General features: G+C 40.1%; 12 protein-coding genes and 1 long non-coding RNA gene across 19 annotated transcripts; 6 read left to right on the top strand and 7 right to left on the bottom strand.

The window, feature by feature from the left end:
• Positions 1-4,563: 4,563 nt before the first annotated feature.
• On the bottom strand, positions 4,564-14,752 carry LOC119726255 (ras-related protein Rab-34-like). Its single transcript, XM_038197883.1, has 8 exons — positions 14,640-14,752; positions 12,339-12,424; positions 11,293-11,460; positions 10,658-10,722; positions 9,708-9,838; positions 8,967-9,057; positions 8,579-8,707; positions 4,564-8,391 (listed from the first exon to the last, which is right to left on the bottom strand). Exons 1-8 carry the CDS (start codon positions 14,691-14,693, stop codon positions 8,333-8,335), a joined length of 783 nt encoding a protein of 260 aa, XP_038053811.1. The 5' UTR covers positions 14,694-14,752; the 3' UTR covers positions 4,564-8,332.
• Positions 14,753-20,669: 5,917 nt separating this feature from the next.
• LOC119726256 (ras-related protein Rab-34-like) lies at positions 20,670-50,291 on the bottom strand. The gene is made up of 8 exons (XM_038197884.1): positions 50,123-50,291; positions 45,765-45,829; positions 44,395-44,562; positions 43,089-43,153; positions 39,241-39,383; positions 37,218-37,308; positions 24,066-24,185; positions 20,670-21,921 (listed from the first exon to the last, which is right to left on the bottom strand). Exons 1-8 carry the CDS (start codon positions 50,177-50,179, stop codon positions 21,872-21,874), a joined length of 759 nt encoding a protein of 252 aa, XP_038053812.1. The 5' UTR covers positions 50,180-50,291; the 3' UTR covers positions 20,670-21,871.
• Positions 50,292-54,276: 3,985 nt separating this feature from the next.
• On the bottom strand, positions 54,277-66,406 carry LOC119726257 (ras-related protein Rab-34-like). 2 transcript variants are annotated; one of them, XM_038197885.1, is made up of 8 exons: positions 66,260-66,406; positions 65,256-65,338; positions 61,354-61,521; positions 60,748-60,812; positions 59,713-59,843; positions 57,774-57,864; positions 57,019-57,147; positions 54,277-55,483 (listed from the first exon to the last, which is right to left on the bottom strand). In XM_038197885.1, exons 1-8 carry the CDS (start codon positions 66,311-66,313, stop codon positions 55,377-55,379), a joined length of 828 nt encoding a protein of 275 aa, XP_038053813.1. In that variant the 5' UTR covers positions 66,314-66,406; the 3' UTR covers positions 54,277-55,376. The 2 variants fall into 2 exon arrangements, with proteins under 2 accessions (XP_038053813.1, XP_038053814.1); XM_038197886.1 differs by lacking the exon at positions 65,256-65,338 and having other exon boundaries at positions 66,260-66,399.
• A 16-nt stretch (positions 66,407-66,422) lies between these two features.
• On the top strand, positions 66,423-72,445 carry LOC119726259 (glycolipid transfer protein-like). The gene is made up of 5 exons (XM_038197887.1): positions 66,423-66,767; positions 67,697-67,755; positions 68,211-68,341; positions 69,098-69,239; positions 69,948-72,445. Exons 1-5 carry the CDS (start codon positions 66,656-66,658, stop codon positions 70,116-70,118), a joined length of 615 nt encoding a protein of 204 aa, XP_038053815.1. The 5' UTR covers positions 66,423-66,655; the 3' UTR covers positions 70,119-72,445.
• A 2,486-nt stretch (positions 72,446-74,931) lies between these two features.
• LOC119726261 (elongin-B-like) lies at positions 74,932-78,873 on the bottom strand. The gene is made up of 3 exons (XM_038197889.1): positions 78,738-78,873; positions 77,286-77,529; positions 74,932-76,422 (listed from the first exon to the last, which is right to left on the bottom strand). Exons 1-3 carry the CDS (start codon positions 78,738-78,740, stop codon positions 76,301-76,303), a joined length of 369 nt encoding a protein of 122 aa, XP_038053817.1. The 5' UTR covers positions 78,741-78,873; the 3' UTR covers positions 74,932-76,300.
• A 2,688-nt stretch (positions 78,874-81,561) lies between these two features.
• Positions 81,562-92,634, bottom strand: LOC119726260. The gene is made up of 13 exons (XM_038197888.1): positions 92,504-92,634; positions 91,532-91,669; positions 90,484-90,669; positions 89,541-89,727; positions 88,543-88,884; positions 87,320-88,357; positions 86,781-86,913; positions 86,124-86,398; positions 85,179-85,240; positions 84,871-84,988; positions 84,493-84,721; positions 83,767-83,899; positions 81,562-83,198 (listed from the first exon to the last, which is right to left on the bottom strand). Exons 2-13 carry the CDS (start codon positions 91,637-91,639, stop codon positions 83,085-83,087), a joined length of 2,925 nt encoding a protein of 974 aa, XP_038053816.1. The 5' UTR covers positions 91,640-91,669; positions 92,504-92,634; the 3' UTR covers positions 81,562-83,084.
• A 2,801-nt stretch (positions 92,635-95,435) lies between these two features.
• LOC119726262 (ABC transporter B family member 1-like) lies at positions 95,436-127,594 on the top strand. Of its 3 annotated transcripts, none has more exons than XM_038197892.1 (14): positions 95,436-95,574; positions 115,469-115,617; positions 115,803-116,299; positions 116,922-117,036; positions 117,898-118,133; positions 118,487-118,622; positions 119,315-119,538; positions 121,197-121,293; positions 121,600-121,829; positions 122,588-122,714; positions 123,004-123,137; positions 123,764-123,934; positions 124,522-124,644; positions 125,044-127,594. In XM_038197892.1, the coding sequence occupies exons 2-14, from the start codon at positions 115,515-115,517 to the stop codon at positions 125,236-125,238; spliced, it is 2,388 nt and encodes a 795-aa protein (XP_038053820.1). In that variant the 5' UTR covers positions 95,436-95,574; positions 115,469-115,514; the 3' UTR covers positions 125,239-127,594. The 3 variants fall into 3 exon arrangements, 2 of the variants coding, with proteins under 2 accessions (XP_038053820.1, XP_038053819.1); XM_038197891.1 differs by lacking the exon at positions 95,436-95,574 and adding an exon at positions 114,295-114,492; XR_005270816.1 differs by lacking the exon at positions 95,436-95,574 and having other exon boundaries at positions 115,515-115,617; positions 125,044-125,290; positions 125,323-127,594.
• Positions 127,595-129,054: 1,460 nt separating this feature from the next.
• Positions 129,055-155,493, top strand: LOC119726264 (39S ribosomal protein L44, mitochondrial-like). Of its 2 annotated transcripts, XM_038197895.1 has the most exons (10): positions 129,055-129,188; positions 130,230-130,308; positions 149,943-150,063; positions 150,539-150,726; positions 151,227-151,302; positions 152,274-152,358; positions 152,570-152,641; positions 153,337-153,485; positions 153,741-153,823; positions 154,463-155,493. In XM_038197895.1, the coding sequence occupies exons 2-10, from the start codon at positions 130,251-130,253 to the stop codon at positions 154,648-154,650; spliced, it is 1,020 nt and encodes a 339-aa protein (XP_038053823.1). In that variant the 5' UTR covers positions 129,055-129,188; positions 130,230-130,250; the 3' UTR covers positions 154,651-155,493. The 2 variants fall into 2 exon arrangements, with proteins under 2 accessions (XP_038053823.1, XP_038053822.1); XM_038197894.1 differs by lacking the exons at positions 129,055-129,188; positions 130,230-130,308 and adding an exon at positions 148,284-148,412.
• LOC119726263 (melatonin receptor type 1A-like) lies at positions 130,448-134,466 on the bottom strand. The gene has a single exon (XM_038197893.1). It carries the CDS (start codon positions 134,211-134,213, stop codon positions 133,029-133,031), a length of 1,185 nt encoding a protein of 394 aa, XP_038053821.1. The 5' UTR covers positions 134,214-134,466; the 3' UTR covers positions 130,448-133,028.
• On the top strand, positions 135,649-137,557 carry LOC119726266. Its single transcript, XM_038197896.1, has 2 exons — positions 135,649-135,888; positions 136,143-137,557. The coding sequence occupies exon 2, from the start codon at positions 136,147-136,149 to the stop codon at positions 136,534-136,536; it is 390 nt and encodes a 129-aa protein (XP_038053824.1). The 5' UTR covers positions 135,649-135,888; positions 136,143-136,146; the 3' UTR covers positions 136,537-137,557.
• A 9,407-nt stretch (positions 155,494-164,900) lies between the features above and the next one.
• LOC119726267 lies at positions 164,901-169,350 on the top strand. Its single transcript, XR_005270817.1, has 4 exons — positions 164,901-165,896; positions 166,453-166,528; positions 166,939-167,062; positions 167,583-169,350. It is a non-coding gene; the product is annotated as an uncharacterized LOC119726267 (long non-coding RNA).
• Positions 169,351-186,764: 17,414 nt separating this feature from the next.
• LOC119726268 (lysine-specific demethylase 2B-like) lies at positions 186,765-219,240 on the bottom strand. 3 transcript variants are annotated; one of them, XM_038197898.1, is made up of 19 exons: positions 216,287-219,240; positions 215,455-215,557; positions 206,552-206,690; positions 205,420-205,498; positions 204,863-204,909; positions 203,899-204,071; positions 203,311-203,417; positions 202,429-202,522; positions 201,955-202,108; positions 200,912-201,027; positions 199,691-200,476; positions 199,259-199,354; positions 198,390-198,596; positions 197,991-198,227; positions 197,474-197,527; positions 195,657-195,701; positions 194,756-194,800; positions 190,906-191,881; positions 186,765-190,569 (listed from the first exon to the last, which is right to left on the bottom strand). In XM_038197898.1, the coding sequence occupies exons 2-19, from the start codon at positions 215,464-215,466 to the stop codon at positions 190,409-190,411; spliced, it is 3,528 nt and encodes a 1,175-aa protein (XP_038053826.1). In that variant the 5' UTR covers positions 215,467-215,557; positions 216,287-219,240; the 3' UTR covers positions 186,765-190,408. The 3 variants fall into 3 exon arrangements, with proteins under 3 accessions (XP_038053826.1, XP_038053827.1, XP_038053825.1); XM_038197899.1 differs by lacking the exon at positions 216,287-219,240 and adding an exon at positions 216,237-216,254; XM_038197897.1 differs by lacking the exons at positions 215,455-215,557; positions 216,287-219,240 and adding an exon at positions 209,174-209,206.
• Positions 209,165-213,458, top strand: LOC119726270 (protein orai-2-like). The gene is made up of 2 exons (XM_038197900.1): positions 209,165-210,229; positions 210,705-213,458. Exons 1-2 carry the CDS (start codon positions 210,119-210,121, stop codon positions 211,212-211,214), a joined length of 621 nt encoding a protein of 206 aa, XP_038053828.1. The 5' UTR covers positions 209,165-210,118; the 3' UTR covers positions 211,215-213,458.
• Positions 219,241-230,963: the final 11,723 nt, after the last annotated feature.

Raw genomic sequence — 230,963 nt, forward strand, 5'->3', positions numbered from 1 at the left:
TCCCGGGGCCTGGGCCGGGGCCTGGATTTTCGGGGCTGGGCTGGGGCCTGGATTTTCGGGGCTGGGCCGGGGCCTGGATTTTCGGGGCTGGGCCGGGGCCTGGATTTTCGGGGCTGGGCCGGGGCCTGGATTTTCGGGGCTGGGCTGGGGCCTGGATCCCGGGGCCTGGGCCGGGGCCTGGGCCGGGGCTTGGATCCCGGGGCTGGGCCGGGGCCTGGATTTTCGGGGCTGGGCCGGGGCCTGGATTTTCGGGGCTGGGCTGGGGCCTGGATCCCGGGGCCTGGGCCGGGGCCTGGGCAGGGGCCTGGATTTTCGGGGCTGGGCCGGGGCCTGGATCCCGGGGCCTGGGCAGGGGCCTGGATTTTCGGGGCTGGGCCGGGGCCTGGATCCCGGGGCTGGGCCGGGGCCTGGATTTTCGGGGCTGGGCTGGGGCCTGGATTTTCGGGGCTGGGCCGGGGCCTGGATCCCGGGGCTGGGCCGGGGCCTGGATTTTGGGGCTGGGCCGGGGCCTGGATTTTCGGGGCTGGGCCGGGGCCTGGATTTTCGGGGCTGGGCCGGGGCCTGGATCCCGGGGCTGGGCCGGGGCCTGGATTTTCGGGGCTGGGCCGGGGCCTGGATCCCGGGGCCTGGGCCGGGCCTGGATCCCGGGGCTGGGCCGGGGCCAGGATCCGGTCCGGGGCCTGGATCCGGGCCGGGGCCTGGATCCCGGGGGCTGGGCCGGGGCCTGGATTTCGGGGCTGGGCAGGGGCCTGGATTTCGGGGCTGGGCCGGGGCCAGGAAACCGGGGGCGGGGCCTGGATCCTCAGAAATGCATCATTAGTGATTATAAATTCAACGTACAAATTTGATTTTCTCAACAATGCTTCTTTCTTGGAGAAATTTATTTTCCTTTTTAAAGTCGACGTATCAAGATAACAATTTTCGTTTCTCAATCTTTTTACATGATTCACTGGAACATAAGTTATTGAAAGTGGGCTACCTAACAGAGCTATTTTAAATTACTAGAGCGCTAACCCATCATTACGCGCGGAGACACTTTGAAGCCGTCCTGGGCACAGACATTTTGACTTCATGTGCATGTTGTAGAACACAATGAAATAAGTTGGATTGAATTTTGAAAGTGGACTCTAAATGCAACGCCCAAGTAGAACGTAAGCAAACAACGTAAGCATGTCATTACTGTTTAAAATAAACATCACGGTAATATTCATCTGCAGCTGATACACACGCGTTGCGCTGTTTTCGTGGAGCAAAATGAAACGCTTATTTACTGATCGTGCATTTCGGTTTTGCACGTATCGGCTTTGATAACACAGCTGTATAAATACAAAAGCAGATATGCAAATAGCTGTACAAAAGCCGTACCAAATTTTGAGTTTCCCGTGTTTGTGTACAAACACGGATGCGCCCAGCAGGCATCACTTTGTACATCCTGTCAGCACTCTAGTAATTTGATATAGCTCTATGGGTTTACCTTTCAAAAGAATGAAGAATAATATTTGGGGGTCCGGAATAAATCTGGAATAATTTGGCACTTATATTTTTTAGTTTTACAAAACGGTTTTTAAATTGACAAAATGTATTCATATTTGACACTTTAAAGTAACACTTGTACAATAAAATGAGCTGCACAAGCAAGTCCTTGCATTTTTCTTTTGTAATTTAGAACTAAGAATGAAGAACTACGCAAATTAACCTATAAATCTGAAAATCCTACTTTTCGACCATTTGTTTACAGTCACAGATCAGTTTTGGAAGTATCAATAGCCCAGAATCTTTGTTGAATACACACGTGTATGATATGTGTAAATTTCAAATGTCAATTTATAATCTGGTCAATCTTGTAAACTGAAGAAAAATAATCAAATAAACAAACAACACTAACAAAAGGTAAGAATTGGAGCGCCATTTACATACAGTGTTGCCACTACAGGGCGAGTCAAAAAGAAAGTTACCCAATTTGAAAAAGGTCTGGCTTGAGACATTTTACACACAAAAAACCAACAGGGATAAAGTACATCTTATTGACTTTTAACTGTGAAAAGTTCACGTTATTTGCATACTCAAGTGATGTCTATTTCAACACAAAGATCACACAACTCGCCGTCCAACATTAATCAGTTACCATTCTGTACGAACCAATGAATGCCTATTGAGTTCAAAGAAATGTGGAACGTGTAATACTTAGTCGACTCTATACTTTCTAATGGCATTCCATTTTTTTTAGTAAACTCCTGATAGCATTCATCTATGTCAGTACTTCTTATTCTTTTTAGATGAGAGGAACATGATGCTCTTTTAAGATGTACCTCATATGACGTGTTTCAAATTGGATCGCATTTTAAGATAAAAAAATCATTAACTTGGGTAACTTTCGTTTGACTCACTTTGTATAAGCAGGAGCCACTTACATAACATAGCTATAAGCACAAAACGAAGTTACCATCCAAATATACCACGTAATGTCTATTACTAGTAAACTGGTTCACTTACTTTTTTTACAGCAAATAATAAATTTCCTAAGCACAATTTTCTGCTAAGTAGCAGCATGAAATTGCACCCAGGTCTACAGGAATGAATAGAAGTGAAAGAACTTGCTACATGACTCCGTATGGGCTCCGTGCACAAGTACCCCCTCAACGGTATGAAAGGGAGAGTTGGGGGAGACCACTTGAGTGACATTCAATCAAACACATTGTAGAAGACACTTGACATTGGTGTGTGTGTGCGTGCACATGCAAAAAAAAAATCAGTTTTGCATACATTTAACTATACGCGCATTATCACTATCAGTACGCACATGGAGTGTGTCCCATTCATAGGGCTTTCAAATGTGGTAACAAAGCACCCTCTCTTGTTGGTGCACGGAGCCCGTGGATAAAATTTGTGCACAATAAATAATATTCGTTCGCATAAAGTATGCACCTTTTTATACCACTGTGGCAAAATAAGGCAATAAATGTGTGCTTCGGAGGTGTTAAACACTGTGTTAAAGACTGGTTGGCATCTAGAATGCCGATAATTACCCCAGGCGATGCCTGAGGTAATTATCAGCATTCTAGACTCCAACAGTCTTAAACATAGTGTTTAATACCGACCGATTAAGTGCATATTTATTCCTATTCATAAATACCTTTTCAGTAAAAGAAATCAGAACTTTTCTGTCCAAAAGTCAAAACAAATCAAAATTTACAATTTTCCAACGATTTTCGGTCAACCATTTTACTTTGTTTTTCGAAAACACCCCTTTAGCTATATACTAGAGTCCAGCTCGCAAGTGAGACATAAACAACTTCTTTTATGGAGATTGGTGCGGGCGTCGCGCGTACTGCGCGATTACGAGCAGATGCAGGCTGTGGTGAGTGCGTTTTGAATTTAGCATTGCTGGTAGCATTGCACATGCCTACGTGATGATTGTGAACGTTCAACCTATAAAACGGTAAAAGGCACTGGATTTTATAGTGTCAAAATTTCATGTGACACAGTAAAAGTGTTTAAGACCAGCCAGCCATGTCTCTATCATCCGTTTAAGACCGGCCACGTGACGGGCTCTCGACCAATGGGAATGGGTAAACTGTCTTAGGTATTTATGAATAGGGAATAAAAACAACCCTGATGTATCAACTGGTGGCGAGTTGCTGAATCCCACAAAATCTATCAGAATCCACCAGAATCCAAAGTCAAGCCAGTCAAATCAAACAGAAGACCCAACAAAACGCTCGATTACTTCCCTTGCGCTTACCCATACTTTCATCTGTGGTAATAAAAAATAGAATCGAGCCTTTGAAAGCGAGCAATGGTGGCCACTGTACGTGCGCTTCCAAAGTGAACAAGAAATGCCGGGAATGTTTAAACTTAACTTTCCTCACATCGTCTAGTACTTGTGAGAAGTGAAGCTGAGTGAGACACTTTTGAATCCCCTGCTGCGCAAGACTCATAATTAAAGTGGGTCGGTACTTTGGCCAGGCCCAAGTAAGTGCAAGAAAGAAGGCACGTGAGAGTTAAATCGAACGCAGTCGCACTTGCACGACAAAGAGCAGTATAGAAGTAATCGAACACCTTATAGAAAAATCAAACATATGTTTTGTTAAGAGCAATCCCGAGTGTATGATTTTGTTGGATTTTGTTGGATTCAGCAATATTAGGCAAAGTTTCGTACAAGAAACAGCTAAATTACATTTTGCCTCAAATTTCAATTTCCTTTGAAACTATTTGCATGGCAACCCACTTTGGAGTTCTTAAATATATACTACTAGACACTTCAACCAGAATTGTGCAGGCATGAAGAGACTTTGTGCAAGAAAACTAAAAACTATGGTACAAAACTAGAAGGAGCCTAGCTTCTTTTACCTACAAACTATGCCAAAACACCAAATGCTTTAAACCAGCACCTTTCATTGTTGGTCTCAAATTTGAGTATTGATTTTTAAATACAATTGTTAAAATTGAAAAGGCAATGTATTCATATTAGAACTTGTGGGTATAAGTAATTTCACAAGTCATGCCAGTACACAGCAAAATTAATATCTTCTGTGTTCACAACATAAAAATTTAAAGGAAGGATTTCAATTTTGTAATGGCTTATATTTCATTAACTATCTGAGTTGTTTTATATTAGCTTTGATGGAAATTCGAGCGATTCACAATGCAGTGCACCACTAAGAGTTTGCCACAGAGAGTTCTTTTTCCCCAGTGCATCATATATGGGAGATGGTCAACAATTTCGCAGCGCTGGATATTTGAAATTGTTCGTTTTTCTGGTCAGTAGTTTCTTAAGTGTATGATTCTGGTATCTGTTTGCACTTTGCTTTTCTTTTTGTCCATATGGTGTTTTAAGTAAGACGGCAGAATGTTATGCCCTAATCTCTAACAAATTCGCTCAAGTTGTCTACTGACACTCAAATGGGCCATGTTTTGTAGACCGTAAACTTGAAAAATGGACTCTCCATGGAAAAGTTTCGGTGGTGCACTGCATTGTGAATCGCCCAAATTGAAATACTGACAGTTAAAGGTAGAGTAGATTATAATATTTGCAGCTATTCAAAAATTAACTGACAAACAAAAAATGTCTAAAAGTTCACTTGGTTTAAACTTCCTGTGAATTTACTCTTTCTGGCATGCTGTCACTTTGAAGAAAACAATAAAAGAAGGCAGTTGCGTCAAGTGACGCAAGCATTGACATGACGCATACGCGCGCACAGTTGTTATTTGTCGATTCAGGGTGTGACTGAGTAGCTGCAATCAGATGAATAAGAACATGTCCCAGAAGCAGATTTCATGCACAATTCAACATATGACTTGCCAACTTTTGAATTGAAATTAAGATCCTAGAATATTGTTTTCTTAAAATATACAGCATTCACTGAGCTAACACTTCATGAGGTTAGTTGTTATTCGTCTTTGGATATTGTGCACTTTTGTTGCTTCAAACAAAAACAATGCACAAATCACCCTACCTTTGATACTAATGAATGAATTTTTTTAAACAAGGGTCATAACCCCTCTCCTGTAATAAATTAACAAATTTCATCCAAATTTACAATTTTTATAGGGCAATTCTGTAAAATTCAAGTTTCTGCATACACACAACTGCATGATGTACAAAGTTGTTAAGGTGGTGGTATTTCGGTTTGTTCCGTTATTATTCGTTTACTCATTAGATGTCACATATCAGTGATAGTGGTGCGGCATGTAGCCCCAATATGCTAAAGAATTGTGCAAATTGTGTTAAAAGCATGAAACTTTGCATGTTGGTTCTTCATGCCATGAAGAAAATTTTCAGATATGGAGGCATTTCATATTTAACCTCTGGTGACCTTTGAGAGGTCAATGAACTCCACATACTCTATTCAAAACTTTTGTTCTTCAAAACTTCCACTCAGATGTATCCAATTCACTTTTCCAACAGCAGCTAATTAAAGTGTCTGACATGTACGTCCGAATTTACAGAATTGCCCATTTTTACACGTAATTGGTATTTTTTTGTGTTGCATTCAGTTAATCAAGAACTGCGCTCACATATTTTACATATTATATATTAACAAAATTTATATCCACCAACAACAATTAAATACCACTCGACGAAAGATAACTTGACAGAAGTTAAAGAATACAGTATTTTAGAAAATATAACATTCAGACAAAAAACATATCAACATGAAAATCTTTGGTGGTAAGTAGTACATAAATGCAACCTGCAAACATACATAGCATTTAAAGGAAAGGATTATTCAGATCCTGTTTTCTCTGGACCAGAAAATAAATTAATAAGTAATTTTAAAACCTCGTTCAGTTTTTTTTATATTAAAGCATCTGATAAATGTATGTGTAGGATTTGAAAGACAACAAATAGAATACAAACAAGGAATGTTTATGAGTGCAATGGTAACAATAATTTCATGAGATGACAGATGGAATGTTCCATTCGAAGAGAAGAAGTTGTCACCTCATAAAATTAGTGTTTCCATTGCACGAAACATTCATTGCTTGTTTTAAAACCTCAATAAATCCTCGTCATCTGATTGGTCTGAGCTACCAATCATGTGACCATGCAATCAAACTTGTATTTACCGTTGAATGGAACTTCTCTTTTTGCGGTGTGGCCTGGCTGTGCATTGGGACGAATAATTCAATGACATGTGATGAACGACTAACCAATCACATGATGAGAATTTACTCGGGTGTTCTAATGAAATGAAATGCACATATACCAGAATCATTTTCTGTTAAAGCAGTACTGCCAGTGGTGGTGAAAAAAGTTTGATCATGCTTGTAAGAATTCTGGCAGCTTTTGCCTAATTAATAGCGCCCTCGTGTGGCAGAAAAAAACAAACAACTTATTTTAAAGCGAGAACGCTTGAACACATTTCTGGCATGTTCTTGGACTAAACTTTTAACATGAACACATTATTTGAATTTGTGAACATTTAGTTGAAAATTGGTTTTGTCTGCTTCGTCGCAATTATACTGCCATTGACAGTGTACAACACAGACCCTAAAGACACAAACATTTACTTCGGGCCAAATAAAAAAATAAAACAGTTTCTCATCCCTGCAAGCTTCGTTTTTTCCCGGCCACCTCTTATATTTTTCTCCCTTCTGTTTTTGAACAAGCAATTTTGTTGCAATCTTTTTATGTGTTTCCAGAAAAATTGTGTCCCACAAACAGGGTGTCAAACAAACCCCTTACCCTCAGATCACCCTTTTTCACAAAAAAATATTTCCAATTTGGTAATTATTTATTGAGTTATGGCCAATTGAAAACAAGTACCACTTTTCATTTCATCCACGGCGACCAATTTTTTGATTGTCGCAAAAAGAGCACGGTCCGAATTTTGCATTTGCGAAAAGGGCTACCAAGTAGAGGGCAAAGACGGAGCAGTTAAGTAAACATCTAAGAAGTTAACCAAACAGTTCTTTTCAGGACTACATTAATTCCAAAAGGATCAATGACCATTGTTGCAATAAACAAAAAATAAACAGAACCAAATAAAGAGAGAAAGACAATAAAGAAAGCAAAACTACCCTCACCCAAAATCCATTCCATTCCTAACAAAATAACAATTCAGGCCATGGACAGATTGAAAAAGTGATACTCATTTTTTAGTTGGCCATAACTCAATAAATATGTACCCGATTGCAAAGATTTTTTCGTTGTTGAAAAGCTTATGGCATGCACTCTCTAAATATGTACAGATAATTGTGATATATTCTTGCAATACGGTGAAAAAGAGGCTGTTTTGAGAGTTCAGGTTATTTTTTAGACACCCTGTATGTATGCAAGTTCTGGTAGAAAGGGTGATGGCTCTTTTGGACACAAAAATATCAGCAAAAGAGTCGAGAAAATTTAAGAATCAATCTTGGAAAATCCGATAACAAAAGGGTAGCTTTAAAGAAACATTGACAAGAAACTCAATTTTTGTTATTTGGCCTTATACACAAAATAGTTGCTTCAGGTATGTACATGTACTGATATATAAAAGGATATTACATTTGGTGGATTTCTAGTAAGGCCTCCTTGATGAATGTGCTCTCTTTATTGTACAAAGAGTGTGATTGGCTGACCACCTGCGAAATCTTGGCATGTGGCCAATCAAATCAACATCTTGTTGCTGCGGTGGCTAATAAAGGTGGGGTTGTATCCTGGCATATGGTGACGAGCTGTGTGTGTAACTGAAATATATTTGCGAAATCTTGGTGTGGTGGCCAATCAAGTTCAACGTCTTGCTGTCACGGTGGCGAATAAAGGCGGGGTTATATCTAGGCATATGGTGATGAGCTGTGTGTGTAACTGAAATTTATTACGAAAAGGTCATTTTGTGTTGCCCTTTCATCAGCAGGAGCACTTTCCGTCATTCAGTGTTGCGTCAAGATCGCCGGGTTTATTCAATTCTGAAATAAAAAATAGAAAGTGAAATGGCATCAAACATACGATATATAAAATAGAACAGGTAGATGAATTCTACGGGTACCATTTCATATTACACTCTCCCGTTGACTATTACGCACACAGTGTACGAGTGAATACAACAAGAGGACAAAATGATCAGGAAGGATATGGTAAGACAACAAGACTTACTTATGAGATTACTTCCGCTGGATACCGAGATTTTCTTTGACTTGAGTTCCATGTCTTGAACTTCCCTGCTGACTGCCTCATTGAACGTGATGCAAGCCACACGGAAGAAAAAGTCATTGACGTTCTCACCTTTGTAAAGATTGAAAATATTACAATAGAATGAGTGATATTGGATTTGCGCCACACTACAAACTTGACAGTGACAATACATATTAGAAGATATTATCTTATGCATGGCTTCATACACATTGAAAACAATGTATAACAAAAGTGCTTTTGGATTAAAGGATGATTTTCACCACCAAAAAAAAACATGATCAAGGATTCGATGGGACACTTTTTGGGGGGTGGATCATCTTTTCTGTAGGAGGGAAATATCTCTACTAACCTGTTAATGATGAGAGTACCCAGTATTCAGCTTTTATTTGTTGGGCCATTTTAAAACCGCGCTCTTCAGCCTCGACATATTGTTGCTTGGTCTAAAATATACAAAATAAAGGGAGAACAAAATTTGTTTTAAGTTTTTCATTTTTTTATGAAATGTTTCACATAATTAGATCTTCTGCTGTCTGAACAGTCACAGACAGTCAAAAAAATCAATCTTCTTTCCTGCCATACCTTTTATATAGACTAGTCACCAACAGTCAGATCATATTTAAAGCAAGCACTGTGACTATTCAAATTCAGTCAACAGACAAAAGCAGGCAAATGGTAGGCACAGCTGGCTTATCAATCACCTACAGTCAAAGTATATCAAGTTAAATAACAGTCACAGCCAGTCAATCCTGCTTTATGTAGGCTGGAGCTCTCAACTATTAAAAACAGTCAATTGATCGATACTGAAAGGACAATTGCACAGAACGTATGTTTGCATAGGAGGGTTATACGAAGTAAAATTTGAATAATGCCAATGTTGAGCCGGACAGCTTGCTTTTTGTGTTTTTTTAAGTTGTTTCCTATCTTCTGATTGGTCCATTACATGCATATCTAATGCCTTGTTCATAACGACACAAACCCAGCATAGGCTGTGCGTGTTGTGAGAAATGTTCTTTATTCCTCACAAATGTCTTCCCAAAAAGAACAATTTCCCTGGTGATTGTCTTGGGAGAAATTTGATACCTGTACTTACACAAAGATCTTTTTTGGTCCCAACTAGAAAGAGATGAACTTGTCCATTGTTTTCCCTTAGAGCCTCTTCATGCCACCTGGTCACGCTCTCCAGTGAGTAGGGGTCCATCATGTCAAAGACGATCACAACAACTGAAAGAAAGATAAAAAAAAAATAAAAAAATTTAAAATGTGTCAGTTTGAAGAGCATGCAGCGTTTATAGCCTGCAAACTGGGAATTTCAGTCAGACTTGTATCTCGGATAATTACAAGCCTAACACAAGACAAGAAGGGCTGTGGCCGCTGCCAGGAGGAAAGCAGAGTTGTAATGACTCGAGTCAATGACTCGACCCAAGTCCGACTTGAGTCACAATTTTTGGTGACTCGACTCGACTCGAGTCCCAAAAATAAAAGCACAACTTTGCAAAAGTATTCGCAATGACTTTGCGAACAGCAGTCATGTATAAATATACAACGTGTCACAGACTCCAAACTAATGGTTCTAGAACGCACAAAATACTATCCAGGAACCAGATTTTTAAACACATTTTCTAATTTGCTGTTTCATCGTTGGATTTGGGCGATTTCTTATAAAGCTCTTGGATTCGAACGCTGGCTAAACTATGGCCTCCTTTTATACATTTTGGTATATATAGTGTTCAAATATTCGTGACTCGAATTGACTCAACCTAAATATTTGACTCGACTCGACTCGACTCGACCTTTTGACCTAATGACTCAACTCGACTCGAGTCACTTCTTTAAAATGACTCGACTCGACTCGAGTCACAAAAATCAGTGACTCGTTACAACTCTGGAGGAAAGCAAAAGGATGCCAGAAGAGAGCGTGCAGGAACCACCCAAGAGCCCATGATGAAAAGAGTATTCGTTTGGAAGGGGGGTTCGTGATACAAACATGCCTCTGATGAGGTGTGTGAGGGTCAAATCACAATCATTATTGATAATTCTTACCATGTGCACCTCTGTAGTAGGCTGCGGCTATACATCGGAATCTCTCTTGGCCTGCTGTGTCCCATCTATGCATGAAATTACATAAGCCTTGGTTAGGGCGGAACGCTGAAAATATTCACGAAGTACAGGGCTTTTTTATCACAGTAACAGTTTCTATCAAGTCTTCATAAGTAATCACAAAGTAAATCTCACATCACATTCAAGTCATTACAAGTTAATCACAAATCAATCACAACTCCATCACATGTAAATCAGAAGTTATTAATCCAGAAGTTATCACATGTGAATCACATGACAATCAGAAGTAAACTCAATCACAAGTTAATCACAAGTCTAGTGCAAGTAAATCACAGTTTAATCACAATCATCACAACTCAATCAGAAAATAATCTCAAGTCAATCACAAGCTAATCACAAGTCTATACCAAGCCAAACACAAGTCATAAAAAGTCAAGTACATGTCAATCATATAAGTAATATCACAAGTCAATCACAATGACATTCTCTTTATTAACAGGCTTTCAGAAAATACTGAGCGCAAAGTGATTTTAGTGGCGAAGTGTAGAAAACTTTACAACAATTTTGGACCAAAACAATTGCTGAAAAGGTTTGACAGTGTCTACAGTACAACTCACATTTGTAAGTTGAAGGGAACGCTGAGAATGTCAAATCTTTCCACTTCGAAGTCGACGCCGATGGTGGCTTTGTAGTCCCGGTCGAAGCACTCATGGCAGAACCGCTGGACAAGAGATGTTTTGCCGACAGAAACATCTCCGACAACTATCATTTTAGACACCTTTAACCTGTACAAAATAATTAATAAAAAGAAAGAAATTGTGTGAGAGTTACTCTGGGAACAATTGATCATTGTTTTCTCTCTAGCATTCTTTAGGCTTCTGAGCTATAAATAATTTATTAAACATAAAAAAGACTTCACTGAAACAAAACAAACTCCCTCTCTGGGTTTATGAGAACACAGATCTACAAAATGACCAACAGGCTTCAGTAAAAATTGGTGAAAATTGACAAAGTCTCCAGTAAGTAGAAACAGAATAAATAAGCTCTAAGCAGTTTAATAACCAAAAAAGAAAACAACAGTAGTCCGTACAAAACTTGATAGACATTAGGGCTTGTCTCAATTCATATCCGTGACAAGTTCCGGGCACTGTATCGGGTATAAGTTTCAGGATTCTGACCAACTTCCACGCAATCTTCCCGCAATTAAGTTGTCAGTATTAGTGAGTCAAGCAGTTGCTGATGAAAATTTTCCCGGAACATATCCGGGACAAATGCAGAGCTTCTTCTGGACAAATTGAATGGTTCTGTTGTAACAGGCTTTTGAAAACTGTATATTCCATGTCATGAACTGCACTTCTGTTTCTACATGCATGTGCAAATATATTGTGTGCAAACATGGCGGCCCGCATGGCCAACCCCAAATGGTAGAGTCTGTACAATCATTCCTTTCGTATCAACCAAATTCAGTACTATTGGACTCTACCCGCAACTCTACCCAGAAACTATAAATGGGCCCTAATTATTACCCTAAACACCATTTGGGTGATTTTGGATCTATAGATACAAAAAGTATTAGAGAAAGGGCGTTCCCTCTTTTGCTCCCCCTATTGCTCCCCCTAGTGCTTACATTGCATAATATCCATGCATGATTTATTTCACCTACCCAACAGTTCCCGTCTTGTTAGCGAGGCAGGCATTCCGAACTGTCGGACTGAAGTCGCGTTCACTGTACGGAGATTCATTTAATGGCTGTCAAATAAACAAAGGAGAAATAAAAAACTTAATCAACTTCACACAAAAGACTCATTATTCATAAATTATCCTTTTTGCTAAAAATGAGGACATCGTCACCGTTGTTTTTTAAGCAAGTCAAAAAATCATAGATTATGGTGCTCTTTGTGCTCACCGGAGCGGAAACAGGACAACTCGTACGTGGACCAACTCGTACACGAGACAACTCGTACGCGGAGTGGTCCGGGAAAACAAATCATAACTTTACGGTGATCTGCTTGAATCCACTTGAATCCACAACTCGTACGCGGAGTGGTCCGGGAAAACAAATCATAACTTTACGGTGATCTGCTTGAATCCACTTTCTTTCGATGTACGTTTTATTTTTAAATATGGTAGGGCAAATGATGACTGTAACATATGAGCAAAACAAGCTGATTTAAAAATGAACTAATTGGGACGCCTCAGTAACACAAAATAATCGGAGTAATTGCAGAATACCCCGCCATTCGGAAATACACCCCTAAAATCTCTGGCTACGCGGTTGGAATCACTGGAAAAGAAACAATTCAAGTCCATTGCCAGCTACGCGGATACTTAGTGGGGGTCCATTATTTGAAAACGAAGCAGCACAAAACTAAGGAATGGGAGTTGCTGAACAAAATTCGAAGTCCAAACCAACCACCCCGTTGGCTGACTACGCGGATACGGAGTGGGAGTCCCCTTGAATATGCCCGAACCTACGGTTTCAGTAAAATCCCTTGTGCTACGGCTGCTAGTCTATACTCACGCGTACGAGTTGGCTCGCGTACGAGTTGGCCCTCGTACGAGTTATCCCGCGTACGAGTTGCCTCGCGTACGAGTTGGTCCGTGTACGAGTTGTCCTGCGTACGAGTTGGCTCGCGTACGAGTTGACCTGTATTCACCGGAGCTTGGGTGGTGGTGGGAGTGGGGGGGGGGGGGGCAGTTGGGGTAGGGGTGGCTAGGGGGTTGGGGAAAGGGGGAGGCAGCTGGCAGTGGAGGGGGGAGGGGTGTCCCGCTCCATCCATTTTTAACAGGTGTCCAATCCCACATTTCTCTGCTTTTTGAAAGTCTTGTGCTGCAGTTTTTGATGAAAGCGTAATTTTGGAACCACTTCTGATAAAACGAAAATCGACTATTGTTTTTGGACTCGCCTAAATCTGGCTGGTAATGACCAATGTTAAAAACCGGCAACACGAGTATCGTGTAAAAATAACTGCATGGTTTTGTTTATTTGAGGTAAATTTAAGGGGCAAAATGATGGCGAGAACGGCAAAACACAACATGAAAATAAAAATTTGGAAAAATACTGCAACCTGACGCCACTTCCGCGATTGTGTACAAAATCTATGGAAGAGTCAAGAAAATTTCTAAGTATTTCCTAAAAAATTTGAAATATTTCTCAGTCCCAGATTCATGTCTTATCATCATTTTTTGCAAATGACCGACCTTTATTGAGATGATATATGAAGAAAAAAGTGGTGTCAGGTTGCAACATTTTCCCCGAAATTGCATATTGTATAATGAACAAACGGAAAAAATGTTGCAACCTGACGCCACTTCAGCGATTGTGAACAAAGTCTATGGAGAGTCAAGACAATTTTGTAAGTATTTCCTAACAAAATTGAAAATGTTTTTCAGTCCAAAATTCATGTCTTATCATTTTTGCAACGAATGTCATGACCTTCATTGAGATGATGAGAAAAAAAGTGGCGTCAGGTTGTCACAGCATTTTTTCCGAAATTATTGACATAGCATCAACTGAAAGACCAGGTAAGAATTAGACCAAGTGCATATTCTTCTACCCCCAAAAAATAACAGTCATGCCCAGGCATGCCAGGGGCAGGGCCATGACACGTGGGCGCCGGGCCCCACTGACCCAGCGACTATTATTTTTAGTAGGCCTATTAAAAATTTCAAAAATTAGGGTCATTAGAATTAAAAGATTAAACTAAAAGCTTGTAGAAGTCATTGGAACGATTAAAACCATGCCAGAAGTACAAAATAAGAAGGGTCCCAAAGTCGATTTTATATGTCAATGACCCCCCCCCTTATCCCCGCCCCTAAAAAAAAAAAAAAAAAATTGTAGTCCGCCACTAGCCGTCAGTCGTCATTCTGTCATGCATGAATTCGTTCCCAATATCAAAAAACAATCACCCGAAACAAGTCTCTGGTAAAGCAAGAAAGTTCTATGTCTTTCTCTATGACTTACAGGAGTAAATTGTCGTATTGTTCGGTCCTTCCGGGCTCTTTTTGCGTCCGTCATGACATTGACAAAAATTCTGCACTTTGACTTTTCATTTCGTTCGACGGTAAAACAGTAGGGCGCCACCAATCGCCAGTCTGAAGCCTAAAAATTGCTTTATTCGTGTTTTGGTATGGGCTCACTGAGCAATTTTAAGTACTTTCCCAAAAGTGCACTTACGTTTTCTCCGACTTTCCTCATGCAGTACAGTGCTGTCAAACCTCTTTGTTGAAAAACCTCAATTTCTTTTGTAAAATGCTGGAAATTTTACCGTAATAAGGCTTGTTGTTGAACCTTTTGCGAACAATTTCAGTGTGATGAAATTAAGTCAGAAATTCAAAAACGGTAGCGTCTGGAAATTAAGTTGGCACAAATTCGGCGGAGTGCTCCCTAACGTGGTGCACTTGAACAAATCTGAGAGAATTAAAACTTGATAAATTCTGATAAATCATTATTATCGCCACAAACAAACCCAACTACATTGTACAAGCTTGTCCAAAATTTATTTTCTGAATTTTGGGCGCAGTTTAAAAGGGTTCATTGTGCATTTCAAAATAAAATCAGAAAATCACGCCACTGAAACAGAACTTAGAAGCTCAATAAAACTTAATACAGTCGAGTCTCGTTATAACAAACTCGTTCGGACCTAGCCAAATTGTTTGTTATATCAGAATGTTGTATTAAGAGGAACATCAGTCCCATTCATTGTGCACATAAATGCACAGTCGGGACCAAGGCTTTATGTTTGTTATAACCAGAATTTTGTATTAACAGAGTTTGTACTAACGAGAGTCAACTGTAGCGGGTACGTAAACTCAAGATTAATGAATGGGAATGTTTAGAGCATGATGAAATTTCAACTAACTGTGAAATTTGAGCTGAAAAAAAAAATGCTCTAGCATGGCACAAGAAGCGAACAATCAAATTATTATTAGGGGCCGCGCGCCACGTTAGGGAATACAATGTACATCAACATTCGTAAAAAAAAATAAATAAAAGAATATAAACTCGTGGTTTCTTTTCCTTTCATAAAATCACAACTCATCCCCTGGCCAAGTTGCTCGCCCCCAGCATATTTTAAATTGATTATGTTTGAAGAAAATAATTGCAAGGGGATATCGATGGTTTTCCACCAAAATACTCAGAAATGCATCAATACGTTTTATTCATAGTGACTGTTATAAATTCAAAATACAAAATTTTCAACAACGATTCTTTCTTTTGAAGTAAATGTATGAAGATTAATATTTTTCTGTTTCTCAATATAATTTTTTTTACATAAAAAAACATATTATACAATCATTTATGTGGTATAATTCAGAAACATATAAAAACAAAACTGAATTCAGCCTATAACCTTAAAACTGGCATCCCTGATTAGTATCCCAATTGTTTGGCTTCTTGCATAATTTTGCACCTACAATGTATATTTCATTTTAACAAAAAAGCCAATTGACAAAATGTATTCATGTTAAGTGCTCTGCAGCTTAATTGAACCCAAACTTAAAACTGACACATAATTGTAACTTTTCATTGAAATTTACACAATAAAATTGGCTACAGAGGCAAGCTCTAACGAGTAACGATTTTCAAATTGAGTAGAAAAATAAAAAAAACCTCCTTTTAAATCTCAAAATCCTACTTTTGGACAAGTTGTTTTAAAAAAATCAGCTTTGGAATTCTCAGGAGGGCAAACACTTTGCGGAATATCAGTGATGTAGTGCCTTGATGCTGGGCCTTGGCCTTAAGGCTGGATTTTAGGGCCTTGGCCTCGAGGCTTGAGGGCTTAAGCCTTGGCCTTGGCCTTGAGGGTTCAGGGCCTTGCAATTTTGAGTCAAGGCTCTTCAAGGCCCATAGATTTGTGCATTTTCTAGATAAATCTGTTCGAAATTGTGCTGTTACCATTTTAATCGTATTACCATGGAGGAGGGAAGCACCCTGTAGATTTGTGTGTTGGGCACACTTCCACTTTTATAGCATCACATGTTGTTACCATTGTAGTAGATTTGCTGCAAAAATATTCCATACACTTGTGGGGCTAATGAGATGATCACTTTAATTGCATATAACTATGGAATAGATCTGATTGGTTGTATATGTCTCCCTGATAAGTGCTAAAGATTTGCATGTATCTGTTTTAGATAATGCTAATATTTCTGACCATGTTGGGCTAGCAAATAAAAATTTCCCAAATCAGTTTCTTGGATCCCCCTTTTGTTACACTTGGGAGAATTGTGTGTCAATATAGAAGTAAATCATTATTTTGTTTAGTTAAACCATATTGAAGACCTGAACTTATACTTTAATAAATAAAGTGCAGTCATAAAACGGTGTAGGCCTATGCGAGCATGTTGATTGCAATTAAAGAAAATAATGTTGTTCTTTGCAATCAGCAATTCGTGATGATAAGGGCGGATCCAGGGGGCCAAAAGGGGCCACCCCCCCCCTCCCCCAAAAAAGAAACCATTTTTTTTATGTGACGTCGTAATAAAAGCAGGCAATGAGTACACCACCATCTTTTCCTCAAAAAACATCGGTTAAAATGGTCAGAAATTGCCTCAAATCGCACTACAGAGCATTTTCAGGGCCCTTAAGCGGGCCCCGAAGCCCAAGCCGTAATTTTTTGACCCCCATTTTTTTGGGGGGGGGGGGAGGGGGACCAAAATTTCTTTGCCCCCCCCCCCCCAAATTGTGTTCTGGATCCGCCCTTGCGTGATAATGTGTCACTCATGTGACTATAATTAGGTCTATATCAGTGGTCATAACATAAAACAGGGCCTTGGCCTTATCCTTGAGGGTTAAGCCTTGGCCTCGGCCTCGAGGCTTGAGGGTCAAAGCCTTGGCCTTGAGGGTCAAAGCCTTGGCCTTGAGGGTCAAAGCCTTTGCTCCAACACTGCTGAATATATATGTATGCATATAAGATGACTCCAATTATGTAAATAAGAAGACCTCTAAATCTGGTCAATCTGTGATCTAACGTGTTAATTCATTGGCATCTTGTAAACTTTCAAAAACGAAAGAAATACATGTAAGAACAAACAAAACATTAACTTATAACCCAAACAACGCAATCAAACAAGAATAAACAGAATACAAATACGTAATCGGCATGGTTAGATTTTGTTGGATTGTATTGGAATTTTTTAGGTTTTGATGGATTTTGATGGATTTTGCAAAAACAATACACCTGTATCATCTTCTATTTAATCTTTTTACCTGATGCATCTACTCCGATTGAATGTTGCTGAATTCAACATAATCCAACAAAGCCAGAAGAATCAATAGAATTCAACAGAAAACACAAACCGTCTTATGGACCGCTTGCAGACGCGTTCGATAATCGACGCGCGAAGGCGCGCGACGCCATGTTGTGGGACAAGCGCATATCTATCCATGCACATTTTGTCCCACAACATGGCGTCGCGCACCTTCGCGCGTCAATTATCGAACGCGTCTGCAAGCGGTCTAATACGGCAATCCTCACTGTAGGGTTTTGTTGGATTCGGAAGAGTTCGGGGTATGTTGTGACAGAAACAGCTAAATATGTTTTACCTTGAAATCATTTTTAAAGCTATTTGTATGGCAAACCAATTTTGGGAATCGCAATATACTATATCTAGATTGCTTCAAGGCACTTTCAACCATATTGTGCAGGCATAAAGATTTTGTGCCAAAACAACCCTAACCGAACTCAACCCATCAAAGTTCAACAGTAGGTTTTGATATCTGTTGGGATAGGTACAGTACCCCTTAACAGATGGTCTGGTTGGCATATACCTCCAGAAACTAAGTCCAACAGTGTATGTGTACAATTCCCAAATGGGTGTTCTTGGAATTTGCCTGAATGGATATGTTCCTAGTATATTAGGTTGGGGAGTTAGGGTTAAAAAGGCAAATGGTCAGGCGCGGTTCTAATAAATTCCGTAAAAAGAAATTGCATAAGCTAAAAGAAGGATTGTGATGTACATGTACATGTACATGTACATGTACATGCGAACGGTCTCCCCCTAAAGGAATAGTCGTGACAAGGGTGCATTTGTAGTTGATATAGTGTGAATGATTTAGGATTTTATTGGCGCTCCCCATTGAAAATATGGCATGAGCCCCCTGAGCCCCCCCCCCCCCCCCCCTAAGTGTCTGGAGGAAATAACCGGTCTACATTTCAGCACGCTTCCCTGAAAAAAATCTGGATCCACCCTGCTAGCCCCCCCCCCCCCCAAAAAAAAATATTGGTTCTAGAACCGCGCCTGCAAATGGTACAAATCTAGTACATGTATCTAGAAGGGGAAAGTTCTTTTTATCAGAGTTGTAACCAATTCATTTTTTCCAAGTCAAGTCAAGTCTCAAGTCAAGTTCTAGCAGGTCAATTTAAGTCAAGTCTCAAGTGAATTGTTTTCCAAGTCAGTCAAGTCTCGAGTCAATTTTTCCCAAGTCAAGTGAAGTCCCAAGTCAATTTTTTTCAAGTCAAGTCAAGTCTCGAGTCAATTTTGTTTTTTAAATATCAGATGCACATATTGCGTACAGGAACCAGTTTATATGTTCGACTATATACGGAGCTGGAGTAGAGATGGGAATGGGGTTTATCAAAGCATGGATCATGTGAGGAGATTCAAAACAAATATCATACCTTTCAAACACCCTCTCTCAAACATCTTATCTAAAGAGTCTAAAAACGCATTTTGATACTTCAAACTTGTTCCATCATGTTGAATGCTTGAAGGACGTCTGACAAAATGTCCTTCCGAACGTTTTCGTTTAATGAATGATGTGAATTATTTTTGCTTGATGGCGGATTTAGTCTCCGGTTTCTGGTATACGCGCGCGTCGCCGTAGCCATGCGCGTCGGCAAAATGAAAAAGTTTTTTTCAATAAAAGATGATGTCTCAAAACAGCCAAACTCACTGGTTTGACTGAAATCCTGCTGCTACACAATTTTAACATGTTTTTAGATGGGGTTATGATCGAGAGTAAGCTTTATGTGGCCTCTCTGGACTCCCATATATTTGCACTAAGTTTAGTCGGGCACCATTTGCAGTCATCAGCCGACATTTGAAGCAAAAAAAAACAGGTTAAAAAAAAAGCCGCGTCGCCGCACCACTTTTTGGGGGCAAGCTCCATACCAGAAACCACAGACCTTTTTTGGCTTAAGGGTGTACGGAGCTGTTTTCAGTCGTTTAAACCTTATTTAGCACGCTAACGGTTAACCACTCAATGTGTACGTGTAGCCTATGGTTTCTATGGAATGACCGCTCTTTAACAACGGATGGTACTCAGACTACGCACGGCACAAACTTCACCTCGCATGCACGGGGTCGAGTATGATAGATACGTTGTACATAAAACACGCAAAGTGCTAGTCATGTGGCAGGCTCAGGATGCCAAGCTAGCTATGTACGATCGCGTGCTGGTTGCTAAGGCCAAAAAAAAAATATATTCGGTCTCTGGTCAGACCAAAGTTCCCGAATTGACGCGGGGACGCGGCTTTTTTTTTTTTTTTTTTTTTCTTCAAGCTTGGATTGTACAGACAAGGTGGGGTACTATTTTGCTATTTGGTGTCCTCATGTACATTGGTGTCCTCCATAATTTGCCTTGGTGCTCTCGATCATTTGCCTTGGTGCAATTTCCCATTCCTTGGTGCTCTTTGGTAAAAAAAAATGAGGAGGTGCGACAATAGAGGGCACTGTTGGAGCTACCGCGGAACATTTTGGGAAAAAAAATTGACGCGCATGATTAAAATCGACACGCGCGCGCTGACCAGAGACCGACTTATTATTTTTTTGGCCTAATAATTCGCTGTGTATATCTGCATCCTTTTAACCGATTGTACTAGTGCGCATAAACGCCCAGAGGTTTGTGTTTTCTGTTAATTTTAAGAAACGTGTTAATGTCAGCATGTCAAATTTATTCAAGTCAAGTCCCAAGTCATAATTTTTCAAGTCAAGTCAAGTCTCAAGTCAATTTTTCCCCAAGTCAAGTCAAGTCATTTTTTTCCCAAGTCAAGTCAAGTCTAAAGTCGCAAAAATAGCGACTCGGTCCGACTCGAGTCCTAGTCAGCGACTTGAGTCAACAACACTGCTTTTTATACCCACAAACTATGCCAAAATACTGACTTAAATTTGGGTGTATTGAATAGAATTGGGTGTACTGAATAGAATGGTTAAAATTTATGCATCAACAATTTAAAACCATAGAATATATTTCGTTAGAAATTAAAGAGCAAACTATATTAGAAATGACAAACAAAACAATCAACATTAAAACCTTTGGTGGTAATTAAGTAGTACATAAAGACGAACTGCCCACAAAACATGAGGCTTTTGTTCAGAGATAAACATAGTTTTAAATAATTCAAAACCCTTTTCTTTCCGCTAAAAAAAATAAGAATTAAAAAAGTAAATCTAAAACCTCACGCGGTCTCTATATATAAAAAAATAAAAAGGTCAATGAATGTGTAGGATTGGAAAGACAAAATGTAGAATAAAATACACTGTTCCTTCAAACAGTGCTACAAGTGATGTTGAAAAACATGGCCGGTATTTTCAAGTGTTCTGGTTCGCTCGTACCCAACAGGCCACCACCGAACAGGCCGCTGGGAAGGGTTAATAATTTCTTCTGCATGTATGATATAATCTTTTTTGAGCTCTCATTCAATAGAATTTGTTTGAACAATAACATGGGTCAAGTTTTCGGCCTGCACGCATGACACATGCGCACAGAATGTACATGTATCGGTTGCAGCAGTTTGCGCCCACAATGCTTTGCGCGCCTGCGCTTCCTTCATAAAGTTGTGTGAAGGCGATTAGCCCTTCCCAACGCCCAGGGCGTTGGGTACGGAACGATTACTCTCCGGGCAGCTTTTGTACTCAACAGTGCCCTCATGAGGCAGAACTGAAAACTTTTCATTTATGCGAGGGCACAATAAAACCATGTCTGGCATGTTCTTGTAGCTGAACAGTTTAACATGAACCCATTATGCACATTTCAATTGACCATTGCAGGGGTCTGGTTTCGTGCATTTGCAATCAGATAAGTACGCCTAGCTGGTATCAACACACTACAGTCGTGCCCAACACCCAGCAAAAGCTAGCGTTGGATTTCAGCAAATTTTAGACGGTCCAAGTTTATCAAGATCCATAGAATATCAATGAGAGATGCAACCTTGGTGTTTAAGGAATTCTCACATAATAAATTTTGCATTGCTAGCACTTGCACTTTCTTTGTCTTTCGGCAGCAATGTCGACGTTCAAATCTGAAATCAAAATTACAGAAGGTACCATGACATCAAACATAGGACACAAGCTAGCACACACACATATATACTTTACCATTACCAATGAGGGTGCTGCGTTGTTTCCCTTTGTTCCTACAATACAGCAAAGTAGACTGACACAGCGACTTCAACAAAAAATGTACATACAAAGACATCCAAGAATCTGTTGATCTCTTTATAATATCCTGCTGTCTTTGAGATGTATGTTATATGCACGTACACCATAATCAGTGGCGGGGCCAGACTAATATTTGGGGGGGGGGCAATTGGGGTTAACAGGTTCAGAAAATATTTTTGGGGGCAGTCAATGGTCCGGAAATAAGCCACTTTAGAGCAACTTAGAAGTGGTCATTTTTATGAATGAAAAATGTATCAAACCCCAGAATGGTGTTAATGTACCTCCCCGGTCAAGGGCAAGGGACCAGCACTCGGTTGGTGACAGCTGCGGCTGTATAAATGCATGTGTGGGATGTTTTTTTCTACCAAAGTACCAATTCTTTATAGTGCTAAATTTCATTAGCCCAAAATGGGTTCACAGAAACCAATGATGCACTCTCATCAACCTCCCTCTGTAAGTGATAATCTGTAAAGAAAGTTATAACCCTATATGTCAAGATCTATCAGGTGACAGGTCCTGATACTGGTCTCATATTGGTACAATTGACATGCTGTGGTACATAATTCAGAATAGACAATGATGTTGCGGCCATCTTGATATTTTCACATTCAAATCAACGTAACCAAAGCGAGGCTTGAAGGAAAAATAGTCTGGTTTCTTTTTGCACGGAAAACATTATCATTAGGTGCTGTTATTCGGTACAGGAAACATATGACTGAAATGGTGGCAGCATGATAAGGGTCTATATTGACTAACATCGATAGCAGTGGCGATTGCCGGTCAATGATGGATTTAGCTCAGTAACAATGAAGACACAAAAGGTTCACTCATGCATTCCAGCCAAACAAAGGCAAACCCTTTGAAGTGGCTGCTACGCAAGCGTACCAATATTAATGGTCAACCTATCAGCCACCCTATCTAATATATCGAACAAGTTTAACAAGCTTTGACAGTTATACAGTTTAATAATTTGCACAGGGGTTTGTGGTACTTAGTGACCATGCAGCCAGTACGAAAGCTATTGAGGGAGGTACGGTTATGTTTTTGGCAGTTTGTGATAGTTATAATAATAACAACACATTCTTATAGCGCATAAACAAATATAAAGAAATATGGGAAAATAATTTTCAAATAAATGTGTTTTAAGGCTGGTCTTCAACAATTCCAGGTCGGATCGCAGTGACAGTGGGAGAGAATTCAAAGTCTAGGGCCCACACATGCATATGCTCTTGCACCATATAGTTCTTCATTTTTCTGGTGTTCATGATGATAAGCAATATGGCGAAAAGATGCTGGGAAGACGATCTTAGGGACCTTGGTAGAATTTAAGGTACAAGCACCCACTTGTTCTGAGATGTAGGCTAGACATAGAACATGGATAGCTTAGAAGATGAGAACGGACCTTACAATGGATGCGAGACTGCATACTGGTAACCAGTTCAGATTTTTCAGCATAGGTGTTAATGATAAAGTTATAAGTGTATGCGGGTTATTTAAGCAAAGGTCCTATACAAACACACTCATTGCTTCATCAGCCAATAGGATTTTCAAAATCGGCGACATGTTCATGAATAGAAGCAATGAGTGCACCAGTATGGTTCCACTTCAGTATTAAGGCTTCTAATTTTGTTGGACAGATATAAATCTATACCTCAGAGATAATTAGAGCAAATTTAAGTGCAAACTATGGTTAATTACAGTGCAACTAACTTCACTGAAACCAAGGCTCACCGACCATGGATTTGACCATAGTTGGACTCAACCGAGAGCCAGGATCAAGAGGTTTTGGGATGAAGATTGATTGACTAGTGTTGGACTTCGACTAAAGACGTTTGGACGTTGCCATTAGTACAGAGGTGCGTAGTACGTCACAAATCAACTTCACGAGGGCTAATGACCCTTGATCAAACTTGCCCAAGGTTTCTGAAAAAAAAAAAACCACAAAACGCCACCAATTAAGAAGAGGTAAATGCTAAGTAGAGACTGGATTAAAGGGGCAACTTACCAACGAGATCTCTTTCTCTGTGCATCGGGTTTCTGTGTTCCTGGTCTTCAACTTCCCTGCCGACTGCTGCGTTGAACGCGACGCATGCCACACGAGAGAAAAAGTCGTCGACTTTCTCGCCTTGGTTTGTAAGTATTTGAAATAAAATTGGATTTGTGCATGAGCAGTATAGGGATGCATTTGGTCCACCCACAAAAGCAAAGTCAAACTTCACACAGATGACACTGATGTCTTGACAATGGCAATGATTATATACAAATGCTTCTTTTATTAGGAGAATGGTAAGAATTGTTAGCTCTGTGCAGGAACTGTTGGCGGCGCTATTCGGACAGATAGTTAAGATAAAGAGTACAAACATGGATTAGTCCCTAGCCTTCCTAATTCTTCAACAGTCCTCCCTGCATAAGTGGAGGAACTCGAAGGATTGAGGCTATAAGGGTGCAGACTAGACCAGTAAATCGGTCCAAAATTGCATACGCCGGCCAAATCATGTTTTGCAAGGAGGGCGCTTGCCCCCCTCCTCCTCCCCCCAGACCCTCCCCCCAGACCCTCCCCCATTTCCCCGGACAAGTAAAATACATGAAATAAAAAGGACCAAAAAAGAAAAAAAAAAAGATGTGCAAAATCATATTGTTGTTAATTTAATGGGTTGGGGTGGGGGGGCAAATGTCCCTGCCCGTGCACCCTCGAAAAAATGATCAATCGGGAAAATGCTGGAAAATAAAGGGATTTTGGGAGAAAAGTTTGCTTTTTTCCGCTCTAAAAAAAAGCCTGGCGACGCCCATAATCCTCTTGCCTTAAATGTGGTCTGGGATGAAATTGTAAAATTTCGCTTCTTAGGGTGCATACCAGTAAATTGGTCCAAAATTGCATACGCCGACCAAATCACGATTTACTTGCCCTCAAATTCTAGGTGTAAGAGCATATTGAGGTCAGTGAACTTGAGGATTTGTAAAAAAAAAAAGAAAGACGGGTGGAAGCCGTGCAGAAACCTGCAAGCTCCTATTGAGTGAAATTTCGATGAATTTATGCCCTAAGATGGATCTATTTTGCAAGTGTAAGCGTCCATTTTCAAAATGGCCATGGGATTCAGGCCTGCTTTTAGGGGTGGTCATCTTTGGGTGGAATTGTCTCTAAAAAGTCATTGGATAGTAGAACAAAAATTGAATAGAAAGTGAAAGAGGATTAAAAAAGCATGATTTGATTTGAATAGAATAATTTTGGGAAGTGTGTGTAATTACCACCAAGGTCTATGGCAGTGTACTTACTGGTCAGTGTACCAATAATTATGGCAAAAATGTGTGGCTGATTTCCCCCCCCCCCCCAGAAGTGTGGGACGAGTCTACGAGTGATACTTACCCAAATAGCTACTACATATGCATATTTATTCAGCCGACAGGCTCAAACGCTAAAAGATTTAATCAACCACCGAGCGCCCTCTCGGGGCCTACCCATTATGCTACGTCATGAATCCGCCATTATACTTCCTCTTTTTTCTCGCGCACTAAAGGTGAAAAACCATCGTAACGCGAGCCGAGAGTGGGGAGGAGGGCGGGAAGCTATTTGGGTAAGTATCACTCGTAGACTCGTCCCACACTTCTGTGGGGGGGGGGGGGGGGGTTGTCTACTTCATTCACTTACCCAAATAGCTACTACATATGCATAGAGTGGCACCGACAACTGGTGGCCGGGTAGGCGAGACACCCTTCAACCAAATGGTTAAACAACAGTATATATATATATATATACATCATGATTTAAACCATTTTGGTTGAATATACATGTAATGTATTACCCGCTTAGTTTGTCTCCTGGCCAGGCCGGGAAAGACTACTGTGCAGGGTAGGGTTCTTAAACGAGGGCTGGTGAAATATCAGTATCGTCTTCCCCATGTTACCTCCAGTCTGGAGTATGTCACGTAGGTAGCAAGATGTGAATGTCGAGGCCGACTTTCAGCATGCTGCCTGTGAAATTTTTGTGATAGGGACCCCGCTAAAAGATGTTCAGGACGTCGCTTCGGCGCGTACGTCATGGGTCCGGACAAGGCCTCGGACAGGAGCATCCCATTTGGATAGCCAGTCCGAAGTAGCGAATTTGATTGCTGTGTCCCTTGAGTCGGGGCCATGCGGCTGTATTGTTGTAATAAAAAGTCGCATGCAATCACCCCTGAGTGGTTTAGTGCGTGCCAAATACCATTTTAGGGATCGCACAGGACACCATAATTTGTTTGCGGGGACACAGGGTGTCTGATTTTCCGTCAGAAAAGACACTTTTGGGATCAGGCGGACCCCGCCTAGTTCCCAGTGAATACGTCCCGGATCTAATGTCAGCGTGTGGATCTCGCTGCTACGCCTAGCAGTAGCCGTTGCAAGCAGAAATCTTTATTGACACATGAATGAGAGGTGCCTGGCCCAAAGGTTCGTATGGAGCCTTGGCCAAAATGTTCAGGACCGAACCCAGATCCCAGGATGGGACTAGATACCGGACTGTTAGCCTCTCATTGAACATTCCACGGAGTAGGTGAGTGATCGCCACATTAAAGAAAATGGGTGAGCCATCAGCGCAGCTGTGTGAACTGCTGCTATGGCTGATCGTTAATTTCGCACCATTCCTACTGACAAATTGGCTCTGAACAATGACAGTAGAAATTCTGAACAATGGTTTAAAGAAGCACAGAGTGAATCCACAGCCTGTTCTTCGCACCACCTACTATAATGTCGTAGTCGACTGTCATAGATTCGTCGTGTTGAGAGACGACGTCCCTTTGCGGCCAGGGCTGCCGCGTCTTAAGAAAGACCTGCTGATCGGTAAGCGCGCTTGACAGTGGCCAGCACGCTAGGTGGAGATCTCCCGGAGCCGGGTGTCGGAACAGGGATTAAAGCTAAAAGAATAGGTCGTGACGATCTGGGAGGATTAGAGGGGAGCCCACTAGGAGCCTCACCAGTCGCGGAAACCAGGGCTGGCGCGGCCAGAAGGGGGCGATCAGTAGGATCTTGCACCTGTCTCTCTCCAGTTTCCCGATGACCTTTGTAAAGATTGAGATCGGAGGGAAGGCGTAAGAGAACATGTTTGTCCAGTCTATTGATAGTGCGTTCGAGGCCCATGCCTGAGGATGATGGGATCTCGAGTAGAACACCGCGAGCTGAGTGTTGATTGCGGAGGTGCACCAGTCTATGTGTGGACGACCTAGGATCGAGAAGATCTGACTTACGATTCTCTTGTTCAATGACCACTCCGTAAGAATTATTTTGCCCCTGGAGAGAGAGTCCGCTATGTTGTTTTCCGCACCAGGAACGTGAATGACACGTAGATCTACTTTGTGTCTGGTTAGCCACTAACACATTTCCCAAGTCAGGTAGCACAGCTGGGGTGACCTTGTACCGCCCCGTTTGTTAATATATGCTACCACTGTCGTGTTGTCGGTCTTGATTAAAACAGACCGGCCCACTGCGTCTGCTTGGAAGTGGTGTAAGGCGTTGACTGCAGCCTAAAGCTATAGAACATTGATATGTAGGGACCGAATGTTGTCGTCCCAAATTCCTGCAGCTTGTCAAGGGGGAGGGGAGGCTCCGCAGCCCTCGTTGGAAGCGTCAGTGGAGATTATGGCGTGAGGATCCCCTCTGGGGAAACTCCATCTGCACCGACTGTTCTGTTCCAATGGCCACCACCGAAGGTGTGGCCGAATGACTTCGTCGATCGAGATCACTAGAGAGATTGGATCTGTCTCGGGTCTGTCATGTGCCAGAAGATGCATTTGCAAAGGACGCATCCTCAGTCTGCACCAGGGGACCAGGTCCACTTAGCTGGCCATGATCCCTAGAAGTTTCAGCCAAGCTTGCGGTGGAGCGACTTGAACAGATAGGAAAAGTTTGACGCACTTCCGCAGGCTGGTAACGCGTTCCCCTGTGGGGACGGCTATGCCCCTGCATAGATCGATCTCTGTTCCCAGAAAAGCGATTTCCTGGGACGGGATTAGTTGGGACTTCTTCTCGTTGATGATGAAGCCTAGCCTCGTTGTCAACGTATAAGTATCTCTCAAATTTTGAGCAGTTTCGTCTTTTGATTTTGCCACTATCAGTCAGTCGTCGAGATCCATAAAAATCATTGTTTTCTCGATGAAGACATGATGCAACTGCCCGCACAACCCTGGTAAACACTCTTGACGAGGTTGATAACCCGAAGGGAAGGGCAGTGAACTCGTAAGTGCGCCCATGATACCGGAAACATAGGAATCAGGAGTGCTCTTGGAAGATGGGGACATGTAGGTATGCGACTCTAGAACTACATGGAGTGTTTCCATTTGGAAACGCTTGGGTCTGACCAACCTATTGAGCAGTTTAAGCTAGCCACCTTCTTTGGTGTTAGAAAGAAGGACAGGAAGCCTGTGAATTGTTCCATTGGTGGTACAAAGCGGACTGTTCTCTTCTCGATAAGGGATGATATCTCTTGTTCGAGAGCTAATCGTTTGTCTGTGTTTGTCGGAACCAGTGTTTCACGAACACAAATTTTCGACCAAGGGGTGCTTGTAGATTCTAGTTGATAGCCGTGGCTGACTATAGAAAGCACCCTTGCGTCGCAGGTGATCTCTCTCCAGAATTTCTGAGACGACACCCAACGGGCCTGAGTGTGGGGGTCGGCTCCGTGGGGGAGTCACCAGTGTTGTAGTCGAGACCAGATAGTCCGAGACCGAGACCAAGACCGAGACTGAAGATTCGAGACCGAGACCGAGACCGAGACCAGCCCCTTCAAGGCGGACCGAGACCGAGACCAATATGGTCCGAGACCGAGACCGAGACCGCTGATATTAAATAACAATAGTCGAAATTAAAAAAAACAAGACACGTTATTATAGTTGAAAAATGTAACCTTTCTATTCACAAAGAATACAGACCAAAATTTTGACCAGTGGCAGTGTTGACAAATTGATACATGACACCTTACTTGAGCAAAAAGTAGTTACACTTAAGAAATATGGGCTTTTACATGTTGTCTACACCCAATCGTGACAAAAGTAAAAAGTTAAAGGCAGATGCTTCTTTATCTGTTATAGGAACTCGGATCCTAAACTCCACAGTCACCCCCTTGGTTTCAGCTATGACTTCTAACGGATATTTAAAGATGTAATTTTAATTTTACATTGCCTCTTTTTTCCTAAAATAAATTTAGGACTTAACTTCTAACAAGACTTGTGTACTTGATATTAAAAAATGGGAGCTAGAAAATGTTGAATTAATTTTTAAATTTGTGTCATAGAATGTGGACTTGTACATGTAGACCCACAAGTTGCGAGGTGGTAGCCAGAATGTGCCAGATATGGATTTTTATTTTTTTTCTGAACGGGACTTTTAATTTTTGAGGAATAATGGGGTACTTTAAAATGAGCAGCCAGAAAATGGGGTCTCATCATACACTCTCATGGCAACAGTGAGTGGTAACTGGTAAGAGTGTGTGAGCTCAAAGCTGGAAAATCAGGTAGAAAAATTTACTTTTTCTTCAAAATACTGTCCCAAATTAAAGAGAACATTGTGTGGGGTCGAAAATATAACTAATTTGAAGCACCTTATTTATTATCAGAATACAAAATGCAAGTGATTACGCCCACAGGGGTGGGCTAAACTACACAATCCCCGAAAATGGTTGACCCTTATTGCATAAATTGTTACAAGTTTATACTTTGCTTTATGTGGCCGACTCAACAGATAAATGCCGAACTTGTTCCAAATCGTTCAGTGACTGGTACTGCTGCAGCTTTACATGTACTTTGGGGACTTTCCAACGTGCAGTCGAGTCCAAACCGACCGCGATATATAACAAGCTTGATCTACGGGCTAGCAAATGTTTTAAATAACATCGAGCTGTAAAAGCTTCATATTGCCGGTCTCGACCCGAGACCAGCCAAAATATCGAGACCAAAGGGGACCGAGACCGAGACCAAGACCGAGACCACAGCTTCCGAGACCGAGACCGAGACCGAGACCAGCAAAAAGTGGTCTCGAGACCGGTCTCGAGACCGAGACCGGTCTCGAGACCTACAACACTGGGAGTCACCGCCGCCATCCGAGACGGGGGGCTGATGGCCCACCGCCACGTCCCCGGCTGCTAGTTTGTACATACTGGCGCGCAGGGGCAGAGTAGGGGCGTGGAGCTGAAACCATTGCACCAGCTGATGCCTTGGCCGTCTGTTCGCGAAAGGGCTTGAATGGTTTCTTAGGGGATGGGCGAAACGAGGGAGCACCTCTCGTTGCCCTCTTCCCAGATAACTTGGGCTTATCAGTAGCTGAAGGCTTCTACAAGCTCAGTTTGTCCGCTGTTTCGGTTCTTTTGGCTTCAACTTCCAGAATCTCCTGGAATTTGCCTCCGAAAAGGTCTTTGCCCATAAGAGGAAGGTCTTCTAACTTCCTCTTAGCGCCTTTGTGCGGTATGTAAAGTGCCTCCATCACGTTATTCCTACGTGATTTGGCGGACAAGATAGAGATTCTCGTAAACTGATCTAGAGAAAAATGGAGTATTTCGTCCAGACATCGGAAGGCTGCTGCTAACATATCGGCTGGAATTTGTGAATCTTCCTCACATGCGCAGACGATATATTCAGATAACAAAAGTAAAAAGACGCTTGTTTGTGAGCCAAATCTAGCCGCCTCATCGACTTTCTCCATTGTATCCTCCATCTTTGCTCTAGTCGGATCGACAAATATTGACTTGGTCGGGGCTTTGCCGCTATCTCCAGTCAATTTGTCCTTGGCTGTATCTGGAATAGCGGGAACCGTAAAGAAATCATCTTGGTCCTTTTCTGGAAACTGGAAATAGGCTGCCGACCTTTTGTTGAAAGCAGTCCATTTCTTTGAATCGGCAATCTGTTGGATGCGATCGGTGCATAAACGATCCACTGGCATAGCTGGGAAAGCTGGATCCCGAGGTTCCTCCACGCCAGTCCGGCGTTTGAAAGAACGACGGGTGGTCTCTGGCTTACTGCTCTCTGGTAGTTGCAGTACTCGAACCATATCTCTTTGAACCAGCCTCAGCTGAGTCTCAAATGGCGAAAAATTGCCAGGGTCAGTGGCCTCTTCATCCCCAGAACACCCATCTTGCGAGTGAGTGGAAGGGGGTGAGTACTGTCAACATCTATGTCAGGAACATCTTGAACAGAAGTACCCAAATTCATAGATGGGTGTAAAGAAATGCCCACCTGTGATCTCGGGTGCGCCCAATCGCGGCCCGGAGTAGGTGGATTATCTGAGCAGACACTGATGGCAACCCCAGGATCTGGGGGCCCAGTGTGTTCCCCTCTCATCCCGCCCGAAATCGCCAGGATTGCGGCTGAATCGGATCCGGCTGAATTAAGCCCGGATCCGGCCGGATCGCGCCCGGATTCAGCCGGATTGGAGCCGGATCCGGCTTGATCACACTCGGATCCGGCAGGATTAGACCCGGATTTGGGTCCGGAAATGTGGCCGCCGGGAGTGACTTCTCAGTCAACGCTGGGGCTGATCTCCATTGTTGTTGTTTAGTGAGGGCTGCTAACGAAACGTTGATGTCCTGGAAAGCTTTTAGAAAGATTTCCATGGATACACCTTTGTTTTTCTTTTTCCGATGCGTCGACTTACGAAGGGAATCCCCTGAAGAAGACGGCGCTGCCTTGTGTTTCTTTTTCTTACTTGGGTGACTTGATTCACTGAATGAATCTCTGATAATATCCTGGGAATTCCGGAGCATTAATCAAAGAACGACGTTGACTGCGAGTCCGTGGCCCGAATTTGGGGAGGAGGCAAGTCAGTCACCGCGAGTCCTGCCCATTCCGCACGGGTGGAAGCAGGAAGCTCGGAGCGCGATGAACGCGCAGATGGGGCCGGTGAGGATTGAATCCTTTTACCGCTCCGTGACTGGTCGTCCCCGAGGGTTGCTGGAGCCAGCAGACCGGGGGGACGAGGCGAAGAAATTCCCGTGAAACCATGGGAAATCGACGCCAGGTTGCTAGGTGACGCCGATGGTCCGGAGACCGGTGGCGTGATCGAGCGACTAGTGGTCCCTATTTGGGTCTTGCCCTTGGGACCGCTGGTGGCCTTTGATGCGGCCTTTTTAACCGCGGGACCCTTACAGCTGGTTGCCTTGGGGGCCGTGGTTACACGGGGAGTTTTATCCCCGGTATTTTCACGGTGTTCCATACCGTAGGACGTATGTTTGAAGCCGGTCAAAACGCGTAAACACGGGATGACCGTTACAGACTACGACGATGTCCCTGCGTGGGGACTCACTGCTATCTCGTTTTTTCGTACTATTGTACTACTAGGATTAATGCAGTTGAGAACGGCCGGGGGGAAGGGAACGACCGCTGGTCGTTGTTTCCCACAGAATATTTCTTTACACACCAGGCGAGGCGGCCGAGGGAAGGGAACGGCCAGCGGCCGATATACCCCCGAATATCTCGCCGCTATCTCGTTTGTCGTCGCACTATCGAGATAGCTTAGGACGGCCGAGGGGCAGGGAACGACCTCTGACGATATACCCGACGAAACGTCCTCTTCTAGCTTACTAGCTCCCTGAGCTAGCTGAAACAGTCAGGGGGGAAGGGAACGACCTCTGTCGATATACCCCCACTGTACTCGTCTCGCAAGGCCCTAGCTCACCGCGAGCTTAGGGGAAACGAACGGAGAACAGGGAACGGCCGAAACCGCTGTATTCTTCTAAATGTTTCGCTAGTCCCCTGAACGGCCGAAAGTCTGACTTCCGGAACAGGGGTCCCACGTGTGGGGCGACTATCAGACCTTGTATAGAATAACCGCACTTTCTCTCCGGGGATATACGACGCACTGTCTCCCCTAAAGGTCTTTACAGATTTCTATGGAGTCATAAACTAAATGCACTGCTATTTTTATTTTTTTAATTTTTTTTTTTTTGACAAAGAAATATTATTATTAGATAACTGTACAACAGAAATAATAATAATAACTCAGGAAAGCCGACTCGGCTAAAAGGGGATTGCACTTGATCCCAAAGGGAGAACCCATGATGCCTACCCGGCACTGGGCTAGTCCCGCGGTGCTGACCTGGCCCGCCGCACGTGGTGTCAGACAAAGGCTGAAAAACCTGCTACGCTACGTGCAAGAAAAACGAAAGCAAAATGACTCCAGAATCACTCCAAATGAGAACTACTTAACTCAAACCAAACTCTACAGATTCTACACAACTCACTTGGTTGATAAATTCTATAAAACAGAAACTCTTAAAGCGAAAATCGTACAAAAACTCGTCAAAAGGCGAGAGCAAAAATATTTGCTTCTGCACGATGCCGTCGCTAAGAAATAAGAGGAAGTATAATGGCGGATTCATGACATAGCATATTGGGTAGGCCCCGAGAGGGCGCTCGGTGGTTGATTAAAACTTTTAGCGTTTGAGCCTGTCGGCTGAATAAATATGCATATGTAGTAGCTATTTGGGTAAGTGAATGAAGTAGAATGAAACATTGTTCTTAATTAATGAAATAGAAATGCACGGTTTCAACAATATCCTACATTTGTAAATGCAAATGACAGAGGACACTCTTCTGCCCATCTTGTGAGAAAATGATAGAAATCCAATCACGCATACCAACACGAAGCTCATTTGAATGAAAAAAAGTGCAAATAAAAAAGTTGCAGTAAATAGCATTGCTCCAATGTACCGGTTTGAGTGATCCTGCAAGGCAGGGTAGACTTTAATTAATTAATAACTTTACCTTACAAAAGTTTCCTTGTTTAAAAGGATGTTAAACTAAAACAAGACGCAATCTTAAAAATCTAACAGATAATTGCAGACCTTTTAATGCAAAGATGACAAAGAAAATGCAAATTAAATGTAACGTTTTTGAAATTTCCCATGTAAAAACAGGAGTCTCTACTTGAAAGAGGAAGAACAAGAAAACCAATTTCAAAAATGTTACATTTAATTTGCATTTTCTTTGTCATCTTTGCATTAAAAGGTCTATAATTATCTGTTAGATTACCAAGATTGTGTCTTATTTTAGTTAAACATCCTTTTAAACAAAAACAATTTTGTAAGGTAAAGTTATTAATTACTGAAAGTCTACCCTGCCTTGCAGGATCACTCAAACCAGTACATTGGAGCAATGCTATTTACTGCAACTTTTTTTATTGGCACTTTTTTCATTCAAATGAGCTTCGTGTTGGTATGCGTGATTGGATTTCTATCATTTTCTCACAAGATGGGTAGAAGAGTGCCTTCTGTCATTTGCATTTGAGATATTGTTGAAATCGTGCATTTCTATGTCATTAATTAAGAATAATGTTGGGGGGAACTTTGGACTTGTGATACCTGTACGTCTATGCATGCAGTGCATTAAAAATACAGCGCGAACAGCGACCTCACGCGGCTACTATTTATATGCAAATCAGTTGGTCTCAATCTAGCGCCTTGGTTCAATCGTCCATGTGAGGTTTTGGGTGTGGTGCTCATTACGTTAATAGCCTTAGCTGACCTTAAATGTCGTTTTCTTATTGGTCGATCGTTGCGTGGAAACTTGCATAGGGGCAATTCCACGGTAACGGAAGGACGTTTCCACTCATTAAACAAAATTTCAAATGTGTGTATCACAGACACTGTTCATAGTTACAGCAAACAAATGTCACATTTGTATTGCTATAATGCTACTTTCATTTTCCACACTTTTGGGGGGCATGAATGCCTCCCGTTTATGAATTATGAATATTAATGAGGTCGGTAACGGAAGGACGGTAAAACGGACAAGGGTTTTCCAACTTACTCGCGTTTTGCGTAAACTCTGTGAAATTTATGGGGCAATTATATTTTAAAGGTAGAAAATGGAATCCCTGGAGCTTTATCTATACTATACCGCCTTTCATTTGACTTTAAGTGTTTCGGTAATATAATTACAACGTTTTAAGCAGATTATAATTTGGTAACGGAAGGACGGTAACGGAAGGACAAAAGGTTTACTCAATTATAGCATGAACAAAATGTGAATTTACACTAATTATACAAGTGAAACAAATTGCTAAAATGTGTAACTGAATGTGAAATCAACAATATGCAGACCTGGCATAAATAATTATACCCAAGAAACTATTGAGATAAAGATAGAAGCCTGCTAATTAATGATAACAAAAGAAAACGAAAACAACCCAAAACACATAATTCACGAACACAAGACAACTACAGAAATGGACTTCAAACCCATCACCTCATCCTTAAAAGTTTAAATACACAGTATTTGAGCACTTGAGTATATTGGTTACATGTTCACCAACAACTTTTAATAATAATACCGGTAGGTTCAGTGGTTTACCTAAAGGGGGGGGGGGGCGACCAGCCTACATGTACATTTAAGGTAAAAACATCTACCGGTAGAATTGATGGCTTCAGTTAGGTGTTGCTTTTAATTGAACTCTAAAATCAATGTTTGAAATCAAATTACAATGACTTAGAGTAGTAACAATTAATTTATAAACATCCAAACTGAAATTGTTAACTTGGGCATAATTTGTCAAAGATTGCACCTCACATGTCTTACACATGTAAATTGAATGAAAGTGCCCCAAAGTACCGGTACTTTCTGCCATCTCATTTTTGACTTAATTTGCTTCTGGAATGGCTTCACAGAATTCGTATCTTTCTCTATTGTCCATGAATGCTGATGGCAGCAACTTTATGATTTGATTTTCTGCAACAACTCCATACATGTACAAGTACTGGTACATCGGCATATATGGACATGTACATTGTACATGTTGTACATGCCTGTGCCTTCCTTTGTAATAAACACCTTGCCCTGCTTATCCCGCTTTTGTGAAGGTGGGTCACATGAATGTCCTTTCAATGCTCATTATACATGCATGTATTTGCAGTGATTTTCATTTTTCAAACATGAGCGCAAATGTCGTAACATTTGATAAAAATATGATTTGTCCTTCCGTTACCGTCCTTCCGTTACCAATTTGGTAACGGAAGGACGTGATTTAATTAATTGTAATAAAAAAACGAGAAGTACAGCAGTGTCAGTTATAATGTCATATTGAAGGCCTACCTAAACTTGCTTTGCACAATAACTTTCAATGCATTCATACTGCAAGTTTTAAAAATAAATTAAAAATATGTATTTTTTCGGTAACGGAAGGACATTTTCGAAGGCTGAAATATTAGAAGTCACTGAAGCGAAACAAATTACGCAAAATGCTAAAAACAAATTTTAGTCGTTTTTTCAAGACCAATACTTTCTCATGACAGAAACTGATGGCATTAGTACATATTTTTGTGTGTGTATTGGTAGAATACTTTCATATCACTATTAATCACATTTTTAGGATTATTTAACAGGATTATTACATAATCCTATTTTTTGGTACCGAAATGTATAAAAAATAAAATTCCGACTTCAAATCTTGAAAATATAGACTTTTAGCTTTCATTTGATGCCAAATTTGTTTAAGTCACATGTATTTGAAATTTTTGGTGTCATGTCCACTTTGGTGTGGAATTGCCCATAGTGAAACGTGGCACCGCACCGTGGCGACCGTACATAATCCATACACGTACACGTTGTGTGTCTCTGCACACGGCACCAATACACAAAAGCTGTGGTTCCTGTCACGTCCGCAAAAGGCGAATAGCTGCAAATAATTTGATGACGTCCGGATTTACCAAGGTGTGATTGGACACTCCACATATTAGCCCGCCTACACTTATCTGTATTCGCATACGAGGTCGTGCGCTAGAAACCCAGCGCAAAATAAAGAGAAACATAAGCTTTTGCCGACGATTGAACCAAGGCGCTAGATTGGGTCCAGCTGATTTGCATAGAAATGGTGGCCGCGTGAGGTCACTGTTTGCGCTGTATTTTTAATGCACCGCATGCATAGTGCTAGCGAAGATATCGTTTACCGCGCTACGGCCGGGATGAATAATAACTAGCGCCTTGACCAAGTCTAGTTCGTTTGAAGCTAGCAACAAAAGTGCTAAAACTCTGAAGAAGGGTGCTTAACAACTATACCTTTTGATTACTGTATGGTGGTGGATTTTAAAGGATTCAGGATGATTCTCAGTTGAAACCCAAGGGCTATAGTGTTAAAGGGGTTATACCAAAGGGACTTTTTTTTGGGGGGGGGATAACATCTTTTCACGGGAAGAAGTATTTTTACCAACCTGTCAATGCAGAGAGTATCCAGTATTCAGCATTTATTTGTTCGGCCAATCTGATACCTCGCGTGTTCACATCGACAATTTCTTGCTCGGTCTAAAAAGAAACACGAAAGGGGGTGGGGAGATGGGTGTGGGGAAAGTTTGCAAATGTTTTAATCAACCTTTTTTATACACTAAAGAAGTAAAGTTTGAGCAACGTTGGGCCGTACAGCTCGCCATTTTTTTTTCTGAAGCAGATTTGGTTTCCCATCTTCTGATTGGTCCAACACTTGCATATCTAATACCTTGTTTTCGACAACACAAACCCAGCATAAACTTAATGAAGAAGATAATTTGAGAAGCAAAAAAGGTCTCACTGGAATTTTGACTCGAATCAACTATAAAGCAGAAGTCTACTTCTACCAGTCTACGACAGGGGTGTGCATTTATTGGTAGTACGGGAATAAGGTACCCGAATCAAAAAAAATACTGCAAGAAATACTTGCCCGATCCCCTTGCAAGCTGTCTCGACAATTGTTTTAGTGACATCTATATGTGTATGGTACCGAAAAAATATTGGGCCGTGAAGCAGTGTGTATTGGCACATGTATACATATGTTTTGTCAACTGAAACAACCGACAGGTGGTCCAGATATTGCAAGCAAATCACAAACGACTCGAAACGTGTGCTTACAGCAAAAGAAGAAAATTAAATCCAACCACAAAACATAGTTAAATATTCACTAGCTATAAGTCAAAACTAAACCTTACCTACAGAATTATCGTACAAGGAAAATGTCTTCTTGAAACCCACAATATCACCGCCAGTCCGTGGAGAGAAGGCTGATGTAAACAAAAATTCTTTTCAACACAGATATTTACGTGGTCTCTGGAGCTCTGGAGAGCTTAGCGGTAGTATCTACTAAATTTGCACTGCTAGCGACATATGGAGGGCGTAAGAGAATACCGGTATATCAGAAGTTTAGGGCTGTTATCACGTCCGCACGCGTTTTGATATTCGCTCACTGCGCTTTGTATACTAGCCCTATGGCCCGGGCCATACGTGCTGAATCACGACCCCGAAGGCCAAGCCAAAGTGCATGAGTTTTAAGATTTCAGATTTTTTGCAGAGGCTCATCCATGCTTGTCTTACTGTCAGTGTGGACACAGAAGTATTTTCAGGTTTTCCCTTTAAGTGGAACTGAAATAAGGTAGGAGAAGCCCAGTTTTTTAGGCAGTTGTTAAAAAATCCACATCATTGGTAAATCAAGTTGATTAAGGGGACGAAGTCACCCGAATCAATCTTTAATTTACACATATATTCAGCCTTTAGAGCAAGGAACTTGGATGTGGTACCTTTAGATATACAATGTAGTGATATTTTGACAACGATTTTGAGAAACCTGAATAAAATTGTCCCAAGAATAACAGTTGACAAATGCAGCAGATAGACTGACATGCGTTTTGTACACGGGGCGACCGGATGCAAGACTAATGCGTTGATTGTCCCAGATAATAGTTTACGGCGCAGAGTGGCGTTCAGCAATGAACTGCGTGACGATGGAATGTTGTGGTCCTTCCTACATGATGTGATGTCCCAAGGGGATGGTCCGAAGCGCCTTGATGGCCGGATAACCCTATGAAGACATTTCTTTGTTTTCACACAGTTAAGGAAAACCGGTGAAATAATATTTTACTAATAACACTGTGAAAACTCTTTCAACCCAAATATTTTATCCTGATTTCCTTGAGTGTGTCTCTATTTTTTTTTTGACAAATGACCCTTACCCCTAAATGACTCTAAACCTGTTTTCCACAGAGGGCGAAACCTCATGTGGACTTGGCTTAGTCCACATAACGTTCACACATCCTACATTTAATGTGAACCTGTTTCGCTGTCTGGTCCACATCAAAGGTTGGCACACCCATACACACAGAAGGAATACAAGATCGCAATTTTGTCTGGCTTAAAAGCCAGGGGGATAAAATCACGGGTACGTCTGAAACCAGCAAAATTACATAATCCCAAAGATTTTGACAAACTCACGCAAAGATCTTTTTTGGTCCCGACCAGAAAGAGATGAACTTTTCCGCAGCTACAGGTATGCTTCATAACCTCTGTATGCCAACCTATCACACTTTCCCACGAGTTCTGGTTGGCGTTTTTCATGTCAAAAACAATCACAACAACTGAAAACAAAAGAAAAAAACACATTTACAAAATCTGCAAGTTTGTAGAGCGCAGAGCTCAAGACAAGTCAATCACATTAATTCACAAATCCATCAAAAGTAGGCGTGTGCAACAAGTTGACTAGTCACCAATGCTAAAAACTGTTTTGAGTTGCAACCATCAATTCTTAAAATAGTCGACAATTCGTTATGCTGTGACTAGTCCCAATACCGTGACTAGTTGCTACTATTGAAAGTAGTTGCGACTATTGAAATTCACTAGTCGTATCACCCATGCCTGAAATTTGTAATTCAAGTAATTAACCCTTTCAACTCAGCTCTGTGTAAAACGTGTTGGGCATATTTTTCCTGGGGGTAGACTTACCAGATTTAACAGACCACAAACAGATTTAGACTCAAACCCTGCTTGCTGTCATGGCTTTGTCGTTAAACTGCATTGTCCTTTCCTGAACATATAGTTTAACAGAGTACAAAATGTACTTGGCAAAGCCATTGTTGCTGAAATTTGATGGAGTATATATATGCTTATATTGTCTGTAGATTTTATGTTTTAAAATTAAAACCAACTAAATGGCAAAAAAGTGTTAGTGTTTTGTTCTTACAGGTCATTTACTCACTCGTATTTACACACAATATGAGTACACATAAGCTAGACTAAAATTGTGATTAAACTGACTCAAACTAATACGTGTATTTTGTGCAAGGGATGGTTGGAAACTGTAAATCAGCCCATTCCTGACAAATATTGGATTTAAGTGTGACTTGGAAAGATAAATATGCACGAGTGTATTTAAGCGTTCAGGAAAGGACACTTTCCAAGTTTAACAACATGTGTTATACACTGTTTTAACAGTTCTTTCTGTGTGTGCACTGAATGCAGAAACAAACTCAGATACATGTACACATTCAACTTTCTCCATGCATACGTGTGTACAAATACTTCAAACTGTTTTGGGCTTGATGTGCCTATTCCTTAGATCCCATTTTGTTAAAAGCACCATGCTGACTAATTAATTTGTCACTGGATAATACAGTTTTAAATAAGTTGAACACTTTTTATGTGTCCATTTTTGATGCCACTTTCCCCTTTTTTACATTCTTAATTTAAGCAATGTAGTTATTTGTTGGTTAAAATACACCTATTACTTTGTTTTTTTTGCTCGTAAGAGTAAAGGTTTGTCTAAATTTTGCTGTGAAACTTATTCCTCACTTCGCGAGATAGCAATAAACGTCATTGTGCTTATTCGCCACGTAAAAATGTCTTCATAAGATATTATTTTAACTGTGCGCGCATTTTTGCATCACAAATCCATGGCATATTCGTCACTTCTTCACAACACTACGCGCATTTTCAAACAAATGTGTATGTTTTTAATACAAACATGTTCTATATTTTTTAGGAAAAAAATATGGTAACACTTAAACCCCACGTTCAAATCCAAGTACTCGCTATAATATTTTTTAATAATATACAATTTAGCCTAATAAAAAAGTTATTATTAAGGAAAATATCTCAAATGGACGCAACAAAATAATAGGAAAACAAAAATGTGAATGCGAACTAACAACGAACAACACTATTCATTCATTTATTCGAGAATACAAAACTTGTCTCTCGAAATGCAGTATTTTGGGTATCCTATAAAACGTCGTGTTTGAAAGAAAGAGTACCGCACATGTTTGAAATAATTAATATTTTTGTTTCATTATCCTAATCATCACTCTCCAGGGCACACTTTATTTCAGTATAGGCTTATTTCAATGAGGTTTTCTGCTCTTATTAGCCACTTAAAGGGGCTCCGTTTTTGAGAATATCTCGAAATGCAGTATTTTGGGTTTCCTAAAAAAATGCCGTCTTTGAAAGAAAATCTACAAATAAATCATATTTTTATTTCATCATCTTGAGTATCACTGTCCTGGGTACACTTCATTTTCATTATGGGCTTATTCCCATGAGGTCTTGTGCTCAAATGAGCCACTTAAAGGGGCTCCATTTTCGAGAATATCTCCAAATGCAGTATTTTGGGTCTCCCATAGAACGCAGTTTTTAAAGAACGTGTACCGCACATGTTGTGAATAAATAATATATTTATTTTATAACCCTTATTTTCACCTTCTTGGGTGCATTTCATTTCAGTATGGGTTTATTCCAATAAGGTCTTCTGCTCTAATTAGCTGCTTAAAGGGACTCCGTCGAAATGCAGTAATAATGCTTTCCTATAAAATGCCGTTTATGAAAGGAAGTGTACCGCACGTTTTAAATAAATATATATATTTAAAATTCATATCCTAATTTTCAGCCCTTTGGGGGCACTTCATGTCAGTGTGGGCAGATTCAAATGAGGTTTTCAGCTCTAATTAGCTGCTTAAAGGGAACCGTTTTTAAGATTATCTCGAAATACAGTAGGCCTATTGTGGAATTCCTATAAAACGGCGGTTTTGAAGGAAAATATATCGCATGTTTTAAATAAATCACAGTCTGTATAAGCCTATATATGTTGCGCAGTCCTAGCCTATACTCCATTCATTTTAACAATTACAACTCCGCACACACAAAATTACATAAAGGTGAATTAGTTACAGTTATCTCTGTTTAGTCATCATTATAATGTTGCAGTGCCGTTAGTTTGTTATGAAAGCTGACGGAAAACGCGCGAAACAGAAGATCCCTGGTTCCCTCATAGGCCATTCAATAATAAAGACGAGTGTGTGGATAACCAATGAATAACTGGTTATTCGTCACTTAGTCAGATACTGGATGCGGGCTGTTCTGATATGACCAAGTGTCGAATAATTTATTTGTCAGTTCGCAAGAAACAGTTTTTCCAACTTGAGTCGATTCGTCACTTAGTGGGTTTCGGAACTACAAAAATGAAGTGTTTTCATGAATTAAAAACCTAAACATCTGAAATTCGAATTGATTTAACCCTTAAACTCAATTAATAAAAAAAACACCAAAATGGCCCATTCATCACTTCGTCAGATATGCGACGATTTGACCAATTTATGGTCTGCAAGTGTAAATATCTTTAAATTGAAACGAAAAAATATTTACAGGGAATGAACAACATTTGCCTTTGGTGCAATTTAAAAAAATAGATTTGGAGGTTCACTATGTTAAAGCAAATATTGTTAAACTGACTTGTTCCACGTTTTGGGCTTGTAGATGCTGGAAAAACCAAGAAAACCAATCATGCTCTTGTAGTCTGGGTCCCTGACTCACTAAAGATGAAACGGCGCAATTTATAGACTTTGGGAAATCGTAAGGCATAGAAAGTCAGTCTACAAGGCTTGCACCCCTTCATAGGTAGGTAATCAATTGCAAAGAAAATGCAGGATAACTAAATATGAAACATTAGGAGCGTTTTTTGGAAAATTACAACTTTTCTTGAAATGGAGCCACGATTTTACAAAATGCTTTAGACTGTCATTCCCTTACAATCTAGTAAGGTATTTCGTGGTAATTTGACCATTTCGGGTTTTTTGATGTTTGCAAATGTTGTATCTTCCCTTTAAGCCTTGACAATAAAATTTTCTAGTACCTTTGTAGCTTTCAATAAATAAACATGTTTTATAGATACAAGTTTCATTTTAGACCCCCTGTGAGACTATTTTTTAACCTTTTCTGTGAAACTGCCCTTTAGATCTTTAAGTATTGCTCTGAATTGGTGTTCGGTTTTCTTTGTGTAACTCATATTTTTTTACCACATGCATTTTTGTAGTAGGATGCGGTTATACATCGGTGTTTCTCTTGACCTGCTGTGTCCCATCTATGCAATGAAATTACAAAAAAGGCTTGGTTAGGGTGGAAAGCAGACATTACTCATGAATTATGGGGGTTTTTTTTGTAAGAAAAAAAGCTTCTATCAAGTAATCAAATTTAGTCACAAGTCAATCACATGCAAAACACAAGTAATAAATACAAGTCAATTATATGATCATTAGAAATTATTCATCATTCCATCACAACTCAATCACAAGTCTATTGCAATTTAATATGGGAATAAATGTGTGCTTTGGAGATGTTAAATGCTACCGGCATGTTTAAGACTGGAGTCTGGATGCTGATAATTGTCCAGCTCACAAGTAAGACCCAACAAAATATATATATTTCATATCGGAAAAAATATGTAGCACCAAATATAATAAGCCAATTTCATATTAAACTTCTTTTAGATGAAAAGATTACTGAAATTGCCAAATCAGTTCAAAGAATATCACCATTCAAACGCAATGACCCTAAAACCTGTTACGTGCAACAACAAAAAAGCAATGTGTGTATTCTGATTGTTTGGAACAACAATGAAATTTGTTTCAACAACTGTCAACTACAGTACAACATATCCTTTTGAACAACCTTGGTTAGGCAAACAATATGATTTATAAAATCCACTATTTTTAAAAGATGGGCCTTCAAAAGGACTATGTTGGATATTTTTAACTCTTAAACTGAGGTTGTATCTCTGGTGATGTTTGAAGACAATGGGGACGACGATTCTTGAAATCGCATTTTTGGACGAAAGAGGTTTTAGGGTCATTGTGTTTCAATGGTGATATTCTTTGAATGGATTGAGCAATTTCAGTAATTTTTTGTCATCTAACAGTAGCTTATGAAATTGACTTTCCAGTCATTATAATTTTTGGTGCTACATGTTTTTTTAAATATGAAATATAATTTTGGGGGTTTGCGTTCCGCTTTTTTGACTCGCCTTGTATGTAAGGTTGTAATTGATGGTTGTCGGCTTTTCCCCCTCATATTTCGCCCCAAAAATTAGGGTAGGGCTGTCAAAATAGGGTAGGTAGGTATAGGTAACCTGTTTTGGTCTAACAATTTCACAAGACTATCACAATGACACTCCTTTTAGCTGCTCCATTTAATGGCAGACAGACTTTCAGAAAGCACGTGGCACCAAGTGATGTTTTTGTGAAGTGTAGAAAATTTTTAATAATTTTGGACAATAATCCAGCACAACGTTGCTAAAATGTTTGATGGTGCCTACAAACAACTCACATTTCCAAAGTGAAGGGAACGCCGAGAATACAAAATCTTTCCAAGTGGACGTCCATGCCCACTGTTAATGCAGTGTTCGAGTGGAACTGCCTGTTGCAGCACCGGTCGACGAGGGCTGTTTTGCCAACAGAAGAACTACCAACCACTATCACTTTCAACTTCTTCTCCCTAAATTAATAAAATAAACATCAGAATATTTTCAATGTCAATTTGATAACCCTAAAAAAAAACTTTGTTTCTCTAAAATCCAGTGGGAAAAAAATCATGTACAAACATGAACATGTCAGCGGTAAGGCTGTGCAAAATGTAAGGGTCATTCCACGAGTTAAGGAACAGGCCATAATTTTCAGAGTTCTGATTATAAAATAGTTTTTCTTTGTTATGGAATGGTTCTTTCTAAAACAAATGTCATTTGCCAATAAGGCTATAAGATAAGCTTTTAAATGATACCAAGCAGATGATATTCAAAAGAAACTTTCATACACAAATTCTGTAAATGTTATGGCGTCCGGCATAAAAGATGAGGAGAAGTGTGACAAAAAACCTACACTTCCAAAATATCTTATTTTGAAAAGAAAACAAGTGGACTGGAGTTGAGGTTTAATTTTTTTACACAAATTATAGTGAGAAGATGTATCCTTTCTATTGAAAAAAGGTACATATCAGATGTTCAAAGTGTTTGTCCTACGGCGCTTTGCTGAACAATGCACATGGGTTGGGTCGGGCAACTGATAATGTTTTCGATCCTCTTAAAAATTTTCCATGGAGATGATTCAAGCTGTAACATTAGCGTCTGCAACAACAGATTAAGCTGAAATTCAGAATATACTAAGATGATATGTTCAACTACTTGTGAAATAACAACTGGGATAAATTCCTAGAAATAATGATAAATACATACATTTGGGTAAGTTTTCAAACGATTTCTTCAGACTTAAAGGTCAGCTTTGACAGTAACCAGTATCGAGGTTTCGGCATCGATGACGGCGATTTTTTCACCGACATGAAGTTTAGAATTTCTTCTTCAATTAGAATGTAACATTTCAATCTTACCGAGCATACTTTCTGAGAAACACAAAGCTCAAAAAGCCAATATTTGGGGGCTCACGAATTTCAATGCTCTGTTACAGCGTCTTAGTACGTAATCGGATTAGCTTTCCCTGACAACGCCTGACGCTTTGCCTTCGCAACCATATGGCTGCTTAGTCAACTTGGTGAATCGTTTTGTGGATCACTTGAGTGATTTTGACTAAGAGACAAAAAGTGCCCAGGGATGGGGAAAAAATATAGGCACAGTCACAGACAATGCCCTTCATCGAGTTCTTAACAGATGTTCTGCAATATATCTCACTATGATTTATCTGACTTACCCAACTTTTCCTGTTTTGCAAGCATTTCGAACTGCCCCACTGAAGTCGCGTTCTCTGTACATTGACTGTCAAATAAATGAATTAAAAAAAATAAAACTCTTCCATATGAAAGACTAATTGTCCATACATTAATGTGAATTTATTCACAGTTCACACCTAACTGGAGTTACCTCACATCTACATCTACGCAGGCACTCAGCAATGTCCACTTCTGGATGTTAACGCTGAGGTGAAGCTTAAGGTGCATGTGAATCAGGGGGAAGTTGTGCAGAAGAAAATTTAAGTGCAAGTAAAAAAAAAACAAATCCAATGTTGGAGCTACTTGGCAGAGATGTGTGCCCTGAAGACGCGTCCACTGATGGAGCTGCGATGACGTCTGCAGGAAGGGCATTCCAGAGCCAGACTGCAGATATCCTTGGAGGAATGGGCTGTGAGAAGCTGATATCTTGCTGGATGGTAGTTTCTAAGTCTGGGAATCTGTCATGGAGGTCAGGTACTGATATTTGTTCATTGCAATGAGGTTGTGGGATATTTTGTACAGCATGGTTTTGATGGCTGGTTCGTGCCATTGCGCTGCAGACAAAATTTCAAAATCATTTACGTTTTTTTCTCTTTTCAAAATCTGCTGGAATTCTCTTGAATGAACCATTTTTGGAAAATTAAATATCTCATAATTTCTCATTTAAATCTGACATCTTGACAGTTGTCTCCACGGATTGGGATGATCAGAATAACAATATAAACTGGGATCTACATTATAGGTAAATATGTATCACATGTATGCAAATGGCATGTAATGTAAATATAGGCATTTGCATTTTAACATTTATCTATTAACATTCAACCATTTTCTATGGAAATTAATCTTGAAATTACGAAAAGTGTTTGGCATTGAAAAAAAAGAAAGAAAAAACAAAGAAAATATGTTTGAAAAGCTCAAAGAAATATATTTTCCTAAAACCAAGGAGTCTAACTCGTTTGTGGCTCTGGTTTTTTAACATATACCAAATAGCTTAATAGCACTTTGAGAGCCTCACATTTTGTAAAGATACAGAACTGGAAATTAGTCTTCATTTTTTTTTGTAGCATGCACCTAGATTGATCTCCCATAGCTTAATGAAAATTCTCCAACTTTAGTTTATGTTTGTGACGTATTGCTTAACAGCCAAATATTAACGGAAGTTTGTCAACCAAAACAAGACACAATTTTGTTTTGGATGGATAAAAAAAAAAAAACAGAAACAACAATTGTATTTTCTATATATAATGAACGAGTATGAGACTATGAGTGGAATTTTAAGACAGCGCGTAGTAATCCAAACTATCTTTACTATTTTTAGGGAATAGTGCAATTGGAAATGGTATTTCAGACATTACATCTTCCGTAAATTAAACAATCTTACCCCTCATTTAACACACTAGGACTGCAATTAAATTAGGCCCTAGTGATATCAGTATTAAAATACAATTACTGGTTAAACCATTCCAAAGCCTAAAAAGGAAAATCACATTCTTTTATTGCAGAGATGTTGTTTAAAGCTTTGTTCATCAAATGAACAAGTTATTTCACTTTCCATAAACAATTTTGTAACGTCCGAAACAATGTTAATTTTGAAGTCTGAGAATATAAGGAATTGCATTATTTCATTTTGGAAGAAACTCAAGACAGTTTCGCATCACAGCATAAATTAATGCAATATCTAACTATAAATTACATTATCATCATATCACAAAAACAAATTTTTCGTTAACAGTTGTAACATCCAAAACGAATGTAACATCCGAAACAAAATATACCATTTCTCAGCTAATAACTCAAAATAGAGGGTAACTTGAACTGAAGTGAATCAATCATCATGAAAAAAAACACTGTTATTTTTAAAACAAATCTATATACCGGTACAAAAACAAGAAAAGCAGTGTTAAAAAACACAAATGCCCCGCAACCATGCCTATCTCCATGACATAACACCACGCTATTAACATCAACTTACTTGGGTCACATGGAACCTTCATTGACATCGTTATTGTTTTCTTTAGGCTATATATGTAACATACTGATGCCAATGATCCCATAATTAACTTTTGGTTTTTGCTTCTCTGTTGGGAAGTCATTGTATGCGATTTTTAAAAGCAAACTGACTGGATATTTTCAGTCTTAAGCAAGACATTTCTCAAAGGCAAATCCTTTTAGCATAATCCTTTGAGCATTTACAAGGCCTGCATGAAAATAAGAATTCTCAAATAATCAAAAGAAAATATGGTTATTTGAATAAGCTTGATTTATCATTATGACATCATTTCCTTGCCTTTAAATAATAAGAACAGTTGGCCTATGGGGTCCTAAAGTGACTCAAAATCCTAAGAACAACCTACAGAGCTGCATAAACATGAACATGTACATGTACATGAAGCCACGGTGCAAGTCTCTCAAGTTTTAGTAATACATGTACACATACATGTGTTTGTTTTCTGTTGTTTCAATTAAAAAAGTGACTTTCCAAGAAAAAAGGGTGGAGAAGCCACAATGTTTATACAAAAAACATGTATAAACAGTGTATAGGCCCCCTAATATTCCAGTGAGTGATTACATTTGCACATGCATACTGGTTTTGTAAAAAAAGAAGAAAAAAAAAATAAACAAAAATAAAAATACAAAAAAATCCTATTGTTTTAATCCTAATGATCTTGGCCTTTGTCTTATGGTGTCTAAACTTATAAGGTTTACTAGCAAGCAACATATACTGGTTTGGAAATTTTTTTTTTTTAAATTGTTAAAAATAAAATATAATAAAATCCTATTGTTTTAATCCTAATGACCTTGGCCTTTGTCTTATGGCATATCCAAACTTATAAGTTATACTAGCAAGCTACCTTCATTGTATCAAGGTTCAAGACATACATACAATCTGGACATACAATCCAGATATCGCTGTGGAACCAAATGCACACGGACGGACAAGGCAGAAACAGTAAGCCCCTTCGGCTTTGTCGGCGGGGCATAATTAGATAATTGACATCCAACAAATTTCTCGTAGCACAGGAAATTTTTTTCAGACGTTACACAATGATATTGTTAACATAAAATTGTCATTTTTCATGCTTTTTTTATTACATAATAGTTTTTGATTTTTCTTTTTTTTTCTTATGAAGAAAAATATTTGAATTATTTTATTCAATTTAAAAATATAAAATATCATGCATTTGATGCCAAAACCCAACTTTACTACTCTGAACTATGTCAGTGGCTATTTGAAGACAGAGTTTGCATAAATGTTAATAAGTTAAATGATACTAAAGCAAAGCCATAAAATGTGAGAAAAGGTGAGATCAGAAATGCCACTAATGTATCAATCAAAAGCCTGAAACACAAACTAAAAAACCTGTAACTACCCTAGCCCCCTTTCAAAAATGTGTTTTCTTGATGTTTCAGACCAAATCCAGCACTTTTAATTTGTCACATTTTTAAAAGGAAACCTGAATTCAGGTTAGAACCTGAAAGTGGCAACTCTGTGAGATGTTAATATAACATAGTGTAACGTCCGAAACATAACAGGGTATGAAAATTATGTGCCAATATATTTTTTTCCAAATTTTTTTTCATGTAACTATTTTGTACTATCATCCATTGTTTACATGCAATGAGTTTGACCCAAAAAATCCCATTCTTCCATACCTAACAAAAACTTTAAATGGTGGAACACAGTGTTTTTCTTACTATTTTTGACTTTAAGCAATGTAAAAATGATTTTCTTTGTGATAGAAACTCAAAACTTGGCATAAATAATCTCTGAACCATGCTCTAAACATTAACATTCGTTGTTAAAGTAGTTGGTAAAGTGAATATCACCATTTTGCATTAAGACATGTAACGATTTGACATTTAAATTTTTTACCCTGTTTTGGTTGACACACAATATGTTAAGAAAACCAGAAAAAAAATGTTTCCTCAATCATTATAATTGACGCAGATAAAGCTTTCTTGCAACGCGGCGCGCGTTGTCCAACGCGAAATGAATGCGAGTGCCTCAAAACATATCCTCGTCATTTAAATTTTAAGGGGGTCTGACGACATGGCCCCGATAGCACAGAGTTTCCATGAACCGTCCACTGCGAAGAATTAGGCAGGAAGTTTTCTACACCGCCAGAACTGGACGCTTTGGAATTCCCCGCTTGTCGCCGCGCCACAAATAGATTTCGCTTTGTAATTTGGTAACATTTGACTAATGGTGGATGATTGTCGTAAAGCCAACAATATACGTCTAACTCTACGTTTTGTTGGGAAAAAGATTGTGTTGTTTTTTTAAGCTCTAGACCTAGGCCTATTTGTCATTTCATTCTCTTTAACTTACACTTACTTGAGTAAAATGTTGTATTATTCGGTCCTCCCGCAGAGCCCTGTTTGCGGCAGCCATTGCAGCAAAATGTCTGCACTTTGACTCGTACTATCGATCACGTGCTCATGTCCCTTGAGCATGCGCAGTGGCGCCAGACGCTATTTTGGTGCCAAATCATAGTTCTAATACAGCTCTGTGCCAAAAACGACTCGAGCATAGGGCGCGGCGTATATGTACGCAGTGGCGAAGCCAGGAATTTTTTACTGGGGGGCTTGGGGGCTGGAACATTTCATGGGGGGGGGGGGGGGGGGGCGTCATGTAGGGGCGTCAATCGCTTCTCAAAAGTGTGGGGTGTGACATACCTTGATCAGAACTGATCCGAGCGCGAAGCGCGAAGCCCTTACGGCGTGGGGGTTCGGGGCCCGCTTAAGGGCCCCGAAAAAAATTGGATTCTAGATGTTCTGTGGTGTAATCTGAAGCAATTTCTTACCACTTTCCTCCATGCTTTAGCTAATATTTTCTTAGCAAAGGATAATTAATATTTGAACATCGTTTTCGAGGTTGGAGTCATTGAATCGAGCTATCGATATTCTGAGCTATATATGGGCGTGGGGTTCGGGGCCCGCTTAAGGGCCCCGAAAAAAATTGGATTCTCGATGCTCTGTGGTGTGATCTGAGGCAATTTCTTACCACTTTATCAATAATTATCTTAGCACAAAAGATAATAATTTAAACATAATTTTCGAGGTTTTCTCAGCTAAAGGCATAAGAACATTTTTTGAACATTGTTTTCGAGTTTGGAATCATTGAATCAGCTACCAGAATTCTGAGCTATAGGCGTGGGGTTCGGGGCCCGCTTAAGGGCCCCGAAAAATTTTGGATTCTAAATGCTCCGAGGCAATTTCTGACCACAGTAACCAATATTTTCTAAGCAAAAGATACATTGTAGTACATAATAGGGCCCTGTAAATGAGACACGAGTTCAAAAATCTGGGGGGGGGGGACATTTGATATTGTGTCCCCCACCCTTCAAAAAGTGTGTGGGGGGGGGGGGGGGACCACCAGTCCCCCTGTCCCCCCAGGATTGACGCCCATGGCGTCATGTAGATCAATGATAATTTTTTTAGAAACTCAAAATCTCGGTTGGGGGGGGGGCGACAAGGTTTCATGCTGCCCCCCCCCCCCCCCCCCCATGGCTACGCCACTGATTTCAAGGAATTTTAATTGGTCTATTATTATTATTTAGCTTATATGAATGGAGTAAAAAGTTTGACCACCTGTCTATAATACGTGTTCCGTGGTGTGAGCGAGCAGTGCAGTGGGTGTTAATACGCATTTTAGATTATCATTATGCGCCATGTCACGCCGGTGTCAGCTTACTGGTCCGCGGTCGCCGGTCGAAGGGTCGTTTCTCAGTGGCCATCATGTGGAAGAGACTGGAGCGGAAGACCACACACGCGAGTGGCGAAGCCAGGATGCCTTTTACAACTTGTCAAACTGTCCAATTTGATTATTAATATATTCATTCATAAGTAGCCCTTTTTTGGCCTAAATTATAACGAATTATTTCATGTTTTCTCATTTATACAGTATACATACCAATATAAAACACAATGCAGTGCTTTGTTTAATACATAGTTTTATTCATTTAAGGACCTTTATTGTTTTATTTCCTATAGTTTTACGTAGTTATAATTCATTATTCATTAACATTGTTTTAGTTTGTCATATTATAATCAGTTGGAGAGCACCGGCCCTCGACAGAAAGCATGTTTCTTTTTGGTGATCCAGCGGGAGCTGGTTAAATTATAAATATGAAATTGTGTATGTTTTGTCTAAAATGTTCTTGTGTATTTCTGAGAATTTAATGTTATTGTTTGTAACTGTTGTAACAAATGTATCCCGAAAAATGGAATAAATGTAAATGAAAAAATGTAAGAATTTCTTATGTTTTTCTTTATAATCTCTATTTTTGCTACCCCAAAAGGGTAGCAAAATTCCAACTAATCATCAGCCTTTTAGGGCAAGCATGGAACTACCCGGATGCACGCGCCCCTGGGTTGCTTTCTTTTTGTTCTTTTTTTCCTCCCTTGCTTTTAGTTTTTGCTTTTTTTGGGGGGGGGGGAGGGAAGTGCCCCATTGTTCCCCGACACCGATGGAAACAGCTAATTATGCGCGAAACAACTTTTCTTATATTTAACACCCAAACCAAACCTGCCAAACAGGTTTGACCGTTAAACTTAAATAGTGCCCTCAATTGACTGACACTGTCACCACAAAATTATGGCAGGCAATTACAGGAATGTTTTTTTTTTCCTTTAGATACCCAGTTTTATGTATTTTTATGTTTTATTTCAATTAGTTTTATGTCAATAATATGTTCAAACACATAAACACGTGAAATATAACATTACCTATAATGCTACATAGCTTTTATAGGCCTATAAAAGTACGTAGGTCTGCATGACGTTTGTACGTACTGCACGTGCGGTTTTCAAGTGACAAAAAAAAACACACAAAGATTTTGCACAAATATACGTTTGAACTATTAGGGAAAGTTATAGTCAACATAATTCTACAAATCTTAAGTAATCACAGATAATAAAGTAATGCACGCAAAGCGTGGACACTATTTGGCAAGCTTCCGTAAACAATGTGACGTCATAGAAGCATGACCAATCAGATCACATTATGCCAATTAGCAGACACTATTTGGCACCGGAAGGCTTTTGGCAAGACACCTGGTAGACGAACGCCTTGACCAAGGCTACCCAATGCAGAACACGTACGTGTACATGTATTGGGGTGTTGTTGGGTCACTTCGTAGTCTTGGCCCAAGATGCTAGTGGTTGTTAGTGGATGGTGCATAGTGCGCCCTCTAATAGCCTTAATCAAGGCATTCGTCATATCCATACGTCCGTACGCGAAAGCCATCGCGGCTTTAGCCGGCATTATTAGGCGGAGTGGCAAAGCTGCAAATCTCTGATTATTATCATAACTTTTTGGCTTCAGGCATATTTCACACCTATATTTCAGTTCAACGAAAAAGCCAATTGACAAAATGTATTCGTGTTAAGTGCTCTGCCGCTCAAATGAACACTAACTTAAATCTGCACCTGACAAAATAATTTCAACTGTTCAATAAAATGTTAACAATAAAATTAGCTACACAGGCACGCTCCTGCTATTTTCAACTTGAGAAGAAAAATATATAACACAAATACCCTCCTTTAAAACTCAAAGTCCTACTTTTGGACATGTTTTTTAAAGATCAGTTTTGGAATTCTCAAAACTTTGCTGAATATACAGTGTATATGAAATTATATGATGCCAAATAGAAGACCTCAAAATCTGGTTAATCTGGGATCTAAAAACATGTTCATATGCGTCTTGTAAACTTTCAAAAAAGAAGCAAACAAAACACTAACGAAAGGTAAAGCATTTTGAAAGGTAATTATTATCCCAACAACGCAATCAAACAAAAGTCAACAGAAAACGAATGTTATGTTAACGGTTAGGGTTGTGCATATACATGTAGCACAGGAACCGGGTACCCTTTTGATAAAAAATACGGATACCCAGGTACCCGTTAAAGAAACCCAAGCCAAAAACTCAAATATGGGAAGTTGCTGTTCAGATCGTTCATAAAGGTCGGCACGATAATACTATACTACCACATCGGTGCGGCTACACGGCTGGACAGGGTGTATACAGTGAGCTCTTTAGCTACGTGGTGAAAACTGCAACTTTCACCAGCATCATAAGATGTGAAATTGGTTTGGATTTTCCCATGTATCTTGTTTTTCATTTTGAAATTTTCCCACCGACATTTGAAACATTTCTTTTTCATTATTGACGGATAAGTAACTAAGTAATTCGCTAAGTTGATTATGGATACTCCATTCCTTAACCTGAACACTTTCCTGACATTAACGGTCGGGAATTCGGGTACCTGGTTCCGATGCAAACAGCCCTATTAACGGCATTGTTGAATTTTGTTGGATTCAGCAAAAAAGCACACCTGTATCATCTTTAAATTAAATCCTATTGCCTGATGCATCTAATCCGATTATATGTTGCTGAATTCAACAGAATGCAAGAAGTGAGAAGCCAGAAGAATCAACATAGAACTCAACAGAAAAAAAAACTTATTTATGGATATCCTCACTGTAGGGTTTGTTGGTTCGGAACAAGCACCTTTCATTGGTCCCAAACTTAGGTGTATTTATTTTGAAATACAATTGTTAAAATTTACATAAATTATAATGCATCAAAAACAATTTAAAACCATAAAAAAATATTTCAGCACAAATTATAGAGCACACTACTTTTTAGAAAAATTATAATTTTAAGACAAACAAAACAATCAACATTAAAATCTTTGGTGGTAAGTAGTACATAAAGACGAACTGCACACAAAACATGAGGCATTTGTCCAGAGATTTAAATGGTCTTAGTTAACTCAAATCCCTTTTCTGTTGGCTACAAAATAGGTATTGAAAAGTAAATTTTAAACTTTATACGGTTTCAATATTAAAGCATTTGGTAAATGTTAGTATAGGATTGGAAAACAAAATACAAAATGCATACACTGTTCCTTCAAACAGTGCTGCAAATGATGTTGAAAAACATGGCTGGTATTTTTCAAGTATACTGGTTGGCTCGTATCCAGCGGTCCACCACCGAACTGGGCGCTGGGAAGGGCTAATAATTTCTTCTGCATGTATGACATAATGTCTTTTCAGCCCTCATTCAATAGAATTTGTTTTGAACATAAACATGGGTCAAGTTTTCAGCCTGCACCCATGACACATGCGCACAGAATGTACGTGTATCGGTTGCAGCAGTTTGCGCCCCACAATGCTTTGCGCGCCTGTGCTTCCTTCAGAAAGTTGTGTGAAGGAGATTAGCCCTTCCCAGCTCCCAGGGCGGTGGGTACGGTACGAGTACTCTAGCAGCTTTTGTACTCAACAGCGACCTCGTGTGGCAGAAGTGAACAACTTTTTATTCATGCACAAACAAAACCATGTCTGGCATGCAAGTTCTTGTACTAAACAGTTTAACATGAACTCATTATTATTTATGCACATTTAATTTGACCATTGGGTCTGGTTTTGTGCATTTGCAATCAGATATGTACAAGCTGATATCAACACACTACGGTCGTATCCATACCAAATTTGGAATTCATAAAGTTCTGGCAAAAGCTGGCATTATTTCAGCAAATTTTGGACGGTTCAAGTTTATAAAGATCCACAGAATATCAATGAGAAATTCAACACTGGTGTAAAGGAATACTCACATGATAAATTTTTACATTGCTAGCAGCGGCACGTGGATCTTTTGGGGGGTTTTCCTGAAAATCTGGAGGTTCATTCAGTTCTGAAATCAAAAATATAGAAGGTACAATGCGTCAAACTTAGAACACAAACTAGCACACACATTCATACTTTACCATTACATCTGAGGGCGCTGCATTGTTCCTACTACACAGCACTCTCCCACTGACTAACACACAGACTTACATGTACGTCCGAGGACTGATCTCAACAAAAGATGTACTGGTACGTTCCAAGACAACAAACATGACATAGAATCTGTTGTTCTCTTCATATATTGCTGTTCTCGGGCTGTATGTAATGCACGTACACTATAATCTATAGACTAAGTCAGCAACTTCAATTAGAAGCCATTACAAGGGTGAAACCATAAAAAAGCAAAGAACCTTTGAACATGCTCAACTGCTTCATCAACACTCTATCGAGGCCAAGATCGGAACCAATACCTCCAAACGGTCAGAGAGATACTCAATCCACAGAACAAGGATCTACAATAAACTTAGCAGATGTTATCTACGATCAAAGCTCCGATGGTTTCTCATTCGTTAATGTACGTAAGAAGCATAATATATATATTTGACCGTTTTCAAATATGAATGTCTAGAAATCCGTTTTATCGCCCCACCCAATTATTCCATTGTTAGAAAAGACAGGAACCGACATAGGTGGTGGGGTTGCCATGTACATGTATATCCAAAGCAGTTTCATTCGTCCGGAGGATCTCGAAATAGATGATGTCGAGTGCATATGGGTTGAAATAAGTGTAAACAAAGGCAGCCTGTTCCGAGTTCTATTTACAGGCCTGGCCACCTTCAAGTTGTGTCGAATTTATTGATAAACTAGGTGCAAACTACAGTGAATTACAGTGCAACTAACTTTACTTAAGGCCAGACGGCTATTGTTGGACTCGCCAAGTAGACGTTTCTGGACAAGCCAAGGCTTTACATTGTTGGTTACCAATAGCCGCTGGCATCATAATAAGTTAACCGAGAGCCAGGACCAAGGTGTTATTGTGATAAAGATCAATTGACTAGTGTTGGACTAAGGACATTTCACCATTAGTAAGTAGGTTCGACATACGTCACAAATCAACGCCACGACGGCTAACGACCCTTGATCGAACTCGCCCAAGATTTCTGTAAAACAAGTACCAATTGGTACAACCCCACGGCGGCCAGGTAGCAGCGAGGCAGGGTAACGTGTGAAGACGGCTATACGGCACCATCTGTGCACCCAGGCAGTACCGGTACCTCGAGAGTACAGAAAACAAGAAGGAATGGGGCGTGATCTAATATGCAAACAGTATGCAAATTAGACGCATGCACAACAGCGTTTGCAAAACCGGCCTTCAAATGCAAAGCAGTAATACTTGCAAAGCTGTAATACTTGAGTTGTATGAATACAATATATGGCCGAGTAAAGCGTCCACCAACAAACCCACCAACAAGCAGCTCAAGCCCACGGCGTGTTCACACTGCCGTGAAAATAAACATGCCATCGCCGTGGGAAAAAAAAACGCCACCAAGAAGAGGTAAATGCTTAGTGGAGACTAGTTAAGAGGACAAAGGAGTGACTTACTAATGAGACTACGTTCGCTGGGCATCGATATTTTCTTCGACTCCAGTTCCCTGGCTTCAACTTCCCTGCTGACTGCAGCGTTGAACGCAACACACACCACACGAAAGAAAAAGGCATTGACATCCTCACCTTGGTTTGTAAGGATTTAAAATCATTACATTAGAATGATGAGTGATATTGAATTTGTGCATGAATGGTAGGGATGCTATTTGGCAACTTGTCACTGATGTCTTGAAAATGGTAAGGACTATATGGAAATAATACTTAAGGAGAATGGTAAGAATCATTAGCTCTGTGCAGGAACAGTTGGTGGCGCTATTCAAACAGATTTATGATAAGAGTACAAAGCATTGGGAAAGCACCTTCCGAAATCCTCCTTGCATAAGTGGAGGATTTAAAATGATTGCCGAGGCTGTATGACAAAATCATATGGGGCTGATTTTGTACGATTCACTGTGTCAAGGTCTTAGGCCGGACCGCAGGTTATTAGTGCTCAGCCGTGCATAAATTGAGGCCTAGATTATTCTTGAAATCCTCCGCACTGCTGTAGGATGTCACTGGCTCTGCCTCAACATATTGACAGTATTTGTCAGAGGATTTTGCAGTATTGAGGCAGCGGTCACCCCTCCAAGGAACACATTCAAGAAACAACCCAGGGTCTAGGGTTAAAGGGGTTATTCAGAGGGTGTTTTTTTTGGGGGGGGGGGGGGCGGGGCATCAACATCGTTTCATGGGAGGGAAGTATTTTCACCAACCTGTCAATGAGGAGAGTGCCCAGTATTCAGCTTCTATTTGTTGGGCCATTCTTTTACCCAACTCGTTCGCCTTGACAAGTTGTTGCTCGGTCTAAAAAAGGGCGGAAAAAATGGGGGGAAAAGTTTGTTAAATTTTTTTTAGCAACCTTTTTCGCACAGTGAAAATAAAGAAGTAAAGTTTCATAGACTGGAAACGTTGGGCCGTACAGCTCGCCATTTATATTTCCTTAAGCGGATGTGGTTTTCCCATTTTCTGATTGGTCCATCACTTGCATATCTAATACCTTGTTCTATCTCGACAACACAAACCCAGCATAAGCTTTACATGTTGCAGGAAATGCTCCTTTGTTATATCTATAATGTCGATGTAGCCTGTACTGCTACAGATTGTCGTAGGTTATGATGCCAATAAAGTTCAGCGCAAGAGACGCACCAATAAAACTGTTCAACTGTTCTTTAAAGCTATAGTCCATCATTTGCAGCCATCCGAAAAAGTAACTGGCATAATTATTGTTGAAAAACATACTTGCTTGAAAGATAGTAAGTGGACTAACCTCCATGTGAGTTTATTCTTTCTGGCAAGCTGTCATTTTGAAGTAATCAACGAAAGAAGGCCTTTCCAACGGTGCATCTTAAGACGCACCGTAGGAACATTTAAATTAGTAGTTCGTTTTGTTATTCGGCGCAGCGCGCGCCAGCATTGGCACGACGCACAGGCGCGCGCGGTTGCTACAATTCGTCGGATCAGTGCGCAACATCGCGTATAGCTGCAATTCAAAGCAATTCAAAACATGATTCAGCAACTTTTGATTTGAAATTGAGATCCTAGAATACTGTTTTTTTCGGAATATACAGCTGAAGCTGAGCTGAAACTTCATCCAGTTAGTTGTTCAGTATCCTTCATTAGATTTTGAACACTTTTGTTGCTTCATACGAACAAAATGCACAAATTACAAATAATGGACTATATCTTTAATCTTGTTGATCAAACGTCAAAACAAATAGGCCTAATCTGACTGATGTGGCTTGAAATGAAGAATTTGATGACCAAGTTCCGACTGTAATACTCGATTCAGATGACTTGACGGTAGTGACAATGAGTTAATTGACGGAGTAGAGGTGACACATAACAGTTATATGTGTAACTATTATTGGTTGACGGAAATAAGGCGACGGTGATTACTATGTCATGTGACGAAAAGTTGCGGTGACAGTTGGGTGACAATTATGGTGTCACACAGTGATATCGTCAAGCAAGGCCTCACAGTATGGCAGTAATTTGAGGTGACGTGAGTTGAGGTGTCATAGTGGCGTCTTCAGAATGGTGATAATGGCGTCTCAAGATGGCATCGCAATGATAATAATGGTGGTGTGATGGTGTCACAATAGTTGTTCGACTGAAATAGAAAAGGAAAATTAATACCACTTAATACATGTACTGACATGCACCTCACAACGTCACACTAATCTCTAATAAACTACATGTATAATGCAACTTACATATCCTTAACAATGACTTATCAGTAACTGCAAACCCCTAAAGCCCTTGCACACAAGGATCTTGAGCATGTAACAAGAATAATGGCAAAGATAATGCATGTTCATTTATGTACATGAACATATTAAAACATGTAAAACTTTCATACAGAAAATCCACAATTACAGGCTTCAAATCACTCCAAAACTACTGCTAAACACTCACTTTGCTGAGCTGACCAAGGGTTTGTCGCAACTAAAGCCTAAATTTTGAGCTTTTATATGGAACAATTTTGCAACGTGACTTGTCAACATTTAACATGTGAAATGATGGAAAAATAGCGGTAGCGCGAACAGAGCCTGCATTTGACCAAAAATAAGGCAAGTCACTGCACTTGCACAAAGAAAAGGATATTCTGTTGGCAACAAATGTTATTGACGCAGAGACGCAAGTGCTACTCACGCAGAGATCTTTTTTGGACCCGACAAGAAAGAGGTGAACTGGCCCGCCAGTTTGCCTCCTAGCCTCTTCATACCAACTGCTCACATTTTCCCACGAGTACATGTTGGTCATGTCAAAGACTATCACAACAACTGAAAAGAAAAGGACAAAAAACATTCTGACAAAATCTGCAAGTTTGCAGAGCACGCAGCACTTCAAGACAAATCTATCACAAGACCATCACAAGTCTATCACAGGCCAATGACAACTCCAACGCAAGTCTATAGTTATCACAACCTGATAGTCCGTGGGTTTTCCCCACCTCTAAAACTGTAATTTCTTCTCATTGTCTTCTCTCCACAGGTTTCTTTAGGCTTGCGAGCTACAGTGCCTAGGGCGATTTTGAGGAAACACTGGTTTCATTACCAGAAATGATTAATAATAATAATAAATAAACCTGTAGAAACTAGCATTTGCAGTAATTCAGTTTGATTAATTGAAAACCCCTTAATGAAAATGAAGACTTCAGTAAGACCGTAATTATTCCATGCAAGAATATACAGGGCGAGTCAAAAAAGCGAAACCCAAATGTCAGGACTATTGTTTTAGTGAAGTTCTGCATGTAGCACTTTGCAAATCTAGGATATGAAAGCCCAATTCATAAGCTGTCTTTTAGTACAAGAATCATTCAAATCACTCATGTACTTTTCAAGTTACAGAGTTTAAACACAACCACCGTTTTCAAGTTCTTTCCACGGATCACAGAAGAAGGTGTGCATTCTTTCCGCAAAACGAAATCAATTCACACACATCCCTATGTGATTTGTTTTCGTTTGGCTGAAAGAACACTTACCTTCTTGTAATCTGTGGACAGAACTTTAAAACGGTTGGTTGTGTTTAAAATTCCATCACTACAGAGAGCTGGTAAACAAATAAACTCTGAACATTTTCTGAAAGTAAAATCCCCCAAAGCAGAGTTCAAAAAGGGGGGGGGGGGCTTCAAAATATTGCTCTGAATTGGTGCGGGTTTCCTTTGTGTAATTCATATTTTCTTACCATGTGCGCCTCTGTAGTAAGGCGAGGCAATACTTCGGAATTTTTCCTCACCTGCTGTGTCCCATCTATGAAAAGAAATTACATAAGGCGTGGTCACGGTGGAAAGTAGAAATATTCATGAATTACGGGGCTTTTTGTCACAGTAAGAGTTTCAAACACAAGTAATAATCACGAGTCAATCACAAGCCATCACAAGTTAATCACATCTCAATCACAAGTCTCTTGCAAGTTAATCACAGTTTAATCATCACAAGTCCATCAGAAAATAATCTAAAGACAATCACAAATCAATCACACGCTAATAGGCCTAATCACAAAAAGCTGCTAAAATGTAGAACGCCAAGCTCCAGTGGTTACGGTGGTTGACTCACACACGAAGGTGCATGGGTTCGAATCCTGCCAGGAACATGGTGTTTGTGGCCTTGGGTAAGATACTTTTAAAACCTTTAAAAATTGCCTCTCTCCACGCGGAAGTATAAATGGGTACCCGTGAGGGTCGAAAACCAATTGAGCGCTGATATCGGCTGCGGTGTGGTCTCATGGCTTGATAAACAATTTTGGACAAAAATCCAGCAACATTTGTTGATGCCTATACAAACAACTCACATGTGTAGCTTGAAGGGAACGCCGAGAATATAAAATGTTTCCACTTCGAATTCGATGCCCACTGTGAGTATATACTTTTGGGGGAAGCACCCATGGCAGAACCGCTGGATGAGGGCTGTTTTTCCCACAGAAGCATCGCCAACCATTATCATTTTTAACACGCCCAACCTGTACAAATTAAAAAAATAAACATCAGAAGATTTTCAACGTCAATTTGATAACCCTAGAAATACTTTGTTTCTCTAAAATCCAGTGGAAGAAATCATGGAAAGTTTTCCATACTAGGCCACCACTTACCTGCCGCCAAACACATCAATTTTCACCTAACTTTGTGATTTCTCCCAGGCCGAATCCAGGGAGCTCCAAACATGGAATTTTTTTTCTAAATGTGTTTTAGAGCACAGTTTGGATGCATATGTTGTGCAGAACTAAGTTGGAGGCAGCTGGTCATATTGTTTTAAGAGTCTGGAAGACAGCGGTACGTTATACGCATGACATCGACTACACACAAACCCGCCAATGGCAGTGCAATACATCATTATGATTATTTAATTTCTCATGAATATTTAGTTTATTTCAATGAATATTGTAAATACGTCCAAAGATTGATCATTGCAACAAGCGACCGTGAGCGGCCTAGTGGTAAGAGTGTTGTGTTTCAAAGAAGAGACCGAGGTTCGAATCTCGATGAAGTAAGTGACTGATTAATAAATAGGAACAAAGGAAAAGGAGAGGGTGAGAGTAGAGAAGGGAAAAGTGGAGGAAATAACCATAAAGGATGTAAGTTTTTGGCTCTTGAAAGTTTATTGAAAAAAGTGGTGGCCTAGTAAGGAAAACTTTCTGAAATCATGAACAAACGTGTACACCTGTGTAAAGAGTAGGGCTGTGCAAAATATACTGAAAATTTTGAATTCAATCATATGCCAAACATCCGGAAAGCATTTTTCCAATTTGAATATTTGAAATATGTGAGTAAACTCGGGAAGATTATGAAACAATGTCTGTGGTTTTTGTTTAACTGTACCAGTCAAATGCCACATGTTTGTCGACAGTCACTTTCCATGCATTATTAGAGAGCTGAAGACTATTGCAACGAAACCCCTTGAAACGTTCCGCCAGTTATAATTTTGGGGTTCGAGGACAAACCTGACTTAAATAAATTAAATCAAAAACAATTAAAATATGAACTTCCTCAGTTGCGGCACAATACTTTTTGGTCGGCGTTTATTTTAGAAAACAAACTTAACAGTAATTTTGGCGATCGTGTACCTACGGGCCCGATTCCTATATGGGAACAAAATCCACTTTTAATTATTTGACCCACCAAACTAGTTGGCGACATTAAGAACATGCAGGTATGTCATAGATAAAGGGCAGGGTTTTGGAGTTTTGAGGGAAATTTGGGGCATAAAGTGATGACGACAACGACAAAACACAACAAAAAAATAAAGACGGCAATCACTGCGCGATATATATTGTACCGTCACTACCGTGAACGCGCAAGGCACGCTGAATCGCACGGCACCAACCGTAAAGCGAGTAGGAAAATCGTAATTTCTACCCCAAGGAACTGTTCACAAATTACAAAAAAGTGCCATTATATTGAGAGAAGTCTGCTTTAGGTTGAAAAGCTCATTTTGAGTATTAAAAAAAACACTCGACTCTAATTTGATTGAAACTAAACAGGGGCCCTACACTACACAATGGCCGTAATATTTACAAAAAGTACAAGTAAATGGCAATAATTAATAAACTGACTAGTTGCTTCCTGCTACTACGCAGGGCTAAACGAGTCTTCCCGATCAATTTGTTGCGCATGTTAGCCAATTTCAGCCTCATTTTAAACGTGTAATATTCAAACAACACAGCCCCAGTCCGGGCGACGCCCTCCCCGAGATAAAGACCTGCCAACACTGTAACCTGGCCACATGCACAAGAAACATACAAATCAGGAGAAAAGAAATGGCTGGATCGGACCCATCATTTAGAAAGGAAATACAAAACTTACATACAGAAAGAAATGAAACAGCAAGAACATCCAACAGCCCTGTGGATGTTCTCTGGGCGTGTCCCAGTCACAAATGTGCCTATTGAAATTACTTGCACCACAGTTTTATATGGCTTTAGAAAATCCGTCTGGAATGAGGATAATGACTTAAATCATGCCAGGCTAGAGCATGGTCAGAAAAGCTTAATACAATAACAAAAGACCATTGAAACTTGCTGTCTGGCCCTAGCAAGGAGAGAGAAATAAGTGACTTCAAACAATAGTGAGCTTAACCTGTAAAAGGCTAATCTTCAGCCAACCAACTGGGACTGTTCCATTTACTTATAACTGCACAAATAATGGAATATTCCTGAGAGATATAGGTCACTTCAAACAATTGTGAGCTTTACCCCCAAACAGCTAATCTTCAGCCAACCAACTTGGACTGTTCCATTTCCTTATAACCGCTCCAATAATGGGTTATTCCGGAGAGATATACACGTAGGTCACTTCAAACAATAGTGAGCTTTACCCCCAAACAGCTAATCTTCAGCCAACCAACTTGGACTGTTCCATTTCCTTATAACTGCACAAATAATGGTTTATTCCAAAATTAACAAGGTGAAATGGTAAGGAGTGCTATTTGTACCAAAGGACACTTAAAATATACATGTACATTTGTACACAGTGTATGGGGTACAAAATGTGCCCAACTAAATAATATGGGTTGTGTGCACAAGTTCCCCCTCAAGAGTATGAAAGGGAGAGTTGGAAGAGACCACTTGGGGGAGACATTTGAATGCACTGCTAATGACGCCCGACGCTCACCAAAAAAAAAAATGCTTTGGCTTTCTGCATACATGCATATTCAGAATGGACAATTAATCGTGCATACTCTTTGGGTACACAGGTGTGAACCAGTACGCACACGCTGTGTGTCCTGTTAACTGGGCTTTTGAAAGTGGGAAAAAGGCGCCCTCTCTTGTTCGAGCAAGGAGCACATACTGATACAAATGTACATACCAGAAAGGGATTAAAAACTAAAATCCAAAATCTCAGAGAAAACATGAAAAAACACCATTAGCTGAACTTCACTCACACTTCAGCAAACACAACAACTGAAAAGGAGGGCGATTTCAGAGCTAATGCTGTGTTATTTATCAGGTAGCCATCCTTTTCCTAGAGTAACCTGAAGAGGGAGCCTTCTCCAAAAACAAAAGTATGATGACCACTTGTACGTATTGGCCTCATTATTCAAAGTGAACAAATGTTGTTCTCTGAATTTTAGAAAGCGTCCGAAAATATTTAACACTTCTATTCTTCCACTAGAAGTTCTGCCTAAACTTAACAAAATCATTGTTAGGTGCCTTGCTCAAGGACACAAGGGCTTTGAGCACACATTGAGACACTTAGGCCACAATAGCCAAATCGGAGGCATCCAGCAATGAACACGTTTCTTAACCAGTTCACGCCGGGATTCTTTTGACAAGAACGGAACAAGGTGTGGGATTACTTTTCACTCGACCTCAAGCCAGGTGGGTTGAAGCCATCAACCTCAGGCAGCATTATTTCCGGCCTCGCTCGCTGCGAGCAGGTCAATGACAGATATATCCGGCCTCGCTCCCTGCGTGTTTATCTGTCATCTGTTCTGAATGCTGTGGGTAAACACGTCATTCGGAGGCGGCGCAAACTGGTTAACATGCGGAACAAAGCTGAGATCGCAGTACATGTAGTCAACTTGGTGAATTGATTTGTGGATACCACTCGAGTGATTTTGCCAAACAGCCAAAAAAGTTCCATAGCAAGGGAAGAGAAAGGCACAGAGTATTCCACAGAAATTGCCCAAAATTTGCCTTCCCACTGTGCTATAGCAGTTGTTCTGCAAAATCATCCAAGCAGGATATATGTGACGTACCCAAAGGTGCCTGGTTTGTTGGCAAGGCAGGCACTCCAGACTGCCGGACTGAAGTCGCGGTCACTGTACGGAGATTGATATGGCTGTCATTTTTTTCAAACGGAAAGAAATAAAAAAATGAAACTGAAACAACTGAAACGGTTATGAGACATCATTTTACACTGAAAAAACAAAAAATAGAGCTAGCATAACTTAAAAGATCATCATTAAACATCATGATTTAGAGAGTTTTATATTAATTTTGGCAATCGTGTAGTTTAGGGCTCGGTTCCTATAACTTATAAGGGAACAAAATCCACTTTAAAATTATTGGCCCTACCAAACTGGCGACATTCTCAATAAACAATCTCTATAGATAGAGAGCAGGGTTTTGATTTTTTGAGGGAAATTTGGGGGTAAAAATGACGGTGACAGCGCGGCGACAACCTGTGACCCGAAAATAAAGTGGCCATCACGGCGCGCTGAATTGCAAGGCACAAACTGCGCAGGAAAATCGTGATTACTACCCCAAGAATCTGTTCAAAATTGCAAAACGGGTGTCATTAGTATTGAGAAAAGTCTGATTTTGATTGTAAAGATGATTTTTTAGCAATAAAAAACATTTATTACTCTAAACAAAACAGGGGCCCTACACTTCACGATCTGCACCTTAATTTTTTTTAGCAATCAAGACAATAGCATTGTCTTAGCAGCCATGAGATTGAGAAATGTGCGTTTGAGAGCATGAGAACAACCAGATATAGGGCCTATGCATGAGTCTCACGTTCAATGTGTGAGAGTTGGCAGCCCTGGTTTCAAAGTAAGCAGTTTTGTCAATGACAACGCCCCCCACCCTACCCCGGCCCCGCCCCTAAAAAAAAACCCGGCCCTAACTTGTTGCAGTCAAGTCGACAGTCATGACAGTCCCAGTGTCATTCACTAATTATTCGTTAATCCCAGTACCAAAAAGAAATACCTAAAACAAGTCTCTGGTAAAGTTATATGTCATTTCTGTCATGACTTACAGGAGTAAATTGTCGTATCGTTCGGTCCTTCCGGGCTTTCTTTGCGTCAGTCATGGCAGCAAAAATTCTGCACTAAGTTTAAGTTTTCATCATTTCGTTCACTGATAAATTAGTAGGGCGCCGCCAATCGCCGTGCAGCGTGCAGTTTAGTCTGGTGCCTCAAAATTTCTGATTCGTAGTTTTTGGACTATGGCTAAATGGCGGTGTCATATATCATGCTCTGCTGTTTATGACAATCCGTAGCCATAGTCTATAAAAAGCGGGGTTTCATTTGATTCACGGTGATTATAGCACCCTACCTGACAAAAACGGAGCCCTGACGTATATAACTGTGCAAGATAATCGACGTAAAACTAGACGTACAAATACAAAACTCAAAAGTGTACCTCCTCTAAAATGTCTTTTCACAAGAGTTTGGAGCACAAATACGCCCCTGTTCCAGAAGACAGGAGAATACAGACGCTACCATTCCTGCTTGCGAGTACAGAGTCAATCTTACCTGTTATTGGTGAGTAATTTGTGTTCGTTTGTGCTATGACTGCCTGTGGGCTGTGTGATGTACGATGATGAGGAGGGGCGGGGCTTGGGAGTAGTGGTGGGGAGATTCATCTTGTTAATATTGAACATAATAATATCAATTACCATGAACATTTTACCATTTTAATAGCAAAAGTAGGGTGATCGTATAGTGTAGGGCCCCTGTTTTGTTTCGATCCAATTAGAATCAAACATTTTTTTCATTAATGGCTAATGCCAACCAAAAGCAGACTTCTCTCAATCAGTCACTGTTGTTACGACAGTCCTTTTTGGTATTTTTTGAACAGTTTCTTGGGGTAGAAATTACGTTTTTCCTACGTGGTTTACGGACTGGTTGGTGCCATGTATGATGTAGCGCAATGATAATTTTTTATTAATTTTTATTTTGCTCAATAATTTTTTTCTCTTTTTTTTTTACCCAAGATGGTGGATGTTTCAAGATGGTTGATTGATTCTTCCATTATCTCAACTCTTTTGCTGTCCCAAAATTGTGTCCAAAGCAAAACCCTTTCCACATAGGCCCCTATCTACAATTTTGTTGGAAACAAAAAAACAAAATGATTACAATAATATATTTGCAAAATATACTGGGAAGGAAAAGGGGCGGGGAGGATAAAAGGAAGCGGACAGGGACGAAAAACTAGATTTTTTTTTTACTTGGCCTGACAATGTACATATTTTCTCAAGGCAGTCCATGTACTTCAATTCATAACTTATAAATATGCGGTCACAAAACATTGTCTTATACAGACAGTCCTACATACATGTGCTGGTACCAGTATAAGGGTCTGGATACATCAGATAGATAAAGACGTAGAAATGGAAGGTTTTATGCTGTTCAAAGATGATTGTAATGAAAAATTGAGTTTTGAACTTCACCTGTTTCTGTTCTCCTGGTAGATATGTTGGGACCGAATGCATTTGCCTTCGTGAAATCCGACGTCAACGGAAACATGAAGGTACTTGTATGCATATCATTAATTAACCCTAACCTTCCCAAATCCTCCAAAATCCTCTTTGCAAAATGGAGGATTTCGCAGAATTGAGGCTATATAGCAAAAAGTGTGTGGCTGATTTTGGAGGATGCACTGTGTCAAGGTCTTGGGCCGGACCTTGTGTTGTTTATGCTCAGTCGTGCATAAATTTAGGCCTATATTATACTTGAAATCTTCCGCACTGCTCCAGGATGTTACTGGCTCTGCCTCAACATATTGACAGTGATTGCTGGAGGATTTTGCAGGATTGAGGCAGTGGTCACCCCTCCAAGGACCACATTCAAGAAATAGGCCTAACGGATGATTTTGCAGGATTGCAACGTCATCAGGCTTCAACATTGTAACGATTCATAGTGAGATTAAATATTTTCCCTTTCAATTAACTTAACAAAATTCCCTTTTTTTTACCCCCAATTTAGAGAGTAAGAAAACGATACGACGAAGATCCTGAAAAGTTCAGCACGTTAGCAGACATTATCGAAATAGATGTAAAAGAAAATAAAGGTTTGAAGAGCAACTCAACGACAGAAGCGCTACTCTGGCTAAGCAGGTAAGTTGGATCAAACGTTTTGCTAACTTTCAACCAGAAAAGTTGTGTTAATTAAACCAGAAACTTGTGCTAACTAACCAGAAAAGTTGTGGTAACTAAACAGAAAAGTTGTGGTAACTTAAGCTAGAAAACTTGAGCTAACTACACCAGAAAAAAAGTGTTGTTTTTAAGCTTTGCACGGCAAATAGTAAACCAGAAAAGTTATCTTAACTTCTAAAGTTATGCTAACTAATCCAGACAAGTTGTGCTAACTAATCCAGACAAGTTGTGCTAACTAAACCAGACAAGTTGTGCTCACTAAACTAGACAAGTTGTGCTAACCAAACCAGAAAAGTTGTGACCTAGTTAAATCAGAATAGTTGTAACTAAACCAGAAATGTTGTGCTTTATAATCAACCATAAACGTTGTGAGCTTTTAAACTGAACCAAAAAAGTTGTACTTATTAAACCAGTAAAGTTGTGATAACTAAACCGAAAAAAAATTTTGGTAACTAAACCAGATTAGTTGTAACTAAACCAGAAAATTGTGTTTACCTGCTTACCTGCCATAAAGGTACATTGGATGATTTGCTTTGTGTGCGTTTTTTTTGTGTGCTTAAAACAGCAAAATTGCAAAAGAATTCTAAAGTACATGTAGGGTGCATAACAACAAACAAAAAACATGAGTTGTCAGTCACAAACAAAATAATAAATCACACTTTTTTGAACAAGGCTTGTTTCTACTTAAACAAATTCGTGGGTTTTTGGGGGTTACAGGGCGCTGAATTTTATCTGCACAATTTTGAAGAATGTCATCGAGGGAAACGTCAAGGACAACAGCATCATACCAGCGCTGTCCACAGCGTACAAAGCCACGCTAGAAGGCTACCACAGCTGGTTTGTCAGGAAAGCAGTAGAAGTAAGTCTGGGTTTCAGACTTTACCTTTAACCCATAATGACCTGTAAAAGTCTAGCCAAGTCTGTCATAAGCCAATATGGCCCAACAGGCCAACGTTTATCTCCCATTTCCTTGGCATAAAATGACTGAGAATATTTCTATTCCCCCTGGATGGGATGCCAGCTAATGCTGGTACCAATTTATACTCCTGGGTGGAGAGAGGCAAGTGGGGTAAAGTGGCTTGCCCAAGGACACACATATGGCCAGCAGCTGGATTTGAACCCCTGACCCTCTGATCAGAAGACAAGAACCCTAACCACTAGGCCACACTGTCTCATCATTATGACATGAACTACATTGTATTACCATACATTGTGTTAAAACTATCCAGTGTTGTGGACGGTATAGGGAGCAACAGGAATGGTTGTTTGAATTATTGTATAAATTGTGCAGAATTATTGGGAAAATTAATATTTTTGACTGATTTAAGCTAAAATTCTCGTCATTGTTAAAGTTGGAATGCGATTTAGATCCCATTCAACATCTTTCATGCAAGTTTGAAGAAATTTAATTTCTTACCCAAAATTTCAAAAATCATGCAAACTTTCCATTTACACAAAATAATTTAATATTGTGTTCATATCCACAAAACCTGAAGACATTATATGTCTTTAATACAACAGTCTTGTACCTAGTACCCACTCACTGTTATTCTGTTGCCCGTTGCAGCTCGCCTTCCATGCGGCACCGTACTACACCGACCTCATCTCAAAATTGTCCAATGGGGAATCACAAGAGGTCGTGCTGAAAGATATACGAGAATACGACACATGCTTACAGGAACACGTCAGCGCTATACAGGAACTCTTTATAGCCAACGGACTCGACCCAAAGAAGTAAATCTGCATTTTTTTAAAATTAAATGACCTTTAAAATGAATTTTTCTCTCCAACCAGTTTGTGCAGATATTTGTGTCTCTCAATAGTAAGAAGTCCTTTTTTAACTTCAGTTTTTATGAAGTGCCTATTTTCACTATATAACGTCTCCAACCATCCGTGGTATTTCCCGACAACTGAGGGCGCTGTTGCTGTGATGTCAGTCGAGGCACTTGCTGTACATCTTCTGCATTCCCTTTACAAAAATTCTGAATCGAAACATAGCATATTGACTTTAAAATTATGAAGAACTTACCAAGCATTGACAATACAAAATTGTGGCAAATTCTGAACTCAAAAAGCTGTAGTTTACCGATGCTTGACCAAGATGACATCACAGTTTAAATCATGAATATGGAAATTCGGATTAGCATAAGTAAAAAACGGGAAAGAGTTCCATACCTGGACATCACTTGACACCCTGTGCACAAACCCTGTGAGACTGGTCTGAAAAATCCTAAGTGTTTTCTCCAATAGTTCTTCAATATTTTCCCTGCTAAATTTGACTTTTTAGGACATGTTTTCACTTTCTGATGGCTGATGTCACTGCAGGGAAAAATTTGTGATGTCAGTATGTAATTCTTTCCAAAAATGCCCCGAAACAAAGTTTGAATAGCAATGCATTGCATCAGAGTGAAGTTAAAAAACAAAGTCGCAGTTTAAAAAATCAAGCAAATAAAGAATCTATTTCGCTCGCCCTTTTAATAATTTAAGTAATACAACGGTTTCAATGGCAGTGTGGATAGTATTAATGATAGTATTAAGTATTATTATATCTGGCAGGCATTTAATGGAGAGTCAATAAATTAAGATGTGTACAGTTAAGAGGTGGTAAACAATTTTGTAAAACAAAAATATGGATATGTAGGTAGATTTTAAGACAATGCATGTTTACATTAGTGCTATGCATGCATGTCTTGCAAGCGTACATATACACGATTGTCTGTTGGGTTCAGTCACCATGAACGCACACGCTACTCTTACTGCAACCCATTGGTAGAATTTCGACATGTTTATTGAAAGTAGCAAACGGTCTTGGTTTTGGTGTATCTACAACATGCTGTATTACGATACCTGCTTGTATTATGGTGCTTCAGTGGTATACTTATTCAATACGTATAATGCATGGGGTTTGATGTCGGGAAAACTTACCCAATCACATGTAATATTGAGAAAGAATTAGCATATCTTTATTTTACAAAGTGACAAAACAAATAACATGTTTTATAGAGGCTTATACGAAAGCAAATGTGCCAATTTTGTTTGCAACATACAAGAACTTCCATAAAGATTTGCCTGTTTGACTTTCAATTTTACTGACAAAATTAACAATTTTAAGATTTGTGGAAGGGATATGTATGGATTATTATTATTTGTTTATTATTTTAATTATTATTATTATTATTATTTTAACCATCTTTAGTTCTAAATACCATTCGTGATGCAGTATTGAAATTTTCAACATCTATAAAACCTGCATTTATGTGTGTGCAAAATCCTTGACTTAAATTTTACTGGCAACTTTATTTTGTACACCATTCAGCTTAATTTCAAATCATGTAAAAGAACAAATGGAACTTTTTAAATAACCAAAAATTAATGTTTTTACACTAGAATTGAAGAAATGTTTTAATCAGGAAAATAAATTAAGTAAATAATGTATGGAAGCGTAATTTTTTTAACAGTTAGTTTTATGTGTAATTTGGTAAATTTGTGTGGTACAGTGTAATATGTAATATGCAAAATTTAATTCAGCTAATTCCTAACCAGCTAGAGGTATAGGCAAAATTTCGTGGCTCTGCTTAACGTTATCACGGTAGCAGAACTATCTGTGGAAATGGTTAGTACATTTCACTGCTTAGCGAGGAAGATGGGCTTGGGCATGCTGCATGCATACATCCCTTCACCAAGGATTCTGTGCTTACAGGGTTAGCACACAATGGTTAAGCACAGAATTCTCGGTTTTGTAGGGTTTTGCAAGATTTCAAAGGATTCAGGACTCGTCAGCCCATTCTCCATTACTTTGCATGGGGCTTGATCGCCCTCGTTTAAATACAAATAATGCTGTTGTATATTTGTTAGATTTTGGTGGATTGGGGGGGGGGGGGATTTAACACACACAAAAACCGGTTAAGGCCAAAATGTTATTAAAAGGAAGTAGGGTTAACGTTTTAAGAAATGTAAGTTTAAAATGCGAATTATTTGTAACTATGGTGTAGTCGTAAATGGAAAGTATCACTAGATTTTGCCAATTAAAAAATACATTTAATTTAAAAGATGTAACATTTTTTTAAAAATATGATATTGTGTTGTTTTTGTTCAAGGATGTCCAGATACAATACTTGATGAATTCTTCTCATTAAAAAAGGCGAACATCAGATGTTATGCGACATCACAAAAAAAATGAAGACATTTCAACTCCGGGGGAATTTTGCTGCAAATCTTTGACATCATCAAGTTCCTTTGCTTTAATCAACAAAAAAAGACGTAATGATGTCATGCTTTGTTTGCATAAAGCTTTCCTATGGGAGCCTGGTGGGTCTCAGGCAAGCGCGCATGTAAACAAAGCGTGACGTCATTATGTCTTAGGTCTATTGTATGAAACATGAAATGGTGTCATATGAAATTTGGACTCTTTTACCTTACATGAACTCCTAACCCTTCATATGTGACTTGTCCCTTTTCCAATTCTATCCACTATTGTGCAACGCAACCAATTGGTCTGTTTTCACACCACAGTGGCCTTGCCACAGTTATGACAGTGCTTAGCCAATGCAAAATATAGACATTTTAGAAGTTTTGAGAGTCAGTCTCTCTCTCCCCCCCCCCCCCCCCCCCCCAATTTTGCTGTTTGCCAAAAAGTACAACAGTTTATGCGGATACCATGCGGTGGGTGATAAACAACAGCTACACTATCAATTATTGTGAGTAATCAATTGTTCACAAGTAATTTCTTTGTGAGAGCTTGAGTTGAAAAATTCACAACTCGCTCGAGACTTGCAACCACTTCTGAAAATGTTACTGAAGGAAAAAAAGAAAAAGGAAAAAGAAATACAAAAACTTATAAAAAAAACAACTCTGTATCAAAACGTGTTTGTTTAAAACATGGACTGTATTCGCAAAGATTGTGTTCAAATGAAACAATACAATTCTTTATAATGGCACGTTACATATCCTAGGAATGGTGAACAGCACAAAACAAGAGAAAAAAACAAAACTTCAATCACGTTATTTACAATAACAAAACAAATTGGAAATTTACAAAAAAAGAGAGCAAATACCAAATGTTGGCATTTTAACTGTGAAGTATTCAGAGGAGACTTGGGATACATATAACATCATACAGGAATGAATGCAGTGATTTTTAAGTTCACTATTGGATGGCCAGAGAGATATATATATAGAAATATGTAATCTCGTTAAAAGGTACCTAATAATAATGTGTATTTATAAAGCGCACGTATCCACCATTATTGGTGTTCAAGGCGCTACATCATTATTACCCTGCTCATTGGGCCAATGAAACATTCCAAATACTATCTCAGCTCCCTGGGGAGTATATAGCTCGGATGTAGCTATTTCGGCACAAAGCAGCTAAAATCAACCACAATAACCATCTCTACCCATTTACTCCTGGATGGAGAGAAGCAATGAGTGACAAAGTGTCTTGTCCAAGGGCACACGCACCTTAGCCGCAGGCTGGACTCGAACCCACAACCTGCAAAATTACCCGCAAACCACAAATTCAATGCTCCAGACCACGAGGCCATGGTACTCCACACAGGCCACGGTACTCCACATGATAGTGCATCCCCTGAGCTGAGTTCTACAAGTCAGTTGTTATGCACCAGATTTGAGTACCTTTTAGAGCTGTGCATCGGAACTGGGTACCGGAGTATCCGACCGTGAATGTCAGGAACCGGTTCCAGATTATGGAGGAGGGTACCCAAAACCAACTTTACAAATTACTTCGTAACTCCTCAGACAATGAAAAAGAAAGGTTTTGAATGCCATTTGTGGGGAATTTAAAAATGGAAACCAGGCTACAGTGGAAAACAAAACATGTTTCATGTTTATTACAAAAGTAGCAGTTTACACTGTAAAGCTACAAGCTCACTGTACACACTTGTATCTTGCTGTATCGACACACAGATATGGTAGTTAGTATCATGCGGACCTTCATGAACAATCTGAACAGCAACTTCCGTGATTTTAACTTCGGGGTTGGTTTGTTTTAAAGGTATCCGCGTATCTGTGTATTTCTCAAACAGGTACCCTTTCTCGTACAACCCGTAAATGCACACAGCGTGTACCTTTGTTGCTTCAAACAAAAACAAATGTGCAAAAAGTATAAAATACAACCCTTAGGCCAAAAAAAATAAATATTCGGTCTCTGGTCAGACCAAAGTTCCGGAATTGACGCGGCGATGCGGCTTTTTTTTTTTTTTTTTTGCTTTTTATTTCTTTTTCTTCAAGCTTGGATTGTACAGACAAGTTGGGGTACTATTTTGCTTTTTTTGGTGTCCTCATGTACATTGGTGTCCTCCATAATTTGCCTTGGTGCTTTCGATCATTTGCCTTGGTGCAATTTCCCATTCCTTGGTGCTCTTTGGTAAAAAAAAATTGAGGTGCGGCAATAGAGGGCGCTGTTGGAGCTACCGCGAAACATTTTGGAAAAAAAACAAGATTGACGAGCATGATTAAAATCGACACGTGCGTTGACCAGAGACCGACTTATTTTTTTTTTTGCCTTAATAAAAAATACCACCATAAGTGACTGATTTGAATTGGTGTAACTATTTATTTGATAGTGAAATGCAGGTTTGACTTATGAATGAAAAATATGAATAAATAAACTCCTAGTCTTACAATAACAATAATAATAATAATAATTTGGGGGGCTAATCATACTTACTCACAATTGAGAAGCTGAATTGGTCCAGCCGAAGGTATGTAAAGGCGCCTTTAATGGGCAGCCGCAACATGACTCATGTCTCATCAAGGAGCACAGCCAGACCGAAGGTGTTGATTTTTGGCAGAGGAAGGAGAACCAGAGAGCCCAGAGAAAAAAAAAAACCCTCGTGGCACAGGAGAGAATCAACGAACAACTCTACTCACATTTGGTCCGAGCCAGGAATCGAACCCGGGCCACAGTGATGAGCACGCTTTACGCACTAGCCACCTATCTTAAACTTAGAATGCACTTTTCAATAACAGCTTCAAGGCAAAACACAACAACATTTTTTTTTTAAACGGTGTGAGGATCAACATGTTTGAGAAGCAATATAAAAAAAGTCTTCATTTTTTACAAGTACAGAAATCAGGCAACCATTACAATGAAACTGTTCACTCCCTGTACAAAACCGCATGGTTAATAGGAAGAGTATGTAATAGGTAAGTTGTGCAAATTTTACATTTTAAATTAGGATTTAGGCAAAGTCGGTGCTAGGGATACACTACTCTGAAATACATTTATACATTTCTGAACATTTAAGTATTTATACGGGAAATTCTATTTTAACTATTAGTGGAGCATATATCATAGCGTTTACTTCGAAAGGTGAATGTTGGCATGTGTTTCAGTTCTTTCAAATTTCATTTCAGGACGATTTTGTAAAAATTGAGGGTGGTTGAGCAAAGCCACCATTACTTTACATGTGGGTTGATGTATGTAGCAAGTTTCAAGTCCAGAGAATGTGCCATTGTTTTTCAACACAGTTTTGTAGGATTCAGGAAGATTTGTAGCAAACTTAGAAGATTTGTACAATTTTGTAGAAACTTCCTGAATCCTCCCAAATCCTCCACTGTGAAGGCACCAAATGGCACATCATTTTGTACTTGAAACTTTTAAGGTACATCGAGTAAAGTAACAGTAGCTGGATTCTACCTTCCTCAATCCTACAAAATCCTCCAAAAACCTCCTGGAAAATTTTGACAGATGTGGGAGGGTTGGTTAGTTCTTTTTCACAAATCAATCTTTTGACATCTTTTGTACCAGTTTGCATGTACATTAGGAGGTACACTTTGAAAATAGAACTTCATTTGCTAAGACCTTTGCCTACTTAGTAGGGGTTAGTGGGAAATCTCTGATTACACGTGCACGTACATGTACATAAGCATAATGGTGTGGACATGCTACTTATTAGTCTATGATACAGGAGGTTCCACTGTATTTGTTGTGGAGGGTTCGGAGGATTTCATGACATCTGGGAGCTCAGGAGGGTTGGAGTATGCTTGCAAGTCTAGCGTCTCAAACTCGTCTGTGTCACCTGGGGAAAAAAAACCAATAAAAAATGACTTAAATCATGTTCTCTACCTCACGACCTTAAACTATCCAATAAATTTAAGGGGAAATTTGGAGCAAATGTCTGAAACGACTGCATGATTTTTGCAGGATAACTAGATGTCTAAAGGTAGGGAATTTGAGTTTTCCTACCCCTTAACCAAGCACAATGTAAGTAGCTTCCATAGTGAATATCGAGTAAAAAAAATCTAGATTCAAATTTGGGGAACACAACTTTACAGAAAACTTAGCACACATTGCTGTGTGGCGCACTATGGGCTCCTTGTGTGAACAAGAAAGGGTGTTTTTTCCACTTATGGGCTTCGTGCACAAGTACTCAACGCCAGAAAAGGAGAGTTGGGGGAGACTGGTTCCCGGTCCATCCACTGCGTATTTCAAATGATCCAAAGTTATTGGGGGCGGGGATTAGTCTGGGAGACCACAGCAAGTTATATTTGAATGCAGCCGCGCACCAACGACGCCGGACGCTCACGCAAAGACGCTGTGGCTAAGCTTTAGCACATTCAGGAAGTCGTGCGTACTTCGCGCGTAAACCAGTACAGTACATAACACACATGCTGTGTGTCCTGTCCACGGGGCTCTCAAAAGTGGTAAAAACGCGCCCTCTTTTGTTGGCGCACAGAGCCCAACTCATTCTATTCTGACTGTGCACAAAAGTCATAGCATCTTCGCGCGTGTGTCGGACGTTGTTGACAATTCATTTGAATGTCTCTTCCAGTGCCAGTGGTCTCCCCCGACTATTCCTTTCTTACCGTTGAGGGGGTACTTGTGAATGGAGCCCGTAGAGAGGAATTCCAGTATTTCAGACACATTTATGGGGCTACCTACCATCTAGTTTGCAGGCTAATCCCAGCATTGCCGGGGCCTGTGCTTTAGCCGTGTTGCTCGTCAGTCCGCAGTCTGCCAACGTCTTGGTGTTATCCAGTTCCTCTTTATCCTTGAAGAGTTTCTGATCCTCCGGGGATCTCTTGATGATGCCCTCTATGATGCGCTTGAGCTCGTAGACGGTACTCGTCTCCTTGGCATCCGTGAAGATGGTCCAGTTCTTCCGCCTTATCATGAGAAACACATCCTTCGAGGGGAAGTTTGATAAGCGCATTAGAAATACATTAAAAAAATCACATTATCATGGATTCCCTTCTTACTCCTACATACTTGACCCCGTGTGCCCGTTCCATATGACTGACATGACTGACAAATGAAAAGACACTAGTTTTGGGACTGGCAATGATACAAGCAGAGAATGACACTTTATGCATTTTGAATCATCTAAACAGTTCGCTAAGCCTAAACTTCATATCAGGTAGCTTAATTTTGTGGAAAGACAAAAAGAAAGAGCCCGGCAAGGTTTTACTTTTCTGTTTTCATTCAATTTCATGAACGGAAGTCATAAAATATAGATAGTGGATATTTTGCCGGAGGTAATGACGGCAAACTAACGATTACTAAAGGTTTGCCGGGGGCAATTCATATCAACAGAGGGCGCTGTACTCTTTAAAATAGGGCTGAATTATAAGATGTATTAAATTCCCACCAAAAGTTGTGTAGCACGTTTGGTGTAATGGTTAAACAAAGGCTCTAGTAAACGGGATGACTCGCGTTCGATTCCTACCACACCACATTTAAAAAAAAAATTTCTCATCCCAAAACAAATAAGAATATTCTTCTTTTATTATTTTAACATGTCTCAAACATTTTTTGCAGAGTATTACATTTTCTTTTTCAGATTTGTGGCTCTGGAGGATTTTTTTTAAAAGGGAAATAAAGTCCGAAATTATAAAATGGTCTGAATCCCATCTTGTGAATACGAGGTAACAACGATAATTTTGGCATGGAGCCAGACTAAAACTTGTCACCGGAAAATGTTTAAGTAAAAAAAAAACAGTAACTGCGCATGTTCAGTGCATATCCGGCAAACTAACGTTTACTAAAGGTTTGCCGTCTCCGGCAAAATATACACTGCCTAAAATATAAGCAGTGTGAATCTCCTATTTTACCCATATTACTAACAGTAACAGACTGCTTAAGGTAGCAACAGCCATTTCAGAGTGATAAAAATACTATGAGGACTAAAAATTAAAGAGGGGCCCTTAACAATCAGCATTTTGATGTCCGTTCCCGGGCTCCGTACTCGAATGAACACAAGTGCGACAACACATTCAGCGACATTGACCGTTACACCGTCGCAGAACTATCGATATTACAAGTTTTCTGTCCATACAAAAACACACTTCAAAGCATTAACATTTTAAACACCTTAAATACAAAACCATAACGTACCATTTTTAACGGAAACAACGGGTCACTTTGTATGAAGTCGGACGATGAATGCGGAAAAATATGAACGCAGTTACAATGCACCACACACGTCTGGTCTGTTGATAAGGTGAATGGCGCCCTCACGCGGTCGACAAGGAAGATCCGGCAAAATTGATTGGAATTTGTTTACAAAGTTCATGATTGCACAGTAACATGAACAATTTCACATACATGAACACGCTTACTGACCAAATACAGTCCAAATTGATAAAATGTGGTTGTTTTTGTTTTTTTTATAAAATAAAAATACAAAAACCTTTTATTGGTACACCCCCTCCCCATAGCCCCACCCCCAACCCAACTGGTGCTGTAAATGTTATCAGCAAAACGCACAGTATTAAATTGCTTTTGCTGTTTTCAGAAAAAGACTGATTTGGAAGATATATTTTATAGCAAATATTGTTACACTGATGACTTGTTTAAAATTTTGTGTTCATAGATGCTGAAAAACCAAGAAAAAGTGCTGTGATTGTTGTCTGGTTCCCTTCAGACAAAACAGAGTAATTTATAAGCGTAAGGAAATTAATGGTTAGGGAACCATACTAGCTCAGCAGTACGGCCCTTCCAAGGCAAAACCATGTATCTCAAAATTTTGACATTTTAAGATAATAACCTTTCTAGGGAATATGGAGGTGCTGTTTTCATTTAGCAAAATTTCAAAGTCGCACGATATTTATTTTCCGGGTTAATTTACGCCCTTTTTGGCATTTTTTCGGCATTTCCCAAATATTCTACGGCAGAACAATGTATCTTACCAGAAGTATTGCTTTGTTCAACAGCAAAACAGTGTATCTACATGTTGCTCCCTTTTTGCTTGAAGTTGTTTTTCCAAAAATGCAGTTTTTTTATTTGGTAAAAAAGGTTAAGTTGTATTTGCATTGCTCTTGCTAATTTCAGTGACTTCTCTAAATTAACATCAATCAGAGCAAAAGAATGTAACTAAATATGCGTTGTTTTAGTTTCATTTTCTATGAAAATTTAAAGCACTCTACTACGGCATAACAATGTATCTTATAGATGCTTTGTTTTGCCTTAGACGATGAATGTATTCAAACCAAGCCAACTCAAACTGCCTTTTTTTGCCACGAAAACCCTTCTGTCGATTTCAGCATTCATCTTGTTTTGCATTGTTGTACTGAAATAAATGCTGATGTGAAAATGAATTCGTGTCAAAAATTCGTGATGGTCGGGACAAAATACTTTTCCCATGTAATATTTTGACAACATAGGGCGCTTTACAATTTCGGCTGCCCTTCAAAATAAAGATGCATTGTTTTACCGTGGAATGTATCATAGAGTTGACAGTTTTGCTGCCTCTCAACCAAAGATACATTGTTTTGCTGTGGAATGTATCACACAGTTGACAGTTTTGCTGCCTCTCAACCAAAGATACATTGTTTTGCCGTAGAATTTCTGAAAAAGTGTTCTTGTCAAAACAAGATGCATTGTTTTGCCTTGGAATGTGTAAACCACATATGACAAATAACGCACGGCATAAGAGTGCAACTTTATAAAAATGATAATAAGTATAAGAAACCGAGCTTTTAACAGTCTAAAAATTTCAGAATTTAAAGAAACTATAACTGGCACAAATCTGTGAAAAAAGAAACACAACGGTATTTACAGCATAAAAATGGCAAAAGATGGTACTTCAAAGTCTTTTTTCTCAAAATGATCATTTTCGAGTTACATTGTTTTGCCTTGGAAGGGCCGAGTATTTGAAAAAAGAAAAAAAAATCCCATCGATGGTCATGCAGCCGACCATGAAAAAATCCACTTTTCATGAAAATGACAGTACACCAGGAGCCATGATTTCCGCACAGGATGCTTAAGACTCAATAAGGTATTTCATAAAAATTTGGTAATTTTGTTTTTTGGTGTTTACAGAGAAATTTAAACAAAACAAAACAAAACAAAACAAAACAAAACAAAAACAAAACATTCGAAGCTTCAATGATCAAAACAATTAAACTTTATTTTAAAAATTATACATAAAAGTAAAATTATAGTAAGCATGGCATAAAAATCACCAAAAATGGTGAAATAAATACGACACGCGGTTTTATGCTGATAATCACAGTTACCAGACATTATTACTTCATCCTGTTATGAAATTTAAAGCAAATCATTACTTTTTAATGTCTTGTGATACATAATTGTAGATGAAAAATGGACATATAATAAATCTTACAAAGATTTTCATACCTACGAACATATTACTGACAAGATTAAGGCATGACGGTGCAAGAATTGTACACAGGTCAATTCACAAGTTACTATCACAAGTCAAGTCACGAATCATTCAAATATCTTGTGACTTGGGACTTGTGATGACTTATGATCTACATATGATGACTTATGACGACTTTTGGCAATAAGCCAGTTCGGTATTTCAACTGCAAATGCAAATGCACAATGATATTGGTCACAAGTCATTCGGGAAAATTGAACGCTCATCAATGGCGCACGAACGCGCAGGGAGACAGGCGCACGACGCTCGCGTGTTAATAACTGGGCGTCTGTTTGCATAACATCGCGTAACACCACGTCAGAGATTTTATCCCGCATGACCTTTGACCTGGACTACTTCATACTGAACTGGCTCATTCCAACCTCGTCCCCAGTGCTTACTCTATTTCCAACATCGTTTCCAATAGTAAGTCTTGGATAGGAAACTTTCTCCCTGTATCCTAATGCGATATTGCAATTGGCTAGAAATGGGTTTATATCGTGTACTTGGTGTTGTTTTTCACAAAGTGCAGTACGTGTTTTCGCGATCATTCGTCCACGCCTTCTCGAAAATATTCATTTCCTTTCCAGTTTGTTAATATTAATATGAAATGTGATACTGCATGTTGTCTCGTTAAGATCGTAACAGTTTAATTAAAATGAAATCGTGTTTTTGTAACTCACGTAATGCTCGCACTGCGACAAACTGCTTCTGTTTTTACCCCAGACACCGCATACAAAAACAAACGCAAATGTAACGCACAGGCAGGCACCAGACTACTCCTAATTTGCATACGTGTTCAAAAATCTTGCAAATGCAAATGATCCAATACCAGGGTGAGAGAGCAGGTAGTGGTGGGCGCGTACTGTTCGACACCCTGGGTACGAGGTTGGGCTCATTCTGCTTCTGTCCTAGACTTGATGACAAGTCGTTAGATAGTCGTATTTTGTCTGTGAACTTCAGTCGAACTCCATTGACGCGGCTGGTATAAGACTAGTATGTATAATCGGCCTTGACTTGACGATTACATTCTCGCACCGTTATTCATATAATGCAAGCAGCGCAATACATATGCAGTACATTTTTGCGGTGAGATCCAATCGCGCACCACTATGCAAATGAGGACTCATTCATTCCGTTACATGGGGAGTTCTCAGTACGTCAGGGACATGTTTGCAGATCTGGTGACGTTTTAACGACCAATACACTCAGCTTGGTCGATTGTGTATAGAAATTAAAATGTATCATTGTGATATACTTGATTTATTTCAGTCGTGTATGCCCTATAATTTTGTAATGTTATACAACACAAATCACAAACCCTTGAAGTAGTGAGAATGATCTTCCGGCTAGAATACACTCTAGAATCTGAACCAATCAGAGCGCTCGCATGGAATTTGCTAGCGATTCAAAATACATGTGTACTCCTATATGTTGTGTACAAAATTGAAAACGTTATCTCCTTGTCAGTAATTGATCAGAAATAGTCAGCATCATTTGGTCTGGGAACCAGACTACGCGCATTGCAGCTATATTTTGCAAATTTAAAATGGTTGAAAAACAGTTAAAATGCCATCCACATCTTTGGTGGTTTAGTTGACTAAACTTGACAATTTTGGCGAGAAAAAAAAGAAGAAACAGATAAAATAGCACAAAAGACAAAAAAGCAGGGGAAAAAAATAATTACCATTTGGAATGGGTCATGAACACTAAAACCAGGAACAAAACGTGAAAAAAAATCTGATATATTCTCTACTCCTATCATAAAAATATAACTGCTAGAGTATATGAGTATCAAGTCAATCACAAGTCAATCTCAAGTCGATCACAAGTCAAACTACATCATCAGGTAACATGCTACTCGAATGACTTGTTACAGAACACTAGATGACTTATGAAAGACTTGTGATTGCCTTGTGATGACTTGTGATTGACTTGTTCTTGAAATGATGTGATTGAGTTGATGAGGACTTATGATAGATGTTTTGTGATAACTTATGATGAGTTGTGATCACTAATTACAAAACTGGAGCTTGCAGAACTTGCTTGTAGTTCACCATGTCATGCAATAAGCCCTTTCACTTGGCAAAGTTTCCGATATCAGCCGGCAGATGTAGCCATGAGCCGTAGCCCTTCTGTTTCAGATGCTGAGCCAAGTGCTTCTTGGCATTCTGGTAGTCCTTGCACATCATCTGCGACCAAACAAAGATTTGGTTAAAATTCTAAAACTCAAATTGAGGAAACAACACTCAATGCTAAGAACAAATCTCAAATCTTTCCTTATGCCCCCAAAAAGCAAAGGGTCAGAAATATTGATAAAATAAATTTTTTGACGAGTGCCCTTTTTTTTTTTTAATAACGTTGCACGATCATCAGCAATTATGCCACCATGAAGAGGGTCACCTATTGTTGGACAGTTCCCATGATCGTCCGCTTTGAACAGCGCCCCCATACACAGATGGTGTCCAGCCACCCCCCCCCCCCACTTCTTTTATTTTACCGAGGCCTAGTGACTGGCGAAAACAAGATCTACCTTTCAGCAAGGATGATCTAGTGAGTGCCCTTTTCACTTCTACCCCCAATCAAAAGCCTCTGAAATTAATGTGTACTTTTTGAAAATTAAAAATAGAAGGAATGGCCAATAATGGTTTCAAATAGCTAAACACATTCAAATGCGTGTCTGTTCACGTGCGAAACCCCTCTATTGGATCAAGTCGGTTGAACTCATGATTCGATCTTGACTTGAGACAACGTTCTTACTTTGGCTTCATGATAGCTGGCCCCTTGTTGCAGATCGTAGCGTTGCGCCATGCCACACGCATTCTTGAAGCGACTGTAGAACGCGGCTTTGCACACCCTGCTTGCCCCTGACGCGCCGCTTTTGAATGGGGAACTGACAAAAATAAAATCAAAAACATTAAATTTAATGTAAAATTAAAATGAGAAATCTCTCAGGGTACGCCATTTTATCAGAGCGAGGCAGTAACGCAAACAAACATGGCGGCCTAAATAGTGTGCCACGGTGAACCAGTGGCAATCTCATAAATGCTTGTGATGGACCTGTGATTAGCTTGTGATTAGCTTGTGATTAGCTTGTGATGGACTTGCGACTGGCTTGTGATTGGCTTGTGATTAGCTTGTGATTGGCTTGTGATTGGTTTGTGATGGACTTGAGACTGGCTTGAGATTAACTTGTGATGGACTTGTGATTAGTTTATAATGGACTAAGATTAGCTTATGATGGACCTGTGATGGACTGGTGACGGACTTGTGATGGACTTATGATGGACTTGTAATAGACTGTGATGGACTTGTGATTGACTTATAATTGGCTTGTGATGAACTTGCGATGGACTTGTGATGGACTTGTAATGGGCTTGTGATTGGCTTGTAATGGACATTTGATTGGCTTGTGATTGGCTTGTCACGGACTTGTGATTGGCTTGTGATGCATCTAAGCACCTTGTCTACAACACTACACCTCACCTCTCTGTACATTTTCCTCTTTTGACGTCGACCACTTCGTACAGGCTGTCGGCAAACGACCAGTTGAGACTGGTGCCCGTCTTGAAGTCATCCTCAACGTGGGGCTTGTTGGAGACGCGGCCGATCAGGGGATGGTGGACGCTATAACCCAGGGGCAGCAACTCGGTGAGGTCATCGTCCACTCGACAACACACAGCCCGCGCTAGATGACCGTGATCATAGTTACTACCTGCAGTCAGAATGTATTTATTCATTTACTTTAAAGTCGCTCTCCGCTATCTGAATAGCTGATGTAAATTTAACAATTCAGTTTAAACATTTGTCTAAAAAACAAACCAATACCACACTCCTGTTTTTTTTTATGTTTAAATGTATTACCTAAGGTGATCGTTTCCAGATACACTGGCTCCATGAATTGGCTGAGCAGCGCCCCCTGGAGGCCAACGATGTTCCACAGTAGCAACTTGTCACTGCTCGACATCACACGCAGTGGGTTCTACAAGGTACATAGGTACATAGGAATTTGCTTTTTTCTTTGTTTGCTTTTTTTTTTTTTCAAAACAAGATTTTGAAGGAATTTGTAGGATTCGGGCACATTCCCTGAAAAACAAATTGCCTTGGGCATAAGGGTTTAGGAAAATTAAGGTCATTCAGTATATTTCTTTTCATTCATTATATTTTCTAACCTGTTTCTTTGCCATGTCGATTGATCCCACATGGGGTAACTCATCCACTGCAACTGGAGTGCCTGAAAAACACAAAATGACCAACAACCATATCAAAATGAAGATGGCAATAGTACCAGCTGACACACATTTCAGTTTGGGTGTCCCTAAACTACACCATTACCATATTGGTAAATGGAGGTGTCCTAAACTACACCATTACCATATTGGTAAATGTAGGTGTCCTAAACTACACCATTACCATAATGGTAAATGTAGGTGTCCTAAACTACACCATTACCATATTGGTAAATGGAGGTGTCCTAAACTACACCATTACCATATTGGTAAATGTAGGTGTCCTAAACTACACCATTACCATAATGGTAAATGTAGGTGTCCTAAACTACACCATTACCATATTGGTAAATGGAGGTGTCCTAAACTACACCATTACCATATTGGTAAATGTAGGTGTCCTAAACTACACCATTACCATATTGGTAAATGGAGGTGTCCTAAACTACACCATTACCATATTGGTAAATGGAGGTGTCCTAAACTACACCATAACCATATTGGTAAATGAAGGTGTCCTAAACTACACCATTACCATATTGGTAAATGGAGGTGTCCTAAACTACACCATTACCATATTGGTAAATGTAGGTGTCCTAAACTACACCATTACCATATTGGTAAATGGAGGTGTCCTAAACTACACCATTACCATATTGGTAAATGGAGGTGTCCTAAACTACACCATTACCATATTGGTAAATGAAGGTGTCCTAAACTACACCATTACCATATTGGTAAATGAAGGTGTCCTAAACTACACCATTTCCATATTGGTAAATGTAGGCGTCCTAAACTACACCATTACCATAATGGTAAATGTAGGCGTCCTAAACTACACCATTACCATACAACTACGCCATTACCATACAAGTATGTGTGACATACCGTCTTGACCGACTGCCGTGAGTTTTCCCTGGGCCGTATCGGGCTGTTGCATCGGGTAGTGGGCCCCGCAGGCCATCAGATACAGGTCTTCCTCCGTGATGGTTGGCGGGCAATCGCGCACAAAGCGCGCCGCGTCACCGCACGGCGCGGCATTCAGGTACAGGTGAAACGTGACTCCTTCCTTGAGCGTCAATAAACGACTCGATCGTTGGATGGTGAACACTGTTGCCTGCTGATTGCCTTCGTAGAAGTTTTTCAATTCGCGATACAGGTATCTGCAACAAAGTTAATTACCATAATTTTTTTTTCCAACAACTGTAATTTGGAGTTTTACTTTTAGGTTCCTATTCCTATATTTCAGTTGGCACTTTTTAAGTGTGTTCTTTCAGGGCCTTTTGGGTTTCTATGTTAATGCTGATTTCCATATTCATGAGAAAAACTGTCAGGTCATCTTGGTTGGAAGCTACAGCCTGAAAACCGCTTGTTGAACACAAAGAGTTTCCAGAAGTTTTTTGGGTTTTTTGCAGTCAATTCTTTTGGGATTTTTTGTTGTTGGTTTAGTTCATGATGGCCAATTGACAAGCAAAACTTTATGCACAAAAGTTTATGCAGGTACATGTGATCAAAATATTGCCATTTTTCTCTACTGCTTAATACCTTTGCAGACCCCGTCGGGCGATGGTCAGTCCGTCCAGATCCAGGATAGCACGCCCGTCGGGGGTAATATTACGTCCAGTGATGGCACCGTTGCCTGTACCAAGACCGACAATTTCATGCTTCGCTTGTGGGTCTGGGCAAACAATTATAAACGACACTGGATTCAATTGTGAGAGTCTTTAGGCTGAAGACTTGAAATAAAAAAATATTTATTCTCTGTTGTTGTCTAGGTTGGCAGCATTGTGAACATTACTAATGAAGGGGAGGCATATCCCTAGGTAGGAATTTTGACTTGTGACTGGAGGGTAAAGGGTTTAAAATCCGGCTGGCAGAAATAAGTTGTGTCCATGGGAAAGCCACTTTACTCCAACTTACCTCTCTCCGCTCAGGACTGTAAATAGGTACATTAGCAGCAACCTGTGATGAACTGGCATCCCATCCAGAGGGAATAGGACTTCAGTAATTTCATGCAAACAAGCGATAAGTAAAACTGGACTAATAAGTTGGACACAAATAGCATGAATAATTGGATATCTTACTTCTTTGTAACAAAATTGCGGCGAGGCTCCTACGAGCCTCAATCTTGGTGCACCCTGGAAAGGGCGATCCGACGCGGGGGATGGATCTGGCTGTCTGGGCAATCTGGTCAGCCACGGTCAGTCCACCAGTCAAGGGGGGTGAAGTGTTGGTGGCCTGGGGGAGGGGTTGATGGGAAGGGGCCTGGGGTTGGGGTTGGGTTGGGGTGTGGAGCTGGTTTGGGGGCTGGTGTTGAGGACCTTGGGGTTGGTACGTGGGGTAGGAGACCGGCGCATGAGGTTTGTGCGTAGGTTGGTAACTTCCTGGTTGATGCTTCAATTTGGTGGCAGAAGTGGGATCAGAGACAGTCTGTCTTGGCAGAGATGTTTGGGTCTGGTACAGACTCGTACTCTGCGATGTTGATAATGATGATGGTTTAGGGTCCCTCGTCGAGGATATTGATTGTGCTGGAGGTTGGCCAAGGACTTTAAGGGTTGGTTGCTTCTGTTGGACCCCAAATTGCGGAAAGGGGCTTGTTCGCATTTCGGCTTGAGGATCATAGACTGATTCGTTTACAAACGGCTTGTACTGGCTGACTGGCTTCTGGATCGAACTCGCACTTTGGCTTGGTTTCGCAGATGCCATTTTGGCACTGGACAGCTTTGGGAAAGGGTCGGACTCTAAATCGGCCTGGAAGTCATATGAATCCTGCTGACTGCTGCCACTCAGTGCAACTCCTGTAAACTCTGACCCCGAAGCTGATTGGCTGATGGGATTTGCTTGCGGCCAGTACCCGGAAACAGCTGAAGCTGGACTCGCAGCTTGCTGAGTTTGCGCTGGGCTGCGTACACCACCCTGCGTTTGCGGCGGGCTCTTCCCCGGAGCCTGCTGGACACTGGTGGCCCGTGGCTGGTAACCAGGGGTTTGTCCCGGAAGGCAACTGTTGATAATGGAAGGATTTAGAACCCCTCTGCCAAAGCTGAGGTTGGAGGGCTGCTGGGGTGTCGGTTGGGCCAGCTGCTGGGGTGTCGGTTGGGCCGGCTGCTCTTTCTTTTTACCAGCTGTATACAAAACAAGACACAGGAAATTTATTAGCAATGGCAACTTACCAAACCCACAATAGAACATTGACCAATGAAGGAAGGACATTTTGCTCATTAATATGCATGAGGTAAAATTATTTGCATAATAATTTGCATTTGCATAAATATGCATGTCAGACGTAAAATAATTTGGACTACTCCACCTTGAGCTTGTTCCTTAGCTTGCTGCGCCATCTTCACCTGGTACTCCGCGTAGTTCGCCGGCTTGGCCACGTTCCAGGCATCTTCTGACGTTATCGTCGGCGCGGTGTTGTAGTTGACCTGATAGTGACCCCCAGCGCTAAAGCCCTTTTCCGTGGACGGGCGAGCCGTCATGGTTTGGCTAACGGGCTGTTCTTCGTGGAGGACAATTTTACGGCCGAAGCTGTCATAAATGGCCGTGCCGGTATCTTGATCCTGGACGTCGTCCGGGGTTAAGCCTAAGAGCGTCGACAGGGCTACTTTGGCCGCCTGGGTTTTGGCTTCCTTTTTTGTCCTTCCGACACCTGGAACATTTGCCAAGAAATGGATTTCTTAACCCAAATGTTACTGGGTTCTAGTGCTGTGTATTTTTGAATTATGTAGTATGTGATTATTTGATGATCGACTATTTGAACATTGATGAATAAGGTCAATAAAAGAATTAATGTAATGTACATGTAGGTACCCAATAGACACAGGCATTTAAAAATGCACCTTTAAACCTATCATGATTTACTAGGAACCATACCCATCCTGGCAAATTCCAAAGCCATATGGGAAACTGCACACACACATTTCTGACTTTGTTTCTGGAGGTGTGCCAACCCAATGTAAAAGACTGTCAGTTTTAAGGTACTGTACCCATTCTGACAGATTCCAACAAATCATGCTGTTGGGGTTTGATGGGTTGAAATCTGTTAATGTGATCACATGACATGTAATGACGTCATCATGACATCACAGCATCACAGCATCACTTCAATGGGGTGCGCTCTCTTCTTGTGCATGGCCGATAGGACACCATTGGCAACGTTTGTGTTGTTTCAGGTAAGGGGAACACACTCCAGTTGTGCGTCAAAATCTATAAAAAGTTTTGTTAACTCGAGGTTGCCACAAACATTCCCACCTACATTTTCAGAGCTGGTCAGAATTATTTGGCCGAGAAATGAGTTAAACTTACCCTGCTTATGCCGAACACCATCAACTATAGCGACAGAGGCAAACTTCGGGTTGCACATGGTCCCCCAACTTGTGGCCATGTCCTCTTGAAACTTGACCATCAGCCGCTGCTTCTGACAAAACTCGTTGAGCGCCATCACCGGGTTCTTGTCGCCCATCATGAAACTCTCGATCAGCTCGGTGTCAACCTGTGGCCGATTTCAAGAGAAGTGGCTTAAATTTGGATTAGAATGTGAATGCGTTGTGATTCCGAGCTGAAGTCGAGTACATTCACATAAGTACGAGTATGAGTACTAGTATAAAGGGACTTTTGTCTTGCCGGTACAAGTACAAGAAAGTGACCTTGTGAATTCCTCGCGACACGACTTGACGTACTTGTTATGTGCTTGTGGTACATCACAAGTATCTCAACTTCACCACTGTCTGAAACTTTAAGAGCCAATTAACCCTAACCGCTCTGAATCCTTCCAAACCCTCTTTGCCAAAGTGGAGAAATTGGGAGGATCGAGGTTACATGGCAAAAGTGCATTACTGATTTCGTAGGGTGCACTTTGTCAAGGTCTTGAGCCGGACCTTGTGTTGTTATTGCTCAGCCATGCATACATATAGGCCTGGATTACGCTTGAAATCCTCCGAACTGCTCCAGGGTGTCATTGGCCAAGCCTCAACATATTGACAGTCACTGCCGCAGGATTTTGCAAGATTCAGGCAGTGGTCACCTGTCCACGGACCATATTCAAAAAATGATGGAGGAATTTGCAGGATTGAGGCCACATGTTATTTTTTTATGAGGCCAATTGGAGGATTTTGCAGGATTGAGGCTACATCCTAGCAAAAAGGCCTAGGGAGTTAGGGCTAATGATGCAATGACCATACTCGTTTGTCAATAAGAGTAAACCTTGGATTAAATATTAAACATTTAAACTATTCCCTTTGATAGCTACCTTTTTGGGGGCGCTCTTTGCAATGAGCAGGTTGGGGCATCCGGTATTCCCCAAGTCGTTTCCGCTGCGTATGGCATCGGCCTGTCTGCTGCTGATGACATTGAGTTTCTGATGCGGCTGGATAGGGGGCGCTTTGGTGACGGCTGGTGCCATCTGTTGTTGTATCATTCTCTGTTGCTCTTGGATCTGTGAACAAAATCGCACACTCAGATGTTTCATATTTGCAAATTGTCTGAACGAAATGAGCTTAAACTCACTGATTTGTGATGACTGGCAATGTCTTGTGATGTCTTGTGATGACTTGTGATGACTTGTGATGACTTGTTAAGCCTTGTGATGACTTTTAATGATTTGTGATGATTTGTGATGACTTGTGATGACTTGTGATGACTTGTGATGACTTTTATGACTTGTGATGGCTTGTGATGGCTTGTGATTGCTTGTGATGACTTGTGATGGCTTGTGATGACTTGTGATGGCTTGTGATGATTTGCGATGCGTTGTAATGACTTGTAATGACTTGTAATGTGTTGTGATGACTTTTAATGATTGTGATGGCTTGTGATGACTTGTGATGACTTTTAATGATTGTGATGGCTTGTGATGGCTTGTGGTGACTTGTGGTGACTTGTGATGGCTTGTGATGGCTTGAGATAACCTGTGATGACTAGTGATGACTTCTAATGACTAGTGATGACTGATGATGACTAGTTATAACTTGTGTTGACTTGTGTTGACTTGTGTTGACTTGTGTTGACTTGTGATGACTTGTGATGAATTGTGATAACTTGTAATGACTTGTGATGACTTGTGGTGACTTGCGTACAACTCTGGATAGTGTAGTTATTCAATATCCCTTTCACTTGGCAAATTTTCCGATATAAGCTGGTAGATGTAGCCATGAGCCATAGCCCATCTGTTTCAGATACTGAGCCGAGAGTTTTGGGGTCCTCTGATTACAATACATCCCTTCAACCAAATCATTCATGGCTAAATAATTGACGGAGAGACTCAGAGAGTGAAAATTGACAACGTGGCTGTTTGATACCTTCTTTTCCTGACTATCCAGTGTATCGACACCAACGGCTCCAGGCATGCCAGGTGCATATCCCTGCTGTTGCTGGCCGCTTAGTTGGTAGAAATCGTTCCGCTGCATCCTGAACAAAGGTTCCACTCTGGCAAAGTACTAAAACACAACAAGCTTCTGTTTGATCATGGAGCTCAGAGGAATAAAAACACTTGTTCACTTTTTTTTGTCGTTTTTGACATGTCTTGTCATAAGTAAATCACGAGTCAAGTCACAAGTCACTCATAGGATGAACAATAAAGGGAATGCATTTGTCAGTGTTTGGCAAAAACAAAAAAATTGGAAACTGTTTTTTACTTTGCCGAGTGTGACAAGTATTAATTGTCGTGGTTTTCATTTTACCTTTAACAGTAAAAGGAATAACCCTATGGGACTGGTCTGTGTTTTCTCAGTAAATGTTCAAAATTTGTCACTGCTAATTTTGACTTATAATTATCACTTTCTGATGGCTGATCATGGAGTGGGCTGATTGACATGATTGACATGACTGATAGTTCATTGAACTTTAGCTTGAGTAACTCCAGCTGACATGCTCATATATTCACTCATATGTGAATGAATATGAGCATGTCAGCTGGAGTGGAGTTACTCAAGCGTAGCTAATTTAATTTAGGAAAAAATAAGTGATGGCCAGATATGATAATCTTTCCCAGTAAAATAAATAGCTGCACTGCATGTGAGGATTGGTATTTTGCTATTTCTTTGCACAAATTGTCCCACAATGCAGCGCAACATATACTTTCAATACACACTTCCGGTCTCGAGGAACCAACTAGACTACCGAATACTTAACTCATTTCCATAAACCATGTAAACTCAAGTTGACTTGAACCACAGTTTTAAAGTGCATTAAATTGCATTTTTCGACAACTTTGAGCCTTCAAAGGTCCAAAATTCATGCCTACAGCTTCAAATTAGATCGAATAATCTCACCGTTTAAATTAATCGGCAGAAATCGGAACTTAAACTGCAAACTGGAGTGGTGGTAACGTTATGTGCGATATACCGTTATGTGCGGATGGCTGTCGTTCATGTGGACTTTGACGTTAGTCTGGTTCCCAGACCAAAAGATTCTGACTATTCCTGGTCAGGCTGGCTAAAAATAAACATGACGACATTGATGGCCCTTTTTCAAAGCTCGGCTTCGTTTCCGTATTCGCTTGATCGCTTGTAGCTTTTAATGTTCTGATCACATTTTTAAATAAATCACTTGCTTCGTAATATCATTCAGTTATGGTAATACAGTTTGATGTTTCTGTAAGATAACATTGACTAATGTTGATCTGGAATCTTCAAAATTAGACACTCAAGCAGGCGGAGCCGAATGAAGACCGAGTTTTAGAAAATCTCGGTAACGGTCGTCAAAATTGTACTTGACGCAGCAAAAAGTTTGCCCATACGATCCGAGTATATTTGATGCATTCAATCGTCGTTGAATTTCAAGTTTTCTAAATGAAAGCAATGAATATTAATTATCAACTCATTTAAAATAACATTAATAAGCATTTAGCAGTTAATTAAACCTATATCAAATATCGAAAATACTCGGGCGCTATCCGATTGTCGACGAAACGACTTCGGCAAACTTCGGAAATTTTTGGAAAAAGTAGGAATTCCTCCCGTTTTAGTCACGTGACGTAAATTGTAATACAATGTATTACCGGAGGCTACCGGACCTCAACCTCGTTCCCAGTGCTTACTTTATTTCCAACGTTGTTTCCAATAAAGAGCAGGTAGTGGTGGGCGCGTACTGCCCGACACCCTGAGGACGAGGTTGACCGGACCTAAGATTCATCAGGAATAGTCAGAATCTTTTGGTCTGGGAACCAGACTACTTTGACGTGGGAAGACTGTTCAAAACCGCGTACACATCCCAAAGCGATTCTGGTCGTGTTACTAGACGTCTCTCCACACAAGCCACTCAGACTAGACTTGGTTCAAGAAGTACTACAAAATGGGCACATAACACATTGCGCACGAAAAAGACCATGAAGACAGGGGCGGAGCTAATACTGAAAGAAAAAGCTTCAATTCGGTTTGTCTTTTTCGCTGCATTGTTTTGGTAATATATATTTTTTGTGTTTGACGTTTTTTCTCAATATTCAACAGACTTTTGTTATATATTACCACCAATCAATAGACGAAATTGTCATTCAATATTGCAGGTATTTTTTGAGTTATCATCTAGAAAACGAGTGTGTTGTTTTTTCCTTGAAAGTTGACTGTAATTCGGATTGTATTTTTAGCTTATTAAACACACTGCATTGTTTTGGTTATACTATTTTAAATATTTGACGATTTCTCTTGATATTTAGCAGACTTGTAATATATATCACGACCAGAAGACATTTCAGTTCAACACAACATGAATTTCTTGAGTTATTGTCCGGAAAACGAGTGTGTTGTTTTTGTTCATTAATTAGTTAGGCAGGTTTCTCCATGAAACTGATGAAAATTCTTCACTATGACCACTTTTTGTGTAGCGCGCCCTCTTTTGAATGAAAATAGATGACATGACCGTTCGGCTTCACCGCTTGTACGTTTCGCACTTAACACGCTACATTGTTTTGGTTATATTATTTTTTTTAGTCTGACTATTTCTGTCGATATTCAATAGATTTGTGTTATATATTACGACCAATCAATAGACGAAGTTTCAATTCAATAAAACAGGTATTTCTTGAGTTATCGTCCGGGAAAAAAAGAAGTAATTGTTTTTGTTCCATGAAAGTTGACTTTAATTCGGATTATACACTTTAAGCTTAATACACTTCAATGTTTTGGTAATATTATTGTTTTTGTTTGTCGATTTCTAAGGATATTCAACAGATTTGTGTTATATATTACGAACAATCAATCAATTAAATACAAAAAGTATTTCTTGAGTTATCGTCCGGAAAACGAGCGTACGTGTGTTTTTTTTTTCCATGAAAGTTGACTGTAATTTGGGTTGTATTTTTGAGCTTAACACACTACATTGTTTTGGTTATATTATTTTTACTGTTGGACGATTTCTCTGGATATTTAGCAGACTTGTGTTATATATTATATTACGACAAACCACTAGAGATCAGTTCAACACAACATGTATTTCTTGAGTTATTGTTTGGAAACTATTTTAGGCAGGTTTTGCTCCGTGTTGACGAAAATTCTCGTGGTGATCATTTCACTCTCTCGCCCGAGTGTTAACGCATAACTCTTTTTGTAGTGGAATTCGCGCTCTGATTCAAGTGAAGAAATGCTACATATTCATCTAAGGGTAATCACTCTTTATCCAATGAGCCACCCCTCTTTTCTTAGTGATCCTTGGGCGACTGAACCGTCCAGTCATTCTTCGCGTCACTCTCCGGCCCGTGGCCTGACAAATTTGACGCAAACACAAATTTCACTCTTTTTCAAGGTGTTATATATTCTCACTATATAACTACCACAGTACCAGTCGACTTTCGGAGCGACTTTTTACCGAAAACAGCCAATCACTGACCTGATGGTTTTTAGATTGGGCCAGCCATGTGTGTGTCCAAACGTAATGGACCGATCCAGTAAGCCCCTCCCTCTGCGCACGTGGGCAAATTAACACGTGCTCCTCTCCAATGCCACACTGCATTTTCCTGCCGCGCGCATCATACGCGCGTGCACGCATGTCGGACTTTTATGCACGCATGTCGGACATAAATCACGGCTGTGATTGGTCAGAATACCATGGGGCGGTGCTTACGGGATCGGGCCATTTGCATGCATACCGCGCGCGCGTAATGTATACACTGAATGTACACTGAAAAAAGTTTCAACGGCCGCCATTATTGTTCACGTACGTTGCCGTACGGTACGCCGCGCCGGCCGGAGTATCGCGTTGTTGTTTTGACATACAGCCGGCCAGCCTAAGGTAAAAGCCTGATGACAATGGCCACCTTTTCCGGGGCCTATACTTGCTGCTGAAGACGAAATCCGAGGGCCATTTGACGACCCGGAACAAGCAGAGAAAGTCGAAAGGATATTTAAAGGTAAGTTTCAGATCATTCATACTCATATCATAGTAACTTCTAGGATGGGTTGCGCTGTATTACAGTCGTTTTCCATGTTTTCCTAGTTCCGGATAGCAAACATTATTCAGCATGTTCAGGCTGCTTTCAGCTCAACTACTCCACGAATTCAAGTGACATTGATTAAAAAGTTTACCTTGAGTGATGGTGAGACCACGAAATAATTTCCAAAATTTGAGCTCTTTTTATTTTGATTTTATGACGTCAAAAGTACCGATGTCACTCTTCCTAGTTCCGGATCGGTTCAGTTCCGAATCGATCGAAACTGCTTCACGCGAAAAAAAAAATCACGCGAGAAAAACTTTTTTTTCAGCCAGAACCAACCGAATCAAACATATTTTCTGATAAAGTATTATTTCATTTTCCAAAAATAGTTCATTCAAGAGAATTCCAGCAAATTTTTAAAAGAGAAAAACGTAAATGATTTTGAAACTTTTGTCCGCAGCGCAACGTACGGCTCGAACTCACGCGCACAGACCGAACATTTTTTACCCAGCACAGAATACGTCACACAAAAGCGATTATAAACGCGCGTGTAGTTGGGTCGTAAGTGCACGCGCTATCCGGAACTAGGCAATTTAAGAATACGGTCATTCGTTGGCGAATTTTCAAAAATTAGAGACTTTACAACTTATTTTGATTCAACAAGCATTCAATGGAAGAGTTTATACGACTGTAGTGCATGAACAAAATATTCGAAATCACACGGTACAAGTGATAGGCCTACCGAGGAGAAAAATTTTCGTCGATTCGCAGCTCCCGCGATTTTCTACAAACCGTCGAAACATGTCGAAGTGCGAGTCGCAAATCTGGCCGAAATTCCTCTTCTAAAGATTTTATCGGAAACAATCTTTGTGCATCAAGGAGCTTATATTTTCCTTTTCAAAATGCACATCGTCAGATTTTTTTATTGGAGACTATTAAATCCAAAAAGAGTTGGGTTTTTATTTGAAGCTATCCGGAACTAGGGAAAAATACGGAACTAGGAAAACGACTGTTTCACGTTTCTCATTCGCAATAGAGATTGCCCACTAACCTTCCCGAATTGTCCTGTCTTTTGTGCAGTATAATTCTTCCTTTTCAAATTGATATAAAAAAAATCTGACGGTGGTGTGGTTTATTTTTCCGTGTACGATGCCTGTGAAAATAGACATGCTCGGAGTGTGCGAACGGAGATGGTCTCCATATTATCGCGGTATGCGGGAAGTGTTTTTTATAATGATCTCAACCTTTTTTTTTTTATAATGATCTTAACCTGTTTGACCAAAACATCCCCTTAATAAAGTTTAATATTTTTCCTGTAACGTTCAAGTTGATTAAAGACGAAATGTGTACAGGATGATTTTTAAAGACCCTGCCCTTCCCCTGAAAGAACACGAAATCACTGATGCAAGGCTACTGATTGGCGATTGGGGGCGCCATTCACTTTACACGGTGTGCAGTTTGTGCTAATTTTGATCCCGTAAAACTTTTTACGATTTCGCGGTGCAAATATCGTCTTTTGACTTCATTTTACATTTGCAGCTGAAGAATGGAAACCATACAATGGAACTTTCATGGACAGGGCACCATTAAAAATTCATGTTACAATACAGGCGGTACCTTTTAGCAAACACGGTGAGGGAAAAATTGCAAGTTTTGGAAAACGTTAATTTAAATTTAAAATCGTTAACAGTCCCGAAAGACACAACATTTCTTAATCGTCCTTTTTGTACAACTCGGCAAAAATCCTTATGACTAGAGAGCTGACTAAAAATCGCCACTTCAAGGAGTTTTGGCAGTGCAAAAAGAGAAATTTCCCATGCTGCAATAATAGGGATGCCGCGATAATAGCGAGTCAAACTATACATAATTTTCCAAATTGAAGCTCTTTTTATTTTGACTTTACGATGTCAAAAGTACCGATGTCACTTTTCCCAGTTTCAGATCGGTTCAATCAGTTCCGAATCGATCAAAAACTGCTTTGCGCTAAAAAAAAATCACGCGAGAAAATCAATTTTTTTCCAGTCAGAACTTACCAAATCAAGCATGTTTTTCGAAAAATTTTCGTCGATTCGCAGCTCCTGCGATTTTCTACAAACCGTCCAAAAATGTCAAAGTGCGAGTCGGAAATCTGGCCAAAATTCCACTTCTAAAGATTTTATAGAAAAGATCGTCGTGTATCAGGAAGCTTACATTGCCTTTTCAAAATGCACTTCGTCAGAAGAAATATTGAAGACAAATCCAAAAGAGGTTGGTTTTTATTTGAAGCTATCCGGAACTAGGAAACATCTGGAACTATAGGAAAACGACTGTACAAAAAGTATTTCTTGAGTTATCGCTCAGAAACAAAGGAGTGTGTTGTTTTGTTCCATGAAAGTTGACTGTAAATATAATTCGGGTTGTATTTTTCAGCTTAACACACTACATTGTTTTGGTTATATTATTTGTATTATTTGACGGCCCTTTTCTGGATATTTAGCAGACTATATATTACGACCAACCGCTAGAGGAAGTTTCAGTGCAACACAACCGTACATGTAATTCTTGAGTTACCGTCCTGAAAACGAGTGTGTTGTTTCTGGTTTTGCTCGGTCTTGACGAAAATTCTTGGTGACCACTATTTGTGTAGCGCGCCCTCTTTTGAATGGAAATTGACTTGAATTCGGCTTGTTGTTTTGGTTATATTATATTTTGAGTTTGACGATTTCTCTCGATATTCAACAGATCTGTGTCATATATTACGACCAATCAATATAGACGAGCTCTCAATTCAATACAACAGGGATTTCTTGAGTTATCGTCCCAAAAAAAGGAGTGTGCTGTTTTTCCATGTTGACTGTAATTCGGATTCATTACTAACACATTGTCTTAAAAGTTGGTATCTGTTCTATGCAAAACCCCCTACACCGGGGGTTTGTGTAGAAAATATTATTTATCACTCCCCATCACGTTCAATTAACTTTGGCGGCGACCGCAAGCCCCATTTCAAAGAAAAAGTTAAGTCATAATGGCTAATGGTAATGGCTGTTATGAGGCAGTAGCCTGACCACTGCTCATGCAGCGCGCCCTCTATTGAAAAACCGTCACAGTAGTATTGAATGGATAGGTAATTTTGTCTCCGTGCGAGAAAAAAAAAAGCCGAAAAGTGCACAGCTGCATAAGTGTTTGGATAAAATGCCCTTGTAAAGAAAAAGTGAAACAAAGGAACTTTTTTGCATTTTCTTGGATTATTGCTCGAAAAGGAGTATGACTTTTTTGCCACGAACGTTGTTTTCGTTCAGATTGTATTTTTCACGTTTAAAACAAAATTTGTTTCGATCGCATTTTCTTTTTTTTGTTGGAATAATTCGCATTCATAAATACCTAAGACAGTTTACGCATTCCTATTGGTCGAGAGCCCGTCACGTGGCCGTTCTTAAACGGATGATAAAGACATGGCTGGCTGGTCTTAAACACTTTTCCAATGTCACAATAAAATGTGGACTCCTAAAAATCCAGTGCCTCTTATCGTTTCATTGGTTGAACGTTCACAATTCTCACGTAGGCATGCGCAACACTACCAGGGAGTCAGAATTTTATAGTTCTAAATTCAAAACGCAACGCGCCAGGTGCGTTCTGCGCGACATCGCGCAGAACATGATACGCGCGCGTCAATCTCCATAAAAGGGTTGTTTACATCTTACTCGCCAGCTTGAACACTCCATTATTTTGCAAGAGGGATGTTTCAAAAAGCATAAAGTGAATTTGTTGAACAAAATCGGGATTTTTTGAACGAATCATATGATTTTTTTTACCGAAAAGGTATTTATGAATGGGAATAGATATGTGCTCCGTCGGTATTTATCACTCTGTTTAAGACCACTTAGAGTCTGGGTGCTGATAATTACCCTCGTCTCCGGCTCGGGTAATTATCAGAACCCAGACTCTAAGTGGTCTTAAACAGAGTGATAAAAACCTCCGCAGCACACATTTATTCCCTTATTCATAAATACCTCAGACAGTTTAGCTATTCCTATTGGTCGAGAGCCCGTCACGTGGCCGGTCTTAAACAGATGATAAAGACATGGCTAGCTGGTCTTATACACTTTTCCAGTGTCACATTAAAATGTCGACTCCTAAAAATCCAGTGCCTCTTACCGTTTCATTGGTTGAACGTTCACAATCCTCACGTAGGCATGCGCAACACTACAAGCGAGTCAGAATTTTATAGTTCTAAATTCAAAACGCAACGCCCCAGGTGCGTTCTGCGCGACATCGCGCAGAACATGTTACGCGCGCGTCAATCTCCATAAAAGGTTTGTTTACATCTCACTCGCCAGCTGAACACTCCATTATTTTGCTAGAGGGATGTTTCAAAAAGCATGAAGTGAACTTGTTGAACAAAATCGGGATTTTTTGAACGAATTATTTGATATTTTTTTTACGGATAAGGTATTTATGAATGGGAATAAATATGTGCTCGGTCGGTATTTATCACTCTGTTTAATACCGCTTACAGTCTGGGTGCTGATAATTACCCTCGCCTCCGGCTCGGGTAATTATCAGCACCCAGACTCTAAGCGGTATTAAACGAGTGATAAAAACCTCCGGAGCACACATTATTCCCTTATGAAAATATACTCTTGAATGTGATACATCATGAAGAATTATTGGTCGGAATTTCAGTTAAATACAATCAGTAAATTGTGACTAATCACCCGAACCGTAGAGTATTTTTGTCATGTACGATGCCATTAATTGATTTGGTCATATTATTGTTATTTGTTGAAAAATTCTCATGAAATTGAGCTGGCGATCGTGAGACATAATGTACAATCAATCGAGGAAATATTGATTCAATACATTACACATAATATTTCTAGAGATATTGCTCGAATAATGAGTGTCTTCTTGTTACTCAAGTATATGAGGTATCCGTGTTGACGCTGTTATAGGCAGTAGTGACCACTGTTCATGCGGCGCGCCCTCTATTGAAAAACAATTATAGTATTAAACGGGTAGGTAATTTTGTCTCCGTGCGTGAAAAAAAGACCGAAACTTGTATGGCTGCAAAATTGTTTTGGTAAAATGCCCTTGTAAAAAGGGAAACAAAGGAACTTTTTTTTCCAATTTCTTGGATTATTGGCTCGAGTGTGACTTTTTTGCCATGAACGTTGCTTTCGTTCAGATTGTATTTTAAACACTAAAATTGTTTCGACTGCATTTTCTTTTTTGTTGGAATAATTCGCATGAAAATATACTCGTGCATGTGATACATCATGGAGAATTATTGACCAATCACCCGAACCGTGGAGTACTTTCCGTCATGTACGATGACATTAAATGATTCGGTCATATTATTTTTGTTTGCTGACGAGTTTTCTTGAAATTAAATTGGCAATTGTGAGACATTATGAACAACTATTCGAGGAAATATTGAGTTAATACATTCAGTATTTCTTGAGATATTAACCGAACCATTAGTGGCTTCTTTTTACTCAATATTATCTAGTGAGCTGAGGCGTCCGTGTTGATGCTGAAGTAAAGGCAGTAGTGACCGCTGTTCATGCGGCGCGCCCTCTATTGAAAATCATCTACATTGTATAGTATTAAACCAGTAGGTAATTTTGTCTCCGTGCGAGAAAAAACTAGACCGAAAAGTGTATAGCTGCAAGATGTGTTTGTCGCGGTAAAATGCCCTTGTAGAAAAAGTAAAACAAAGGAACTTTTTGGCAATTTCTTGGATTATTGCTCGAAAAGGAGTGTGACTTTCTTGCCATGAACGTTGCTTTCGTTCAGATTGTATTTTTCACATTTAAAACACTAAAATGTGTCGATCGCATTTTCTTTCTTGTTAGAATATGATTCCCATGAAAATATACTGTGATACATCATAAAGAATTATTGGAGGAATTTCAATTAAATACAAAAAGTAAATTGTGACAAATCACCCGAACCGTGGAGTACTTTCGTCATTTTCGATGACATTAATTGATTTGGTCATATTATTTTTGTTTGCTGACGAGTTCTCATGAAATTAAAGTGACAATTGTGAGACATTATGAACAATTTAAAACAATGAAATTGTTTCGATTGCATTTTCTTTTCTGTTGGGATAATTCGCATGAAAATATACTCGTGAGTGTGATACATCATGAAGAATTATTGGTATTTGACACGGAACTCGAGAAAATTAAATTAAATAGAATTAAAGGAAATTGCAGTATACTACGAAGGACACCCCGTATTTTATCACCATGCAATCATTTCTTACAAAAGAGGGCGCGCTACACAAACACTGCTCACCGCTCTCCGACGTCTGGCCATTCGAGATGTAAAACACAGTTATTGTGACAACGGGAACTCAAGATAAACATATTGTATTGCAATGAAATTTTCTGTAATATTTTGCCATGGTATTTGACACCAAATATGCACCAAATTTTGGTTAACCCTTACAATTTTAGATTTTCCAGAAACATCTGATTTTGCCCTATTTTGCTTAAAATGCAAGGTTAATCCCTTACAATTTGAATTTTTTTCAAAAACATCTAATTTTGCCAAATTTTACTCAAAAAGCAAGGTTACTCACTTACTTCTGAAAGTTTTCAGAAACATCTGATTTTGCCCAATTTTGCTAAAATATGTAAGGCTAACCTCTTACAATTTGAATTTTTTCATCAACATCTCATTTGACCAATTTTGCTAAAACAAAAAATGCAAGGTTAACTCCTCACAATTTGAAATTTTTTATAACATGTATTTTTGCCAAAATTTATTCAAAAGCAAGGTTAAGCCCTTACAATTTGAAATTTTTCATAAACATCTAATTTTTACCCAATTTTATCCAAAAAGCAAGGTTAAGCCCTTACATCTGAATTTTTTTTCAGAGACATCTGATTTTGATCAATTTTGCTAGAAATGCAAGGTTTACCCCTTACAATTTGAGATTTTTCACAAAAATCTGACATTGCCCAATTTTACCAAAAAAGAAAGGTTAATCCCTAACAATTTGAAATTTTTCATAAACATGTAATTTTGCCCAATTTGCTAAAAATGCAAGGTTAAGCCCTTACAATTTAAAAATTTTCATGAACATCTAATTTTGCCCAATTTTGTTCAAAAAAGAAGGTTAACCCCTTACATCTGATTTTTTTCAGAAACATCTGATTTTGCCCAATTTAGCTAAAAATGCAAGGTTAACCTCTTACAATTCGAAGTTTTTCTTGATGATCCGATTTAGCCCAGTTTTGCTAAAAATGCAAGGTTAAGCCCTTACAATTTAAAATTTTTCATAAACATCTAATTTTGCCAAATTTTGTTCAAAAAAGAAGGTTAACCCCTTACATCTGATTTTTTTCAGAAACATCTGATTTTGCCCAATTTAGCTAAAAATGCAAGGTTAACCTTTTACAATTCGAGGTTTTTCTTGATGATCCGATTTTGCCCAGTTTTGCTAAAAATGCAAGGTTAAGCCCTTACAATTTGAAATTTTTCATAAACATCTAATTTCGCCCGATCTTATTCAAAAAGCAAAGTTAACCCCTTACATCTGAAATTTTTTTCAGAAACATCTAATTTTGACCAATTTTTCAAAAAAATGCAAGATTAACCCCTTACAATTTGAAATTGTTCATAAACATATAATTTTTACCCAATTTTATTCAAAAATGCAAGGTTAAGCCCTTACAATTTGAAATTTTTCATAAACATCTAATTTCGCCCGATCTTATTCAAAAAGCAAAGTTAACCCCTTACATCTGAAATTTTTTCAGAAACATCTAATTTTGACAAATTTTGCTAAAAATGCAAGATTAACCCCTTACAATATGAATTTTTTCATCAACATCTCATTTTGCCCAATTTGCTAAAAATGCATGGTTCCCTTACAATTTGAAATTGCTCATCAACATCTAATTTTGCCCAATTTTGTTCAAATGCAAGGTTAGCCCCTTACATCTGAATTATTCCAGAAACATCTGATTTTGACCAATTTTGCTAAAAATGCAAGGTTTACCCCTTACAATTTGCGATTTTTCATAAAAATCTGATGTTGCCCAATTTTACCAAAAATGCAAGGTTAAGCCCTTACAATTTGAAATATTTCATAAACATCTGATTTTGACCAATTTTATTCAAAAAGCAAGGTTAACCCCTTACATCTGAATTTTTTTCAGAGACGTCTAATTTTGACCACTTTTGCAAAAAAATGCAAGATTAACCCCTTACAATTTGAGATTTTTCATAAACATCTCATTTTGCCCAATTTTGCTAAAAATGCAAGGTTAAGCCCTTACAATTTGAAATATTTCATAAACATCTGATTTTGACCAATTTTTCTAAAAATGCAAAGTTTACCCCTGACAATTTGAGATTTTTCATAAAAATCTAATTTCGCCCAATTTTATTCAAAAAGCAAGGTTAACCCCTTACATCTGAATTTTTTCAGAGACGTCTAATTTTGACCACTTTTGCAAAAAAATGCAAGATTAACCCCTTACAATTTGAAATTTTCCACAAACATCTGATTTTGACCAATTTTGCTAAAAATGCAAGGTTTTCCCCTTACAATTTGAGATTTTTCATAAACATCTAATTTCGCCCAATTTTATTCAAAAAGCAAGGTTAACCCCTTACATCTGAATTTTTTCAGAGACGTCTAATTTTGACCACTTTTGCAAAAAAATGCAAGATTAATCCCTTACAATTTGAAATTTTTCACAAACATCTCATTTTGCCCAATTTTGCTAAAAATGCAAGGTTAAGCCCTAACAATTTAAAATACTTCATACACATCTGATTTTGACCAATTTTGCTAAAAATGCAAAGTTTACCCCTGACAATTTGAGATTTTTCATAAACATCTAATTTCGCCCGATTTTATTCCAAAAGCAAGGTTAACCCCTTACATCTGAATTTTTTCAGAGACATCTAATTTTGACCACTTTTGCAAAAAAATGCAAGATTAACCCCTTACAATTTGAAATTTTTCACAAACATCTCATTTTGCCCAATTTTGCTAAAAATGCAAGGTTAAGCCCTTTCAATTTGAAATATTTCATACACATCTGATTTTAACCAATTTTTCTAAAAATGCAAAGTTTACCCCTTACAATTTCAGATTTTCATAAACATCTAATTTCGCCCAATTTTATTCCAAAAGCAAGGTTAACCCCTTACATCTGAATTTTTTCAGAGACATCTAATTTTGACCACTTTTGCAAAAAAATGCAAGATTAACCCCTTACAATTTGAAATTTTTCACAAACATCTCATTTTGCCCAATTTTGCTAAAAATGCAAGGTTAAGCCCTTACAATTTGAAATATTTCATACACATCTGATTTTGACCAATTTTGCTAAAAATGCAAAGTTTACCCCTTACAATTTGAGATTTTCATAAACATCTAATTTCGCCCAATTTTATTCCAAAAGCAAGGTTAACCCCTTACATCTGAATTTTTTCACAGACGTCTAATTTTGACCACTTTTGCAAAAAAATGCAAGATTAACCCCTTACAATTTGAAATTTTTCACTAACATCTCATTTTGCCCAATTTTGCTAAAAATGCAAGGTTAAGCCCTTACCATTTGAAATATTTCATAAACATCTGATTTTGACCAATTTTGCTAAAAATGCAAAATTAACCCCTTACCATTTGAAATTTTACATGAACATCTCATTTTGCCGAATTGTATTAAAAAAGCAAGGTTAACCCCTTATATCTGAATTATTCCAGAAACATATGATTTTGACCAATTTTACCAAAAATGCAAGGTTAATCCCTTACAATTGGAAATTTTTCATAAACATCTAATTTCGCCCAATTTTATTCAAAAAGCAAGGTTAACCCCTTACATCTGAATTTTTGCAGAGACGTCTAATTTTGACCACTTTTGCAAAAAAATGCAAGATTAACCCCTTACAATTTGAAATTTTTCACAAACATCTCATTTTGCCCAATGTTGCTAAAAATGCAAGGTTAAGCCCTTACAATTTGAAATATTTTATACACATCTGATTTTGACCAATTTTGCTAAAAATGCAAAGTTTACCCCTTACAATTTGAGATTTTCATAAACATCTAATTTCGCCCAATTTTATTCCAAAAGCAAGGTTAACCCCTTACATCTGAATTTTTTCACAGACGTCTAATTTTGACCACTTTTGCAAAAAAAATGCAAGATTAACCCCTTACAATTTGAAAATTTTTCACAAACATCTCATTTTGCCCAATGTTGCTAAAAATGCAAGGTTAAGCCCTTACAATTTGAAATATTTCATAAACATCTGATTTTGACCAATTTTGCTAAAAATGCAAAGTTTACCCCTGACAATTTGAGATTTTTCATAAACATCTAATTTCGCCCAATTTTATTCCAAAAGCAAGGTTAACCCCTTACATCTGAATTTTTTCACAGACGTCTAATTTTGACCACTTTTGCCAAAAAAATGCAAGATTAACCCCTTACAATTTGAAATTTTTCACAAACATCTCATTTTGCCCAATTTTGCTAAAAATGCCAGGTTAAGCCGTTACAATTTGAAATATTTCATAAACATCTGATTTTGACCAATTTTGCTAAAAATGCAAAGTTTACCCCTTACAATTTGAGATTTTTCATAAACATCTAATTTCGCCCAATTTTATTCAAAAAGCAAGGTTAACCCCTTACATCTGAATTTGTTCAGAGACGTCTAATTTTGACCACTTTTGCAAAAAAATGCAAGATTAACCCCTTACAATTTGAAATTTTGCACAAACATCTCATTTTGCCCAATTTTGCTAAAAATGCAAGGTTAAGCCCTTACAATTTGAAATATTTCATACACATCTGATTTTGACCAATTTTGCTAAAAATGCAAAGTTTACCCCTTACAATTTGAGATTTTCATAAACATCTAATTTCGCCCAAATTTATTCCAAAAGCAAGGTTCACCCCTTACATCTGAATTTTTTCACAGACGTCTAATTTTGACCACTTTTCCAAAAAAATGCAAGATTAACCCCTTACAATTTGAAATTTTTCACAAACATCTCATTTTGCCCAATTTTGCTAAAAATGCAAGGTTAAGCCCTTACCATTTGAAATATTTCATACACATCTGATTTTGACCAATTTTGCTAAAAATGCAAAGTTTACCCCTTACAATTTGAGATTTTCATAAACATCTAATTTCGCCCAATTTTATTCCAAAAGCAAGGTTAACCCCTTACATCTGAATTTTTTCACAGACGTCTAATTTTGACCACTTTTGCAAAAAAATGCAAGATTAACCCCTTACAATTTGAAATTTTTCACTAACATCTCATTTTGCCCAATTTTGCTAAAAATGCAAGGTTAAGCCCTTACCATTTGAAATATTTCATAAACATCTGATTTTGACCAATTTTGCTAAAAATGCAAAATTAACCCCTTACCATTTGAAATTTTACATGAACATCTCATTTTGCCGAATTGTATTAAAAAAGCAAGGTTAACCCCTTATATCTGAATTATTCCAGAAACATATGATTTTGACCAATTTTACCAAAAATGCAAGGTTAATCCCTTACAATTGGAAATTTTTCATAAACATCTAATTTCGCCCAATTTTATTCAAAAAGCAAGGTTAACCCCTTACATCTGAATTTTTGCAGAGACGTCTAATTTTGACCACTTTTGCAAAAAAATGCAAGATTAACCCCTTACAATTTGAAATTTTTCACAAACATCTCATTTTGCCCAATGTTGCTAAAAATGCAAGGTTAAGCCCTTACAATTTGAAATATTTTATACACATCTGATTTTAACCAATTTTGCTAAAAATGCAAAGTTTACCCCTTACAATTTGAGATTTTCATAAACATCTAATTTCGCCCAATTTTATTCCAAAAGCAAGGTTAACCCCTTACATCTGAATTTTTTCACAGACGTCTAATTTTGACCACTTTTGCAAAAAAAATGCAAGATTAACCCCTTACAATTTGAAATTTTTCACAAACATCTCATTTTGCCCAATGTTGCTAAAAATGCAAGGTTAAGCCCTTACAATTTGAAATATTTCATAAACATCTGATTTTGACCAATTTTGCTAAAAATGCAAAGTTTACCCCTGACAATTTGAGATTTTTCATAAACATCTAATTTCGCCCAATTTTATTCCAAAAGCAAGGTTAACCCCTTACATCTGAATTTTTTCACAGACGTCTAATTTTGACCACTTTTGCCAAAAAAATGCAAGATTAACCCCTTACAATTTGAAATTTTTCACAAACATCTCATTTTGCCCAATTTTGCTAAAAATGCAAGGTTAAGCCGTTACAATTTGAAATATTTCATAAACATCTGATTTTGACCAATTTTGCTAAAAATGCAAAGTTTACCCCTTACAATTTGAGATTTTTCATAAACATCTAATTTCGCCCAATTTTATTCAAAAAGCAAGGTTAACCCCTTACATCTGAATTTGTTCAGAGACGTCTAATTTTGACCACTTTTGCAAAAAAATGCAAGATTAACCCCTTACAATTTGAAATTTTGCACAAACATCTCATTTTGCCCAATTTTGCTAAAAATGCAAGGTTAAGCCCTTACAATTTGAAATATTTTATACACATCTGATTTTGACCAATTTTGCTAAAAATGCAAAGTTTACCCCTTACAATTTGAGATTTTCATAAACATCTAATTTCGCCCAAATTTATTCCAAAAGCAAGGTTAACCCCTTACATCTGAATTTTTTCACAGACGTCTAATTTTGACCACTTTTCCAAAAAAATGCAAGATTAACCCCTTACAATTTGAAATTTTTCACAAACATCTCATTTTGCCCAATTTTGCTAAAAATGCAAGGTTAAGCCCTTACCATTTGAAATATTTCATAAACATCTGATTTTGACCAATTTTGCTAAAAATGCAAAATTAACCCCTTACCATTTGAAATTTTACATGAACATCTCATTTTGCCGAATTGTATTAAAAAAGCAAGGTTAACCCCTTATATCTGAATTATTCCAGAAACATATGATTTTGACCAATTTTACCAAAAATGCAAGGTTAATCCCTTACAATTGGAAATTTTTCATAAACATCTAATTTTGCCCAATTTTATTCAAAAAGCAAGGGAAACCCCTTACATCTGAATTTTTGCAGAGACGTCTAATTTTGACCACTTTTGCAAAAAAATGCAAGATTAACCCCTTACAATTTGAAATTTTCACAAACATCTCATTTTGCCCAATGTTGCTAAAAATGCAAGGTTAAGCCCTTACAATTTAAAATATTTCATAAACATCTGATTTTGACCAATTTTGCTAAAAATGCAAAGTTTACCCCTTACAATTTGAGATTTTTCATAAACATCTAATTTCGCCCAATTTTATTCAAAAAGCAAGGTTAACCCCTTACATCTGAATTTTTGCAGAGACGTCTAAATATGACCAATTTTGCAAAAAAATGCAAGATTAACCCCTTACAATTTGAAATTTTTCACAAACATCTCATTTTGCCCAATTTTGCTAAAAATGCAAGGTTAAGCCCTCACAATTTGAAATATTTCATAAACATGATTTTGACCAATTTTACCAAAAATGCAAGGTTAATCCCTTACAATTCGAAATTTTTCATAAACATCTAATTTCGCCCAATTTTATTCAAAAAGCAAGGTTAACCCCTTACATCTGAATTTGTTCAGAGACGTCTAATTTTGACCACTTTTGCAAAAAAATGCAAGATTAACCCCTTACAATTTGAAATTTTTCACAAACATCTCATTTTGCCCAATGTTGCTAAAAATGCAAGGTTAAGCCCTTACAATTTGAAATATTTTATAAACATCTGATTTTGACCAATTTTGCTAAAAATGCAAAGTTTACCCCTTACAATTTGAGATTTTCATAAACATCTAATTTCGCCCAATTTTATTTAAAAAGCAAGGTTAACCCCTTACATCTGAATTTTTGCAGAGACGTCTAATTTTGACCAATTTTGCAAAAAAATGCAAGATTAACCCCTTACAATTTGAAATTTTTCACAAACATCTCATTTTGCCCAATTTTGCTAAAAATGCAAGGTTAAGCCCTAACAATTTGAAATATTTCATAAACATCTGATTTTGACCAATTTTGCTAAAAATGCAAAGTTTACCCCTTACAATTTGAGATTTTTCATAAACATCTAATTTCGCCCAATTTTATTCAAAAAGCAAGGTTAACCCCTTACATCTGAATTTTTCAGAGACGTCTTATTTTGACCACTTTTGCAAAAAAATGCAAGATTAACCCCTTACAATTTGAAATTTTTCATAAACATCTGATTTTGACCAATTTTGCTAAAAATGCAAGGTTAAGCCCTTACAATTTGAAATATTTCATAAACATCTGATTTTGACCAATTTTATTCAAAAAGCAAGGTTAACCCCTGACAATTTGAGATTTTTCATAAACATCTAATTTCGCCCAATTTTATTCAAAAAGCAAGGTTAACCCCTTACATCTGAATTTTTTCACAGACGTCTAATTTTGACCACTTTTGCAAAAAAATGCAAGATTAACCCCTTACCATTTGAAATTTTTCACAAACATCTCATTTTGCCCAATTTTGCTAAAAAATGCAAGGTTAAGCCCTCACAATTTGAAATATTTCATAAACATCTGATTTTGACCAATTTTGCTAAAAATGCAAAGTTTACCCCTTACAATTTGAGATTTTTCATAAACATCTAATTTCGCCCAATTTTATTCAAAAAGCAAGGTTAACCCCTGGCATCTAAAATTTTTCAGAAACATCTGATTTTATTATTGCATAATATGAGCCTTGCATATTGAAAATATGCAAGGCTCACCTCTTACAATTTGAAATGTTTCATAAACAACACATTTTTTCCTAATTGTGCAAAAAATGCAAGGTAAAGCCTTTACAATCTGCAATTTTCCAGAAACATCTGATTTTGCCCTATTTTGCTAAAAATTGCAGGGTTAACCCCTTACAATTTGAGATTTTTCATAAACATCTCATTTTACCCAATTTTGTGCAAAAAGCAAGGTTAACCCCTTACATCTGATTTTATTCAGAAACATCTGATTTTGACCAATTTTGCTAAAAATGCAAGGTAAACCCTTCAAATCTGCAATTTTTAAGAAACATCTGATTTTGCCCCAATTTTATAAGGTTACCCTTCACAATTTTTTATTTTTCATAAATATCTGACGTTGCCCAGTTTTAGCAAGGTTAATCCCTTACATCTAAATTTTTTTCTAGAAACATCTGATTTTGACCAATTTTGCTAAAAATGCAAGGTTAACTCCTTACAATTTGAGATTTTTCATAAAAATCTTATATTGCCCAATTTTACCAAAAAAGCAAGGTTAATCCCTTACGTCTGAAATTTTCCAGAAACATGTGATTTTGCCCAATTTTGCAAAAATATGCAAGGCTCAGCTCTTACAATTTGAAATTTTTCATAAACTACTCATTGTGCCCAATTTTGCTAAAATGGAACGTTAAGCCCTTAAAATCTCAAATTTTCAAGAAACATCTGATTTTGCTAAAACATGCAAGATTAATTGAAATTTTTCATGAACATATAATTTTTGCCCAATTTTATTCAAAAAGCAAGATTAACCCCTTACATCAGGCGCGGTTCTAGAACCAATTTTTTTGGGGGGGGGGGGGGGGGGCTAGCACGGTGGATCCAGAATTTTTTTCAGGGAAGCGTGCTGAAATGTAGACCGGCTATTTTTTCCGGACACTTAGGCCTCCGAAAATCAATAGGTGGGGGTGGGGGTGCGGGGGGGGGGGGGGGGTTCATGCCATATTTTCAATGGGGAGCGCTAATAAAATCCTAAAATCATTCACACTATATTAACTCCTTCTTTATGCTAATGCAATTTTTTTTTTACGGAATTTATTTTTGAAGGGGGCTACACAAAGTTTTGGGGGGATACAGCCCCCCCCCCCCGTAGAACCGCGCCTGCCTTACATCTCATTTTTTTCAGAAACAATCCTTCCAATCTGCAATTTTTCATAAACGTCTGATTTTACAAATATGTTTTTAAAAAAATGCAAGGTTAACGCCTTACAATTTGACAATTCTCATAAACATTAAATTCTGCCCAATTTTGCTAAAAAAGCAAGATTGATCCCTCACATCTGAAATTTTTCAGAAACATCTGATTTGCCAAATTTTGCTAAAACATGTAAGGTTTGCCCAATTTTGCTTAAAATGCAAGGTTAAGCCCTTACAATCTGCAATTTCCCAGAAACATCTGATTAATGCCCAATTTTATTGATTTGGTCAGATTTTTGTTTGTTGATAAATTCTCATGAAATTGAACTGGCAATGTTAAATTTATTGTTAAATGGTTCCCGTCAATTTTCAAACCATTTGTGTCCCATATCCCAAACAATTATTGAACGAAATTTCAATTCAGTGTAGTGTGTTGTTCTTGAGTTATCGTCTCCACAAAGAGTGCTTTATTTTTGTTCCATTAAAAGTGACTCGAATTCGAATTGAATTTTTCGCGATTAGTACCCTGTATTTCATTAAATCATATTAAATGTATTCCTTAATGGTTTCCGTCGATTTTCAAACCATGTGTGTCCTATATCCCAAACTATTTTTAAACGAAATTTCAATTCAGTGTAGTGTGTTGTTCTTGAGTTATCGTCTCCACAAAGACCATCACTTGTGCCAACTTCGTTTGGGCAGATTGTTTCCACGTTGACAGAATTAAGTCTTTGCGGTGTGGTGACCAGTATTTTTGAAGCGCGCCCTCTGTTGGAAGAATTTGATGTTGGTAAAATGTACGGCAGTGCTCTTACACATTGTCGTTTTGGTTTTTGTTGTATTTTTTTTTGTCTTCAACAGTTTCTGTCGAATTTCAAATATATTGTCTCGTAGTCGTATATCACAGTCAATTTCAAATCGGTGTAATGTGTCCTTCTGGAGTTATCGTCTCCACAGAGTGCATGGGCTTTATTTTTGTTCCTTTAAAAGTGACTCCGCGAATTCGAATTGAAGTTTTCGCGATATTAGTACACTATTTCCTTAAATCATTTAAAATGTATCCTTAATGGTTCATGTCAATTTTTAAAAGGTTTGTGTCCTATATCCCGAACAATTATTGAACGAAATTTCAATTCATTGCACTGTGTTGTTCTTGAGTTATCGTCTACACAAAGTCCATCACTCGATGCCAACTTCGTTTGGGCAGATCGTATCCACGTTGACAGAAGTCTTTGCGGTGTGATGACCACCACTGTTAGTCATGCGGCGCGCCCTCTACTGAAAAACAATTATAGTATTAAACGGGTATGTAATTCTCCGTGCGAGAAAAAAAAAGACCGAAACTTGTATGGCTGCAAAAAGTGCTTGGGTAAAATGCCCTTGTAAAACAGGGAAACAAAGGAACTTTTTTGCAATTTCTTGGATTATTGCTCAAAAAGGAGTGTGACTTTTTTGGCCATGAACGTTGCTTTCCTTCCGAAGTTAATTTTTCACGTATGAAACACTAAATTGTTTCGATCTCATTTTCTTTCTTGTTGGAGTATGATTCGCATGAAAATGTACTCGTGAATGTGATACATCATGAAGAATTATTAGACGGAATTTCCATTTAGTACAACCTGTAAATCGTGACTTATCACCCGAACCTTAGAGTACCATGTTCGATGACATTAATTGAATGGTCATATTACTTTTGTTTGTTGATAAATTCTCATGAAATTGGACTGGCGATCGTGAGACATTATGAACAATTAATCAAGGAAATATTGAGTTAATACACTCAGCATTTCTTGAGATATTGCTCGAACCAGGAGTGTCTTCTTGTTACTCAATAGTATGAGGTATCCGTGTTGATAGGCAGTAGTGACCACTGTTCATGCGGCGCGCCCTCTATTGAAAAACAGTTATAGTATTAAACGGGCAGGTAATGGACCGATCCAGTAAGCACCGCCCCATGGTGTACTGACCAATCACAGCCGTGATTTATGTCGGACGTGCGTGCACAGAAGTCCGACATGCGTGCACGCGCGTATGATGCGCGCGGCAGGAAAATGCAGCGTGGCATTGGAGAGGAGCACGTGGTAATTTGCCCACGTGCGCAGTGGGCGGGGCTATGCGAGAGAGAAAAAAAGCCGAAAAGTCTATGGCTGCAAAAAGTGTTAAGGTAAAAACGCCTTTTGTAAAAAAGTGAATCTAACTCTAAGGAATTTTTTTCTTCAATTACTTGGATTATTGCTCGAAAAGGAGTGTCACTTTTTTTGCCATGAACGTTGCTTTCGTTCAGATTTAATGTTTCATGTATGAAACACTTAATTGTTTCGATCTCATTTTCTTTCTTGTTGAAATATAATTCGCATGAAAATTCGGATTGTATTTTCCATTGTGTTTTTGTTGATATTATTTTTAGTGTTTAACTCCATGATCAGAACACAAGAGGGCGATCTCCATCTTCCATGATTTGCAATTTTGGCCGCGCTGCCTCAACGTCAACTAAGGCCAAGTTCGGGCAAGGACCATTAGTCGACTTGTGGTTGATTTGTACGTACCTTACGCATGCGCACTGATAGCAACGTGCGAACGTCCTCAGTCAATTAACGCTGGTCAAAATGTCATCGCAAAACTTCTGGATCCCGGCTCTCTGCTAGCGTTATGAATGTGCGCGGCTATTGGTTACCAGCGAAGCAACCAACCCCAGTAGGCTGGTTCCAAATAGTCGACTATACGTAGTCAACCATCGTCGACTAGGCAGAGTTCGGGCAAACGTTCCCCTCTCTAGTATCTTTGACGTTAGTTAACCATTGGTCAAATAGGCTAGTCCTTGCGCGAACTTGGCCTATTTACGTGCCTGGTTTTTATTTCAGCATTAAAAACCGCGATATGCGATGGATGCTTAACGTTATACTTTTCCGTGAAACGCAGAACTTCAAGGTGAGATTTCTTACTTTTTATCAAGTTTGTGGCTCGCGCAATAAGGTAGCAATATTGCAATCAGTGAATCACAAAGTTCGGAAAGTTGAACATGTAAAAAAATTGACTAGTATGACGTGATGATTTTTTTTTTGCAAAACAGAACAAAACGTAGTTTTTTGGATGACGTTATGTGTTCTATAAATAGAGATGACTTGATTAAAGACACGTGGAACTGTTTTTTTTTCTTCAACATTCTAATGCTATATAAAATGGCATTACGTGAGGTTGTAAATTTCCTTGCCATGCTTGCTCACGACATAAGATTAAGAGAAGCCATGACTGAGAGAAGGTACGTCTTTAATCAAAAATAAGTCGGTACACGCGGGCATCCGGGATTTTCTTTTTTACATAATTAATTGGCTTATCTAGCGCCCAGACTTAGGCCTATTTAAGGGGCTATGTGTTCTTGAAACTCAATGATTCTTGATTCTGAATAATCTGGATAGCCCCATAAATGTGGCCAATTTACTGGACTACCTCCATAAATAAAGGCCACACTTCCAACATGTACAATAACATGTCGAACTTTGTCAAATTTTGATTTTCACATTCATGACATTTAGGCTTAGTGGTTTGTAGTTTAGTTTTGCTTAAGAAGCATGCTCGCCCTCTTAAGGCTAATCAGAAAGTGTTGCCTTTTTCAGAGGTCTAATTTTTGTGAAATTTCATGTTGAAATTTTGATACGCAAACGTGTGCAAATGAATGTGGAAATTTCACGAAAAATAGTCATCTGAAAAAGGCATTACTTTCCGATTAGCCTATATAGAGGTCAAGTTTGCTTCTTAAGCAAAACTAAACTACAAACTAAGCCTAAATGTGAAAATCAAAATTTGACAAAGTTCGACATGTTTTTTGTACATGGTGGAAGTGTGGCCTTTATTTACGAGGTAGTCCAGTAAATTGGCCACATTTTCATCTATTGCTGAATTTTAGTTGTCAGATTAACGTATGAGAACTGAGCTACATCAACAGGACCACTATGGCTAGGACGTACTACACACTGCCCTGGGTTCGCTACACCAACTTCGCCCGACTGTTGGTGTTTCTGGATGGATGCGCGTCGGCAGCTCTGTGGCTCACCGGTAAGACAAATGCCTTCTTTCTTTTTTGAAAGCAAAATGCTTCAAAGATAAAAGATCGTTTGCTCTGTGTGCATTTTTTAGTTGAAAGTGACAAAATTTGTTGAAAGTAAGCGTGTTTGGACTAAATGTTTTTGAATGGAAACAAGTACTGATGCACCTCAATTTTGTTTCATTTGTCTTTACAGGTGGTCATGATCCGTATCTTGAATCAAGTGTCCTGAAGTGGACTATTACTGGATCAGTTTTTGAGCTCGCTTGCATCGGCATCATCAAGATGCTCCTGCTTTTCCACGCCTTCGCGAAACTAGAAGACTTTGCGTTGGCGATGCTGGAAGACCCGTATGTTCCGAGGATCGTGGCCACAAAACGCAACCTGCACGCGTTCACCATCGCGCTGTCGCTCGCCAGTTTGGTGTACGCGTCGATCAAAGGAGGCCTGGTGCTCAACGCCATTCTCAACCACCCCGAGTACGCACCCATGCACATTACCTACAATGTGTCAGTGATCAGCGCGGTGGCCTTCTCGTTGGTGGAATTTGTGACGGCCATTTTGGGACCATTGTTCCTGCGCCGGTTACAGATCATCCGCATCAAGCACGAGCTCACCGACGAAGACGAGACGAAAGAGAAGGAGGAAAAGAAAAAGGCAAACCTCGGCCGACTTTTCAGTTTGGCCAAACCGGTAGGTTAGATTTCATTCCTTATTCGTGTGGTGGAATTTAATATTGAAAAGGGTTTCATTTTTGTAGAAGCATGTTGAGAGGAGTTTCACATTCATGCATGTATGTGTCAGAGAAAAAAAAAACATTGATATTGTATTTTTGACATTTTTAATTGACATTGTAAAATACAGGAATTGCTCTTGTTTCTGATCTGCTGCTGAAGAGTGATCTTTAAAATCATGTCAAATAGAGGAATGACAGGAATGGCTCCAGCTTTTGATTGGCATAGGCCTAATGATGACCTTCAAAATATAGGAATGGGTCTTGCTTCTGATGTCAGAATTGCCATTTGATCTTTTGAATGACCTTTTAAAATACAGGAATGGCTCTTGCGCGCTTCTGATGTCGGAATTTTGTTTTGATCTATTGAATAACCTTTTAAATACAGGAATGGCTCTTGCTTCTGATTGGCATTCTGATTCTTGATCTTGAAAATGACCTTCAAAATATAGGAATTGCTCTTGCCTCTGATGTCAGAATTGCCGTTTGATCTTTTGAATGACCTTTTAAAATACAGGAATGGCTCTTGCTTCTGATGTCAGAATTTTGTTTTGATCTATTGAATGACCTTTTAAAATACAGGAATGGCTCTTGCTTCTGGTTGGCATGCTCGGTCTGATTGTCGCCAGTGCATCGTCTATGGCTGCTCCATTATTCTTTGGATTTGTTGTCGATGCTGCTACTCATAAATCGATGTGTAAGTGGCCTACATAGTTTGAAGCATCAAATTCAAGATCTGTGGGTGGTCCTGCAAGTTGTGGGTTCGAGTCCAGGCTATGGGATTGTGGTTGTGTCCTTTGGCAAGAGACTTTGTCGAGATGGTATAAGGAATGTTGCACGGTTGATAATAATGTGAAGTACTTTGATATTTGTTGAAGTGCTATAAACATACCCATTATTGCTGGGCTCAAAGAGCTAGCTCAGTGTCCTCTTTGACATACAGAATCTCAATAACGGACTGACTGACTGACTGTTGCTTGTGAGCTAGGGCTCTGCATCGGAACTGGGTACCCGAGTACCCGACTGTTAATGTCAGGAACCGGTTCTAGATTATGGGCTTGGGTACCCGTAACCAACTTCAAAAATTACTCAGTTACTTCTCAGACATTGAACAAGAAAGGTTTTGAAGTCATTTATGGAGAATTTTCAAAATGAAAACCAGGCCACATGGGAAAACAAAACATATTTCACATTTTTGACGTACCTTGCTAAAGCTGCACATAACACCGTAAAGCTATAAAGCTCACTGTACACACTTGTATCTTGCTGTATTGCGGTAGTATTATCGTGCCGACCTTTGTAAACAATCTCAACAGCAACTTTCGAAATTTGAATTTTGGCATGTTTGGCGTTGGGTTTCTTATTCTTAAACGGGTAGCCGGGTACCCGTGTTTTTTTCAAGCGGGTACCCGGTTCCTGTACTACCCATAAATGCACACCCCTATTGTGAGCCGGGCAGTGCTATCATATAGGATTACCCTGTAACCCAAAATGAATGGGCAATAGCCATGAAAAGTGTGTTTCAAGTAAAAAGAATGTTGGTATTTCTTGATTCCAGCTGCCGTGAACAGTACCGTACTCGTCCTCTTCCTCATATTCGCCGGCGGGTCCATCGCTTCACTGCTTCGCTCCTGGGCCTTCACTCTTGCCGGTTATCGCGTTGTGTGTCGCATCCGTCGCGATCTGTTCGCGGCAATCATCCGCCAGGAGGTGGCGTTCTTTGACATCAACCGGACCGGCGAGCTGACCAATCGCTTGTCCTCGGACACTGCGGTTCTGCAAAACGCCGTCACGGTAAGGAAAACCCCAAACCTGTGATATTTCTGTTCTTAAAGTTGCTTGAACTGTGTTTTTCAACATAACCCTTTTCAATAAATTTTAACAGAAAAAGCTGTTTTTCCTATTGTGGACGTTTTCAATCCTCTGAAAATGTGGGGTTTTTTTGTGTGTTGCATTTGCAAATAACTGTGTTGCAAATAATTCAAAATTTAAAATAATTCATTATTAAAAGATGTCTCATTCCTAGAGCAAAAATATTTTGAGCCAATGAGATGAATGTGACCCAAGTCAGTTTCCCGTTCTGGTTTTAAGTTTATTGTGTCTTTCCTGTGCTTTTTTTCTTAATTATAAAAATTGTCGTGTTTTAGGTGAATATCTCGATGTTGGTGCGCTACTTGTTCCAAATCCTCGGGTCCATCATCATCATGTTCACTCAGAGCGCAGCCTTAACTGGTGTTCTGCTTTCAGTGGTTCCCATTGTGGCCATCGGGGCTGTCCAATACGGTAAGTGGATTCACAGTATCGGAATTTTCGCTTGACAAAAGGATCTTAAGACCTTAATATCATACCTTAATCTGAACGCTAAGTAAATTTTTTGACTTCAATGACGACTTTATTTAATTGTGCCTTTTGTTGTCGCCAAAACGATTTTATTTATATCATGGAAAATTGTTAGGCACAGTTCTGGACAAAGGGGAACTAAATACATGTACATTAAAAATAATAACAGGCCTGAAAAATAATAAGTGACAGAAGTGACTTGGAGAAATTGGTATTTTTTAATTTGCGTAGGGAAAATGGGAAAATGTTTGGAAATTTTAAGGAAAATCCGTTTAATTTTTTTTGAGAAATTTCAAACATAATGTATGGAAAGTTAAGAACTAACCAAATTTAACAACAATAAAAAACGAAGCATTGCCAAAGAAAAGGGGGCAATTCTGACGCTATAATTGGCATTTTGGGGTGACGCTAAATCTCTCTTTTTAGTCCCCCTTAAGACCGATTCATTTCGGCATTGAAGCGAATTTTGTGACATCACGGCCAGAATTTGCGCTGCAAATTCCCAAAAGTTGAACACTTTTTAACCGCAGCGAATTTTGACATCAAAGTCGCTTCGCATTCCCATCAGGTGTGAATGGACGTTTAGACATATAAATTATTATTATTATTTTTTTTAATCTTGAAATTGTTTCCAGGAAATTTCGTGAAGGACATCCGTAAGAATTTCCAGGACGCCCTCGGCAGTGCGGGCACGGTCGCAGAGGAGTCCATCTCCAGCATACGCACCGTGCGCTCGTTCCGCGGCGAGCCAAAGTCGCAGGCGTCCTACGACAAGGAGGTGGCGCTCAGTTACAAGTACGGCAAATCGTTGGCCGTGTTGACCGGCGTCTTCAATGGGCTTATAGGCATTATATCCCAGGTGTGTACACCAAATCTAAAATTTTGTTTCAGAGCGATGCAGAATGAGGGCCGATTTCAAACTTCTGGGGTAAAAACTTTCATGCTGGTAAAAATGTTGAATGTGCTTGTTGGAATCACTGTTCTCCTTATAAAAGTATATGGTTTCAATGTTTCAGTTTTACACTGCACGAGTACATACTGCTGTGCTTAGAAATGTGACCGATTCCTTTCCATTGCCACACCTCTGTAGAAATTTGTGCGGTACATTTTCAAATAATTTTTTATTTTGATTATTCCAGCTTGGTCTTAATCAAATAATTGAATATTTGAAGTGCACTGATCGAGTTTTACATGCCCCAGCCTAAACAGGATTTGCACTTGCCTGCACCTGCACCTGCGCCTGCTTTGTCTTAATCAAATAATTGAATAATTGAAGTGCACTGATCAAGTTTTACATGCCCCAGCCTAAACAGGTCGCCTAATCAGGATTTTTGCGTGCCTGCACCTGCTTGGACTTGATCAAATAATTAAATATTTGAAGTGCACTGATTGAGTTTTTAACATGCCCCAGCCTAAACAGGCCGCCTAAACAGGATTCGTGCACGCATACACCTGCGCCTGCACCTGCTTGGACTTGATCAAATAATTGAATATTTGAAGTGGACTGATCGAGTTTTACATGCCCCAGCCTAAACAGGCCGCCTAAACAGGATTTGTGCACGCCTGCACCTGCGCCTGCACCTGCGCCTGCTTGGACTTGATCAAATAATTGAATAATTGAAGTGCACTGATTGAGTTTTACATGCCCCAGCCTAAACAGGTCGCCTAAACAGGATTTTTGCGTGCCTGCACCTGCTTGGACTTGATCAAATAATTAAATATTCGAAGTGCACTGATTGAGTTTTTAACATGCCCCAGCCTAAACAGGCTGCCTAAACAGGATTTTTGTGCGCCTGCACCTGCGCCTGCACCTGCTTGGACTTGATCAAACGATTGAATATTTGAAATGAATTGATTGAGTTTTACATGCCCCAGCCTAAACAAGCCGCCTAAACAGGATTTGTGCGTGCCTGCACCTGTGCCTGCGCCTGCACCTGCACCTGCGCCTGCGCTTGGACTTGATCAAACGATTGAATATTTGAAGTGCATTGATTGAGTTTTACATGCCCCAGCCTAAACAGGCTGCCTATTCAGGATTTGTGCGTGCCTGCACCTGTGCCTGCGCCTGCACCTGCACCTGCGCCTGCGCTTGGACTTGATCAAACGATTGAATATTTGAAGTGCACTGATTGAGTTTTACATGCCGCAGCCTAAACAGGCTGCCTAATCAGGATTTGTGCGTGCCTGCACCTGCGCACGTGCCTGCGCCTGCACCTGCACCTGCGCCTGCACCTGCGCCTGCACCTGCACCGGCTTGTCAAATATTGGCTTTCGGTATGCATGTAAGTGTAGCATTTGACAGCCAATAAAACCATGCAACTTAATGTAAGATTAAAATAACTTGTAGGATTAACTTAGAGGTTTTTCAATCATCTCCTCGAGACCACTCACATTTTGGAATATTTGAATAAAACAATTTGCTATTCGTATATTTGGTTGATGATGAAATATTCAAATATTCAGTATATATTCAGCATAGCCCTAGTTTATCATAAAATGAATGTTCTTGTGATACAGGGAGCGATAGCCCTAGTACTATGGTACGGTGGCAAGCTTGTGCATCTGAACGTGACAACCGGAGGCACGCAAGGTATCAGCGTGGGCATTCTGACAGGTAAGATTGCATATATCCTAAAAGGCCATTATCCAAATCGCGGTTTTCTTTCCATCTTTGGCTTCATTTCTTGCTCAACAATCATTTTTTGTTGTTGAAACACTCCAATGTGGATATTTCGTATGAAAAACCCTATGTGTTCCAAAACATTTTATAAGCCCGATGAGCAGGGGTAATAATGATGTTGCAAAACGAGCACCAATTTAGACTTTGTTATTTATCATATTGGATTTTCGGAAATACTGGCCTAATTTGAGTACAATTTGACAGTGTTTTTTTTTTTTTGTTATTGACTGCCCAATGTAGCCTTCATGCTGTACACGCTGAACGTAGCCATGGCGTTTGCCTTTCTGGCCTCGCTCTATGGGGATTTCATGCAGGCGGTGGGCGCGTCCATCCGCATCTTTGCTCTGATGGACCGCCAGCCGGAAGTCAGCAACGAGGGCGGGCAGCACCTGATGGAGTTCAACGGGGAACTGGAGTTCGAAGACGTCCATTTCAAGTATCCCTCCCGACCGGAAAATGAAGTACTCAAGGTATATGAAATCCCTCCCCCTCCCCTTTTTCTAAACCCCACCCCTCCCCCTTACCACTCTGAAACCAATTTTATGAAATTTAATCTCAAGGATAAGCAAAGTTTTGGATGCAGATTTCACAAATTGTTGAAGTTTTCATTCACAAAATTGCACAGGAAAAATGGTAAATGTGACTTACACTAAATTATGACAATTCAGAAAATTTTCAATTTCAAAAGATTATTTCCGCCGTTCTTGATAGGACCAAGAAAAAGAAAGACTCATATAACGTTAAAGCCTTTGCATTTTTCCCTGAAAAGCATCCAAGACCAATTTCCCCTCATGGAAACCCCTGGCATTCCAAGTGGAATATTCCAAGTGCCCTTAACAACCCATGCTTCCCATTGACATGGGTGATTCCAATGATTACTTTCGGGGGGTGTCTCTGAAGGGGGACATGAGCTCCTTTTTATGTTTAACACTAACCCCATTGGCATTTTTGTTGACAAACATCATTTCGCTACCCCTATATTCCAAGTGGAACATTCCAAGTACCCTTGTTAACCCATGCACTCAGTTAACTTGGGTTATACAATGTCTGGTTCATAAGGGGGTGTCCTTCAGCATGAACCTAAGCCAGGCCTTGGCATTTTTTGTTCAGAAACATCCGAATGAATATTTCCATGCAGCTACCCCCTATATTAAAGGTGGAACATTCCAAGTACTCTTTGCAACCCATGCTTTTATCATACTCGGGTTGTACCAATGTCTACTTCCAGGGGGTGTCTTTCGACATGAAGCCAGGCCAAGTCATGGCTTTGGTCGGTCCCTCCGGAGGCGGCAAATCTACGATAGTCAATCTCATCGAGAGATTTTATGAACCTACCTCCGGCTCCGTCAAGCTTGGTATGTCATCGATTTTTACGTCTCACTTTCTCTTTTCATTTCAGAAAATCATAAACTCCATTTAAAGCATGAAAACAAGCCTGTCTCAAAAATTCATTGCCTGTTCCATCATGTGTTGTGTATGGCATTTTTTTAATCAGTGAATTTATTTTAATCACATTTTTGACTGTATATATTTTGAAGGAAGTATGTATTTCAATATTTGTGAATTTGTAAAATATATATTTTGTCTGATTTTTTTTTAGGCAAAGTGGGGTTCATAGCTAAATTTCTCCACATTTGTACACAGATGGAGTCAGTCTATCCGAGCTGGATCCGATGTTTTTCCGGCGAAAGATTTCCATGGTCAGTCAGGAGCCGTCCTTGTTTGCCTGTTCCATCAAGGACAATATTGCTTATGGGAAGGATGCAACAGATGAGGAGGTAAGTTCAGATACCAGACCTGGTTTTAGCATTTGCAGATAAAGCCGAATTGACGGATTTCCTAATAATTTGTAAGATGATGTAAGAGTCGACCTGTATTAGACTTTATCTAGCATTGGCAGAGGAGGAATTGAATAGAAATATAGCCTTATAATGGTTAGAATGAGGATGAAGTGCGGGTACCGGACCTGATGGTATTGGAAGGATGGGCCAAATAGACAGATTATTGGTGAGATAAGGTAAGCGCAGGTACCATACCTCATTTATCATTGGCAGACAGGGCAAACTAGATTGTTACCTACTTAATGGGAAGGATGAGGATGGAGTACGGGTACCAGACCCAATGTAGTATTTGCAAGGAATGCCAAATAGACTGATACCCTGATAATATGATAGATGGAAAGCTAAGCGCAGGTACAAGACCTTATCTAGCATAAGCTGGGAGACAAAATAGATTGACACCTTGACAGTGGGTTAAATATGTGAATGCGGGTACCAGACCTCATCTAGCATTATCAGCGTTGGCCAAATAGGCTGATTCCCTTATATAGACTGATTCCATTTTAAATCATTTCTTAAAAAACAAGATTCAAGAGTTCAATCTCTGGATTTCTCTCCAATTTTAGATAGAGCAAGCGGCTAGAATGGCCAACGCCCATGACTTCATTACGTCATTTGAGGAGGGTTACAAGACCCTGGTAGGGGAAAGAGGAGTTCGTCTGTCGGGAGGCCAGAAACAACGAGTTGCTATCGCGAGAGCCCTCATCATGGATCCTAAGATATTACTCTTGGATGAGGTAAGGTGAAGAGGTTTTGAATGGGAAATGTTGGGTAAATCGGGGTAGATGGAATATTGCTATAAATCTGCTTGACTGAAATTGCTCTGTGACATTGTGTGCTACAGGTTTTAGCTGTTCCAGAGGGCCAGCCTAGCGCCTTCTTTGCATCAATCTCACTGACTGACTGACTGACTGATTTACTGACTCGCTCCCACTTGTGAGCCGGGCAGTGCTATCGTATAGGATTACCCCATTACACCTATGAATGGGCTAAATCCGGCCCATTGTGTAGACCAGATGCACGAAAAGACTTCCAGTGAACAGCCATTCTGAATCAGTTGAATAGAATGTTGTATGCTCCATGACCAGACTTATTAGGTTTGCCTAGTCTTGTTTAAGCTGATTTTGTAATCCTGATCAGGCATGCAACTTTTCCTCGGATCAGCTGATTTCCTCTTGTTTTACTTCCCATGTGTGCCATTGACAATAGAAAAACGCTGTACAAAGTCTGGGAAATATTTGAATTTCCTCTTTTTGGGGGATTTCCCAGTTGCATGCCTGCCTGATGGCAAAATAACTTTCATGTTTCTGCTGCTTGTTTGTAGGCTACCAGCGCCTTAGATGCAGAGAGCGAGCATCTAGTACAAGAAGCTATCGATAGAGCCATGGTGGGACGGACGGTGCTTATCATCGCTCACCGACTATCCACAGTCAGGAATGCGTCACAGGTATGTCAGTACATGCAATAGGCTAGGGACCCTTTTAAATTTGTGTACATATCTCACAGTGCTTGTGACCGAGCTACCGTGGTCACCTGACCAAAACGTTGCAATCTTATTGGGCCTGTTTGATTGATGGTCTGGAAGGGGCTGTTGCTTTTAACCCTAACTCTCCAAGATCCTTTAAAATCTATTAGTCTTGGCAATTTTGGCACTCGGACGTGAGAAATTCCAAGGCATACTCAGAATTTCACGGATCAGGTTGCCAACATTCCCAAGACTGGATTTGATTCATCTCCTTGATAGAGCCATCTACCTCCACGGTAGCTTGGCTGCAATTGGTGGTGTTTAATAGACAATTTAAATCAAGAACAAGAGTCATATCTGTCTTTTATATTCCCCTTTAAGGTTCTAGTCATCAACCACGGCAGGATAGCTGAGAAAGGAACTCACGACGAACTAGTTGGTAAGGGCGGTATCTACAAGAAACTGGTACTTCGTCAGTTGAGCGCAGCGGGCGGGGCCATCAACACCATCCCCGAGGATCTGATCCTTGATGACGAAACCGATGAGGTCATCGAGCTGGCGAACGGCTTGGACTGAGAACTGTTGGCCTGGCAACCTGAGACAACCTGAGCTACTTAAGTATTTTCTTCTGTCAGTGTTGTAGTCCATTCAATGTAGTCCTCACAAGTCCATCAAGTTAGTCACAAGTCAATCACAAGTCCTCATAATTTCATCACAGGTCTTCACAAGTCCCTCTCAAGTCTGTCACAAATCCTCACAAGTTCAATACAAGTCCTCACCAGTCCATCAAAAGTCAGTCACAAGTCATCTGTTAGTGTTGTAGTCAAGTCCAACACATGTCCTCACAAATCCAATACGAGTCTATCAAAAGTCTATCGTAAGTCCAACACAATTCCTCACAAGTTTATCTCAAGTCAGTCACAAGTCATATTTTGATGTTGTAGTCAAGTCCAACACAAGTCCTCACAAGTCCATCACAAGTCAGTCCCAAGTCCTCACAAAGTCCATCACAAGTCCGTCACAAATCCTCACAAGTCCTTCACAAATCATCGTTTAGTGTTGTAGTCATATCCAACACGAGTCCTCAAAAGCCCATCACAAGATAGTCCCAATCCAACGCAAGTCCAACAAAAGTCCTCACAAGACTATCAAAAGTCGGTCACATGTCATCTATTAGTATTGTATTCAAGTCCGACAAGTCCTCACAAGTTCATCACAAGACAGTCACAATCAAACACAAGTCCTCACAAGTCTATCACAAGTCCTCAAAATTCCAACACAATTCTTCACAAATCCAACACAAGGCCTCACAAGTCCTCAGAAGTCCATCTCACATCAGTCACAATCCAGCACAGTTCCTCACAAGTCCTCACAAGCCAACACAAGTGAATCTCAGGTTGTTCAGCTCCAAGTCAAGTCTCCAGCTTCTCAAATGAAATTTGACAAAAGGTATTCCTTATTGAACTTGTGAATTGGCATGAGATTTATCGTTCATTTTATTATGCATTGTACTATTTCAATACGTGTATTTTTACTTTTGATGGGGTTTCAAGGCAAAATTGGTGTTTTTATGTTAAATGTATTACCATATTCATAAGCAAGTCAGTGATGTCATCTTTGGCAGAAGCCATGGCCGTACGCTGCTCGAGCAAAGTTGCTAGAATTTTGTTCAATTTTTGTCAATCTTTTTAGTGTTTCCTTTTGTCAATTCAGATCATAATGATGGCCAGTGATTTTGTAAATTCAATAGCAAAATGTTAAAAAAAAGCAACATCATTGCCAACGAAAAGCCTAAACGGATATAAAAGGATGTGTCAAATATGGCATCACAGCCCTCGGGTGTCAGAAAGTAGCATAGATATTTGTAAATTTTTGAAAGAAAGTGAATTTAGTTATTAAATATTCAATCAATGGTAGCAATGTGCCTGCGAGCTTTCTCTCTGTATATTACAAATTTGTTGATTATTAGAATTTTGTTTTAGTTGTTTTATACTTTTATTCTTTTTTTATTGTAAGGGTTGAATTGTGCGTATAAAAAAAAATCGCCGAGGGGATAATTATGTCAGAAAAGGGGTGTGGCTTAAGGTTTAAATACGGGGAGGTCAGTCAAACTATGAAGTGGCCCTCTCATGCTATTTTTGAGTTTCACCCTTAAAAAATATATTTTGTTTTTTTAATTGCCATTTTTCTAGCGATACAAATGTTATTCATGTTTGAACGAGACATCAGAGAAAACAATGACTACACAAATTTTTAATTGTTTCAGGCCTACTTTTTATATGTTATAGGCACAAAAGCAACCCAAAATAAAAGCGTTGAAAACATCCAAAACAGACAAAAAGGAGCCTTTTCCGTTTATAAATAAAACATACACGTTGGAAAATTTGTTTGGAGAGAAAAATAAAATTGAATATATGTTTTTTGAAGACCACTGGTAGTGAAACTTCACACACTTAAAAGAAAACGGTGTTGGATAGAATTTGCATCCCAATAAGTGTGGCCCAACTATAGTTGGTCTAAGATAATGTTGAAGATATTTAAAAAGAGACCAGTGACCGAGTATTTTTTTTTTTTGGCCTTACATTGATTACGTTGTGAAGATTTTATTGTAAACATTGTTTAACTAGTAGTTTTCAAAATATATTTTCTTTAAAACTTCAGGTAGAGATTTTTGTATTATGTGTATTCTTTGGGATCACCACTACTGTGTCAAAAGGACTAAATTTAGAAAATTTAAATTGTTTGTACAAATTAATTTTGGTTGGTATTATTTAAATGCAACTATATTAATTTACAAAATATAATTGTAGGCTGAAAGAAATTATGGCACGTTCTTTAAAAGAACATATTTTTTTGTATTAATTAAGAGGAGCACATTGTGTTTGAATATTTTTTGGAATAAATTTCATTGAAATGCAGTGTGTGACCCATACCAAGTTTCGTGGAATTCCTAAGTGGAAAATTTTGCCGAGCAAATTTGCTTTCTTATAAAGCGCCATCAAACCAGACCCAACCGAAGTCACCCAATCACAAGTCGCATATGTAACACGATAAGGCATATACGCATAGGAGAAGACCTTATGAACTAGCACTTTGTTTACATGTGCGCACATGTAAACAAAAGTGTGATGTCATTAGGTCTTAGGTCAATTTAAAGTTGGTAAAATGTAGCTGCCGGTTTTAAAGAGCAAAATTATGCTCAAACTGAAAGCAGGGAGTGTACCAAAAACCCTGTGAAATTCGTCCTCCTGAAATGGTATCATTCAGAAGAATTGAAGATGGTTTTAAAAGTGTGCCAGCTGGCACACTTTTTCTACATATGTTAGCAACGGAATCCTGTTACAAGACCTGCCTCCCCACAATGTGTGTTTTCTCGGTTTTCTCGAAATGTTTAGTATCCACTGAGCTGAAACTTTAACGGGTTATAGTAGTGCACTCTACTCAAGATTAATTTAAAGCAATTTTGTTGTTTCAAATGAAAAACTACACAAAGAGCAAATAATCCAAATAGATAATTGTTTACAGTGGCATCTATGACAAATTTATTTGCTGGATTGTAACTTTATGTCAAAATATTTTCTTCTGAAGGTCCCAAATGTTAAAGGTTAGGTAAGCATCGGAAATGTGTACGGATGGGAAGCCTAAACTGATCCCCACGTTCGGTGGACAGCACATCCTAGCAGGAAAACATCAGGAAATACACTAGTTGTTATCTCAAAAGGCAGAATCCGATGCAGCAACAGTAAAGGAAAGTTGGCAGGCTAAGGTCGCGAGGTTGGGTAGGAAAAATATCCCCTATTTTCTACACTGTGCATCACACTATATTAATTTATATACAATTGTACTCTATTTCGTCTCTTAATTTTCGGTACTTCATGAAACAGCCGCCGGGCATCTTTGATCGGGACGAAAATGAAGAGGCACATTTTCATCCAAAAAAAAAAAAGAAGGAAAAATCGGGGAGTTACAATTATTGTGATTGGTTTTTTTTATGCTTGGGTAAGGGTAAGTGTACCCGTATGTGGAATATTAGGTCGAATAATGTCGGTGAAAACGAGTGTTTTCAGTTACTTTTTATTGCACAGATAATGTGTAGGGCCTAATTGCGCACACGGACTTTCATCCAGTAGACTGGCCCCTGCACACTGGGGCTAGGTAACATCATTAACCGCCCCACGGCCACCCCTCCACAATTAAAAAAACCCAAATGAATAAACGTTAAAATAATAAATCAATATCTGAAATCTGTGTTGGACGAAGTGTCTTCAATTCCCATAATTTTTTTCTTCGCAGAATTCAGATCCACCAATGAACAGGCACGTACCATAAAGCTAGGTCTGGTGCCCCGTCCGTATTGTGTAGATTTTCGGCGTAGTGTCAGTAATGCCACCAGACCATGAGCGGTCAAACTTGTTTTAGGCGGGACATTTACCGGTTTTGACTGGTACTTTTGTGGGCCTGTGCGTCAAAAGGAAACTCGACCTTGACTTGTGACACAATATGGACACTTTGCTGGCTGCTGTCGGGTAAGATTGAGCTAACTGTGCATATGGCTAGCCTAAGTTTAGTCGCAAACTAAATCTATTCTAGTGACGGCTAGTAACAATGCAATACCACTAGTAATAATTAATATTGTTGACCCTAACCTTGCGCGCGGCCCCTAACGTGGCGCACTTTGAATTTTCGCCAGTATAGCGCCAAGCCAGAGAAAAAAGTTTAGAAAACAATTGTCTGACAAACTTCAAGTTGGGTATGTAAGTAGAGATAATAATAGTTTTTCAAAATTTATCAACTTTACATAAATTATTAGATGTTAATTTGGAATTTTCCGAGATTTATTTAAGTGCGCTACGTTAGGGAACACTCGGCCGATTTTGTGCCCAATTTCCGGACGCCGCCGTTTTTTGAATTTCGGATTAAATTTCATGACACCGAAATTCACAGTGCCAGTCTCCTCGGTGCACAAGTAGGCCTAGTAGTAGTACTCGAAGGAGCAGATTGTCCTCGAAGAACTATAAAAGATAACCGTGAGATAAAAACAGTTTTAGAAACAGGAGGAAATGTAATTGAAATCCAAAGGTGCAAGGCTGGTACCGGGAAACGAGGCCCATTTTTCGGAACCGCAGCATTTCCTTGACTTTTGTTGATTCAGGCCTTCCGAGTTTTGACAAGTTGACCCAAGTACGTGTTAAAGCAAGCCCGTAGGCCTACGTGTCATTAACCTGATACAATGTACAAAATGTATAAAAGTTGTGCATAGGCTCCCTAATAAAAGTTGGCCCTCCCTTAAACAATTATCAATGGTCTAAAATCTTGCTTTAAAAAGTCCAAATTAACAAAACGAGTGGGGAACAATGTATTTAGGGTAACCTCGTCCCCATTATGTGTATGAGCAGTATGGTGTTATTTATTGCTCACTTGCGATGTAAGACCCTGGGAATAAGGTTTGGGGAGGGGGAAGACATCAACTAACACATGGTGGCGCTGTTTGTGGTTCAAACACGTTACACAAGTTGCTTTGGCAGTGTTTTTTTCTCTCTGAATTTTCCCATTTTTATCTTTGACAGAAGTAACGACATTAACGACGAATGTTGGTCGCCTACTGCTGTAGTCCCGAATGTTTTCACCTTTTCTCGTCCGTATCAGGTAAGATCAGTTAGATTGTCATCGGAACACACTAAATCCCCGATTTCAATTTGGTAATTTTCATTTGGTATGTAATGTAAAGGTCTGATTCATTTTTGGGGGGCTGTTAAAAATGTTACAACAATTTAATTTCGGGAAGTTGCAATCGATTTGTTTATTGACATTTAGCTTTGTAACAACAGGCTCAATATTGTATCTAAGTTACTTTTTATAAACGAAAAATTGAAAATTTACATTAAACTGTGCCATAAGACAGTTCGGGTAATATTCAGCAAAATTAGCATTTTATTTACAAGTGCAATTATACAGTTTAACTGTGTTCTATAAACATAATTACAACAATACTCATTTTGTCCCTCTGTTAGTGGTACTTTAACAGGAATTAATCGTACAAATTCGCGGGCATTATAGACCTAGGCTATGTAACATTAGAACAATAAACTCACACACAGAACCTAGCAACACATTAAGGAAGACCGCCTATATATTTTTTTACACGATCGTAAATCGGGGACCCTTGGGATTTGGGGAAGTATTGTTCAACGTCCCCTATTGAATGCAGAAACAAACTCACACAAGCTGGCAACGCTACAAGTGTTCTTACAATGGTACATTAAAAAAAACTGCCTCAAATGGTATATAGGCCTATCTAAAAATGAAACAAGTTAAAAATTACAATATTCAGTAATTAATCGTACAAATTCGCGGGCATAGACCTATGTAACATTCGAACAATAAACTCACACACAGAAGCTGACAACACATAAAGTTCTGACAATAATACATCATAAAAAAACTGCCTCAAATGGTTTCCGAAAATTAAACAAGTTACTAATTACAAAAGTATTTGCAAAGAAAAACAGGTTACCAACCAAGATGTCACGTTAGAGATACATAAACTTCTCGTGACTGTTCCCAGCTGATCACTGCTTAACAATAACTGCATGCTAGCTAAACTACACTTTCTGCTAAAGCAATTAGCCATTGCATGAAAAACGGGTCTTGGATATTTCCCTCTTGTCCAAGGTCTTTTATCCCGAGTTTGATAGCACCGTTTCCGCACTAAAGACATCGTCGTCACTCAACCACCCTCCGCCCTGCATGCATAATTATGAGGAAATGACCGGGCCAAAAAAAAAAGGGCTCAAAGGGCTTTTTTTTGGCCTTATCAGTTCATGTGAACAATTCAAAATCAAGATGTTCGTCTGAAGAATGGCAAACAAGGAAATAAATTTTAAACAAAAAGGAAAATAAATTCAAGCTTAACATTTCCTCATCCTTTAAATAGTATTCTCGTTTGTCACGGAGCTTTCAAAGGGCTGTCTGGGTCATTCAAGCAAAACCTATCCCAATGTACTTTACATTATATATTTGTTCTGATATATCTGTTATTTAAGACAAAAATAACTTTTAGTGTCTATGATATACAAAGCTTCAACATAGACGTTTGAACAATAATTATAGTGTCTATATATAGAGCACTCTGCGTTGCAAATTTCGTCATCAAAATTATAACCAATTTTAATACGAAAAACAACGGAAAAACACGTAAAAATAATATCAAATATTTAATATAAGAAATAATTGAAATTGTGAATGTTCGTACCGGGCAACAATTTTGGATAAGGGTAAGTTCGAGCGATGTTTTTCGTTGAACACCTATTTTTGGTTCGATCGGCAAACTTCCTTGTAATTTTTATATTTTTATTAGAGTGTCGAGTGTCGTTTGTGAGATATCCGGTTGATACCCTAAAAAATAGTGAATGTTTGTTTTCTCTGAATATGGAAACTACGGGGAACTGAAACTCGAACAACGCTTGTGTCAGCATTGGCCCTATAAATTGACTTTTGACGGGATCAAAATTCAAGTGGGTTTAAGTTAAAAAAAATAATAATAATGCTTCTCTTGTTAGAACGTATTCATTATAATTGATATCGTTACATTGTAATGATTTAACATTTTACAGAGATATTTTACTTTCCAAATATATTTAAAATACATATAATGTGCTCCAGTGACTTGTCAAAACAAAACTTCCATCTTATGAAAACAAAACTTAATATTTACAATGATCTTTTCTCTTCTGAAAAACTTCGGAGTTTTTATTTTTGTACATACAGCAAATCAAAAAAAAACCTATATCGTAAAGAGAATGTCAAAACTCCCCAACCACACTTTTGTCAGTAACATCTGCGCTGACAATATACATTATTGTGCGCATAAGACGAACCAAAATTGATGTTTCATCTTATGATAATTTTCAATTACGATAATTGCAAAACAATAATTTTCTGAACATCACAATCATAATATCTAATGTATAGCAAAAAATAGCTTCAATTGAACGCTCGATCAAAACATAGCTTTGCAAAAGCATATCACGAGCCAATATGTGTGGGCTACTGCTTGATAGTCTCGCTTGATTTCACTTGATTTATAGCATAAACGTTAGCATATAATTTCTGCGAAGAAGCCTCATTAAATCGGGTCCAGGACTCTAGGTATTTAATTGGGTTTGATTGCATGAGCACAGACATTAACTACAAGCGCGGAAAGTGCCGATATTTAGAAACGGGCAATCAGCCAAAATATCAGCAAATGAACATATGTGGTGACTGATTCTCGGCTGGTCATGTGTACTTGGCCCGTAATTCTTTTGCGTAGCATGATTGTGCTTAGCTAAGTCAAGAAATTTCGTCTGGTTCTAGACAATTTAAATTCAAGCCTTGTTAACCTGATTGAGGGCAACGTTCTTGCTTGAGAGTCTGCGGACCAGCCTGGACGGCTCGGGGATCTTGCTGCAGCGGCAGCGGATCATCATGCGAAGCACCACCTTGAGCTGGGGGTGCTTGGTGGCATAGACGATGGGATTGATCCAAGTGTTGCACAGGAAGATGGTGCCACCGTACAGGGTGTACCCGCTGCCCATGAACAGCATGACGCTGTACGGGGTGATGCAGACGAAGTACACCACCACGATCATGAGCAAGTTCTTGGTGATCTGGATCTGCTGTCGGCTCAACTTCGCGTGGACTTGGTTGTCCATGGTGTCGGGCCCTTGTACCTGGGGGCAGTCGGAGGGGATGAAGTTGCTGGAGATGGGCCCGCTGGGCGCGTCTTTAGACACTATGGTGGAGGGTCGGCGCTTCCGCTGGGCGATGAAGTGGCTCCGGACATGAGCGAAGACCAGCGCGTAGCAGATGATGATGATCAGCATGGGGCCGGGGAAGAAGAAGACAACCTGGATGAGCTGGTAGAGCTTGGCCATCGGGTGGGTGTCCTGATCGGTGCAGGTGTATTCTTCTTCATCGTAGCCCAGTCCTCCGATGTTGGCAAGTGGAGGGAGGAGGATGACACAGAATGCTACCAGCCAGGACAGGACTACCAGGAAGACGATCTTGGCAGGGGTGTAGAGCCACTGGTAGAGGGTCATGGGCCGCTTGATTAGGATGACGCGATTGAGAGCGATGCTGGCCATGTGGTAGAGACTGGCTCCGGAACTTACGTAGCTGATGAAGGCTGTTAGCATGCAGGGGACGTGAGCACCAGGCAGCCCGTTTCTGCTGAACAGACCCGCCACGCTCCACGGGAGACAGAAGCAGGAGAGGAAATCAGCCACGGCCAAGTTGACCACGAAGACATTAGTGGGAGTCCGGAGCTTTCTGGACAGGGCTACGGCCAGGATGACCATCCCGTTCCCGGTCATTCCTAAGATCGAGATGATGAGCCACATGAGACCGATAAAGACCCGCTCCTTATAGCTGTACAACTCGACCGACTCCCCGGCAGAAGGTGCGACCGTGTCCGTGGTCATCATCGCCCCGGTCAGACCTGGCGTGGCGGCTGTGGTAAAGTTGCCGGGGAAATCGCCCGAGACAACGGTACCGATCTGGGTGGGATCCATGGTGAAATCGATGCTTCGCCAACCAAACCTATCAAAAAGTTTCAGCGGGAGCTTGTGTTCTGATGCCACCGCATTCAATGCTCACATTTAGTGAAATGACAAATGGCAGAACTAACCAGTGACTTTTGTCTATTTCCTCCCCACGCGCCAAAGGTAATTATCATATTCTTTCCCGAGAAGTACTTCCGTAATCTCGCTTCCCTACATCATACTGGTGTTGTGCTTTACCATAGACCTACAAGGTTTGAGTTTACAGTCGTGAACGCTGAGGTGATTGTTCGCAAGGACATTGGAGCGATTTATAAAACCAAGCATTTCCAAATTTACTGGGATTGCTTTTCTTTTCCTCTATACCTGCCATGCAGCGCAAGGATTGACAAACAAGCAGGCGACCGACAAATAAGCAGATATCTACCCATCTAAATTCAAGTTATTCAGAATCACAAAAGTGCAACTACCAGCAAGTACAAGGCACAGAATAATAAAGATGGACATGTAGGAAGACACAACAAAGCCGAATGTGTTGAATCCCATCTTGAAATTAAGGGGGAAAAATAAGTCTGTTAATTTTATCCCGCTTTTTAGAGTTTGCCCTACTCCTTTTCTCCAATTTCCGATTATAAAACAGACCAAGTGAATACATTCGAGGAAATCGTTTCTATTTGCTAAGTCCTATATCTATAGAAATAATCGTGGTTGTAAATTGTTAGGTACCTATAGACCGCGGTGTGTTATACTTATAGCCTATTTTATAGGTGAACATTAAAGTGACTCACGATGGCGTCATCACAAGTCATGTGACGTCACATTGAAGATGCACTTTCAAATGTCTACATCTACAGAACTGTACATGTGTTGTATTTCCATTTTGGTTGTAACTTGGTAGGAACCTAGACCGGGATGTGTTAGATACAATTTTCAGTGACGTCATGATGAGGCCATCACACGTCACAGGGTCATTTCAAACAGCCAAATCAGCTGTGTTTTGTCCACGTGACAAACACATTTCTAGTTTTATACTGCTGTTTAGAGTTGGTCTTACTCCCTTTCTCCAAATTATAAAGCAGACCTGAGGCAATTTGAGGCAAATCGTTTCTATCGACAAACAACAAACTAGCACGGTCCTTTTCCAAACACTTGAAAGGTATCCTTTTTTTAATGTATAAATTAAAGCCCCATACTACAACCCCTGCTTTGCATGATCATATCAGGGATCGATTTACACAATATTGATTTATGGGTAACTGAAGATAGACCTACCACAGGGAAAACAGTGTAATGTGGACATTATTGCAACAGTTCTACATAATGGAAAGACAACTACGAAATCGGAGACAACGGTGGGAACAAAATGAAATGTGTCACAAATTTGCAGCTGAGCTAACTCATCAAAGAAAGATCTTTTGTCTCTTGGTCAGTGTGGTAATTAAACTGATTTGCCCAAGCATCGGCAAGAATTGATTTTTTTCTCTCTCGGATGATGTTACCTGATATTCTAGAGCAGAATAGGCCTAATTGTTAATTAATTATACGGATTGGAAAAAAATGGATAAAAGGGAGGGCGAGGTTTGAAAGACACCCAGACGGTTGAGTGAAGGATTGTTGACAACATATCTCAGGTATTCTGGCTGCAGAGGTTATCCTATACCTGCAAACTTCAATTTAGAGGCATACGGTAAGTGTTATCACTATATCTTCAATTTTGTTTTTCTATTGCGAATTAAGGAGTGATGGGGGCTTAGTACCCTAATTGAGCTATGTTAAGGTATATGGCCACTTCTTAAACTGTAGTTTAATATTTCGAAAATGGAAAACAAATAGACCAAAGCTTGAAATGAGGACCCTTGAAAGTTAAAAAATTAGACGGTCATTATTTCAGAAAATGTTAACTGTTCTGAAATGTTTTGTGCTCGATATTGTTTTCTTCAGAAGAATGGCTCCGCCATTTTGTTTCTACTTGGTCGCGGCGTTGATGGCGCTGTCCATGTCATCTCCGCCGACGGTGAGGGCGTCATCGTCCACCCGGCGCTACTACTCCTGCACCGATCTCGCCGGGGCCAAGTTGCAGGTCAAGCTAGAGGTACTACGCGCGAACGAGGAGGCGATCGTGTCCCTGTCCAACGAGTACCTCAACACCTCCCTGCCCGACAGCCCCTGGGACCTGCGACTGCTGAGGGCCTTCAAGCGGCTGAAGCAGAGGCGAAACAGACACGACGATATCGGGGCCCTGGTGGCAAACATCACGGTGGACCTCAACGAGCAGACTCAGACACTCGTGCAAGCCTGCAATGGCAATGGGCTACTACTTAATGGAAGCCTCTGATGCTAAGGGGACAAAGCAGAATAAGGAAATAGGACCACACCGATCGAACTTGACAACTGTGGAGAAACTAAACATGTTTTAGAAAATAATAGAAATCTCCCCCCCCCCCCTTATTTTCTCGTGCCCACTTAAACAAGGGATATCTGGGGCCAATTTTATGGATCCGCTCAGTAGCACAGAACTTGCTTAGCAAACTGCCGGTTACCAGCCAAAATTGCATGCGATGTAATATTGCTTTAAACTGGTGCACAGCTGGTGCATGCTTAACACACACAAAAAGGCTAAGCAATTATTTAACAGCTGAATGAAATTTGACCCTGGTGTAGTACATGTACCGCCAAATTTGAGCGAGCCGGGAAACGCAAAGCATTGTGGGTAATAACCTCCTAGGATTGCACCAGGATTGTTTTCAGGTTACAGTTACCAAACTTACATGGTTTCAAATGCATTTCAGGTTACCAATGGATGAGGCATTCAGTATGAACGAACTATGTCTTTACAAATCATTCGGCTCAATTTCTTGGCATTGCGCCAGCTCGATCGGAGAAACAAAACGTGCTCACATTTCAAGTTGTAACCCGAAAATATTGCGCAAGCGCTGATCTTGTTCACACTTCTCTCGATAACCCACGCAGATAATAATCAAGCAAACTTTCCCAACATAAATTAGGAAACTTTATTTGCTGGAGTCCCGACGTAAGTTCGCTTGAGTTCGAAGTTTTGTCGACGCCGGCGTTCCGCAAGTTTTTGATGACATTGGTGGTTTTCAGCATGATTGCTCAACCTGGTTTTGATTAAAGATAAAAAAAAAAAAAGTGTTAACCGAACCCTGGTGAATTTCTGGGTAGCTTCTCTAAATTCACTTAATAAAAAATGCTTTTGTAAATGTGTAGACTTATACTTACAAAGTTAGAAAGAGTTAACGATATACTAGTATAATAAAACATTAGAAGCATGATCCATGTAGTTTCACAGACTGTGTAATTTTGTGCGGAGTCTATTGTGTGTGAATAGTAACAATTTGATATTGTTCAAGCAGACATCGTGATACCCAAGTTTTACAGATCGGATTGTGCCCAGCCCGACTTCAACTTTTTCAAATTTTCTAGAACTCCCCCATATCATTCTACTCTTAAAGCCCTTGGTTTGACATTTAAGTACTTATTTTCCCTTGAATGTTTAGATTGAAATCGAAGCTAACCTGGTAACTGTTGTCGCCCCTCGAATTGGTTTTACTCAATACTCTAGAAACCTACACACTTACAAAGGAACATAGTCTTTATTGTGGTAGCGATCAGGTTGTTTTGGTCCAATGTGGCGAGTCCGTTCAGACAGCAATCAAAAGTTCTCCCTGTACCGCCCCAAACCGCCCTAGGCTGCCTATTTCTCCCTGACACCGCCCCAAACCGCCCGAGCGCTCAATACTTTTATGGAATGAATACATTACGATGTAATGCAATGTGGCACAGGTGCTTGCGGGTTTGCCTGAAAGGAAACAAAATGATGGGTCAATATACTTGCACAATATACGCAGAAGGAAACCGTAAAATCCGGGTAAACTGTGCCAGCGGAAACCGATAGTGGGTCAAAGACACGAACTACACGGTACAACCTTCCCAGAAACTAGACTCGCCCTCAAGGCTTCCGTTTCCTGTCCGTAACCGCACTAACTTGCATATTACAGGTGGTTGACACTTCAATGATTTCTACGACTGCACTCAAGGACAAGCATATGCTAGGTTTTTTTCCTTTTGCATTGAATGTGGGTTTTTTTTCGTTTTAAATCTTCATTTTGCTTTGCATCCAGAGTGTTTTAACTTGAAATGGAAGGAAACAATGAACATTAGGCATAAATAATGTAGATTAACTCCGGCAATGATGTCACGTAGGCCCTATACAAGGTGAGTTAAAAAAAAACACCGAAACCCAAATGTCGGGACCATTTTTTTTTTAGTAAAGTTCTGCATGTAGCACTTTCAAAATCTAGGATACAAAAGCCCAATTCATAAGCTTTCTATTACTAAGAATCATTCAAATTACTCACTTTTCAAGTTACGGAATTGTAAACACAAACACCGTTTTGAAGTTCTGTCCGTACCACGGATCACAAAACAAGGTAAGTGTTCTTTCAGCAAAACGAAAACAATTCACATAGGGATGTGTGTGAATTGTTTTTGTTGTGCTGAAAACAGAAACCAATTACCTTTTTTGTGATCCGTGGACAGAAGTTCAAAGCGGTTTGGTGTTTAAAATTCCGTAACGTGAAAAGTACATGAGTGATTTGAATTGAATGATTCTTGTACTCGAAGAAAGCTTATGAAATGGGCTTGCATATCCTAGATATTGAAAGTGTTACATGCAGAACCCGACATTTTGGGTTTCGTTTTTTTTTTTTTTACTCACCCTGTATAAATTTACCTTTCGCATTGAAGTACGAGAATTTAAACTGGACGTAAAATGCAATCATTGGGGGAAAAAAGTAAGTCCCTATTAAAATTTGGGGGAAAAGACATGTGTAAGACCGTTAGTTTTTTTGTCTTTTTCAATAAAACAAAAATATGCATGACAACAACTTACAATATAGAACAACTTCTTGACAAAGGGAGACCTAACGTCCTTGAAATAATCGGCCCACAAAGACTAAGGGGTTTACGAAAACTCGCCGATCGTCTTCGACTTCGGACATAGCCAATTTTAGGTCCATACTCTCTAATGATCATGAACTCAGCTATGACGCCACAGCCGGAGACGAAGCCGCGATTTCAAATGTCTCACTGTGGGCGTGCAGTACCCGAGTATGAATGATGTTGAACCGTTGAGCAGGCTGTATAATTATACAGCTCTTTGTGATAAACATTGACAATCTGAACCAACTCCTTATTTTAATCGCTCTGCGGAGAGATATTGATTTTGAAAAATCGATTTTTTTTTTTTTTTTTCGTGAAGAGATCTATATCATTCTCAACTATAATTACGTTACAGCCAGTATTGTTGAACTTAATATGATTGACATCACCTTTTCTTTCCATCATTGGTATGCATGCCGTTATCTAAAATTTTAATTAAAAAGTAGGTAATAAGAAATTTATACGCACCGTGGACGATATTACAAAATCTGATATTTCAGTGACATAATACAGAATTACAGATACCGTGTGAATATCGGTATACTGTAATTAGCCGGTTTATCTGACACTCACACTGACGGTTATAATTTTCTATTGCCACGAAAATGCGGTAAAATGGTTGGTTATAAGAGTTGTTGACCATAATATTCTTTATCTAACAGCCGTTTGTGTGATTTTGAGTAGGTAAGAACTCTCTTTCGTATAATTATGGCTGGTTTCTGCTCCATTATTTAGACCTATATCTATTAGTGCGAAACCGGTAACCAGGCTCTAACTTTGTTCTAGCAGACTGGACACTATTGATGGGAGATGGGGCTGTGTTCAGACTGTTTGCTGTCGCAAAGTTGTGAGAATAAACCCCACCTTCCCTGGTACACATTGATTTACCGACCAGTGAACGAAAGCGCGCGAACCAATGAATACCAAAGATGTTGGGCTACACAGCGCCCAACATGAAAATGAGTTTACAACTTCCCTTGTAACCAACCAATAAACTCGCGTTAACACCTAGTTAATAATATAGACCGAAGTTCCAAGCCACTGCGCGTCTGTACTTTGACACCAATGCATGACATTGCCAAACTCTATATACCAGTTCAAAATTGTAATTACAGATCTTAATAGCATGTCACTTTCTATCTTGGCCTCTAGGGTGAAGCACCTAAATACCGCTGCGCGTGTTACAGTAATTTGACACCAATGCGTGACATTGCCGAACTCTAAAATTATACCAGTCAATCCGAAATCCTCGTGCCACAAAATTGTAATTACAAAGTTTAATAGCATATGTCACTTTCCATCTGTGCCTCTATAGTAAAACGCCTCAATAAAATGACTGACAAGAATTAATTTGGAATCAGAATTGAGTCGAGCACACAGCAGATGTCCAGATCCTGCTAGGTCAATACACAATGTACCCGTCGTCTTGCAAGAAGGCTTTGAACAAAGTTGAACTCGTTGCAGCAGAGTTTAGGACATACATCGGCTGCAGATAGGTGGCAGTTTGAAAGTGGTAGTATCTCTTTGACTTTTGCAATGGAAACAACACTGTGATCATGACTGCCAGTCAGATGTCTAATGAAATGTCCGTCGCATCTCTTTTGCACGAATCAAACCAGTGGCAGGTGTACGTTTTTGTAGATCATCACACCGACAGAAGTTTGAAACCTTCGGTCGAGCCCATGTCGTCAGATTGTGATAGTAGGCTGCTAAACCAATATCTGGTGATTAAATATTAATAACACTGACTAATTGTCCTGAAAAACACTGATAGAGTGGCTTCCTAAATGCATGGTAAGACTGGTTGAATGCTTATCATTTTAACATTGGCGATTTCTAAGTTACCTGTTAGAAATACGTCTTAAATTTGACATTGAAATCAGCACTTGGCAGTTGGTGTTACAAGACTAGTACTTGCGATGGCATCCAACCTGGACGGAGGAAACGGTAGTGACTATTACTACATAGAAGAGGACCGGGCTACTAAATTAATATACACCGCAACACACACTGTGATTATCACAATCGTCATCCCGATCATTTTGTGCGTCGGTGTCATCACCAACTCCAGCTTCCTGTTTGTCGTGATGCGGGTGCCGAGGAGGATATCTCACACCACTCTGTACTTGGCACACCTTGCAGTGGCCGATCTCCTTTATCTCATCTCTCGACTTGGGCTACCTTTCGTCCGTGCCCCTGGCGGGTAAAATTTCTATTCATGAACTCGGCGGACGGTTTTTTGGCCTTTTTACTGGGCTGTGCCACTGGACTGGTTCCCGCTCCCATAATATGGGACCGGTAGCTAGTTCCCATTTAAAGCCATTGATTGGATCGCCCGATGAACGCGTGAGCGTTTTGGATGCAATTTATTGAATCCGAAAGTGGCGCTATTTAGCCATGTTGTGGAGGGATGTTTTCAAAATGGTGGTTTTCTTTGGATGATAATTTCTCAAAAAGTCATTGGTCAACCCACCAAAAAAGGAAAGGTAAATGAAAGACGATCTGTCGATCATCATTTATTTTGAGAAGCATGAACGCCTGTGGGAGTTTGAGCATTCTCTAACATACTTTTGAAGTATGGGGATTTATCACTGGTGTCTATGGGACTTTTTGCTTGGTTGCACCCCTATTGAATAATGTGGACGATGTCGTCCACGGCAGTTTATTTACTATCCCACTCCGCAACCCACCGGCGGACCACCGGTGGCTGGGGAGCGGCTTGTCGGTATCGGCACGACGAGCCAAACCATCAGCGGTCCGCCAGTGCTAGGCAAGTGGCATGCAACCAGTGGCATGCCGTCCCTTAACGCCAGCGGACCACAGGCGGCAGTCAGCGGCATACCACCAGCGGCCTGCCGGTCCAAAACCGCCAGCGGACCACCAAATTGAATTGAACGTTTTTTTAAGAAATGACACACCAGGCAATATACTACATGTATTTCAATACCATCGGGGAAAACACGTTCGTTGTGCATGACAGCTCATGCAGACAGTAATACATTGTACATGAGTTAAGGTTACAACTTCACCTGTTACCTACTTCATCTAATTAACTTGTTTTATAACACCTAGTTTATAATGGTATAAAGACCGAAGTTCCGAGCCACTGCGCGTATTACTATCATTTGAAATCCAATACATGTACATAACATTGCCGAACTGCCACAAAAGTTTAATTATAGATATGTCACTTTCCATCTGTGCCTTTATACTGAAACACCATTATGAAATGACAGGCAAGACTTTCTTGGGAGCATGCAACCAGTGGCATGCCGTCCCTTAACGCCAGCGGACCACAGGCGGCAGTCAGCGGCATACCACCAGCGGCCTGCCAGTCCAAAACCGCCAGCGCACCACCAAATTGAATTGAGCGGTTTTTTTTAAAGAAATGACACATCAAGCAATATACTACATGTATTTCAATACCATCGGGGAAAACACGTTCGTTGTGCATGACAGCTCATGCAGACAGTAATACATTGCACATGAGTTAAGGTTACAACTTCGCCTGTTACCTACTTCAACTAATTAACTTGTTTTATAACACATATAAAGACCAAACGGTTCCAAGCCACTGCGCGTATTATATGTCATTTGAAATCCAATACATAACATTGCCGAACTGCCACAAAATTTTAATTATAGATATGTCACTTTCCATCTGTGCCTTTATAGTGAAACACCTTTATGAAATGACAGGCAGGACTTTCTTGGGAGCCACTGTATGATTTGGAGTCGAGCAGAAGATGCCGAGAGTCCGTTAGGTCAGAACGCAATGTACCATCATCTTGTGAAAAGGAGTCCTTTGGTGCAGTCTGATCTAAAGTTGCTGAAGGGATTCTCCTAACAAACTGAGAAGTCATTGCAGCAGCGTTTAGGACATCGGATGCAGATAGGTTGCAGTTTAAAAGTGATAGTATCTCTTTGACTTTTGCAATTTGAACAACTGATCATGACTGTCCAGAGACCAACTCAAATTGATACCAACTACAATCTATAGGAGTCATTGTCTCCCCATTACATTTGCATTTGTTGGGTCGCATCTCTTTGGGACGAATCAAACCAGTGGCAGGTCTTGGCAGATGTCTTTGTATACCATCACACCGACAGAAATTACCATTCAAACCTTCGGTCGAGCCCCATGTCATCACACTGATAGTGGGTAAACTGCTAAATCGTTTGGCGAGACTGTTGATTGACTGATAACAGAAACTCATTATAAAATACTCTAATTTGGAGACTTGTTTTATGTTGAGACTGGTTGAAGGATTGACTCAGCATTGGCGATTTCTAAGTTACCTGAACATTGGAACCCCGTCTTCAAATTGACATTGAAGTCAGCACTTGCCAGTAGGCCTAAAGTGTTGTGTTTTGTACTTGCGATGGCATCCAGCCTATCAGAAAGAGAAAACTGCAGTGACTATTACTACATAGATGAGGACCAGGCTACTGAATTAATATACACCACAACACAAACTGTGATTATCACAATCGTCATCCCAATCATTTTGTGCCTCGGTGTCATCACCAACTCCAGTTTCCTGTTTGTCGTGATGCGGGTGCCGAGGAGGGTATCTCACACCACTCTGTACTTGGCACACCTTGCAGTGGCCGATCTCCTCTATCTCATCTCTAGCGCGTCTTTCCAGATTTGGAGATGGTGTTTCTCGCCAATGATACTGCAAAACCCGCTTGTAACTGCGACCCAGTGCCTCATGTACGATATCGTTATCGACTTGGGCTACCTTTCGTCCGTGCCCCTGGTCACCATGTCGGCATACGAGCGATTCCTGTCTCTGTGCTATCCACTGAGACTTCACAGAATCCAGCGTCGGCGACGAACCTACAAGCTGATCGCAACCTGCTGGCTGGTGGGGCTAATCTTCGCTAGTGTTAACATCACCTTCGGAAAGCAGATCACAGTTTACGAGTGTCAGAAATGGCCCGATGGGGACGAATACCTGGGACTACCGTCAACGTTTAAAGACTGTGAGCCTGTGAATAGAAAGTTGCACGACATTATCAGACTCATTATGAGCATTCTCTTGCACATTGTCGTAGGCCTGAATACATTCATGTACATCCGCATCATTTGCGAGCTAAACAAGCGCAGAGATACCGCCGACAGACTCCACCCTGGCCAAGATGCTTTACAAATTCAAAACCGGGTAACAAAGATGGTGGTGGTCAACGGAGTCGTCTTCTTTGTCTGTCAGGCGCCTTACCAGAGTTTGAAGGCGTATGCAATGATTGGTTCCTTTCTCGGGATTCCAATTTCGGGTATCGCAGTATGGTACTGGATCGGGAGGATCCTGCTGTACGTCAATTCGTCAGTCAATCCGTTGATTTACAACGCAATGAACCCACAATACCGGGCTGCGTTGGTGGCAGTTTGCGGGTGTAAAGGTCGTGATGTGAGCTCCTCTCTTCCAATTAGTACATCAGCAACAAATACAAGTGCTCCGACCACGAGCCTAGGACCCGTGAACATTGAAACCCATGTGTGAATATTTCGGTCATTTTGTCTCGGCTGTAGGCCTATTCAAAGACTGTGAAAGTGTTTTAAGGATACCAGCACAAACAAAAAATACCTGTTTCTTCACCACGAAGGGTAAATGCCCATTGAATATTCAAGTACTTGATTTCTGCTTAGGACATGTTCCAATGCAGGGTCTGACTTTATTACATTGGACTTTCGTGCATGGGGTTCATAAAGACAGAAACACCCTCACGCAGCCTCCCTTAACTATTACACAGCCATATTTCTCAATCATGTATTAATTTGCTGTTGTAAATAAAAGAATAATTGGCATGGAAATACAGTTTTGATTTGATTTTTGAGCATGGAGAATCTTGAAGGATTGACATACATGAGTCTTAAAATATACAATATCCCACACTGAATTTCTGACAGAATGGTTTGCATAAAATAATCTGTCTAGCCCCTCCACAATGCATGGATCCATCCACAAGATGGCTAAATAGCGCCACTTTCGGACCCCATTGCATCCAAAATGCACAGAATTGGAAGCCCCAACTCCAGGCCAGAGGTGCAGTGCCATATGTCTTCAATCCCCCAATTCCATGGCTCTCAGAACTCTAATATAGAATAATTTGAGTGTGACTTCTATTCATGAGCTCGGCGGACGGATTTTTGGCCTATTTACTGGGCTGTAACCCTAGACTGGTTCCCGCTCCCATGATATGGGGACCGGTAGCTAGTTCCCATTTATAGCAAAATGGCGCTATTTAGCCATGTTGTGGAGGGATATGTTTTCAAAATGGTGGGCTTCTTTGGATGAGAATTTCTCATAAAGTTATTGGTAAACCCACCAAATATGGAAAGGAAAACGAAAGAGGACATGTTGATCATCATTTTATTCTGTGAAGCCATGAACGCCTGTGAGAATTTTGTGTATTTGTATAACAGACTGTTGAAGTATGGGAATTTATCACTGGTGTCTATGGGACTTTTTACATGGATGCACACCTATTGAAAATGAATAATGGGGACTATTTCGTCGAAGGCAGTTTATTTATTATAACACAGTCATAGACTAGAGTACATAACATGACGTAGTATTGATGATCGTTTACAGAAGGGACTTCCTGGTTACCATAGCAACCAAATTTTCTATCGGCAGACAAACCTTCAACTCATGCTAGAGAGGAAATTTCAGGTCCGTCCTGTTGGTCAGCGAGGACATTATGTGGTTGACGTCCTATCCGCTTCAGCGAGCCCAATCTCGGCGTCTGTTTTCTTGGTATAATGATGAACCCTCCTCCCCCCAAGGATCATCAGCTAAATTATTCGATGAGTTGTGTAATATGCTCAGGGGTCCAGGTTTAGGTGGTCATCTTCGGGTTTACTGTTCTCTTAATTTATTCTTCAGTTCCAACTGTTCCAACTTTTTTTAAATTTTTTATCTAGGACTATACATCTGGTATGAAACGTATTTTAGTCATCTTTGCTTATGGCAGGCGAATAGGCTTTGCGATGGAACCCTGTTGAGATACATTACAGATTATATTTCGCTCGTCCGCACCGTTCTATCCAATAGGGAGTTAACTGGTACTTTGTCGGGGCTGATCCCTTTGATCTCAACTTGGAATATTTAATTGACCCCATGACCCGGAGTCAACGCGTTCTGAGCTGTCTTTGGACAAGCTGTCTTTCGTGTGCGCATGGCCAATTCGTGCAACATGTAGGCGCTATAGGCCTACATAATAACCTACCATGACCTGCGCTTCCGGCTTCAAAGTATTTTGTAAAACAGACTTCATACTATGGCTTAATAAGCGCTTAGCACTGAAAGTCTCGGTTTCCATGCTAATTTGAAATTCATCTATCGTAGGAGGGCGCTGTCTCTCTGTGTTGGGATACAACATACCAAAGTTTATCCAAACCAAATAGAACCTGGCATCTAGGAAAAAGATGGTTATTTTTTGTTACTTTTCATTATGTTATTGGCCTGTTTTTGCATTTAAAACCGATTTAAAGGTCGGGGCAGTTTGTTAGCAAGGGGGGGGGGGGGAGCGGGTATTGAAGGCACAGTATCAGTTAGTCTTTTTGGTTTCAAGGCCTTCTCAAGTTATTCAGCATTTATAGCGCCCTCACGTTGTGGAGCTATTAGAATTGTTCAGTGGTGTGTCCTGATTTTTTCACAGGGCGTCAGTGGGTACCGGTACTAAAATTGCCAAATTCCAGCCGGTGAGGGGGAGAGTTTGACGATAATGGGCGCTTTTCATGATGCACAATTAACATTTCCTCTTCAGTTGCCTTTTCTTTTATATATATTATTGTCATGGGTGTGTGTGAGTTTGTTTTTGCATTCAATAGGGGACTGTTACAACTGATAATCTACCCAACAGATAAATCACCACTAACCGATAATGTAACAGCAATTGACTGATGCTGTATCACTAACCGATAATGTAACAACAATTTACCGACAGCGTAGTAGAATGTACTACACCAACACTTGACTGATAGTGTATTGGCATTTAGTACATAATTATACTATCAGTCATTTTTGTAACATTCTCGGTTACTGATACAGTATCGGTCACATCGGTTGGTGTATAACGCTATCCGTTGGTTATTACATTATCAGTTGTAACAGCCGGGGACGTTGAACAAAACAGAGGACAATAGGGTCCACGATTCCCGAAGGTCCACAGTTGACGATCATGTTCGGCCCTTTAACGTGCTTGCGTCGGGTTTTTGGGGTGGACGAAGGGTAATTAAGAGTTCAATTATAAGGGTATCATAATTTTTTTATAATGCGCTCAGTTGCGATTCAGAATGAAGAATGAGGGCGCTATACCAATGATTGCAAACTTTACTAAGTTCAGTTCTATAGCTCGTCGGTTTTTAAGGGAAAATGAATGACAAACCTCATGATTATTCCATGCAATTTGTTTTTAATTATTAAAAAAAACCTTTGCCGCTCCGCTAAAATTTCCTTTATACGGCGATTAAAACAAACAAACAAAGAAATTTCTTTGAAGCACATCATCATAAAGAAATGCCCATTTATTGTAATAAGGAAACCACAGCCGGTAGGCTTTAGTCCTTTGGTGTGCAATAAACCTTGTTGTCCCCGTGTTTTCAAGATGACCTCTGCCGCGGGGCCAGTTGAAAGTTCATGCGCACGCGTACATCATCTGAAAACTAGATTAAAGGACCACTGAAATTCTGGGCACTGTCGGAGCATTTCATGTATTAAAAATCGTATATAAACTCAATCGTCATGGTTCAATTAGTAATGTACGCCCACCAACTTTGCTCAATCAAATAAGAGTTTGCTCTTTAGAGAGTTGTCTCATCACAGAGTTATGTTATCGTGCTTCAAGCTAGAGCCACTAGAGTAGCATCCAAGATATATTTCTTTGTGTAAAAAAAAAAATTATAAGCTGCATTTATAAGCTCCCGAGCTCCTGGCTGACGAGACCTGAGCCTGATAAATTTATTTACTGGCATATAGTTATTTCTATTTGTTCGTCAACATTTACCTCACACCCCCTATATTTTCCCAACCCCTCCCACACACCGTACCGTACCCCGCCCGCGCCCCGCCCCTTCTCAAAAAAATTCCTAAATATTGTCGTAGAGGGCGCTGTACTCTCCTAAGTAAAATCCGAAAATGGCGACTGCCTTGGCAAAACACGCGCTAACATGTGTAAGACGTTGCAGGCAATTTCCTCGAGTTTTCGTCCAAAGGAAGGCTGTCTCAGTAGTTCGAGTGGGTAAGTGTAGGCTACCGATACGTAGGTTTCTTCGTATGTGGACTAACCAGAGCGAGAACAGACTGTTTGCCTACCTCCACTCCCGCTTGGTGCCCTGCCTGCCGAACAGCCGAACGTGCCCCACGATTCCCCCCACACGCACGGCAAAGAAAACACTGATTCGTCGTGGGCTGTTTTCAAAGTAACGTTAGGCCTACTGTAATTTTAGCGATCATGTAGTTACGGGAATACGGGCTGCTCTTTAGTTTCGATCAAATGAGAGTCAAGGATGTTTTTTATCATTAAAAAAATGACGAAAAAAATGTTGCAACCTGACGCCACTTCCGCGGTTGTGTACAAAGTCTATGGAGAGTCAAGAATTGTTTTTTAAAAGTATTTCCTAACAAAATTGGAAATATATTTCAGTCCTAGATTCATGTTTTATCATTATTTTTGCAATGAATCCATGACCTTCACTGACATGACTGAGATGATATATGAAGAAAAAAGTGGTGTCAGGTTACAACATTTTCTGAAATGACCTTTTCAACCTAAAACTTTTAACATGTTTGGAAAGGTTACCCTGTGCACAAGCCCTATGAGACTGGTCTGAAAATGTTTATGTGTTTTCTCAGTAAATACTTCAATATTTTTCCTGCTAAATTTGACTGTTTACTAGGACATATTATTATCACTTCTTGATGGCTGATCGGTCACTGACGGGAAAATTAGTGATGGCCAGATATGAGCATAAATAGTTTCCACATGTTTAAGCAGACTTCTCTTAATCAAAAAATGTTCAAATGACACCTTTTTTGTAATTTTCAACCGTTTCTTGGGGTAAAAATTACAATTTGTGTACTTGGTTTAGGGTTGGTGCCGTGGGATTTAACACGCCTTGCGCATTCACGGTACACCACGGCGATCCCCATCTTTATTTTCGTGTTGCGTTTTGTCATTGTCATCACCATTCCCCCCTCCCCAAATTTCCTTCAAAAATTCAATACCTTGTATTGTCCCCAGCTTTTCTAACAGCACTACATGTACATTAAAATGCTACTTCGATACGAGCAACCCAATCATTAATCCAGCCAATCAGGTACCAACTAAGTTACAGTAGAAGACTCCATGTTTTCAACGACGTATGCACGGTAGTCATTTTTTGACGGGGGACATTTAATAACCTATCAAAAATATCTTTCCCAAAACATGCAGAAATTTCAAATAATTCCAGACCGCGCATATGTCATATGCAAAATGGGGATATTAAGTCACTAAATATGGTTCAGTTTTGTCAATACGTGCCATTTTCCCAGGTAACAATCGTATCCAAAGTTGCCCTTCCCATGAAAAAAAACCCACGGGCACGCGGGTCAGCGCGCCTGCACTGCATGCCTGCATAACCCACGGTCAGCCAGCTGACCACACGCGGTTCACATGGAATGGATGTTTTGTACACGTACTGTATAGTGTATAGCACTATGTCTGTGCAAACTCAGTGTTCCTAATTTGACCAATATTGGACCTCTTCCTGTTTCTTATTTTCTTCAGATGTGAGGCACCATGCACGCTGGTTTGCACCATTCCTGTTTGCTCTTCGGAGGCAAGTCCAAGCCATTCAACACAAGTACGGTCCGGAAGAAAAGAAACCCAGATCACATCAAGAAAACTGGTCAGTGTAGCCCAATGTATTCCCAATAATGCGATGTTGGAATTTGCATCACCTGGATAATAAAATGCGAAACCACAATAATAAATGTGGGGATGTGTATTGTGTGTGGTTCACAAGTTGATTGCCAGTTGAGATTTCGCGAGATGGACAGGGGTGTTTCGCAAAACATGAATAAAATTGAAGAATAAAATCATTGGAAATTTATAATTTTTTATTTGTTTTGATTTTTGGATCGAAAATTTAGAATTTTTGACCAAAAAGGTATTTATGAATAGGAATAAATATGCTTGGCTGGTATTGAACACAATGTTTAAGACTGGTTGGAGTCTGGGTGCTGATTATTACCCTTGCCTTTGGCTCGGGTAATTATTACCCATTCAGACTCCAACCAGTCTTAAACAGAGTGTTTAAAACTGGCCAAGCACACATTTGTAACCTTATTCAGCACACATTTACTATTATTATTTAACCTTAGGGACTATGACAGCGAACTGTACGCGTTTGGCAAGCGCGTAGGGGAGGATTTCACAGACGCCACACTACGCACGGCCCTGACTGACAAAAGTTACGTGGAGAGGGAGGAAGCGAGGAGAAAAGAGATGGGGTTGGAGGGCGAGGCAGCGAAACTTGACATTCAGGATAACCAAGAACTGGCCCAAACCGGTGAGTGGTCTACAGGGGCGGATCTAGCCTTCAGGAAATTGGGGGGGGGGGGTCAGCTTGAAAGGGTGCCAAAGGTACGCCCTGCTAGGAGGGTTTGCAGCATGCCTTCCGAAAAAATTTGTTTGAAATCTGTGATGCTTTTTCCTGCATTCTAAGGCAATATGAGCAGAAATTTGGGAACTAGCATTAAATTTAATATTTTTGGACCCATTTTACTGGTATAACATTAGTCAGCGGCTGAGCTGGGGGGGGGGGGGGGGTGTCCTCCCCCTCCTCTAGATGCGCCTCTGGACTTTCGGGGTTTAAAAGCTGGTCCCTGCAAATGCAAAGCCGAAGCAAATTTTATGTTACCAACCATTCGTTGGGAAATTCACCGCAGTTGAAATGAGTTCAATTTTTTCTTGAATTTCTAGCGGGAAAAAAAAAAATTTACCAGTCAAGTTTGAAATTCAATGATTGTGATTTTTTTGGTGTTTTTCTTGTTTCATTTTGCCCGAAAGGTGGTGTTTTTATCTCCGATTACATCAAAGCTTACTTGAGGCATGTCTACCGTCAACTCCCTGAGGAAGGAATTGGGTGAGTCTGGTGAAACAAATCGAGTCTTCGTTGGTCCCAGAGAGCCGGGCAGTGCTGTCGTATAGGATTATCATAATGCCAATGAATGGGCTAAATCTGGAATCAGGTCGACCAGATGCATGAAAAGACTTCTAGTGAATAGCCATTCCGAAAGAATTGAATAGAATTTTGTGCACCCTGGGACCAGTTTACTATGCTTAACTAGTCTGGTTGAAACACTGCCTTTCATAGTCAGTGTGTTTCAATCAAAGTTCATTAAGAAATTAACCCTTACCCTACTAGACCCTCCAACGCATGCCAATATGTGCCTCAAGAAAATCTCCTATGTTTTTTGCATGGCCCTCCAATATCTGCCATGTCATTTCAAGGGTAACTGGACAGGCACTCCAATACATGCCACAGAGAACAATGAGAGTCCTCTGATAACAAAGTGAGTGCCCCCAGCTGGTCAGTATCAGACACCCTCCAGGGCCTCCAACTCCTGCCAATTGGAGCCTTCACTGTTAAGAAACACCATCTGCCAATAAACTGCAGCTGGAGGGCATTGGCATAACCAACTGACATGCAGTAAACTACCCTCAGAGAGTAAGGGTTAAACTAAGCAAGAGTTATGGATAGTGTCATGACAAGAACATTACAAGTCCAGGTACGAGTAAAGGCCCATCCCAATTCATATCCTGGCGTAATATCCCGGACAAGTTCCGGACATCCTATGGGTATAAGTTGCAGGATTCTGAACAAATTCCCCGCAATCTTCCTGCAATGAAGTTATCACAATTGGTGAGTCAAGCTGCTGCTGATGAAAGTTTCCCTGGAACATGTCCGGGACAAATGCAGAGCTTCTTCCAGGCAAAGTGAATGATTGTACCTACAACTTGTCTGGAACTCGTCCCGGATATGAATTGAGATGGGCCCTTACTACATCTACGCTTTATCTTATCACTGTCATGTTTTTGTCTTTTGTTTCTCAGTGCAATCTGTGAGCATTTAACAAGACAGGAGCTTCTTGTTTACATTGGCAGACATCTTGGGGTGACCGACATCATCCTCTGCGCAGTAAGTAGACCCCAAACAATTTTGCCGTTTTATTCAACTAATCGATAGTAGTGTCAGTTATTAAAGGCAAATATAGGATCATATAGGTAGTTCCATGGTGTCAGACGTGCATTTTGGACAATTCCACATTATGCATAATAATTGTCATAAATATTACACCATTGACACATCTGACTATTTCATTTTTAAATGAAATTGTGTACACCTACAGGATTTCCCCATCCCGCATGAAGTCGCAAGCACTGCTCTGCAGGCCATCGTAGGAGCCATCGTACAAGACACAGTAAGTATGCAATAAATGTATTACGTCAAAGAACTCAGTGACTATCTGGTTTTCTGTGATCGGCCACAATTGTGTGTTGTTAGTTGGCCTTATTTCACGTAAACTGATTGCTAATTCTTTTATCAAGTGTCATAATGGTGCCTACTAGTCTAAGGGCTAGACGTTGTTATGATTTGACACACGATAATCTGCCACCACGATCACCCGCCGCCACGAAAGGGCGCTATCACGACCAACCAACATCACCCACGAACCCGTCAGAACTACGTCTAGGCCAATTCCTATCGGTGGTGTAATGCAACACACCTGATTGGCTTAATATATGCAGCGCCCAATTCAAACAATTCATATTAGTTCCGAAGCAAACTCTCAAATTTCTTCCGGTACAATAAAAGATGCAGCAAGACTTTTGTGCAATTTCAGTGGTCGGCTCTTTTGTTGTGTGTAGTATGTGAGGGACTGAAAATGGACCGTAATTGCCTGCAGAAGTTGCGCATGCGCCCTAGTTTCCCCCATTTTTCAGGCGGGGGAAGGGGGGGGGGGGATTTCAGGAGATGTCCTTGACGTTGCTACTGACAAGTCCTTGGGCGATATTGGTTGGTCGTGATAACACCCTCTAGCAGCGGCAGATTGTCGTCCCCTCACAGAGATTGCAGGCAGTTTCTGAGTTAATTTCTGCCTTGTTTCACTTGCAGGGTGCCCAGAAAGCCGGCCTGTTTGTCCGCGACTTCATCTTGTCCCATCTGGTAGATAAAGACATCAATGAGCTGTGGCCTATCACTAATCCGATGGGGCTGCTGGTGGAGATACTTGAAAGGGAAGGAAGGGCTTTGCCTGAAGCAAGGTACGTGATTGGTCAGTGCAAGGAGGCAGATTTGTTTTCTGTGACCTGGTACCTTCTCTGTTCACAAGTACCCCCTCACCGGCAAAGAAAGCACAGTTGGGGGTGACCGACCGACGCCATCTTGCCTGACTGCAATTTTGCCGCGACTCATGATGGACATTGCTGCGTTTGTCCCACGTCACAGCAGTCAACAATTGCTACATGTTACATACTTGGTAACATAGATATTCTTTATTTTTTGTTGTGGTTTTCTAGGCTACTTCGGCAAGTGGGCACTTCTACTATAATGCCTCTTTATATGGTCGGTGTTTACAGCGACAAAAAGCTACTTGGATGGGGTAAGGACATTGTGTTGCTTCATAATTTGATTGGTTTGTAATTCACTGGATTAGTTTCAAGAAAACATAAAATGTTAGTGCTTATGGTTAGTCCAAGAACATGGAGGCCATATTTTAGTTTTGATCAAATTTTTGCCAGCCTAGTGTTCTCTTTGTAGCTATCTGAGTTACTGACTGACCCACCGACTGCCACTTGTGCTTAGACTGGCTGTAGGCTAGCGAAGAGAGCTGGGCAGTGCCATCATATAGGATTACCTTGTACCATAATGAATGAGCTAATGCTGTCCCAATGTGTAGACAGATGCATGAACAATCTTCCAGAATGGCAAGAATAGATTCTTGTGTGCTTTTGGATCATCTGTTCTGGGCTTGCCTAGTCTTGTTGCAGTATCAAAAGTTCCTTGCAAATTTACGTCTACAATGATGTCATAACACTCCCAACCCCAATATATCTGAAATCTTTTTATTTTGGGACAAATTTGTCCCAGAATTATGACAGGCAGAATGCCAAATTCAGCCACTAACTTAGAATGCATGTATTGTACAAAATGCAAAAGAGCACATTTAGTTTATGTCTAGATAGGTATTTGTGAATGTCGGAGGATTATGAAGTATTAATGATCTGTTTGATTTTTCCAGGCCCGGGCGAGACGCTAGCCATAGCCGAGGAAGAAGCGGCAAGAGTGGCCCTCAAGCACGTCTTTGGTACCACAGAGAACAGCCCCCCATTGCCACTGGATCCGGTGAAATGCAAGCATTTGAATACCACAGTCGCTGAGGAGGTTCAGAGGACACGGCTAGGCAATCAGGCTGCGGTTTCCAGCTGAAGAATTAGGCTAAAAAATAGTGTGACTTCTGTGGCTCATCATGGACAGTTCACCAGTCAAGCCACAATTTCCAGATGAACAACTGTAAAGAGACTTCCTGTTGCTCAATATGGACAGTTAAGCATTCAAGAGAAGGTTCAGGGGAGGACCATTTTATAATAGTCGACTAGTGTTTGATTTGTAACGTAACGTACGGCTGCATATTAAGAGTAACATCCAAACGCCTCCAATCTACGATGGGCAAAACGCCATCACAGAACGTCTTGGTCTTGGCTCCCTGCTGAGCATTATGACGAGCGTGGCTATCAGTAAACAGCGATGGAACCGTGCCTTGTGTCTGGTTCTAAAGAGTCGCCTGAAGTGGTCCAACCGTCCTTCGTCTGATCCAAGTTATTCAGACTGTAGTTAACGAAATTATAGTCCTTGCCTAAAATTGATCTGAGCTGCATTGTTTAGACGAAGACATAGACAAAAAAATTGGCTCAGCACTGAGACACCCACGCTACCTTTTTCGTATATTTTTTGTTCCTCAAAGACCAGCATTTCCAAAAAGTTTATTGTTAAAAAGTGAATTGTTAATATTTAGTCAAATGTGTTCATATGCAAGAGCACCGTCATTCATATTGGTGTTGGGGTTCATCCATCATTAGTAATATTTTAAAGTGTCCTTACAACGCTTTAAGGATGGGGTGAAACGTTATGTACACTTTTAAAAGTAAAAAAAAAAATGTATTTTCCCTACAAATTGCAAGTGCTAGTTTGGGGCCCATTCAATACTGCAGGTATAAAGAAAAAGAATTTTCAAGACCAAAATGGCAGCACCAAAATTTAGTGGGGGGGGGGGGGGGGGGGGGGTTGAGGGACTTTACCCAGAACCAAACTTCATGAATTGACCAACCCTTGCAAAAAGGCTGTGTGACCTGTGACCTTTATGCATGTTAACCCAAACGCAAACGCTGATAATTAAAAAAAACTCTGTTTTGGAAGGGGAGGGGTTTAAAAAAGATCTCTCTCTCTCTACGCTTTAGTATTTAGAACTCCGGATGACCCCTAAATTACAAAATGAATTTCATTTATGAATGCATGTCAATAAAATACTGGAATCAGTTTTTCACATCAGTTTTCACATGTTCAAGTAAAAATTGTGGGTCCCTTTACTCGCTGGCAAGAAATGTTATTGAAATATCAATGTGCTGTAGGCCCCCAAGGAAAACAAACAGAAATAGAAATAGAAGTTGGGACTCTTGTATTTAAGGTTAAATTGAAAATTGTGCAAAGGGGTTAACATTGCATTTTGATGGAAATTGGTCTCTTTTTTTTTCAAGAAAGAAAATCTGTATGGTATTAACCTTGCCATTAAAAAAAGAAATTGGGTTAATCCCCAAGAAATTAAAATGTGTAAGGGGGGGGGGTGCAACATCCACCTCCATTCAGTTGCTGACTGATGTTATGATACTAATCATTGAATAAAATTTGACCAAAAAAATTAATTGAACCCTTGAGGTCATAAAGTTATTCTCAAATTGCCATAAAGGCAGGAAAAAGCATTTTATGAAATAAAAATTGGGTAAATTTGGTTTTCCCTGGAAAAAAAATTATCAGGGTAAACCTTGAATTTACATGTATGAGAAAACATGAGGAAACATTTGATTTTTCACTTGAAAGACAAAATTTTAGTCCCTCAAAGTCTGCTGACTGATATTAAACGGGACAGATATGCTTTCAAAGGGAATTTTTAGTGAAAAAAATGGGGAAAATCAGTCAACAATACATTTCCCCAGATAATTTCCAACTTTTTTCCACCAAAACCATGCAGATTTCGTTTGAATAAATTGATGGTGCTCTTCGTGTATTGTAAGGCATACCTGAGAATCTAGGAGAAAGTTTTTTTGTTGTTTCAAAATTCATTACAATCCCTTGGATTTATTAAAATTCATTTCAACACCCTCCCTCCCCCTATCCTAAAGGTAGATCCGCCCCTTTCCCCTTTTTTTCACTCCCTCAACCCCACCCCACCCCCTCTTTTTCTTGGTTCGGCCGGCGGGGTGTTGTGTTTTTTATGCAAATTGCTTTGCGGAAGGTTACTGGGATATAAGGCACTGCAAATTGAAAATATTAAACTGGTTCGCCCCCAAATACATATGACATCATAGCGTCATGCGAATCACTTCGCGGAAGGTTATTGATTTTCAGCGCCCAGGGCGCTTTCCGTAATAACTGGTTCGCGCCGCCCAACGCTTTTGAAACCACAGCGCGCGAATGGCGATAATGCAGTGGGGACCAGGGACCATGTGCGTTTTTTCCACGCATTCGTATTTTGGCGGGCACGGTGGGTGGAGAGTTTCGGAAACCGTCACAACATCGAGGTAAGTTTACCATTTTTGGCCTAAAATCCCAACAATTTGGCCTTCAGAGTCAGGTAGAAGTGACTGCACTATACTGTAGAGCATAGTACTTCTGAATTTGGAGCATTGAAAACTCTGTTCGATATTAAAATGTGGTGTTTTTTCATGCAGGCAAAATTTATGTGGAAGAAAAAAACATGCACGCCCATTTCACTTGCGCATGTGCAAGTCATGAACCACGCCTTTGTTTTTTTTAGCAAACACGTCACGCTGTCCTCGTCCAATAGCAAGCTTCCTTGCTATAAAACACAGCATCGCATGAGAATTCTGTCCCACAATTCATTGCTCACACCGGCACACGAGATGCCGAATTTGGCTCAATTAATTAACTGGTTCGCGCCCCCAAATGCTTTTGGAAACAAAGCGGTACTAGGGACCAGGGATTTACCAAACGAATTTGCACATGATTTTTGTACGCACTCATAAATTGGCGGGCGCAGGGAACCGTTCGAATACTGTCAAAATAGTCAAGTAAGTTTTTCACTTTTGGCCTAAAACGGAAGCATTTTTTTCTTCAAAAGTTGCATGTAGTTAACTGCACTGTTGTAGGTATTTTTGAAGGTGGTGCTGTTGAAAATACCGTTCGAAATTTAGCTTTTTATTGAAGAAATCCCTTCGGTGATCTTTCAGCTTTTGGTTCGTTTTCTTTCCGCATAAAACATGGGGAGCTTTTTGAAGAAAAAAATGGGGGGGGGGGGGAGTGGGCGTGGTTTTATCAGTCAAATTTGTAAAAAAAAATGTTATTCTGCCAATACTGGAGACAATTTGAAATTGAAAGTTTAAACCCCACCCCTTCAAATTGGTTCATATTTAGTGTTTGGGTTAATTTAGGCTGAAAAAGCTAAAAAAATTAAGTTTAAGCGCATCAGACAAACGTTTTTTGCGATATTATCTGCAATTTTTTTGAAATTTTTTTTTGGGGGAGGGGAAAGGTTACATCAAGAGAAATCCATATTCACCATTATTTTTCATGGCAGAGTAATTGAAATTATGATAACTTATGACCTTTAGTTTGACTTTGATTTGACCTTGTGGAACATGTGACCTGGTGACGAACTTGGGGGGGGGGGGGCGGGGGGGGGGGGTCAAGAAGAAGGATTACTCTTTGGACACTCATACAATTATGAAAAAAAAGTGCTCTCATATGTCCTAGGGTCATTCTGTGTCAAATCACCCAAAAAATTAAAATTTAAACCCTGCTTCCTTCAAATTGGTTCATATTTAGTTTATGGGGTAAATTAGGCGGAAAAAGCTGAAATATAAGTTTTACAGACGTTGGACAAAAGGTTTTCGCACTACACCCGCCATTTTTGGCACTTTTGGTCAACATGGGCATGGCTGCCAATTTTCAAAACACTGCATCTCCATCTGCAGCTCTTTATCGTGGTTTCAGGCACGGTTGTATAGCCGATATTTTTGGGGGGCTAGCAGGGAGAATCCAGAATTTTTTTCAGGTGGGCGTGCTGAAATGTAGACATACTATCACTATAAGTGTACATATGCACCCTTCTCACGACTATTTATCCAGGGAGAGACCCGACTATTTATCTAGGTGGAGACCGACTATTTATCTAGGTGGAGACCGTTAATTAACATGTACGTCACATTCTTACATTTTGCTAGTGCAATTTTTTATGGATTTTTTTTTCGGGGTGGGGGCTAATGCCCCTCCCCTAGCGTCCCCCAGCGGCCTCCCCCCCCCCCCCCCCCAGGTCAGCTAATTCAACACTGACAAAATAATTGCACTCAACATAATATGGAATCCAAATTTTACCAGCTAATTACAAACTGACAAATCGCACTCTTCCTTGAAAGATCAGTATCTTGAAAAAAATGAATTGGTGATTTTGTGCATAAACTGCATTATACCCAGAGAAAATGTGAATGTCAAAAAGTTTATAAGGAACTGAGATGTTACATTCTTTTCGTTTAGACAGCACAGAATAGAAACAGCAAGAAACAAGTGAATATGCAAAACTTGTAAACCTGTGAAAACAAACTGATGTTTTAATAAGCTGTATTACAAGCCTGCCTTTGAAAACTGATAATTTTCTCTCTTTTCTTATTTTACAGACGGTTATCATGACAGAGCTAGTCTCCAAGCTGATGAAGTGTGGATGCTATGATGACACTTACTTGAACTACAATACAATCCAACGAAGTCCTTGCCACACTGGGTTGTCATGAATGTACTGTGCCCATCAAACTGTGCCCGTCAAACGTCTCTACAATTAGGCCCATGTCCCAATGAAGTCTAGGCGGGCTAGTTTTTTTGGGGGGGGGCCTAAAAGTTGAATAATTTCAACAGTGATAACATGTAGTTAAACTGAAATCTAGTAATTCACTTTAATTACCTTTAACAATGGACAAATCTTCATATAATTTGGACCTCAAGAATATGCCTATAGAACTAAATCTTCATTTTGATTTAAAATATGATAAGATGATTTAAAATAGAAAACTCAAGTACCGTAGAACAGTGAACCCATCCCAGACCTTAAATAAGTGCTCCCAAATATAGTTTTGAACTTTTAATTTAATAAGCAACTCATGAATCAACAAAAAAGAATAACACTGTTAAGACCTCAAGAAATTACATGTCTAGAACTCTATTTTGTATGAACTAAACATCATAAACAGCACTATGAATGTAACCAAAACTTAGGTCAGGTCAAACCTAATTAAAGTAAAATTAAAGTATTATTAAGTAACTCACTTAATTAGGAGGGTAAATCCAGTTTTGAATACAAAAACAATATAGCATCCATGTATGCCAAAGTCATTTTGTATCAGCTGCACAAAAAGTGTAGACACTTGCAGCATTTTTTGAGGTCATTCCCCTGCATAGCCTACATTAACATATAACCTTACCGTACCACTAACAATTAACAGCAAACCAGCACTCACCACCACTAACCAGCAAAGACCCATCAAAATGCTGCAAGGACAAGAAAATATTGCTGTACATTCTTATTTTTATTTTTCAAAGCTGGATTACCACTAAAATAATTTTCTTTGTGTTATACTAGGCCATACGTGTATTTACAAACTTTATGGGAAAAGCAGAAAAAAATATAAACCTGTTGTTAGCTTTAAATTTAACTTAACTAATTAACTTAAAAGGAACATATAAAATCTTCTAGCCATAAGTTCTTCTGAAAGGGAAATAATTTTAAAATTTGCACGTGTAAAAACTGGAATAAAACTTTACTTAGATGAAAATGATGAAATTTAATTTAAATATGTATATCCACATTCAGATAATATGAATAATAATCAGAGCGTACATTTAAGTTATTTTTTTCTTCAAAATAGTAAACTTATTTTAAGCAATGACCACATGGTCTGAAGACAAGGGAGAAGTCTGAAAATAAGTTAATTTGGCTCTGGACAGATTTGGGACAATGGTCAGTAGAGAGCAGTAAATTTTAAAGCCTTTGTGGAGAAACCTGAACATCGCCTGCAAGTTGCCCCTGGATAAACCTGTGACAACTGGATAGACAAACTATGAAATCATGAGGATGACATTGTCAGGGCGCCGGGAACTATACAAGATTTCATCCAGGGGAGAGTGTGATGAACTGATGATGTAAGCCAAAGTGAGTGTGCGGAAGGAGGCAGATCATCCAGTGCAGATCATCTATTACTGAAACAAAGGACGAGGAATTTGTTATGGAAATATCTAATTTGGACTTAAGATCAACATTAAAGGCAACTCTGCAGCAACTTTCAGCCCAGGATGGATCGGACTTTAACAACTGTTTTTGTGAGTGTTGCCTTTCTGGACTGCGAACTTGGCATAAACTCTTTGCATCTTAATCTTGGAAGAACAATTGAAGGACATGCCTAACTTGAACTCCATGCCATTTTGGAAGCTTGACACTTGGAGGATGAGCTTGTTTGAAAGGACTGGACCTTTGAGGAACAATTACTTTCTGATGTTGGGACAAGTGGAATTCTGATGACTCTCTGATGTTGGGACCAGTGCAATTCGCCATCTTTACTACTAGTGGAGGCATGTCTCATGCTGGAAACTTGGAGGTAACTTAAAACCTTTTTTTTTTTTGGCTTATGGTTAAAATAAAAATCAATCATACAGTTTCAGTCACATTCTTTGAAAATTCCAGGGATCGATTTAAAAGAACCCAAATCCTTTTGAAACAATTTTTGCAGACCCAGAGTGGTCTGTGAAGCACCCCAAAGGTGAAGATTATACATTTGACATTCTGTCAATATATTGGATGAAAAACAAAAAAATTGCACCAAGGTTGCCCTTTTACAATACACCGTAGAAGTGTGATGTAACCCAAGATCGTCTGGTCTCCAATAGTGATTGTTCCACACAATATGTCTCATCCACTATTTTTACCGGCAATTTAGGTGAATTTTGTCTATTTGAGATTTCTCAGACATTAAGAATAAATAAGACTGGAAAATGGGACAGGGCTAGCGAGTGCTTCGTAGCTGACTGTATTCATCACTCAGAACGTGATGGTTGCTGTTATTTTCATTTTCCAACTGATAGAAAATTATGAAAAAGTGGGCACCGTGCTATCGCTTTATAAGGCTGGGTCTGTGTGGAACGGGTTGCTTGGCAACGTATGACCTCAGTTGTGTATGATGTAACCACTTTTAGAGTTTTGATTTTCACCTTTTTCACCCCATATTTTAACAAAGTAACCCCAGCCCCAATTGCTTCAAAACCATAAAGAAACCACAATTAGGGACACTATTGGGTTGCGTATTCAGGTGTGTGTTGACTATACACCTTGCCAGAACAATGGTACCTGAACCAGTTCAAATAGTTCATTTTTCAATGTCCCGTATGCGGCCCTTTTCTGCTGCGATGTCAAACACGGCATGGCAACACGCATCACACGCTGAGGTGCTCAGACCACGTGTAGCGAACTGTCAAAACGGAAGAGTGAATTAAAAGGCTCTTTTTGGCGTGCGGTTTTTGCTGGGGCGGATGTTGTACATGACCTTAGAAACTGAGATAAACTGCTTCGAGTTGAACTTGCTGTACTTAAAACGATGTCTGGACGCTCTGTAGTTTTATTTTTTTACGACGGACCTCCTGTGGCGAGCAACCATTTTAACTTTTACTGTTTTTGCTAACACGGTGTCTGAACATGGCCAAATGAATGTTTCACCTGCATTAAAGGTTTATTAATTTCAAACATGAGAAAGTCTAGTCTTTAGTATATGTTTAAGTAAACTTGCATTGAATAGTTTTTAAAGCAGTTTGTTTATGAATAAGATATGATCAATATCCTTATTCATGCAAATTGTTTGATTGGGTTACCACCCGCAGGGAGACCTCTGGTCATTTTCTTAATAACTTTAATTAAGATGTATTAGAAATGGAGCATTGCAGCCACATTTATTTGTTCGTATAGCCCGTCTATGCACATTTTGAAAAATACAGTTTTGTAATGAAAAATACAACTTTTGGAGATTCTTTGGACATGGTTTACATTTGTACAAGAACTGAATACTCTTGATTGTTACGGTGACCTAGAAAATAGGCGTGTATACACTGGCTGTAAATAAATGTAAATTAAAGGTTTTAAAATGATTGGCCTTGGTGCCCCCTTGAGCTGGCCTTGGTGCCCTGTGGAATTTTGATGGGGGCAAGGCCAAAGTGGCCTGCCCCTTTTTTGCCCAAGATCGAGGCCTGCAGCATACTCCCCCCTCCCAGTATTTTTGCATGAGTGCCCTTTTTTAAAAAACTTTTGTTGCCTTTTTTCCGAACAAGTGCCTTTTTTATATGAAAAGTCTGTTTGAACAGCGCCCCCAGTGTCCGGGGAAAAAAACCCACATGTCTGCATGTACTTTTCAGAACAGATGTGTGGGCTCTTTTTTTAAATTTTATTTTATCACTACAAAGACAGACATTTTCACCAACATTAGCAAATATTTGCCTATTTTCTGTTCGGCTGGTTTCACATCCATTGTTGGTGCCCCCCCCCCCCCCCCCCCCCCCCCCCCCCGCCTTTGAGGTAAATGCTCGAAAAATTACTGAAAATTGTGCGTTCTGGTGGGTGCAAGAAAATCACTGGCTGGGTCGTATACACTACACTCATCTGTCTAAACACAAAGGGAAAAAATGAAAAGAAATTATTTTCTAAACAAATTTCAAAGGAAAAGTGACTCATAAATTTGTTTAAAATTTAGCAAAGAAATTGACTGCAGTGTGTTTTGAACTGAGTGTAATGGAATTGAGCGCTGCACTGGAGCTAGCGCAGTGCCCCGCAATGTTTTTGGTTATGTTAATTAGGCGATCGATAAATGCGCGCCACTTGACAAGTTGTTACATTTTTGGCGGAAAGCCAAGGAATGCTTTTGGGGCAGACACGTTTTGGCATGTTTGGAGTGCTGTGGGAAAGCTGGGGAAAACCGGGATCTTCTTGAAGTGAGTAAACGTTAATTGTTTGCAGAATATTTCATTGATGAACGTTACAGAATAAAACAGTGGAAAACACAGATCTGGTGTGTGGAGTTTCTTTATTAGAGTATACTGCATTTCAACCAAAGACCAAGTTCATAATCCTTAAAAAACCCGATTATCTTTTCGACCCCAGACCACTCGGTGAACGTTACACTATCTTTATGTGATACACCTCGAACCTTTGTATGTCATATTGTTAACTCTGCCCTATAAAAGGCTAGGAGAAAATTGTATCAACTTTTTGCACATCTTGAGATGAACCGGCCAAGCATGGTAGACACAACCCTTTATGCTGAGCAGTAAAACATGATTTTGCTTCTTCATTAATTTGAAGTGTTTTTGCTCTATCTATCTGCAGGTACTCTTGAGATGTAAGCTGGAAAGGAGCGTGACCAAGGTGCCTGGCTTGCAGAAGTCTTCTGAAGTTGTATAGTTCTCCGTAGGGCCATAGACAGCTGGGGTAGAGGCCGGGGGACACGTTTGTATGTTCATAAGGTAAGGTAACCATTGTATGCAGGCTTGAACATGCACAAGACCCCGGATGTTGCCGCCGTACAGTTTGCAAGTGGAGTCGCTTTGGATTGTGTGGTAGATTAGAACGAGGGGGACAAGGTTGCATGTAAACCAAGGTGAGGTAACCATTTCTCTACAGCTCTTCTAGGCCACATGCCTCAAGACTTGTCCCCCTGGATGAAGAGGAGTCATTTGATGGGTTGTTCAGAGTGAGTCAGTCTGCTTCTTGTGCTTTTTGATATGCAAGCAAATTTGAATCCTTCCTGACTAGTCAATGTTGTGGCAACTGCAGCGTACATATCTCATGTGAACCAAGCATGTTTTGGCAATTCAGTTTCTTAAAATATAACTGCCATCGATAAAATTGAATCATTTGTGAATTCAAATTTGCTTGTAGATATTTATGAACCATCCTGGGAAAATGTCAGTGAAAGCAAATTGAATCAAGTGACTATATTTCAAATGTAATGTTTTGCTCAAAGGAAAAGAAATTCAAAGAAACTAATGCCAACTTGTTCGTAATTGGCATTTTTAAAGGCATTTCTGTATTCTCAAAATGTTTGTCTTTAAGGCCTACTGTTGGTTTTTTTTAAAAAAAGGAACAAAATCAAGAATTTTTTCATGTTTAATTTATGTCTTTATTTTCCCGGGTTGGTTCAGATAGGTGTTTGTTTATGGGTAAGGTGGGGGGGGGGGGGGGGGTGTTGTTGTGATCGTGTGAGATACATTATCTGCTGCTGGGGGAGCAAATATGCATTTAAGCACCATTACTCCTTGGCGGAGAACAGCAAAAGCTGTTATGGTCATCACAATCAATTCAAAGTGGTAAACTCATAATCAAATCTCTAGTACACGGGTCCATGAATCATTGAGCTATAGAGTTAGGATATAAGGAAATTTCTACTACATGTCCATGGAACATTAAGTCGGGATATAAGGAAATGGGTGTTTGATTAGTCACTGCTGCAAGGCCCCACTATTTAAATCTACTTGAACTAGTGCATTGCCTTTAGGGCATAAACACATGTATGTACTTGCCATTGGGGCCATTTTAATTTTTTTTCTAGTCCACATCAAATATTTGGTTCTGTGGGATATGTTATCCCTCTGAAAAGTGAAGACTGTGGGAGTCATAGGGCTTAAGTTAGGGCGGAGTTGCTAGGTCTCCATGGAGAAGTGCGGCGAAAACCCAGCACAATCAGCAACGGGAAGCTTGTCTTAAAGGAGCTTTGTGTCCCCCTGCGTGGAATCGCCTCGATGAGGTCTCTGCGTTTGGGGGTCGGCATGGTTTCCATAGTCGGTGGGCCAGCGTTGCTACGTCCCCACTCTCCCCTCAGTGGAGTGGCGGGCGCGCGCAAGTAAGTTGAGGGCACCCTCTTCGGGGGGCGTACCGGACCGAGGCAGCAAGTAGGACGCTAGGCCTACGGGCTAAGGGGTCTGAACCTGTCACGTGCAATGGGTCCAATGATACTGAAAGCGTGGTGGTGCGAATGAAAGGGTGTACCATCGGCGCGGTACAGACCTGAGCAACGGCCTGGAAACAGGATGCTTGTCTTAAAGGTGCGGGTAGTCGTGTCCCTTTTTAGGGGCATGGCCCTGTTATCATATTTGGTGAGCAAACGCTGCTACGTCCTCGAATCACCCCCCGATGGGGGACGGGGGTTGAGGGGCGGCATGCATAGAAGTTAGGGCACCCCTTGGGGTGGACCGGACAGTGGCATTGGTACGCCCTTGTCACAGCGATGGGCCCGATGATACGGAAAGCATGTTGGGGCTGGTATCCTGGGACCTTCACGTGGTGGCCCTGTTTTGACTAACCTGACCAGGATATTCATCATGCTGTGGATGGAGTGAAGATGACATCAGTGTTGTTAAAGGTGAGCATCAAACAGGCGTGAGATGTTTCACACTTTTGTCTGAAATCAGACTTTTGAGAAAAATTGCATAAATTCTTAGACTATATTTTTAATTGACAATCATCTTATACCTAATTAAAACAGCTTCATTAACATAAGATAAAAATCAGCAGGTTTTAGTCAATATTAAAATTTTGTTTCTGTCCATAAAGCTTGAAAAAAGATGCTTCTAAGATTAAAGGGAAAATAGATGTCCAAAAATGTTGAAATCTTATTTTCCCTTGCAAATATCCAGGTCTGAGCTTGGAAAAACTATTGCAACCAAATGCCACTTCCGCGCATGTCTACAAAGTCTACGGAGAGCCAAGACTTTTTTTTAAGTATTTCCTAACAAAATTGGAAATATTTTTCAGGCCCAAATTCATGTTTTATGATCATTTTTGCAATGACATTCATTGAGATGTTATGAAGAAAAAATAAGCGTCGGGTTGCAATTTTTTTTCCCCTGAGCTTTATCTCTGGAAATATTTGCTTGATATCTAATTCTGTTTTTTTTTTCATTTCCACTTATATATAGCCAAATGTGATCTAGTGAGAACACACAGGAGATGATTCTGCTGCAGTACCTGTGGCAAAGGACTATCAGAGCAAAGGTAATTGATTTTACATCTCAACTTTGCAATAATGATTGGCAATAATTTCCAATTAAAAAAAGAAAAGCCTTTTTTGGACTTAATAATATCCACACATTGCATAGTCTCTTCTATTCCAAACTGTAATTGGAATTTCTCTGGTTTAATAATGGATATCCCTCATATTTCAGACCAATTGTTACTAATTGGAAGGATTTTGTACTTTTGTGTACAGTACATCCAACTTGACAAAGACAATGACATCAGGCTTTATTTGCATGCACACTTCATCATCCACCAAGCTCCCATAGGAATTAAAGCACACGTGTAAACAAAGCATGACATCATTAAATCTTTGTTGTCTCCTTTTGCCAATTTCTGCCTAACATTGAGATTTATGACTAAACATTTTCAATTGATCTAATTTTCAGGTTGTACACTGCTATTACTGTTCCATCGCCCAGGTGCACAGGGATTGCATCCTTGCTCTACCTCAGCCTTCCTGTGACAGCATTGAACCTCGGATTAGCCAGATCAGCCTCCCATTAGGCATAAGTATGTATAAGTGAATATGTCAGTATAAGTGAATTGGAAAATATAGGGACATTCTTTATGTGAGCTACATGTAATTTCTAATGAAAAAGATTTTTGGCAACAACTTTTGCACAGAAATGTATTTGAGGGAGGTTAGTAACTTTTGCTTGGACACTATTGGTCGCCAAGCTGGTGGCACCCACTGTCTTCTTGAGACCTGTAACAACCCTGCTCCCTTTTCCCTGGAGGATACAAAAATCGTAGCCAGACAGAAATCAAGTTTTGTGGTTAGAAAGATTTCTTTGAAATTATTTTACAAACCATTATTCTCCCGGCTAAATGTAACCTACCCCCCCCCCCCAAATAAAAATAAATAAAGCTTTGAAAAACTGTTATGTATTGGGGGCATTTAAACTATATTCTGGACAAAACTTTGTAGATCAGATTTTGATGATCCATTTAATATGAGCCCTAGCTGTCCAGTGAAAGACTTTTCTGATAAAACTCTTTTTTTGTTTCTATCTCGCATTGTCTCCTGCAGGTGGACCGCACAGGAAAAATGATAGCCTAATAGAGAGACTGATGGAGAGACGTATAAGTCTGGACAGTATCAGACACTTACAATGGAACGGATCATTTGAGGGGGTGGGGCAATAAGCTCCACCTTGACCACTGCAACTTGAACATTTACCTTATAAGGATTCGGAGCGTATCAAAGAACTGGATAGGTGCTTATTCAACTGGACTGAAATGAACTAAACGCAAAACCTGATCGATCATGCCCCGCGATTTGACTTGACAGTTAATTAGAACTGTTGCAAGTTTTCCATACCTCTGAACTGTTGCTGATATGATGTCGTCGTTCGTCTTAAAAGAACGGGATACGTGCTCAAACTGTGATGACAAATCCAAGCATAAACTGACCGTTGTGATCGCGGGAACCTCTTCTATGGAGAAACTATTGCGCGTGCGTTTAACCTTTTTGCTTGACAACCGATGGAACTTTTCATCATCAGAACTTTCATGAGTGGTGGTGGGAAATGTGAAAAGTTTTCAAATGTTTCCTATTTTAATTGTTCTTTTTTTCTTCAATGTTATTTTTCAAAATCAGCTGCTTAAATTCTGGTATTTTTGTTATTTGGGCATCCTTTTTTATCCAATGGTTCTCATTTTCGAGCAATGTCCTCGGCAACCTATGCAACCCCAGAAGATGTGAGGGTGTTGCATCCGGGGTCTATTGTTTAGCGTTATGTCATGGCTACCGCTGTAACAAATTAATGTTAGCGAGTTGCATAGTGCTCAAATTCAGTCAACTACATTGCCAAAGATGGCGTTATTTATTTTGTTTATGCACTTTGCATCATTTAATTTATTTATCTTTACAAGGTGGAATTGTAATTATTTTTCTTCAGAACTTTTTTGGCCAACCAACCGACCCTACTTCAGGGACAAAAAAATAAAAATGAGAACCATAGAAATAAAAAGGGACACCCATAAATGTTTATTCTTTGAATATTGTAAATTGTTTCATGCTACTATTCGGTGCCCGGCAGTAGGGCATATGAGCGTCCTGACGCAAAAATCATTTTCAAGAAAATTGCATTGAAAGGTTCTATTGTTCCCCCACGCGTATTATGAATCCAATGTTCTCCCACGCGTATTATAAATCGTACGATTTTGAAAGTTGTCACACGTGTCAATCATGTGTTTTGGAACAACCTGTATTCATTTCTGACAAAAATGTCTAAATTTTATTAAAATAGATGCAGTTTTCTGCATATGCCATTTTGCTGGGAACATTTGGGTCATTACGCGCTATTGCCCTTCTGCCAGGCACACGACAAATTTATGCTAAGAAAAACAAACCTTTTGATATATTCACAATGCATCTTGGGTATGGATGACAAACGTAGGAGGCTGTGAATCAGTAATACCACTTTCATTGATTGTTCCTCATATACATGTAGTACGGTCAATTTAGAACAAATTGCAATAGGATTCATTTTAATGCTATCCTGCTAAAGAAATGTCACTACTTAAAGCTAATTTCATCAAAGGAGTGAAAAAGTATTTTTATTCACTTTTTCGCTACTAATTGTTCATCACGTAAACAATGGTATGTACAGAGAGCGTAAAGTCTTAAGCCGTGATCGGCAAAAAAATGTGCATTCAGCTAACTCATGCAGCCCTATTTATAGGCAAATCAACTAAACCCAGCCTAACGCCTTTTGTTTATTAACTAGGCCTTTTTTTCCCTTTTTTTAATTTCAAGAAAATATTGGCATCACCATGGGCATTGCAAAGGGAGGGGGGGGGGGGGGGGGGCAGCGTATTGTAGCCAGACATTAAATATAGTTTTAGCACCCGCTACGCTTTCGGAAATAAGCGCCTCGTTTAAATCCCGCCAATTTGCTTCCGAAAAAAATATATCTCATTACATTTGTTCGTATTTATGCACGGTGACTTGGCACATATTGCGCCTGGCCGTACAACACAGTGAGATAGAAGCTTTAAAATAAAGCGCTATCCAACAGCACGTAACCCGTACGATACCGATACTGAATGGTGCCATACGAACCTATATACGTACGTACGCATTAACTATGAAAGCACGTGCTGGTTTGTGCTGTGTACAATGTAGTTCCACTTCCAGCGCTACGCACCGGTAGGCACGTACATGTACGTGCCCGTCACATATATCCGCTCTGGGGACCACTGGGCCATCATTTGTGCTCCCGGTTTACCAGCATTTTCACTGTTTCAAAATTACAAATAATGCTTTTTATGCAGTCTGAAACATCTCCTTATTCGTCACAACGTCACCATATAATTTTCGTAAAGCATTTGTTTGAGAAACGATCGATGTAAAACTTCAAAGAAAGGTTATAGCATCCCTTAAGATATCACTGGATCTGTCCATAAAAAATGGCTCGACCATCTGACATCTAAAACCTCGACTAGACATTTACTGTTTTAATTACCTTGTGAATTGTGTGAGCAAAACAGGCTGCGTTAAGTGGCATGTGACCAAATGTTTCACGATGCACGAATATCATTTGGCTTCAAATTACATGCATATTTGCGTACGTATACACCCGCAGCCGATGATTTCAAACAACTCGCTTAGTGAGACCACAGTTCTTGCGCGATGCATCACACCCATGCATGAGTGTTCGCGTAATTGACAGTCATATGAGTTGTAATTGACAGTCGTATTCTATTTTGCTCACACACGGAATTGCAAATGTCGTGTCTAAGTTTTATTAAATGTCTATTGCCTCAACGCGCTGAAATCTTTAGAAGAATATAGCAATCGAAAAGTTTTTGACGTTACTATTTGTTGCTGATAATTGCAATTTGATAAGTTTGGTAGAATACAGGGACGTGTTTGTTCTAAGGACAAAACCAATCAGCAATTATTGCCACAAAGCAAGTTTGTTGCACTCAAGGCATTGTTGCTTTAATGCTGCGGAAAATTTTTGTTGTAGTTTGCCGGTGAGCACGGCCCACAGCCCGGCGCGGGCCGCCGGGCCGCGATAAGAAGCAATTCCCAGGGAGTTTTTGGCATTGTCATCATCTAAAATTACTCTCTGCATATTTTTTTTAACAATTGTTTTGTAGCATATGTGGAAATTGCAATCGCTGATGACTTTTTGTGTTTGAGATGTGACATATGATTGTTTAATGTTTTACAATTTCTTTTCCTGTCCGATTCTGTCGATTGTTTTATTTACAAATGTAAAATCTGAACTACGGCTATGCCAATGCCCTATTCTTGAAATTGAAACTGGACTGCAACCAAGAAAATTTCTGGAAAAATGTGATGGCCAAAAACCTGCACATTATATGCTAAAAGGAAGAAACTCAGAGAACCGCATGATTTAATTTTCAGACAATCATGACTAGATGGCTAAAAGTTAAACTAGTGATGTTTAGCTGTATAGGTGCACTGTAGATGAAGGCCTAATTATTGAGTGGTCGGGCACAACCCGACCACTGTTTGAAATTGTTAGGATTAATCTTTGCTTATACAAGTCTTTTTTCCGGACAATTCTTCTCTGCGGGTTTTCTCCTAAATGGTTCATGATATGAACTTGTAACTAATCAATATATCGACCCTCATCCGAAATGGTGCATATTACTCTGACGTAATGTTGACGTCATCAGATGTCAAATTACAAATGATTTTAACTGAAAAAAGTGACAATCTTGTTTCACGTATAACTTTGAACAAAATAATCAATCATGTTCATACGATGTAATCAGATAGACCATTAGTTGATTAACATTTTTTGTCCTGTATGTGAACTCGCTTGACCTTTACTTCCGGGTCAACCCGAAGCTCAAAGTTAGGTCACACAGACTGAAGCCTCATAATCAAAACAAACCAAATTTCTTCCAAACTATTAACGGATTATGATAAAACCTTGTATGAACTTGAACCCCCATTTGAAGGTGTTAAAAAAATATCTTACGTCATCATGACGCCATCAGGTATGAAATTACAAGCAATTTAAGGGCAAATTTGTGGAAATAGTTTCAGCTATAACTTTAGAACTAAATAGAGTATCATATTCGTTTTTTTGTGAGGTTGTAGATGATGCCTACATGTAGGGCAACAAGTCTTACTCCCGGGCGCAAAACCGCTTGACCTACCAGAAGTCCGATAAAAATTGAATATTTAACTTGAAAGCGGAAGCTCTTTACTATATGCAAATAAATTACGGAAATGCTTAGAATGGACTAAATGACACAAAAACAGCATTTTGACGTCATCATTTGAACGGGCGCCTCTATATATCGATACATCAAATAGGGTTTCCTTTTTTTTCATTTAAAAACCATCCTTCCAAATTTAACCAAATCAACACTTGTTATTCTTTTATCAACTATATATAACTTTGCAAGGTTTAAAACTTATGACGTCATCAGAGTGGAAGTTACCGTAGGGAGAATTTGAAAATGAACATTTTTTTAAAAATCCTATCATTTGATCCCTGTCTTGTAACTTTGTTCATAGCCCAAATATTGATATCTGTTGCAATGGTGACCATGGGATCTGTAATGCTGTGACGTTATCAAACCAGAAGTTGGGGGTTATTTATACATCCACTTATATTTTCCATATTTGAGTGGTCGGGCACAACCCGACCACTGTCTGGAATTGTTACGATTAATCAATTCTTTCTTCTTATTTTTTTCTGGACAATACTTCTCCATAGGTTTTCTCCTAAACGATTTATGATGTGAACTTGTACATGCAATATATATCGACCCTCATCCCAAGTGGTGCATATTACTCTGATGTCATCGGGTGTTAAATTACATGCGATGTTTGTTGAAAAATGATGATCTTCTTCCAACAATAACTTCTGAACAAATGACCTTATTGTCAGATAGACCATTAATTGATAAACATTTCTTTTCCTGTGCATGAATTCGTGTGACCTTTACTTCCGGTTTACTGGAAGGTTAAAGTTAGGTGAATGGTCTAAAAATCTTCAAGCAATTTGAACATTGATAAACTAAAAATCTGAACTTTTGACAAAATATTGAGGAACTAGTACAAGTAATAGGTTAAACATCGAATTATGTACATGTTTTCAACAACTTTGAATGCAGGAGAAATTTTATCAGAGCAAGAGTATTTGAAACAAATCACACATAGGCCTATTCTCCTTAATTAAAGGCCTAATTAAAAAAAATTCTGCTAAAACAATCAGTGGAAAATGGCCAGGAATTATACCACAGAGCATCTAGAATTCAAAATTGTTCACTGCCTTGCAATACCATAGGATATTTTGTTGAAAAAAATTAAGAAATTTGAGATTTCTTTACTGCCCGAATTAATTATAGGTTAAAAGAAATCACTTTGTTTCAGGGAAAATCTTTGTATAAATAGGTCTACTTGAAACAAAGGTGGAAAAAGAGATCCATTTAAAGTTAAATTTCTGGCGTCTACGCCAATAGGCTGGAGTCCAATTTTAAATTAGGGAAATATTCGAAATCGGAGATTCATGTGTTCCTTTTGTGATGAAGTTTGGTTGGGCATTGGCATACATTGTACCTTATAAATAACATACAAATTGTCCAAAGAAACGAACTTATACTAAAAAAAACCTGACAAATTAATGAGATTAGGATCTTGCAATGAAATTTAACCAAATTCTTGGCTTCAGAAAGTAGGCAGTGTGACAAGTGTATTACCTCCGCAAATAATAACCATTTCCTAGATAAAAGCCTTAAGTGGTGGAGGGGGGAGGTGTCATGTTATTAGGTTCATTTTTTTTTAAAACAAAGCCAGGTTTGTTCCATCCAAAGAATCATTAGTGGGGACTCAAGTATGCTTTTCTGGAGTAGTGCATTTCACTCTTGACATGTCTCAATCATACCTCGATCAGGACCTTCCCAAATTTGGCTGTAACAAAGTAACAAAATGTGCCGCATATGTACAGAACTTTCATCTGTTTCTCATCAATAGACATTTTTGCTTTCTGATCAAAGTGTTTTGAGATGCATTGTTCCATATTTTCATGTACAGTGTACTCCTACATGTAAAAAGCATCACCAAGCTTCACAACCTTGAGCCCTGTATTTCCTGAATTTTCTTAAATGAATCCAACACATGAATCCAACACATCATTGAAAAGTGAAAAAGATTTGTCGCTTTACTTTCAAAATGGTCCATGCATTTGCTTTCCAACCGTTGTCCATCTGTCTATAAACAAAACGATTTTTAGAAATCATTTTTTGCAGATAATCGTATTTCGTCTGTGGACTTTTTTGCACTTTATAAGGAAAATCTACCACTCTATCCGTATTGCCCTGTATACAATTATGACTTGAAACAGTCTGTTGAACTCAAATGTGGTCATGAATCCTACAAGTAAAACATTAGCTTTTATAATGACTTGTAAATCGAAGCAAGTCACCATATGAATTGTTCAAGGGCAAAATGTTCCAACTTTTAATCATAAAATATGCTTGAAAACACACTTCCACTCCATAGAAACAATTATATTTTCCGCATGACGTTTGTGAATTTATTTGAAGTTGTTTCACGCTTGAATGGTTTCGATTGCAATTTATTCTAGGTCTTAACTTGAATTGACCGTACTAGTATGTTAAAAAAAATTCACACATTGTTGCTTTGGACTGTCCTACAAATATTGGCCAATCACGTTTCCTTTGGGCCTGATGACTTGTTAAAAAATGTCAATATTTCTTTTATTTGTAGTTAAAATACCTGAAATAATAATTTAAATAATTGTACAATTTCTTACATTCTACTTTTTGTTAAAAGGTAAATTTTGGAAAACTAGTTTGGTGCATAATTTAAGCATGATTACTTGTTCGCCATCCATATCCACGAATGCTTTGTGAATGTGAAAACAGTTTACTGGGAAATATGTACTTGGATTTTTAGTGCTGTGTTGTTTTAAAAATAATTTAGTGTTTAATTGTACCAATTGGAATGAATCAAATATTTGAATATTCAATTTCTATTGGGGTATGCCTGGGCCTGCGCTTGTTGAAAAAAATAATCTTGTTGAAATAGAACGCGCAAAATATACTACGTTTTTACTAATTAACATTAACATGATGTACATTTTTCTTTATTTCAAGACGCCGCTTGAATTTGAATTGAAAAAAATTGCTATTCAGATATTGGTTGCTTGTTGAATATTCAAATATTTGGTTCAATCGGCCGGCAGCCTTAAGATTTCTCATCAATTTGGTGTATGTTTACTCACTAAATTAATCAAAGTTTTATTTTCATTCCATTGAAATTGCTTGTTATTATATAATTATGATCCAACTTGTCTTTTTTATAATTGATGTGGATTCCCTTTACTTTTTTAACTCTGCTGAAAATCACAGTTTTGAACCTTTTGCCATTTTGAGTGATTGAGGAAAACAGAATTGTCCTAATTGAAGTAAAAAAATCTAAGATTAACCCGTTGAGGTTGGAATCTTTAACAAAAACTAATTATAAAATGTGTATTCCCATCAGATAGATTTAACTGTAACAAAGTTTTGAAATGAGAAAATCCTTCCTTCTAAAAAAAAAGAAAGGTTAAGGCCAAAAAAAAAAAAATACTCGGTCTCTGGTCAGTGCGCGGGTCGATTTTAATCATGCGCGTCAACCTTTTTTTTCTTCAAATTAACACGGAAGCTGTAACAGCGCCCTCTTTTGCCGCACCTCAAATTTTTGTACCAAGGAGCACCAAGGAATGGGGGAAATTGCACCAAGGCAAATGATAAAGGGCACCAAGGCAAATTATGGAGGACACCAATGTATAATGAGGACACAAAAAAGCAAAATAGTACCCACCTTGTCTGTACAATTCAAGCTTGAAAAAAAAAAAAAAAAAAAAAAACGCGTCGCCGCATCAATTCCGAAACTTCGGTCTGACCAGAGACCGACTATTTTTTTTTTGGCCTAACCACTTGCAATTTTGAAGATTTGGAAAATATAAATCCAATTTGTCTTTTTATTTTTTTAAACGGAAGATTGCCATTGGGAATATTTGAGAAAAATTATGGCTTACCCTGTCAAATCTGAATTTACAGAAAAATCTAAGTGTTTTTCGAGTTAAGGAATTGTTTGGTACACTTCCAAATTGTAGTCCAAAATTGTAAGGTTAATTCTTTCCATTTTATTTTTTGGGGGGAAAGCTACATGTTGTGCAAGCTAAATTAAAATGTTATAGTAAACCCGAGCCATTTGAAATTTTGGGAGAACAAATTCTAACTTTCTAGCAAAATTTTTGAGGTTTTTTAAATTTAAAAGTTTCTCTCATTTGAGTCCTAGAACCAAGGTTTAATATGTGGAATTTTGGGCAAAATAGTTCTACAAAAGTTATTACGTATGTGAAGTGAAGCCTGAATATGTGTGAAAATTATAAGTTTGCCCAAAATATTCTTGTTTCTTTTGAATTCGGGTATACTGCTAGCAATTTTGAATGTTCCGGTAAAAAGGAATTTTCACCAAAGTTAACTAAAATAACATCATCCTTTTCTCCTCGGTACATGTTGTCCAAATTTAAGACAAGCTCACGCTAACCCTTCGGAACCTGGAATTTTTGAGATGAATTACTCTTTCCCATTTTTTTAGGTTAACCACTTTGCTCAAATATTTTAGGTTAACCACTTGTCATGGTAAAACCATTGTGCAAACATGTAACCTTTTTTATTCAGGTGATTCAGATTTAACTTTGATGAGATTGCTTTTGGTCAAAATCATGATATATTTGGGTAAAGATTTTGGCAGTTTTGTAGTCTAGAGGCTTGATGTTGTTATGGTTTGCTATGCGGTTTACCTGCCACCGCAATATAACCTGCTGCCACGAGAGAGCGCCATCATGACCAACCAATATGACCCACCCACAAACAGACATCTCGGGAACCTCGTAATGATTGTGTAATGCGTGCACCTTTTGGCCAAATACATAACACCGCGCAGTCAAAACAATTCAGTAGTATAACAGATGCAGCAAGACATTTGTGCAACTTCACTGGTCAGCTCTTTTGTGTTGTATAGTATGCATGGGGCTGAAATAAATTTGCCTGTAGTAGCGCATGCGCACTAGTTTCCCCCATTTGTCAGAGGGAGATTTTACAAGATTCCTTAAACATTGTGAACAATTGTGGGTGATATTGGTCGGTCATGATGACGCCCTCTCGCGGCGGCAAGTTATAGCAGTCGTCTAGCTGCTACATGTATCTAGTAGTTTTGCTGTTAAGCATCCCTTTTTTATATTCACTGGTTCTCATTTTCAAATGGCCCCTTTGGGGCTCCCACCCCCCCCCCCCCCCAAAGTTTGTATAGGTCTCTCTCAATTGACGTCACAAATTCCTACAGATTGCCACATGCATCAGCATTTTGGGCATCAAATGTTTGTGACTTGCATCGGCTGTGCCGTATTTTGAGTAAAAATCTTGAGCAAACACCGCAGTGTTTAGAACATTTTGCACACTGCGCGCACACACACACCTTATGGCGTTGAACACGCAGTTGTAATTTTCCTACAAAAATGGCGTCCTGTGAGAGAGATCTATAGCAAACAACGCAACTGGGGAGAAGAGGCAAAAGTGTTGCCTCAACACATCTTGGGTCTATAATTTACTGTTATCGTGGTAAAAAAAAACAACCAAAACATGGCTACATGCTGCAGATAATATGTTAGTCAACTACATTCCAAAGATGGCTTTATTGTTTTACTCCTGATAAATTCTTTGCATAAAAAAAAGCCAAAAGACACTAAGCTATTTAGCCATCTTTGTTGGTGGAATTGTAACTTTTTACTTAACAATTAATTTCCAGCCAACCAACTGACCCTATTTCCATAACTTCAGAGACAAAGAAAAAGAGAACCAGAAAAATAAAAAGGGACACTCTTATATATTTTTTAAATATTGTATGATGCAACTTACATGTATTTATTAGGCAAGGTAAAAGAAACCTTTTCGATATTCTCAATGAATCTTGAGTACGTATATATATATATGTATATGGATGACAAACCAGGCATTTTGTATAACACTTTCATTGATGCTTTCTCATATTAAGAGTTGTCCATTTTCAAACGATTTAGAATTTGATTATTTTGAAATGCATTTGTCCGAATATTTGAAACTCGCAGATCAAGTTTACACATGCCAGTCGCATAAAATTTGCATGCAGTAATCAATGTTATGGGCCACTGCATTTTTTGCAGTCAACTGTCAAGGGCTTTGAGGATGAACAAAATGAACCTCCATTTACCAAAAAAAAATGATTGACAAAGCGCAGCAACTTTACGAGTAATTTACCCCAAACTCCCTAGGGGGTGAGCAAAATCGTATGGAGGATTCAGGACTGTGCATGTCATTTTTTCTTAACAATATTCAAACCGGTAAAAAGCTATTCAAACATTCCGTTGTTGATCGAGTATACAAATATTCGGTATATTTGGGACAGCCCTACCTCATATGTCAAGTTAAATAGGAATCATTATTTCAAGCCTTGTCGCTTTGGTAATTTGAAATGCTATTATTTAAAAAAGTTGTTTTATAAAGCTTATGAAAATGATGAAAGTTTTGGGAATCCCTTGAAAGAGTGCACATCCTAAATTAAAAAACATTAGTCAGAATGTTGTTGAACTGAAATTGATGTTCTTTATACAGAAAATGACCTTGTGAGGTATCATTATCATGACTTAATTCATCACAGAGCTGACATACCGACGAATACGCAAAAACCCTTTTTCAAGAAATTCGCGTTTAAAGTTGGATATTTTACATGTACATGTAGCATGCAATATTATGTTGATCATAATGGATAAGTGCAAAATGATTTGAGTCTTAAAAAGAAGGCGCCTTTTACGTGACATTTTGAAAAACACTACATGTATATACTTTGAACGCACACATATTACATTAGATGGTCACCATCAAAATTTTGTATTCGTGACTTTGTCAAATTCTGGATTTGCTATGGGCCTTATTCACGAGTTGGCCATTTTTGTCAAGTTCTCTGAACGCATTTCATTAAGTGTTAACTGTTCAATGGCATTGGGCAAGACTATTTATGCAGGCACAATGCAGCCTTATTTCACTGTCTTTTTTTGTAATCTGGCTTTAAACATCAGGGAATTTTTAATTAGAAATCTAAAATTATTCATTGAAGCAGGTTGGAATTAATTAGTAATTAACTTGCTTTTGTTTCTCTTCAAAAGTTCCAAAAATTAAGATTTTACCTCATTTTCAATTCAGTATGGCCGACTCGTATTTTTTTTTTGCCTAATATTCATGTATGTTTAAATGATTAGAATTCAATTGAATACCTGAACATGGAAAGGGCGCCAAGTCCATGAGATCAGTTTAAAAAAAAGAGAAAGGTAAAGTAATCGTCTTTGGCTCGGGCCATCAGTGTCCAGGCCACTAGCTGGTTTTAAACATGTGCACATGTATATTCTTGTATAAAGACCAGCCAAACACATTTATTTTCTTATTAAAGGCATAATTTCGATCCAAAATTGCGGCCTATATGAAAGCAAAAGTATTCCGTACTTCAGTCAATTTGGCAAAAAATATGGACTTGTGGCCTTTTTATATTCAGGTATGCAATGGTTTGTTTACAGTTAAGAATGCACGTTTACAGTCGTCCATTGTATCACACATTGGGCATATTAGAGTTTCTCCATTTTCCATTTGTACAATGCAAGTATTTGTGAATAAATTTTCTCAACTATTGACCACTATTTTCCATGTGGGAGTCAATTTTTGTCAGATTGCCCCCTCCCATTTTCAATCTGAGACGTTTTACTTCTTCCGATCAGTAGATTATAATTCTTTTGTTTTTGTTTATAGGTAAGCCCCTTAGCATTTTCAATATGTGAAAAATCTAATTTACTCAATATTTTAGGTTACCAACTTTTGTGATTTTGTAAAGAACAATTCAGTTTTCCCAGATTTCATTTAAAAACGTCAGGTAATATTAATTATGAAAGATGTTTAGAAAAATGTTATTTTGCCCATTTTAATAAAAAAACATTTTGCAAATTTTGTACTGGTGAAAATTTACAATTTTGATTTTCTGAGGTTAAGCATGTGCCATTTTGAATTTAAGAAAACTGAATTTCACATTACCATCATTATAAATTTAGTTTGAGGCCTGGGCGGGGGACCTGGACCGGGGACCTGGACCGGGGGCCTGGACCGGGGGCCTGGACCGGGGGCCCGGATCGCCGGGGCCTGGACCGGGGCCTGGATCCCGGGGCTGGGCCGGGGCCTGGATTTCGGGGGCTGGGCCGGGGCCTGGATCCCTGGGCTGGGCCGGGGCCTGGATTTTGGGGGCTGGGCCGGGGCCTGGATCCCGGGGCTGGGCCGGGGCCTGGATTTCGGGGGCTGGGCCGGGGCCTGGATCCCGGGGCTGGGCCGGGGCCTGGATTTCGGGGGCTGGGCCGGGGCCTGGATCCTGGGGCTGGGCGGGGCCTGGATTTCGGGGGCTGGGCCGGGGCCTGGATTTCGGGGGCTGGGTCGGGGCCTGGATCCCGGGGCTGGGCCGGGGGCTGGATTTCGGGGGCTGGGCCGGGGCCTGGATCCCTGGGCTGGGCCGGGGCCTGGATTTTGGGGGCTGGGCCGGGGCCTGGATCCCAGGGCTGGGCCGGGGCCTGGATTCCGGGGCTGGGCCGGGGCCTGGATCCCGGGGCTGGGCCGGGGGCTGGATTTCGGGGGCTGGGCCGGGGCCTGGATCCCGGGGCTGGATTTCGGGGGCTGGGCCGGGGCCTGGATTTCGGGGGCTGGGCCGGGGCCTGGATCCCTGGGCTGGGCCGGGGCCTGGATTTGGGGGCTGGGCCGGGGCCTGGATCCCGGGGCTGGGCCGGGGCCTGGATTTCAGGGGCTGGGCCGGGGCCTGGATCCCGGGGCTGGGCCGGGGGCTGGGCAGGGGCCTGGATCCCGGGGCTGGGCCGGGGCCTGGATTTTGGGGGCTGGGTCGGGGCCTGGATCCCGGGGCTGGGCCGGGGGCTGGATTTTGGGGGCTGGGGCCGGGGCCTGGATCCCTGGGCTGGGCCGGGGCCTGGATTTTGGGGGCTGGGCCGGGGCCTGGATCCCAGGGCTGGGCCGGGGCCTGGATTCCGGGGCTGGGCCGGGGCCTGGATCCCGGGGCTGGGCCGGGGGCTGGATTTTGGGGGCTGGGCCGGGGCCTGGATCCCGGGGCTGGGCCGGGGCCTGGATTTCGGGGGCTGGGCCGGGGCCTGGATTTCGGGGGCTGGGCCGGGGCCTGGATCCCTGGGCTGGGCCGGGGCCTGGATTTTGGGGGCTGGGCCGGGGCCTGGATCCCGGGGCTGGGCCGGGGCCTGGATTTCAGGGGCTGGGCCGGGGCCTGGATCCCGGGGCTGGGCCGGGGCTGGGCAGGGGCCTGGATCCCGGGGCTGGGCCGGGGCCTGGATTTCGGGGCTGGGCAGGGGCCTGGATCCCAGGGCTGGGCTGGGGCCTGGATCCCGGGGCTGGGCTGGGGGCTGGGCAGGGGCCTGGATCCCGGGGCTGGGCCGGGGCCTGGATTTCGGGGGCTGGGCCGGGGCCTGGATCCCTGGGCTGGGCCGGGGCCTGGATTTTGGGGGCTGGGCCGGGGCCTGGATCCCGGGGCTGGGCAGGGGCCTGGATTTCGGGGGCTGGGCCGGGGCCTGGATCCCGGGGCTGGGCCGGGGCCTGGATTTCAGGGGCTGGGCCGGGGCCTGGATCCCGGGGCTGGGCCGGGGGCTGGATCCCGGGGCTGGGCCGGGGCCTGGATTTCGGGGGCTGGGCCGGGGCCTGGATTTTGGGGGCTGGGTCGGGGCCTGGATCCCGGGGCTGGGCCGGGGCCTGGATTTCAGGGGCTGGGCCGGGGCCTGGATCCCGGGGCTGGGCCGGGGGCTGGGCAGGGGCCTGGATCCCGGGGCTGGGCCGGGGCCTGGATTTTGGGGGCTGGGTCGGGGCCTGGATCCCGGGGCTGGGCCGGGGGCTGGATTTCGGGGGCTGGGCCGGGGCCTGGATCCCTGGGCTGGGCCGGGGCCTGGATTTTGGGGGCTGGGCCGGGGCCTGGATCCCAGGGCTGGGCCGGGGGCTGGATTTCGGGGGCTGGGCCGGGGCCTGGATCCCGGGGCTGGGCGGGGCCTGGATTTCGGGGGCTGGGCCGGGGCCTGGATTTCGGGGGCTGGGCCGGGGCCTGGATCCCTGGGCTGGGCCGGGGCCTGGATTTTGGGGGCTGGGCCGGGGCCTGGATCCCGGGGCTGGGCCGGGGCCTGGATTTCAGGGGCTGGGCCGGGGCCTGGATCCCGGGGCTGGGCCGGGGGCTGGGCAGGGGCCTGGATCCCGGGGCTGGGCCGGGGCCTGGATTTCGGGGCTGGGCAGGGGCCTGGATCCCGGGGCTGGGCCGGGGCCTGGATTTCGGGGCTGGGCCGGGGCCTGGATTTCGGGGGCTGGGCCGGGGCCTGGATCCCTGGGCTGGGCTGGGCCGGGGCCTGGATTTTGGGGGCTGGGCCGGGGCCTGGATCCCGGGGCTGGGCCGGGGCCTGGATTTCGGGGGCTGGGCCGGGGCCTGGATCCCGGGGCTGGGCCGGGGCCTGGATTTCAGGGGCTGGGCCGGGGCCTGGATCCCGGGGCTGGGCCGGGGCCTGGATTTCGGGGGCTGGGCCGGGGCCTGGATTTCGGGGCTGGGCAGGGGCCTGGATCCCGGGGCTGGGCCGGGGCCTGGATTTCGGGGCTGGGCCGGGGCCTGGATTTCGGGGGCTGGGCCGGGGCCTGGATTTCGGGGGCTGGGCCGGGGCCTGGATCCCTGGGCTGGGCCGGGGCCTGGATTTTGGGGGCTGGGCCGGGGCCTGGATCCCGGGGCTGGGCCAGGGCCTGGATTTCAGGGGCTGGGCTGGGGCCTGGATCCCGGGGCTGGGCCGGGGGCTGGGCAGGGGCCTGGATCCCGGGGCTGGGCCGGGGCCTGGATTTCGGGGGCTGGGCCGGGGCCTGGATTTCGGGGGCTGGGCTGGGGCCTGGATCCCGGGGCTGGGCCGGGGCCGGGGCCTGGATCCCGGGGCTGGGCCGGGGCCTGGATCCCGGAGCTGGGCCGGGGCCTGGATTTCGGGGGCTGGGCCGGGGCCTGGATCCCGGGCCGGGCCGGGCCCTGGATCCTGGGGCTTAGTTGTTCAGTAATTACAGTCAGGAACAGGAACAAGTAGTTTAGAATACCTCAAAATCAAGAGAACATTCGCAAGACTATATTTATTGGAATTCTAAAGAAATGTTTTAATAAAATCCATGTTCCCACCTATTGGTTACACAATACATGTATTTAAAAGAGAAATTACAAGAATTAAAACTGCACTATACTTTTTAAGTTATATATAGGCAATCAACACAAATGTCCTTTTTTTCCAGAAATCCCAAACAGCGCAAGTAATTTTCACTTCTTATCATTGTACATGTTTAAACAATTTTCTTGTCTATTTGCCTTGTCAGTTTAAATCACAAGGGCACGGCAGGAAACAGAACTGACAAGGCACTTGAACACTATTCCCTTCTGTATTCCTGTGAATTTTGAACTTTGAACTTTTGACTAATGAATTTCCCCGACAATACAGGTACACAGTATAGAGAAGCAACATTAATTTTGATTTTTCCCCCAAAACAATAACAATATGCACTCACATAAGAAATTTCGGGATTAAATCAATATATATGCCTCTCATGCGGCAGTTTTCAATAACGTACTGTTCCAGAAATCAATGGCTTACACATTGCAAATTACAAAATGCTGAATAAAATGTTTTCTGACAAAGTGTTAAGGGTAAATGGACAACATTTATGGTGCGATCAAGCTACACGAGTCGTTACAGATTTAAAAAGAGCACAAACTCAGCATTACTGCTGTGAAAACTGCATGCTGGTACCATCTTTAGTTTAAAAATTATGGAAGTCAGAACATAAAGAGATGTGATGAAGTGATGTGATGAAGTGGCCCTATTTTGGCCTATATCTCCAAATAAAAAAATTCCCAACAAACGACTCACTTAGCTTGATCGCATCACATTTGTAAACATACAAAAATGACATATGAAATATTCTTTTCTATTTTAAAAGCAAATAACAAGATCAAGCATCCTATTGAATTGATGCGCCTAGAATGCAGTCATTTCCCAAAAAAGAGAACTCGTCATTTCCTAACATTGGTTTGGACAATCCATTGCAAGCAAAACTGAGGATCACACCATACCACAAGAGGGTGCAAGTAAAAAAGTGAACTCAAGCTTTAAATGAAAAATTGCTTTCTTTTCCCAAGAAGTACTATACATGTATATGTACATGTACTAAAAAATATTCTTAACAGCCTGCTTCAAAATGTAATTGTTGTTCCTTGAATAGGCAAAATACATTCTCTTTTCAAGCTTGTTCAAGCATTACTTATTCTTGAATGAGCGGAGCACAATTTTGGAGATATGTATTATTACTTTATCTCATAAATATTCATCAGGCAACTGCAGCATTGCATTGGTCCATTCCAGCAACTCAATCGTGTGAAAGTGATTACTATTTCCCCACGTTTTCATATGCGTGCGTGACGTGCAAAAACCAGGTAGGTACTATCACACACCTTGGTCGCAGCCTTAGATTTGCTCCAATACTGTGCTATCTCTTTACCAACGTCGCATGCGCTTTTCGTGCGTACCGTGGAGATCACCAGTGAGGACAGTAGTGCCAGTCTATTACGGCATACATCAAAATTTTGGCGACCGGTGTTGCTCGCTTTGCGATTTTAACCGAGTAAGGGGTGAAATTTTACACATTAATAATAAAGCCAGTGTTTTGTGTGAATGTTAAAAGTTATTAAATGACACAAAATTAACTTTCTATTCTGTTTGTCTCCTTAAATAAAAATAATGTTTCACTTTATCCAAATACGGCACGATCAAAAACATGGTGGAATGGACCAATGAAATACCGCAGCTGCCTGATGAATGAGGTGTAGTAAAACAAATACAACATGTTATTGCGGGGAAATTGTGAAAACAAATGATCTCTCGCTGTTGGATGATAAGAACTATCTCCCAAGATGAAGTCCCAATCAGCCAACACCTCGGGGTCATTAGTTTTCACTATTTCCCCACAAACTATATTGTATTTGCATAATAAATGCTGCCGCCCAATCGCGTTGTGTTTATCATGTTCACCGTGAATTACTCCTAGTTCACGAGTGGATTCTATTCTAATGCTACTCGCAAACAGGTGTCATGTTGACCGGGCTAGTTTTTTTGTCAAGTCGTGAACTCGAGAAGAACATTCGGTCTCCAAAAAAAATGGTGAATACAAGTTACCTGGCCATAAGAACCCTATAATACGAGAAGTGAATTTGTGAATACGATAAACACGGCGCAATTGGAATGCAGCATTAGACACAATTCAGAGCTACTGATGTAAATGCAAGTTTACAACACTTAAAAACATATATGTACAATCTTTAATACTTTTAGATTGAAGTAAGATTATTTTTCTGCATGTTGGTCAAGGGCGGATCCAGAACACAATTTTTTTTGGGGGGGGGGGGGGGAAAACAAATTTTGGGTCCCCCAAAAAGTGGGTCGCAAAAATAATGGCGTGGGGTTTAGGGCCCACTTATTAAAGGGCTCCAAAACAATTTTGGATTTTACATGCATGCTCTGTGGTGCGATCTGAGGCTATTTCTGACCACTGTAACCAAATCTTTTGGAGGAAAAGATGGTGGTGCATGTACGCAGTGCCTGCCTTTTTTTGGGGGGGGGGGGGGGCATGGCCCCCGTTGGCCCCCCTGGATCCGCCCTTGATGTTGGTTCCCTTTCTCAAAAGAGGTAAAAATGCGCCCTCTTTTGTTACCGCACGGAGCCCATAGAGTACCGAAGTGTGACGTCATTTAGAACCAGGAAGTGTAGTGCAATGAATGGAGTACGCGCGCGTGTGTTGGTTTACAGGCTGAATCACGTATTAATGTCTTTTTACACATATAATTGTGTGCGTGATTCACTTCCGTACTCTATACATACTTAGGTACATACATGCAGGACAATTTGATGATTAAAAATATATTTAAATGGAATATTATACAAATAATGAATGTTTATGATGCAATGGTGAGAATATTTTCAAGCCGAGTTGAATGGATCATTCCATCTTTCAACGAATGAATTCAATCAATTCACCAATGCAAGAATGCAAAACATTCATTATTTGTTTTACATAATAACCGACATACAGAGATCCTTGTCATTTCATTGGTGGAACTCACATCACGTGACATTCGTTATTGCCCCCATTCACGCCGCGGCTCGAAAAGTACGCGATGTACGCGTTCAGCATTGGGTGGAGCGCATATTGTTCCAAAGAGCCAGCACTACAGCGTTGGGTTCAAACATTTTCGCGAAGGGGTGGTACATTTTCCTCCAGTTTGTATTGAAATAAAAGTTCAAATATATCAAATGACAAGTATCTATGTCCGATAAAACAAATATTGAGTGGCTTTAAATTGTGAATTGGGAGGAATATTATCGCTCGGTAAAATCTGGACTTTTCCAGTTCACTCGGCTTCCCCTCGTGAAATGGAAAAGTCCAGATTTTACCTTGCGATAATATTCCTCCCATTCCACGCTGAGCCACTCAGTACTTGTATAATACAACATTCAAGCAGATCTTTGTATTTCGATTGGGGGATAAAACCTTAACAAACAAAAGTAAAAAAATAGTATCTTAGGCCAAAAAAAAAAAGTCTCCGGTTTCTGGTATGCGCGCGCGTCGCCGTAGCCATGCGCGTCGGCAAAATGAAAAAGTTTTTTTTTCAATGAAAGATGATGTCTCAAAACCGCCAAACTCACTGGTTCGACTGGAATCCTGCTGCTGCACAATTTTAACGTGTTTTTAGATGGGGTTATGATCGAGAATAAGCTTCATGTGGCCTCTCTGGACTCCTATTATATTTGCACTAAGTCTAGTCGGGCACCATTTGCAATCATCAGCCGACATTTGAGGCAAAAAAATCAGGTTAAAAAAAAAAAAAAGGCCGCGTCGCCGCACCACTTTTTGGGCAAACTCCATACCAGAAACCGGAGACTTATTTTTTTTTGCCTTATCCACTACTTTTTTTTCAACTTGTTCAACTTCAAGGCTACCCTCTGTACTAATTACATCACGTAATGTTAACCGCAGTGCATTGCTGGATTGAGTGGGGGTCGCCACACCGCGATTGCTGAAGAAAACATATAGTATTGTGTATTTTGGGTCTGATTTATTTTCATTTGCGCCACTTAAGCTATTGAAAATGACCCTCAAATGTGTTAAAACAAAGTCTTCATTAATCTAAACTATATTTCAGGTCGATGATTCTTAAAAATAACGAAAAATTTAGGTATGCACAATGCTAGTCACGATGGCCATATATCACACCTCACTACGTGTATACAGCGCGCATGACTAGTGTATGTTGCGTAGTACAGCGGGCAACGACTGACTTGCTGTGGCAGCCGCTGGCAGGGAAACACGCTGCTTCAAGTAAGACAGTACAATCGGTATAACCTCGAAATCAATGATTAAACCAAATAAGTACATCAAAAGGTTAACCTCGGGAAATACATACACAAAAAGGAAACAGATCACGTTCTGTGAATAAAATTGCAGAAATTTTCTCCCCCTATTTTGTTTGGAACCTGGGACGAGTTGACTGGGGACCGAGTTGACCCAGACTGAGTTGGTTTTGAGTCAACTTGGCCAATCCCACAATGCACTGCGGTAAACATTGCGTGATGTAATTAGTACAGAAAGTTATTAAGTTTTAAAAGTCAAATCATTGACAATAAAGAAAATTAACATTGTAAGTTCTTAAAACAATGCAAAAAAGATATCAAGCTTGGCACCCGTATCAACTTCAAAGGCAACTTTTCTACTGCTATAACACATGCTATATAGTGCAAACATCATACAAAGCAGGCCCCTGCATGTCTTAGCGTGCGCGCGGCGTGCAATAGATTAAAAGGGATGGGACGGAAATGCATGGTGAACGGAACCAAAAATGCACGGTTATAATGTAGGCCATGCAATGGTTCGATTAATGAATGCCGCATGACCAACAATCCTCCAATCAAATGACAAGGATTTACTTGGGTGTTATATAAAACAGTACATTTCAAGGATTGCATTAGCCTTAATGGTCAATGCTCTCGTCATTATTCGTCCCGTACGCGGTAATCAATCAGCGGCATATCCTCGCGTGCTATGCAGTGCATGTAAAAATACAGCGCGAACAGCTACCTCATGGGGCCACTATTTTTATGCAAATCAGTTGGAGACGATCGAGAGCCTTGGTTCAATCGTCCATGTGAGGTTTTATGGTTACTGCTCATTATGCTAATAGTCTAAGCTGACCTTAAATGTTGTTTTCTTATTGGTCGATCATTGCGTGAAAACTTGCATAGCAGTGAAACGTGGCACCATACATATGTATGTTGTGTGTCTCTGCACACGGCACCAATGCACAAAAAATGTGGTCACGTCAGCAAAAGGCGTGAGCTGCAAATAATTTGATGACGTCAGGATTTACCAAGGCGTGATTGGACACTCCACATTAGCCCCGCCTACACTTATCTATATTGGCATACGAGAAATCCAGCGCAAAATATGGAAAACATAAGCTTTCGCCGACGACTGAACCAAGGCTCTCGATTGTCTCCAACTAATTTGCATAATAATAGTGGCCGGATGACATGCACTGCATAGCGCCCGAGGATATGCCGCTGATTGATTACCGCGTATGGGACGAATAACGACGAGAGCATTGACCAAGGCTAGGATTGCATTAAAATGGGCCCCACAGGGTATTTTCTAGGCACCCTGCCAAATGCAACAGTATGCAGTGAACTAATACATGCCAGTCTTTGGTACCAAGTACCTACCCTGCCAAATGCAACGGAATGCAGGAGTGCAATGCATCAGATCAGGAGACTGCTGAATGAAACAACTTGCAACAACTTTTTTTACCACTGGAGCATTCTGTTGCATTTAGCAGGGTTTGGGTTAAGAGAGATTTACCATGACTACACAATGTATAAGGTGCGCTCGAGTAGCTCACCCAGGTCAACTTGGGTCAGCCCCGTGCCTCGTAATTAGCTCTGACATCGTTCTTGGGACTCATTGCGACTTTAATAAGAGGCCGCTTATTCCAGCCCGACTTTGGCACTTTTTGCAACTGACGGAAAAGTAGTAAATGACTCAGGCTTGCAGTCTGTGCGCATTTTGTCACGTAAGGATGGCCCACGTTTGAGTTTTCGATTGGCCCGACTCTCATGGCTAACCCATCTGCCTTTAAGCAGAGTCGATCTGGTTGAGCAACTCGAACACACCCAAAAATAAACTGCTTGTATTGATAAAATGGCATGCATGGCTGCATGATTATCATTTTACAAAAGTAGGTCGCAGCATAATATATTAAATCATATAAGTTTGTTACTCAATACAAGTTACATATGGATATATCACAACTGAGCTGAGATACATGTACAGTCTGCTCAAATCAACAATTGAGTTAAAACAGATCCCAATGCTTTAGAGCACGTGGTTTAAGCTAGTCTCACAGGTTTCATATCCATCACGTGAAGATCTGTGATGATATTATATGCACTTTGTGGAAAATGTAATGGCTTTGACAGAGCCAATTTAATAATGGGAGGGACACATTGTGGGTATGTAAAAACCAACAATCGTGGACCTAAGGCAAAAGGGTTAAAGCACAAACAAATGTCAACAATTGACCGAAAGTCCGTAATTGAAATTTGTGTACAAAACCAATTAGAGCTGTGTTCACATGTTGTTTGCCAACATATTTCAAATTTTAATTTTAACCTAATGTCCTTCAAACTGCTCCCCCAAATCTCCGTTTCAAACTGTTAAGGGGGTCCTGTGCACAGCGTCAATACCGGCATCAATTAATATCAAAGCAAGAAATATTTTGTGATCGGGCTCAACCCATGGTGATTGGGCTCATCCCAATTGCCATTTTGAACTTGCAAAAACAAAATTCCTTTCCTCAATACATGACTGAACATAAACATTAACAATGCTGGGTACAGCCTACAAACTGAACACAATGCGTCCTCCAAAGTCAACTAACACTTTTTGCCATATATAGCAGCCTCAATGCTCCAGAATCCTCCAAATCTGCCAAGAGGATGTTGGAGGATAGGTCTCTCTCAAATGATGTCATTTCCTACAGACCAGCTACGCGCATCGCCATTTTGAGCGTCAACTTGCACAACGAGTATCGGCTGCATCGTATTTCGACCACCAAGCGCGCGTGTTTGGAATATTTTCAACACTGTGCAATACGACGTGCTTGATTGCGTAACCACAGTTGCGTAAAATCCACAGTTGCCTGCAGAGATGGCCGTCTTTGAGAGAGACCTATTGAGGGCTAGGGCTTTATTCCTTAGAGTGACATTGCAATAATCAAATGACTATTTAACAAGATATCTACCGAACAAAAGTATAAATGTGGGCAAATACATAATGTGGATGAAATTCAGGTCTAGATGTTAGAAAGAAAAAGGGCTGGTTACCCACATTACGCTTACAGTTACACTCTGTCCGCCCATGTTTTGTTCAACTTCTATCAGAAACCAATAAACCAAAAACCTTTTTATACAACTCTCATCATACACACGGACGTAAGACTGCATATGTATGCTTAGGTTTCACTCGGGAGGTTACACACTGAGTATACAGTGTTTATACGTCGGTGAAGGGCAAAACCTAATTTGAATTACATCACGGCGCAAAATTCCATCTTATGATGATGCTTAGGTTTGCAGACTCCAATACTAGACATATACATCAGTCCTCTCACAGTTCAAGCTGGACCCTATTGTTGACAGCCCAATCCCGCCACTGTGACTTTGCGAGTCTAGGGATGGAACAAGCGACCACTTTCTTTAATTTCCTGCAGCGGGATAAACTGACTAGGCAGTCATCAGAAAGCTTGTGGCATCCAGAGACATTCAGATCTAGACGAAAAAGAGGAATCATAAACAAGAATGTCAGCCAAAAATTCTACTAAATTCATTCCTTCACTTGATCTGTTTAGACATTGCGATACATTTGAACTTGAAGACTGGCTTTTCAATATACAATGTATTTTAAATATTACTTGAGTCGAGTCCTAGTCCTGTACTGAAGTCCTACAACACTTTCACAAAATAGCCAAAGCTACAGTATGTTGATTGGACTTGAAAATTAGAGGCTCCTCAATTTTTTTGGGACTGGATACGAGGCCATGTTTTGGGACAGGACCTTTGCTCTTGACATCAAGGTCTGGTCTCCTGTCTCCACAAGCATCTTACCTGTGAGAGTGTTAACCAGGGGCGAGTCTTCAGCCAGCAAGGTAGCAATCCCCTGACTGGTCATCAACCCACAGAAGCTAAGGTCAAGCCTGGCCAATAGTGGTGTCTGCTCAATCAAGATCTCCATGCTCATATCGGTGATGTCGCTTCCAGCCAATTGCAGCTCCTGTAACTTGCACAGCTTTGTGCGGTCATCAAGAAGCCCTGGATGGTGGTCTCTGATTGGTGAGAGTAGAGTAGTCAGGTGGCCATCCTGGAGACTGACCCATTGGAGGTTTAAGAGGCAGAGCTGGGGACAGGTAGCCGAGCAGAGCGCAATGATAGCCTGTAGGTCCACTCTGGCCAAGTGGAGTTCTTTCAAAGCAGGCAAGCGAGCCATCAACCAGGCTAACTGCATCTTAGTCACTCCCGATCCACTCAAATCCAGGCAGATAGGCTGACGACGAACAATCCCTGCCAAGACATACTTATCAAGCGGCACCTTCGAGACGTTGATGGTGTGCCACAGGGAAGACTCAAAGCACCACCAGTTCCAAGTCTTACAGACACGAAGACAACGACACAAGTCACTCTGACTTAGCAGATGGAAGATCCTAAGCCAGATGTCTCGTTGGAGGGGATGATCGCGACCATCTGTCTGAACAAAGTACTGAGGTGGTCGAGTGGTCGGGAGAGGGCGGACCACGAACTTGGGGAAGACAGTTGGGGTTTTTTTCTTCATATAAATCGTCTCTTGTTTGTCCCTGGGGTCCTCATCAGATGGAGTGTTTTCCTCTCCGTCTGGCATCTCTGATGGGGAGTTTCGGTTGATGGATTCCCTGGTGTCTCGGCTTATCCGTCGCTGCTTCCCACGCATTCTCTGGATCCGTGCCTGCCGGACCTTTTGTTTTGCCAGAAGTTGTTGTCTGGTACCCAGACCCGGTTTGTAGAATCCCATTGTGCCGCCGTACCCGCCGATGCCCCGGCTCATGCCCAGCTGTTGGAGCAAGACATAGTTAATCATTTCAACTCTCAAGTCGGAAACAAACTCAGATATAAATCAAGCAACTGGGAACACACTTCTGCTTCTTTTCTAAAACAACAACAGAAATTTTATTGCTGAAATTTGGATACCTTAATTCACTGAACAAACTTCGTAGAAAACATGGTATCAAAATTGTTAAACTAAGTTGAGCAAAATTATCACAGAAAAAATTACAATTTAACAATGAGTTAAAGACAACATATATGCCAACGTGGCTTTTATCTCATCAAAATCTTTACCCACAAACTGTAGTAACACTATGCACACACAAATAGGCTCTTCATATAAACGAATCCAGGTACGTGTTCACTGTACACTCACAGGGGCCCCTTCAATGAAGAAACCATTGTGCATGCTATTGCTCAAAGCAATGGACCTTCGTAATAGAATTGATAATGTGCCAGGATTGGTTTATATGTACCACTTCAACAAAAGTCAAGCCCAATCACAAGTTCATATTTTGCAGTAGTTGGCTTTGATTGATCAAATGGCTACACAGCTCAAGTTCATAACACCACTTAACTTTAAAGCAGAAAGGTGTGGTAACTGTTAACACTATTAAACTTCAGTGAATCTTTATGGGCTAGAGGCGCAAACATGGGTGCACATGCATGGAGATTTCTGTTGCTTCTCTTTTAAATGTAACTTCTGCTAGAAGTTGAGTTTTGCCTCCAGATGATGCAGTTCTGTTTTTACAGGAATTAACCTTTTGCTGTGCTATCTTACAGGAACAGTTTCACTTTTAACAGTCTGCTTAATTTGAACCGTTTCCAGTTCCCAAATCCTTGCCATTATACGGGCCTCATGTGCACATCTGAGTGGCAATAGAAATGTGTTCCCAGTTGCTTCTGACAATTCATCAACGAATCAAACTTTTTACAATAAATTTCTTACACCTCCTACATCTGTGAGACCTGCTCCTTACTTCATATTCCTGAGGTGTTCAGCTTCAAATTGATAAGCCCTATATGATTTCATAGGTACTGAGAGTCAGAGACCCTATCTTCCCTCTGCACTTGGTGGAAAAAAAAAAAGGAAAACAAAAACACACAAACAAACATCTGAACCTTAGTCTGGGCTTCATGGGAGCAGGTCTCATTTGAAATCATCACCAACTGACATCAGTGCACAACAATGTGATGTACTATTTACAAGTTTAGCTCATACTTTGGCATCTGCCATATTGCTATTAATTTTACCAACGTTAAGTAGTAGCTCTCTGGCATCCAAATGGTAATCCGCATAAAATCTAATACTGGCCAAAATTCAAACTCATCGTTTTCAAAATATTGCAAACCAAACACGGATGCCATTCTACCAATTATACAAACATTCAATCCAACTTTTGTTCTTAGCCTCGACGCAAACGTTGGAAGATGAACTTTACAGTGTGAAAATATATACATGTACACAAATTTGTACATTATGAAGCCCTATGGATGCCGTACGTAAGCACCCCCTCAACGATAAGAAAAGGAGAGTTGGGGGAGACCACTGGGAGCTCGGAGGGACATTTGAACACAGTGCCAACACAAACCCGACGCTCACGTGAAGACACTGGCTATTTACACATTCAAAAAATAAAATTAGTCATGCATTCTTTGCACCAAATGCGCAAGCAGTATGTCCCGTCCACTGGGCTCACAATAGTGGTCAAAAGGGCCCTCGCTTGTTTGCGCACAGAGGACATAGGGCGACATAATTAAAGAAAAGTGTTTATTAGGAAATATTTCACCAACAGAGGGCGCTGTTTGTGTCATTTTAGGATACAAACAGAAGTGAGCACACTTTGCGGACGCATGCCTCACATTTACAGGTAGAGTGGACCATTTGCAGCTATCAAAAAAGTAACCGACCCAAATTATTGTTAAAAGGCTTAATTGGTTTAAACGTAGTAATGATACTACACTCCCTGTGAAATGATTCCGTCTGGCATGCTGTCATTTTGAAGAAAACAATACGAGGTCATTTCCAAAGATGTGTCAATGACACACTCTTGGAAATTTAAATTTAAATTAAAGGTTCAGTGTGTGGCATCATGGAAGTACAATCTGCTGAATTGGGATGTCCCGAATGCTGATTTCAGGATTGTGTCACGAGAGACGCAATTCAAAATACATGTATGACTCGACAACATTTGAACTAAAAAATATGGTCTTCTCAAAATATACAGCACTCTCAGAGCTAAAAGTTCATCAGGTCAGTTGTAAATCACCCGCTTTTAGATTTTAAGCACTTTTTTTTGCTTCAAAAGAAGAACAACATGCATAAATCACAAATGGTCTAATCTACCTTTTACGGACGTGTTCAACAATGCAAAGAAGTATAGTGCAACCGCGATAATGTTTTCATTTGTGGTTTACAGATTGTCTCTTCTCCAAATATTACAGGAAAGTGCCCAATATTTATTTCAGTTCTACTATCATCCTTGAAAAGGAGTGCCATTTCAGAAGTCATGTACATGTTACACAACAGGTACTGCCACTCTTTGAAAGTCACCCTTTCCATGAGTGGCATGAAGAGGGAGCCCTTTACAAAGATATCAACTCTCCGAAGAGTTGGCCATGGAACCAGTTTTGTTCTCTGTATTTTTAGAGAGAGAGTTAAATCCTTGGATCATTCCAATTGGAATTCTGCCCATTAAAATTATCCGATCAAATCACTGCGAAGTAACTTGCTCAAGGACAAAAGCGCCTGGAGCCCAGAGTAGGAAGACAGCCACGATGTCCAAATAGGACACAACCAGTGAAATATCCCACTTGACAAGCGTGTTGCCTAGCGGAGATATTTGTTAGGTGAGGGTCGGTTTTGGAGCCTCGGCCTTACCCGACTGCTTGACTTGACCTCTGCGCGATGCAATGGCGGTCGACCCTAGGAAATAATATGAAAACGCAACTTGAGTTACAGCAATTAAAAAATCACAATTTAAAATGGGCAATTACACACCACAACCGATCTCATCTTTCACAAATCTTGTGTGCCAATTCTTTTGCTTTCTTTTATTCCTCAATATTTAGTAAGTGTTACCATCACAAGTGCATTACCACTGAATCAGAAGTCAATCAGTAAAGTCTTGACTTGTTAGGACTTGTAATTGTAAGGACTTGTGATTGACTTGCAATTCACTTGTAAGGATTTATAATTGACTACTGAGGACTTGTGATTGACTTGTAGGCAATTCCGTTATTTCCGTAAACTCCAACGTATCTCCAACCACATGATGTACATGTACAAGGACGTTTTGGCGATGGTACCTTAATTTGGTCTGTAATTGTTTCTAGATTCAAGATTCATTTATTGTCATGCTTAAAACTTACATGAAAATTGATTTATCAGGGTACATTAATTAAAAATAGGTATAAAATACAATACATTGAAAATGATACAAAATTATGACCAAGCAAAAAACATATCACTTTACACAATTAGAAACTTTATATACAACACAATCATAAAAAAAACTTGGGGAGCAGTAGGGTAGAATTCAGGCCAATGGGGGTGATTGGGGAAGGGGGAAGGAAATGAGGGAATAGGACGAGACAGGATGCAAACAGGTCAGGGCATAGGCATTAGATGTCACATTATTAGTGGTGTATCACATTCACAGTACATCCAAATTTAATAAATTGCCCTTTTGAGGACTTGATGGCCTTCAACACTGCTAACAAAGTGATAATAGAACAGCCTTTCATTGATATTTTCTTCACATTTAGTTATCAGTTCTTACCCTTTTTGGTCTGTCCAGTGGTTTGTCTTCTGCACTACACTCCTCCTGCGTACAGAACAAGAAATTTTTGAGATTTTAGGCATTATATTTTGATTCAGCTTGAAAACTAGAACGGCGAAGCCGCCATGGCTCGCTGTCCAAGGCAGGAAGGGAGGCTAAAGGTAGGGTTGGGGATGGGCATGATGGAAGGGGATCAGGATTCTTGTTGATGTGCCTAGGTGTAGGGGTCAGTTTTTAAATGTCAACATAAAAAGTCAACAGATTACCTAATAAATACATGTGTATATAGGTTAGCCGTCACTGTATTATGGGGGAGTTTTCCATTGTTAGGGTAATTAGGACCCAGTTGTGGATTTTTGCAGCCCCAACAGTGTCTTCTGCTCCCCATACTTGTATTACCATGGGAAAACTCTTGTGTAGTCGCCACAAATGCAGAACAAGAATGGGTATACATGTACATGTAGACACAGCACCATCACCACCTCCCCCAAACCTTACCCCATCCCAAAACCTTACCCCATCCCCAACCCGCCCCTCCCCCACCCAACCCCCTACCCACACCCATTCCATCCTCCCCTAATCATCCCCACCCTATCACCTACACATCCAAACCCCACCCAAACTCCAATCCCTATCTCCTTCCCCCTCCCGACCCATACCCTTCCCTACCCCAACCCCCTACACCCACCTACCCTATCTTCCCCTATCTGTCCTTACCCACCCCTACATATCCCCACCCTAACCCTTACTCGAATTCCAATATCCCGCCCACCCCATTCCCCCACCCATACATCCCCACCTGACCCCATGCAACCCTACTCTGATCCCTATATACTGCCCCCTCCCCTTATCCAACCCCTACAACAACCCATCCCTACACATCCCCAACCCAACCCCTACTCCGATCATATATCCCGACCCCTGCCCAACCCCCTCCTAACCCAACCCCTACATCCATGCCCATCCTCTCCCTACCTGTCTCCCCTTACCTGTCTCTCCCTACAAATCCCCACCCCACCAAAACCCAGTATGCCACCCCACCCCTACAAATCCCCACCCCACCAAAACCCAGTATTCCAACCCCTCTCCCCCCCCCCCCCCCCCATCCTATAGCTCCCCTACTCATCCTACTCACACAAACCCTAACTCCAACCCTATACCCCACCCCGACCCCAATCCACCATCCCCTACCCCATCCCTACTCCAACCCCATAAACTAAAAGATCAAACCAGAAGCTCATGCACATCCCCAAAATGCATAGTGTACATGTACATGTAATACCGGTATACACACATGTACATGTTATACCAGTATACATGTACATGTAACAATTAAAAACTTTAACATTTCCTTGAATTAAAGTTCCTCAATAAAATCATAAAATTTACTGCAATGATATGAACCTAACTGAAGTTATAGGCCTAGAGATGATACCTGACAACTGTATTTAATTTTTTTCCCCAAGTTAACTAAAACCAAAAACTTCAACATTTTTATCTAAACGCGGACGGCCGGACGGACGGACGGACGGACGGACGGACGCACGCACGGACGGACGGACGGACGGGCGCCCGGACAGACGGACGGAAATTGGTATTACATAGGCTCGCATCTGCTTCGCAGCTCGCCAAAAATGTTCCCTTCAAATTGGGCAGGGTATGGTAAAAATACCCCCAAACAGGCGAAACAATTGCTTCACCCCAACGTTTCTCTAATTTTGGGGTTTATCATTGGACTAAGTGCAATTGGGCTACCAAAATTTTTGAAGTTTTTATTTACTTATGATTGAATTATTTTTGTTTAGTTATTAATTTACCTTTTTCCTCTTGGTTGGCTTTTCATTCTGGTTGGACTCTTCACAATCTTCACCCTGTCAAAAGAAACAAAAAAATGATAGTTTGTAACAAGCCAAACCTTCCCCAATTCTACGCTATTCAGGTCATTTTATCCTAAATTGTCATGATTAACCCTCCTATTGTTTGATCAGTCACAGACAGTCAAAAATTCAATCCTGTTCCCCTGCCATGCCTTTCACACAGGCTAGTCACCAACAGTCAGATCATATTTCAACAAGCACCATCACTATTCAAATTCCATCGACAAAAGCAGTCAAAGCATTAGCTAAATCAGGTTTCATAACAATCACAGCCAGTCAATCCTGCTATATGAAGGCAGGGAGCACTCAACTGTTAAAAACAGTAACTTGATTTATTTTGACTGCTGGGCTGGCCTCGTTGAAATTGCCAGCCAGAGAGGGAGGGTTAATCTTGGGCCAGAGACGAAGACAAAACCAGGGTTTCGTAAACCAGTGTTTGGACTACATGTCTACCCACCTGTGTCTCTTTCTTAGCCACACATTTGGGACACTGCCAGCTGTTGGCCAGATCCTCATTGATCACTCCCTCGTACTCTGGTGCCAACTCTTTAGCCTGACACTCGGGATGCACGATCTCAAAGCACTGGTGGCACTCCATCAGGGAGCTGACCTCAGAGTCACCTTTGACTCCTGATGACCCGGGCCGGTCCTCCCGGGTGCAGATGGCACATACGGCATTGTGGGGCAGCATGGGCTGTAACGACACACAGTAATATAAAATATATGAAACTGTTGCTCAGCAAATTTATATGTCAAGCAATAAGCAGCTTAGGACCAGTCGTAAGCAATGTAAATCGCATGAAATTTTGGCAGGTAAAAACTTCCAGTGGAACGGCAAGGAGCTACGAACACTCACATATAGGCATTGTCTAGCCACGCAGGACTGCTTCATCCGTCCAGGACCGCCGTATTTCTTCATGTCCTTACAGAAGTGGCAATCCCTACAGTCGTCGCTCAGGCAGTTCTCACATTTCCGGCAGCGCGTCCGTCGCCGTCGGATACCGTTGCTCAGGCGCTTGCTGACTGGACGCATGGCTAGGGACAGTTTGTGTCTTGGGGTTTTCTGCAATGGCAAAAAAGACGTAGTAGCACACATTCATTAACCCTTTACTCCGAGTGCAGTTTTTTTGACAGTGAGACAGACACGTCAATTCCATCTACTGGTCAGTGAAGACCCCAAGGGTGAATCGGGGGATGGCATAATGCACTGACCCTTAACTCTGACTGATTCTCCAAAATGCACCAGGAGGCTTTAGAGAACATTGCAGGATTGAGGAAGGCACAGTAAAATGTTAAGTCTGTCACAAGCCAATATTGCCCGTCAGACCAGCATTTATCTCTTTTTTGGGCATGAAACAACTGAGAATATTTATATTCCCCTCTGGATGGGATGTCTGTCCATGGCAGGTTACTCCCCAGCTAATGCTGGTATCTATTTACAGTCTTGGGTGGAGAGTCAGTAGAGTAGCCGGATTCGAACCCCTGACACTCTGATCACGAGTCACAAACCATAACCACTAGATCACATTTCTCCTTACTGAGGAAGGTAGAGGCCTATTACTTTACAAGGGGCTTGATGCTTCTTGAAAATGCAAACAGAACAAGGCTTTCCTAGTTGAGTTGAACCAGAAAGTCACAGTTGAGGACATGATCTATACTCAGTGACTCAGACAGTGAGTGGACAAACTGTGCTTGATTCAGGGAACAGCCGTGAATAAGACTTACATGTATTTTGGGGTCTGTAGACTTTAAACATTTCAGGACGGGTATTCCCGTGACAGCCATCACCTGGGAATCTTCCAGATGCTCAGCCAGCATATCCTGGAACCAAAGATAAGGTGATAACAGTCAATAATCCTCTGGAGGGTGGGATGCAAGTCAAGGAAACGGCTGGGAGTAAAATTTGGCACAAAACCTGCTTGGATAAAAAGGAATAAGCACTGTCAATTTGGATCTACGTACACAAACAGGTGCAATCTTTGACAGAGTAAATCCTTTGTTGATTTGCCAAGTACAGTTAATGGTTTGAAACTGTCCAAAATCGACTGCAAATTTACTATCTTTAAGTGGGATAGAATTAAGTTCCATTAACGTTTGCTTGTCTGTCATATATTTCTGGTGAAAGACGTTTCCTGAATCTGTGCAAAAGGAATTTACCTTTGCATGCTGTAGCAAACCGTCTGGGTCTGTGATGAGCTCGGGGACACTCCGCTTACCCAGGGGTAGATTCTCCAGCTGGTGATGGAGGACTCTCAAACCGATCAACTCGTGTCGACACAAGTTGACATGGGATCGCCTCTGTATCTCAGTTGATGTGCCTTCCTCCTGGTTGGGTTCTACTTTGAACTCTTCCTGCTCCTGCTTAACCACTGGCTTCAACGAGTGTTCCGATCCGTCTGCATCACTCTGGTTTTCGTCCAGGGGCTCAGATTTAATTTTCACACTGTGCATGTCAGAGGTGTCATTCCTGGGAGGGCTCTTTGAGGGACTTGAAGCATGGTGATCCCCGTTGGGTAGCATCCCATCGCTGCCACCAATTTGGTCATCTGCCGATATCTCAGTTCTGTCAAACTTCTCCAAGTCCATCTCCTCTGTTTTGTCTGTGTCTGCTGGGGAGGCAACATCTCCTATGTCTCCGGTCAGCGATGCAGTCTCATCCTTGACTACCGCCTCCGAGTACGCATCATCATCACTCTGCTCTTTCTTGATATGGAATTTCTTCTCTACCTCCATCTCCTCTCCAGCATCCTCAGTCTTCACTTCCCTCTCCACGTCCAATGAATCGTTTGTGCCCTCGTCAGAGTTCTCTGGAGCTGGAGGACCCACCGATGGTTCTGCCTTGGGCTTTGCGAGATAGGATTTGCCGGTCAGGGTGTGGACGTAACGCTCTAGGGCATACCAATTCATCTCCCAGAAGAAAGGGTAGCGGAACTTAAAGGGCACCTGAATTTAAGAAAAAACAAAGATGTCTGCTACTGAAGGCCAACATATTCTCTAATTGATTCTCCAATTATTGGAAATGGAACGCTTAACCAATACCCTGCAAGATGTAACAAGGTGCAACAGGTGTAACAGTCTGTGGGATCTTCTTGTACTGGGCCATCAACACCAATACATAAACTGCCAATTCTGAGACAATGAAAGCTAGTGTTGTTGAACAATGTTGCTGCTGGATCTTGTGGTGGCTAGCAGCCTCAGCCTCCGAGGCAGTTTGGCCTTGGGGTAGTCGTCCTGTTGGAGCTTGTTGCATTGGGCAGCTTCTCACTTTGACAACTGTTTGTCTCATTTTGTGTTCAACATGGCTTTGAGGCAAATACCTTTTGAGGATTAGCATTTAGTTAGAGGTGACTGCTTTGTCAAGGAATGCTCTCAACTTACATGGGTTCTGTCCTCAATCTGGGCTACTCGTAGCTGACGGTGTATATGGAAGCTATGAAGGATGTTACCCCCAAACACTAAGGAGTCTTGTGGTGTGTACACGGCATGAATCCAACCTGAATCAAAATGTACACAGACACTGCAGTGTTACAATGAACCTGTGCTTAACCTTGCAAAGGCCGAATTAAAAATCTGCCCACTTGCAAATCTGTGAAGAACCTGGGTCAATATAATTGTCTCAAATGCGTCCCTACTCATCATCTTGAGGAAATGAAAAACAGATGTGACAAAACACCTAGATTCCATAAAATGTTTCATAAATCAAGAGAGCGGTTGTACCTTTTACCCTAAAACTCGAAGATCCTTAAAAGTGTAGAGTGAAGTATTAGAGGATTTTGCACAATTGAAGAAGGAAGAACCAAGCCACCATGAATGAATTGTAAGTTTCAAAGAATTTGTCTCGGGTGGAATTTGGAGAACGAAGGAAATCTTTAAGTTTGTTTTGGAACAAACGCTAAGGGAGTTCAGAAAGTCACCATACCCTTACGCTCATGTACATCAGTAAAATTATCTGTCAACATTACCTAGGAAAAATTTATACACAACTTTGAGCAAAAAGATACACGTTCTTAATTCTAGGCTGGTTCTCCTCAAATCATAGTCTAGAATATAATGAATATGGAGTGGGAACCAGCCTCCACAATGCAATTATATTGGTTGTAGCATGAATGTCTGAGAGCCTCCCTCTAATGGGATCTAATGCTTTGATTATCATTAATTACACACATTAACCCATTCAAAACTGTTTTACATTGTATTATTTGTCCTTATTCACTTATGAATCCATAAAACCATTGAGAGATTGGGCGGTTTCAGGTGCTACAGGGAGTAATAGGCAAGGTGGTTTATGGCACAACAGTAACTAATGTGCTAACTGGTAAAGAACAATGAACCACTGAACCAGTGAAATGAAGTGTTCCTCGATACCGTATTTTTCCCCCGGCTCACCACAGTGAGCGCAGAGTCTATAGGGGTGCTCTTACCACTCGGTATCATGAAGGTGTAGCCGGCCTCTAGGACAATCTTGGTGCACTCTCGGACTCTGTCGCCCAGAAAGATGTCTGACTGTTTGCCGGACAAGACCCAGTTCTCGTACAGTTCCAGATTGTCTTCGCTGGGCGGAATCAACCAGAAAACCTAAAGAAGGGAACACCCAACAAAATGTTTGAGAAAAAAAAACACAGACGTTCTGCATGAACCCTTTATTAAAAAAGCACCAAAGCCAGAAAATGTACACATGCACACGAAAACAGACGTCCTTGCTATTACAGTTGAAATTTGCTGTTAGTGCCAGATGTTCTGCTGTTGTTAACTGAACTTCTTTGGCCTATGGTAAGCAGAGCCATGAAAACTGCATACAGCATAGAGACCAATGAAATAAATGAAATATGAAATATTTATCTGTTCTTAGAGATCTTTACAAGGCAAAGAAAAAAATTACAACACAACATACTCACCTTCTTACCATGGAGGATGTGGTACCAGACCGAAGTGCCACCAAAGTCAATGTGGAAATCTGTGTAGCACCCAGCCACACTCATCAAGCAGTACCTGTTATGAATGATACAAGTTAGTTTTAGGATAAAATTGGCTCTCAGAGCTATGGCTATGTCTATGGCTAAGTTGCCCCATGTAGTTGTAATAGGTGAAGACATAGCCAATACCCGTAGGCAACAGATTTGGATGTGGCCTCATTCTTGTAAGAGCCAGCACCCGATTTCATGAAACTCATCCTAACTAAAAATGTATCGCAGCGCTGCGACATGTCTCATGTCTACGATACGCCGCAGCTGCAATGCGTCCTGCAGTTAAAAAAAAAAAAAAACACCTTGTGGTGAACTGTTTAACTACTTTGAAATTTCAACTGCAAAATTCCAGGCTAATTCACATTTACTTCAGTTTTAAATTGGAAAATAAACCTCACTATTAAACAGCCTGCCAATGTCAGAAATTTCACTGGCAAAACAATAATACCGAAATCAAAAGTTAACTTTGCTTTTGCTTTTATTTCAAGCAACAACTAACCTTTTTATAGGTCAGTGTAAATCAATTTAAAAACAAAACAACAAAGAGATTTTACCAATGTTAACCATTTGGTGATCGTTTGACCAGAAATAAAGATAGATCCTTTAACACTGCAGTCATTTTTGAGGCACATGCCTTTGTTCAGCACGGATGAGCATGAATAACACTTTAATGCATTTATTGCTTACTGAAAAAATAACAAAAACACCTCAAAGAGGGCTGCTAAACTAGATTTTTACATTTCATACAAGGAACTAAACAAACTCATTGAGGGAACAAACAAACAAAGTAACAAACAAACAGAGTGCATTTACTTTTGCACTTTAGGGTATTTCATCTCGGCTAGAGTGTTGGTGCTGTCACGCTGGTCTTTCTTGAGATGTTGTGGCCAGACGATGTCAACCCAGTCAATATGACGAACCTGGAAAATTCACAAGAAAATCCAAAGCAACTCATTTAAAAAAAACTTGATTTGTGGGGGATACAAAGTTAACCGGTTCACGTGGGATGACGTGTATACACGCAAAGGTTTTGAGGTATTCGGAATGGATGACAGATAAACACGCAAAGAGCAAGGCCAGAATCTGTCTGCGACCCGCTCGCAGCGAGCGAGGCCAGTAATATCAGGGTGTGCTACCCGCAGATGACAGCCTGAACCCGTCTGGCATCGAGGTTCATGAAAATAATCTCACGCCTGCGTCTGGTCAATGTCAAAAAAATCCCGGCCCAAACTGATTAAAAAATAACAGAAACAAATGAAGTGTCTCTCACAAGTCGGTATTAATAATTTCAAAACTATTAATGTAAGCTATATCAATATACCAAAAACTGAAAATCAAATAACCCGACAAAACAAGTGAATGGGATATTTGTACAGCAAAACATGCGCATGGTCATCTTACAATGCTTGGAGCTTCCACGAATTCTTCCAACTTGGTGCGACTGAACTCCAGACTGATGACGTTGTAGAGCTGCTCTCGTTCCTTGTTCTCGTAGTACTTGGCAAACTGGGCCATGCTCATCTCAACACCCTTCTGGGTGTGGACGTCCATCACGTCCACCTGCCTCCGACTCCCTGCAACCAATCAGAGGGAACATTCACTAACCCCAACCCTCCAGGGTAGTTTGGTTAGAAACCCTGCAACACTTGTCAAATTAACAAGCCTGATCAGTGTAGCAAGATCCATCAGGTCAAAAATCTCAAGGCCAAAATGCTTCAGAGTCTGTGGTCAGCGAATGCAGCAGGATACAACTGTGGCATTGTTCAATGGGACTAGCTCTCATTGTCTCGAACTTTTATGCACTGGTGTTGATGGCTCAATGCAGCAAGGTTCCACAGACATGTACACCTGATGCACTGTGATGCATCTGGCAGGGTCAGGGTTAAACGCTAATCCTTCAAGATCCTTCAAAATCTATCAGATTTGGAGGCTTTTTTTGTTGGGTAGAAAAGTCTGTACTTTTGTGATGTCTTCAAGGCCTCATAGAGTAATTGTGGCTGGGTTCTTTTAAGCATATTGTCATTGTAGCACCTAAATCACCCTGCCTATTAATCAATGCAGTGCCCGAAACCGCCTGAGCACTATATGGTTTTATTAAGTCTTCAGTGAATTAACACTGAGTAATACAATGTAGCTCAGGTGCTACTGGGTTTTTAAGTATTGAAGGGTGCAGGTTTCGTCTATAGAAACAAGTGATTGTACCCCATCTGCCCATTTCAAGTTTTGCATGCAAGACAGTGCCCAAGTGGTCCTTCATTTGAACGTCTGTCTCTCTTTTACAACATTGAGGGGACACTTGTGCATGGTGACCACAATTTGTATGTTCTTATTCATTTCCAGTTTTCAAATGTAATTCTTCACTTACCAACGTGTAACTTCACGTCATTGACTGTGAAATCCTTGCCAGGCACCCTGTGCAGAGAAAAATGAAGTGAAATTAAAACAAAACTGGGTACAAATTCCATACTTGCAAATGATAGTGACATAAGAATTTTTAAAATCCTAACTCTTCAATCATTGTTTTAAACCGTGTCCTCCTGTTAAATGCTTCATTTGCTTTTCAAGCATTTTGTTCATTTCCAATATTAACACCACTCAAAATCCAAAGAAGAATGTTCAAAACCTAACCTGGTGAAGTTACAGCTCAGGGGATATTACAGGTTTTTTTGGAAAACAGTGAATAACCATACACAACCTTTTGATCACAAAACATAATTCTTTACTCTAATAAAAATAAATAAATTGACTGATCGTTGGAAATCACCACATTTCTTGATTTCTTCTAAATGCCAGCAAGCCAGACGTGATAATTTCACGGGGTGTTAACAGCAAAACCTAAATAAGATTTTTGATAATAATTTTGAATGTAATGTTTTGGGCAACTGCAAAAGATCCTACATGCCGTTAAAGCAACTAACTTACTTGATACCAAGTCCCTCAGTGCTCTTGAACAACATTGGAGTATCAAAGCCCCCTTCTTGCAAAAACTTCATGGTGAAATCTGTCAAACAGAAACAATCAATTTTCACACAAAAAACCCAGCAAGTAATTTAATTGCTTAATTGCCAAAAAGTAATTAGTTAAATTGCAGCCACATGACTTAATTTAAAGCTTAAGACTAGACTAATACAGTCCACCATTTTCACAAAAATAGACCATTCAGTAGTGAAAAAAAATTCTTCCAACAAATTTTCATTTTGTATGTTTTGTCTTACAAAACTCAAACTTTTCGTCTCCAAAAAACCTCCAAACATTTTTTCTGATTTTTGGCGTCTTTCATTTTGCTCACAAATGAATCCACCCTGTGAGAGTCGAAGTATTTTCTGGGCTGCAAACAAGTTGGATTTGGTAAAGAAATAATGCAATAACTAAAAATGTTCAAAACTGTACAACTATTATATTGCTAGGAAAGCAGAAATGGAAAAACAAATCTATTTTTCAGAGTGAAATCGAGTACAGGTTGTCCCACAAAAACCCAACAGTCAATTTTTGAAAACCAACTAATAAAGGTATATTGCATACGGTTGTGGAATATTTTAAAATCACCTCTTAAAGTCAAATAACCAATCTACCATACAAACTTTATTTCATTCAAATCGATGCATTGGAATAAACGCTATGCTTCATCGAACTCGATTGAAAATTATCTTGAGCCACTTTCCTTGATGGTGAGAAAGTGCAGTTAGAGAAACACACAAAGGATTTACTTCCTTTGTTCACGAGTAACGTGCCACTTATTCTACCGGCTTCAAACTGTAAACTTGATAAATAAAATAAAGTGGCCCAAATGGTTTTTCATGCCCCATGTAGTGATTGCTATATATATTGAACATCCTAATGAAACCAACTAAAAAGCATTTGGAAGACCAATTATTCTACTCAGCAATACATTAGACGTGATTTTAAATACTACCCCCACTTTTCAGAAAACATGCCCGATTCAACCGTTAGCTTTTTTGTAGGACAACCTGTAATAGCAAAAAGAATTCATGCAAGCATCAAATACAGAGACATGAGAGTTCCCAAGTATTTCAGACTATTCCAACCAACAAACCTTCTCCGTTCATGACCTTCACCCACTTGGAAGTGAACTTCTCATCATTGATTTTCTTCTCCAGATTCCAGGTTCTCTTGCCTTCGATCTCGTCATCCTGATGTTCCCCTTCATTGTAATGACGCCTCGCTTTCACACGCTGAAACAAGGTTTTCACAATGCAACGTCAATACAATTCAGATTCTTAGGGATCAGATTTCAGTTATCTAAAATCTGCACTTTACACTTGAAATTCGTTAAAAAATTGTTAAAAAAAACCCAAAAACTATTTTTATGAAGGTTGTAAGCATTTTTTCAATGTCTCAGTTACAGAATTTCACATAACATATTGCAAAACTACATGTATAGGTTTTAAATTCCTACTATTTGAAGCACCTTGGACAGCTCAATGTCCCATTTATCAGTTTTTAAACCTCTGTATCCAAATTGTATTCTTTTCAAATGAAAAATTAGAATTTTTTGCAGAACAGCTCTGGCCTTCCTCATGCCTTTTTTACGTACGGATTTTCAGTGTGGGTCACGTGTGCCACCGGTATCCAGCCACCTCGGCACCCACCAACTTGGTAACTGTACAAAAACCAACTCGCCACATAGCAGACGCGGCACCTTACAAACTCGGCACCTGACGAACTCGGCACCTCCGATAGGAAAGAATGCACATTGTATCGATACTGCTCACATAAAGTATTTTCAAACAAAATTCGAAATGTTTCTAAATCAAATCATTGTTCATCTAATAGAAGATGTATACATGTACTTGTCAAGTACTCTTCTTTTTCTAATAAAAAAAGTGCGGAAACAGCGGATTACGCGTATGCATGTACGTTGTGTGTAGCGGGAATCCTGTTTAAAAAAATTTTTTTTTACATGAATAACTGATTATTTAGGGACGGATCATGGTTTCAGGAGGTCAGGTGCCGAGTTGGTAAGGTGCCGAGTTGGAAATCGTGAGAAAGAGGCAACATTTGGGTGCCGAGTTGGCAAGGTGCCAAGTTGGCTAGGTGCCAAAGTGACCGACATTCGTGTCCCCCCCCCCTCCCGGAGCAATTGCACAATCACGATTTCAAGCAAGATGGCGGTATCCGCAAAATGGTTAATGATTACTAGATAACTAGAGCTCTGACGGTACAGAATTCAATGGGTTTTTTTTTTTACTATTTAGCAGTCATACTATAGCTGGGATTATTTTCAACTTCAAGTGACAAAAAAAAAATATTATTATTTTTTATTTGGCCAAGATTTCATACAACAAAATACAGTACAGAGAATAGGACAGTGAAACTCAGTTTAATATTACTAGTGCAAGTGGAACAGGTATAAAAAGATAAAAACATGAACAAGACAAACCCAAATTAAGATGGCCATGATAAATAAAGTGAACTCAAACACTTAGCCCAGGTTGGACGACGTCTTCATTGCATTACGACTGACGTCCAGGGTATAAATTCTACCACCATAGTGAAAAAAATTAAAACACATTTTTGAAATATTTTTACCTGACGGAGGAAGCTGAAATTTCGCTTACATATTCCTTGTGTCCAGAATTGTGCCTGTGCTGGGTTTAGAAAAGGCAAATATGTCTGTGGGCGGCATGTTTACCGAAAATAAACCGTAAGTTCTACGCTTTCGTTGAAAGCATTTTCAGTAGGAACTCTCCGCATGAAGACGTACATGCGCGTGCCATTTGCTGCCATGGCGGCAGCGTGCTAGGTGTGCGTGCACGCGCGCGTAATCTTCACACGGAGAGTTCGTACTGAAAATGTTTGCAAGGAAAGCGTGGAAATGGGGTTTATTTTCGGTAAACATGCCGCCAGCAGACATATTTGCCTTTTCTAAACCCAGCGCAGGCACAATTCTGGACACAAGGAATATGTAAGTGAATTTCAGCTTCCTCCGTCAGGTAAAAAGTATGCGAAAAATGTGTTATAATTTTTTTCGCTTTGGCAGGAGAAATTCATACCCTGGACTCCGTTGCGTGTACACAACGGAGACCAACCTGGGCTATTAAACAGGGCGACTTGGAAGCCTACTAATCCAATCTTAAAATGGGCATGATGGGACAGAAATCAATAGGCGTATAAAAAATCTCTGAGTCTGAATTGAAGTTTGAACAAAAATTCAAACAACTTGAACTTGTGTAGTAGGCTAAATTTCGATCTTAAATTGATTTTCGGCGGCCTAGCAAGGGGACTATCAACGCACAGGCCATATGTAGCATGTGTGGCTGATAATACGGAGCCTCTGAGGTAGTCCAGTATTTTGTAAATTGGTATGGGGTTAGGCCCTAGTGCGCACTACGCGATGTCCGATGACGCGACAGTCAACTTGTGTAAAAATTTAAAACAGCAACAGCGAAAAAAGTGTTCAGGGGTCCCCACATACAAACAAAACGTCTACATTCTTTCCTACGCTACCTTAATGCACTATTGAGAATAATTGTCATTTCAAGAAATAGAAAATTTAGAAACCAAGTTATGCAACATGTCCGGAAACTGGGCAGGTTATCCGTGACTTTGTGCGCATTTTTTGCTGTCAACTTCATTCACCAAAACCACCACCATCAAACAGTGTTTGTAAGCCATAATGACACATTAGAAGTTGCAATTTCTACTCAAAACGTACCAAACTTCTTCCGGAGTCTTTTGACGACGCCATTTTTAGTTCATCTTTTCATAAAGCTGAGAAACAAGTTGAGTATTTGAGACAAAAAAACACAACCGAGCACGGTCGGTCACGTAGACCACACGGTGCCCTTCACGCTCGTACCCACAGCTCTTTATCAAGAGTGGTTCTGGGTATCAGTCACCGTAAACGCGCACAGAAATATTTACCCCGGGTCACCAGCGAACGTATTCTATCCAATGAACGCTCAACGATTATTAGCCGACACCATTTCCTTGAATGGAACAGTTTGTTCAAAAGAAGGTTTTCTTTGACATTAGTCTGTACCCTATCGACCTTGCATCGCAAAACCATGCACATTTGAATTAGGACTCAGACTTTACCTTGAACTTTTGCTTCGTACTCAAAATAAAAAAATTGAAAAATCAGCGTTACGTGTCTTGAAAATCTGGCACATTTATATTTAGTTTTCCTTCTTCAGAGAACAGCATTTTCAAAGCGAATTTTTTTTTTTTATCATTAAACATAGAAAATAGGTCACGTTTTACCCAAATTGTGTGATTAATACTGAGGGACGTTTTAAATTGTACTGGGAACGAGATAGCCAAAATGTTGCGTGATACACGTACTGTTTAGTCTGCGAAAAGTGGGTTTGGTTCAACTTCATTTGTCATAAAAGATAAAAATCGGCGTCAGTAAACTGAAACCGACACCATCTGATAAAGTCAACAGACCGTAGGATTCAGGTCAGCCGTTGTTACTACAGGAAAACATTTAGTCGCCCTGGCGGCTCGGTGGTTACGTGTTGACTCGGTTCCGGAGACCGAGTCTGACAACGAGCGGCGCTCAACGGTGCATTTCCCCGCCACGGCCCCACAACAACCCGCCAAGATTCAGCCCAACAGCAGCTACTCGGACTGGGTTTACCGCTCCTATGTGACCGAGATGTCAAACCAACACTCGGTCCAGGCGCTGTCCTGGCGGCGGCTGTATCTTAGCCGGGCCAAGCTCAAGGCTTCCAACAGGACATCGGCATTACTGGCAGGTTTTGCGATGGTAATATATATATATATTTTTAAAGATTTTATTTTTTAAAAATGTAGTAATGACTTGGCCTATATGTTTGCTTCCGGGTAGAATTGCAATGACGCTCAGTCATAGCTTGAGTAACTCCAGCTGACACGCTCATATGCATTCACATGTAGAATGAATATGAGCATGTCAGCTGGAGTTACTCAAGCTACTCAGTCGTTGCAAATAAGTTGGGAGAAAAAAACCTAAGTTTAGACTGAGAAACATTCCCAACATGCTCAATCTAGTTGATGCAAAGATTTTCACAAGAAAAATGCAGATTCACATGAAAATTATGATTACATTTAACATATATCTTTTAAACATTATAACAACTTCATCAATGGTGGGAATGAAAGACTTGGTTCATTCTCAAATTGAATCAATCATGATCTGTTTTTATTGCCCTTTTTTTATTGATCTTTTTTGTGATTTAAGTAATTCTTGATTTTTCTTCCAGGTTGCTTTGGTTGAGATTCAGTTTGCCGAGACCGGCATTCCAGAGGGGTTGATGATTGCATTCAGCGTTTGCACGACGCTTCTGGTCGTCGTCCACATGTTTGCCCTGCTGATCAGCACCTGCATCCTGCCAAACATCGAAGCCGTCAGCAACGTCCACAACGTCAATGCCGTGAACGAGTCGCCGCACGACTCGCTGCACTGCTACATCGAGATGGCCTGGGGTTTCTCCACAATCCTGGGCGTAATCTTCTTTCTGATGGACATCATCTTGCTCTGCTGGGTCAAGTTCCATAACTACCAATATGCGGCCATCGCGTCCACGGCCATCGCCACGCCCGTGCTCTTTATCCTCTGCGTCTTCGCTGTGCACTTCTACCGTCGGCTCGTTGCGCACAAGTACGAGCGTTCTACCCGTACACTCCAGGAGCTGGAGACCATGGCCACTGAACTTGACAACGGAGGAAAATTCGGCGCCGATGGTGAATCGCATGTCATTCAGCACGTGTGAGGGCGCTGTTCACTTGCCCAGCAGCCTAGCTTTAGTTTGCCATTTATGTGTTATAATATTGTCAGCTGTTGTGTGTACTTGTAGAATTTGAAATTAATTTATTTTGCACATTATGAAATTTATTCTGCATGCCTTGTGTTATTGGGTACATGTACATGTATATTGGTTCTATTACAAAATTCTTATTATACCTGTAAAGCACCATTTTGTCTTTGATTCCAACATTTCTGCATTTATCATTATTTTATGAACTAACATTGGCGAAGGCTAGTAAATACTTTATTTTCTTTAAATGGAACACTGAAAAACTGTGCATAATTCCTTTGTCAGAAATTTGTCACATTTCAGCTGATCAAACTAGCACTGATTTGAGCATCAGAAAGATGTGGCTGTACATTCCACATTCCCGTTTCCACACATTATTCCAGCTCATTACAGACTTATTGTTCTGTAATTAATACATGTTTACATAAAAATTGTAATCTGGCAGTAAATGGTTTCATTTTTGATGTTGAGTAATTTTCTTGAAATGACAGCAAGTCATTCTATCTGAAGCTTTTTGGAACAATCCTTATCTTCATTCCAACTTCATTATTTTCTCTAAATTCATTGTATTTATTTAATGTTGTTGAACATTGTCTATATTAAAATAACTTTATAGTTTACAAATACAGTAGTGTCTTACAATTACATTATCAATGCCTAAAACTACGATTTGGGTGAACTGTAACATCCTTTCTTTAAATAAATTTTATTTTACGTTCGGCACATTCTTAGCCATGCTTAATGTTTTCGATGTTTAACTCACAAAGATATTTTGTTGGCAACCGTTCTCAATCTTTAAAATTACAATATGCTGTAAATAAACACTGTGTTTGTTGGAATTTAATAGAAATGGGATGCCAAAGACTTGGAGCAAAAATACAGTAATCTATGCAGTCCTGAATCAATTAAAATCCAACAAAGGTGCTGGATTTAGAAAGATCAGGTAATGAATGCCTTATTGTACAGGTGACTGTGCATGATATAATTTGATAGGCCTTATTGAAAATTTCAAAATGGCACTTAAACCAAGGTCATCAGTGATGTCTTTTGTGGAGTGGGTTTAAAAAGAAAAGGGCAACAGTGTCAAACAGTGGCTTAGCACTGAGAGCCCCAGTTTCAATTCCAATTTGAAATTTGTCTTCATACATGTATAAAGCAATGAGCCTTGCAAAGTCATTTGGGGGCTGAAAGAAATGTAAATCAAAAGGTCATCAATGTAACTTTACATATTACATGGCTTAACAACTTTATTTTTATTACACCTTGGCTGTTAAATGCACATGAAAAAGCACACAATACTTTGACACGCCGTCATAGAATGTGCATATTTACTTAAATAAGATTTGTGGCTGTGCATGGTGGAGATATTAATAATGAAAGGTTAACAAAAACACCATGTGGGAATAATTTCTCAAACTAAGAGAATGTTTATGAAAAGAACCAGAGGTATAAACTCGACGTTCCGGTCAGTATTCTCTGTCTTCAGGAGAGTGCCTAAACTCTAAGCAACTCTATATTTACTTACTTACCTAAATTCTCCATGTTGTGATTCTTCATGGCCAGTTTCTGCTTGAAATACGATTTCGGATAGAAATCTGGTAAACTTACATTAATTAATTTAACATTAAATATTGAATTTGACTGTAGTTATGCAATGTGTGCTTATGTTGATTATGTACCACTTATTACATGCAAACAGTACTGTGCCTTAAATGGTGGTGGGTTGGAATGACATTTTACACAGTATTACTCAAGAAATGAAATGTTATGGGATTTTTCAGTTCATATTGTACATGTGATATATTGTATCTGTTGCACGTTATACAAACAACGAATGTTTATGGGTACCATGGCAGGAATAATTGCTTGAGCTGACATCAAATGTTCCATTGCACGAGGCAAAGCTGAGTGGAATAGCACGTTCAATCGGTCACCTCAAGAAATTATTTTTTCCACTTAGAATTTGAAACATTGTTTTATACAATGCTTGAATAAAGTAACTCTTGTCATCTGATTGGTAACTTGTAAACTTCTTGGGCCAAGTTATTAAGTGCACAACTGCACATGACCAAGCAATCAGAATACAGGAGTTTATTTGGGCGTTGTATAATATAAAAAAGAAAATGGTCTTCAATCATTTTATGGAAGGCAAAACAATGATGAAATATGATAAAAGGAATAAACTAAAATTGAATCAAAGATGTAGTAGCTGTTGTGATAATTTATAGTGTATGTATCTTGTTTGTACATTAAATGTGCTGGATTTATGGGCATACATACATGTACATGAACATGCAAGTGGTTATAGCGGTAGATGCAAGATTTTTTTTCAAAGGGGATTAAACTGTTGAAGTTAACATGTACACAGACCAAAGACCTTATTAAAGCAAGGAAAACTTGAGGAAAATCGACCAATATGGAAATGAAGATCCGGGGGGGGGGGGGGGGGGGGGGGGGGGGGAGGTGCACAATATTTCAATTATTTATGGAACATGACAACTGGTAAAGGATATTCCACAGCTTTCTTATTTTTTTTAAATTACAGTTGGTTTATTGTTTGACATAACAGTAAGTGGAATTGATAATGGACTTTTTTTTAATCTCAAGTTAGAACAAACGACAAAGATTCAAAAGTTATCATTCACATATAAATTATAAAAATTGAGTACATAAGTCTAGAAATTAAATAAATACGGTATAGTAATTTTTTCTGTAACATAATCTGGCCAAAGTAACATAATCATATAAAAAACTTACAAATATAAATATATAATTAATACATGTGTAACCGGGGAGAGTGGGATTTATTAGTTTTAAAATGCGGCACTCTCCTTACAACCGAGTGGTTCCACTAAAAAATAATTTGGGTGGAGCGAAGTTTTCTGTTTGTCTCAATAACATCAAATGTTTTATTTACAGCACAAATATGAGACAATATATATACAAATTATTAGGATTTTACAAAAGAATTACAGTATATATATGAACTTTGGGTATATCAAACGACAGTCAAAAAGGGAAATTGGCTAATGAAGTCACTCCAAGGATAGTATCTGAAATGCATAAAAACAATAAATGACTAATGAATTATGGGAATAACTTCCAGATCAGAATACATTATTAACGATATTTAATTTAAAGAAATTTGGGAAAGTCTATTTCAAATGATAAATGTGAACATAAATATTATAGCAACACTAAAATTTAAGTTAAAGTTTGCATACTTGTGTTGCTCAGAAGTTACCAATTTGTTTTTGTTTCAAAAGGAAAAATGGAGATTCACAAAAATAAAGTACCTGATAACATTGTTTTCCGGAATTGCCGAAAAAATATTAAAATAGTAGGAAATTGTGTTTAAAGAAATGTTCTATTAAGCATAAAATACAGTCAACGGAAATCCTTGTTGTCATGCCACTCATGCAAAAATTAAATAGAGAATCATTAGGGAAAAACCTGATTCTCAAAAATACTTGCAAATCACGACAACAGATTTATTTCTAAAGTTATTAATCAGTCGTGATCGCAAGGCAAATTTCCGGCCGTGTCCGTTTTGACGGCCTTAATTTCTGGCAATAAACAAAGCATACAAAAGACCAGAATGTTGCATAAATGATGGCATAAAAAGATTCAGGCATAAAAAGGTTTTAGGCATAAAAAGGTTTTAGGCATAAAAAGTGAAATATCAGACAAGGAATTTACTCACCACTTGGGATGGTCTACGTTCATGCCTTCTCCGTGTCCGATGTCAAAATCGAAGATCAGCAGTTAAAATAGACGAAACTGCTATCAGGGAGCCTCACTCAAAATTTGCAGATATAAGGGAGAGTGCAAGAGCTCGCAAAATGATGGTTTGAACGCAACAACAAATCAAAGTTATTTCGCAGCTAGCCTTACAAGAAAACTAACCGAAACGCCCGGAATGTCTGCTATTTCTCTTAAACAAAGCGCGGTGGAATGCAAAACTCGCCTGCTCGCTACGCCCATTGCATAGTTTAGCAAAATTCTAGGCGGCGCGCGCTGTGCAAAAAAAAGTTTAGTTGGCCGCGAGAGGGTGCTAGGCTAGGCAAAAAGCATGATCACAAATTCGCAATGGCTGCTCACATGTGCATCGACACAAACACGAAGTTACAAAAGTTATGAAATGAATGCTGGAGTAAGGAACCTGTCGGGTAAAAAGTAAGTACTGAAACCCGACCTGGTTACACATGAATCATCAAATTGGCTGCAGCTGAGGTGATAAATTAAGACTGTTGCAGATGACACACTGGGACTTGGTAGTGAAGTTCGTCTTTCCTGCCCTTTTGATATATAAAAAAGAAGCGGAAGACAAAAACAATTGATTCAGTCAGTCAAGCAAACAACATACAGACTATCCTTCAAGTGCTAAAAAAAAAAAGTGAAGATAAAACAATTCAAGTGACTAATTCAGTATTTGAATGTCCCATAAAAATTTAATAGGGGGGGGGGGGCTTGGGAAGGGACACCACATTTGACATCAGAAGGCATGCACTATAGTTCCCCTTTTTCTTTGTATTATAAATGTGGAAATGGTTCATCTTGTTCAAAATGCGACTATCTTGTTGCCATGTACTTTCTGTGTTCCCCATTCTTTTTGATCCACGTTGACTACAGCTTAAACATATTGAAAATGTATGTACCTATTCAAAAAGCGCGCTCAAAGTGTGACTCGAGTTTGCATCTGATGTACCGCATCATCGATTGTCCTTGAAATCAGTTGAGTTTGTTTTTAAACATGCCTTTTTATTTGAACACAAATTATTTTTTAAAACTCTTTATACCCAATACTCACCAGGGATAAAGTTCAGTTTCCAAGCTTTAAAATGGTATGTAGTATGTGTTTCCATGCTGACGTAAAGACTCGCACAAAAAATATTTTGGGACGCACTGTAGTTATGCAGGGCTCCAAATAAAAACCACTTTGACAAGAAAATGTACAGAAATGTAGTGAATACATACATATTTGGCAGGAGAATGTTCTTGGGGGGAGGGCATATAATGGTACATACATTGTATGTCTCTCTAGTGGATCGGAGTCCTCGTTCGGCAGATAAATGAAGATCTTCCACTGGGTGTGCACTCCATCAATACAAGCTGCAAAAAGAGCAAATTGAAAATATCCTAAAAGCCTTTTGACAACGGAGATAATATGAAGAGTTTATGTCCAAAAGTTAAATGCGATATATGCCATTTTGTTCACTTTTTGAATCCCACTCTGTCCAGTCTGCCCAAAGTAAATTTCGACAGTTGTTATATACTTGAACACTTCTTAAGCATACAATAAAGCAAAAAAATAAGTTTAGAAACAGGTGTTTTGTCATTTTTTATTTCTTAAAAGATTTGCAACTGTGAAAAAGTTTAACCTTTTTTAAATTGATATATCCCATTTTAGAAATAAACTCTTCATATACTCCATCATACCCACAAAAAGTGCAATACTGCATGCACGTAGTTACAAGTCTGTAAGGTCAAAATTTATCTAAACATATCAATGCATAAACACTGACTGCCCAAAATGTAACTTAATCGTGTACACAAGAACACAGTAGCGATATGCATGTATATAAACTTGAACCAAATGGCAGATTGATTCGTATACAAGTTTGTGAGCGTGAAGGTAACACAAGCTGTATATGTTCACAAAAAAGTAAACCTTTAGGGCTTTTCTTTGCTATGCAACAAAAGATCCAGGTTCTACGATTTTCAATGTATCAAGTACATTAATTTTTCATAAACCAAGTGTCACAGCGGATAAGTTTGTACAAAAGTCATTTGGAAGTATGGCAGCGTATGTGATAAAATAATGCTTGTAAAGAACCAACATCGTTAGGTTCAAAACTTTTTTATTTTTAATTAATTAATTTATTATTATAATTATTTTTTTAAAGGGGAGGGGGATATTGGAATGAAGCAAAATGATAAAAAGGCAGTATAGCGGATCCAGAGTGGGCACAGCCAGCAACCCCCTCTCCAATTATCACAGCTCTCTGTTTTTTGAAGAGGTAGGCCTACGTCTTTCCCAAATTTCTTGTACCGTCAAGTGGTTATTATCAATTCACTTCAAAGACAGAAATTTTCACCCACATAAGCAAATATATGCCGCACTTGTGTGTTTGAATTTCGCTTCCACTTTCTGTGCCCCACCTTCTGAATATGCTGGATCTGCCACTGAAGGGCACATATAAGTCCTTCCCGATTCATTTTTGTTGTTGAGAAAATGACCATCAGCTAAAGTGATATCAGTTAATATGTTATCAAAGCGAAGGAATGTACAAAAAATGATAAACAGCCACACATGATGAACACTGGGTAAGGCTTGTACAAGATTGCTGAAGCTTGAATACCGATTTAGTACAATTAAGTGTAATTATGAGGAAACATGTATGTCTACTGCAACGAAAGTCTTTGACTTTGGAGATAATTCTGTTCAGTTTCAAATTGTCAAAAAAAACAAAAACATCAATCCCTGAGCCAATACACATGTACCGGAACTTAAGGTTTTCTTTTGAGGATGGAACACATATTAGCATTTTAGTGTGCTTTTCCATTGCTATGTACTCAGCATAAATATACTGAATTCACCAGAGTTTGTCATTAAACTGCAGGTCTAAAACATCCACGTTCCTTGATATGAAGGCAAAGAGGAACACAGGAAAAAAAGAGAGAAGAAAGAAAAAAAAGAAACAAGTGAGAAAGCACCACAAGTGTCTCTCATGAAAAAAAAACATGAAAGTTGAGAAAAAATTGAAATGAACTAAGTTTGTACAGTTCAAAAAAGTGGTCAAGTCTACAGACTGTGATCATATTTATGGGGATGCAAGAAACAATTGCAAGGCAGACGTTTCATTTAGTAGCAATTACTAATCAACTGCACGGTTATTAAAGGACGAAAGACAAACTTTTACAAACTTGTCATTCCAAAAAGGATGAGAAGCCTCTTCCAAGGTAAATTGTCTATATAGGAAGAGCGTCCTGCAAATATGACATAGCCAAATGAGCAGGAACGTCTTCCATATACGTCATTGCCAAAGCAGGAGGAGCATCCTCTGCAAATTGCCAAAGGAGAATCATCATCTAGCAAATGGGTCTTCTATAAATTAGGGGTCCAATAGGAAATATTGTATTTTTTTTTAAATTTAACTAAATAGGAAATGTAAAATTCTCATATTTTTGGCTAAAAAGTGGGACAAAATGTACAGTCTTAAAATATTAACATTTTGCCTCCTCAAAAGGTAAAACTATGCCATTTTTCAGGTCAAAATGGTGGATGTGCCAACTCGGTTTCAACATGATATACAATTTTTAAAGAAATAAATGTTAAGATGTGATGAATGTTCCCCAATATTATGGTTTATTATGGTGACATTTTGTGTACATCCCCGTGGCCCTGTTACGTGTTAAACCAATTCTGCTGTGTGTAAATGTCTTCAATGGTCACATTGTTTACTTTTCCTTGGTATTTTAAAAATTCTGTCCAGTAAATGAAAGGATAAGAAAACAACAAGACAGCAATGCTGAGAAACAAAAAAATATATGACCATTTGTTATATTTCACACTTAAGATGGTGTCTTGTGGTGTCCCAGTTACGTGTGAAACCTAGTGTTATAAATTGTTATATTTTTCTCATCCACGAGATGCGCCATTCTGCAGAAGGAGCATCTTGCAAATGCAATTGCCAAAGGAGGAGCATCATGCAACTGACTCATTGCCAAAGGAGGACCGTCTTGCACCAGCAAGAAGATGTAAAGCATAGTCACTTGGTATATTTCTCTAGATAGCTAGAATAAGAGGTGTACTCATCCATGAGATGTGCCATGATGCAGGCGTCTTATTTAATACACCAGCGTAGGTCACTCATGAAACTAACTTCTATGATTTTGATAAAACTGTGATCCAATTACATGTATGGATTCTAATACTAAATACTAAATTCTAATACAATATTTCATTTTATATTTGCATATGTGATTGTACTAAACTGCACTCAACAGCAAAGCGACTCAAAGTTTAGTCACTTGTTATATTTGTCTCAACAGCCAGAATAAGAGATGAACTCATCCATGAGATGTGCCATTCTACAGATAGGAGGAGCATCTTGCAAATGCCATTGCCAAAGGAGGAGCATCTTGCAACTGACTCATTGCCAATGGAGGATCATCTTTCACCGGCAAGAAGATGCAAAGCGCAGTCACTTGGTATATTTCTCTCTCAACAGCTAGAATAAAGAGATGTGCTATTCTGCAGAAGGAGCATCTTGCAGTTGGGTCATTCTATAAATTTGGGGTCCACTTTTTCCCCGTCCCTGTTACATCTGACATCTATGATTGTATAATTCTGATGCACTCCTTAATGCAGTCATCCTCCAAGAGTGATTGTGAATAGCAAACTACCTACCCAACAAATAAACAATCACTTGAAGTCATTCTTAATGATGCTTGAATGGCAAATTACAAAGTACCAAGGTAACAGGGACGGGAAAATGTCACACTTTGGACCCCAAATTTATAGAATGACCCACTTGCCATTGCCAAAGGAGGAGCATTGCACAACTGACTCGTTGCCAAAGGAGGAGGACCGTCTTGCACCAGCAAGGAGATGCAAAGCGTAGTCACTTGGTATATTTCTCTCTCAACAGCTAGAATCAGAGATGTACTCATCCATGAGATGTGCCATTCTGCAAAAGGAGCATCTTGCAGATGCGATTGCCAAAGGAGCAGCATCGTGCAACTGACTCGTTGCCAAAGGAGGACCCTCTTTCACCAGCAATAGACGGAAAGTTTAGTCACTTATTACATTTCTCTCTCAACAGCTATAATAAGAGATGTACTCATCCATGAGATGTACCATTCTGCAAAAGGAGGAGCATCTTGCAAATGCCATTGCTAAAGGAGGAGCATCGTGCAACTACCTCATTGCCAAAGGAGGAGGGCCGTCTTTCAACAGCAAAGAGACCCAAAGCGTAGTCACTTCTTATAAACCGTATTTTAGTCACTTATTACATTTCCCTCTCAGCAGTTATAATAAGAGATGTACTCAGCCATGAGATGTGCCATTCTGCAAAAGGAGGAGCATCTTGAAAATGCCATTGCCAAAGGAGGAGCATCGTGCAACTACCTCATTGCCAAAGGAGGACCGTCTTTCACCAGCAAAAGACGAAAAGTATAGTCACTTATTACATTTCTCTCTCAACAGCTATAATAAGAGATGTACTCATCCATGAGATGTGCCATTCTGCAAAAGGAGGAGCATCTTGCAAATGCCATTGCCAAAGGAGGAGCATCGTGCAACTACCTCATTGCCAAAGGAGGACCGTCTTTCACCAGCAAAAGACGAAAAGTATAGTCACTTATTACATTTCTCTCTGAACAGCCAGAATAAGAGATGTACTCATCCATGAGATGTGCCATTCTGCCAAAGGAAGAGCATATCTTACAAATGCCACTGCCATTGCAAGTATCATGCAACAACCTCCTTGCCAAAGGAGGAGGACCGTCTTTCACCAGCAAAGAGACTCAAGTGTAGCGTAGTCACTTGTTATATTTCTCACTCAATCTTATCAAAACTTCCAGAGGCAAACATTGAACAACAGAGCTGCAAGTTGGCCAAGAAGTTATTTTGCATCTTCAACACACGTGTTTAAGAATAATGTAAGTACTGTGAGTTAAATTATCTGTGTCCAGCAAAACGTTGAAAGTAATTGCCTTCCCTGTGCTATTAATTTTCATCCTACTACTATAGGTTTTCTCGGTCAATTTCGGCAAATGAGCAGCCAATTTAACCACTACGCTATTCTATTTCGCGCGAAATCAAATGCTACTGAAAAGGGTCATTCGATTTCGTTTTATGACCAGTCAAATGTACTGTTGCGTCATTCGATTTAACAAAATAATCATGCAATTTAACAATTCAACAAAGCAGCATTCAAATTCGCAGGAGCTTTTTGAGGCGTGTGTTTAGTCATTCAAATTCATTTTTGGGCAGTCATTTCTGGAATTTGTGCAATCTAAAAAACGCTTTGTTAAATTTTTGTTCCCTTAAGAATGTTGCAGGCATAAATACGGTTCACTTTTGGCACTTGAGTCACTTTGCCGATGTACTTCGAAGACGAGCTTTCGCTACAGTTTTACACGCATATTTCTAGAAATGGCAGCTCGTGGTCGCTACGCTAGAGTGGCCCAGGTAGATCGAGAAAGGTTGATCGAGGCCTTCGAGGGAAACGAGCAAGACTACCTTGAGCTTGCGGTCAATTGGAACATCAACAAGTCCACAGCCAGATCAATTGTTGCAACATATTTGAGGACTGGAAGGCGAGAGACGCTGGCAAGAGGAGGAGTAACCCACAGCAAGATGGATGATGACATGCGAAACCATCTGCAAGGCATCCTTGACGCTAATCCCGTCTTGACACTTCAACAAATGAAGGCTAGTTTGAGTGAGCATCTGCCAGAGAAGCCCCAGGTTTCTACTGCCACCACAGCCAGGGCCTTGGATGGGATGATGATTACACTGAAACTAGTGGAGGACGTCCCTGATGCAAGAAATTCCCCTGAAGTTCTTGATCAACGCATCCAGTATGGTGAGTGGTTCCTGCAGCATGGTGTTCTGGCGCATCTAGTCTTCATTGACGAGACAGGTTATAACGTCTGGACTCGACGCTCCCAGGGTAGAGCTCCACGACGGATCGCTGCAAGACGAGTCGTCGACAGACAACGAGGGAGAAATTGCAATGTCACCTTCGCTGTTTCTAGTGAAGTAGGCTTGGTGCACCACCGAATCGCATTCGAAACTGTGACGCGAGAGAGATTCGAGGAGTTTCTTGCGGACACAATTCAAGAGTGTGATGCAGTTTTCCCAGACGACGAACCCATTTACCTCATATACGACAATGCGAGGCCTCACGTGCGAGCCAAACTCCCTGAAGGTGCCAACCCAATGATCCAGCTGAAGCGCCTCCCTCCCTACTCCCCATTCCTGAACAGCACGGAGATGGCACACTCTGCATTCAAGGCTGCAGTTAAACGCATCCTTGGGTTACCTGAGTGGCAACAACATGTCGGAGACAGACAGGCTGCCCAGCAAGCAGGAATGAACATGCAGCAGTGGAGGTGCGATCTCCTTCAACAAGCAGCCATCCAGAGCGTTGATGTCATCACCCAAGTGAAGTGCATGCAGTGGTACAACCATACCCAAACATATATGCCAAGATGTCTGGCACACCAACAGATTGATGGTTGAGGAAGAAACAACATAAACAATAAAAAACCAGGAAAAACATAAAGAAACACCCCATTCAAACACAATACAAAATTAGGTCTTGGTCAGTTAACCAATAAAGATCCCCCCCCCAAAAAAAAAGAATGAAGAAGAAAACAAAGAAGAAGAAAAAACCTCATTGGCCCCATGTAAAGTCTACTGGAAGCATAAATAAAGAAAACAAGGTTTGCCTGAATTAAAGTGAAGATACGAAACAGTTGCCTAGTACAGTTTATCTGTTTATTCGTATTTCTTTAGTCGTACTTATTTGAATTCTCTTTAAGCGAAATTGATTGCCTCTTTACGAAATTGAAAAAAAAATTAAATCAGTAAAATCTCCAGTCGAACCAGCTTTGCTAAATTGAATGATGATTGTGTGTCACGAAAAAGAATGACGATATGCTAAATTGAACACAGTGCTAAAGGAATTTGAATGCCTCAAAACGAAATTGAATGGCCGAATTCTGAATTTGAAACGCAGTAACAACTGGAGAGGCAAAATAGCTTCTATTCGAACGCACGAAAATTAAATTGGCTGCTCATTTGCCGGAATTGACCGAGAAAACCTATAAGGGCCTATTTTTCACTCAAACATGCAACGAGGAAGTATAATATACTTTTTTTCCAACTCAGCTACCAAAACTTCTCATGGGATTTACTGACATCGGATCACGTGAAGATGTATTATAAAGGTGCACCCCAGAGGCTCCAACAATGAGCAGAATAATATTGCTTTCAAAGGATTTCTGTGAAAGACCAGGTAAGCGCTGTACTAATTATTGTTCAAACAGCTGAGATCAGTGTTTGTTGTAGGATGGAGCTGATGCACGATACCTCCTACAGAACCTTGACCAAGACCATAAAATTTATGCAACAATCCAGGTAGAAACTTCATTTTTTGTCCCATATTTTATGACACCATGCATCCAAATACCGCCACCTTCCCAGCTGGATATGCCACCACATGGAAGTACAATATACATATATTTTTTTTCTTTGTCGAACTCAGCTACTAAAACTTCCCATGGAATTTGCTGACATCGGATCATGTGGGGGTACATTTAGGCGCACCCCAGAGGTTCCACTAATGAGCAGAGAATTACTTTCAAAGGATTTGTGTAACATACCAGGTAGGCGCTGTACTAAATATTGTTTAAACAGTTGAGATCATAATACCTCCTATGGAACCTTGACCAAGACCATAGATTTATGTAACAATCCAGGTAGAAATTTCATTTATTGTTATATTCCTTGTTATGTTATATCATAATTATTTTGCCAAATGAGGAGCCAACATTGCCAAAAGAGGAGGAGCCTGCAAATACACCATTGCCAAAAGAGGAGGAGCCTGCAAATACGCCATTGCCAAAAGAGGAGGAGCCTGCAAATACGCCATTGCCAAAGGAGGTGGAGCCTCCAAATACACCATTGCCAAAAGAGGTGGAGCCTGCAACTACGCCATTGCCAAAAGATGAGGAGCCTACAAACGTGTCATTTCCAAAAGGGGAGGCGCCTGCAAATACACCACTGCCAATAAAGGAGCATCTTGCAGCTAAATACAGCTTTGCAAAAAGAGGAGATATCATCTTGCAAATATGCATGATTGACAAAGGTGTGGACATCTTGCAAGCAGTCGCAAAGAATATAGCGTTCGATGAAAATTTTGAATTCCTTTTACATGTGTTTGTGCAATGATGCTTGGCCCCCAGCTGCATATACCTAGGGTGAGCCAAAGCAAGGCGTTCACTTTTCACAGTATGTCGCTTGGTGTAGCTAGGCCACCACGACGCCCATTCCCACAAGATTTTTCAGCATGGCTGCTGACTTAAATTCGTGTGGCATAAGGTTTACCTCATCACTCTTAGCCAAGTGTCTTCAGAAGTTTCTCATGAATGTTTTGCCAATAAAGTAATTAGGGCGTTTGAAATAGCTAGTGCTCAACACCCAGAATAATTAGAGATATTCTCATCCACGAGATGCATCATGCTGCATGCTGCTTAATCACCGATGTAAAGGAAGACCATGACATCATCTGCCAGATAATGTAGAGCAATCTAGAGAAATGATGGCTACATCAGACTGATGAGTGTAATCACTAATTATATTTCTCTCTCAATACCCAGAATAAGAGATATTCTCATCCACGAGATGTGTCATGCGGCATGCTGGTTAATCACCAATGTAAATGACTGCACTAGGAGTTCTAATATGAATATGTCAGAACTCCTAGTGCAGGCCGCTGACAGACCAGCATGGAGGAGGACTTTAGCTTCTTCTGCCCTCGGGTCCCCCCAACGACGGCAACAGTCAAGGGAAACGTAACGTAACGTAAATGAAGACCACGGTATCATGTGGCAGACAATCTAGAGAAATGATGGCTCCATCAGACCGATGAGTGTATTCACTTGTTATATTTCTCTCTCAACACCCAGAATAAGAGATGTTCTCATCCACGAGATGTGCCATGCCGCATGCTGGTTATTTACCGATGTAAATCAAGACCTTGGCATCATATAGAAGACAATCTAGAGAAATGATGGCTCCATCAGACCAATGAGTGTAATCACTTGTTATATTTCTCTCACAACACCCAGAATAAGAGATATTCTCATCCATGAGATGTGCCATGCCGCATGCTGGTTATTTACCGATGTCAATCAAGACCTTGGTATCATATAGCAGACAATCTAAAGAAATGATGGCTCCATCAGACCAATGAGTGTAATCACTTGTTATATTTCTCTCACAACACCCAGAATAAGAGATATTCTCATCCATGAGATGTGCCACGCCGCATGCTGGTTATTCACCAATGTAAATCAAGACCATGGCATCATCTGCCAGACAATCTAAAGAAATGATGGCTCCATCAGGCAGATGAGTGTAATCACTTGTATATTTCTCTCTCAACACCCAGAATCAGAGATATTCTCATCCACGAGATGTGCCATGCAGCATGCTGGTTATCATCACTGATGTAAATCAAGACTATGGCATCATCTGGCAGACAATCTAAAGAAATGATGGCTCCATCAGACCAATGAGTGTAATCACTCGTTATATTTCTCTCTCAACACCCAGAATCAGAGATATTCTCATCCACGAGATGTGTCATGCCGCATGCTGGTTATCATCACTGATGTAAATCAAGACCATGGCATCATCTGGCAGACAATCTAAAGAAATGATGGCTCCATCAGGCAGATGAGTGTAATCACTTGTATATTTCTCTCTCAACACCCAGAATAAGAGATATTCTCATCCACGAGATGTGCCACGCCGCATAATGGTTATTCACCGATGTAAATCAAGACCATGGCATTGTGAGGCAGACACTCTAGAGAACTGATGGCTCCATCGGACCAATGAGTGTAATCACTCGTTATATTTCTCTCTCAACACCCAGAATCAGAGATATTCTCATCCACGAGATGTGCCACGCCGCATGCTGGTTATTCACCGATGTAAATCAAGACCATGGCATTGTGAGGCAGACAATCTAGAGAACTGATGGCTCCATCGGACCAATGAGTGTAATCACTCGTTATATTTCTCTCTCAACACCCAGAATCAGAGATATTCTCATCCACGAGATGTGCCATGCCGCATGCTGGTTATTTACCGATGTAAATCAAGACCTTGGCATCATATAGCAGACAATCTAAAGAAATGATGGCTTCATCAGACCGATGGAGTAATCACTTGTTATATTTCTCTCTCAACACCCAGAATCAGAGATATTCTCATCCACGAGATGTGCCACGCCGCATGCTGGTTATTTACCGATGTCAATCAAGACCTTGGTATCATATAGCAGACAATCTAAAGAAATGATGGCTCCATCAGACCAATGAGTGTATCACTTGTTATATTTCTCTCTCAACACCCAGAATAAGAGATATTCCACACCGCATGCTGGTTAATCATCTTTGTAAATGAAGACCTTGGTATCATCTGGCAGACTATCTAAAGAAATGATGGCTTCATCAGACCGATGAGTGTAATCACTTGTTATATTTCTCTCTCAACACCCAGAATAAGAGATATTCTCATTCACGAGATGTGTCATGCTGCATGCTGGTTAATCACCGATGTAAAGGAAGACCATGGCATCATGTGGCAGATAATCTAGAGAAATGATGGCTCCATCAGACCGATGAGTGTAAACACTTGTTATATTTCTCTCTCAACACCCAAAATAAGAGATATTCTCATTCACGAGATGTGTCATGCTGCATGCTGGTTAATCACCGATGTAAAGGAAGACCATGGCATCATGTGGCAGATAATGTAGAGAAATGATTGCTCCATCAGACAGATGAGTGTAATCACTCATAATATTTCTCACCCAACACCCAGAATAAGAGATATTCTCATCCACGAGATGTGCCAGGCCACATGCTGGTTAATCACCAAAGTAAGTTTACCAATTGAGGATGGAAGCAAAAGCTTGTTTGAAACAATCATATGGTCTATTAATCCTATTTGGACATCAGAGTTTGCAGCAAGAGGTGTCGAAAGAGTTGTTATAGGGATAACTAGCTTGTGGCAGCTAAGCGTTCATTGCAACGTTGCTGTTGTTATCCTTCAAGGCATCATGAAGCAATTGAGGTGTTAAAAAGTAGTATCTCCAAGTCGTGCACTCTGGTTAGCCTTCCGTCCTGACTCTCTGTTGAGATCTTTATGAGTGAGTCTGTCTGTTTTTAATAACCAAATGCTTCATCGTCTAATTAGTAACGCAGCTGAATGGATCAATAAGAATACAACTTATAAACCCCAATATGACAACATGCTACAATGCTTGCATCCAAACAGATGAGAATATAATGCTTGTGACAATGTTTCTGAAACCGGGCAAAGTGATGGACTGCTTTGCAACAGAGAAATGATTTTTTATACCATAGAGGAACTAGAAAAAGTTCATTATGATTATTGTACTGACAGAATATGGTGAATACATTCGATTCTAAAATTACAGACCACCATATTCTACGGTTAGATACTCGTTTCCTTATGCTGCTTATCCGGTCTGGTTAGGTTATATTTCTCGAACTATATGAAATTCCCTTACACCTAATAAAGATAGCATTTTCATCAAGCTTTATGCAAAGTTGTACAAGCCTAATTAATAGAGCAGGTTTTATCTCAGCACAGAGATTCATTGTTAAAGTCAAAGGCCTGGCAGAAAAATGTCTGCGGCAATGATTTTTGAAAATAAATGTAGCTAAGGGTGGGGGGGGGGGGTTTACATTATTTCTTTTAATGAAGGACATTTTAAGATATTTCAGTTTGCTCTTTTTGCATGAGAAACATTCAAACATGGATTTCTCGGAAGAGAGAAACAGTCATGCTTTGCAGGCAAAATAGTTGGCTTACACAATTTAGGATCAAGAAATAACATAATAAAGGAATAAATACTGGCATCATGTAGCAGACAATCTAAAGAAATGATGGCTCAATCAGACCGATGAGTGTTATCACTCATTATATATATAATTCTCTCTCAACACCCAGAATAAAAGAGATATTCTCATCCACGAGATGTGTCATGCTGCATGCTGGTTAATCACCAATGTAAATGAAGACCACAGTATCATGTGGCAGACAATCTAGAGAAATGATGGCTCCATCAGACCGATGAACTCATAATATTTCTCACTCAACACCCAGAATAAGAGATATTCTCATCCATGAGATGTGCCAGGCCACATGCTGGTTAATCACCAAAGTAAGTTTATCAATTGAGGATGGAAGCTTCCCGGAGCAAAAGCTTGTTTTAAAACAATAATATGGTCTATCAGTCCTTTTTGGACACCAGAGTTTGCAGCAAGAGGTGTCGAAGAGTTGTTATAGGGATAACTAGCTTGTGGTAGCCAAGCGTTCATTGCAGCATTGCTGTTGTTATCCTTCAAGGCATCATGAAGCAATTGAGGTGTTAAAATGTGCACTCTGGTTAGCCTTCCGTCCTGGCTCTCTGTTGAGTTCTTTATGAGCGAGTCTGTCTGTTTTTAATGACCAAATGCTTCATCATCTAATTAATAACGCAGCTGAATAGATCTGTTTGAGTGAGTCTGTCTGTTTTAATAACCAAATACTTCATTGTCTAATAAGTAACGCAGCTGAATGGATCTGTATGAGTGAGTCTGTCTGTTTTTAATAACCAAATGCTTCATCGTCTAATTAGTAACGCAGCTGAATGAATCTGTATGAGTGAGTCTGTCTGTTTTTAATAACCAAATGCTTCATCATCTAATTAGTAACGCAGCTGAATGGATCTGTATGAGTGAGTCTGTCTGTTTTTAATAACCAAATGCTTCATCGTCTAATTAGTAACGCAGCTGAATAGATCTGTATGAGTGAGTCTGTCTGTTTTTAATAACCAAATGCTTCATTGTCTAATTAGTAACGAAGCTGAATAGATCTGTATGAGTGAGTCTGTCTGTTTTTAATAATCAAATGCTTCATTGCAAAAGCTTGTTTTAAAACAATAATATGGTCTATCAGTCCTTTTTGGACACCAGAGTTTGCAGCAAGAGGTGTCGAAGAGTTGTTATAGGGATAACTAGCTTGTGGTAGCCAAGCGTTCATTGCAGCATTGCTGTTGTTATCCTTCAAGGCATCATGAAGCAATTGAGGTGTTAAAAAGTGCACTCTGGTTAGCCTTCCGTCCTGGCTCTCTGTTGAGTTCTTCATAGGATCTGTATGAGTGAGTCTGTCTGTTTTTAATAACCAATGCTTCGTCTAATTAGTAACGCAGCTGAATGAATCTGTATGAGTGAGTCTGTCTGTTTTTAATAACCAAATGCTTCATCATCTAATTAGTAACGCAGCTGAATGGATCTGTATGAGTGAGTCTGTCTGTTTTTAATAACCAAATGCTTCATTGTCTAATTAGTAACGCAGCTGAATGGATCTGTATGAGTGAGTCTGTCTGTTTTTAATAACCAAATGCTTCATTGTCTAATTAGTAACGCAGCTGAATAGATCTGTATGAGTGAGTCTGTCTGTTTTTAATAACCAAATGCTTCATCGTCTAATTAGTAACGCAGCTGAATGGATCTGTATGAGTGAGTCTGTCTGTTTTTAATAACCAAATGCTTCATCGTCTAATTAGTAACGCAGCTGAATGGATCTGTATGAGTGAGTCTGTCTGTTTTTAATAACCAAATGCTTCATCGTCTAATTAGTAACGCAGCTGAATGGATCTGTATGAGTGAGTCTGTCTGTTTTTAATAACCAAATGCTTCGTCTAATTAGTAACGCAGCTGAATGGATCTGTATGAGTGAGTCTGTCTGTTTTTAATAACCAAATGCTTCATCTTCTAATTAATAACGCAGCTGAATGGATCTGTATGAGTGAGTCTGTCTGTTTTTAATAACCAAATGCTTCATCTTCTAATTAATAACGCAGCTGAATGGATCTGTATGAGTGAGTCTGTCTGTTTTTAATAACCAAATGCTTCATCATCTAATTAGTAACGCAGCTGAATGGATCTGTATGAGTGAGTCTGTCTGTTTTTTAATAACTAAATGCTTCATCGTCTAATTAGTAACGCAGCTGAATGGATCTGTATGAGCGAGTCTGTCTGTTTTTAATAACCAAATGCTTCATCATCTAATTAGTAACGCAGCTGAATGGATCTGTATGAGTGAGTCTGTCTGTTTTTAATAACCAATGCTTCATCGTTTAATTAGTAACGCAGCTGAATGGATCTGTATGAGTGAGTCTGTTTTTAATAACCAAATGCTTCATCATCTAATTAGTAACGCAGCTGAATGGATCTGTATGAGTGAGTCTGTCTGTTTTTAATAACCAAATGCTTCATCGTCTAATTAGTAACGCAGCTGAATGGATCTGTATGAGTGAGTCTGTCTGTTTTTAATAACCAAATGCTTCATCGTCTAATTAGTAACGCAGCTGAATGGATCTGTATGAGTGAGTCTGTCTGTTTTTAATAACCAAATGCTTCATCGTCTAATTAGTAACGCAGCTGAATGGATCTGTATGAGTGAGTCTGTCTGTTTTTAATAACCAAATGCTTCATCGTCTAATTAGTAACGCAGCTGAATGGATCTGTATGAGTGAGTCTGTCTGTTTTTAATAACCAAATGCTTCATCGTCTAATTAGTAACGCAGCTGAATGGATCTGTATGAGTGAGTCTGTCTGTTTTAATAACCAAATGCTTCATCATCTAATTAATAACGCAGCTGAATGGATCTGTATGAGTGAGTCTGTCTGTTTTTAATAACCAAATGCTTCATCGTCTAATTAGTAACGCAGCTGAATAGATCTGTATGAGTGAGTCTGTCTGTTTTTAATAACCAAATGCTTCATCGTCTAATTAGTAACGCAGCTGAATGGATCAACAAGAATACAACTTATAAACCTCAAAACGACAACAGGCTACAATGCTTGCATCCAAACAGATGA

The sequence above is a fragment of the Patiria miniata genome, unplaced genomic scaffold, assembly GCF_015706575.1.
Source record: "Patiria miniata isolate m_02_andy unplaced genomic scaffold, ASM1570657v1 HiC_scaffold_2, whole genome shotgun sequence".
NCBI lineage: Eukaryota > Metazoa > Echinodermata > Asteroidea > Valvatida > Asterinidae > Patiria > Patiria miniata.

Bases quoted from the DNA above. Each gene is read 5' to 3' on its own strand.
- LOC119726255 (XM_038197883.1), bottom strand. From the start codon at position 14,693: ATGACGGACGCAAAAAGAGCCCGGAAGGACCGAACAATACGACAATTT. The intron at 10,723-11,292 runs GTGAGTTGTACT...TTTCATGCATAG, and splicing joins GTTCCCTTCAACTTACAAAT to ATGGGACACAGCAGGCCAAG. The intron at 8,392-8,578 runs GTAAGTCTTGTT...TTTTTATTTCAG, and splicing joins CAGCGGAAGTAATCTCATAA to AATTGAATAAACCCGGCGAT.
- LOC119726256 (XM_038197884.1), bottom strand. From the start codon at position 50,179: ATGGCTGCCGCAAACAGGGCTCTGCGGGAGGACCGAATAATACAACAT. The intron at 44,563-45,764 runs GTAAGTCAGATA...TTATTAATTTAG, and splicing joins TGCAAAACAGGAAAAGTTGG to GGAGAAGAAGTTGAAAGTGA. The intron at 39,384-43,088 runs GTAAAAAAATAT...TTTTGTTTTCAG, and splicing joins CTACTACAAAAATGCATGTG to TTGTTGTGATTGTTTTTGAC.
- LOC119726257 (XM_038197885.1), bottom strand. From the start codon at position 66,313: ATGACTGACGCAAAGAAAGCCCGGAAGGACCGAACGATACGACAATTT. The intron at 65,339-66,259 runs GTAAGTCATGAC...AAAAAATGACAG, and splicing joins CGATACGACAATTTACTCCT to CCATATCAATCTCCGTACAG. The intron at 59,844-60,747 runs GTAAGAAAATAT...TTTTCTTTTCAG, and splicing joins TTACTACAGAGGCGCACATG to TTGTTGTGATAGTCTTTGAC.
- LOC119726259 (XM_038197887.1), top strand. From the start codon at position 66,656: ATGTCTTTTCACAAGAGTTTGGAGCACAAATACGCCCCTGTTCCAGAA. The intron at 67,756-68,210 runs GTACTTGTATGC...CCCCCAATTTAG, and splicing joins ACGTCAACGGAAACATGAAG to AGAGTAAGAAAACGATACGA. The intron at 69,240-69,947 runs GTAAGTCTGGGT...TGCCCGTTGCAG, and splicing joins TTGTCAGGAAAGCAGTAGAA to CTCGCCTTCCATGCGGCACC.
- LOC119726261 (XM_038197889.1), bottom strand. The intron at 76,423-77,285 runs GTAGGTAGCCCC...TTTTTTCCCCAG, and splicing joins ATTAGCCTGCAAACTAGATG to GTGACACAGACGAGTTTGAG.
- LOC119726260 (XM_038197888.1), bottom strand. From the start codon at position 91,639: ATGCAGCGGAACGATTTCTACCAACTAAGCGGCCAGCAACAGCAGGGA. The intron at 89,728-90,483 runs GTAGCTATCAAA...AATCGGCCACAG, and splicing joins CAAAGAGCGCCCCCAAAAAG to GTTGACACCGAGCTGATCGA. The intron at 83,199-83,766 runs GTAAGAACGTTG...GTTTGGTCGCAG, and splicing joins CCAGCTATCATGAAGCCAAA to ATGATGTGCAAGGACTACCA.
- LOC119726262 (XM_038197892.1), top strand. From the start codon at position 115,515: ATGGCTAGGACGTACTACACACTGCCCTGGGTTCGCTACACCAACTTC. The intron at 119,539-121,196 runs GTGTGTACACCA...CTTGTGATACAG, and splicing joins TTATAGGCATTATATCCCAG to GGAGCGATAGCCCTAGTACT. The intron at 121,294-121,599 runs GTAAGATTGCAT...TGCCCAATGTAG, and splicing joins CAGCGTGGGCATTCTGACAG to CCTTCATGCTGTACACGCTG.
- LOC119726263 (XM_038197893.1), bottom strand. From the start codon at position 134,213: ATGGATCCCACCCAGATCGGTACCGTTGTCTCGGGCGATTTCCCCGGC.
- LOC119726266 (XM_038197896.1), top strand. From the start codon at position 136,147: ATGGCTCCGCCATTTTGTTTCTACTTGGTCGCGGCGTTGATGGCGCTG.
- LOC119726264 (XM_038197894.1), top strand. From the start codon at position 148,310: ATGGCGACTGCCTTGGCAAAACACGCGCTAACATGTGTAAGACGTTGC. The intron at 152,642-153,336 runs GTAAGTATGCAA...TTTCACTTGCAG, and splicing joins GAGCCATCGTACAAGACACA to GGTGCCCAGAAAGCCGGCCT. The intron at 153,486-153,740 runs GTACGTGATTGG...GTGGTTTTCTAG, and splicing joins AGGGCTTTGCCTGAAGCAAG to GCTACTTCGGCAAGTGGGCA.
- LOC119726268 (XM_038197897.1), bottom strand. From the start codon at position 209,206: ATGGCGTCGTCAAAAGACTCCGGAAGAAGTTTG. The intron at 202,523-203,310 runs GTAAATGCACTC...CATTCATAACAG, and splicing joins AAATACCCTAAAGTGCAAAA to GTACTGCTTGATGAGTGTGG. The intron at 201,028-201,954 runs GTAAGAGCACCC...ATTTTGATTCAG, and splicing joins CACCTTCATGATACCGAGTG to GTTGGATTCATGCCGTGTAC.
- LOC119726270 (XM_038197900.1), top strand. From the start codon at position 210,119: ATGTCAAACCAACACTCGGTCCAGGCGCTGTCCTGGCGGCGGCTGTAT. The intron at 210,230-210,704 runs GTAATATATATA...TTTTTCTTCCAG, and splicing joins TACTGGCAGGTTTTGCGATG to GTTGCTTTGGTTGAGATTCA.